Genomic DNA, 281,506 nt, shown 5'->3' on the forward strand with positions numbered 1-281,506 from the left:
AATTTGTTATCATTTCAGGTAGCTTTCCTGTCCACTGAAGATGATGATTATTCTCTCCCTGAAGATGCATGTTCGTCTCACAACATCTTCCCATTGGATGCAGTTCATTTGTGGTTCTTCCCTGTGCCATCAGCACCAGGAATCCACACACCCCGGGGACCTGAACCCCACGTCGGAGCACAGAAGCCAGGCGGGAACTCACGGACCATCACACAGCCCGTCTCCTGCAGCCCCTTTGTCTTCCAGATAAAGACAGTGAGCCCAGAGAGGTTAATTGACTCATCCAAGGTTACCTGAATAATTTAAGAGCCTTTGGGAACACGAATTAAGTCTGCATTTCAAACAGCTACCTCCCAAGTGTATTTAACTGGTCAGTTCAACTGCATCTCAGGGAAGCAGGGAAAGCTGACGGGCAGGTTTATTGCTGTTGTTCAGTCACTAAGCTGTGCTGACTCTTCTGCAACCCCGTGGACTAGAGCCAGCCAGGCTTCTCTGCTCATGGGATTTCCCAGCAATACTGGAGTGGGTGCCATGTCCATATCCAAGGGATTCTCCCAATTCAGGGATCAAACCCGTGTCTCCTGCACTGGAAGGTGGATTCTTTACCACGGAGCCCCCAGGGAAACTATGAGCGGATTCAGTTCAGTTCAGTCGCTCAGTCGTGTCTGACTCTTTGCGACTCCATGGGCTGCAGCACACCAGGCTTCCCTGTTCATCACCAACTTTCGGAGTTTACTCAAACCCATCCAACCCTCTCAATCTTTTTCATCCCCTCCTCCTCTGCCTTCAATCTTTCCCAGCATCAGGGTCTTCTCTAGGAGTCAGTTCTTTGCATCAGGTGGCCAAAGTATTGGAGCTCCAGTTTCAGCATCAGTTCTTCCAATGAACACCCAGGACTAATCTTCTTTAGGATGGACTGGTTGGATCTCCTTGCAGTCCAAGGGACTCTCAAGAGTCTTCTCCAACACCACAGTTCAAAAGCATCAATTCTTCGGCGCTCAGTTTTCTTGATAGTCCAACTCTCACATCCATACATGACTACTGGAAAAACCATAGCCTTGACTAGATGGACCTTTGTGGATAAAGTAATGTCTCTGCTTTTTAATATGCAGTCTATGTTGGTCATAGCTTTTCTTCCAAAGAGCAAGCATCTTTTAATTTCATCACTGCTATCACTGTCTGCAGTGATTTTGGAGCCCAAGAAAATAAAGTCTGTCACTGTTTCCATTGTTTCCCCATCTATTTGCCATGAAGTGATGGGACCAGATGCCATGATCTTAGTTTTTTGAATGCTGAGTTTTAAGGCAAGCTTTTTCCCTCTCCTCTTTCACTTTCATCAAGAGGCTCGTCAATTTCTCTTCAATTTCTGCCATAAGGGTGGTGTCAACTGTGTATCTGAGGTTATTTATATTTCTTATGGCAATCTTGATTCCAGCTTGTGCTTCATCCAGCCTGGCATTTAACATGATATACTCTGCATGTAAGTTAAATAAGCAGGGTGACAATATACAGCCTTGACTTACTCCTTTACCAATTTGGAACCAGTATGTTGTTCCATGTCTGGTTCTAACTGTTGCTCCTTAATCTGCATACAGGTTTCTCAGGAGGCAGGTCAGGTGGTCTGGTATTTCCATCTCTTGAAGAATTTCCCAGTTTGCTGTGATCCACACAGTCAAAGGTTGTAGCTCTGTCAGTGAAGCAGAAGTAGATGTTTTTCTGAAATTCTCTTGATATTTCTATGATCCAATAGACGTTGGCAATTTGATCTCTGGTTCCTCTGCCTTTTCTAAATCCGGCTTGAACATCTGGAAGTGCTCGGTTCACATACTGTTGAAGTGTAGCTTGGATAATTTTGTATGTTACTTTGCTAGCGTGTGAGTTGAGTGCAAGTGTGCAGTAGTTTGAGCATTTTTGGCATTGCCTTTCTTTGGGATTCAAATGAAATCCTTTTCCAGTCCTGTGGCCACTGCTGAGTTTTCCAGATTTGCTGGCAGATTGAGTGCAGAACTTTCACAGCATCATCTTTTAGGATTTGAAATAGCTCAGCTGGAATTCCATCACCTCTACTGGCTTTGTTGGAGTGATGCTTCCTAAGGCCCACTTGACTTTGCATTCTAGGGTGTCTGGCTCTAAGTGAGTGATCACACCATCGTGGTTATCTGGGTCATTATGATCTTTTTTGTGGAGTTCTTCTGTGAATTCTTGTCACTTCTTCTAACATCTTCTGCTTCTGTTAGGTCCATACTGTCTCTGTCCTTTATTGTGCCAATCTTTGCATGAAATGTTCCCTTGGTAGAGCAGGTTGGGAGCCCTGAAAAGATGCTCGCTGGTAAAAAAAAAAAATGTCCAGAGAATTGTCTCCACAGCATGGTTTTAGAAAGCGCCAGGTTTTCTCCTGAGAAATTATAAGGAGGGATTATTAACTGAGACATTCTTTAAGTTAAGAATGCTCACCCACGGGCACGTGCACACAGGCAGACGCCAAGTGCCAGGACCCCTGTCTGATGCTCCATCATGACGTTGACCCTCCAGCCACAGAAACTGACTTTGCAGATTACACAATGGTTTCCATTGAATATCCCACTCAACCCCTGAAAAATCACATAGGTAAAGAAGCAAGTGTTATGAGGACCATTTTTCGAGGAAGAACACTGAGCTCCGTGGAGTTTAAAGAACTGGGTCCACAACACAGAGGCAGGAGGGACCCTGGTGGCCACAGGCACGTTGTCCTGTTTCTTCTTCAGTATCCCTGCCAGTGAAGCCATCCCCCTGCGAGTGAGTCTCCAGAGTTATCCCTGGCCTGAGTGTCTGCCTTCCCGGGTACCCAACAGCCACCGTCCAGAAAAGACACATCTCCCACCATTTAGCCAGATGTTCTAGAACCCCCTGGAGAAGGAAATGGCAACCCACTCTGATATTCTTGCCTGGGAAATGCCATGAACAGAGGAGCCTGGTGGGCTACTGTCTACAGGGTCACAAAAGTGAGCAAAGAACAACAGCATGCTATTCTCCACCTCACTGCTATACCTTCTGCTTAAATGTATTCTTATAAATCGTATAGTTATTTCATTATTACGGACGGAATCTTCTGTCTGCCTCCATCTGCCATTGGAAGTTTCTGCTAAACAGAGTTTTCTGTTCACTTATCTTGTCTTCCAGCTGTCTTGCCACGTCCTGTACGATTTTAATGGTGTTTTCAGTGCAGTCTCTGGTTTTCTAGCAACGCAATTGTGTGGTTGGCAAAAGAGTATGGATCTTTTCTATGTAAGTTGTACATTAACTAGTATTGCAATCAGATCCTTAATGGGTATTTTGGGGAACAGGACCAAGTGACTTAAAGTTGCACGTAGAAGAAAGACTGTCTTAGAATAGCTATTTCTAACGTGAAGTATAAATACCCCCTTCAATCACAGCAGTCTGACATCTTCACAGAGAGACAAACGGATCAATGGAACACAATGAAATGTTCCGAATTAGTCCCTGTGAAGAAGGGGGGTCCTCCGTGTCGGCTTAGCTGGGTTCCAGTCCCCAGTTATCTTATGAAACATGAGTTTGGGCTCCTCTGTACAAATATTTTATGGATGTGGTTGACATCTACAGTTGGTTGACTCTGAGGAGGATGACCTTTGTCTGTGTGGGTGGCCCTCATCCAATCAGTTGAAGGATTTTAGAGCCTAAACTGAGATTTCCTGCAGAAGAACAAATTCTGCCTCAAGAGTTCAGCATTAAGTCCTGTCTGGGTCCCTCACCTACTGGCCACCCTATGGATTTCAGACCTCCCTATAAACACAAAGGGTTATTTCCTGTCCTACCTGTTGTTTTTTGGGAGAACACTGACCGACACAAGATTTAATAATGAAGAATGCTTTTAGAGGAACAAAATCTTAAGAATAAGTTTTCTGAACAGGTTCCAGGCCTTCTGGAACTGCTTCTTGAATCTGATTTGATTTACAGGCGTTACTGGCTCTGTCTCTGTGGTGCAATGTGGCAGCAGAGACACCAGAAGCATCAGGACTGGATGCTCCTGATCAAACATGGACAAGGGGCCAGGCTCGGGGTGACCTGTGACTCAGGACTTCAGGATGTTTTGTCGAACTAACGGTGTAACGAGATTGGTTAGTTGTTCCTAATTGTGTTCAGCAAAGCGGGGAGAGAGACCTCCTGGTTCACACACCATACACAACCGGAAGACCCCACATCTGCCCTAGAAGGGGACCCCCACTCCCGCTGCAGCAGAGCTGAGAGTCCTAAAACCAAACCCAGAGGCTCACACTGCCAGTGGCCACATTACAACAAAAGCTGAATTCTCCATGTCACAGGGGGGTCTGCTGTTGAAGTGAGAACCTTGATTGGGAAGGAGGTGATCACTTTGCAAGAAGCTACTAATTCTTGGGACCCCCTGGACAGCTTCTCGTGGCTTTCAGACCCAGGACTGGACTCAAGGCCCAGCAGACCCCAAAAAGTAAGGCTCAGAGAATAAACCAAAGGAGGGGGGCTTACTGCACACCAAACGTACTGCATCTTGCCAACTTCTACAGCCAGAAGCTGGGGGGTATGTGCGGAAATGGGAGCTAAGGGTGTGGAGAGTGGGGGAAGGAGCAGAAAACTGTGCCAGGCTGAATTCTCCGATATGGGCCCACAAGCAGAGAGTCTGGATGCAGGACCCAGCTCCCCGGTTCGCTTGGTTGGGGGGCTGCAAAGTGGACCATACGGTGGCCAGCACTCAGTGGGATGAAGTGCCGGGACCACCTTGGGGTGCAGCAGAGGAAGGGTTCCAAGGCTTGGTGAGATTGAGAGTCGATCCGCCTGGTGATGCTGCTCACTCAGCCGGGAGGGTCCAGAGGACACACAGCTCCCCCGCTCCAGGGAGTGAGTGCACGCTGGAGCCCCAGGCTTACGAAGCCCTCTGCTGTTGCCCTGCTCTGTGGGTGAGAACTGCAGAGGGGGTCATTGGATCCCAGGCTGGGGTTAGGGTTCGGGGCCCAAGCGACAGGAGATGTGCTGGAGAGATACAGCTGTGGGCCTGGCCCCTGGCCCCTCCAACTGGAACACAGAGCGTGGATGCTGTTTGGACCTGAAAAAGTCTAACGGGGAGGAATGGGCTTTGAGGGCTGGAGGCAGCAGAGGACACCACGATGCTGGCTGCCCCCGAGGTCTGGGGTCTGTGCCACCTGCCAGCATTAGTCTGAGGACCATGCACACCTCCACTCTCCCAAGAAACCCCATGGGTGGGGGCATATCGTCCATCTCCATAGACTGATGATGAAGATGAGCCACTGAGGGGTTAGGGACTGGCCCCTCGTCTTGTAGGTGGGAAGAGGAAATGCCAGGATTGAAGGCCAGGTGGTCTGAAGTTGACCATGACTCAGTCAGGCAAAGAGAAGTGGGGCCCCGAGGAAGCAGAGGGCCCGCCACCACCTGGGGACAGGGCCATGATTCCCCAGCTCGCAGCTGAGAGCCAGGCCTGAGCCCTGTGGGGAAGCCCTGCCCGGGGGAACGTGATGCAGAGCTGGGTGGCGAAGGGCTGTGGACGGCCGCCGGGGTAGGGGCCTGTCACCCGCTCCAGAGGCTGGACTCAAGGCCTCACAGGAAGATGCCCAAGGCATCTGAAGGCAAGTCATCAACACCCCATCAGAGATCCTGCAGCCCCGAGCCTCTGCCCTTGCTCTCTGACCCACAGTAGCTCTGGGCAGACCTGGCAAGACCTAGAAGAGCAGTTACAAGAAGGGGACAGAAAATCAAGAGAAGCCAAGGGCACCTGTCCCACCATAAACTTCCTGACAGCCCACCAGAGATGCCACCAGGGAGAAGGGCTACTTTGGATGAGGGCTTGAGCCAGACCTCATGGCTGCTGAAGGTCTGAATGTAACCAGAGCAGAGACCAGAGCTCAGAACAGAGACCATGTCTCATCCAGGAAGGAAGGATGGGGTTCAGAGGAAGACGGGGTTGAGCTGTTCAGAGCAGCAGCCGTGAGGATGAGTGGCGTCCCCCAGCCAGCTTCTCAGCTCCTGGAATAAACTGTGCTTGTCCATGAGTGGTTACCCTTTTAAACACACTAATGGACTTGATTTCATCTCTGCACTTTATTGAAGACTTTCGCATCTAGATGTAGAAATGAAATTAACATATAATTATATAATTTGTTTCTTCCTTTACTATTATTATCCAGTTTGGACATTAAGTTTTCCATCTTTTCGTGTGATCTGCAGTTGTTTAAACATCATAGGAAGTAAGGAGGAGTGAGAATGCAGTTTGGAAACCATGGACCAGAAAGTAATTTTTATTAAGCAACACTTAAAATGTCCCCGAACTCGAATAGTCTATTTAATATGACCAAAATTTCCAGAGAAAAAGACAGAATTCTGGACACAAAATTAATGTCTGAAGTTTCCTTTCAGAGAGATTGGGAGAGAGAGTTAGGCGGATACAAAGATAGGAAATTTTCCCTGCTCATTTTCTCTGTGTATTTATTTTATTAAAGTTATCTCAAGTGTAGGACAAAAATACAGAGGAAAATAATAAACATCCTCGGACCTTCAACCAAGTTTTGGCAAATCAGAATGTGACATTAAAAAAATCTCTTCTAACAATGTTTTGCTACGCAAAAGTAAAGGTATCAAATGGTCTGGTTTCCTGAATTTTCACAGATAGTATCCACCCTTGGAACCAAGACTCAGATCAAGAAGCAGGACACCGTCATGCCGCCGCTCTGCTAGGGGACCCTGGTTCTCTGGTCACTCACCACCCACCCACACTTAAAGAGTACCCGACCGTGCCTTTTACAGCATGGACTGCTCTCTCGTGGCTTACACTCTGGGTAAACGGGCTCCAACACGCGTGTCGTTTATGTCCAGCTTCTTGTCCTCCGAGGAGCATTGGTGTGATTCCTCCATGCTGTTAGGCGAGGGTGTGCTTCATCCACTCTAATGCTGTCAAGGGTCCATCGTGGGAATCGATCACGTCTGCACCCATTCTATTGATGAGCAGGTAGGTAGCCACCAACTGGTGGGCACCAGAAGCCCTGCTCTGAACATTCCCGTATGTGGTTCTTGGTGAACACAGGTCCGTGTGTCTACTGGGCCCACGCCTGGGAATGAAGTGGCTCCCCCAGAGAGTTCTTAGCTGGGGCTTCAGCAGGCACTGCCAAGTGGTTCCCCAAAGCGACTGGGGGCACATCTCCACAGCAGCAAGTAAGAGATAGCATCACCCCGTTTCCTCACCACTGCTCGGATTCTTCCCCATTCTGGTGCACAGACCGTGAGAACTCACCGAGGCTGCAGAGGCCTCTTGGACGCCCATTTCTGTGAATGAATTTGCCATTTTCTGTTGGGTCATCTCTTCTTCCCTATCCATTCAAAGTTCTTCCGAAGTGCAGATATGAGCCCTACGTTGGACACATGCATTGTGAATGTCTCCTCCCAGTCCACCGGCTGCCTTCTCACTCCCCTCATGGGTCCTTCTGATAAACAGAGGTTCTTATGTTCACTATAATCCACTTCTTCCACTTTCCCAGTTTAGGTCTTGGTTAAGAGATCTGCCTACACTAAGATCGTAAAGATATGCTCCTCTGCTTTCTTCTAAAAGCTTCCTTGTTCTCACATTTAGACCTGTAATCCATCTGAAATTGATTTTTATGTAAGGTAAAGAGTAGGAATCCATACAGATATCCAATTGATCTCACTCCGTTTATTGGCGAGTCTGTCCTTTCCTCTCTGTGCTGCAGTTTGGGCTGTGTTTCAAATCATTTTTTAAAATGAAACTCCAGCTTATTCACCAATTTTTCCATTAATGTCCTCTTTCTCCTCTAGGATATAACCCAGGATCCCACGTGATGCTTCGTGGTCATGTCTCCCTAGCCCTCTGTCTGCTACAGTTTCTCTGTCTTGGCTTGTTGCTTATGACCTGGAAAGTCTTGAAGAGTACCGGTTATGTACCCTGTAGAGTGTCCTTGAACCTGGGGTTTTCTGTGGTTTCTCTCGTAATTAGACAGGGCTATGGATTTCTGGAGATCATGGTGCAGAGAAGTGCCCCGCCATCACATCACACCGAGGGCACGTGATGTCACACGACTGGTTGTTGGTGCTGTTGACCTTCATCACTTGGCCATGGTGGAATCTGCCAAGTTTCTCACTGTACAATCACTGCTGTTCCTTTCCTGGCCTAGTCTTTGGGAACCAGTCCCTGAGCCTAACCCACCCTTGAGGATGAATCTTTACCTTCCAGAGGGAAGATCACCTGCATACGGTGCTTGAAATTCTTGTCCAGTGAAGACTTGTCTCTTCTCTCCTATTTGTTTATTCATTCATTCATTCACATCCGTAAAGACTCAGGCATGTTTATTTTCTACATCATCACATCCTAAAAATAAATTCAGCATGAGAGCCAGAGTCGGTGTGCAATTAAGACAGAGACGGAGTATAAGGGATCAGATTTAACCTCTCGCTTGAATTAACAATAAAACCAGATAATACATGAACAATTAAAAATCAAACACGGTGGTTCGACTTATATGCGTTACTATGTGTCAGACAGATAATGAATGAGAAGCCACTGTATAGCTCAGGGAACTCTACTCACTGCCCTGCGGTGACTAAATGGGAAGGAAACCTAAAAAGGAGGGGATACATGTATGTATGTACAGCTGATTCAATTTGCTGTACAGCAGACACTAATGCACATCGTAAAGCAACTGTGTGTGCTAAGTCACTTCAGTTTCACCTGACTCTTTGCAACTCTACGGACTGACTGTAGGTAGCCTGCCAGGCTCCCCGTCCTTGGGATTCTTCAGGCAAGAATACTAGAGTGGGTAGCCGTGCCCTCTTCCAGGGATCTTCCCCACCCAGAGATCGAACCTGCATCTCTCATGTCTCCTGCATTGGCAGCAAGTTCTTTACCACTAGCGCCACCTGCAAAGCCCAAAGCAACTATATAGCAATAGAAATTAAAAAAAAAAAAAAAAGTCAAGCATGGTTTCCAAGACACTGGCCATCAGGCAGTGAAGGCAGGCATCCCTGAGAGACAGGAAACCAGTGAGGTGTCCCCTAGAGTGCTCCAGCCTGGAGAGCTTTCTGCCAAGGGGAGCACAGAGAAGGAGGAGCCACAGGGAGTTGGGCGCATGCCCCCAGGTGAGCAGACAGAACCTAGAATCCAAGCTGACTGCAGCGGTGGAGTTGGGAGGACAGTGTTTCACAGAGCGACAGAGAAAGCAAGGGCAGAAGCCCGATCAGTGCGTGGGAGTGAGGAGACTGCCCAACTTCAGGGAAGAAGGATTCAAAGAGAGCAGCGAGGACATCCACACTCACGTAGGGCCAGGAACATTACCTGTTCCCAGCAGTCAGCTAGAATCCTCCTGATTTACGGGGCATTAGATGACTGCTCTGAAAGGTCATGCCCCAGTAATAGGGGAAATCTTCCCTAACTCAGTGATGCTCTGGTCCTGCCTAATAAATGTGAAATAATTCCTGAAAGAATAAAATTGCTTCCAAGTATCATAACTATACGTCAGAACCAAGCTCAAGACCATGTTAAGAATATAAAAATATTTGACACTCAGCAAGGTAAGATTAATAATGTCTGGCACCTAATCAAAAATGACCAGGCATACAAAGAAGCAGAAATTTCAGCCCCAGATGAAGAGGGAAACCAGTCAGTGGAAACCAGCTCATAAGTAACACTGATATTAGGATGAGTGCAAAAGGACTTGAAAGGAGTCGTTGTAACTGCATATCATGGTTCAAAGCACTAAAGACTGACCATGTTAGTCTAATCGGAAGATACTAAAAAGACCCAAGTTGAATGTGTTGAGATGAAATCTACAATGCAGGAGATAAAAAATGTACTAAACGGGATTAATGGTAGGTTAGAACTTGTAGAAGAAAATATTAGCAATTGTGAGAATGTGGCGATAGAAACCAAATTGAAATGTATAGAGGAAAAGACATGAAATATGGACAGAGCATCAGCGGGCGGTAAGGAAACTTTCAGCAGCCTGAGACAGATATTCCTGGGACCCCCACAGAGCGGAGATAGGGAAGCGCATTTGAAAACACAATGGCTGAACTTTTCACAAATTTCATGGAAACCAAAAACCCACAGATCCAAGAAGTCCAATGAACCCCAGTTAAAGAAATAAGAAGACAACTCTAAGGTGCATACTCGTGAAATGGTTCACAACCATCAATAAAGAGAAACTCTGAAGAGCAGCCAGGTAAAGTCATACACATACAGAAGAACAAAGATGAAGATGAGAGCAGGTTCATCACGAGAGCAAACAGCCAAGCTAGAAGTCAGGAGGACAGCATTTTTAAAATAATAAAAGGAAAAGTATAATCCTTGATTTTTACATCAAGTGAAGATAGCTTTTGCAAATAAAGACAAGAGGAAATTTTTTTCTGACGTTTGAAAGCTGAAAGAATTCACCACCATGAAATGAATTTATAGGAAATTCCTTCACTAATAAGCAAGTTTAGCAAGATTGCAAAATATAAGATGCATGTGATTACTATATACTAGCAATGACCTCTGGAGTTGAAATTTAAAAACAATGTTTACAAAAGCAGCAAAAATATAAGATACATAGAAATAACAATATATGTGAGATACTCTACTCTGAAAACTATAAAATTCTGATTAGAGAAATCAAAAAAAGGCCTAACGAAATGGGAAGATATACACTGGTAATAGATTGAAAGACCAACATACTAAAGATTTTAATCTCCCCAAAATGATCAATAGGTTTATATACGATTGCTATCAAAATGCCAGCAGAAATTTTTGTGGCCTGTTCTAACATTTATATAAGAAAGCAAAGGGACAAGAATAGCTAAAAACATTTTCAAAAGAGGAGAACATAACTAGAGAAATTACACTGCCTGATTTTAATACTTCAAGATCGACTCTAGAGCTATAGCAATGAGGATGGTATCCTACTGACATGGTTGGTTTAGTCACCAAGTCGTGTCCGACTCTTGTGACCCCACAGACTGTAGCCCGCCAGGCTCCTCTGTCCGTGAGATTCTCCAGGCAACTATACTGGAGTGGGTTGCCATTTCCTTCTCCTCCTGATATTAAGATATTCACATAGATCCATGGAACAGAATAGAGTCTAGGACCAAACCCTTACATGGATGAACCAAGGTGCAAGGAAGGTACACCTTTACTATATAGAAACACAGTATTTTTAGGATTAGAACTATCAGAAGCAAATAGAGAATACAAATAACAGAGAAGGAAATGTTTTTCAATATACATGACCAATATCTCGCGGTGCTACAATTTACAACGTGTGTACAAGCCCAGAGTAAAAGGTGAACAACCCAAAAGAAATTCAGGCCAAGAACCAAAACAGGCAATTTTCAGATAAAAGAAATACAAAGGTTTACTGAATGCATGAAAGGATGCTCAGCCTTATTCAAAATTAATGGCGTTTCCCTGGTGGCTCAGACAGTAAAGCATCTGCTTGCAATTCAGGAGACCCAGGTTCAATCCCTGGGTCGGGGAAGATCTCCTGGAGAAGCGAATGGCTAGCCACTCCAGTATTCTCGCCTGGAGAATTCCATGAACAGAGGAGACTGGCGGGCTGCAGTCCATGGGGTCGCAAAGAGTCGAACACAACTGAAGCGACTTTTCTTTTTTTCATTGAATACATGAAAGGATGTTCACAAGTATGCAAAAGTAATGTAATTCCAGCAAAAATAAGAAAAATCCACCACTTTTCAGCCATCTGATAAGTCATAAGAAGCGTCGTACACTGCAGGTGGAATAGGAAGAAATCGGTGCTGCCTTGGGGAGGGTGTCGGTCAGGGCAGACGGTCCATGTGCCCAAGGAACACCAGTCCTGAGAAAATCCGGACATAACCTGAAACATCACAGCAGAATGTTTCAAAGTTGAATTCGGGTTTAAGAATATATATATATATAAACTATAAATGCAAATTTATCATGTTTTACAAAATAAAGTTTATAAGGAAATTATGTCCTCATTTTCCAGAGGGGGTTTTCAAGCAGGATTCTTCTAAATAAATATTATAAGAGTACAGCGAGAAGCCTTTCCCTTTTTCCAGAGCAGGCACGTAGCTGAAAGTTGACGTGCCTTGAAAGGCTCTGTCACTTCCCCAGGGCCTCTCCACCTGCTCTCGCCGCGTCTCCAAGTGTGTGGATGGGTCCCTCCCCCACAATCCAGAAACCAGTTCTCATCTGTCAGTGGGATCCGCCTTCCTGATGTCTCTTCCCACGTGACTTGCTCTTTCCTGTCTTCCCACATCTGTCTCCTTCTCAAGTTCTCTGATATTTCATCCCTGCGTTTGGCTTTTCATGTTAGTTGCAGGGCTTCTCATTTCTAGGAGTTTTTGGTGGCTTGATTACCAAGCTCCTGTCTTTAGCAGTGTTTACTTCCCGGCCCACGTTCCCAGGTGGCTCAGTGGTAAAGAATCCACCCGCCATGCAGGTGACGCAAGATACACGGGTTCAATCCCTGAGTGCGGAAGATCCACTGGAGAAGGAAATGGCAACCCGCTCCAGTATTCTTGCCTGGAAAATCCCACGGACGGAGGATCCACGTGGGCTACAGTCCACGGGGTGGCAAAGAGCTGGACAAGACTGAGCACACACACATTTCAAATCAATTTTGTGTTTTAAATTCAATTTCCTCTTATACTGAACACACAGCACATATGTATTTACAATCCCTGCCTGCCAGTGCCCCAAATCTGAAGTCTGTAGGAAGGTGCTGCTGCGTGTGTGTGTGTGTGCACACACGTGTGTGCATATGTCTCTACCCAGTGGCATTCTGTGTCTTTGTGTGTTTCTGGGTCACTCACTGGGCAGATCCTGAGGTTGGCTTTCTGGACGTACAGTATGGAGAATATTGCATTTTTTTCAGCCGGGACCTTGCAGCCCCATGGACCTGGGGCCATGTCTAAACATAAAGAGTCAGCTGCAAGGCTGCGTGTTGCATTAGTCCCTCAGTCATGTCCGACTCTTTGCGACCCCGGGACCTGTAGCCCGCCAGGCTTCTCTGTTCGTGGGATTCTCCAGGCAAGAATACGGGAGTAGGTTGCCATTTCCTCCTCCAACCGTGCTGTAGGACTCTACAGAAAATGCACGTTCGCGCCATAAACCTTCTACAAGAAGTTTTAAACATGGATTTTCAGAGGGACTAATATGTTCCATCTTCCCAGAAACATAGTTGATATGACAAGCATCTGTTTCTTCATGTCCAACTCTCTGTGACCCCATGGAATACAGCACACCATTTCTGTCCTCCACTATCTCCCGGAGTTTGGTCAGATTCATGTCCACTGAGTCGGTGATGCCATCCAACCATCTCATCCTCTGTCGTCCCCTTCTCCTCCTGCCCTCAGTCTTTCCCAGCATCAGGGTCTTTTACAGTGAGTGGGCTCTTTGCATCAGGTGGCCAAAGTATTGGTGTTTCAGCTTCAGCATCAGTCCTTCCAAAGAATATTCAGGGTTGATTTGCTTTACGTTTTCTTGGCTATATCTCTCAGAATCACACTGCTGTAGGCCCTTCTCAGCTTTGGCCTCAGATCCGAGTGGAGGAGTCTGGAGCCACTTCCCCTCTGTTGCTGTGTCTCTCTCCTCCCTGCTCCCCTCCTGCCTTTTTCCTGCGCTCACCTCTCCCACCTGAGGACAGGCCTCCACTCCACCTGCAGTGCATCCAGTTCCTGGTCTTACGCAGGCTCATGTGCTGGGCTGGCAAGGATGCTGGAGAAAGGACTGGCGGGTACCAGGCTCAGATCCCAGCCTCACGGTTCTGTCTGTTATGTCCCCAGGCCTGCCGCTCCACTCCGACTAGGATGCTGGATCTTAGAGCAAGTCGCCTCCAGTCTTGTTTCATCGGGTCCCTCCCCACGCCTTGGCTACAGCCTGGCTCTCTCTCCAGTCTGATACTCTGGCCTCGTTACTCGGTGGGTGTCAAGCCTCGTCCACCTGTGTAGACCTGGCGACCAGCGGCCCTCGATCGCTCCCCTCAACAGCCGCACATCCCCCGCCCGCTGCTGAAATGAAGCCGCACAGGTGTGTCTCCTGGTTTCAGAGGTGATGTCTTTACATTTTCTCTGTTCACACCTTGTCTGCTACTTCTGTGAGTGCAGAGCAAAGGGAGCTGTTGAAACACAACACCTGGTCCTGTCCTGGCAGGAAATCCAGTGACTGCTTTTAAACCATAGGATTTTAATTTTTGTCTTTTATTCAGAACTTTTCAAGCAATGACGGATTGTGAAGACTATAAAGCAAAAATAATGAATGGTTATTTTTGTAGAATTAAGTTTTTGTTTGTCATTATTCAGTTGCTGAGTCATGTTTGACTCTCAACCCCATGGACTGTAGCTCGCCAAGCTCTTCTGTCCCTGGGATTCTCAGGCAAGAACACTGGAGTGGGTTGCCATTTCCTTCTCCAGAGGATGTTCCTGACCCAGGGACTGAACTCACATCTCCTGCATTGGCAGGAAGATTCTTTACCACTGAGCCACCAGGGAAGCCCTGAAAAGTAATATAGAATTAGTGCAAAATGAATGTATAATAATAAGAATTACACTTGTGTATGGATGGAACCTGAGAGAGAACTTAGCAAACTGAAGAAAAATTCATAGGTGTTATAGGATTCTGGGTAAATTTCTCTTTGATTTTTAGTGTGTCTAAAATGACAGTAATTCCAGAGTGTGGGATAGTTGGGTAGATTGAAGAGTGAAGTAAGAATTGTATTTAATGTCTAGGTGATTTTTTTTTTTCTAACTGCAAGACATAGGTCAAAGTCTACAGGCTAAATGGGATACCAATTAGAAAAATCTTTGTATTTACAATGAAAAAAGGGGTAAATAAAAACATTAGCCTTTGAAAGAGCAGAAGCTTTCTGAACCAAGCAGGAGGTGAGGTCACAGAATCCTGGTTAAGCCTCAGCACTGGGCACACCCTGCTCCCGTGTGTTGTGGCCACAAGCCAAGGAGCCCCGGCCGCCTCAGGAGGCTGGAGGAGGTGAAGGACCCTCCCTCGAGCCTCCAAGGGAGCACGGCCCTGCTGACACCTTGCTTTAGGACTTCTGGCTCCAGAGCCAGGGGAAAACACATTTCTAGGAGTAGGTGGGGCCCCTTGCACATACAGTAGCCCCGGGGAGGTTTTGTCCGACTCTGTGTCCCTGCTCAGCGGGCCTTCGTTGGTCAGATATAACCACCCAGCAGCCCTGCTAGTGACTGTGAGCTGCCTCCCCCATGGTGGGGCTTGATCTGGAAGCAGCCAGGGAAAACGACTCGAGAAGGAATGTGGCTGCTTTAACTCTAGGGAAACGTGGCAGCCTCTTCAAGATGGAGGAGTGGAGCAGGAGCCTGGCACTGTGCCCAGGCATGCCAGGGGCTCTCGGTCACCTTCGCAGGACGCCTAGCCTCAGACCCGCCCCTAGAAGGAATGGGATGCGGGCCCCAGTCCCCGAGGGCGAGGAGGGGCTTGCCTCTGGGGGGTCAGCCAGTCCCGGGAGGGCCGGGCCGCGGGCAAGCTTTGCTTCCAACCCCGGAGCCTGGCCACAGGCTGACCTTGCTCCAAGCCCGCCGACTCACAACACGTTTTTCTGAAGGAGGTCAGCAAAGCATCTTCTTTTAAGACTTTGATTAAGAAGCTGTTCTCTTCGGGCACCTTCCAAGGGCCCAGCAAGGAGGGCAAGAAGGTGTTTATTCTCACTCACGAAGGAAATGGGCTGTGAGCAGAAGTATTCCCTGCAATTTATTCACACCACAAAAAATTAATGAGCATTAGTAAATTCCTTTTAGTGTAAGGAGGGAAAAAGATGCAAACCATGATTTAATGAAGGATTCTGCTCTCAATGCTGCTCTCCACCATAACAAAGAGGACCGTCCTTATTATTCAGAAAGCAGTTGGACTCAGAAGGGGAAGGTTCTATAAACAGCCATTAGCATCTTAATTACACGATCATTCAAAAGACAGTTCCCCTGGAAAAGAAAAAAAAAAAAAAAAAAACTTCAGCCCATAAATCTCTTGGTCTCAAAGTCCAAGAAGTGAAACAGCCTCCTGAGAACATGTTCCAGGCTGGGTGGGAGCAGAGGGGGTCTTCACAGCATGGGAGGGGGTGGTGTCCAGGGTGGGTCCTCCCCGAGGGAGGTGGGCGCGGTGAGAGGCAGCCTGTATTCCCCAAGCTTGGGTCTCTGGGCCCAGCCTCTCAGGGCAGGAAGCTTTCATTGGAAGTGGGCAACCTCATTCAAACCCACTCCTTCCTAAAGGGAAATGTAGTTGCACAATTGAAAAAAAAAAAAAAGAGAAAGGCTGTCTCTCCTTCCAGGCTGAGTCTGGCTTTGAAGACAGGGCTGATCACCATCTCCTGTGGCCCCTCCATGCCCCCGATGTGGGCTTTGGTGACACAGTCCCGGGGGAAGTCCTCTCCACAGGCCTGGGTGTGTGTGTCTCACACGAGTGGAAGTGCCTGTGAACAATTTCTTTCCCAATAATTTCCGCAAAACCCCTAGAACTGACTGGTATAGGAACCAATCGCTGGTTTGTGGGGAGTTCTGCCAGCTTTGGGTTAAGGGCACAGACCAGCCCCTCCCAAATCCATGGGCAAAGACAAGCGGGTATTCCCCTTGGGAGAATGCACTGTCTGGCACTGTCAGAAGTAGGGGGCAGACCCTGAGGAGACCATAACTGAAAAAGACACTCACCCCAGTGTTCATCGCAGGGCTGTTTACAACAGCCAGGACATGGAAGCATCCTAGACGTCCCTCAACAGATGAATGGATAAGGAAGCTGTGATACATGTGCACAACGGAATACCACCCAGCCATAAAAAGGAATGCATTTGACTCAGTTTGAATAAGGTGAAAAACTTAGAGACCATTACACAGAGCGAAGTACGTCAGAAAGAGAAAGACAAATACCATGTTCATGACATTGTACAGAAGGTGGTGATCAAGACCATCCCCAGGAAAAAGAAAGGCAAAAAGGCAAAATGGCTGTCTGAGGAGGACTTACAAATAGCTGAGAAAAGCAGAGAAGCTAAAAGCAAAGCAGAAAGGAAAAGAACATCCATTTGAATGCAGAGTTCCAAAGAACAGCAAGGAGGGATAAGAAAGCCTTCCTAAGTGAACAGTGCAAAGAAATAGAGAAAAACAACAGAACAGGAAAGACTAGAGATCTCTTCAAGAAAATCAGAGATACCAAGGGAACACTTCAGGCAAAGATGGGCACAATAAAGGACAGAAATGGTATGGACCTGACAGAAACGGAAAACGTTGAGAGGAAATGGTTAGAATACACATAAGAACTGTACAAAAAAAATCTTCATGACCCAGATAACCACGATGGTGTGATCACTCATCTAGAGCCAGACATTCTGGAATGTGAAGTCAAGTGGGCTTTAGGAAGCATCACTACGAACAAAGCTAGTGGAGGTGATGGAATTCCAACTGCGCTATTTCAAGCTGTAAAAGATGATGCTGTGAAAGTGCTGCACTCAATATGCCAGCAAATTTGGAAAACTCAGCCGTGGCCACAGGACTGGGAAAGGTCAGTTTTCATTCCAATCCCAAAGAAAGGAAGTGTCAAAGAATATTCAAACTACAGCAGAATTTCCTTCATCTCACAGGCTAGCAAAGTAATGCTCAAAATTCTCCAAGCCAGGCTTCAACAGTACATGAACCAAGAACCTCCAGATGTTCAAGCTGGATTTAGAAAAGGCAGAGGAACCAGAGGTCACATTTCCAAAATCCGTTGGATCATAGAAAAAGCAAAAGAGTTCCAGAAAAACATCTACTTCTGCTTTACTGACTATGCCAAAGCCTTTGACTGTGTGAATCACAACAAACTGTGGAAAATTCTTTAAGAGATGGGAATACCAGACCACCCGACCTGCCTCCTGAGAAATCTGTATGCAGGTCAAAAAGCAATAATTAGAACCAGACATGGAACAATGGACTGGTTCCAAATCGGGAAAGGAGTACGTCAAGGCTGTATATTGTCACCCTGTTTATTTAACTTACATGCAGAGTACATCATGTGAAATGCCAGGCTGGATAAAGCACAAGCTGGAATCACGATTGCTGGGAGAAATATCAATAACCTCAGCTATGCAGATGACACCACCCTTATGGCAGAAACAGAAGAAGAACTGAAGAGCCTCTTGATGAAAGTGAAAGAGAAGAGTGAAAAAGCTGGCTTAAAACTCAAAATTCAATAAACTAAGACCACGGCATCCGGTCCCATCACTTCATGGCAGATCGATGGGAAACAATGGAAACAGTGAGGGACTTTATTTTCTGGGCTCCAAAATCACTGCAGATGGTGACTGCAGCCATGGAATTAAAAGACGCTTGCTCCTTGGAAGGAAATCTATGACCAACCTAAATAGCATGTTAAAAAGCAGACACATTACTTTGCCAACAAAGGTTTGTCTAGTCCCATGGATAGAGGAGACTGGCAGGCTATAGTCCATGGGGTTGCAAAGAGTCGAACACAACTGAGTGACTAAGCATAGCCTAGTCAAAGGTTTGGTTTTTCCAGTAGTCATGTATGGATGTGAGAGTTGGACCATAAAGAAGGCTGAGCACCGAAGAATTGATGACTCTGAACTGGGTGTTGGAGAAGACTCTTGAGTCCCTTGGACTGCAAGGAGTTCCAACCAGTCCATTCTAGAGATCAGTCCTTGGTGTTCTTTGGAAGGAATGATGTTAAAGCTGAAACTCCAGTACTTTGGCCACCTCATGCGAAGAGTTGACTCATTGGAAAAGACTCTGATGCTGGGAGGGATCGGGGGCAGGAGGAGAAGGGGACGACAGAGGATGAGATGGCTGGATGGCATCACCAACTCAATGGACATGAGTCTGAGTGAACTCTGGGAGTTGGTGATGGACAGGGAGGCCTGGCTTGCCACGATTCATGGGGTCGCAAAGAGTCGGACATGACTAAGCAACTGAACTAAACTGAACTGAACTCAACGAGCATTCCCAGATAGCACAGTGCTAAGGAATCTGCCCGTAATGCAGGAGACGCAGGTTTGAGCCCTGGGTCAAGAAGATCCCTGGAGATGGGCATGGCAACCCACTCCAGTATTCTAGCCTAGAGCATCCCAGGGACAGAGGAGCCTGGCGTGCTGTAGTCCATGGGGTTGCAAAGAGTCAGACACAACTGAAATGGCTAAAACGACAAAACATATTTGATTTACGACGTTGAGTTCACTTCAGGTATACAGCAAAGCGATTTAGTTGTACATGAAAACATCCAGGCTTCCCTAGTGACTCAGAGAGTAAAGAATCTACCTGCAATGTAGGAGACCTGGGTTCGATCCCTAGGTCGGGAAGATCCCCTGGAGAAGGGAAAGACCACCCACTGCAGTGTTCTAGCCTGGAGAATCCCATGGACAGAGGAGCCTGGTGGCCGCAGTCCGTGGGGTTGCAGAGCTGCAGACGCGGCTGAGCAGCAGCAGCATATGTTCCACATCCTCTCTGTCCATCCATCCACCAGGGGACACGGGTTGTTCCCATGTCTTGACTATGAATGATTCTGCCGTGAGAGTGAAGATGCAGGTATCTCTAAGATGCTGATTTCAGCTCCTCGCGTACACACTCTGACGTAGGCTTGCTGGATCATAGGGCAGTTCTGTTTCTAACTTTTGAGGAGCCTCTATATTAACCAACCTCACTGTGATCGTCGTTGTACGATATGTCCGTGTATAAAATCACCACGCTCTATCCCTTGCACTTGCACAGCTTCGTATGCCAGCTCTGCCTCACGAGCTGGAAAAAGCCCAGCAGGAAACATAACCGCATCTACACTAAAGCAGCAGTGATTTTCCTGGGGCCGCCCTGATGCAGGGGCCCCACCCAGGCTGTCTGCCGCTTGTCACAGACGTACAGACAGGTAGACAGACAAAAGTGTAACTTGAGAATACTGAATAAGCCATCAAAGACAAAACACCCGCTGTGATGAGGGTTCGTCAAAAGGACTCAGGGGCTGCTGAGAGGGTGCCCGTTGGCCGAGGCATGAAATAAATCACGGACCATTAAATCACACCTTGTGTAAATAAACAGCCCCCAGTCTGTGCTAATATAAACACACCACTGAGGACATAAAGAGAACAAGGGACACGTCTCTCAGGCAGAAACACACTAAACCATTCGTAGACACTTCACGGTCTGGGAGCCGGGACAGAACCTCCAGCCCGAAGTGCGCGCCTTTTCCAGGGACAGCCTCCGAAGAGGAGCACGTGAGGAGCGGCCTGACAGGCACAGCTGAGCCCGGGGACCGCGGCGACACCACCGCCGCCAGCCAGGTGGGCGGCTCGTAGCTGATGCGACGTGGCGAGGGCACTTCATCTCGGAGGACCTTCCCCCAGAACCCAGGACCCCAGCCTGACCCCGAGAAACACACCAGACAAACCCCATTAGACGGGGCTCCTACAGAACCACTGCCCAGCACACCTCAAAGCTCCCGAGGTCACGCACGCAGGAGGTTTGAGAAACAGTCACGACCCTGTGACCTAAGGAGAGGTAGTGATCAAATGTGATGCGGAACCTCGGTGGGGGTCCCAGGACCCCTGGGACCAACAAGGCCTTGGGTGAAAATGAAGCAGATTGGAAGAAAACGTGGATTTTCGTTTAAGGTATCCACATGGAAACGGACGCATGGGACCAACGTAAGCCGCTGGGTGTACGGGGGTCTGTGTTTATTTCTATTATTTACCTGTTTTCATTCATTTGGGGCTGTGCTGGGTCTTCATCGCTGCGTGGGCCATCTCTAGCTGCAGCGAGTCGGGGCTACGCCGTCATCGCGTGCACCGGCTTCTCGTTGCAGAGGCTTCTGTCGTTGCAGAGGCTTCTGTCGTTGCAGAGCTTGGGCTCTAGGGCACGCGGCTTCAGTAGTCGGGGCCGGGGCTCAGCGGTTGCGGCTCCCGGGCTCTAGAGCAGGGCTCAGAAGGTGGCACATGGGCTGAGCTGCCCTGCAGCAGGCGGGATCTCGGAGCCTAGGGATGGAACCCATGTCTCCTGAACTGGCAAGCAGATTCTTAGCCACTGGACCATTAGGGAAGCCCCGGAATTCTGTAATATTATCACCATTTTCTGTGAATCTGAAAGTGTTTTAAAATTTAAAAGTTGATTTTTAAAAGTCCTCAGTAAAAGCCATTTGTGGGAGAACACCCTTGCAGGGCTGTCCACTCTTGAGCATGGGGCCCACAGGCCAGGCAGCTTTCCAGCTCTGTCCTCACACCTCCACCCTGGATGGGGCCCAGGGTCCCCAGCAGACAAGTCCTCAGCTTTGTGGAGCTTCTGAACCCAAGCTGGCCCACCCCTTCAGTGCTGGGGCCATTTCTGGAAAGCGCAGGAAGGGCCTTAGGACAAACTGGATGGGCCAAAGTGGGCGGGAGCCCTTTGGGGAGGGGCTCATATTCTTGGAAATGTTCAAAATGGAACTCCAAGTAGACCAGAACAGTCGAGAAGTGCTGACCACCCACTCAAGGCAAGATGACCTACCAACGAGTCTGTGTGGGCCACACCAAGGAGCCCCCTGCAGGGTCTGCGAGGGTTACTTAGTGGGTCTGGGTGGAGGCCTCCCAGGCGTGAAGGCGATGCTGTAGGGTCTTGGGCACAGAGAGGAGGACTGGGAGCAGTGGGGAGACTCTAAGGGCCCCTGGTCCTCGGGCCCAGGACTAGACAGGCGTCCCCTGAGATGCCCAGCTCTGGGTTTTATGCAGCACAGCGTGACTGGCCCACGATCCCAGGGGTGGACAGTGGTGAGTGGGCAGGGCGGCAGGGCTGGCTCGTTTGGCCAGGACGGGCTGGATCCAGCTTCAACACTCACCGACCAACCTACTCTTCCTCACTCATTTATTTATGTATGCATTCATCCTCCTCCCCACCCCCCCACGCCGTAACATTTTCCATTAAATCTCCAGTATCCTGTTAATTTACCTCTGATCAGTTCAGTAGATGCCTCTGAAATAATGACATATTTATTACAAAATCAGTAACCATATCACAACTAATAAAATAATAGCTGAATATGACTGAATATTTAGCCATGATGGCGTGGCTGAGGACTGTCTTCTGACACCCTGGGGCACCTCCAGGGTGAAGCCTATTCCCAGCACCCCTCATCCTGCCTGCTGGGACTTCCTTCAGGCCTTGAGCAGCCAAGCATGCCTGTGGGCACCCCTGTCTGACCGTGGGCGGGACGCCTGACAAAGGCCACAGGACCTCCAGGACTAACTGGTCAACGACAAACGCACAGATGCTTTCAAATCCCACTGCTCCCTCCCACACACACTGAGTTCCACTCTTGCCAAATGTTTAACCTTTGCCTGGACATCCATCCCTCTGTCCCGGGGCCTTTGCATAGCGGCTGCTTCTGTCTTCGATGCCCTCTGCTCAGCAGAGCTTTCTCATCCATTCTGGAAACAGCTGGTGTCTCCTGCTTGGAAGCCTGCTCTGAGCCGCTGTAGCAACACCCCCACGCGCTTACCTGTGGGCTGCTGAAGCATCTGTCACACTCACTGTGACTGCTCCCCTGGGGCAGGGGCTGGGCTGGTGACGGTCCCTCTCTGGGGCTCAAAACAGCACTGAGCAGCGAGTAACTGGAAGGATGACTATTTCATCACATATTTTACAGGGTAGCACATTTTCATTATTCAAATTACAAAAAGGAAGACTTGTGCTTTCAGAAATGATGGGCCAACAGTGATGGAATAGACCCTTCCCGTGAATCCACTGGGGAATGGCCAAGCACATGAAGCAGGGGTCTGCACGATACTGGTCATCAGGAGACAAAGGACAGTGACCCCCGAAAGGTAGAAAACAAGGGAAGGGAGCCCTGGCGTCGCCCCAACTTGCTGCCTGGAAAGAGGCCCCAGGCTGGGTTGTGGGCAGCAGGACCTGGTGGAGCCTACGGGTCTCTGAATGGAGGAGACAGGTCCAGAGTACAGAGGGCGCAGGATGGCCGGAGGTCACCCACAGGATGCCGAGGAGGAGAGATCCACCCAGAGAGAACCCCAAGACTGACACAGCCTCTCCCCTCTAGTGCTCACCTGAGAACTAGCCAATGCAGGCAGCTAGAAACTGCCCCAAGCCAGGGAAGGAACCACAGAGGATTCAAGGTGGCCGTCTACGGTCTCCACTGTCCACACAGCGCCCGTTATTAGTGCTTGCTCCCATTGCTTTGTCTCAGAAGACAGAACCTCAAGGTTCAGGGAGCCATGGGCAGCGTGCTCAGAATCTGTGATTTGCCTTAACTGTGGGAAGTAATTTGGCTTCCCTGGTAGCTCAGCTGGTAAAGAATCTGTCTGCAATGCCAGAGACCTGGCTTTGACCCCGAGGTTGGGAAGATCCCCTGGAGGAGGGCATGGCGAGCCACTCCAGTATTCTTGCCCCATGGACAGAGGAGCCTGGTGTGCTGCAGTCCATGGAGCTGCAAAGAGTCAGACAAGACTGAACGACTAAGCACAGCAAAGCACAGCACGTGGGAAATAATTAATCCTAGACCACCTACTGCTCCTGTCCCACCTAAAATAATCTCCAAAAGCAAGACTCAAAAGGATCCAACTGCTTCCAAGTGAACTGCAACCTACAACAAAGCTCAAGAACACTCACAGAAATTCAAAAACATCCACTGTGGCTCAGACAGCAAAGAGTCTGCCTGCAATGCGGGAGACTAGGTTCAGCCCCTGGATCCGGAAGATCCCCTGGCGAAGGGAATGGCACCCACTCCAGTATTCTTGCCTGGGAAATCCCATGGACAGAGGAGCCTGGCAGGCTACAGTCTATGGGATTACAAAGAGTCAGACATGACTGAGTGACTGACACTTTCACTTCATTTTCCTTTCCACAAGGGAAATTCCCGATGTCTGCTGTCCAATTAAAAACCACCAGGACCGCTATATACAGGACATTTCAACATATAAGGGGGAGACATACCAATCAATTGAAACCACCTCAGAACTGACACAGATTTTAGAATTAGCACACAAAGCATTTTAAAAGATGTTAAAACAGTAATCCATATGGCCATGAAGCTAAGTGGAGACATGGAAGATATTTTTAAAAGACCCAAAATGAAATTCCAGACATAAAACTATAATGTCTCAAATGAAAACTACACTGTTGGGATTAATGATAGATTAGAAATTAAGGGGGAAAAGATTAATGAATTTGAAGGAATAGCAGTAGAAGCCAATCAAAAAGAAAAGAAAACAATTTTAAATTAGAGAATTATCAGGTGGTGGGCCAGCTTTATGCAGTGTGCAATGGTAATCCTCCAGAAATATAAATAGAACAAATATTTAAAGAAATAATGGCTAAGCGATTTCCAAATCGGAGGAAAACTTTGAACGCACAGAGCCAGGAAACTCAGAGAACTCCAAGCACAAGGAAATATTATATTAAACATATTATAATAGTCAGTTTGCTCACCACAGATAAAGAGAAAACCTGCGGACCAGCCAGAAGCAAATGATAGGCTACATAGAGAAGGCGCGTAAGAGCGACGGCAGACTTCCCATCACAAGCGGTGTGGGAGGAAGACGCTGACAGAAGCCTGCAAGAAAACACCGCCCGAGAAGCAGACGCCAGTGAACCCAGCGTGCTTTACCAACACATCCGCTCTGTGAGAAATGGCAAAAGTGGTACTTCAAGCAGGAAGAAGTAATACCAAAGGAAACAACTGCCCTATTCATGTCGGGACATCGGCCAGTGTGAGTGTTACTTACACCGTAAATGAAGGCTGTAATAATACGCGTTCAGCGTGGTGTAATGCAGCTATGCTGTGAGAAGCAGACACTAACGTGATAAAGTACAAACAACAGAACTAAAAAATATAGAATTGAATCATAAAAATATTCAATTTATCCATAGGAAGGCAGAAAAAGAGGTAATGGGGGAAAAGAACAGCTGAGAAAAACGCAAAATATTTAGATTTAAATTTAACTAATAAATATTCACATTAAATGTAAATTGTCTAAATGCCCCACTAAAAAGCAGATATTGCCAGATTGGATAGAAAAAATGAGACCCTACAGCATGCTGACACGCTACATTAATATAAAGATATGCTGCATTAATAGAGTGGAAATGTTAATCCGGAAGAGTAGATTTCATAGCAAACTATTATTAGGAATCAATGTGGCCTTTTTATAATGAGAGAAGGATCAATCTATTAAGAGGACACAACAATCTTAAGTGGTTATGTACTTAATTACAGAATTTCACAATATGATACTTGAGGCAAAAATTGATAGAAATTCAAGCTTAAATAGACAAATCCACAATTATCGGCAAAGATTGGAATGACTCTCAGTAAACAATGCTGAAGCTGAAGCTCCAATACTGTGGCCACCTGATGCGAAGAGTCAATTTCATTGGAAAAGACCCTGATGCTGGGAAAGATTGAGGCAGGAGAAGAAAGGGACGACAGAGGAAGACATGGCTGGATGGCATCACTGACTCAATGGACATGCATTTGAGCAAACTCAGGGCGATGGTGAAGGACAGAGAAGCCTGGCGTGCTGCAGTGCGTGGGTTGCAAACACTCGGACACGACTGAGCGACTGCACAACCACCGCCAGTAGATCCAGTAGATAGATGGTTAAAGACGTAGATGATGTGAGCAGCACCGAAAACTAACAGCCTGACAGGACTGTGTTCAGCATCCCACCCAGCAAGAGTGGTGTTCCACTCCTGTCAAGGACGCAGGAAAGCGTTTACAATCACAGACCCTATTCTAGGCATAAAACATATCTCAGATTATTTTAAAGGACTCAAGTCAGGCAGATATGCTCTTTGTCAACAGAACTAAACTAGAAATCAATAAAATAAAATCTCTAGAAAATCTTCTGAACGTTTAGACTAAATGACCTACTTCTAAATAACTCATGGTTCAAAAAAGAAATTAAAAGGGAAATGAGAGAGTGTTGTGGATTGAATGGAAATGAAAACACAACTGAAATAGTAATTGAGGGAAGTAATGCTGTGATTGTCTCAGGAAACACAGAAACAATATTTAGAAAATGTAATATCCATTTCGGATAAAACACTCCAAAAGCTGGGCATGGAAGGAAACTTTTTCAACCTGAAAGAGCACCTGTTCAAAATCTTCAGGGAACATAATGCGTGATGGAAAAGACTTAAAGGCTTACTTCTAAGCCCAGAAATAAGACGATGATGTCTGCCCCAGCTGCTTGTATTCAACACTGCGCTGGCATTTGTGCCCAATGTAATAAGGCAAGAAAAAGAAATGAAATCCACCCAGATTAGAAAGGAAGGGCTAAAACTGTCTTTGTTCACAGAAATTAGGATTCTGTAGGAATTTGATGGAATCAACAAAAAGATACTAGACCTAATATCTGAGTTTATCAAGTTTTCAGTATCAAAGATCAATGTAAAAAAAAAAAAAAGAATTTCTATAAAGTAGGAATAGTCAAAAATTGAAATAAAAATTACTTAAAAACTAACAAAGTATGATTTTGTACCAAAAGTATGACAAATATGGCACAAGGTTAAAAGACCTGTATACTAGAAACTACAAAATATTGCTGAGAGAAATGAAATAAAATCTGAATGGAAAGATACACAGTGTCTGTGGGTCAAAACTCAAAATTATTAAGCTGACGATCACATCCTAAGCTATTGCCAAAACTCACATGGAAATGCAAATCATCTAAAAAAGTTAAAAGAAAAAAGTAGAGAACTAACACTATCTCATTTCGAGACTCTGTAAAGCTACAGTAATCAAGTTTGTGCATAAACGTGGATAAATAGATCAGTGGTGCAGAGAAGGGAGTTTAGAAATAGACCCATGCAAACGTTGCCAGCCAAGTTTTCACAGTTACAGAGAAAACTCAGTGGAGAAAGGACAGTCTTTCAAACAAATGGTGCCAGAACAATTGAAATATTCATTTTCAGAAATAAATTTGTATGTGTAATTCACACCAAGTACAAAACTATCTCAAAATAAATTATAGATCTAAATGTAAACCCCAAACTATAAAACTTCTAGAAAAAAACATACCTGAAACATTTTTGGCTTGAAGTTAGGCAAAAACTTCTTAAGTAGGATACCAAAATATGTACTTTATAGAGCAAACTGATGAACAAGACTTCACCAAAATTAAAAACTTCTGGTTCTTCATTTTACACAGTTTGGAGAATGAAAAGGCAAATTGTAGATTGGGAGAAAATATTTGCAAAGTACATGTATGAGAAAAGACTTGTATCTTAATATATAGTGAAAGTTGCTCAGTTGTGTCTGACTCGTTGCGACCCCATTCTGTGGAATTCTCCAGGCCGGAATACTAGAGTGGGTAGCCTTTCCCTTCTCCATGGGATCTTCCCAACCCAGGGAGAGAACCCAGATCTTCTGCATAGAAGGCAGATTCTTTACCAGCTGAGCCACAAGGGAAGCCCAAGAATACTGGAGTGGGTGGCCTATCCCTTCTCCAAGGGATCTTCTCCACCCCAGGAATCAAACCGGGGTCTCCTGTATTGCAGGTGGACTCTTTACCAACTGAGCTTTAAGTAGTAATAAATAAAGAACTATCAAAAATCAAGAAAACCAACAACTCAATAAAAATGTTGGGTACCTCTCCACAGAAGTATTTATGTGTACGTGTGCGAACAAGCCTATGAAAAGATTCTTAACATTATTAGTCATTAGGGAAACGCAGAATAAAACCATATGAGATACTGATTTGCACCCAATAGGATAATACCAAAAAAGACTCCAAGATAGGAGAAAACAGAGCACCCAGAACTCTTGCTGCTGGTGCAGATGTTAAGTGGCACGGCCACGCTGGAAAAGAGTTCACCATTTCATGCAAAGTTAAGTGTGCAGCTGAGATACAATCCAGCCATTCTACTCCATAATATTTACCCACAAGAAATGAAAACATATGCTTATACAAAAACTACACATGAATGCTGGCAGCAGCTTGATTTGTGATAGCCCATGTAGGCAACCCAAATGCCCCTCACCAGGTGAATTCATGAAAACTGTTGTGTCCACGTAAGGGAACGTTACTTGGCAGTGAAAAGGAATTAACTGTTTACTGGGAGCTTTAGTAACATGGCTGAATCTCAAAATAATTTTACTGAGTGAAACAAGCCAGAAAAAAGGAGGATACCCTGTGTCAGTCCACTTTTAATACGAATCCAGGATATGAAAACTGATGCATCATGAGCCCAGCCTGTGCTGAAGGGAACAGGGAGATGCAGGATGCAGGGACTGCAGAGGGCCAGTGGGAACAGCCTGGGGAGATGGATGCGGATGCATTTATTCTCTTGAGTGTGACGGTTTTCCATAGGCATGTTCACAGGTGTTCAGTCGTGTCAGACTCTGTTACTCCACGGACTGCAGCCCACCAGGCTCCTCTGTCCATGAAATTTTCCAGCCAGAATTCTGGAGTGGGTTGCCATTTCCTCTTCCAGGGGATCTTCCTGATCCAGGGAGAATGCGTTTCTTGCACTGCAGGCAAATTCTTTACTACTGAGCCACCAGGGAAGCCTTTTCATAGGCATGCTGCTGCTGCTAAGTCACTTCAGTCGTGTCCGACTCTGTGCGACCCCATAGATGGCAGCCCACCAGGCTCCCCCGTCCCTGGGATTCTCCAGGCAAGAACTCTGGAGTGGGTTGCCATTTCCTTCTCCAATGCATGAAAGTGAAACGTGAAAGTGAAGTTGCTCAGTCGTGTTTGACTCTTAGAAACCCCATGGACTGCAGCCTACCAGGCTCCTCCGTCCATGGGATTTTCCAGGCAAGAACACTGGAGTGGGGTGCCATTTCCTTCTCCAATGTGTGAAAGTGAAAGTGAAGTCGCTCAGTCATGTCCAACTCTTTGCGACCCCATGGACTGCAGCCTACCAGGCTCCTCCGTCCATGGGATTTTCCAGGCAAGAGCACTGGAGTGGGGTGCCGTTGCCTTCTCCATTTCACAGGCATACAAATGCCAAAATTTATAAAAGTGTCTACTGCAAACGCGTGTCGTTTACTGTATGCCAGTCGCGTGTCCTGTGATGATTAATTTCATGACCACTTGGCTGGACTATGACGACCAATTCTTTGACCAAACACCAATCTAGTCATTTCCGTGAAGGTGGTTTTTTTAAGATATGATTAACATTTAAATCAGCAGACTTGGAGAAAATAAATGATGCTCCATCATGTGCCTGGGTCTCATCCAGCCAACTGAAGGTCTTAAGAGAAAGCAGTGTGAGGTCCCCCAGGAAGACGGGGTTCTGTTTCTGGATGGCCTCTGGGTCCCAGCAGTGATGCCAGTGTTTCCCTGAGTGCCCAGCCTGCCTGGTTCTGCACATCCCGGGCGTGCCAGCCTCCATACCTGCACGATGCAGTCCTTACGTTTCAATCTCTCGCTCTGTCTGCCTCTCCCTCGTAGTTCTGTTTCTCTGGAGAACGCCAACGAATCCACATCTGTAAAGCTGTTAAAAATATCAAAAGATACAAAAGATGAAAACCCATACTTCCATTGACAGCATACTTAAATCTACAGATTGAAAAATGAATGGCCCACAATTCATTCAACAGTTGAAAAAATAATTTATAATATACGTGTAAGATCGGTAGTACCCATTGTTGTCTTATTTATGCCCTTCTGTATATTCTACATTTCAAAAACTTGAAAGAAATTAATTCCAAAGTTAAAAGTGTTATTAATTAATAATAAGATAAGAACGCTAGGAGGAAACTTAGCAAACAATATAAACAGTTGATTCACAAAAGATGTTGAAATGACACATATATATGTCAACTCTTGTTAGAGCAAATAAAAGCAAAGTTAAAAAATAAGAATTTTTTTAATCAATTAAGTAATTGTCCAACGAACTTGAGTCAATAATAATAACCAGGCTGACACGAGTTGACTGAAATGGCTCCTGTCAGGTACTGTCCAGAGGAATGTAAATTAATACGACATTATTTGGAAATTCATGGGGTTATATACATCTCAAGTCCTTAAACTGATGTCCTCACTTTGACCTAACAATTCTGGCTCTACAGTATTTTTCTACAAATAACCATAACTATAGGAAATGATGTAAGTACAAGTGTGCTCGTTGCTGAAATGCTTACAACAGGAAAACACTAGAAGTGGTCTCAATGCCCCAGAGTAGAATTGCTAATTAAATAAATGGTGATATTTATGCATTCCTGTACTCCAGCTGCATGGAAAGAATGTTCTGGAAGAGTACATGGTGCCATGAAATAACACCCGCTACATTTAAGAAGGCTGTTCACTAAAGAGCTACAGACCCAGCGATTTCACTGCCAGCGATGCATCTAGAGTAACGAAGGCAAGGCTGCCCGGAAATGTTCATAAGATGCCAACACCATCATGTGTGATAGCCCAAGGGAAGAAAGAAGCCAGTGTTTATGAATCAGTGAATGAACAAACAGAAGGTGTCAAGCTGCACAGTGGACTAGTACTCAGACATGGGAAGGAGAGGCTGCCACATGGATGAACCTTGAAGACATTCTGCTAAAGGAGAGAAGCCAGCCACAAAAGGCCACACATTGCATAGTTCCGCTTATATAAAATGTCCAGATTAGGCAGATCTATAAAGAAATCTACACATCAGAAAGTAGATTAACGGTTATCTAGGGCTTGCTGGAATGGTATGAAGGGCTCCGGGGTAACAGGGGGTCTGGGACTTCTTTTGGGGTGATAAAAAGGTTTTAAATTGATTGTGACTGATTGCACAAATGCTTAAAATTATTGAATTACACACTGGTTAAATGGGTGAATCGTATGGTTTGTGAATTATCTTAATATAAAGCTGTGACAAAAATTAAAAAAAGGAAAGATCAATGGACTGGATGTGCAAAAAGAGACACACAAGTTACCAACAAAATACCAAGTGTGGCTGACTCTGGGTGGCGGAAGGAAGGAACATCTGATTTTCTTTTCGCTTATCCGTCTGTCTTACAAAACTTTGTATAAACGAACTTAACTGAGCAATGAGAAGCAGGGGAGCAACAGCACTTAAGGCGCCCTGTCTGAAGCCAGACGGCCTGGGTGCGGCCTCCGCCAGCCCTCACAGTACACAGCCCGGAGGGACGGCCCAGCTCCTTCCTGCCCATCTGTCCCACCTGTACATCCCGGGATGAGTGCTTCACGGGGTGGTCCCGCTGGCCCAGGTAACCACACGTGCCTGCCCAGAACAGAGCAGTGCCCAGTGCATGGCACGGAAGAAACACCACTTATCGCGACTGAGGCTGAACTGATACAATGGGTGATGGTTCATTAAACCAGCGTGGAGATGCCCTCGACCAACTCCCTGGACGGCGCTGCTCCAGGAGCTGAGAGTTCTGCCGAGTGGCCTCTGGTCCCGCGGGGTGGACGGTCTGCACTGGCGGAAGCGCCCACTCCTGCTTCTCTATCTTCTACCCTCGATGCTTCTTCTGGGCTGCAGCCTCCCACCATCTGAGAGCGCGCACAGGAAGCGGCTGACCTCGCTATCTGTCCCCAGCGCCGGGCCGGTGCCTGACCCAGGAGACATGGAGACACGGCCACCCTCTTCCTGGGTTTCTGGACAGAAACTTGCAGTCACCTGGGACATGTCCATCAGGGCGCCCCCGCCCTGCCTCCCGGTTCCCATGGCAGGTCCAGCCCATCCCCTAAGAGCTGCTGAATGCCCCTTGCCTCCATCCCCTGTCTCCTGGACAGCCTGCCTCTCACGTGGACTCGTGCACCCGCTGCAGCTGCTGTCTGCGCCCCGCCCCTCGCCCTGCCCCTCCCCCACACTCACTTTGGAAGCGATGTCTTTCCAAACGCACACGGGAGATCGCATGGCCCGTTCCAGCCCCTCAGAGGGAAACCTTCTGTGTTCCCAGAAGAGGAAGAGCCAGGTCCACCACAGTCCAGCCCTTTAGCTGCCTGCTACCCGGACCCACGTGTCTTCTCCGTGAAAGAGGGCCGCCTTTCCGTAACAGAGTCCCTCCCGGATGTCTCCTGGAGACATTCCCTGCAGCTCCCCTACATCCCACTCGGTTCAGGCGCTCTGGGACCTCCTGGCCAGCCTGGCAGCCCATCACTAGGGTGACAAATATGACACCCAAAATGCAGGAGTAAAAAGCGAATGGGAGGGACGTCCCTGGTGGTCGGGTGGTGGGGAATCCACCTGCTAACGCCGAGGACGCGGATCCAGTCCCTGGCCCAGGATGATTCCACCTGCCGCGGGGCAACTGAGCCCATGCACCTCAGCCAGAGGAGTGACCCCAGTGAGAAGCCCGCTCATCACAGCTAGCGCGTAGCTGCCGCTCGCTGCCACTAGAGAAAGTCCACACGCAGCAGCGAAGATCCAGCGTAGCCCCCAAAGCGCGAACGGGAAAATCACAGCTGGTATCCCTAAATTCAAGAGCAGAGCGGGGGACACGAGGCACACTCAGCCCGAGAGGAGAAGCCAGGGTTCCAGCCCAGACCTGGGAGGAGCGCCTCAGGGAGCCTCCTCAAGGGCTCTGTCCACTCCCGGTGCCTCCGCGGCCACCTAGGCTGTCCACTGGCAGGATACCCCCTGCCCCAGGGCCACATCTCCACAGCCCTGTGATTCTCAGCTTGATGTGGGGTAAAACCCAGGGATATCCTCAGGGGTGCAGACCTGCATCCCTTGCTTCCTCGGTTTGACGTGGAGGTGGTGTGATTCTCTAATAAACTTATCCGTGTTTCAAAATTTCACGTTCCATCAATTATGGCCAGTAATCAAAAGCAGCCAATCAAGAGCCACAAACTGTCGCTGGGTAGCACGCTCGGCTCCAGGACTGAGCTTTCTGTTTCCTAGCAACAGGATTCAGCGCCCTGCTCATCCCCGTCCTCAAGTTCCATCCTGGTCTCTCACCAGGCCTCCGGGAGCCTCCAGCTTCTGCCGCTGGACTGGGGCTGCACCCCGGCTGTGTTGCTGCGACTGCCTCAGGGCTGTCGGCCCAGGTCAGGAGGCCCCGGCCTTGTTTCTCTCCCCACCTCCTTTCCCCTTCCAGCCTCACTGGGTTCCAGCCTCTCCGTCACCCTGGATTCGAGTCATAAGCACCAAGAACTCCATTCCCCTGCCTCTTCCTGGTGAGAGTTTTCAGTGCACGGGCGTGAACTCATCCATGTGCTCTGACTTCCTAAAGTTTTCCCCCTGATAAAGCTTCTTTGCTCCATCAATCTTCACTCAGCCTCCAGAACCTTCTCTGACCCCACTTCCTTGTAGTATCCAGTTTCAGCAAGAACCCTTGTTTTGCCATTTAGTTGCTAAGTCCTGTCCGAGTCTTTGCAACCTCGTGGCTGGTAGTCCGCCAGGCTCCTCCGCCCTTGGAATGCTCCAAACAAGAAAAATGGAGTGGGTAGCCATTCCCTTCTGCATGGGATCTTCCCAACCCAGGGATCAAACCCACTTCTGCTGTGCTGCAGGCGGATTCTTTACCACCTTTCCCACCGAGCCACCAGGGAAGCCCTACCAAGTCTGTTTATTCAGAACCAGCCCCTCCGTATCTGATCAGGCTCCTTTCCCTCCCGCGATCACCAGGTTATTTTGACCACCTGGCCTGCCTGGGGCAAGAATCCTGCCCGGTCAGTTTAGCCAGAAGCCCCCCAAGCCCTGCTGTTTCCTATCAGTAATTTCCCATCTCCTGACTCCCCTCCCTGCTCTGGGCTATAATGCCCACTCGCCCTGCTGCCTGCTGCCCTCCTTAGCCCAGCCTGCTTCCTCAATAGCAAAATCCCGTCCCCGTGGTCCCCATGCACGCTGTGATGGTCCTGAATAAAGTCTGCCTTACCATCTTCGACAAGAGTCCTTGAATTTTTTTTTTCTTTAACATGTCAGACTCCTAACATTGCAGCCACAAAACTCTCGAGGCCTGAGTTTTAGAATGGAGGAAGCTGTTTATCTCCGTGTGCCCCTCCCTCTGCGTGGGGGCCCCTCCCCAACCATCCTGCATCCCCTACATCCTTTGGCAGGACAGCCCCGATCTATCCGCCCAGGTTCAACACAGACCACATCTCTCTTTGGAACCGTGTTTGTCAAGCAAAGAAAATTACAGTCAGCAAAATTATTGGGTGGGCAACCAGCATTTTAAGAAATGAATTAGGATAGAATTGAACATGTCAGAGAGTGCTGAGGGTGTAAGTATTGTTCTGTGAAACTTTCATTTCAAGTGTTTGTGTGTCTGTGTGAGTGTGTGTGTCTTAAGGACAGCGCTTTTGAAGACGGCTCTTCTGGAAGCTTTCCTGGGACGCCCTTACTGCAGCCCACAGCCCGCGTTGGGGCGGCCCTCCTCTGTGCCAGGTGCTCTCTCAGCGCTCCATCACTGCACACGGGAGTGTGATGGCTGCTTTCCCAAACCAGCACACATCTGCAGGGGCCAAGGGCACGCCTGCCCCACTTTCCTCCCCCACTCCTCCAGCACCTGGCATCTCACAGGTGCTCAGCAAACAGACTTTGAAGAAAGGAGCGTCCAGGATGTTCAGAGAGAACACGATGAAATGCGAGGTGCAAGGTTTTTATCCTGTACACCCTTTTAACAGGATGAAAGGCTGAAATCAAAGGAATGAATTGTGAAGGTGGGGATGCAGGCATCCGTGGCGGTCCCCTGCATTCCAGTTGAGGGACGCCCTCCCTGGGCTGGGGGCAGAGGAGACACGAGGCGCTGCCCTCCTGCCCCCCAGTTCTCAGGGGCCCGGGTTCTGCAGCACCTCCCTGCCAGCCAAGGGAGACGGGCAGCTGCAGCTGGGAAGACACTGAAATGGGAAGTCAGAGGATGTGATTAACCAGGACCAGAAAGCTCACGAAGAAACTCAGCCTGGACACAACCATATTACGGCACCAGCCTTGTCCAAGCCCCCGGCCCAGCACCCATGGAGCCGAGCCCTGAGACCAGACAGACCCCCTGGCCTGAGCCTCCTCCTCTCTGCCTGTTTGGTTCCCCCACAGGGCGTGTGTTGCATGCATGTGTGATATGCTATATGTACACGTGTGTGGCATGCATGTGTGTATACATGTGTGCATGCGTGCTATGCATGTGTGTATATGGTGTGTGTACAAGTGTGTGGTGTGCATGTGTGTGTATGTTGTGTGTACAAGTGTGTGGCGTGCATGTGTGTGTTTGCTATATGTACACGTGTGTGCGCGTGGTGTGAATGTGTGTGTACGCTGTGTGCACGTGTGCATGGTCCTGGGAGAGCTATATCCTCACGCCCTCACGGCAGGCTCTGTGGTTCCTCTGGGGCCTCCCCAGCCAGGACTCAGGTGGAAGGAGGGACCAGTGACCTTCCACCTCGGCTCCTCCCAGCTGTTCGGTCAGTGCCCGGGCCCTCCAGTGGCTCCTGAGAAAGGGTCGCCGGCTTCATCGGGACGTCATGGGTGCCCAGCTCCCCTTCCTCATGCAGAATCCAGAAGAGCCCCGGAATCAGGAAGGACGATTCCTGCAGCAGGTCCACAAAGGGGCGGGCAGTCAGCGCTGGGGTGGACAGTGAGTCTGGGCGCTGCAGGGCCAGAGCCTCCCAGGGCGGAAAGATGACCCTGAGGGCACCTGGACTTGCCAGCGTGTCCCGCTGAGGGGACAGGAGAGGGAGGGGTGGGGATGGCCACACTGAACTCAGAGGACTCAGTCTCCGGAGGAGCTGGAGACCCAGGACTGGGCTCTTGTGAACGGCGGCACCAAGACGACTCACCAAGGCCAGGGCGGTGGGCAGAAGCGGGGTGCTTCAGAGGGGCCAAGACAGGGCTCCTGGGGCGTGTGCCCGGCCTTCCGGGTGCCGGAACTCCACTGACTGCACGGGGCCAAGGCTGTGCTGTCCAGGGGTTCAAGGACGCCAACATTCAACTCCGAGCAGAGAAGACAAGGCCCATCTGGGGCAAGGGTCCAAAGACTCCTGTGCTTGGAACAAAGTCCGGCTCCCCCACCCCCGGCAAGGTCGGGGACCGAGCACCGCAGGCAGGGGAGGCTATGGGCCCCGAGGGCTGGCGGGCCACTCGGCCCGGTCCGCAAACTTTACGCTGGCCGCCCGTCTTCCCCGAGAGGGGCTCCGGACGCGGGCGCGGCGGGCCGTCTTTGTCGCCATCCAGAGGCGCGGATCGGGCGCTTCGTCCCCTCCGCCGCCTGCCTCCCCCGCCTGTACCAGGGCCCGCGTTGGGCCCCCGCGGCGCCGGGCACGCGCCTCGGGAGCGCCCCTCGCCTCGGTGGCCCGCGCGCCTGGCTCGGGCGCGCGGCGACGCCCAGAGCGGCAGGCCCGGCGTCCCCGGGCTCGGCGGGCGCGGGCGCGGGCGCGAGCTCGGCGCGGGGCGGGCCGGCGCGGGGCGCAGTGGGCCGGAGCCCGGGCGCGGCGGCGGCGGCGGCGGAGGATGGCGCGCGCGGGGCCCGCACGTGGAGGCCGGCGCGGGGGCGCGGGCAGGGCCGGCTGCTGAGACGCGCTGCTGCCCCCCGCGCGGGCGCCGCGGCTTCAATGGCGCCATCGCCCAGGACCGGCAGCCGGCAAGATGCGACCGCCCTGCCCAGCATGTCCTCAACTTTTTGGGCGTTCATGATCCTGGCCAGCCTGCTCATCGCCTACTGCAGTGAGTACCGCGCGGCCCGGGCCCCCGCCCGGCCCTCGGATCCCGGCCCCGGCCCCCGATCCCGGGCCGCGGCTCCGGCAGGGCGCCCCTCGGGCCGCCCGGAGTCCGTGCGGAGTTGCGAGCTCGGGGCGCGTGGTCCCCCGGGTCCCCACCGGCCCTCCGCTGGGCCAGGAGGACGGGGGTCCGGCACTTCCGAGGCCGGCGCCACCTCTGAGCCTCCCTCCCCCGACTCCGGGGCAGGGCCCGGGCGCCAGGCCCCGGGTGGCGCGGCGCGTCCCTACGCGGAGATGCCCGCGGCTGCCCAGCGTACCGCCGCCGCTCCCGGCCCAGGCCCACGATGCGAGCTGAGCCGGCGGCTTCTTGGCCGAGCCGCGCGCTCCGGAGGCGGCGGAGGGTCTGGGGCGGGCGGGTAGCGCTGCCGGGGGTGGCGGCGGAGCGCCCTGCCCGGGGCTTTCCGCGGGCGACACTCGCTCGGGGAACGTGGGGGGACGCGGCGGCCGATTCCGGAGCGGGGCGCCCGGGGCAGAAGCGGGGCTCGGGCTAGGACGCGCGGCTGGAGCTGCTGGCTTGCAGGGAAGCAGGCTCGCCGGCGCTCTCCTAAAAACAGAGAAGTGAGGGGTGGGGTGCCCGCTGCCGCCGGCATTTCGCGGGTAGCGTCCGGGGACCCGAACCGGGTGACCCCCATGGGTCTGGCGCGGGGCCTCGGGCTCGGGGCTGTGGTGGCACGGGTTGGTGGGCGCCCGGGGCACAGGCTGGGGGCTGGGGTGCCAGGAACAGGCTGAGGTCTGCCTGGGTGCGTCGGGGTGCTCTGTGTCAGGGGCACAGGCTGGGCACTGCGTGCATGGGAGGTGGTCGGACATTGAGCCTAAGGACTGGGGTGGGGTGAGTGGTCAGTGCTCCAGACACGGGTTCGCGGCTGGTTGGGGTGGCTGGGGAGTGGTCAGCGTCCGGGCATGGGTTCCCAGCCGGAATGGCGAGGGCTGGGGGTGGGGTAGGTTTCCCCCGCCGGCCGCCTGGCACAGGGTCCGGGTCCCTTCCCACCCCAGCAGGAGGAAGGGACGGGCGCTGAGGAACACCTGTCATGGACAATTGCCATGGGCGCGGGAGGCGATGGAAAAATATGGATTCTTTACAAAAAAAAAAGAGAGAGAGAGAGGCCGGCGGCGTACCACGCTCCCCGCCGCCACCTCGCAGCCCTCCCTCGGCCTCCTAGCTTCCAGCCCGAGCCTTCGCGCTCTCCAAAATGGGACCGCAGCGGGCCATGGAGACCCTGGGCGCGCGGGTGCCCAGTCCTGGGACGGCGCCCCCCAACCCGGAACCCTGGGGAATCCGTGCTCAGAGCGGGAATGGTGCGGTTGGTCTGAGCCGGGCTGTGCATTTCCCTACAGTTGCCTGGCGCGCTGTGGCAGCGGTGGGGAGGGGTCTCGGAGCCGGAAGATTCCCTGCGGGGTCGCAAGCCCAGCTGCCCTGGCTGGCACCGCATCCCTGGGGATGCGCCCCAGGAGCCTTTCCCAGTGTGTTCCGGGGCAGGCTGCCTGGAGGGGGAGGGGGTCTGGGGCTTGAGGGAGGAGGCCTGTGTCCTCTCCCCAGCTCCCTGCGGCCATCTCGGGACCCTGGGGCAGGTCCCCGGGGCAGGTAAACTCGGGGCTCGAGAGGAGGTGCCCTGTGGATGCACTTCCTGGTGGCGGCAAGGGAGGGGTCCCAACCACAACCGGCCGTGTTGGGAGGCGATTTGTGTCCCTGTCCGCGTCCGCCGGCCGCTGTCCCTTGCTGGCTCTGGGGACAACATCGCGGTGAGAACCCGGCAACCACAGGCTGGCTGGGGAGGCAGCCCTCCGGGTGGGGAAAAGAACAGCCGCTGATTGTTGTGAAGTGTGTGACACCTCCGCCCGTGGCTTCAACACTTCCCGCCCCAGGTACACCAGCCGGGGCCTTCCTTTCTCGCCTTCGGATCTCTGTGCAGCCGCTGCTCGCTCCACCCCCGCGCCAGCCCTGCTTCAACCTGAAAGGGAACCCTCTCTCCGCTGTCTTGACACTCACACCTCTGCCAGACGGCCGCCTGCTCCCGGCTGGGGTCAGAGTGAACTGTGCCCGCTGCTCGGACACTTGGTGGAACCCGAGGTCCCGTGGGACACTCAGGCTGCCTTTTGGAAGCCTCCCGGGCATTCTAGAAACAGCTCTTCCACCAGGATGAGGACATGTGGTAAAAACATCTTATTATCCAGAATGGCAGAAATCATTAATAGCAGAAGCTTGGGTTCACCACATTTTTATGGTTGTCTCCATGGAATGGGATAATTGACAATAAGATAACGTTTGTGGACACACCCCATTACACCAGAAAGGCACTTGGAGAAATGAAAACCTTTCGGTAGAATACAAAGTAGACATATGCACTTGGAGAAATTAACGCATGGCACTAAAATACGAAATAGACATGATAATAATTGACAGCTTGGAACAGCAGTCTTGGAGAGAAAAGAACCCCCCTTCTTTTTTAAAATGGATAAAGCAAATAAAAAGCAAATGAAACAGTCCCTGGGATTTCATTCTCTTTTCCAGTATATCTGGGATGAAGAAGAATAGTTAGCATCCGTGTTTGTAAATTGTTTTTGTTATCTGTCAGGATTTTTATTACCCGAAATGTTTTTGTGTTTTGGAGAAGATCTATCTGTATCATTAATTAGGGAGACTGATAACTCACCATTCAGGGTTCAGTTATCCTGCCTGTTCAATCTGTGCATTTTGCTGCAGCACAAAAGGTGTTCACTTCCTGGCACGGCTGAAAGAAAACTGGAATATTTCCTGGCCTGGTTTTCAGTCAGGGGTGCTCTGCTGTTCTTGGCCCCTGAAAGCCTGGCTTTTTTGCAGCCTGCCGAGCTTCATGTTTAAGGACATGGGCTCCACCCTCTGGCTGGAGAAAGACCTGCAGTCCACCAATTAGGTTAGTTGCTATAGTGACACAGCCTTGTCATTTTCTCCTGTTGGGGAAGAATTGCCAGGAGAAGCAGGAAGGGGAATGGGGCCCTCGATGGCTTTCTTTCAAGATGCGTACTCCGTGTCTGTGTACATTCCCATTACAGCAGGGCTGGGCGCTGGGCAAAGAGGCGTCCTGGGGAGGTGAAGAGCTCGGATGAGACCCTGAAACTCTCCTTCTCCCTGGTTGGGGGAGATCTCTGTCCTTGCGGCTTGGAAAGTGCTGGCCTAGGTCCTCTTCCCCTTAGCGTATCCAGAGCCAAGAGGTCTGTCTGGACTCGGTTCTTGGCTAGAGTGGGACAGCTCTGGCCAAACCAGAGAGGTTTGCTTGTATGCTGTGCTCGTCCTAAGACCTCAAAGATGCCGTCTCTCGTGCTAGCTTGCATTTGTTGTTCAGTCACTACGTCCTGTCCGACTCTGCGACCCCACAGACTATAACACGCCAGGCTCCTCTGTCCTCCACTGTCTCCCGGAGTTTGCTCAAATTCGTGTCCGTTGAGTCGGTAATGCCATCTAACCATCTCATCCTCTGCTACCCCCTTCTCCTTTTGCCTTCAATCTTTCCCATCATCAGAGTCTTTTCCAATGAGTCAGCTCGTCGCATCAGGCTGTAATAACAATGAGAATGGTGACCTAGAGGCTGCCTTAGGACCCTAAGCCTTGACTTGATATTCGTGCACAGTATTTAATCCGAAGGTGGAGACGGCTGGGCTTTCACGTAGACTGCGAGTCCCCTATTTGGACAGGCTTGTTGGACAGCGTGTAAACGTTGGGAGGAAAGTCTGTATTTTAAAGTACAAGGGAGCAGGGTGGGAGAGGCAGTGTGACTCTGTTTTTGACTTTTGATTTTTTCTGAATAAATCTCATCAGGATTGAATGGCAGCTTCAAGTTAAATCTCGCATCATGGTTCGCACGTAACTACGAGAAGAAACTACAAACAACTTCTGAATTATTGTTGATCCATTAGAATACTAACCAAGCGTAGGCTCTCTGGTGCTGCGTTTTCTTTACAAATACAATTTATTGCATATTTAGGAGAGATTAGGCCACTTTCCTGCTGTTTACATTTTATTTCTGGGGTTTTCCAAGAGGTAAAATTGAAAGTACTGGAAACTTAATGAAGTGGTGCCATTCAGAAGTTTATTTGTCTTTTTTTCCCCTCCTACTGCGTTTTTTATTTGATGAATTTCTGGCAGGAGAAGATGTGCCCCGTGTGTTTCTTTCAGCCACGGCGAGACAGGTTACCTGCGGGTGGGTGTGTGTTAGCGGAACTCCATGCCCAGGGGTGGGCGTGAGGTGGGGAGGGGTTGCCCCCCGAAGCCAGCCAGGCAGGTCGGTGCGCCCTCACCCTTCCCCTCGCTTGCCTAGTCCCCCAGACGTGGCCAGGAGGGGCTGCACCCTGCAGGGCTCCCCCGGGGGGCCTCTTACCCCTCGCAGCAAGCCCGGGGAACAACACAGCCAGGAAAGAGGCCACGCGCCGCAGCTCAGCCGGCCGAGCCTTGGGCACCAAGCGTCCGGGCCGACCCCTGCCCTGGAATTCCTTGCTCCGGACCTGCCCCTCGAGTGATATATGGAGATCAGTCTCTGTGGCATGAAGTATTTTCAGGTGACTTTTATGGGCGTAATTATGGGAAAATGTTATGATAATGTGGCACTAGAAAAGGGAAGAAAAGCAAAACATTAAAATCCCCATTTCTTTATATAGCCCCGCAGCTGCGCTGATTGAGAAGGGCTCGTTTTTGCATTGAAGCGGTGGTGCTCTGGAGTTAATGACCTCCACCGCACGCCACCTGTCACCCAGAGCCCTGGGCGCCGGCCCAGTGGCGGGGAGGGGAGCCGCTGACGGGGGGGCCGTGGGGCAGGGGGCCGTGGGCAGGTTCCCGTGCGCCCGGGGGCGGCTGCGGGGCCTACGGGCTGTGTGTGTTCGGAGGACTGTGGCCTGGGCTGGCTCCCAGGGCCGAGAGTGCCTGGGGCAGGGGGGCCCGTCTGTGCCTGCAGCCTGGCACGCCATCCGTAGGCCCCAGAGCTGAGCCAGCGCCGCACAGCCTGCCCAGGGTGCCCGCAGCACCTGGGAGACCTCCAGCGGCTGCCCGCCCCTCCCCAGGTGCCCCTCGGCACGGGTTGCACCCCGGAGGGGCGCTGACGGAAGCTCCCGGCAGGCCGCACACACCGTCTCCTCGGCCCCGCTTCCCGCAAACCTCCTGGCCGCTGGCGGTGGATCTGGGCAGCCAGCCCCATCCCTCCTTCCCCCCGCGGACGTGGTGGAGGGCGCCCGCAGGCTTTGGAGCGTTTCCTTATCTGTGCCAGCGGCTGGCAGGAGTCGGGCGTGGAATCGCTTTTGTCTCCACCGAGGCTGGCGGGACTCCTCCAGCTCCCCCGGGGCCTCGCTGCGTCCTCGGGCATGGGGGCCTGGGTCTGATGGGATGGCGGCTCCGTGGTGAGATGGCCCCGGGGACACCACACTCCTCTCGCGCTGTTCCCACCTCCCGGTCAGTCCCGGGCCCTGTTGTGCTGCCCACTACTGTGGGGTCAGCTTCCCCCCCGGAGGTCTGGCCTCGGAGGGACTCCACCCAGAGACCCAGCTGTCTTTCCAAGCGTGTTGAAGGAGGCAGGAGGCGGGGAGAGCCAGCCCCCGCATCTCTGACTCCGTGCGCCCGTGGGACAGGGAGTTGGGGAGTGTGTGGACACAGAGACAGGTGAGACAGTGGCCTCCTGGGCTCTCATCCTGGGAGCGCCAGACGGTCCACACAAGTCAAGGCAGCAGAGGAGGGGGCTCTCAGTGGGTCGGGCACCCCGTTCTTCTGGGTCCTTGCCCGGCCTCTCTCCGGCCACAGCCTGCCCCAGCCGCTCAGCCCCAGGCTCTGGCCCCGAACCCCCTTCCATCCCTGGAGCCTTCTCTTGCCCTGCCTGCCTCCACCAGGGCCTCTGTGTTGAGGATGGCCTCTGGCTCTAACCCTGTGCCCAGCCTCCTGGAAGTCCTTCTCCAAAACACCGCTCGCCATCCTCCAGGTCTGTCTGCAGTGCCATCAGCGGAGTTCCCCACGCACACATCAGCGTCATTCTCGGAGGGCCACTGCCTCCAGGCTGGCTGCCAGGAGCTCCCCGCCCCGGCTCCCCTTAGAATGGCGTTGGCACCCACCACTCCTCCCTGCGAACATCACTCAGGGCCTGACCATTGCCGCTGACGTTTCCTGCCCAGGAGGTCCCCTCCGCCCCTGGCGGAGTCCTTCTGGGGCCTGCACCCCTGGCTCCCTCTGGGGGAACGTGTGTGTATGTGTGCTGGTTCTCTCCTGCACACCTGGTCTCACTGGAATGTTCTGCTGCCCACGGGGCCCCTCCCACGGTAACTGCCCACTGTGCTGTCGCAAGTGCAAGGTGGGAACCTGGGGTTGGACTGGTCCCCGGAACACCCCCAGCCCCCAGGGTTGGAGACCTCCTCCTCCAGGAAGCCTCCCCTGAGTATGCCAGCTCCTCTGCCTCTCCATGCGCTCCATGTTCATCCGGCTGTCGAGGCTCCACCCCACCCCCAACCCCACGTCATGGTCACGGCCGGCCTCTCCAGGGCAGGGTGCTCAGCACAGTGCCTCTGGTTTACTGACAGCTGCAGAATGGTTTTCCAAGAGGACAGACAGAATGGAGTGCCTGCAGAGACAGTGTGGGGAGCCAGGGCCCCGAGCTTTTCAGGATGCCCCGTCACCCGGGTGGGTCCCATCTGCCTGTCTTGGCATCTCGGATCCAGCAAGAGAGGCTGGTTCACGTGGTGGGGCAGGTGCCCCCGGGGTCCTGGCTGACGGCCTGTGATGGGCGGCTTTCTCCTGAGCTCTCTTGGGAGAGTTCATCTGCTGTTGAGGAAAGTCAGCACCAGCATTATAAGCATCTCTGAGCTCACTTACTAAAATCCGCTGGTGACGCGGTGATGGAGGAGTCGTCCCAGCCTGGCTGACCTGCCCATGAGCAGGTCGGCTGGAACTGGGCCAGGTCCGGGGTCTCCTGCTGCAAGGTCCCTGGGTGACGCGGAGGGGAAGAACGCCGGTTCTCCAGGACTTGACTCACATCTGACTTTACTGAGCGTTGAGAAAGGGGGTTTCAGAGCACACCCACAGCCTGAAGCCTTGGGTCTGGGAGGGTTGGGTCTCTGGGCCGTTCTCCGGAGGCCTTTCCTGTGAGGATGCTGCAGAACTGAAGCGCCGGTGCCTCCGCGCTGCCCTGGCTACTGCTGGATGCAGGTGAGTGGCCCCTCCTGGCTCTGTTTCTAAATTATGTTTCTCTGCAGCAGCTCCATTACCTGGTAGCACTTCCCCGGATATACTAAATGCCATTAATGGGTTGATAGGGCTCGTGTTAATTAATTGATGCTAATTTATGGTTCTCGCGGCCGTGCTGGTGGCTGGAGCAGGCCGGCTGTGGAGCCACGCCGGGTCTGCCCCGAGTTTCCGTGCAGCCCAGCGTGTCTCTTCCCTTCTCCTGCGCACATGGGGGGCTCTGTGGCCCTGACAGGGTGCCATGCAGGGAGGCAGAGGCTGGCCTGGGCACCCAGTGCCTCTGAAACCCTCTCGCAGGCTTAGGCCTCCTGACACCAAGGTCCTAGGGACGTGGCAACCCACGTGCCTCTTTACAAAGACTCCAACCGAATCGACAGTGTTCCGTGGTCAACAGAAATGCATCTTCTGGCAGCGGTTGGTGTTCAGTCTGTCTTAGCTCAGTGTTCATCATAAGGTTCCGGGATGCAAAGGGGGCAGCTTCTAGAGGCAGGGGCAGCAGGATCCCACGCGGGGCAGCGCAGTGGTGGCTGGCCACCTCCAGCTCTAAAGCCTGCAGTGTGTGGGGGGGATGCACGCGGCTTCATCGGATGCGGTCGTCATGGAGATCTGCAAGACGCTGCCGTCGCCATCACCGTCTCAGGTGGTCAGAAGGTTTTTCTCTGTCGCACCCTGGGAAGTGGGCAGGACACCCAGAAACCTCTGTCCCCTCAGCCTGTCAGCCCCGTCCCCTGGCCATGAGCCTGCCCGCGGGGCCGGGACCCTCGGAGAACAGTCTGCACACCGTAGGCCCCTCCCTCGTGATCACGGCCCCGGTTTGGCCCCTCAGACCTGACATGCTATGTGCTCCTCCTGTTTTCTTGGAGCCAGCGAAGGGGCAGGCACTTCTGAGAAACAGAGGAGCCTGATTCAGCACGGCCACGCAGATGCGACAGGCCGGAGTGTCCTGGGTGGGACTCTCTGGGGCCTAGAAAGTTCCCTGGGGTGGGCCAGGCCCCCTGACGGTGGGCGCTCCGTGCAGCCTTGTCCTCTGCCAGCACTGGGCAGGACGCAGCTCTGGTTTTGGGTGACCTGGGCCTTCGCCAGTCAGATTCTCATCGGAGTGGCTGAAACTTCAGCACGTCCTCTCCTGGGATCAGGCAGACGCCATGTGGGAGGGTCAGGAGCTGGCCCGGCCCTGCAGGACCTCGTGGCCTTGGACCCAGGGTCCTCGGGGCCCTGTGTTTGCTGAGCATGACCACGTGTGAGCAGGCCCAGCCCTTGTTCCTGTGACCTGGGCTCGTCTGGAAGGTGGGGGCGTCTCCACTCAGAGCAGCAGACAGGACCTCCCCCAGAGGCAGGGGCTCTGGGCCCGCCGGCCTCTCGCCCCGTGGGCTCTGCGATTACCCTGGGCTGGGACCTGCTCTGGGCAGGAGCCGGGCTTCCTGGTGGTCGTATTGTCCTTGTCGCTGGGCCAGGGCCTGCAAAGAGCAGGTGCTGCAGATGAGTTATCCGGGCTGACTGCTGCTGTCAGCCGTTCACATGTGTGTGTGAAAAAGGCTCCGATGCAAATGTGGCTGACGGGGGTGGGGTGGACCTGGGGGGACCCACCCGCTTTGACCCTGACTTGGAAGACTGGCTCCAGCAGCTGTCCTTACCTGCGTGGGGAAAGAGCCTTTACCAACCTTTTAATCCAACGAAGTTCTGAGAGGAGACAGGTCGTCCAGGCCCCAGGGTCCTCGTGGCTGGCGCCTCGTGTTTCTACCCGCCTGTAACCCTGATGGAGGCCCCGTTTGCCCCTGGACTCTCCCCTCTGCGGCGCCTCTCACCCCTGCCCCATCCAGACCCCCACGTGGAAGCCTGCCTCCAGGGTCCACCCAGGGTCCCACAGGAAACCCACAGCCTTCCCCAAGCCTGGCAGACTCCACCTCCCAGGGGTTTGGTGACCGAGGCCGGACCTGCTGCCCAGAGGGATGCATGCTGTCACCCCAGGGCTGTCCACGCAGTGAGACTGCCCATTTATCACGGGCCGTCCTGGGAGAGGTGAGCACCGGCCCTCCTGTGCCACTCAGCTTCAGTCCTGGTGGACAGATGGACCACCAGGCACCCAGCAGACAGTGTCCATTTGCTCCTGGGTTGACCTGACAACCTTCCCAGCTCGATACTTTTCTTCATCTTAGAGGACAGCGGGACTCAGGGAAGTCAGGGGTGCACCCAGGGCCCCAGTCGGGGTAGGTGGCTACAGAGCAGGACCTTCTGGGGCCCCCAGCCTGCTCCCAAGGGGCCTGGGAGAGGAGGTTTGTGATGCAGGGGGCAGGGAGGGGAGATCAGCGGAGGAGAGCATGGTCACAGTGGGGGCTCCCAAATGGGGTCTTGGAGGCCACTGCAGGGCTCCCTCCAGCTGGCGGGCTGGGGCCGAGGGTGAGCACTGGGGAGACTTCGGGTGCTTGGTGCCTCGCAGACTCCCTGCCCCAAGCCTCCTGTGAGCTCGCCGAGCAGGGCAACTGTGGTGCCGCCCCGCACTGTGGGCATGCCTGCTTGCAGCTGCGACACACGTCTGCCTTTGGAGTCGAACCAGTCGCATCTCGAAGCCCCAGTGCTCGGGAACCCACACAAAAGCCCGCAGCCCTCCCAGGAAGGACATTTCTTGAGCCACTGCTGGGTGTCAGACAGGTGAAGTGATTTCTTGTGCTTTGTGATATTCAAAGTGGGAGATGGGCAGTGGTTTTCTTTTTATAGAAGGAGAAACTGGGGCTCTCGGAGGCCCACCATGACTCCCAGTCATCCCCCCGTGGGCAGAGGCTGGGAGGGGAGCCTGGCTCCCGGACTCCTCGGGCTTCCCAGGTGGCGCTCGTGGTAAAGAACTCTCCTGCCAATGCAGGAGACGTACGAGACGTGGGTTTGATCCCTGTGTCGGGAAGAGCTCCTGGAGAAGGAAACTGCAACCCACTCCAGTACTCTTGCCTGGAGAATCCCATGGACAGAGGAGCCTGGGGGGCTGCAGTCCATGGGGTCACAGAGTCGGACAGGACTGAGCAACTCAGCACACATGCGCGCAGGGCTCCTCAGCTCTGGGTCTTGCCAGTAACCTCTGAGACACCTGCTCCCCACGAGGTGTGGGGTCAGGTGGTCACCAGGGCCACCCCACACTGCCACCAGCCCGTGGTGCTGCCTGGGGACTGAGAGCTGGCCTTTACCCAGAGGCATCCCAGCAGCCTTGGCATCTGGCACCGCATCTGCAGAACTGTCAGCCTGAGCACACCTGGTGCCGACCGTCACCTCTCCCGGTGCGTCAGGGTCCCTGAGACCTTCCTCAGGCTCAGAAAAGCTGTGAAGGTCATGGGGACGGCTGTTAGAGTGAAAGGACCCAGATTAAATCAGCAGGAGGGACAGGTCCACAGAGACACGGTCCCCAGGAGAGACAGGCCCCAGGGTGGCACGCACGACACTCAGTTCCCCAGTGAGGACGTGTGACAGCCTGGGGTGTCACCAGGCAGGGGACTCACCTGGGCCCTGGGACCCAAGTGGTTACTGGGGACCACTTGATGGGCAGGCTCCAGTCCCCCTAGATCCTAACCAGGAAGAAAGAGAAAATATGACCTGAGAGGGTGTGGAGAAAAAGGAACTCTCTTACACTGTTGGTGGGAATGCAAGCTGATGCAACCACGGTGGAGAACACTATGGCGATTCCATGAAAAACTAGGAATAAAATCACTATGCTACCCAGCAGTCCCACTACTGGGCATGTACCCTGAGGGAACCAGACTGAAAAAGACACCTGTACCCCGGCGTTCATTGCAGCACTAATTTCAACAGCTAGGACGCGGAAGCAACCTAGATGTCCATCAGCAGATGAATGGGTAAGGAAGTCGTGGTGCATATTCTCAGTGGCGCATTACTCAGCCATAAAAAGGAACACGTTTGACTCAGTTCTGATGGGGTGGAAGAACCTAGAGCCTCTTATACAGAATGAAGTAAGTCAGAAAGAGAAGGACGGATACCAGATGTTAGTGCATATCTGTGGATTCTAGAAAGATGCTACCAGTGATGGTCTGTGCAGGGAATAAAAGGAGACACAGACGTAAGACAGCCTTTTGGACTCGGTGGGAGAAGGAGAGAGTACGATGAGTTGAGAAAATAGCATTGAAACATATATGTTACCATATGTAACAGATAGGCAGTGGGAGTTGATGAATGACGCAGAGAACATAAAGCCGGCCTTGTGACCACCTGGAGGATGGGGTGGGGAGGTGGGGGGGTTCAGGAGGGAGGGGAACACGTATGCCTGTGGCTGATTCATGTTGATGTATGGCAGAAACCATCACAATATTGTAATTATCCTCCAATTAAAATTAATTTAAAAATATGAACTGACCAATTGCCAGTAACAAAATTGAATCAGTAATTTTAAAAATCCCAAAAAACAAAAGTCCAGACAAGATGGCTCCACAGGTAAATTCTACCAAATGTTTGGAGAAGAGTTAATACCTATCCCTCTAAAGTTATTCCAAAAATTTGCACAGGAAGGAATATTTAACAAACTCATTCTATGAAGCTAGCATCACCCTGATATCAAAACCAGACAAAGATATCACACAAAACAAATTTACAAACCAATATAACTGATGAACATAGACATAAAAGCCCTCAACAACATACTAGCAAACCGACTTCGTGGTCCATTGAAAGGATTATACATCATGCCAAGTGGGGTTTCCTTAGTTTTCAATATCTGCAAATCAATGCAGATACACCACATGAGCAAACTGAAGAATAAAATCCGTATGGTCATCTCAATAGATGCAGATAAAACTTTGGGTAAAACTAAACATCTCTTTATAATAAAGAAAAAACTCCCCAGAAAGAGAGCATAAAGGGAGCCTACTTCAACATAATAAAGGCCATATATGACAGACCTATAGCTCACATCATACTCAACAGTGAAAAGCTGAAAGCATTTCCTCTAAGATCAGAAACAAGACAAGGGTGACCACTCTCAGCACTTTTATTCAATATAGTTTTAGAAGTTCTAGCCATGGCAAATCAGAGAAGAAAAAGAAATAAAAGGAATCCACATTGGAAAAGAGGTTAAACTGTCATGGTTTGCAGACAACATAATACTGTACATAGAATATTCTAAAGATGCCACCAGAAAACTATCGGAACTTATCAATGAATTTGTTAAAGTTGCAGGATACAAAATTAATAGAAATCTGTTGTAGTTCTATACACTAACAATAAAATGCTGGAAAAAATTAAGGAAGCAATCCTATTTGTCACTGTATCAAAAAGAGTAAAATATCTAGGACTACACCTACCTGAGGAGGCAAAAGACTTGTGCTCAGAAAACTAGAAGATACTGATGAAGGAAACTGAAGATAACACGAAGACACAAGAGGACAAACAGATGGACGATATACCATGTTCTGGGGTTGGAGGAACCAATATTGTTAAGAGCACTGTACTACTCAAAGCAATCTGCAGGTTCGGTGCAATCCCTATCAGAATACAATGGGAGTTTTCACAGAACTAGAGCAAACAATTTTAAGGTTTGTATGAAAATACAAAAGACCCTGAATAGCCAAAACAATCTTGAGAAAGAAGAACCGAGCTGAGAAACAAGAACATCACCGGTCCTGACTTCAGACTATACTGTAAAGCTACAGTTATCAAAGCAGCATGGCTTTAGCACAAAAACAGATGCACAGATCAATGGAACCAGATAGAAAGCACAGAAATAAACCCACACGCTGATAGTCAATTAACATATGATAAATAGGCAAGAAGATACAATGGAGAAAAGACAGTCTGTTCAGTAAGTGGCGCTGGGAAAACTGGACAGTTATGTAAAAAAGTGAAACTATCATTTATGAAAATAAACTAAAAATGCATTAAATCTAAATGTAAGATTGGATACTGTAAAACTCCTAGAGGAAAACATAGGTGGAGCCCTCCTTGACATAAATCACTAGCAATGTCTTTTTGGAGCTACTTCCAAAAGTAAGGGAAATAAAAGCAAAAATAAACAAATGGGGCCTCATTATACTTAAAAGCAAAGGAAATCATTGACAAACTGCAAAGACAGCATAGTGAGTGGGAGAAAATATTTGCAAATAGTATGATCTATAATAAGGGATTAATATCCAACATATAAACAGCTCCTACAACTCAACAACAACAAAAAATCACAATTAAAAAATGGGCAAAAGAACCTAATAAATGTTTTTCCAAAGAGGTAATGCAGGTGACCAACAGGGCACGTGAAAGGATGCTCAACATCACTAATCATCAGTTCAGTTCAGTTCAGTCGCTCAATTGTGTCCGACTCTTTGTGACCCTATGGACTGCAGCACGCCAGGCCTCCCTGTCCATCACCAACTCCCGGAGCTTACTCAAACTCATGTCCATTGAGTCGGTGATGCCATCCAACCACCTCATCCTCTGTCGTCCCCTTCTCCTCCGGCCTTCAATCCTTCCCAGCATCAGGGACTTTTCCAGCGAGTCAGTTCTTCACATCAGGTGGCCAAAGGATTGGAGCTTCAGCTTCAGCATCAGTCCTTCCAATGAATATTCAGGACTGATCTCCTTTAGAATGGACTGGTTGGATCTCCTTGCAGTCCAAGGGACTCTGAAGAGTCTTCTCCAACACCACAGTTCAAAAGCATCAGTTTTTCGGAGCTCAGCTTTCTTTATAGTCCAACTCTCACATCCATACATGACTACTGGGGAAATCATAGCTTTGACTAGACGGACCTTTGTTGACAAAGTAATGTCTTTGCTTTTTAATATGCTGTCTAGTTTAATCATAGCTTTTCTTCCAAGGAGTAAGCGTCTTTTAATTCCATGGCTGCAGTCACCATCTGCAGTGATATTTGAGCCCAGAAAAATAAAGCCTCTCACTTTTTCCATTGTTTCCCCATTTATTTGTCACGAAGTGATGGGACCAAATGCCATGATCATAGTTTTCTGAATGTTGACTTTTAAACCAACTTTTTCACTCTCCTCTTTCACTTTCATCAAGAGGCTCTTTAGTTCTTTACTTTCTGCCAGAAGGGTGGTGTCATCTGCATATCTGAGGTAACTGATATTTCTCCCAGCAATCTTGATTCCAGCTTGTGCTTCCTTCAGGCCAGCGTTTCTCATGATGTACTCTGCATTTAAGTTAAGTAAGCAGTGTGAGAATATAGCCTTGACGTACTCCTTTCCCGATTTGGAACCAGTCTGTTCTTCCATGTCCAATTCTAACTGTTACTTCTTGACCTGCATACAGATTTCTCAGGAGGCAGGTAAGGTGGTCTGGTATTCCCATCTCTTAAATAATTTTCCAGTTTGCTGTGATCTACATAGTCAAAGGCTTTGGCATAGTCAATAAAGCAGAAGTAGATGTTTTTCTGGAACTCTCTCTTGTTTTTCAATGATCCAACGAATGTTGGCAATTTGATCTCTGGTTCCTCTGCCTTTTCTAAATCCGGCTTGAACATCTGGAAGCTCATGGTTCACATACCATTGAAGCCTGTCTTGGAGAATTTTGAGCATTACTTTGCTAGCATGTGAGATGAGTGCAATTGTGAAGTAGTTTGAACATCCTTTGGCATTGCCCTTCTTTGGGATTGAAATGAAAACTGACCTTTTCCAGTCCTGTGACCACTGCTGAGTTTTCCAAATATGCTGGCATATTGAGTGCAGCACTTTCACAGCATCATCATTTAGGATTTGAAATAGCTCAACTGGAATTCTATCACTTCCACTAGCTTTGTTCGTAGTGATGCTTCCTAAGGCCCACTTGACTTTGCATTCCAGGATGTCTGGCTGTAGGTCAGTGATCACACCATCGTGATTATCTGGGTCATGAAGATCTTTTTGTATAATTCTTCTGTGTATTCTTGCCGCCTCTTCTTAATATCTTCTGCTCCTGTTAGGTCATACTATTTCTGTCCTTTATGGTGCCCATCTTTCCATGAAAACTTCCCTAATTTTCTTGAAGAAATGTCTAGTCTTTCCCATTTTATTGTTTTCCTCTATTTCTTTGCAGTGATCACTGAGGAAGGCTTTCTTATCTCGCCTTGCTATTCTTTGGAACTCGGCATTCAAATGGGTATATCTTTCCTTTTCTCACTTGCCTTTAGCTTCTCTTCTTTTCTCAGCTGTTTGTAAAGCCTCCTCAGAGAGCTATTTTGCCTTTTTGCATTTCTTTTTCTTGGGATGGTCTTGATCACCGCCTCCTGTACAATGTCATAAACCTCCATCCGTAGTTCATCAGGCACTCTGTCTATCAGATCCAGTCCCTTAAATCTATTTGTCAGTTCCACTGTATAATCGTAAGGGATTTGATTTAGGTCATTCCTGAATGCTTTTCCATTCAGGTGGAAAGGAAAAGTGGTTTTCCCTACTTTCTTCAATTTAAGTCTGAATTTGGCAATAAGGAGTTCATGATCTGAGCCACAGTCAGCTCCCAGACTTGTTTTTGCTGACTGTATAGAGCTTCTCCATCTTTGGCTGCAAAGAGTGTAATCATTCTGATTTCAGTGTGGACCATCTGGTGATGTCCATGTGTAGTCTTCTCTTGTGTTGTTGGAAGAGGGTGTTTACTATGCCCAGTGCGTTCTCTTGGCAAAACTCTATTAGCATTTGCCCTGCTTCATTCTGTACTCCAAGGCCAAATCTGCCTGTTGCTCCAGGTATCTCTTGACTTCCTACTTTTGCATTCTAGTCCCCTATGATGAAAAGGACATCTATTTTGGGTGTTAGTTCTAGAAAGTCTTATAGGTCTTCACTGAACTGTTTTATTCCAGTTTCTTCAGCGTTACTGGTCTGTGCATAGACTTGGATTACCACGATATTGAACGGTTTTCCTTAGAAACGAACAGAGATGGCTAATCATCAGGGAAATGCAGATCAAAGTCAGGGTGAGGTCCCCCCCCTCGCTCGTCAGAGTGGCTGTCGTCAGACAGAGCACAAATAACACGTGCTGGTGAGGACGCAGAGAAAGGGAGCCTTCTACACCGATGCTGGGGATGTAATTTGGTGCAGCCACTGTGGAGAAGAGTATGGAGTTTCCTCAGAAGACTCAAAGTGGAACTAGCATACAAGCCAAAAACCCAACTCCTAGGTACATATCCGGAAAAAAAAAATAAAAAAACCAACAACACTAATTTAAAAAGATACATTCACCCCAGTGTTCATAGCAGCATTATTTACAATTGTCAAGATACGGAAGCAGTTAACAGTTGAATGAATAAAGATATGGTATTTGGTATTTATTTATATGTGTGTGTGTATATATACATATATATATATATATAGGAGAAGTCAATGGCACCCCATTCTAGTACTCTTGCCTGGAAAATCCCATGGACGGAGGAGCCTGGTGGGCTGCAGTCCACGTGGGGTCGCTGAGGGTCGGACACGACTGAGTGACTTCACTTTCACTTTTCACTTTCATGCATTGGAGAAGGAAATGGCAACCCACTCCAGTGTTCTTGCCTGGAGAATCCCAGGGATGGGGGAGCCTGGTGGGCTGCCGTCTATGGGGTCGCACAGAGTTGGACAAGACTGAAGCGACTTAGCAGCATATATATACACACACACACACACACACACACCACACAACGGGATCGTATTCAGCCATAAAGAAGAGTGAAGTAACGCCATTTGCCGCAACTTGGATGGGTCTGGAGGGTACTGTGCTGAGTGAAACGTCAGACTGAGAAAGACAAACACTGTATGACATCACTTGTATCTGAAATCCCGTGAATGTAGCAAAAAAGAAGCAGCCTCACAGATACAGAGAAGAAGCCAGTGGTTGCCAGTGAGGAGAGGGAAGGAGTGGGGGGCAGGAGAGGGGGAGGGAAGAGGGAGTCCAAACCGCCGGGTGTGCGAGAGGCTGGAGGGTGTGTCGCACAACACGGACCAAAGAAATAAAACCTCGGTCCTCAGGGGCCATCCTCCCCTGACCTGAGTGGAGGGCGCTGGCCAGCACGGGCACAGCTGTCGTCTGTTGTGGGGTGACACCCAGCACTTCCTGGGGTGGCCAGGACCCTACATTCACTGGGAGCCAGAGGTTGCAGAGTCTTGGGAACTGGGAGCAGCTGGAGGGAGAAAGCTGGTCAGTGGGCAGCCTCGGGGCACAAGCTGTGCTTGGCGCTCCCCATGGCCCCATCACCCCAGGAGCGTTTGTTAACCATCTGGGGGGCTCGGGCTTCCAGGAGGTGGTGCCATCCAGGGTCCAGCCCTTCTGTGTGCCTTTAGTCCCAAGGGGCCTGTCATTCCTGGGGAGACAGTTGACAAAGCCCCGAGGGCCATCCTGCTGAAAGACAGCTTGATCCTGCCGCACCCAGGTCTGCAGAGAAACTGCTCATTAGTGTGAATTTCACAGCACGCGCTTCCTGAGGCCGAGTCACGCTCAGAGCTACCCCCCGGGATGGCAAGGACTCTGCCCTTCCAGCTCGCTTGCTAGGCCCCCGGGACCCCTGGAGCTCTGAGGGCCAACCATGAGGCGGGCTCGTGCAGACCCTGAGTGGGTGTCGTGTGGTCTCGGGACAGCCCCTGCCTGTGCGGGTGCCAGGAGCCAGTTTGCTGGGGGTGCAGGAGAGGAAGCTGCCTCTGAGTGCCTCCTTCCCCACTCCCCGTGGTGGCCGCCGCTGGGACTCCCCCAGCTGGGGGGTCCCCTAAGTCCTCAGACGCTGCGTGGCTCTGGGAAGGGAGAGGTGTGTCTGCTGGACGGATGTCCCCTGACTACAGCTGGTGGTGGAAGGGGCGGGTCCCCAGGGCCCAGCGTGGCTGGCAGGCTGCAAGGAGCTGACCCGGGGTGGTGGCTGCGGTGTAGGCGTGGACGTGGGGAAGGTGGCGGGGGCCCGCCTGCGCACGCGCCCGCATCCGTGTGGTCCCAGCTGCAAGGTGACCCACGCCTCCTTCCCTCTGCTCCGTCTCCCTTTCACAGCCGCTCCAGCGGGAAATAGCCCCTGCTCTGCTCCCGGAGACAGGCGGTCATTTTGGAGGAGGAGGCCTTAACAGAAACCTGCAGGGAAATAAAAAAGTCTGAGATGAGGACAGTGTCAGAACGTAGGTGGTTTGTAGAGTGTCTGTGTGTGTGTGTGTGTGTGTGTCTATTCGTGTGTCTGGTGTGCATGTCTGTGTGTCTGTGTTTATATCTGTGTGTGAGTTGATGTGTCAGTGTGTCTGAATCTCTGAGTGTGTGTGTGTATGTCTGTGTGTTTTGTGTGTGTCAGTGGGTGTCTATCTCTGTGTGTATAAGTGTGTGTGTCTGTGTATATGTGTCTGTGTGTGTGCCTGTGTGTGTTAGTGTGTGTATCTCTGTGTGTGTGTGTCTGTGTGTGTGTCTGTATGTGTTGTAGTGTGTGTCTCTATCTCCGTTTGTCTGTATCTGTGTGTGTGTCTATGTCTGTGTGTATATGTGTGTGTGTCCGTGTGTGCGTCAGTGTGTGTCTCTATCTCTGTGTGTGTCCGTGTGTCTGTGTGTCTGTGTGTGTGTGTCTCTGTGTGTGTCAGTGTGTCTGTGTGTGTCTGTCTGTCTGTCTGTGTTGGTGTGTCTGTGTGTGTGTGTGTGTGCACAAGCGTTGGTCCTAACATAAGTCCTCTCCACGTGCTCTTCTTCCCTCCGGTGGGTCCCTGTGGCCCAGCACCTCCTCATCTTCCTTTCCCCACCTGGGATCGGAGGCTTCCCCAGCCCAGAGGTCAGCCTGGGGACTCAGCAGAGGGAGGCTGAGACCCTGACTCGGAGCCGAGTCCATGCTGCGGCTGACCCGGGCCCTGGCCATGTCGGCCTCTGTGGTCTCCGGTGCTGCTTCTCCCTGGGGGGCCCACACGTGTCCCGGCGTGGGGCTCTTTAGTCTTGTCGGGGCTCGCTGTGTGGACAAGCTCGTCTGTCTGCCGACCTCTGGCCCGGGGCTGCTGGGGGCTGCTGGGAGGGGTTTGGTCCGGGTGGGCTTGGTGTGGACAAGGGCCCTCAGCTGCCTGCCATGGGTGGGGGAGGACAGAGGGAGACCCGGCCCCCCTTCCCTTTCGTGAGGCGCGGCCCCAGAGGGATTGTGCCCCTTCTTGGGTGCACGTTGTTGACCCGAGGGTACAGCTGACCTCAGGGTCTTTCCTGCACTCCGGGCAAGGAACCCTATGCGGACCACCGAGTCACGGGCATCTGTGTGCACAGGCTCCAGACGGAGTGAGCACATGCTCCTTTGGAATTCCAAATTGCAAAGTTTTCATTTCAATTAACGCAACAGTAAGCTTGGAAAGGTGGCAGTCGGCATTAGAAAATTAAACGATACCTTCTTGGCGTCTCACGTTGGTGAGAAGGCCAACTGATTATTTTTATATTACAATCCCCAGGCATTGTCAAATTGATTAATAAATTCGCTGAAAACCCGTTACCTCTTAATAAATTTAGTTTGGGTTGTTGGGGATAACTTTCCTGTGACCTCTGAGTGTGGGCTCTCCGGGCGTCAACGGTGGGAATGTGAGCCTGCCTGGCAGATCTATCACCCTGTAGGAGCACGCAGGAGTCGAGGGGACCATTCCGTCAGCCCTGTCTCCACGGACATGGCCCAGGTCTCAAGGGCTTTTTGGATCTTCTGGATGACTTCCAGGCTGGGCAGAGCTGCAGCCTGCAGGGCCAGGTGACTCCTCCCAGCTGAGACTTACCAGCCCAGGCAAAGGGAGCCCCTGAAATTGAGCCCAGAACTCAGCCCTGAGCTTTCTGGCAGGCAAGACAAAAGGGTAAAATCCACTGGGTTTAAGGCTCTGAGTGTCCATTAGGGACTCAGCTCAGAAGGTTGAAATGACACCAACAGGGCTGCCAAATACCGACCATCACACTGGCTGTTCCGGCATCCCGATGACTCACCCCTCAGCCTCCAGAGCTGGGCGAGGCGGGCACTGTCACTCCCAGTCTTAGGCTGAAACCAGAGAGGCCCAAAGCGGGGGCCTCTCACGGGGCAGGGTGGACGTGACCCTGAGAGAGGGGTCGGGCCGTTCCCACCCGGGAGCTTGGTGAATCTCCAGCATGGGGGCCGCACGGGGATTGGCCCCCCGACACTGCAGCTTCTGGTCCTGCCGGAGGGGACCCTTCACAGCCCATCTCCACCCCACGCTCTGGCACCTTGGCCTCAGACCAGATGCCCTCAGCTTCCCCCACACACACATCACCTATTCTCTGGGACTTTGGGCTCCTTCTTCCCAGGGGTCGAACTTGTCAAGGTCACCATTGCAGTTGCCAGTGGCGAGGTCTTCCGAGGTCTCACAGCACCAGGGCTTAGCTCATCCGGCCCCTCCCCGACCCCTCCCCACTCCCCATGGGCCGCTCCTGGCCTGTGTGCAGCCAGCCTCATTCTTCCGGGCTGGCCTCTCTGTCATCCATGTCGGGAGCACTGCCCACCCCTGCCAAGCCCCAGCCTCCAGCCTGGTGGGGGAAATGGGTCTGGGGCCACCCGAGGGCTCCAGCAGCCTGCAGACAGGCGTGTGTCCTCCAGGGGCTGAGAGCAGAGACCCCTCCCTGCCCAGGGCAGCGGGGTGGCTGACCTCCCACGTCCAGCCTCGTGCCCCAGGCCCACCTCCAGGCCAACCCCCCGCACCCCCCACCGCGTCCCCAGCGACCTCGGCCCCAACACACCACACCCATCGGCACGTGTACCCAGGGACATCGGCCCCGACCCCCGGCCATGTCCCCAGCGACCTCAGCCCCGACCCCCCGTGCCCCTCGCCACGTCCCCAGCGACCTCGGCCCCGACCCCCCAGGCGAGGTGGTCGAGGTGAGCCGCCATCAGCCCGCATGCCCCGCCGTCAGTGCTGCGTGTGCCGCCCGAGGACTGATGAGACCAGGTGGCACTGGGTCCCAGGTGGAGGTGCGCAGATGGCTCTGCATTTAAGTTGATCAGAACTGGGTGGCACGGCACATGCGGGTGGAGGTTAAGAGCGTTGTACGCACGTCTGAGCGGCCCTTCCAAACCCCTTCCTGGTGATCCGCTCACATCTCTCGCGCCGCCTTGTGCCCCTGTTCCGAGGCCTCAGGGCCGCCCGCTTTGCATGTCCTCTAAGCTGGCAGAGCACCCACCTCGGGCGTCACCGGCGTGGCAGGCCTTCAGGATGGAGGGACCTGCGCTGACCCCCAGGTCCCTTGCGGAGCTGGCAGGCCTTTCGCACCGGGCCCAGGTACCCCGAGGATGGCCGTCTCCGTGGCAACGTGCCGACGGCCTGTCTGGCCTCTCTGTGCGTGGGTGTCATCCTGTTCCGGGACCATGTCCCTGGCTGGGGGGCTTTGAGCTTGGGCAGTGCTGATGCTCAGTCAAAGAGGGAGTGGAGGCCCCCCTCCAGAGGCCAGTGCTTTATCTCGGGGGAGTGGTGGCTGCAGCCCAGCCAGGCCCCCGCGGGTCCCCCACCCTCCATGTCCGAGCAGTGTGCATGGCCCCAGGGATGGGGCGCTGGTGCACGGGCGTGTGCCCCCCCTGGTAGGGCGCCCGTGGGGGCCCCAGCAAGTGTGTGCTCCTCATCCAGGTCTGCTCCGCAGCAAGCGGGCCTCACTCCTGCTCTCGGGGAGAGTCTGGCTGCTCTGACGGGCTTTTAAAATGTTTCCTTGTTTTGCTTTTTATTGAGGTGAAACTCACATAACAGAACTAACCTCTTTACATGCACGCTTCGTTGGATCCAGCGTGTCCTGCCACCGCCGTCCCCATGACGTTCTCTTTTCATCTCCCCGGGAGGAAATCCCGGCCACACGAAGCACGCGCTCCTGTCTCCCCTCTGCCCACCCTGGGACCCCCCAGACTCATACCTTGGTGACGCAAAGCCCGAGAGACCCTCGGTTGCTCACAGTTGGAGGCTCACAAGCAGGGAAACCAAGACCTTGGCGTTGACCCCGCTGCCCAGACACGCAGACCGTAGGAGGAATACGGGGCGCGGTTGTGCTGGGGGCGTCTGACAGGCCGTATCACATTCCATCGGCCGCTGCCCAGAGGGGGACCCAGGCCCGCCTGCAGGCACCCCCGTGACCCACCCCACCCCCGGGGTGCACGCCCGGCCGTGCTTCCCCCGCCTCCCTGCCCAGATGTTGGCTGTGGGCCGGGCTCCCCACGCTGGCACAGCAGTGAACTCTGACCCAGCTCCGGGCTTGGGCCGGCGCCGTAACTGCCCCCGGGGAGCCCAGCATGCAGACGTCCGGGGCTTCTGCCCAGCGGCTTGGCTCCGGGCCGCCTGGGGGCCCCGAACCATGCCCTGGTGGAAAGCGGCTGGTCATGGGGGAGCGACGGACCCCAGGGCCCTGCCGCCCAGGCACCCAGATGCCCCGCCTGAGTGGCGGCAGGGAGGCCTGCCGTGTCACCCCCGGGGCCGGGGCCCTCTACCCTGGCCGGCCCGGGGCGGGGCTGGGGACCCAGGCGGCCCTCTCCTCAGCCCCGCCTCTCCCGGTCCGTCTTCTCCGGGCAGGCTCAGTGGGGGTGCAGTCCTGGCAAAGCTCACTCTGTCTTCCAGCCCAGTGGTGCCCACATGTGACCATGCAGGGGACAGTGCCCATGAAAAGCCCCTTTGTCTGGCCTGGCTAATTAAGAAGTAGCAGCAGGCCTCGGAGGGGGCCCAGCCCCAGGTCCTCTCTGGACGTGGGCCAGGGTCCCGGAGGGCTGGACAGGCGCAGCCAGGGCTTGAGCGGGATTCCTGGAGGACCTTCCAGGCCTGCCCGAGCGTCCTGCTGCCTCTGGGGGCCTCCCAGCCCCGGTCAGTGTGGAGCCACCTCCTCTCCTCCAAGCCCGGACGCTGACGCAGTCCTGGGAGGAGGCCCGGCATCTGAGGCCGCTGCTGTGTGTGCGCTGGAGGCCCAGGCCGGGCACCGTGCCCGAGGCCCCACGCTCTTCTCTGGGAAACAGGGCGGGCTCGCCCCGGAGGCTGCAGGGCAGAGGCCGCAGCGCCCGAGGCTGCTCCCAGGCCCTTGCCGTGACCCCCGAGGCGCGGACCCCCAGCAGGGCCGCCGTCTCCGCACTGACTCCACCTGACGTGGCGCCTGGTGTGCCAGCCCCCTGCCCCTGGGCATCCCTCCCCGCTCCCGTCTGCTCAGCGTGTGCACGCAGGGGCGGGGACCAGGGACTCCCGCGAGGCTGGCATGGCATCCGTAGCGGTTGCTGGGGGTCCCGCCTCCCGCCGTGGCCTTTGGGAGCGGCAGAGCTGTGCCCCACTCAGCGGGCCTGCCCAGGGAGGCCAGCCGTCCTCCCCCGGCTTCAGTGGTGGCTAAAGCTGAGGATGAGCGGACGGGTTCTGATCTGTTTGGAGATGAAAGAGCTCCGACCTCACGGAATCCAACGGACATGCGTGGGCTGTGGCATTTGGGCCCCATGACCCACAGGCTCCTGGAAGCTGGTCCAGCTCTCAGCTTGGAGATGCAGTGACGGGCCTGGGTGAGCTGCTCAGCCTCTGGGACCTCGGTGCACTGGTCTGTGTACTGCAAGCAGGAGTCCAGGAGCACATTTCCCCGAGGCTCTCCGCCTGGCCTCAGCAGGTTCACAGAGGGGAGTGCTGGGCTCACCACGCCCCATCTCACCTGAAAGGCAGCCCAGCCGTATCCCCACCAGCTCCATCACCGCCGTGACCTTACCAGACGTGGGGTCCCGGCGAGAAAGCCTGGCTGTGGACGGGATGACCCTGGGACCCCTCCTGCTCGACCAGCCTCCTGCTTGGCCCCACACGGTCCTGTCCAGGGATTTCTAGCTTCCAGGGTCTTCCGGAGGCCGGGTGGGCTGGCTAGGCAGCGATGGCCTGTGTGTAGATGAGGAAACTGAGGTCCCTGGGAGAAAATGGTTCCCCGGGCACTGTAACAGTCGGGGGCATCCTGCCCAGTGACCCCCCAGTGCTCTGCGGACCGTCGCTTGAAACGGACCAGGGCTCTCACCTCTTTCCACAGGGCAGTTTGCACCCCGGTCTGCAGGGCAAGCCAGGGGTCGCCTGCGATGGCCCAGACCTCGTGCAAGCAACAGGCTCTTAGGGGCTGACCCCGAGCTGAGAGCCTTGGGGTAGTTTAAATTTGAAAATTAACATGAAATCAAAGGAGACAGAGTAATTTTTCATTCTGCTTGAAAGGTTATTTGCTTCTCAGCCGATGCTTAGTGTGCTGATACATGATGTCAAAAGGTAAATGATTTTAAACCAGATTCAATTTAAATTTCATTACATATTTGTAGGAGACAGAGGCTCCAAGCATCCCTCGCCTTCTCATGGAGGATCTTTCACTTTTAATAACTCGGGCGCCTAATGCCCTAATCTATTGATTATGCGGTCGTGTGGCAGGGGTGAAACATTCATGCTCCCAGAAGCCCCTCGAGCGTCCGTGGAACCGTTCCGCGTCTCGAAGGGTGGCTGTGCTGGGGGCCAAGGAGGGGGGCAGACTGGAGACCCCTGTCCCAGGAGCCACTCAGCCCAAACACCCGTGTGACTGTCCGCAAGCAGCGGCCTTCTCAGCTCTGTCTCCTCGCCTGCACCGCGTGGCTGAACTCCTGGGGACAAGGGCCGGGGTCTGGTCTTGCCTTGACCACGCAGCAGCTGTGCCACCCTGGACGAGGGCTCAGCCTCTCTGGGCGTGGGCTCCCCTCCACTACAGGACGGCCTCTTGGAAGGCTGAGTCGTGTCCTGCCTTCAGTTCACACCCACCCGGGACCCCCGCGTGTGCCTGTCTTTGGAAATAGGGTCCTTGCGGGTGTCAGTTGTTAAGAGGAAGTCATACTGGAGAAGGGCGGCCCTGAACTTGTTGACTAGGGTCCTTGAAGAGGGAGGAGAGGACAGAGACCCCGGGGGAAGCCACGTGACGGCCAAGGCAGAGATGAGAGCGATGTGTGTACAAGCCCCCCCACCCCGGCGAGCGCCAGAGCCGGGGAGAGGCCCAGGACGGAGCAGCCCTGACCTCCTGTGGCGGGGGAGCTCCCGCTGTGCCATCCGGGGCCGGCACGGTGGCCGCCCCAGGGAGCAGAGGCCCAGGGCTGGCGAGAGGGTGCCCTGTTGTTGCTCAGTCTCTCAGTTGTGTCCAGTTCTTTGCGACCCCATGGACTGTAGCCCACCAGGCTCCTGTGTCCGTTGGATTTCCCAGGCAAGGATACTGAAGTGGGTTGCCACGCCTTTTTCCAGGAGATCTTCCGGACCCAGGGATCGAAGGCTTGTCTCCTGCTTTGATTCTTTACCACTGAGCCCCAGGGAAGCCCGAGGGTGCCCTGATTGTGTGCTAGTGTGGGAACCACTGGCAGAAGCCCCGGCTCCAGGCAGCACCGTGGAAATTGTTCTCTGCATCCATGCCTCCTTTTCTTGACTCATCATTTCCATCCCTCCTGGGGGCCGTGGCCAGTCACAGCTCTGCTCTGAGCCCCTGGTCCACCCCTGAACACCATGGAGCAGGAGAAGGGGCAGGGTCGTGCCAGCAATCACAGCTCGTGTTCTGGGGGTGCGGAGTGACCACCACTGCTGGGTGAGGCGACCCAGCTTGAGGACGTGTCCTGGGTGGGACCAGGTGGACAGCATCCCTGGGAGTCGCAGCTGGAGGGACCACCTCTGGGCGTGTGGCTTATCCCTGGAGGTGGAATGGTGGTTCAAGGCTGATCCTGTGAGTGGTCCTGAATCGAGGCGGGGGCTTCACTGCAGGGTGGATGGCGGGAGAGGCTGCGTGGCTGAGCACTCAGATGAGACAGCCTGGAGGCTGCGGTGTGGCCAGTCTCCCTGGCGTTCCTGGAACGCACCTGGCTGCCCGTGCTGGCCTCACCCCATGGGGCCCCACCCTGAGCTCTGGGGAAGGAGCAGCAGCAATGGTCACTTCGAATTGCCCAGGGCTGCTGAGTGCCGGGGGACGTCCAGCCACGGGGCTGCACGGAGCTCACGGGATGGCCAGGGACAGGTGGGCAGGACACAGCTCGAAGGAGCATACAGACACCCCAGGTCTGGAAGTTTCCATCAGGACCGGCCTACCTCGGCTCCACTGGATCTCAAGGGCTGGGCCGGGCCGGGCCAGGCCGGGCTGGGTGCAAGGAGTGTGAAGAGCGTGGATGTCCAGAGGTCACGGCCCCGTCTACATTCTGTGTCCGACTCCCACCCCAGCTCCTGGAAGAGGCCAGTGAGGGGGATGGGGGTTGTGGCCTGTACTCACGGAGAAGTCTGTTTGTGGGGGGAACGTGAGCGTGGATGGAATTTTCCCTGGAAGTTAATTGTCTGGTGAATTCTTCCCATCTGGGCTGTAGCAAAGCAGAATCCAGGGCAAGGAAACAGGGCTGTGAGTGAGTTTCCTCTGGCCCGCTTCACCAATTACTGCCTCTCGCTGGCGTGCAGTCCGCTGCTCTATTTACCCAGCAGGACGCTGCTCTTAAATGCACATCTGGGCACTTTCACAAAATAACGTGAGTGCATCTCGGGAACTCTTTTCCCCGATTTGGGTTTGTTTTATTTTCAGCATCAAACAGTGAGGGATGGAAGGTTCCAGATCTCGGTTGCAGGCCTCGGGGTTCAGCGTGCAGACGCCCCCGAGCTGTCCCCGCGAGTGCATCGCCCGCTCCCTGCCCCGTCCCAGGGACAGGAACAAACGTGGCGCCGTTTTTACCCGGTGCCACGAGGAAGGAGCAGGAGGAAGCCAGCCGGGTGTTAGTCGTCAAGCTGAGGATGAAAGCAAAGATACTCCGCAGCTGTGTTTCCAGGGTGTCTTTGATGAGTGATGTTTTTACAAATGTGGGGTTCTGGGGATCCGGAGCGGCCCTGTGGCAGCGCGGTTGCGGACACCTCCTGACCGTGAGGCCTGGGCAGTGGCTGCGAGGATGTACTGGTTTGTCATGAAGCATCACGCTCGTCCCTGGTGGCCTTGGCCTGTGTCTGTGAGCTCGGGATGGTGTCTGAGACCCTCCTCTCCTGCCACTGGGAGGCGGTCTGTGGCTGCGGCTGCTCATCGCGCCATCTCTGTTTCTCCTTGGAGCAGAGCGGGGCCGTGGGCTTGGCTGATGAGGGCACTGGAACCATCCAGAGGGAAAAGAAAGTTAAGTCACTCAGTCGTGCCCGATTCTTTGTGACTCTGTGGACTGTGGCCTGCCAGGCTCTTCTTGTCCATGGGATTTTCCAGGCAAGAACACTGGAGTGGGTTGCCGTTTCCTTCTCCAGGGGATCTTCCCGACCCAGGGATCAAACTCAGGTCCCCTGCATTGTGGGCAGACTCTTTGCCTTCTGAGCCACAAGGGAATCCCGGGCAATCTGGAGGGAAGCTCTGTCCCAGAAACGGAGCCCAGGCTTCGGGGCAGCGCCTAGCAGCTGCGGGGAACAAAAAGCAGGTAGGAGCAGGGGAAGCAGGGGCCACTCCAGGTGCTCCCAGGCCCCGGTCACTTCCTGCCGCCTCCCCTGGGAGTGATGGCATCTGACCAGCAGTGGTGTCAGCAGGCAGACCTTGTTCTCCGTGAAAGAGCAAAGTGAGCAGCCCAGAGCCAACATGGGGCTGACTGGGGCTCCGAAGGCAAGGCCTGTCCATCCCTCCTGCCCCTCTCAGGGTGGGGCAGGCTCCCTCCCACCACCCTGTCCAGCCCCAGACCCGGGGGCCTCTCCATCCCCACACCATCTGGGTTTCTGTTTCCCTCTCTAGCACGGGCTCTGGCTGATGAAACTTCACACTTCCTTCCATTTGCTGAGATGATGCTACAGCGTGAGTGGGAACCCTGGAGGAGAGGAGGGCCCAGCTCTGCCTGGCAGGCGGGCTCATATCTTCCTGGGAGCGTCACACCTTCAAGTCCCAGTGAAGGTGAGCCGGGTGTCCACTCACTGTGGGTGACCTGGCAGAGTCCAGAGGGCATCTGCCTGCCATCCCAAGTGAGTTCATGGCAGTGAGAGCAGAGCAAACAGGAACCCCAGGGCCAGCTCACATCCAGCCTGGGGGTGGAAAACCGGCCTGCCTCGGGAAACCAGGAGCAGTCCAAGGTGCTCAGAGGGCAGGGCGCAGGAAAGGCTGGGCACACATGTCACTTCGTTGCCAGCAGGGGACCTAGGGCCGGCAGGTCTTCCCAGAGGGTGACCGAGGCTGCACTGGACAGCCTGGGGGACAGCTTCAGCCACCGGGCCGCAGGCCACCCCAGAGCTGAGACTCCCAGCTCGAGGGTCGGTCCTCTGACACTCCTGCTCGGGAACTTCCCGGCCTGGGGCCCAGCTATCCTGGCGCAGCAGCGGCCGTGGCCGTGTGTCTTCGAAGCTGTCAGCACAGCGGGAGCGTGGCTGTGGCCAAGAGCACCGGGTGGGCTCGGGGCTCAGAGCCCGTGGTTCAGGGGGCAGGGTCTCTGCGCCTCCAGTGGGGGCACCGGCAGCTTCAGGCCCGTCTCCCGCCCTGTGCCCGGGCAGCCGTGTCTGGAAGGTGGTCACGTGACAGGTCCAGCCCATGTCAGACCCGACAGCCCGTCAGCGCTGCGGTGGGACTGATGGGAGGTGTGACCAGTGAGTTAAGCGGCTCCTGCTGAAGGCTGGACTGGCAGCGGGTCCGATCGACAGGGTGATAGGGTGCACGGGCCCAGGCCAGCCCGCACGGTGGATGCTGGTGGGGACTCACTCACCCTGGCGGGGCCGTGATGCCCACGTGTGGCCCGTAGCGCAGCCCTCAGCCACCCCGGGGAGACGCAGGGCGTGGTCTTTGCGCTGAATCTTGGCGTGGACAAGCAGCCGTCTCCCTAGCCCCCTCTGCCTCTCCTTGTCTGTGCCTGCCTCCCTGCCCCCGCCTCTGTCTCTGTCCCCGTCTCCCCCGTCTCTCTCTGTCTCCCCCGTCTCTCTCTCTGTCCCTGTCTCTCTCTCTCTGTCTCTGTGTCATCACCACCATCAGCCTCACCCACAGCACCCAGAGTCTTCCAACCCCAGGATCTTGGCGCATAGGCTTTAGGAGAACCCCCCAAATTCAGGCCCTCCTCCCCCCTCCCAGGAGTCCCTCGTCTCCAGGATCCGCTAAGCCCAGCACTTCTCAACCTGTGGCTCGTGACCCTGCCTCGATGTACAGTCAATCTGGTGGGTCAGGATCATCTTCAATGACGCAGGCGTATTTACTCAGACCGCCACCCGCTCTGTGGCCGGCAGCTCTGTGAGGTCTGGCTCACGTGTGATACTGCTTCTCCTCCCCAGAATCTCGCATCCGGAATCAGGCTCTGCACTCGCTTTCTCTAAAGATCAGAAACTCGCACAAGCTCTGCGGGCCCCACGGTGTCGAGCGCAGCGCCTCTGCCTGGCTGTGTAACTGAGAACTCCTGGGCAGACAGCTGACTGTCCTCAGGCGCTGGAGTCATGTCCTCAGGCGCTGGAGTCATGTCCCCAGAACTCAGGACGGGGCCATACTTGGCAAGAGGGCTGATGCAGGGTGACCGGTGTCCTCACGAGAACCTGCATGGTGGGGCTGTCGCCCCCATGGACCTGGGCTCGGGCGTGTGAAGGTGCAGGCTGGCGGGGACAGCCAGAGCCCCCGTGGGCCTACACCCGGAGGTGTGAAGGTGCAGGCTGGTGGGGACATGCAGATGGCCAGCGAGCCCCAGCGCCGGAGGAAGGCCTGGAAAATATGCTCCCTCATGACCTTGGAAGGAGCCGGCGGGCCAACACGCTGATCTCAGGCTTCCAGCCTGATCCACTTGTGGGATCCCCCCACAATCTTTGAAAGTCTATTTCAAACACACCCTGGGTGTAGGCCCATGGGGGCTCTGCGTGTCCCTGCCAGCCTGCACCTTCACAGAGCGTGCTTGTGGGGTCCCCCATCCTTGGGTTGAGGACGTGGGGTCCCTTGAGCCTTTCCTGCCCCCTGGGCCCACGCCATCACCTGGGGCCCCCCAAGGGGGCTCCGTCTGGCAGAGCACCCGGCGGCCCCGAGGGAGCCCTGGGGAGCGCAGGCCTGGCTGCTGGCCTCGGAGGTCTTCAGGGACCCCTGCATCCGCCTTCCAGGGGCTGCTGGGTGGGAGGGCTCCGTGCCACCGGCTTCCTGGTACAGGTGGGCAGCAGGACACACCTGTGAGGGCCTCGCCCAGGTGTTCCCGGGTGATAGAGACTCCGGCTGTGTGTGCAGCTGTGGGGGCGTCCCTGTTGCCTCCCAGGACCCTGGGGCAGCTCCCGCTGCAGGGCCTTGGGTGGAGCAACGCCTGACGCTGGAGCTCTCTGTGGGAGAGCGGGAGCAGGTGCGGCGGCCCAGCCTTCCGGGAGCTGGTGCCTGCAGCCCCATCTGAGGGTGGCGTGCCGAGCCCTGGGCACTGAGGACCGGGCCGGGCATTGGAGTGCCTCTCGCTCCCCTTAGCCCTGTGCGAGCCAGCTTTGCGCAGCGGCCCACAGGCGCTCCCGGGGGCATCGTGTATTGTTCCTCCTTCCTGGTCCCGGCAGGAAGAGACAATGTCCCGGGAATGCATCTGCATGGTGATCACGCTGTCATTATGTATCTGGGAGTTTTTATCGTGGGAAGAATGAGATAATCACGTTGGTAGATACTGAATAGACTTTCAAAGATTGCAAGATGGCACTTTCATTGGAAGAGGGGAATTCGTTTAAAAATACGCTGTCAAAATATGTTGTTCTAAATGCTGAGTTGATGGTTCTTTTGTTTTGCTTTGTTTCCTGAATGTGTCATTAGAAAAAATTAACAGTGACATCAGCTGCGAGACGGGCCACACGCCTCTGAAAGAGAGACGTTGTCCTTGTGACTTTGTGGAACAATTTCTTTGCTTTTACATATTGCCTCCCTCGTGAGGAAGGCCTCTCGTAACTTCGGTATTTATTCATTTTGTAGAAGTCGGATGTGTGCGTTTGGAGAACTCAGGCCTCAGAGGGCCCCTCCCAGGGTCTCCACTCCACACTGTGGGACCGGGTCCAGCCTTGGGGATCTTGGGCCCCAGGCTGGGCTGTGCGGGCCACCTGCCCTCTTAGCTGTCCTCCCAGAGGGCGGTGTTTCAGAGCCTCCGCCGAGTGCCTCCTCAGACACAGAGCAGAGGAGCGAATGCGTTTGTGTTATGTGGACACAGATGTCTGTCTGCATCAGTGGTGGCGACTGAATGGATGGATGGATGAGTGAATGCAGGGTGGCCAGGCAGCTGTGGCCTCCTGCCCCGGAACACCCATGAGCCTTCTTCCCCGGAAAGCTCCATGGAGGATGTGCTCTTGCGGTGTTGGGCTCCAGAGCAGAGACCAGGGCTCCCGGCCCCATCCCTTCAGAGCCACTCTCGCCCAGAAGCTTCTCCTGGGAAGACCCCGGGATCCCAGAGGCCATGCAGGACCCAGAACAGGGGTCAGTGCCCCAGGGCTCGGAGCAGCGGCAGGTGCCACTCCCAGCTGCCCCCGGGCCGCCCCTCCTGTCCTTTCTCTTGCCTGCAGGATGGGTCATCCTGGCCTTGGAACCCAAAACCTTCCAGAAGGCAGACAGGGGAGTGGCTCAGGGAAGAGGGGCAGCAGAGTGTGGGAGTCGGGAGGGTGCGGGCTGGGCTGGGGCCCCTCTGCCCTGCTCACATCCCCAGCGCGCCCTGATCCGGATGCTGCGGTGGGCAGCAGGCAGACCCCACCCTGGCATCACCCCGGCCACCTACCCCCCTGGGCCCAAGGCGGGTATTCAGTCATTCCTTATCTGGAATTTCAGTCATTCCTTATCTGGAGTGAGAGAGAGGTGTAGGTCATTGCACACAGTCAGGAAACTCAGATCCCCGCAGAAGCACGCTCGGGTCCCCCTGGGCTCCGTCCAGAAGGCCCTACCCCACCACGTCGGGTCTGGCGGTGGTCCTGGTGTCCACTCCGGTGGGGCTGACCACGTGCCAGAGCTCTGCAGGGAGGGTGGATGCCAGGACCGCTGCCAGAACCTACGTGTGCATGGTGGGCTCCGCCCTCCTGCCGTGCGTCTGACGGGGGTGAGGCACCCTGCCCTGGCTGCCTATGCTGTGGGGTCTTGGACAGAGGTGGGCCTCCCCGAGGGCCCCGGGCTGGCCGTGCGTGTGGTGGCCGGTGCTGGGGGGGTGGAAGCCACCCGGGGGTGCTGGTTCCTCCAGACTGAAAGCAGCTCGTGGGCAGCCCTCCTGGGCTCCTGGGAGAAGCCGTGCGCCTGGTCTCCCGGGGGACTGGGGCTTAGGGGGCTGTCAGGGGCCCCAGTGGGCAGAGCGTCTTTCTCCCTTGTGGGCACGTGGCTCTTATTCCCCTGGAGGCCCCAGGGTCTCCATGGTGGAGAAGCGGACGTCCCAGTGTGTGTGCACGTGTGTGCGTGCCTGTGTGCACGCGTGAGTGTGCATTTGCGAGCATGTGTGTGCATGAATGTGCGTGTTTGTGCGTGGAGTGTGTGCAGGTGTGGGGCGCGTGTGTGCAGTGCCTGTGTGGATGAGAGTGTGCATGGGTGCGGCCCGCGGCTCAGGGGCGCCGTCCCACCCCACGGCTCCAGAGAGCCCCGCCCCTCCACCCACCCCTTCCCGGCTGTGCCTTTCCGCCCAGGGGCTTCAGCTGTTGGCCTGGCTGCTGCCCCTGACGTAAGGAGCCTCCAGGAGGAGGCCATAGGGGAGAAGGTTTAAACACTGACTCTGGGGCTAAGTCACCAATTACGTATCAGGTCACCCACGGTTCAGGGAGGGTCGGGGACTGCCCTGTGCCCGCAGGAGCTTGGGTCACAGAGCGTGAAGTCCACACGCGCGTCCACAGGCTGGGGTCACAGGAGCCCCCTCTCGGGCTCAGCCTGGCCTGAGTGGGTCTCGGCCGCCGGCCCCACCCGGAGAGGGTCGCAGGGCCCCCTCCTGTCAGGAGGCAGAGTGGGGCAGGCGGGCAGAGGTGCGTGGTGTCCCACTGACACTTCTGTCTCCAGAATGACCCCAGGGGCACAGCTCCACACGGGCCGCTGGGGAGGAAACGTGGTCGCCCCGTGTGTCTCGAGCGGGCCCCCACCCCCGGGCCACGGACCATTAGCAACCAGGCTGCCAAGTGGCGGGCGGGCGAGCGAAGCTTCATCCACTGCTCCCCACGCTCTATTCCTGCCCGAGCTGTCCCCGACTGTCCCTGGAGAAGCCGTCTTCCATGAGACAGTCCCTGTGGCCGAAAACGCTGGGGGCTGCCAACCTAGAGGAAGCTCTCGGACCGTGGAGAAGCACCACCATGGTGGTATTTGTCCACCTGCCGGGGAGGTGGGGGCAGGCGGCGACGCTGCTCAGGCCCTGCCACCCACGCGTCCCCGCCCGGGGGGCACCTCCCTGGCTCTGTCTGCTGGAGGCAGGGCTCCCACCCCGGGCCTGTGTTCCCAGCAGGCGCCCCCCGAGGACACGCTGGCCAGGCTCCCGGCCCGGCGGAGCGGACGCAGGGGCAGGAATCGAGCCTCTGCCATGGGACACTCTGGTCCTGGCTGTGTGTGTGAATGTGCACAGGCGCGGCTCCCGGGAAGAAGAGACGTTTCTACGGGGTCGTGTGACGGTGACCATCCCACTGGACGTGCTGTGACTCAGAAGAGCATGTCTCCTACACACACAGGTAGTTTAAATTATCGGACCCATGCACGCGCGTGTGTGTAGATACACACTCACGAGCCCTGTGCACGCAGAAAGGGAGCAGAGAGCCTGCGCCTCCTTTGCATGAACATGAAAGTCGCTCGGTCGTGTCCGACTCTTTGCGCCCCCATGGACTACACGGTCCCTGAAATTCTCCAGGCCAGAATACTGGAGTGGGTAGCTTTTCCCTTCTCCAGGGGATCTACCCAACCCAGGGATGGAACCCAGGTCTCCCGCACTGCAGACGAATTCTTTACCAGCTGAGCCACACGGGAAGCCCAAGAGTCCTGGAGTGCGTAGCCTACGCCTTCTCCAACGGATCTTCCCAACCCAGGAATCGAACCGGGGTCTCCTGCGTTGCAGGTGGAATCTTTCGCAACTGGGCTATCAGGGAAGCCCCACCTTTGTGTGGGTGTGAACCGTCTGAACTGAGAGCTGCGTGGATGTGTGTACATCACACACGCATAGCAGACACACGTGTGCGAAGGCTGCTCGGACTGAACCATGTATGAGTGTGTGCTGACCCCTGTGCACAGCACAGCAGCGGCCACACGCACACACGTGCATAGCCCCTGTGGGGAGGGAGGCCCCCTGCTCTGTGATCCGCCCGCGAGGCTGACGACGGGCCAGCAGCGTTTTGCAGCGTCTGGTGGTTTTCTTCGGGGGAACTTGGGAGAGACAGCGTCTGTGTGTGGGTGAGGGACTGGGTCTGTGCATCGCCTGCAGCCCCTCCATGCCCACACGCGCACACACGCGCACACACACCCAGGGCCTGGACTCCCCTCCCCCACCCCACCCGGCTCAGGGCCAGCAGGCAGCCCAGGCTTTGCAGGGACGCACGGAGGAGGCGTGTCCTTCCTAGGGCTTCCACTCCCTTGAGCCAGGAAACGAGGGGTCTCCTTTACTGGCATGCAAGCCCAGGTCGGGATGGGGAACCCCCAGCAGCTGCCCTTGTGGTGCTGACGGTGTGTGAGCCAAGAGAGTCCCCCCGACAAGCAGACACGGGGCCCCCAGGTGCCGACCTGACGCGTCCTTAGGGGTCCGTGGCCCGGCGTGCTGCGCCCGGCACTTCACAGGGGGAACACGGACTCCAGCCTGGTTCTCAACATTGACATTTCAAACACCGCCCAAGGAGCTGTTAACTTGGGATTGCCTTGTCAACAGCGTCCTGTCCTCGGTGGCTGCCGCCTGCCTGGGTGAACGTGGCCGGGGGATCGGGGAGCAGACCCCGGGTTCCTCAGGCCGGGAACGGGGCTGGGGGGTCGGGACGGACGTGGCGGGGGGTCTCTGTGGATGCCCCGCAGTTTCCGGTGGCACACAGGTGTCACTGTCGCCCGCTGCTTGGCACTCCTGCCCACGGCCTGCTTTTGTATTTCCAGGGAGGTAGGCTTCCCAGGTAGTAAAGAATCTGTCTGCAGTGCAGGAGACCCGAGTTCCATCCCTGGGTCAGGAAGATTCCCTGGAAGAGGACATGGCAACCCACACCAGTATCCTTGCCTGGAGAATCCCATGGACAGAGGAGCCTGGCGGGCTTCAGTCCATGGGGGTCACAAAGAGTCAGACACGACTGAGGGCCTGAGCACACACCAGGAGTGGATTTTGCGTTATTGAAGGGCTATCACTGCGACAAAGGGAACAGATAGCGTGAGGCACCGCGGAGGTGTGTGGCCTGCACAAGCCTGACTCCAGGCTCTAGGGTGGCCTCCGGCGCCACGGAGATGAGCCGCTGGGGCCCACAGGGGAAGCCCTCGTGTTTATCTCCCTCTTTCTCTCTCTTTAGTGTGTGTTCTGTAATGTGTGCAGTAGGAGTCTGTGCTCAGGCATGAATAAATACACATTGAGGGGGGCGGCATTCACTCTGGGTAGCGAGTCAGACACGGTGCCTGGGGCGTGGGGCACCCTGGGTGCAGGCTCTGATCGGGCCGGGCTGGATTCCGCTGAGCGGAGTCCCCGGGGCCCTCCGTGACCTGCCGGGTAATTGCTGCGTTCAGGCCCTGCTTTCTTGCCGCATAATGACATTTCTGTGTCTCACGGCAGATGCTGGCTCTGTGGTAATGAAGGCAAGGCCCTGGAGAGACGGCCAGAAAGACCCCAGTGGGTCCCCAAATTGGTTTATTTGCCAGGTAATCAGAGGCACAGAAGGCGCCGTAATAGGACACGGGCTCTGGGGTAGCCTGTGCGCGGTTGGGCCCCACGGGATGGGCCTGGCGGGCGGCTGCCTCCGAATTGTGATTACCTTGCTCCCGAAAAGAAAAGCCGGGTGAGCTCCCTTTGGGTGTCTGGTCTGAAACAGAATCATCGTGTGGACTTTTCCTAAAGACGGAGCTGCGTCGAGAGGGGGTCGTCTGTCGCTGCAGCTTTTCTTTCCTGCCTTCCGCCTCTCTGTTCCGAGCCAGGACATCATTTAGGAAAAGTGTGAGCGCGTTAGGAAGCGATAAGGAACGGAGGTTAACGGCCGTTTGGGGCACAGCGCGTGGGTCTCTGCCATCTGCCGGGCCAGCGGGGCCTGGTCTCACCATCTCTGCCTCCGTGACGCGGGCAGGGCTGCCCGAGACCCCGGGTGGTGCCCGTGCTTCTGCAAAGCCCAGGCTCCTTCACCCGTAGCCTGGCCAACCAGGGCCCCGGCCCCTGGAGGAGAAACCAGGAGCAGATAAACAAGCACGCGACAGGTCCATCCCACCCTGGACGGTCCCTTCAGCGAATCACGACAGGGGCTTGATGGTGGTGCGGAGGCTGCAGGGGGCGGATGCTCGGGGAGGGCTGTGCCCCGGGAGGTGGCACTTTGCTGAAGGCTGGATGGCAGGAAGCAGGTCTTCCACAAGGACACTCAGCCCATCCAGGAGTGAGGTTGCTGGGAGAGGCGGCCTCCAAGGCCATGCGCCCTGCATCTTCAGGACAGAAAAATGCAAAGGCCTCAAGCCAAGCGCCAGGTCCCCGCACACACACCCACACAGCACAGGGCGGGGGCCCTCGGTCCCCGTGCAGGCACCCCGGGCGGGTGGGCAGGGAGCCCCTGTCCTGTGCAACCGGGGAGCAGGCAGTCGGTCCTGGGGGTGGACACGGCCTTGGTTTCCCTCCACGTGCAGTGGAGCCTCTGGAGGAAGGCTGTCAGATTCAGCCTCTGAAGGCTCCCAGGGCTAACGGTGATCAGGGCATGGGGGTGGGACGTGGAGCGGGGCCCGTGGGGAGGCAGAGGGGACAGTCAGGGCAGCTGGCGGTGCTTGGCGAGGGGGGAAGGGGGCCCTCAGGGGAGTCCGTGCCATCTCATCCCAGCCCCACTCAGGGCTGCCCAGGGGGTCGTCATAGCTGAGACGCTCCCGGTCAGAGGTGACGAGAGCTTGGCACACCCCGGCTCAAACAGCAGAGGCCCGTCGGCACCCGGCCCGGGGAGGGGTGTCCGGGTCCAGAGGCAGGTGGGCTGCTGGTGTCCCGCCCCCTCGGGCGGCTCCACTGGGGCCCCAGTGAGCCCCCTAGCAGGACCAGGCCAGGGCCTCCCCGCCCAGCACTGGACCCAGGGCCCCAGTGAGCCCCTAGCAGGACCAGGCCAGGGCCTCCCCGCCCAGCACTGGGCCCAGGCCTGGGAGACCGCAGGTGTTCTGGCTGGACCAGCGCTGGGGCCCCAGTGAGCCCCCTAGCAGGACCAGGCCAGGGCCTCCCCGCCCAGCACTGGGCCCAGGGCCCCAGTGAGCCCCCTAGCAGGACCAGGCCAGGGCCTTCCCGCCCAGCACTGGGCCCAGGCCTGGGAGACCGCAGGTGTTCTGGCTGGACCAGCGCTGGGGCCCCAGTGAGCCCCCTAGCAGGACCAGGCCAGGGCCTCCCCGCCCAGCACTGGGCCCAGGGCCCCAGTGAGCCCCTAGCAGGACCAGGCCAGGGCCTCCCCGCCCAGCACTGGGCCCAGGCCTGGGAGACTGCAGGTGTTCTGGCTGAACCAGTGCACGGCGCAAGCCTGTTCTGGAGCCGAGGACTACAGGCGGGATGTGGAGGGGGCGGATGCGCTGAAGCTGGTGGGGCTGCCCCCGGGGATGGACCAGGTGCCCCGGAACACGGCTGCTCACAGCGGAAACCTGGGGACCTCAGGAGGGGCTGGGGAGGCGGATGCTGCCTGACCTCCAGCAGAGCGCCCCGCCTGCGGCCCCCACTATGGCCTCAAACATGCCCCTTGCTCTTCCCATGAATCTAAGGCTCCGAGTGCCTGCTTCCAGTTCTTCCTTGAGTTACTGGGCTGTAAGGATCTTGTCATTTGCCAGTCATTCCTTCTCTACAAGACGGTGCTGTTCAGAATGTAGTCAGTAACTTGTGCGAACACATGGCCCCGGCCCCTCTCCGACATCTGGATGGAGATTGGTGGCTCCCGGTGTCCGGGTTGGTTCTGTGTTTGCCTGTCGGTCCGTTTTTCGCCGCCTGTGGTAGAAGCAGCCGTTTGAAGAAGCCGTTAGAAGCCGGCAGGCAGTGCCAGGCCTGACGGTGGTTTATGTGTGGGTGTGATGCTCTGGTGCTGAGAGCGTCTCCCACGGGGAGGTGGGACCCGGCGCTGAGGGGCGGGTCCTCGGACCCTCGTGCAGGGAGATGCGGGGGCCGCGGTCAGGCCCCTGTATGTGGGGCCCCCACCCAGGCGCTCCCCACCAGAGCCTCCTGGAGCGAGTGCACAGGGCTGGGGACCCCCTGCTCCCGCTCCTGCAAGGACCCGTGGATCCGTCACCCTGAGATCTGTGGGTGTGTGTGCGGGAACCCGGAATGGTGAGGAGCTCTTGGTGCATTTCTGGCCAGAAGATGGAGAATCGGGGGCCTCGGGGGCTACTGCTCTTAATGACGACACACCCCTGTTTGATCCGGGCCCGGCCTCCGGCCCAGGTGCAGAGCCTCGGGCAGACTGTCTGGCGCACGTGGTCACACGTAACCTGTCGGCTGGTGTGAGGATCGAGGTGCTGGGGGTCCCTGCAGGCGGCCTGTGCTGGGGCTCGGCTCCCCCGGCCTCGTCTTGGCCCCAGACTCATAGCCCTTCAAGGTGGGGCTCTGCTCCCAGCCTGGGGACTGGCGGGCAGTCAGGCCGGCAGTTGCCTTTGTGGTTGGGGGCCACTCCCTGCAACTCGAGTGACCCGGCGGGGCCCACGGACCCAGGAGGCGCGTGTCCACTAGCCCTTGAGCGCCTCCGGCTCAGCCCACTTGTTCATGCTGTGTGGGCGTCCTGCCTGGCTCCACTGTCTCCAGCCGTTTCCTGGGCCCTGGGCCCGTGTGGGCTTCCCGGGGCCCCTGTGATAAAGCACTGCTCACTGGTGGCTTCAGACAGCAGGCTCTGGCCTCGCACTCAGAGAAGAGGCTGGCGGCCCGAGAGGCGGGGCGTCTGCTCTCTGCCAGCTCATGGGGCGCCTTGGCCTGGATTGCGTCGCTCCGGTCTCTGCCTCCGAACTTGCAGGGAGAGCTCTGTCTCTTGTCTCTCCTCTCATGAGGACAGTCTCGTTGGCTCGGGCGCCTCCCCACTCTAGGAAGGCTTCATCTTCACCAGGCAGCCTGCAGCCGCCTGTTTGCAGATGAAGACATTTGGACGCCGGGGGCTTCCGAGGGTCAGGACTTGAAGATGTTTCTCAAGGGACGTAACTCAGCCCGTCAAGGCTGACGTCTCTGTGCCGCTTCCTCGCACAGCACCACCCTCTCTGGCTGTTGGGAGGTGATGGAGGCGCGTTTTGGCTGGAAGGTGACATCTGTTACTTTCAAACAAAGCTGACCCACCTGTTACCCTCAGCCCCACATGACAGGGAGGTGACCCACCACTGATGGGGCCCTGCTTCCCATTCCCCAGGGTGTGGGGGTCCTTGTGAGCCAACCGGGGGGACCACAGCTTTCCCAACAACCCCCTGCCAGGCCCTCAGCGGGACCCCAGCTTCAGGGTGTGGAGGTGAATGAGGGTGGTCCCGAGTGGGTCCGGATGGCCTCGGGAGGGAAGGACCTCGAAGGACACGGGTGATGCTCAGTCTTGCTCTAGGGAAGGTGGCCGTTCCCTTCCCCTAGTCCCTCCCCACCCCACCATCACATGAAGCCGTGTGCAAGGGCCGGATGCAGGGCGGAGCCCCAGGTGAGCCCTGGCCAGGGGTGGCCACCCAACCTCCAGGAGGCCCAGGCGCCTGCAGCCCACCCCCAGGAGGGGGACGGGACGAGCTGCAGCCCAGCCTCCTAGGTGCTGGGAGCCCTGTGTGGCCGGCTCGTCTCTGTCCTGATTTGAGGGGCACCTGGGAGTCGCCCCGTCTCCTCCATTGCACCTTCCTGCCTGGGGGGCGAGCAAAAGGCAGCGTCCTGGCCCATCACAGCGCCACCCCCCCCGACCCCACAAGCCTCGGGGGGACGGCTCTGCTTCCAGGACCAGGCCAGGTACCTGCACCTCTTTCCGGGGAAGCATCAGGGCTGCGGCTCCCTGTCTTTGGTTCCTCCTCTGGCTCTGCAGCTGCGAGGACTGAGTGGTGTGAGCTCTCATTACCCAACACCCATCAGTCAAGACACTCAGCCTCCCCAGGGCGGGAGGTCAGGCCCCAGTCACTCTGTGCAATAACATTTGTGGAACGTAAAGACGAAATGTTCATAAATGGATCATAAAATGTAATCCTGCCCGCGAAGCCGGCCTGAGTGGACAGGAGGTGACCTTTCCAGCTCCTCTGGAGGAAACGTCACCCAGGAGAGCGAGTGGAGGGGTTTTACACCCGAGGAGAGCCTGCCTGCCTGCCTGGCACTCCCTGACCCAAGGCCAGCCTGCCCGACCCTGCCCTGTGGCCAGGAGCAGTCTGGACGGAGGGCAGAACCTTCGCTGTGAATCAGGAGTGGTGCTGGGACGCAGCCTGCAGCCTCCCCACCCCTCTCCTCACCAGCGGGCCCCATCTTTCTGTTCCTGCGGTGACCCTGCCCTGTCCTGGCAGGGTCCTGACTGCGGGGTCTTGGGCCAGCTAGGTTTACTCAGACGTGGCCCTCAGGTGTCTGTTAGGTGGGCTCTGGCCAGGAGGGTGGCTCCCTTCCAGCTGCATCTGCAGACCCACGAGACACGCCCCTCAGGAGAGGTTGGAATTGCTCCCAGGACTCCAGCAGACCCCGAACTGCAGAGGATTTGCGCCAGGTATCACACTGGGGGCTGGTCCCTCAGCAGCCAGGCCAGGATCGTCTCAGCCCCTGGCGCTTAAAGGGGGCTGGACTGGCTCTGCCCAGGTGGCCCACACGAGGGGGAATCTGACAGTGATGGTCTGGCCTGCACTGAGCCGCCTGGCGGCCAGAGACGTTGGCACAGAGGGTTCTGAGACCACTCAGCCCCAAACTCCTGTGCACCAGACAGGCAGACCCGGCACACAGTGGTCTCAGCTGCCAGGCCAGGGTCCAGGGCAGAGGTCGGCGGCCCCGCAGGAAGAGCTTCCAGTGGGTTCCAGGCCAGGGTCCAGGGCAGGGGTTGGCGGCCCCACAGGAAGAGCTTCCAGTGGGTGCCAGGCCAGGGTCCAGGGCAGGGGTCGGCGGCCCCGCAGGAAGAGCTTCCAGTGGGTTCCAGGATTCCCTAGCGCCTCCAGGCCCCCAGCTTTGCCCAGAACTCCTGGTCTGGGCCTGACGGCCTTCTCCATGCTTCATCCTGGGGGACAGTGGGAGCCCCTACCCTGCAGACGGAGGTCCTGTCAGGGCTGTGGACCCCCTGCCTGTTGTCCTGGAGGACTTCCCAGGGACACCATAGACCTCCGTCGAGGTGGCATCTAGGAGGCAGTGTTCGTGGAAGCTCTGTGCTGGACGCTAGTGTGGGCCTTGTTGAACGAGCAGTGCGCTGGCGGGGGGGTGAGGGGGGAGGGCATGTTAGTCGTGTAAACACGCGCCAGCGCCTCCCGTGTCCCCGTGGCTACAGCCCCGCCGCCTTCTCTGAAGCCCCACTCGGAGGCTGCACCGCGGCCCTGAGCATCCCAGAGCCGCTCTGTGGGTTTTCTTTCCTCGTTCTGGGCTCGCCCATCCCAGGCCGTGGGGACTTGAGCCTGGTGTGCCAGTAGAGTCCGGGGTTCACCCACAAACCCTTGTCTTGCATGCGGACGGTCCCTGGAGACACTTGAGAGCCCACCGCCCGCCCTTGAGCTCTCAGAGGAAGGGGTGCCTGGGGTGGGGTCCTCTGTCTCCATGACGCTGCTCATCGGGGCGCCCTGCAAGCCGGGTCAGGAAGGGGAGCCTCACACTCTGGTTCTGGTTCCTCAAGGAGCCGGGGGGTCAGAGGGCCACCCAGGCCGTGTGCGTCCCCTGGGGCCCAGCGAACAACAAGCCTGTCCTCCAAGAAGAGGCGTCTCTGTGGTTCTGGAGAGACCCCCCGCCCTACAATGCTGATGTCAGGCTGGTTGGTTCCAGGAGCCGTGGCCCAGGAGGAGGGTGACTGAATCAACTGTTCCCGCCACAGCTCCAGGAAAGGCCTGGGACGGGGGGACCCCACACTCAAGAGCTCCCTGGATGGGTCCAAACTGCGGCGCCAGCATCTCCGAGGGGACAGCTCTGGGATCCCTCTGTCCAGAATGCCGAGGGGTCTCCAGCGGGGCGCCCCCCACGCCCCCCATGGCGGAGGAAGAGGACCCACCCTCATGTGCACGGAGCACATGAAGCTCCCGGACGGCTGCAAGCAGCCAGTTGGCCAAACTCAATCTTCGTCTTGCCTCCGAAGAGTTTGTTTTTCCAGACTCTGTCCAAGTCTGTTTTAATCCACCAAAAGAGGAGCTAAGTTTGATAAATAAAAGAAGATTAAAAATGGTAGAGAAAAATGTGTTTCTCCCCCCTCCCCACCCCAGCTCCTGGGAGAGAACTGCCAAGATTGAGGCGTAGAAACAAAAATAGAAATGATCGAAACGCCTGATGGTGCCTCTGTTTCGAATGGAAAGGCAGCAAGCCCTCCAGCCGAGCCCCTCGCAGCCTGGGAGCCACCTCGCCCCCTGCACTTCGTGCACTTCGGGCTGGGCCTTCCTCTGCCACGTGGGGCGTGGGGGGTGCCCCACTGGAGACCCCTCAGCATTCTGGGAGGAGGGATCCCCAAGCTGTCCCCTCGGAGATGCTGGCCCCATGGTTTGGACCCGTCCAGGGAGCTCTTGGGTGTGGGGACACCCCCCGTCCCAGGCCTTTCCTTCCATGACACACCTGTGACATTCCAGACCCTGAGATGTCAGCCCTGGGCGGGAGCTGTGTGATGAGAGGGGCAGAGGGGACCTCGAATGTGACAGCGGCCACTGGGCTGCACCTGGGCGGCCTGGAGACTCTGTCTAAGTGGTCGCAGTGGAGGTGGCAGCGACCGTCCTTTGGAAGCTCTGTGTCACCCGCCAGCTCCGTCTGCCACTTCACGGGTATCAGCTCCTTGAACCTTCAGGACCCACTCTAGACAATGGTCCTCAGTGGGGTCTGCGCCTTGCCCAGGAGCCAGTCAGAAATGCAGGCTCTGGGCCATCCAGACCCCCTGAACTGGAGACTCCCAGTAGGACCCGGTTCCCTCATCTTTCCCCAGGGGCTCTGACGCACATGCAGGGTTGAAAGTTGCTGCCCTGAAGTGGATAACGTGTCCCCCATTCCCCGTCTTCTGGGTGGGACAGTTAAGAAAGTCAATATGAACGAACTTGCCTGACATCTGACGTCTCGTCCACGACAGAAACGGGAGCAGGACAAAGCTCTGTGCTCATCCAGGGCTGAAGCAGGCACCCCCGGACCTGCCGTGTGTGTGCTCCCTGCTGGATCCTCCATCTTCCTCCAATGGGGGGGACCCTGAAGTCTCTGTCCCAGGGGACGGCGTGGCCCCTGGTGCTGCCACCCGCTGGGGCCGCTTCCAAGCTGAGAAGGCGCCAAGAGCAGCCTGGTGGGTTCCCCAAACGCGCCAGGTCAGCGCTCCTGGGGCGGAGATCCCTGGTGTGGGTACTCACTTCCTTGCTCACAAGTGAAAGTAACGAGGAAGACGCTGGGGATTTCAGCCGCGTCTCCAGAGACCATCTGAGATGCCATGCGTCTCCCCACTCTCCCTGGCCCCCCGCCCCTGCTCCCATCACGGACAGTAACTTGACGGTGACCCGCCCCTTCTTCGGGTCAGCTTGGCTTGGCGTCTCAGCCAGCCTGCTTTTGAAACTAAGGGTCTGCTTCGGCTGGCTGCTGCCCTGCAGCGCTGGGTGCCAGGCCAGCAGCTCAGTGGTTCAACACGGCAGGCAGGCGTCTGTGGGTCGGCTGGGTGGTCCCAGCTGTGAATCTGGGGTCAGCTGGTGCAGGGCTAGCCTGGACCCAGACCAGGACTTCAGGAGAGAGCTGTGGACCCCCTGGGGTCCTGCTGGGCTCAGCAGGCCGGGCCCCAGCCTCTGGGCTGCTCTGTGCGTGAAGTGCCAGGGGCCCACTCCAGGCCCCCAGGCACCACAGCCCCTGGCTAACGCAGGCTGCCCAGGGCGCAGCGCCAGAGAGGGCGGGGCCTTTCCCCCAGTGCTCACCACTGCTCCCAGCTCTTGCCCCTCCATCCACTCCCCTGGGGGGCCTGTCAGACGGCAGGTGCTTAATGCAGGCCTGAGGTCCAGCCGGGAGCTGGTCGTTTTCTCTGAATTCATTGTCTTTCTGGGAATGAGATGACACAGCGCCGTCACCGCCGTGCGGAGGCTTCTGGCCAAAGCGACCTCCTTTATAGAAATCAAATTGACCCCAAGAAGAGTTTTCAAATGTAAATTCATTGGCATGAAATGGCAGTGCCCATCCCATCTTAAATTGTCTCCAAAATGGAAACACGCAGAGTCTTCCCGGCCGGAGCAGGTCTTACTCTTTCTGCCAAATGCAGGGCTCACCGCCCACCCCCCACCCATAGCAGAGTGCGTCTGTCGTCTCCAGAGGTTCAGAGAGACTCTTGGCCAAGGGGTCTGGGATGTGAAGGTCCCGCCCGTGCAGCCGGCCCGATCCGAAGGCCACCCCTGCGTGTTTGCGGCCCGTGACGCATCCCTCTCGCCCCAGAGCCAGAGGTGCACTCGTGGCTCCAGACTGTGCTCGTCCTGAACTTTGGTGCCTCGGCGCTTCTGCCTGCCCTTCAGAAAGGGGCCCTCTTCCGAATTTAAATCGTGCTCATCGTATTCACATAGCGGCATTTGGAGACAGGGACCCCCACCGCCATGCCAAGCAGGCTGCAGGAACTCAGCGCCCTGGCGCTCCCAGGGGCTTGGGCTGGCTCTCATCCATCTAGTCTGTCCATTCTCCTGGAGGCGACACCCCCTGACCCGGCGTTCTGGGAGAGGGACGTGGCCAGAGCGGGGCCAAGACGCAGGCAGCTTGGGGACCACCGCGTGGCACTGGGATCCTTCTGTGGCCCTCACTGCCCGTGTGGCCTGGAACGGTGAACGAGCCGCAGGCCCCCACCCAGGTGTGAGGACTGGACATCACCAGGGACCGCAGGCCCGAGACCGCTGCTGGCCGCGTGCCCTCCGAGCTCAGGCAGTGCCGGCAGCTCACTGCGCACCAGGCGTGAGTCCAGGTGGCTTTCTCGAGTGACTCATTCACGGCTGCTGCCCCCACCACGAGGCGCTCTCAAGGCCCCTTTCTCCAGAGGAGGGATGGAGCCACAGCGTGTACATACCCCGAGCATGTGGCCCGCTGGTCTCAGAAGCCGACATGGGTGCCAGCACCATGAGGATGCCCGCGGGGCCCGCTGCTGCTGGGCAAGGCCTCCCCCAGACCTCCCCCCGCCAGGTCACCACACGCAGCGGCAGGAACCCTCCCGGAACTGCTGGAAGGAAGGTCCTAAATGGCCTTTGGAAGGACAGCGATCTCAGCCTAAGGAGACCTCCCCAAGTATCCGTTCCCCCTCCGGGTGGGCTACAGGGACAAGCCCCTCAGGAGACTCATGCCATCTCCCACTGGCCCGGGAGGCCTGGAATCGGGACTCCAGGCTTTCCAGCCCAGGTCGTCAGAGACGCTGTGGCCTGCGTGTGCGCGAGTGGACAGAAGCGGACGCCTCTGTGGGCTGTTCCAACCACAGGCAGTGACCGTGGGGCCAACGCAGCCCCAACTGTCGTTGCTGGGTTGACTGACGGCCAGCCTGCCTGTGTTGGCTGGGGGGACGCAGGGCCATGCCAGGGGAGGGCACAGCTGACTTTGGCTTCTCTTGTAGCACTGCTCACACACACGCCACAGGGCACGGGGCGAGGGAGAGGAGGGGCTGGATGGGAGGCCGCGGTGGGCGGTGGGTGTCCAGCGTGGCGTGCGTTTGTCCCCTGCGGTCACCAGTCTGGCTTCAGATGCCCCACAGGAGATGTTCTGGCATCTCCTGGGGCCTGAGGCGGACGGATTAGCAATGTCTGCTGCGGGTCAGATGGGGGAACCACCCTGGAGCCTTTGCTATTTCAGGGCAGTAGGCAGGCAGGTCTGGGACCCTGACAGTGCCCTGGCGCCAGGCTGAGGCAGCCAAGGTGGAGTTTGGCCACCGGCTTTGATCTCCGAGAGCTGGAGGCTGCCCAGCGGCCCTGACAGGTAAAGGGGTTGATCCTGCTTACCCGGCTGCCTCCCGAGTCCAAGGTGAAAGTCACTGGGAGGTTGGGTATCACCATGGAGCTTCCCCCGCTGTCCGCAGAGCTGAGGCCCGGAGGCGCTGGGCATCGGGTGGTTTCCCTCTGCTCGCTCTTCCTGGGCTGAGGGGACGACTGTATGCAGCGCCAGCCCGTCTGCCCTGCTGTGAGACGGGGTCTCATGCGGGGCTGCCTTGGAGATGGTGCAGGGCCCCTCCCGAGCCCTTTCCCACCTTCCAGCGAGCTGCGGGTGGGACGGCTGAGGTCCGGGCTCCCCGTCCTCCTCTCTGCCGGGAAGAGAAATGCGTCTGATGGAGGGACTCAGCATGGAGACTCCCGGTTCTGACTCCCAAGGAGGCCCGCCCAGTCGTCCCCCACAGTTCCAGGCTGGAGGCTTTGCTGGGCCTGGAGCCTGGACAAATGCATTTTGGTCCAAGGCCGTCAGCTTTAGGGGACACCTCCTCTGACCGTCCCCTTCTTGGGCCTGAAGCAGGTACTTCCAGACCAAAGTGTGTCGGGAGCCAGGGGACTCACTCGTTTGTGCGGAAAACAGCCGCTGGTGAAAGCGCTCCCTCAGGCCTCAGCTGGTGCTGGGGCCTTGGGCCAGCGTGAGGAGGGTCCACGCTCACCGCTGACCCACAGTCCCTGTGGCCACTGCCGCTGCTCCGAGTCCCTGTCCTGTGTCATTCTAAACCCTCCATGCTCTGGGGGACAGGGGTCTCGGTGACCAGGAGGTGCCCCCCTGGCCTGAGGGCCTCCCAGGGGAAGGACAGTCTGTGTCCTCTCCGACAGTCCGGGGCAGGGCTCCCCGCCCCCCTCCAAGGTGAGGCAGGGGACAGCAGCCTGGCTGGTGCTCTGAGCCCATCGAGAATTCCGCTCCAGAACTCCTTGATATTTGCCTTAAAGTTCAGCTCTAAATATAGCCTGCTGGGCTACGTCACAGTGTGTCGTCTGGGAGGTGTGTGTGTGGTCACGTGCGGCTGTAGTAGCAGGCGGGCAGGGCTTGCCTATCCGCACATCCACCCTGCAGCATCTCGTAAGGAGACAGACACCTGCCGGAGACCCCGGGGGCAGGACGTTGCTGAGGATGCCGCTCCAGCAGAGCCAGGCCGCCGGCTTGCCCACCCCCCAGGCCAGGGCGACCCCCGCCCCAGCCCGCCCTCCGCTTCTGCCCATGTGGAGGCTGTGGGGGGGCAGAGCTGCAGGATGGGGGCCTCGGGGCCAGCTGGGGACGCTGGAGGGGACGGCAGACAGTGTGATGAAGAGCATGAGCCCCGGTGGGAAGGTGGCACTGCCTGGGGGCCTCGGAGGAAACTGGGCCCTCTGAGTCTCTAGCTGGCCCTGCAAGGGGTCAGCGATGCCGCGGGGTCCCTGGGGCCGACGCACTCACAGGCCCTGTGCCAGGGGCCGCACGGCCGGTGCTGTCCCAGCTGTCTGTCCCATTCTTGGGGGCGTGGTCCCGAGAGCTCCAGCCTCCTCCCCGTCCATCAGAGGAGCCCCGGGGTCACAGCCAGGAACCCGCAGTGCCCAGGGCACTCCATCTGTGTCTCTGCCCATCTGAGAGCCTTCTCGGCCAGGTGGTGGGCAGACCCCTGGGGACTGCTCTCCCAGTCCCGACAGCCGGGGAGCTGGCACCCTGGGGATGTGCTGGCTCTTCTGGACTCTTCCCGCCGCCTCCAGGGCCCAGCAGAGCCCCGGGGGGTCCACCAGGTCGGGGACCCAGAGGCCAGTCCGTCTGCCCAGGCCAGCGCAGACTCCTGCAGGAGGGGAGGGTGTCCTGGCGGGGCTGGGCTGACCCTTGGGGAGGCCGGCTGCTCTGACCGCTGAGCACGGCCAGGCCGGCCTCTGTCCTCCAGCCATCGTTGTGCCCGGATGGTCCGCCTGGGGACACTGAGAGACTCTGCCCGCTCAGTAGGGGTGGGGTGTGAATTAGGTCCTTCTGGTGGTGGGCAGGGGTGGGGAGCTGGGGGCCTGGTCTTGGGAAGGGGGCCTGGCTGTGCCCTGCTTGGGAACCAGATGCCTTAACGTGTGAGGTCTCCACAGCCGTAAGGCCAGGCTCAGGGAGGGGGGCGGCTGGCTGAGTGAATCTCCTGGGTCAGCCTTGGGCGGGGCTGGGAGCCAGGAGACACCACCTGGGGGCTGTGAGCTAACACGTGGTCCCCCTCGTCTCCAGGGGGCTCTCCCTGCAGGCTGGGAGGCCCCAGGGCCCTCCTCCTGGGACAGAGCTGTCTGGAAAGCGGCCACGTATACAGGCCAACCCGGCTCAGAGTCCTGTGACCTCAGAGGCCTGAGCCCTCCGTGCCCAGCGTCCCCCACAAAGGCTGGACTTCCTGGGCCCTCAGCCACGTGTCTGGTGTCGGGGGGCCTCCGTATTCTGGGGGACCTCTGTTCTGGGTCTCGGTGCCCCCTCTTGTCCCAGGTCAGGGCAGGGCCTTGGCAGCCCCTTAGCTCCTGGGATGGGTTTGGATGCACATGGCGGCCCTGCCAAGGGCTCCCGGGCCCTGCCAGGCTGCTGGCCAGAGACTCTGCAGGATGGCACGGGGCCTGGCCTCTGCCCCGGGAAGGCCACCCGGGGCTCGTGCGTCACTGTGGGGGGGAGCGGTTGGTTACAGCCCCCACCCCAGAGGTAGCCCCTTAGGCCAGGCTCCCAGAGAGCTCGGGGTCCCGGGCTCTGGACAAAGCTGGGCTGGGGGGTGGGCACGGCGACCTGCTGGCCAGAGAGCTGGGGACCCAGGTGAGGGCCCTTCCCTCTGGGGATGAAGGGCCCAGGCTGCAGCCGTGAGTCAGCCGACCGCCAGATGGGAGCGGTTCTGGCCTGAGCCCCATCGCCCTGTCCACCTGCTCCCCTCTGCCAGAAGGAATAGGTGCACGCCGGTACCCGTTAAACTTATACTTACAAGGACAGTCCATGGCCTCGTGCAGTCGGCAGGAGGCAGCGTCATTCCGTTCTGGGACAGACGCACCCAGGGGATTGCTGTGTCCGCGGAGGTGGAGGGTGTGGTCGGCTCATTTCAGGGGCCACGGGGGCCCCACGGACGGGTCGGTGGTGCTCTGTCTGGAGGACAGAAATGTGCTGGAGAGGCTTTTGGCTTTTTTTTTTTTTTTTTTAATTTGTAAGTCGGATCACATGGTTTCCACTGAATTGTGTTGCTCTAATTGAGTTGGTCTGAAATTAACTGGACTCGGCTTGGCCTCCTACAGAGGCAACCGGGCATGGGTGAGGTCCGGGCCCAGACTCAGCCCCTGCCCAGGGAGGGATCCTTATGGACCAGGCTCCCCAGGGTCTCCCTGATTCTGCATCTCGATGCCCCGGGGGCTCTGGCCCGGCCCAGCCATCGTGGGAAGGGGACCCCTCCTGCCAGCAGCTGGTCCTCTGCTAGACCTCGCCTGTGATCAGGATCTCTGCACTCCCGAGACATGTGTTCACACCAGCCCCATCCCAGCTCCATGCCTCGCCCCGTCCTGGCCCCAGAGGAAGGGAAACCACCTCTCAGCCCAGCCCCCAGAGCCCACGGCGCTCACCTTCACCCCCTGCAGCGCTCTGAGTGACAGGCAGAGTGGGACATGCCCTCAGGAGGGTCTCCTGTAGATTAACTCGGCTTACTTGATCCATTGATTTTGTCAAGGGTCCGTTTATCACACTGACAACTGGAAAAACCTTAAGTAAATGTTGATCGTGCACACTGGGGTCTGCCCAGCTGCATGGCACCCACTCCTGTCCCTGGGCTCGGCCCGAGGGAAGAGGCTGAGAACTGGGGTCCTGGGAGGTCGGCTCACACCCCAGCCTGGAGGGGTTCACTGCCCAGTTCTGCTCTCCCGCCGGGGGCCACCCTTCACAGCTCCTTGGCTCATTTGTGCATTCTCCCAGCATCTCGAGAACCTCCCCGCAGTCCCTGTGTGGACGAGAAAGACAGAGGTGCCACCCTGGGCGGAGGCCACCCGGCACGGGGCTGTCAGGCGGAGACCGCAGTCAGGCAGACGGGGAGAGGAGACCCCGGGGGACGGGCCTGGACTGCAGTGCATCTTCCTCTGACAGGCGTCCCACTCAGAGGGCTTCTTGGGGTCCCGGAACCCGGCCAAGAAGTTGGCAGTCAGCTGGTGTCAGGGCCTGTAGGGGATGCACTGAGCCCGCCGGGGTCCGGGAGGGACGCACTGAGCCCGCCGGGGTCTGGGGGGACAGCCGTGTTGCCCAGGCCTCTGTCCTCGGATTGTGAGCGTCCGGGCAACAAGGATGTGCCCTGGCGGCAGGCGGTGAGCACACTCTATCTGGAGCCCCTGCCCCCTGAGCTGTCCGCGTCCTTGGGGGCTGCTCAGAGGTTCCGGGGGGCCTGCAGGGGCCTTTGAAAAACTGGGGAGACAAGTGACTTCTGGACGTTCTGAAAGGCCCCATGGCCAGGCGGGGTCTGGGGGGAAGTGTCTGCGAGCCTGGCTGCAGCTTTGAAAGTACAGAAGTTTGACGGGTTAGTTTAGTTCATCATTTTTTCCCATTAATGAAAATTAGGATAAGAAAGAAATTATCATAATCCAACATTGACAATGAAGCTTTCCCATTTACTTCTCGTTCTGGGAGGGTTTTTTTTTTTTTAATCAAAATGATTTATGATGAATACAGTGCATATTAAAACTTTTAACCTGGTACCTTCCTAAAGTAAAAAATGTTCCCAACATATTACATTTTTAATCACATGAGTTAATTACTCTTTAGGGAGGCTTTGCAAATTCTGGGAAGGTGAGTATTATGGATTTCAAAGAATGAGAGGGAAACTGTCATTTTAATGAGAATGCAAATGAGAACTGTTAAGGTTCAGTGAAGGTCATAGCAGCTTAATCATCAAATTATTATGGCCATTTATTGCCAGTAACAAATGAATATTAAAACCTATTGTTTTAACAGATCAGACCACCAAATGATTGTTATTTCAAACTTCCCAGGTGTTTGGGGTGTAATTTGAGAATTATCAAATGCTGGGGACCCCTTCATGCCTAGAACGCCCTCCCCCATCTGTTCGTGCTCACAACCGTGTGGGCACACTTGTCCCCAGGTGTCCGAGTTTCTGGGCTGGGCTCTGCAGAGATGCTGTGGGCAGATGTCCCATCCGGTCAGCGGAGACGGAGGCAGGGGATGCTCAAGTAGCCGCCAGCATCAGAGGAGGGGCCGGGAGCTCCCCATCGCCAGACCCAAGCCCTTGGGCAGCCTGCCACCGTCCACTCACTGCTGACTCCAAGGCACTGCCCAGGGCCTGGTGCCGGCGGGCGGGTGGGGCTCTGTGAGTGTCTGAGGGTGGCATGCAGGTTGCTGGCTCAGGTGACTGCAGGCTCAGGGCTCTTCGTGGCCCTGCAGCGTGGCTGGTTCTCCCCCTGCACAGGCAGGTCACCATCCTGCAAGGTCAGAGCAGCCCCCTCCTCTCCAGCAGCGCCGGGGGTCCAGACCCTGGCCTTCTGGGGCCTTGGGTGTTGCTCCGGGGGTGGGCATCAGCTCTAGCTCATCCCGGTGGGCTTGTCTGACATTCTTCCCTGCACACAGCGTGAGTTCCAGGCTGTCTGTGTCTTCAGCAGGATCTTCTTTACTGGAGGGGGGAGACAGAGACAAGCAGGAGACATTTCACCCCCGGCGTGCTCCAGGCCATGGGGCACCCCAGGTCCTCAGTTCCCAGTGGTCTGAGCTCTTCTGCAGCCAGATGATCCCTTACTAAAGAACACAGAGAACGTTGTCTGAGCCCCGCCCCGCCCCTGAGCCCAGGAAGCTGGGGAGGGAGCTGCGGGAGACCTGCCTGGGGCCGGTGGCCTGGGGTCACGTCCGTCTCTCCAGGAGCAGGAGCATGTCCTCCCAGACGGAGGCCCCTGGACATCCAGGGGACTGGTCTGAGGTCAGACGTCCAGGGGACTGGTCTGAGGTCAGGCGTCCAGGGGGGCTGGTCTGAGGTCAGGCGTCCGGGGGGCTGGTCTGAGGTCAGACGTCCAGGGGACTGGTCTGAGGTCAGGCGTCCAGGGGGGCTGGTCTGAGGTCAGGCGTCCAGGGGGGCTGGTCTGAGGTCCCCTGCTTGTGAGACCCACCCCAGTCCAGACATGAACTCTCCTTGCCCAAGAGACTGCCCATTGGGGGTCCAGGTGCTTGGACCTCAGGTCCTGGCTGAGACCTGACTTGAAGGCTCCTCAGGGCAGTCAGGTGTGTTGGGAGCTTTGACAGCATGACCTCGGGGACCACCCGTAGAAGGTCTGTCACTGAGCCTGGCAGGGGCACAGAAGGGGGTCTGGGGCAGAGGAGATGAGTCTGTCTTGGCCACTGGGGAGCTCCCGGGGGCCCGGGGGAAGAGGCAGGGCCTCTCGGGGGCATGCTCCCAGCCTCTGCCCTCAGCCCCAGGCCTGCGGCCGCATGGAGCTGGAGCAAGGGGGCCGGCACCTCCCGCAGAGCGACCCCCGGGGTCTGCAGGCTCCCCGGGGGGCGGCATGCTGTCTGTGCGTCTCGATCCCGCGCACCGCAGGGAGAGGTAATTAAATGTAATAGACGCCGGGGCTTCCGGAATTACATTATTTAGAAGCCATAGCTTGCACACACACACACACGTGCTAAGCTGTGGATAATTAATAGATTTATTTAAATCAGCCTCTGCCATCTGTATTCATCCAGGGAGGGATGCGTCCCAGGCAGGCCCGTGTTGAGATGCCTCTGGTTTGTGAAGGGAAAGCTGGGAACCCCCGAGGGGGGCGGGGGACTGGCAGGAGACCGGGGTCCACAGGGCTGAGCTCCCGGGGCGGATGGGGCCGTGAGCCTGCACCGCAGACGCTGCGCCTGTGGACAGCCAGGTGGGGTGCAGCCGGGGGTGGACCGGGGTGCGGTCCCTCAGCGGTGCTCGGGGGGACAGATCCGTGGTGGGATCAGCCACAGGGACGCGGGGGCTCCCGCCCTCTACGTCTCCTTGCCCGCTGGTCCCGGCTCTGTGTGCAGCCCACTGGGGGCCTCCCGTTAGCATCTGACAGGAGGCGTCTCGGTCGGGCAGCTGGTTGTCACCCTCCTCCCAGCTCTGGGTGCTGGCCACTGCTGGGAAGTAGCCACAGGTCCTAAAATGACTCTCTCAGTTTCCTGCAACCCGGACACCGGTTAGGTCCCAGGACGCAGAGGCACCTTGCGCGTGGGTTCCCTCTGAGTAGTCAGCCCAGGCCCGTGATGCACACGGGGCGGCAGGTCCAGGACCCCCACTGGACCTCACGGCCGGCACAGAACTGTATCCGGACGCCCAGGCTGACGGCATCTGAGTCTGAGGGTCCTGTCCAGATTTGAAGGTGGGGGTCTTTGGTGGGAAGGGAGTGGTCAGCTCTTTGTATTGATGGGGCTGGGGGAGAGGGCCGTGTGGGGCGGGGCTCTTTGGCCCCTTGGCACCACGCCCGTGGTTCACGGGCAGCCTCCACGCTCCTGTTGTGCCTGCCTGCTCCCCAGAACTGCTGAAAGGACGCAGGGCCAGCCGCACCCTGCCCCAGAGCATCCCCACCTCCCGCCCCAGCCTCCGCTCACCTCCGCCAGCTGTACAGCCCATGCCCTCTCACCCCACGGCCCTGCTCTGGACGGTGCCTTGGGCCCTGCTGTGCCCTCTATGAGATCACGCATTCTCTCGTTGGGGGCTGGATCAGCTGTGTCCCCTACCCAGCCCTGCAGGTGCTCTGTAGATACGGGGGAGGGGTGAGCAGTTCAGAGAATCGGGCGGCCCCAGGCCAGCCTGCAGGATGGGAGGCCACGGGGGTGGGGAGGAGCCCTCGTGTCTGGGGCTGGGGTTCCTCTGAGAGCCGGGTCCTCTGGCAGAAAGGCTGGTATGTGTTTGCTATAGTGTTGCCTTTCTGAGGGTCTCTACCTGGGGAGATGGGTGTGAGAGAGACCCCTGATGCCTCGGGAGGAACCTGGGATCCCAGGCTCAAGTTTGGCCTTAAAATCTCAGAAAACAACCAGCACGCCTCCCTAGAAGCGGTGTGGGGAGTTGCGCGTGCGCGGCGGGAGGCAGGCGGGGAGGGGCCCTCGTGGCTGGCCTCCTGGGCCACCCTCAGCCTCAGAGTCCTGCCGCAACCTCGCAGGGTGATGACCTTTCCCCCTCATGGTGCTCGGGGGGCTCCGAGCACGCCCAGTGTGCAGCGAGCACCCTCGCAGAGCGAGCAAGGCCATCAGGACCGGGAATCGGGCGGAGTCCCGGAGCCCCAGCGCGCCCGGAGGGAGCTGGCCGCCCCGCTGGTCCTGGGGGAGTGGGTGTGGGAGATACTGCGGACCCCCCGGCGCCCCTGATCGGCTCTGGGGGTCGTGCACCCCCTCCCAGCTCGGTCCTGCGGGGAGAGCAGAGGCTCGCACAGTGAGTGGGTCCCCGAGGCAGCAAGCACACGGGGAGCCAGCTGGGCGCCTGTGTCCACGGTCAGGGGACCAGAGGCAAGCGGTGGGGGCTCACGGCCGGGTGGTAACACGAGAACCGGCACGGTGGGGGCGGGGGGCAGGAGTCCTGGGCTGACTGCCTCCCCAGACTCAGACCGAGACGGGTCTTTACAGGGGATTCGTGAGGCCAGGGGGGTGGGGCCCCAATCCCACAGGACCAGTGTCCTTATTAGGAGAGAATCAGGACACACGCACTCCCAGGGGGCCGACCAGGTGGGGACCGGTGGAGGACACGGCGTCTCCAGCCCTGGAGAGGCCTCCGGAGGGACCAGCCTGGGGCACCTGGACCTCAGATCCCAGCCTCCTCCACTGGGGGACGGTGAGTGTGTGCGGTTCAAGCCGCCCCGCCTCGCCTATGGCTCCTGGAGGGAAGAGTACCCCCCATTCCGCCAGCAGAAGCGTCCACCTCTAACCCGCCCCGGGCAGAGGGCGCCCGCCCACCTGAAGGGTCAGCACAGGGTCTCGGGGGAGCTCGGCGGGGGACAGGAACTCCCGGATGGACGGACGGAGGCTGGCCGGTCCCGCTCCCTCCCGGCCCCGCACCATCCCGGCGGTCATTACCGCGTTCCCGCTCTCTGCAGCTGCATTGTAATGTGAGCTTATGTTCAATTTGCCGGGAGCTGGCAAATCGTCGCCGGCTCCTCGGTGACACACACTCATTTGCTCCTGGCCCTGGGTGTTTCTGAAAGTCGCGCGTTTTCCACCAGGCAAATTAAATTTCGACGTGAAGGCGGCCCTCTCCGGAGCTGACATCACGGGCGTTAATCACCCTCACACCTCTCGGGGTGCGGGAGCTGGAATCGTCTGCATTTCCAAGCAGCCCTTTACTTACAGAGATGCGGCCTCCAAGCCCATAATGAAGTTATTAGTCGGAGTTGGGGCCCATATGGGTCCTCTCCACATTCCCTCTGGGGCTGGCTTGAGGGCTTGAGGGCGGCTGGAGAGGAGTCTTTGTCCTGTGTGTTTATCCATCTGGCCAAGCAGCGCTCGCTTCCTGACCACGACTGGAGGTGGGTTCCGGGAGCGGAGGGCAGGCGAGGCCCCGGGGGGCACGAGGACTGGCTGGTAGGGACCGCGGGGTGAGCAGGTGCTGAGCCAGGCTGGTCACTCTTGAGGTCCAGAGAGACCCTGCCTGCCAGCCACGTGGGCCAGACAGACCAGAGAGGCTCGGTCCACCTGCGGGCGTCCACTCGGCCACCGGGCTCCGAGGGAGGCCTGTGGGTGGCTGCTCGAGGCCGAGGATACAGTTGGCACGTGTCGTGTATGCACCAGGTCGTGTCCCCGCCGCCACAGGCTGCAGTCCTGACCCCAGTGAGATGGACTGCGAGGTGACGAGGCCCTGCCGTGGGGACCCCGCCGGGGGCCGAGGGAGACAGACAGCCGTGTGCAGCCAGCAGGGGCCAGCAGGAGAGCCGTCTCCCGGAACCGGGCCAGCACGCCTGGACCTGGGGCCTCCAGACGGGTGAGAGGGGCAGGCCGGCCGTCTGAGCCCCGTCTGTGCCATCTGTCATGCAGCTGGCTGCCCAGGGCGGTGGGCGCTCTGCCACCCGACGTGGGCCCCCAGCAGCGGATCCGCTCCGAAGCCAGTGATGATGGATGCTCTCAGGAGGGTAGGCCCGATTCCCCAGGGAGCAGAGACCCCTCCCAACCTCCAGGCAAGCAGGTGACTGGTCTCTATGACTCCCAGGTTCTCAGGGCCTCGTGCTGTGGCCCCTGCAGACTGCTGATGGGTCTTCTGGGACCCAGGGCTGCACTGTCCCGGGAACCAGGGCCGGTCTGAGCTGAGCCTTCGGGAGGAGTAAGGGACACGGAATGGGGGCCAGGCGAGGCCATGGCATGAACAGGAAGGCGGGCGGGGGCGGGACCACCCGGGGATGACGGGGGCACCGGGGTGACCGGAGCGAGGCCCCAAGGAGGAGCTGTGACTCTAACTCCCAGCCCACCGCTTCCTGGGGCTGGGTCCCCGCGGCCTTCCAGGCCGGCGCCCCAGCGCCCTCCTCAGCACCTGATCCGTCAGGACCCTGACAAAGCACCTGAGCTCTCATCTTCGGCACCCCCCATCACAGAGGCCACGGCCGGGCGCCCGGGAGCCAGAGGGGCGGGCACGTGAGCAGAGCAGGGGCAGCCCCGGGGGAGCGCCACCCAGCATGGACTCAGGGCCCCCAGCACTTAGGAGAGGGTGTGGCCGAGACCCGAGGGGGCCGTGGCAGCTGTCCTGCACCTGCGTTCTCAGTGGTTCCTGGACACACAGGTTCCATCCCGTGCCCACCCCTGCGTCCTGGGGGACGGGCCGTAGGAGGGAAACATGGGCTCCTGTGGGCAAGGCCGTCGCAGGACCCAGAGCGGCATCAGACGTCGGTCCTGGGAGGGAGGCGTGGACAGGGAGGTGTGTGTCACACACGCAGAGGACGCCTGCCCGCCCTTCATCAGGGAGCTGTCCCGCCCACATGGCCTGCCCTGTCCCGGGGTCCATGTGCTCCTCGGCGGTTCTGCGGGACATTGATGCCGCTCCGGGCCTGTCCAGGTGAAGCACTGGGAGCATCCTCCGTCTCAGAGGTGGAAACACAGAGCCGGCGGTGGACGCAACACACGGAGAGCAGGGCCCTTCTTTCTGCAGGGCTGCGGGAGCTTCCTCGCCGGGGGTCCCTACGGCACACAGCCCCCTGCTGGGCCCCCGTGGTCCCAAGACAGGATGCTGGAACCTTCCGTCTGCCCCATGGAGAGTGAGGCCAACCCAGAAGTCAGCGGGTGCTGCCGGTGTCGGCCCCCAACAGGCAGGCAGCCCAGGGCGCGTTTCTCCCACACTGAGCTGAAAAGCACACCAGGCCCTGGAGGCCTCGTGGGCCAGGCCTTGCGGGCACGCGGGTCCTCACTCGTGGCCTTGCTCGGGTTCATGGCCGCGGCTTTCAGGCTCCACCTCGGGCCCCAGGGGTGCCTTGAGCTCTGTGACGAGGGCCTGGTGCCCACACTGGCCCTGCCCGCTCTGCAGAGGCGCCCGCCCCTCTGGGCTCCTGGGCACCCGGCTGTGGCCTCGGGGGGTGGGGGCGGACCGTGGATGAGAATCAGGAGCCTCGTCAGTCTGTGAACCTGAGAGTTTATAGAGCGTTGCCACCCACTCCCTCTCGCGCTCCTCTGAGAGTCAGCAGGCTGACCCAAGCTGGGATGATGGACTTTTGTTATTACCGAGGTGGAGATGGTCCCGCTGCAAAGTTCCACACACAGCAGGTGTAATAAAGCACTTTCGCCAACAAGGCGCCCCCACGTTTTTAAAATCAATAAGCCATTTCTGATGCTCTGACGCGGGCTCTGACCTTATTTAGCCGCTGATGTGCTGGCTGTTGGCGTCGCTGCTCAGGGTCAGGTCCCGGGCCTCGCGCTCGCTGCATGCAGTCCAGGTAATGTCTGACCCTTTGCCGGGGGACCTGGGAGGGGCCAGGGGCGGGCTTCAGCGGATGGCCTCGGGGGTCCCGCCTGGCACAGCCCCCATTTCTTTTCATCAGGAATTAGTAATAGTAACTACCTCTTGGAGAAGGAAATGGCAGCCCACTCCAGTACTCTTGCCTGGAAAATTCCATGGACGGAGAAGCCTGGTAGGCTATAGTCCATGGGGTCGCGAAGAGTCAGACACGACTGAGCGACTTCACTTCACCTGGGGCCGAGGCAGGAATTAGACCAGACTCGGAGCACAGAGGACACGCCAAGCGAAGGTCAGCACATTGCTCCCGCTGCAGCTGCTGTTAACACCCCCAAAGCCTCACCCTGGAGTCCCTTTCTGAAAATGAAGTGCGTGGGATTCAGGAACGTTCCCCAGCAGCACTGCGGACCCCACAGGGTGGCCTGTGACTCTGGGGGGTGGGCGGTGGCCGCGGCTCAGCGGGAATCCTAGCCTCCCCGCAGAGTGGGCGTCACACCCAAGGAGGTAGAGCCTGGACCCGGGAAGGGGACTCCCGGGGCCAGGTCACAGCCTCGAGGGCCACGGCACCCCATTTCTGGGCCCTTCCCCGCAGGCGTGGGTCTGGTCATCGGGGGTCAGCTCGGGGCCAACTGCTTCGCCACAGGAAGAGGGGGTCCCTCCCAAACTCTGCGGAACTCCCCAGGCCACCGGGGCCCTGCCCTCGGGCGGGTGCAGCCTTCTGCTCCTCTCCTGACCCGGCCTCTCTGCAGGGCGTGGTGCTGGGGGCCCTGGGTGGACCGCAGGCTGGCACCTGGGCCAGCTGTGCGTCCCGGGGGCAGGACCCTCTCCAGACTGGATGCTGGGCTGGATCTGGCCTCCCCTCCCCCAGCCAGGCCGTGGCCCCTGACCTTCAGCCGATCCTCTGACATTTAGCAAACAGTGTTGGCTGCCACCCCCTCCTTGGAGTCTCAGCCGGGCTTTTGTGCAGGCTCCGTGAGGATGCCGGCAGACAAGGGGCCGATCCTCACCCCGGGGGTCATTTGCACATTTCTCCAGAGGGAATGGTGGTGGGTATTTAGGTTGGAAGGACAAAGGGTCACTGTCCTGAGCCTCGAATGGTCTGTCTGGCCCCACCAGCAGCTCGGGGGATGAGCATTGAACTCTTTGGGGGATGGGGGAAGCCGGCCCGGACTCCTGAGTCCCTGGACACAGGACGCTGGGCAGTGATGCTCCCTGTGTTCCTGTGGTGGGGCCTGCTCACCCTGGAGGCAGCCTCAGCTGAGCAGCTTTTGACAGGCCCAGGGGTTGCTGCATGCTCAGAAGGGGCTTCTCCTGGGAGTAGGTGAGGCCTGGGTCTCGCCGCCTCTTGTCCCCACACCTGGAGCAATCCCCACCCGCCGCAGGAGTGGCCGCCCTCCGGGCAGCAGTGGTCCCGGGACATCTGGTCTTGCTTCCAGCTCGCCAAGCAGGGTCGCGGGAGTGTCGGCTCCTGGATGGACAGCTTTTGCGGGCCCCAGAGGTCAAGGGCAAGGAGCCCCTGGGGTGGGGCAGCAGCTGGGTGGTGTCCTGCTGAGTGTGAAGGCGGCTCTCCCACCCAGCAGTCACGGGCAGCCCCTGCCAGGACCACGTCGGGCTCCTTCCTGCGGGCTCCTGAGCCCGGCAGTTCTGGGAGGGCCATGCAGACGGCTCCCCGTCTGTGCTCCTTAGAAAGGGTGCCCTGCTGGGCGACGGGGTCTTGGCCTGGGCTCCCCAAAGCCGCCCGAGACAAGGATGGGCCTGCACATGGGCGTGACTGGAGAGAGTAGCTGGGGGTTGGGAGACAGGCGTCAGGAGAGAGGGCGGTAAATCAGGGGGAGGTCCCCAATCCCCCCCGGGGCGGCTGAGCTCTGCCTGGTGGGGCAGAGGAAGGCTGCCCCAGGGGCGGAAGGAGCAGAGACTGTGGTCCAGGGCCCGGGCACTTTGTGGGCAGGGGCGGCTATCCTGGAGAATGAAGGCCGGCGTCCAGGGGCTGGTCAGAGGCCGGGTCTGGGGTGGCAGGGCTGTGGATAAGAGCGAGGCGTCCGTGTGAGTGGTTAGGGACATGTTTGGCTCCTCAGGTTGTCCTGACTTGGAATCGGGAAAAGGAACAAGGGAAGCTGAGGGTCACTGATGGCCGTAGGGTGGGCCGGGAGTCGGATCTCCATTGTTGCCTGTGGTCTGGCCAGCGTCCGTATGATGCCACCTGCCTCCTAGTGGCCGGGCTGGGGTGCACGTCGCGGGGTGGAGCCTGGGGTGGTGGGATGGGGGTGGAGCAGGAACCAGCCCCTGCCAGGCTGGAACATCTCTGGGGGACGCTGGGCACAGTAAGGAGCAGGTGGGAGATTGGCTGGAGCCCCTAGATGGGCCCGTGGACTCGGACTTAGGGCGGACTCGGGAACATGCGAGGACCCGCTCTGGAGGCCAGGTGCAGGGGGTCCACCTTGGTGCTGGCTGTGGAGACGGGCTCCCAGATGTGCACCAAAGAGATGATCCCAGACCCGGCTCCTGTCACCACAGCGGCGGCCGGGAAGCCTCTGGTTCTGGCCTGAGCAGCAGAAGATGCTCAGTCCCAGCAGCAGCTACCGGAGCGCTTGGAAGGCCAGGCCAGCCCCACACTGCTGCTGGCTCTGCCTGCTTTGAGCCGAATCCAGCATTTTATCTCCCTCAGATGGAGGCCTTTCAGTCTACATAGAAGCCTCGTTATTCTGGGGTCTCAGCTTCTGGAAGTCCTCAGCCCTGTTAGACTTTGGTCTTGCCGCCCACCCAGCCCTGTGCTCAGCCTCCAGGAAGCCCCTCTTGGCCCCAGTCACAGCATGTGCCTCCCGGAACTGGACTGCCCAGGACCAACATCCATTTCCTCCAGGAGAAGTTTCAGGAGAAAGGGTCTGGGTCTCATTTCCATCTGCACGCTCCTTGCTTGGACCAGAGTCAGACACAGGTAGGGGATGGGTGGATGTACAGATGGATGGATAGAAGGCTGGAGGAGACATAGATGGATGGATTGGCAGACAGGTAGATGGATGGGTGGACAGACAGATGTGTGATAGATAGATGTATTATAATGAATGTTCAGATAGATGAATAGATGGATGGGTGGATGGATAGTTGGGTGGCTAGAAGGAAATATGGATAGGTAGATGGATGGATAGGTGGATGGATGGATGGAGGACAGGATGACAGATGACGGATGAGTGAATAGATGGGTGATGGATGGTGGGTTGATGGAAATACAGATGGGTGGATAGAAGGATGGATGGATGAATAGATGAGCGATGGGTGCCTAGATGGATGGAAGGATTGGTGGGTGGATGGACAGATGGAGGAACACATGTGTGGACAGATGTATAGGATGTGCAGTTGGGTAGAGAGAACAACAGATGGATTAGATAGATAGATGTGTGGGTGGATGGATGGTTGGATGATGGAACAAATGATGAGTGGATGGATGGGTGGATGATGGAATGATGGATGGATGGATAGATGATAGAACGAATGATGGATGGGTGGATGTGTGGATGATGGAACGAATGATGGGTGAATGGATGGGTGGATGATGGAATGAATGATGGATGGGTGGATGATGGAATGAATGATGGATGGAAGGGTGGGTGGACAGATGGAGGGATGATGGATGGAAGGATGAAGAGCTGGATGATGAGGGGTGGACTGATGGATGTACAGCTGGATGTGATGGATGGGTGAAGAGATGAAGCAGCTCTGAGGGTGTTACAGCCTCTTTGGGTGGTAAGGGCAGCCAGGTGGCCCAGCCCTGGCCCAGCCCCGGCTTGCCTGGCTCGAGGCAGGTCCTGAGCTCCTGAGCCTGTTTCCTCAGCAGTAAGTGGGGAACCTCTGCTTCAGGAGGTCACTGTGAGGACCACTTGTGATAAGGGGCCCAGGGCAGGGCTCCAGCTGTGGCCACAGTCCTGCTGCCTGCGCTGGGGGCTGTTCTGTCTGCTCTTTGCCCACCTCTGTGACTTGGAGACTCACGCTTGTTGGCACAGTAAATCCCGTTGCCTCCTTCCTACCTGCTGTGTGGTGTCCAGCCCTGTGGTTCTGCTGCAACCATCACCCCTCCCTGGAGGAAGGCACTCCTGTTGTCATCTGATTTCAGAGGTTTTGTTATTAATAAAGAGAGGCTCCCCTGAGTCCTGTGCACCTCGCTGGACACCCGCAATCTGCTCCAGGTGTTCTGAGGATGTGACTTTCAGATTTAGGGTTGAGACATCTTGAATTTGACTGTATTGCCTCAAGGACTCTTCAACAGGAGTTGACTGTTTTTAAACGAAACGAGAACCTCCCTGTTTGCCTCCTAGAGTGGCCGCTCACTTGGATGCTGTGAGCCGGCTGCATTCCGGCCTCCTCCAGCCCCTAAGGCCCTGGGAGGAACAGCACATGCGTAGCTGTTCCAGGGACCCGGAGCACCAGGCTTCCCCCGTGGGCAGCAGTTCCCTTCCGGCTCATCAGGAGACACGTTGAGCGAAGGGGAAGTATCAAGATCACCTAGGGTGTGAGAGTGAGGGCTACCACGTGCGGAGACCAGGCGGGGCTTCACAGGAGAGGATGGGGCCGCAGCGGTCAGGGCGGGGACCGGAGCCACACAGGCATTGCTGCGAGGCCGGAGAAGGGGAGCCGCTGGGCCCTGGAGGCTGTCATTGCAGGGGGCATGTCTACTCCTCAGTGAAGCCCTGGACTCCCACCCGCCTTCCCGCCCCTCCCCAGCCCTCACCCAGGTGTCGCCTCCTCTGAGTTCCTCCTTGTCGCCTGGCACCGGTAGGGAAGTCCACGGAGTGCAAAGCTCCAGGACTCAGCCCTGCTCCCTAAGGGGCCTGGCTACAGCTCAGGGGACTGGGGGAGGACGCAGGAGGAGGGCTCAGCCCGCGGTTCCTGCCTGAGCCTGGCCAATGGCAAGCTCAGACACCAGGGCCTCAGCAAGGCGGTCCCCGAGCAGGGAGATGAGGGCCTGGGGGCTTACCGTGAGCGGCCGTGGGTGCAGGGGCTTAGCGCCGGCCTGTGGATGACGGGAAGGGAGGTTTCACTGAGATCACACGCTTCTGGGGGTGCTGGGTGCCCACAGAAGAAACAAGAGCGAGAGAGGAAGCACTCCCGACCACACAGGTCTGAGTGTGGTGGAGACTGAGCCGGCCCCCGCCCCAGCGTCCCTGCCGCCCTCGCTCCGCTAACGGCCTTCACATCCGCAACGTCCCCCTCTCCAGCCTGCATTGGCTCTGCTTACTCCTGCTCTAGAGACACGGTCCGGACGCCCCTGCCCGCCCCCCAGCGCCGGGTATAAAGGACCGAGGAGGCGGCCCTGCTGGGGGATCTGCCCTCCACACAGGATCAGAGCTTGAGCTCACAGCTTGCATTCCGGGGTGACTCCAGACCAGCATGGCCTGGCCCATCTCGCTGGGGCTCCCATAGCAATGCCCATGCCCCCAGCTTCCCTGGGGGTCGATGTTGCCCCTTCCGTGTGTGCGGAAGGGAGCCAAGTCCGGGAGGTGCCATCTGCCCAATTAGCTCTAGTCTGAGTCCCCAGCACTCGTGAGGGACCGAGGGGCAGAGGGCCTGACAGCTGGCCAGTGGTTCCACAGCTGCTGACCTGAGCCCGGGGCCCCCTCTCAGGCCCCTAGCCCTTGTCTTAAGCTAAGGCCACCCCTGGCTGCTGGCCTGACCCCTCCCCCAGCACCATGGCCCTCCCCAGAGCAGGAGTGTGTCCCCAACAGGGTCACACGGTTGAATGCGATCTGAGAGGGGCAGCCGGGTGAGGGGTCCGTCCCTGCCTGACCCCAGAGTGCATAAGTAGGCGTGGAAACGGGCAGCCCCACCCCCAGTGCTCAGCCTTCCCGTCTGCAGGACGGGGAGCCTCACACCGCACTTAGCCCAGTCCTGGGGCGTGATCAGGGCACAGTACTCAGGACATCAGTGGACGTGCGTCTTTGCTTGGTGGACACACACACCTCTGCTCAGAGGATCATGGGGACCCGCGGCCCTAGGAGTGCCTGGTGACCACAGCGTCTGGCCTGGCCTGATGACTGAGGGTTGCCTGTGGGTGGCGGGGGGCTGCAGTCACCAAGGTGCGGACAAGGCTGAGGCAAGCAGGACCCCACTTTGGACACACACAGGCCTGGCTTCCAGATGGCTGTCTTCTTAGGACGGTCACTGTGGTCCTGTTCCAGCCTTGCTGTGGCTCAGCCATGAGTACAGAGTCCTAGGCTTCGGCAGCATGGAGACTGAGCTGGGATTCCCGACCACGGCCCCACCCTTGCTGAGCTGCCCCGTGGCTCCCCTCCCCGCTTCTCTGTGCCCTCAGCCGCTCAGGGGTCGTGTGCTCTGGGCGTCAGTTGGGTCCAGGCACCCCCTGTTCTGGGATGGCTGGGATGGATGTCTGGTGGTAAAGCTGGGGTCTCCCAAGGACACCAGGGCCCTGGGGTGGGGGCGGGGGGATGGTCAAGCTCAGGGTCCCCTTGTGAGCAGGACGGCCCCTCCTCTCTGGAGACAAGCCCGCCCTCAAGCCACAGGTGCGTCCAGGGAAGCCCTGCTCTTTGTCTCCACGCCCACTTGTTGCTAACTAATTATTCTTGCTGACGGGGGCTGGGTCCCTTACGGTGACCCCCAGACTTACCCACGCACACAGTGGCGGTCACCTTCAGCTGTCCCCCCAGCCCTGGCTTTGGTCCCAGGTGAGGATGAAGCCCTGATTCTGGGCCCAGTCTGCCCTTCATGCCTGTTCTCCCGCCTGGACCCAGAAGAGGCGGAGCTTCAGCCCGGAGTCCTACTCCTTCCCACAGCGTCGGCGGCCCGAGGCTGCACTGGATTCACCCCAGTCCTGCCCTCCAACGCTGCCCTTCGTGGCTTCCTCTGCCTGTTGCCTCCCGTTTCCTTGTCTGGCACGCTCACTGGCAACTCGGTCCCCTCTGCGAGCTCTGGACTCCGGTCTCCTGGCCCTGAGCCTGCCAGCTGGGCCCCACCTGCTGCGTCTTCCTGGTCCTCCCCCTCCTAGAAAGCCACGTGACTCCCTTCCACGCGGGTGACTTCTCTCCACCAGCCAAGGCCAGCCCTCCATCCCCTCCTGATCTCATGGTCTTTAGTTGTTAGAGTGTGTTCACACTTATTTAAAAACATAGCTGTGACCATCTCTATTTTGTTTGTATCTGTTATCTCCCGCTATAAATACCACTTCGTTCTCTTCAACAAGTGCAGACTATTACATTATATGCACAGAATGTGATTCATTTACAGTATTTTTATAATACTAGGTCTTCTCAAATCACAGAGCTTAAATGTCTCACATGTTAGAAAAAAAAATCAAATAACAAATGGAAAGCAAGATTCTGCCTCGGTTTTTCTCACACCCTGACCTTTTCCCCAGGGACAAAACTGTTCATCATCTGGGCCTTCCTGCTGTGATTTTTCTTTATTTATTTTTACCCAATGTGGCTGTAAGTGCTGACTTAAATGTTTACCCCTTGACTCACTGCTTCTGATCAGCCTTGTTAGGAAATAGTCAGACACACATTATGGTTTAGAGCAAGTTCCAGGGCAGGGCCTGAGCACCTCTCACTCTGAGCCAGGAGAAATCAGAAAGCCCACTTCAATACCACCGTACCTTCCCTTGTTTCATATAATTTTTTTTTTAAAAATCAAGGTTTAAGATCTGTATTTACCTTTCTACCATAAACATTTTTTTCTGAGTTTTGTCTACTTGTGGATTTTAAAACAAACCAAGAGATCAGTGTCATTTACAATACTACTTTATAAATATTGTTCAGCAAAGACAGCCCTGTGAAGAAAGAGATGTAACATTTTATAGTGAAGGTGTTACCAGTTAAAGGAGATTCTCCCCAGTGTGAGGGCCTAATGTGCTTTTAAGCACATACTTTACAGCTTATTTCACATCTAAAGAATCAAATATGCTAGATATTCTTCAGTCCCATATTCCCACACCCAACTCCTTGATTCCTTTTTCTGCTGGGATGTCACCCTGGGTCATTTTGCTGCTGTGGACACGTGGCCAACCAGAGTCTTGTGTGCCCTCAAACCTCAAATGCGGAACCACGTTGATAGTCTAGCTGGGTATAAAATTCTAGGTGCCAAAACTTATCTCTTTAGCGCCGAATGACCTGCTCCGGGGTTTTCTAGAAGCCGTGCTGCTAATGGAAACCCCAGCGTCCGTCTGTGTCTGACTTCCCAGAACATTCCTCTCTTCTCTTCATTCTGCCAGCTGCTCCGAGTCCCTTGCATTTCTTGGGTCCTGGTCTGAGTCAGACTTATTCTGAGTCTGGGGGCTGCCATCCAAGGATGTGTGTTCGGTTGTCTGAATTTCCTAGTCTCTGTTGCCTTTTACCTTCTCCTTTAAACTTTCTGTAGATAGGCGTTTGACACCTTGCATGTCTCAGCCTTTACCGACCCTCCCATCTATTTCTATCTACTCTCTGTTCTGCAAGGCATCCCTTAATTTCCACGCCTGGTTTCCACTCATGCCCGTTTTACTTCTCAGGGTATCCCCTGGAGCCCCAAGCTGGTTAGTCTTGTTGATTCTCAAGTTTTTCTTCTTGTTTTCTTTCCCTTTGTTTCACGGTAACTTATTCTCTTTCACTAGTGCACATTCTATCAAATTTCTTCTAGAATGATGCTATTTGAATTATTATTTTTATTACTTTACTTTTCTCTGAGTCATTAGTGATTTCCACCCCCCACCACCGCCCAGGGTCATGTCTTAAGAGTATTCATGTCCTGGGTTTTCCGTCTCTTTCTGCAAACACCTGGTCGTCCTCCTGGCCAGGTCCTCTCTCTACAGGAATAAGTGTGGAAGTGAGTACAGTCACTGCTCACCGATGTCACTCTCGTCCTATTGAACCAGCAGGCTTCTTGCTTGACCTGGAGAGCTGACTGTGGGTTCCCTGCGAACAGGCAGGGCACATGGACACTTAGGCACCCTTGGAAGGAGCAGTGGAGCTGGTGGGCAAGCAAAGTCCCAGACTGGCCTGATGATGGCCAGCTGCAGCCTGGGGATGTTTGTGCATCTCCCTCCCAGGGAATGGTCCTGCCTCTGACCCCTGTCCCTACCTGCTGTGGATGACCAGAGATGTCCATTCTGCCCTTTCTGGCTCTCTCTCACACTCTCCCTTTCTCAGATCAGGAGACCCCAGGCATTGTTTGTCCCATGGGCCTTTTTGGCAATCTGGTGATGCTTATGAAACCCTTCTCAGAACAACATAAAAACATACAAGATTACTAAGAAAACCAATTATATTGAAATGCAGTTTTATCAAATGTTGGGAAACCTATTTTGATATAGTAATATGTTTGCTTCCTTATTAAAACATTACATAAAAATGTCTGGCAGTGGGACAACCATAATTGGAAGTCAGGGTGATATTTCAAGCTATCTGCATGAGCTGTAATGTGATATGAAGATTCCTGCGATTTCTGGTAGTGACAAAAATCACAGTTACACCTAAACTCTTACGTTTACTGCCTACGTGGCCAACTGAAGGGAACGTCAAGTTTCAGTTGGAGACACATCAAACAAAAGGCACGTCTTCCACACCCAGCCCTCTGCGCTCCTCCCCAGGCAGAAGACTCCTCTCTCTTCGGACAGCCCTCTTACAGCTGTGGCCTGAGCTACCCTTGCCTGACAGCAGCTCGCTCCACAACTCCCACCTGCGAGCGCCTGGCCTCTGCTCCTTGGAGGCATGCTTCCTCCTCTGGGGTCACATGTGCTGGCTCTGGAGCCCTGGACATCCTTCCAACACCTCTGGCTACAGCCTCTTCCCTTCTTTCCAGCATGTGGCTCCAGGACTCCCCACCCTTCCTGGCCTGAAGACTGTCCTCAATTTGGGGGGGGGCGCAATTCCCATGTGGTGCTAGTGGTAGAGAACCCCCCTGCCAGTGCAAGAGACAATAGAGATGCGGGTTCAATCCCTGGGTTAGGAAGATCCCCTGGGGGAGGGCACGGCAACCCACTCCAGTATTCTTGCCTGGAGAATCCCACAGACAGAGGAGCCTAGCAGGCTACAGTTCATTCAGTCGCAAAGAACTGGACACAGCCGAAGTGACTGAGCATGCGTACACACACCAGTATGGCTTTATCATTTATTCTGATGCATCTCTTTGATCAGACCCCGGGTGTTCCCTCCTGCGGTGTGTGTGGTGTTTATTCGGACACCTTGAACTCACTCCCCAGTGGCACGGCTGATCCCCTCTGTGGACCTGTCACTCCTCTGAGGGCACAAGAAACGCGGCACGTGTGGCCCTGGGGAAGGCCTTGGGGCCGGAGGACAGTCTGGTCCCCACGGCACCTCCCCTCCTGTTGCACTTGTTGAAAATAAATTTACACCCTGGTTCTCTTTATAAACTCTCTTCTCTTAGTTCTCTTTATAGAAGGAGCTTCGAAATGGTTAGTTTGTAAAAGTTCTCCTGGGGAATGGAGAATACTTGCAATTTTCAAAATTTCCAGTAGTAGCCACCTGACTGGGCACAGAGGATGTCAGAGGCTGGCCTTGCTTTCTGCTTGAGGTCCCTTTGGGGTCCTGGGGGTGTGTGTGTAGTGAGCACCCAGCGATCCTCAAGCCTTCTGAGGGGGACAGCACAGCACCAGGTGAGGACTGACCGCCAATGACCTTGGTGGAGGTCAGGCTCTATTCTGTTAGGAAGGGCGGTTCCCCAGAGGCTGCTGCAGGGGGAGTTTCCTGCAAACTGCCTGGGGGTGAAGGCCAAGGAAGAGGCTGTTAAAGTAAATGGGACTCCGAGGGTCCATGCAAGGGGAGAGAGACCACACCCACCCACCCCGCCACCCACAAGGCAGGGTCTGAGTTGCTTGGCCTGTCTGAGGCTGCAGCCACTTCTCCAGGTAGCGGCCCAGACCTGGTGTTCCTGTCTCGTGGACCATCCACAGGGAGGGGTCCTGGCTAGCAACGCAGCCCGCGTGGGGCATTGCTTCAGGGGCGGCCTCCCCTCTGACCGGGGCTGGCACAGCACCTCAGGCCAGGTCGGCGGCAGCAACCTTGGTGCTGGTCTGGAGTGACTTGCTGTCTGTGTCCCCAAGTGTGGGTGGAGGGCCTTGACTCACCTGACCTCCAGGAGCACTCCCAGGAGTGGCCCCTTTCCCTTCCTGCACATCAATGTCCCTGCAGGCCGAAAGCAGCTTTCTGGGGCCTGCTGTCCAGGCCTAAGGCTCCCTAGGACCCTCTGGCAGTGGGACCCTTTCCTGTGCCCCACCCACCCCACACGGTGGGGCTTAGGATCAGGCAGAGGCTCCCTCCCTGATCCCCAGCCAAAGCTCTTTGCTGGGAATTTGGAATTTTATTTGCAATTCAATTCAGGCAAACAACTGCCTTGAGACCTAGACTGGCCTCCGGGACGCTGAACTGGGCACAGATACCCCGGCTCCGGGACTCAGAGTTGGTGAGGAAAACGGCCGGGTAGCGAATGCCAGCGCTTCCCAGAGGCAGGAGGAGGCCGGGCCAGGAACGGCCCGCTCCTGCATCTAGCTCAGCCCCGGGCGTTGAGTGAGCGCCTACGCGCCGACCGCTGGCCGGAAGGATGGCACCTACTGGGGCCGGAATGTGCAGCGAGTGTATTTCCAGGACCAGGTGCAGATTTTCAGAAGCCGCCGCGGCTCAGTCCTGGGCGGTGGCGACGCCTAGGCCGGGGTCCCCGCCCCCCCGTCCTCCCCGGGAGCCGCGGAGCGCTGGGGGGTTGGGCGCACCAGGGGCTCGATCCCCGCTCGGTCGGCCCCCGCCTCGGCCGCCTCTGCAGTGAGGCCCCTGCGCGCCTAGGTGGAGCCCGACCCGCGGTTTTCGGCCGGACCGGCCTCGCCTGACCCGCCGGCGCGCCAGGCGGGGGCGCTGCAGGGCGGCAGGGGTCCCCTGGGTCCCCTCCGCGGCCCAGTGCGCATCGGCGGCTCGGCGGGCCGGCAGGAGCGCAGACGGCGGCGGGCGCGGGCCGGAGTCCGAGCGCCGCGCGGCCCCTCCCGCCGCCTCCCCAGAAGGACCGAGCCGATCGGGCGGCGGGCGCGCGCCACGGGCCGGAGCGGCGGCGTCCCGCGGGCGAGGCGCGCACTGTCGCCGGCCCCACCTGTCGGCGCGGCCGCCACCGCCGCCGCCACCGGCCCAGCCGGGCAGGCGGCCCGCGGGAGCCCGGGCCGGGCCTCGACCGGCCGCCGCGGCGGAGGCGCGGGCTCCGGGAGCGCGGAGGCCGGCACCGTTCGAGGGCCACCGGGCCACGCAAGTTCTCTGCCTGCGGGCTGGGCCCGGCCGCGCGGGCCCCGGCGGCGGCGATGGTGCGGCGGCCCCGCGCCCGGCGCGCAGCCCCGGCCCCGCGCTCGGTTCTCCGCGGCGGCGGCGGCGGCGGCGGCAGCGCGGCCCCCCGAGCCCCGGGCCGGGGCGAGCGCGGCGGCGGCGGCGAGAGGAAGGCAGCGGCGGGAGGCGACAGGCGACCGGCGGTCGGGCCGTTGCGCAATCCACGGCCCGCCGTCCGAGCCCTGCCGGCGGCGCGGCTCCGGGGGCGGCGGCGGGGCTGATTCATGGGGCCGCGGCGGCCACCCCCCCGCGCCCGGGCCCCCGGCGCCCCGCAGCCCGCGCTGGTGGCCGAGCGGCCGGAGCGGCGGCCGCCGCGGCCCGAGCCTCGGTGCTAACCTCCCCGCCCCGCCCGCCCCCTCCCCGCGCCCCCGCCCGCTCCCCTCCCCCTGCCCAAAAAGACACAGCCCGGCTCCCGGAGCGGCACCTCCAGTCGCGGCGGAGCGCGGCGCTGGCGCGGATGGAGGGCGCGAGCGGGCGGCCGCGGCGGCTGCACCCGGCGGGGCGCTGATGCGGCGCCTGGACCTTTGCTGCTCGACTTGGGGGGCGTCGGCCGAGTGGGCACTCCGCGATGCAGCTCCTGAAGGCGCTCTGGGCACTCGCGGGGGCCGCGCTCTGCTGCTTCCTCGTCCTGGTGATCCACGCGCAGTTCCTGAAAGAAGGTAATTGTCCCCCCGCGCGCCAGGCTTCCAGCACGTTCGGCCGCCGCCGCCGCGCTCGGCCCGGCCAGCCCGGCACCACCGCGGGGCCCCGGCGCCCGGCGCGCACCCTGCCCGGCCCCGCGTGGATCCCGCAGCCGCGCTCAGCCCCGGGTCCGAGGTGGCGGGCGGCGCGGACGCGGCGGCCTCGGTGCCTCTGGCGCCGCCGGGCCCCGGCCCGCTCCGGGGCTGCCGTGCCGTCCCCTTCCCCGCACGGCTCGTGGGCAGCGGCGCCTGGCCTCTGTCCGCCGGCTCTCGGTAGATGGCACCCGCGCTCCACGCTGGCGGGCCAGGCGCGGGCCCGGGCGGAGGGAGCCCCGGACGAGGCCTGCGCGTCCGCACCCCGCTCTCCGCGCCGCCTTCCGGGCGAGCCCGGGGCCCGCCGGCTCTAGGAGCAGGGGCTCGCCCGCCAGAGCGCCTGGCCCCGCACCAAGTCCGGCCCCCCGTCCTCCTTGCCTGCTTGAGAGCAGAGCTCGCGCTGCAGTGGATCTCTTTCTTGGGACTTGGTTGAGTCGAGCAAGTTGATGGAAGCATTTGTGGGACGGGCGGCCCTGCACCTGCTGTCCAGGGCAGGAGCCCCGGGGCTCGCAGGGCGGGTGTGGACCCGAGTACCGGGGCATTCCTGGGAACTTGCTGGCTCGGAGGCCTGGGCTCTGGAGGGCAGCCCGGGTGCACTGGGCTCAGCCCGGCTGCCCTTGTGGAACAGCCGCCGGGCGGCGCCCGCTGCCATGGTGGCCGTGCACTCGCCCCCAGGCCCCTTGCCCCCAGGACTGCGCGGTGCCCCCCAACCCCGGCCAACAGGGCAGGCCAGCCCACCTCCAAGCCTCCGTGGCCTGAAGAGCAGGCAGATCCTCGTTAGCTCCGGGCCCTCACAAAGGTCGGTGTGCAGCGTTCAGCTGCTTTCCAGCCTAATTAACGAGCTGCCTCTGGCTCTCCGGAAGCAGGTAGGTGTGGGAGGCCAGGCTGCCCGTCACCTGCTCCTTTGGCCTGGTGTCCACTTCCTGCCCTTGGTTTTGGGTCCAGGCCCTGAAGGGAGAGGGGACCACCCCCCCACCCTGGGGGTGCTGCTGCAGGCCCAGGCGGCCCCGAGAGGGCCCGGTGAGGGCCGCCTTCCACCACCGGCTTGCTTCAGGAGTGGCTGGGGATGGGTGGTCCCTGGGGGCTAGCAAGCCACCCAGGGGCTGATGCCAGCTGCGCCCTCTGCCAGGGGACTCTGGGGCCCACCAAGTGGACGACGGTTCCTTTCCACCGGGCTGTGCTTTCAGGGGGATCTCTCGAAAGGGGACTCCTGTGAAGTTCACTGCTTCTAAGGTGGAAAGGGCCGGGCTGTGTGTGTGTTCCCCCGGGGAGGGGGTTGTTCTGTGTGAACACAGATTCTCCGTGATCCTAGAGCCGTCGTGGTGAGAGAGGGAGTTCTGAGCACCTCTGGCTGAGCCCCGGCCTTCCGCTCGCCCGGTGGGAGCCGACCGGTCCTGCTGTCTTCAGAGGCCCTGCCGTCCTCCTGAGGCCCCGCGTCTTAAGGTCAAAACGCATGTTTTGATCGACAGAGAGTTTCTGTCTTCTGGATTCAAAGAGTATGGGTGCAGGGCAGGGCAGGGCAGGGGTTCGGGGCCTCATCTTGCTTGGAGAGGGTGCTGTTTTCTGAGATTGGATTATTGGAGAGCCTGGCACAGAAACCTCCGCGTTTACCCTGCTCTGGGCAGCAACCTCAGCGAGGCGCTCAACGCTCTGGAAGCCGGTGTAGGAACAGGGAGGTGGGGCGTGGGGCCTGGAGCAGGTCCGCGCTCTGCAGGCACTCGGGGGAAGTTTGTGTGCACAGCCCTCTGCAGTCCTTAGAAGCGCCGTCTGTCCATCCTGAAGAATGTCACAGTCCTGCTTCCCAGGGTGGAGCACCCTGCACCCCGTATCTCTGAAAGGTCAGACTGAGAGCAAGCACCCTGCCCTCCCTGACTGTCCCCTGTGGGGTCAGGAGCCCCGGGCAGGTGCTGGGGGGCCGGGGGGCGGCCCGCCCTGGATGCACGGGACCCCCGGGCCCTCTGGCTGCAGGCCCCGGGCCACTTCCTTCCAGGCGCACTGGCCCCAGGAGGGGGGAGCGCGGCGGGCGGACAGACAATCGTGACTTGTTGTCTGCGGACGTGTGGGAGAGAGCTGTTTAAATGGCCATTTCCCTGAATCTGGCTTTCTCAGCGGTGAAGAATGGGGGGCCTGGGGAGCCGCTTTTCCACACTCCGCCTTTTGTGTGCAGATGCGGGTCACCCCGTGGCTAATCTGTCCCCCTCTGGCCAGTCTGTCTCCCAGTGTTGGCGAAGATGAATAGGGCTGTGCACGAGAGAGAGGCGTATTGTGGTTCCTGATTGCAGTCTTGGCCGGGCCGGTCTTTGTGAGAGCCTCCTGCCCGCCGTGGCCAGCCGGGCCGGGCGCTCAGAGGGCGGGGGAAAGAGGGCTGCGGCCTGGGGCGGGGGCCGTGGGGAACTGGACAACCCTGCCTCCTCCTGCTCACCCCTCGGGACGCCCTGCCCCTCCTCTGGGGAGCTCGGGCTGGCCTTGGCCTCGACACAGCACTCACGTGCCCTGAGTTTGTGAACTAGTCCGGGGCGGGGTGGGGGGGCGGTCTGGGGAGCTGATTTCAAATGCAGCCTCTTACTCGGGGGACAGAAGGCCCGCGTGGTGCTGTGCCCCAAGAAGGCAGAGGGGAGACTTCCTTTGATCTCCCTAACGATGCTAGGTCTCAGAACACGGCCTTAAGGAAACGGCAGGAATTAGGGGAAAAAAAGGATTTTCCGTCTCTCTCTACGAAAGACTTGAAGGTATTTTTCTCCTAGCTTTTCAATCACCGTGCAGATTCAGGCCCTCGGGTCGCCGCTGATGTAACCGGAGCAGTACAGTCTGCTCTTTCCTGCAGCTGTGGGTCTGAGGTCTGCCTGTCTCCCTCTCCTTGGGGGCCGCAGAGCTGGGAGGTGGGTGGGCGTGTGATTCACAGCCTCTGTGGGAGAGCGTGTTTCGGGAGATGAGTGTGTACATCCGGACACGCTTGCCGTGGACCCGGCCTTGATTCCGGAGGTCCTTTCTGAATCGGACAGCTGCTCTGAGGGCCGACTGTTGAGTAAACAGGATTCCACTTTGGTTTATTTAGTTAGCGCCTCATTCTGGAAGAGAAACGGAATTCTGGGCGCCCAGGGCCAGGGGGAGCACGCGTACCCCCGAGCAGCCCCTCCGTGGTGTCCTGTGAATGGCCGTGACTCTGTGCTCCTGGCGGTCATCGCTGTCGTCGTCACGAGCTCAGGAGTGAGCCCAGAGTTAACTCTGTCTCTTACGTCTGTGAGTGTATTTTAAAAAGTGGACAGAGGCCTGACAGCACAGTTCCTGGAACCCAGGGGTCCATCAGAAATGTATCTGTGGGAGCAGAAAATCACCCCGGTTACAACCCACACAGGGTCTCCCAGGCACTGACGCATGCAGGCAGCCCCCTGTGGGTCGGGAAGGATTGTGGATCCCGTGTCGAGCTTCCGAGCACGGGAGAGTTCCGGGGCCTAGGCTGTGCCCAGATGGTTCTCAGAGGCTGTGATAACGAGGAGGGTCAGGACAGAGGCCCGGGGCTGGTGTTCGAGTCGGCAGAAGACTGAGACGCCCTGTGTTCCAGATGCTTCCGACCACCCGCCCGGACCTCCCGGGAGGCCGGGGGCGCCCAGCCCACCCTGCCTGCCTGTTTCTCCCGGAGGCTCCGGGTGCGCACCAAGGGGCCCGGCCACGCTGCCTTTTCTCCCCTCAGCAGAGCCCCTTTGTGAGGCCAGGGAAGTGGGGCTGGCTGGGGGGCACTTGGGGGCCGCATTGAAATAGCCCGGCTCCTCATTGCTATGTATCATCATTTCCGCGTGGCAAAGAGTCTAAAGCCCGCACTCACCGTAACGGGAGCCTTGTTGAGGAGCATCTGACAGCTGGACAAAGTGAGAGCGGAGAAGGGCTGGTCAGGGGGTGATTGCTGGGGTGCCAGGGCCTGGCCGGCTGCTGTACACCCCCGGGCCGGGCACAGGCGTGCAGGCTGGGGAGGGCTGCCCTTGGCCAGACTCTCCGCCCTCATCTCTGGAAGCTCTTCAGGCCCTGTCTTGGCCTCCACCCTGAGCAGGCATCAGGGGCCCTGCAGCAGACCGTGTGAGCTCCAGCTCCAGAGTCTGCTTTACAAACCTGTACGCACCAGGCTCTTACACCAGGGTCTCTGCGCATCCTGGGGACACAGCCCCGTGTAGGGGTGCCAGCGGCGAGGGGGCAGTGTGGGGTGGCCAGGTCCCCTCCCTGTGGAGGGCCGCTGAGGCCTGCAAGAGGCGGGGGTGCTGGGTCCCCGGCAGCGGAGCACCGCCGACTCATCGTGTGTGTGTGTGTGTGTGTGGTGGTTTGTTGTTCAGTCGTGAAGTCACGTCCGACTCTCTGTGACCCCATGGACTGCAGCAGTCTGCTGTCCTCCACTGTCTCCCGGAGCTTGCTCAAACTCACGTCCATCGAGTCGGTGATGCCATCCAGCCATCTCATCCTCTGTCGTCCCCTCCTCCTTCCCCCAATCTTTCCCAGCATCGGGTCTTTTCCAGTGAGTCGGCTCTGAGCATCAGGTGGCCAGAGTATTGAAGCTTCAGTACCAGTGCTTCCGTTGAATATTCGGGGTTGATCTCCTTTAGGGTGGACTGGTTGGATGACGTGGATGCGTTCACTAAACTCTCCACAGGTGTTATGTCCGTAGGCACATGGAGTGAGTGAGATACACTGAGAACCTGCTCTTGGATCAGGAAGCCGTCCTTAATCTCTGCACTTGCCGGTCAGTAGATGGTTACAGGAGACGCAGAGTGCAGTATGAGCTGCGTGACAGAAAGCATCGAGGTTGTCACTGTGCGTCTGCGTGTAACGTGTGCTGCTGTTCACACGTGTTCAGTGAATGGACTCTGAGCCCCCTGGAGGGGCACGCAGTGAGGCCTGGAGTCCTCGTCCTGCTGTGCTGGTGACCGGCTGGCCTGCCATGACCGCTCCCTTTCATCTTTCCCTCTGAGTCTGTTCCTCTGTGCTCACCAAGGCGCTCACACAGGTGACATGGTCACAAACGTGGGGACACATGCGCGCATGGACACACAGGCAGGCACACGTGGGCGCAGCGCCCAGCCTGGAGGCAGGAAGCAGGGCAGAGGCCCGGGGGTCCCGTCTCTGCCCGCAGCACCCTGGGGCTGCCTTGCCCGAGGCGGCCACGTCCAGCGAGGCCCAGCGATGTCCACGGACAGGTCACAGAGGTCACAGAGCCAAGGGGACGTGGGCCAGCGTGTGCGCTCACTGTCTCTTCTTCTCTGCTTGGACCCGGAGCTCAGCGGCTCCTGGAGTCTCATACCTACCCCCCCTCACACATCCCGTACCTCGCTGACCCAGCGCCTGGCTCGTGGGCTTACACATGCTTGTGCAAATGGCCTTTGTAACTGGGAAGCTGGCTGGACATGTGATATCAGGCAAGTCACTGGACCACTGGGACCCTCAGTCTCCTTGGCAGAACGGACAGGTCGCAGACCTGAAACTTAGGTTGGTCCAGCCCGTATTTCCTGAGCTGAAGACAGTGCTGATCTTGGACGGAGCCCCTCCAGGGACTCAAGCTGCCCACTCCATGCCCACTCCCTGCCCCCCTGAGATTCCTTCCCCAGGTCATCTCATCTGGGAGGCCTCAGCTGCGGCTGCCAGCACGTTCCAGGATGCTGGGTCTTGCTTCAGGGAGTTCCCAGGGAGGGACAGGGCCCTCCATCTCTCCCTCACAAGGGCTCTGACCACCGACCCAACCTGTGCCCTCCAGAACCATCTCTGAGGCAAGGGGCTTCCCAAGGGAGATGGGAGCCCAGGACAGCTGAAAGGGCAGGGGACAGGCCCGGCCCCGCAGGCCACCCCGGGACCCGTCAGACCGAGGGTCTCGGCCGTGTTCCTGGCAGATGCGGGCCTGGGCCCTGAGAGCCTGGTGGGCTGGGGTGGCCCCAAGCCTCCAGGGATTTGGAGGCTGCTGACCAGGCTTGAGTGAAGCCCTGCCCCGACCCCCACCCCGGCGGGGAGGGCCCATCCCCACGTGGCCCCGGAGAGTCCAGCGCAGGAAGGCTGGGACCCGCCTGCTTCCTAGCCGTTCCGTAGTCCCTAGGGCGGGAAGCCTTTGCCGCCTGCCTGGGGCTGAGATGCTGTCCACGAGCTGGCCCAGGCTGCAGGCCCGGAGGGTCACCCACTGAGCTGGCTGCACGGGGCTGGCGGTGGACGGAGGCTGTTCTCGGCCCACCCAGCCCCCTGGCAGTGACCTGAGCAGCGGGAAGGGCCAGCCCCTTCCTTCCAGGCACCCGTGTGTGTTTGTGGAGCTGCAGGGGGTGGGGGGGGAGGAGAAGCAGGGTCACCTTTTAGCAGGGGAAGGGCAGACGCTCTCAGGTGGGGAACCGGGTGGGCGTCCCCCCAATGGCCTGGCTGTGCAGGCCCTCCGCCCCCTGCCATCCACACGGCCTCTGCCGCCAATCGTCGCCAGTGCCCCGGTGGCCCAGGGCAGGAGCTGGGCCATGTGCTCTGCCGCCCTCGTCTGGGTGACTTGATGGTGTCTGTGGTGATTTATGGATGGTCCCCTGTGGATCACGTGGCCCTTTGTCCAAACACAACTTTGCAGGAATGGGAGGGAGGCCTGCCCTGTGCCCCAGCTCCTCTGGCCGCCCGGGAGCTCGGGGGGTACCACCCAGACGACCCCCACTTTCAGTAGGAAGATCCCACACGTGATTGGAGAAAGTGGGTCACAGACTCAGACCGTGCTCGGGGGACCCACGTGAGGCGCCGTGGCTGACCCCCAGCCCCGTAGACGGAGTCGCGAGTCTGACAAGACTGAGCCAAGGGCTGTGGGTGTGTCCAGTGGTCTTCGCAGCCCACCCGTGGGGCGGGTGACCCCGGGTCCAGCCGTTCCCACCCACGGGCCCGTGTTTGTCTGCTGCTCTCCCAGGGTGCACGGGAGTCCTTTTTATTCTTTGCGTCTAATCCTCCTTAGGAGATGGAGCCTGCCCCGTCCGATGAAAACCCTGCAGGTATGATGTCTCCTCTGGCATCCAGGCCAGGATGCTCCTGGTGGTTGAGGTCGGGGCCAGGAGACCCTGGACCGTCTCAGGCCTTCCTAGGGCGGGATGGGACGGCCAGGGTGGTGCCTCTCCAGCCACGTGGTGGCCACCTCCAGGGCAGTGTAGCCCAGGGACAGTCGGGGCACCTCGGGCAGGACTTGGGGGAGCCTGGCCAGCCCTGAGAGGGCTACCTTCAGTACACTGAGCTCCCTGGTGTCCTGGGCAATAATGACTTGGTCCTTATTGGGCCTGGGGTGGTCACCCTGGAGGCCTCAGTCCACCAGCTGTGGCCCTGGCGGGTCCCATGGGCACCGGCTCCCTGGCTTGGGGGAGCAATCCGAGGTCTCAGACTGGGGGCACGGCATGGTGGTGCCTGCCTTCCCCACCCTGCAGGACTTGGGGTGAGACCTCAGCGATGGACCTGTGACCCCGGGGTGCCAGTGGCTGGTCTGTGCCCTGGTCTCCTGGTATGACAGTGAGTCTGGCAAGGGGCTGAGGCTGGACCTCGTGGGCGGCCCCCTCTGCCGCTTCCCCCTTGGAGGCTGGTTCTGGAAGGTCCCTGAGGACCCTGCGGGAAGTCCCAAACCACACCACACATGCCCACCCTCAGCCCTTTGTTCTCCCAAGAGTCTGGAGGAGGGTGTGCAGCCTTTCAAACACACAGTCTTTTCAAAGTCAGCCTCTGCCTGGAGAAGGCGGGTTGTATCAGCCAGTTCCTTCTCTTCTCCTCCAACCGCAGGAGCAGCTGAGCAGGCTCCGCACGCTTTACTGAGACAGGAGCCCCGGTCTCGCTGATGCTTAGCTATGCTTTGCAGGACCCCCACCCCCCGCCATCATCCTGAGCCCCACTTCCCCAGGAGCCCTGCACGGCCACAGCCCCCGGGGCCGATTGCCTGGGCGACGGCCTTGCTAGACATAGTGGCCCGGGGTGGGCCGCACATTGAGCGCCTGCAGTATGCCGGCACGAGCTGTGTACTGGTGCCCGTGGGAGCCTGTGCGTGACGAGCCGGGCTCCTGAAGAAGCGCACGGCTGAGAGCTGAGCCGTGGCCCCCCAGGGACGGTGCACCCAGAACCTGTGGGGGGGCCTGGTTGGGGAGGAGGGTGATTTGCAGGTGAGGTTAAGGTAAGACTCTCTGGGCGCCATTGTCTGGATGGGGTCCACCCTGCACCCAGAGAGAAGCGTCCTTAGAAAAGAAGAGATGCAAGAGAGGCCCATGTGAAGATGGAGGCAGAGACGGACGATGTGGCCACCAGCCAAGGGATGCCCATGGCCTCCAGAGGCTGGAAGAGGCAGAGGACCCTCCCCCAGAGGCTCCAGAGAGTGCGCGGCCCTGCCCACGCCGTGACCTTGAACCTGAGGCTCCCAGGACCCAGTGGGATGAGTTTCCAGGGTTTGCTCTCATTGTTGCCACGGCTGCAGGAAGCCAGCAGGCCACACGCGGGTGATTGAGGGGCGCATGCTGGGAGGAGCCCGGCCAGGTGTGCCGTGCGTGCAGGGGTCTCACCACCTCTGTCCCAGGGACGCCCGGACGGGCAGACGCCCCATCAGTGTTCAGGCAAAGACGTGGTCTCCTGTCTGGCGTCTGGGCCCACAGGGCAATGGCCACTGAGTCCCAGCTTGAGGCAGAAGCCGCATCTCCTGGAGGTGAGGGTTGGGAGCGGCCCGGAAGTCCTCAGCACGCCTCCATCTGTAAATCAGTGTTTCCCAAAGCCAGGGCACGTAGGCTGTGCATACGAGATGACTTTATGCGGGCTTGGGTGGGCATTTTTCATTTTAACGGTCGTGTGTTTATTTTTATGGTTACCTTCTATTTACGGCCACGGGGCTGGCTTCCTGCTCACAGAAGATGGAGAGTTCCTTCCCGGCCAGACAGGGACGCTCGTGGGGGGGTCGCGGTGGAGGCAGTGAGCCACGGGGGCGCATGTTTATGGAGCATCTACTGCGCGCCGGGCCCAGCGAACAGGCTAAGCCAGGCAGCAGGAGGCTGGTGGGCACGGGGCTGAGGCTCTGGGCAGCAGGGGCCCCAGAGGGTCGTGCAGTTGGATGAGGGTCATCACAGGCCACGCTCCAGTAGCCATGGTCACTTCCTTGGTGTCCAGGCCAACTGAGAACGAAGGGGCCTCCCTGTAATGCGGGACATGCACTCCACGGAGGATGCTGGAGAGAGAGGTAGGCGGTCAGCTTCCAGGGGCTGTAGGACAGAGGCCCACGACGGGGGCTTGAAGAATGGACATTTACTGTCCCCTTCTTTTGGAGGTCGGGAGTCTAGGCCGAGACGTTGCGGGGGTGGGGGGGTTCCTTCCAGGCCGCTTCGTGCTTCTGGTGGCTCCCGGCAGCCCTGGCTCTCCCGGGCTCGGGACCCATCTCTCCAGTCTCTGTGTCACGTGGCCTCCTCCTGCTCCTCTCTTATCAGGATGCGCGCCCTTGCATTTCGGCCCCACCCGCATCCAGATGACCTCATCCTGAGAGCTTCACTGTATCTGCAAGGACATTTACCCCAGAGCAGACCACCTTCCGGGGTTCTGGGTAGACCTACCTTTGGGGTAAGGTAAACCTTCCAGGGTTCTGGGTAGACCTTCCAGGGTTCTGGATAGACCTTCCGGGGTTCTGGGTAGACTTTCTAGGGTTCTTGGTAGACCTACCTTTGGGGTAGGTTATACCTTCTGGGCGGAGAAGGAGATGGCATCCCACTCCAGTACTCTTGCCTGGAGAATCCCAAGGACGGGGGAGCCCGTTGGGCTGCCAGCTGTGGGGTCACACAGAGTCGGACACAACTGAAGTGACTTAGCAGCAGCAGCAGCAGACCTTCTGGGGTTCTGGGTAGACCTTCTGGAGTTCTAGGTAGAACTTCCGGGGTTTTGGGTAAACCTTCCAGGGTTCTGGGTAGACCTACCTTTGGGGTAGTATAGACCTTCTGGGGTTCTGGGTAGACCGTCCGTGGTTCTGGGTAGACCTTCCAGAGTTCTGGGTAGACCTTCTGGGATTCTGGGTAGACCTTCTGGGATTCTGGGTAGACCTTCTGGGGTTCTGGGTAGACCTTCCGGGGTTCTGGGTAGACCTTCCGGGGTTCTGGGTAGACCTTCTGGGATTCTGGGTAGACCTTCCGGGATTCTGGGTAGACCTTCCGGGGTTCTGGGTAGACCTTCCGGAGTTCTGGGTAGACCTTCCAGGGTTCTGGGTAGACCTTCCGGGGTTCTGGGTAGACCTTCCAGGGTTCTGGGTAGACCTTCCGGGGTTCTAGGTAGACCTTCCAGGGTTCTGGGTAGACCTTCCGGGATTCTGGGTAGACCTTCCAGGGTTCTGGGTACCTACCAGACCTACCTTTGGGGTCCACCGTTCCACTCACCGCATGGGGGCTGGAGGATGATGCACCTGTGACTGGGCACTGACGCCGTCACCCAGGACCAGAGGTCTTGCAGACCTTAATGTAGCAAGCACCAGCCCCCTCCAGCCTGGGCCTTCCCTGTGTTTGGGGTTCTTCTGGGGGCTTGGGACTTCCTCCTGCTGAACCCCATCACTCCTTGATGGAAGGGGCAACGCCGAGAGACCCTGCATCCTGCCCTCGGAGGCCCTGGTGTCCCGCCCTGACTGGGGCTGGCCGTCTGCAGGCTGAGCTGACCGCATGGGGCCAGGACTCTGTTTCTATTCGTGAACCGCACGTGTCTGTGTGAAAGTTAGTTGTTTTTTCTTTTCTTTCATTTTTTAAAGAAAATTGTGAAAGCCACTTTGGCATCGGTGCCCGGCCTCCCCCAGCGCACGTTTGATTCCACTTGGAACAGTCGGTTGCCAGCTTAGCAGTTTCCCGGCACGTTATTCAAAATGTGTCTGTGATGTTCGTTCTCTTCACTCCCCAGTCCTAACGAGCTGACTCACCATTGAACCTCGCGTATTTCTTTTTTTTTTTTTTTCCATTAAGTGTGTGTCTTGGCATTGAGAACAAACTTCTGGGTGTAGTTTTCTTCCCACTGAGGCTGGGAAACTGTGCATGAGAAGGGGCGGGGGTGTACTCTGCCTGAGGAATCTTCTGGAAGGGAAAGTGGTTCCTCTTGGGTGGGAAGCACCATTAAAGGCAGAGACTAGGGGGCAGGAGAGGGATGCCCAGGCCCCATCACAGGCTGTCCCCCGGGGTCCTACTCCCCCAGCCCCTCATCAGAGAGCCTCTGACGCAGCCATCCACCTGGAGGGCGGCCCGAGATGCCCCAAGCTCTGACCATGCGGAGGGGAGGGCACAGAGGTGTGGGAGGTCCTGAGGGCGCCCGTACTGTGGACGGAGGTCTCCTGCCGGCTTGGGGTGGGCACAGGGACCCAGGAGGTGGCCACAGGGACGCTCAGGTGAGACCAGTAGTCCGGAGCGCCCTTCAGCTGCTGGAGTAGTGACGGGGTGTGGAGGTGGCCACAGGGACGCTCAGGTGAGACCAGTAGTCCGGAGCGCCCTTCAGCTGCTGGAGGAGTGACGGGGGGTGGCGCTGCCTGTGGCCCAGGAATAGCCAGTGTCCGCCCGCCTGCACACCGGGTGGGCTCCTTGGGGGGTGGGAGTGCTCCCACGGGGGCCCTGGGGTGAGCTCTCTGGGTCCTGAGCCAACCTCCTTCCAGGGACCAGAGACCATCCATCTCTGACTTCCGCACCCCCTAGTCCCGAGTGGGAGCCCGTGGCTCCTCGGCCCAGTCAGGGCCCTCCTCCTCCCCGTCTGTGCCTGTGAGCACTGGCGCTCTCTGTGCCTGGACCCGGGGTGGGGGCGGGGTCAGGACAGCAGGTGCCCCCGAGCATCCCGTGGCTCCAGGATGGTGTGTGTATGGAGGGGCTGCCCTTACTCCAGCCCTGCCCCGCCCGGGGTCCCTGCCGCCTGCACCCCCTCCCCCGCCTTGGGCTGAAGCTTCTCGACACAGCCCCTGGCTAGTGGGCAGGGAGTCGCCGGGGGTTTCCTCCCATCGTCCTGCCCCAGCCCTCGCGTGGCTGCATTCTAGGGGCTGAGAGGCTGGACCTGGCCCCTGGGCTCTGGGATGCAGGAGCCACAGGGTCAGCAGAATTCCCTGGAGAACTTAGCCCGACATGCAGCAGAGGGAGCGTTCTCCATGCTCTTTCCCCCAGCCTGAGGCCGCCTGTGTTTCCCGGGGCCAATCGTGGGGGGTTGCTGTCTTGGGGCTCGCAGGGCAGAGCCCTTGGGGCGATTGCGTGTGAAATCTGGTCCGTGTGTGGAGAGCCAGCCCTCGGCGTCCTGGACACGGGGGCGTCCTGGGAGCTTGCTGGGCGAGGGAGGGGAGACAGGACAACCGTGTTGCCTGCAGCCACGGTTGTGTGTGTCCACACGGACCCAGGTAGGACCCGGAGTGGACCAGGCGGCCAGCCCGCAGAGTCGCCCGCATGCACGGTGTCTCCTATGGAATTCTCTTGGGGAACTCCGTGTGGACAGGCCAGCCTGGGCGCACACCTGTGTCCCCGGCAGGCTCGCAGCTTGTTTGTAAAAGGAGCCTCAGGACGGGTTACCCCGGACGCTGGAGGTGGAGGTGCTGGAGGGCGCCTGCCGAGACCGAGTGCCCCATTGTACAGGTGGGAAAACCGAGGGCTGGGCCAGGGAGGGGCTCACCGAGGGTGCGTGGCACTCGGCGAATGACGTTGGCAGGTGTCGGGAGTGGATTTCTCGTGGGGAGACACGTGCGGCTGAAGGCTTACGGGGGGCTGTCCCCCGCGTGACCGGCGGGGGCTCCAGACTGGCTCAGCAGCCTGGGGGCCTGTGCAGGTGGGCTGAGGGATGGGGCGAGACTGCGGCCTGGGTCGGCAGGGCTGAGTCTGGCTAGTTACCAAGCTGAGACGCTCCATCGGACCCCCTGGTCAGCGTCCCCAGGGACCGAGGGGGCCCCATGTGTGTTTGCTCCCAGCCCCCCGCCCCCATGCCGCCCCCAGGGCAGGTGCCCGGGGAGCTGGGAGCCCAACCACAGGACCCTGTGGGGTCCTCGCCACCAGCCAGCCTGGGCACCATCCAGCTGTGGCTGTGGCCTCACTTCCTGGGCCCACCTGCCCAGTCTGTAAGGGGGATGCTTCCGGCTGCCCCCCAGCTGTGGTGTGAGGTTGGGAGGGGGAAGGGGCAGCACTCGCCACCATGCCCGCGTCGCATACGCCCTCGATCCACGCTGCTCTTCTTTTTAGCTATTTTTGTTATTTTTCTTGTCTACCCAAGTCCTATTTCAAAGAGCCATGGTTTCCTAGGAGGCTGCTGATGGTGATAAATGCCAGAAAACACGAGCATCTTGCCATCCGCTGTGTGGGGGGCCTGCAGACCCTCCCCAGGCCCTGGAAGCGGTCCTCCTCCCCCATGGAGGGATGCCTGTGTCCCTGGGGCCCTGGAGACTCACTGGGAAGACCCCCAGGGGCCCCTGCGGCCTCGGGGGTGGCTGGGACCCAGCCAGGCTTGGCCCTGCGGGTTGCCCAGGAGATGGCAGACCTCTGTGTGTCTCACCCCTCGAGAGGGCCCATGAGATGAGCCAGGGGCACGGGCGGGGGGGCCTTGCAGGCCTTACATGTACAGGGAACCTCTTGGTTTTCTCCGTGACAAGTGTGTGTCTGTCTGAATACAGGCTGGCACCTGGGGACCCAGGGCTCCTCCCAGTAGTCGGGGGGCTACTGTGGGGGGTCCCCCATTCCCGTCAGCAGCTCCTTCGGACATCCTGCCGCGAGAACCTTGTGGTCCCTGCCGCCTACCTGGGCCCTGCATGCAGGCAGTGCTGTGGGTGACGGATGGACCCCTGGGCGTGGGGCTCCAGCTACTGAGACCGCAGAAACACGCTCCAGCGGGTCATCCAGCCTCGGGGTGGGGCTGGAGGTGGGCTGAGTGCCCCCCGGACATGCCTGTGTGCCCCCCCAACCCCAGAGGAGCCCTTTGGATCCCAGCGGTGAGCGCTCCCTCAGCCACAGGCGGCTCGGCCGGAGCCCTGTCCAGAGTGGCCGTCTCCGTCGGCCCTGAGCGCACAAGCCCCAGGTCATCGAGTCTGGAATTCAGGGTTTCCCGAGCCCCGTGCCGGGCACTTGGGATGCCAGGCCGCACTCTACCCCAGGGCCCTGAGCGTGTTTCCACCCGTGCACCTACCTTGCCAGCCTTCACTGCCCCAACCACAGGGGGTCTTCCTTCTGCCTTTCTGGGGCAGCAGGGGTCTTGGAAGGAGACCAGCTCCAGCTCCGGGGGACTCCCTGCCCCCCAGTCATTTTCCCCTCCGCGGGTACCTCTGTCCCCGTGGCCCCCGGGGTGGCAGTGGTCACAGTCGTGCCATCAGCCCCAGCTGGTGTGTCCCAGAAGCGAAGGCGGCTGATGGCGTGAGGGTGGTCCGACTGCACGGAAAAGCTGGGGAGGTGAATGCATTTTGTCCTGAGGATCAGCACGTCACCACCAGCAGGAATGAGGTCCTCCAGGGGTGGAGCTCGGAGCCACTCTCTGGGTCACGTCCAAGTCCGTGGGGGCCACAGAGACCATGGCGGGGTTCTCTGGGTGGGGGTGTGGGGTCTCAGCATCAGTGAGCACCAGCGAATCTTGTGCCCCTGGGAGCCCGGCGGGACCCACCTGCCTCCTCGCGCTGGTTAATTAGTGTCTACAAGGCCCCCAACATTGCCGGATGCTAATCCTTTAAGAACAGAGACAGTCTCAATGGCAGCTGAGTTCGGAGCGGCATCCGTTAAAATCCCTCCTGCACGGAATCGTGTGGCCTTATTAAGTGGCGAGATTATGTGGAAAAAAATCGTTACGTGTGATAATGCAACTTACCGTGTGATTCCTACAGGACATTCATTATCTCCCATTCGGCTCTATTTAAGCTCCATTGCGGGGGAATTAGTGGTATTACTGTTTAAATCTTAACTTTTGTGTTAAGAAAGCACGTTGCAAAGCTTTTGAAATGTATCTTGGAAGCAGTGCCTGGTTTCCCTGGTTTAACAAGGGAGCGAGCACAAGAGATTTCAAAGCTTACTAATCTGTAGATATTTTGGTCGCGTGCCAGCAGATTTTTTTTTCCATCTAATAAAAAAAAAAAAGGTGTTTTCCTGAAAGTTACTGAAATAAAGTTGTTCCAGGGAGGGCCAGGGGACGTGGGGTGACATGGCCTCTGAGAACCTTCCTGTCTGGTCGCCGAGGGTGGGGCCCGGCGCTGGGCTGGGGTGGGGAACTGGCCTCGCTGGCTCCGTCCAAAGGCACATTCTGGACGGGCATCCACAGATGAACGGATAAACGAGGGCTCGGCGTACGAGGGACATTACACAGCCTTCAGGAAGACGGAATCCCAACGCCTGGTAAACACAGATAAACCTTGAGAGCACCATGTGGCTCCACGGCCCAAGCCGGACCCAGAAGGACTAATCGTGTCCGACTGCACCGACGTGAGGTCCCTGAGCAGTCACATCCCTGGAGACAGAAAGTAGACAGTAGGGGCCCCGGGCTGGGGGCAGGGAGGGGGAGGGATGTTTAACGAGGACAGAGTCTCAGTTGGAGAAGATGAGAAAGTTCTGGAGATGATGGTGGAGACGGTCGGACAACAGTGTGAAGGTTCCTAATGCTGGTGAGCTGTGTGCTTAAAATGGTTAAAATGGTAAATTTCCTGTGAGTGCATTTTACCACAGTAAAAAAAAAATTAAGGCACGTTCTCACTTGGGTCAAAGGGCAAGAACCATGTAGTTATAGTCTCACTTAAAAAAATTGTGATGTCCCCTTTTTACAAGGGCAGTTTTAGGGTTGGAGGAGGTTTGAGCAGATAGAAAGGGACCCCCGCACGCCTTCCCGCCCCAGGGTGCCTGCGCCTCACCTCACCTGGAGGGAGGTGTCCGTCACGAGTGATGAGCTGAGATCCCCGAGTTATTCTTAACCCCCGTCCGCAGTTGTCCTTGGGGCTCTGTCGTCTTGCTGGCGTCCACTCCGTGGCCTGGCAGGTGGACAACGACCCTGCCCACTGCTGCGTGTCTCCAGCGTGGTTTTCCCTGCTCCGTCATCCGTCATCTTCTCGCTCTGCCTGCTGGGCACTGACCACCAGCCATCAGGCTGCAGCTCTTGGGCCCACGCCTGCCTGTCTGAGCCCTGGCCCTGGCCCTGGCCACAAGCACTCCCGGGGGTCCCCTGGGCGGGGATGGGAGGGGACTCGGGACCACCCATCCTCGGTGACCAGGCTGTGTCTCTATTGCTTTGCTTTGCAGTGTGGCATTTATGACACAAGATACAGCTGAGATGCCAGCATTTTATTTTACAATCTCTTTTTTTCCTTTAACACCAGAAAGCGGTGCTCACATAACTCTGTTCCCTGTGAAGCGCCAGTAATAGACCCGCCTCTCAGGAGAGGACGCCCCTCCCTCTGCTTCTCCACCCAGCCCTCCACCTCCCTCTGCCTGCCCCCCCCACATCCCCTCTTTGTGCCCACACTCCTTGGGCCGGTGGAGGCTTCGCCCCCTTCTCTGTGATTCGCGTGGGAAGAAATCCCCCAGGCGGCTCGTTCGGCCCCTGGACTTTTAGTGTCTCTGCTTGCAAACCCCTCTCCCCACCATCCGTGTGTGTGTGTGTGTGTGTGTGTGTGTGTGTGATCTCCAGGAGCAGAGCCAGCCAGAGGTGTGCAGAGAGAGGGGTCACACGACGGCGAAGTCATGGTAAACCCAGATCTGACGGGAGGGAGCCCGTAGGCCGGGGTGGGGCCACGCTGCGTTCTGATTGGGCGAGCCCACCCAGCCGCTCATGCGTCCTCCGTGTCACTGGTTCACTGATGGGAGTGTCGATCTCGTCCCCAAACACTCACAGAACCACTGAGATTCATGTTTGGTCACGTGTCTGGGCGCGGTGGCCCAGCCAGGTGGACCCTGAAGTCGGCCACTGTGGGGAGGTGTGTTCAGGGTGGCGGTGGGGAGGGCCTGGAGGGGGAGGCACCAATTATGGAAATGGTTCAGGGGCTGATGGTGGGCGTGCCTGAAGGACCGTCTCCTCCTGGTGATGGTCCTGGTGATGGAGGGTTCGGTCAGCACCTGGGACAGGGGTCATCTGGGGGCCTGGTGATGGGCTCATCCCCAGACAGGTGTCCTCAGGGCAGGCCAGCAGGGGTCCAAGGTCAGCAGGGGTGGGGTTAGAGGGGTCAGAGGTCAGCAGGGATAGAGGTTAGCAGGGATCAGGGGCGGGGAAGCTCGGCTCTGCTGATGACACAGCCTGTGGACTGGGAGCTTGAGGGCTGGGTGCCCGTCGAAAGTCCAGGGCAGTGGAGTACCCTGCGGGCAGCTCTCAGCCCCACACCTGCCAGGACAGCGTGCTCAGTGAGCAGCCCCCAAGGCGTCCGCAGTCCAGGAGAGGGAGCCTCCGTGGCCTCCTGGTGCGAAAGCGCTGTGCCGTCTCCCCCCCGGCAGGTCTGCCTCAGCTGGGCGCCCTGCCCACTGGGGCTGCCGTTCTTTTGGGGGCCGTCCTGTCATCGAGGCTCGCAGCCCTGGCGCCCACCCTCGCGGCCAGTGGCAGCCTGCCCCAAATCCGCAGGTGTTGCCTGAGGCGCCCTGCTCACCTCGCTGGGTTCAGAAGCCCTGCCTGGGGGCGGGGGCACCCACAGCTCAGCGCGCAGGTGGGGCGCTCTGCGCCGTCATCCAGGCCTCGCCCTTCCGCGGCTGCGGTTGAGGCTCTCCCCCGTCACATGCTTCTCCTCACTTGGGGCGGCCTTGCAGTGCCCTGTCTCTGCCAGACTCCAGTGAAAATGAAACAGCAGTGAGCGGGCGGGCGGGCAGGGGGCCTGGAGGGGGTGGAGATGGCCCAGAGCTTGTGGGGAGGGGTGTGTGTGCAGGGACACAGGGTCCCCAGGGGTGGCAACCCAGGGAGGGCCCCGGCAGGTGGGCCCTGGGCACCGGCCACGTGCTTCAGAGCAGAGGCTGCTTGAAGGCCTTTGCAGATGAAGAGGCTGTCGGTGGCCTCTGCGGCCACATCTGTCCTGTCCAGCGGGGCACGTTCACCCTTGGGTTCCCCCCTTTATGGCAGCCCACTCCAGTGTTCTTGCCTGGAGAATCCCAGGGACCCGGGAACCTGGTGGGCCGCAGTCTATGGGGTCGCACAGAGTCGGACACGACTGAGCGACTTAGCATAGCATGGCATGTGTACACATACACGGGTGTGTGCGTTCACGTATCTTTACTGTGGGGTGTGCGTTGTGTGTGTGTGTGTGTGAGCAGGCTGTGTTGTATTGGCATAGGCAACACTTTTAACTTCACACAAAGTTTGGAAGAGAGACTGCAAGACTGTGCCCTCATGGGCACCTGCCCTGGGCACAGGGCGCACCTGGGCAGAGGCCCTGCGCTGACCCAAAGCAGCTCGCAGACCTGCCAGCCTCTCTGTGTTCCTGGGTGAGAGGCTTCGTTTCCTAGAATATAGCTTTATCGTCCGCGGTTTTCACTCTTGGCTCCGGGTCCTCTCTTGCCTGTCGTCCTGTGGCCGGGCTGCCACCTGAGCAGCAGCAAGGGGAGCCCCGAGGGGCTGGGGGCGCAGAGGACCCTGGCTCTAGGTCCTGTGTCTGAGGACATACTAGGTGTGGGGCTTCCAGGCAGATGGCTGCAGCCTGTCAGGTTAGTCCCTCTTCCAACAAGCGATTTTCACTGTAACGCCTCAGCTCCCCCGATGGTCAGCAACACGAAGCCCGCGGGGAAGCGGGCCCTCGGCCTTAGTGATGGACAGCCTCCAAATGTCACTTCGGGAGAATGCATTTGGGGGCAGGGTGTCCTGAGGCTGGGCCCCTCTGCTCCTCGGCTACCGGGGTCACTGAAGCCCAGAGGTCACCCAGCTTCGGGGTCCTTGGCTGAGTAGGAGGTGTGCAGCCAGGCAGGGTCGTGACGCACTGTGGACATGCCTGGGGCATCCCTGGGGCACACAGGAAGGTCCAGGTTCCTTCCATCTGACCTCCACGGACAGTGCCGGGATGTGGGCTCACTGGGGCACCTGGTCCCATGGGTTGAAGTTGGTCCCTATTGGGCAACAGCAGCCCTTCCACGCCCACGTGGTGCCCACTGGGTGCTCCTCAGTGGCGAGCTGCTCAAGGTTGTCATGGAGACCACATCCAGGGCTGAAGGAGGGTTTGGCTGTGGACTCTTCGGGCCTGGGATGGGTGACCTCTTGGCAGACGCTTCCTTCTTCTCCCCTCCTGTTCCCCTCTGTGCCGACAGTATGCCAGCACTGTGAGCTGGGGCCTCTCCAGTGGACTCATCTTGAGCCCTGGCCCTAGGGTGGCACTGGAGTGAGGGGTGGAGAGAAGGCCGGGGCGGGGAGGGGGAAACCAGTGGACCTGTGGGAAACAGGCAGGGCTTCATGAGTGGTGGAGGCCATCTGGGAAGAGAGGGGCAAGGAGCAGAGCCTGAGGTGGGAGAGGCTCAGTCGCACCTGGCCAACCGAGCAAGCACATGTCTGTGATACTGATGGTGGTGATGATGGTGATGGTGGTGATGCTGATGGTGGTGATGGGGGTGATGGTGCTGATGGTGGTGGTGCTGATGATGGTGATGCTGATGGTGGTGATGATGGTGATGGTGGTGATGGGGGTGATGGTGGTGATGCTGATGGTGGTGATGATGGTGATGGGGGTGATGCTGATGGTGGTGATGGGGGTGATGGTGCTGATGGTGGTGGTGCTGATGATGGTGATGCTGATGGTGGTGATGGTGGTGATGCTGATGGTGGTGATGGTGATGGTAGTGCTGATGGTGGTGATGGGGGTGATGATGGTGATGGGGCTGATGGTGGTGGTAGTGATGGGGGTGATGGTGGTGATGATGGTGGTGGTGATGGTGATGATGGTGGTGATGGTGATGATGCTGATGGGGGTGGGAACCAATCTGTCTAGGTGCCTTTCATCCACCACCTTCTCTAACCCTAGGAGCCCTGGTCGATGGAAGGCAGGTATTACGTCCGTTTTACAGGTGAGGTATTTGAGGGTTTAGAGGTTAAGTACCTTTCCCAAGGTTCAACATGAATAACTTGGCAAGCCTCAAATGTCAACTTGAGACTGACTGATTCCAAAATTAGACCCTTTCTCACTCCAAGGCACACAATGGGAATAATTATAATCTGTTTAGTTGGCCTGAGTGGCAGGAGAGGCTGCTGGCGTCTGGAGCCCTGAAGGGTCAGAATCTGGATGTGACTGTCCTGGGCCCCGCCCACCGCTGGGGTGAGCATTGCTGAGCCCAGCTGAGGTGCCCACAAGGTCAGGCCTGGGGAGCTGCTAGGCCCACAGACTCGGGTTCTGGGTCCTGAGCAGTGGACTCGGCAGCCTCCCTCCCAAGTGGGAAGCTGGGTCTGTGTACAGGAGATGGAGCGGGGCGGTGGTTACGGGAGGCTCAGCCCTGTGGCCTGCAAGCCAGCACAGGTCAGACCTCAGGAGGCCTCAGCTCTCTGGTCCTGCAGGGGGACAGCTGGGGAGGCCCCTGATCGCCCTCTGCAGACTCAGCCTCGGAGCCCCGGGCTCAGCCTCTGGGATGTGTGTGTCCCGTGTCCAGGGTAGCTGCCCCAGAAATCCCGCCTCAGGGAGCTGGTTCTGGGACACGTGACAGCTCCCCTGGGACCCGGCGGGGTCGTGTGGGAGTGGGACCTGTCTGGGGGCAGAAGAGCAGGGTCCCCCGGCATCTCTAACACAGAGACCCCCCCACCGCACCACGGGGGCAGGAACACAGGGGACACTCTCAAAGCTGAGGAAAGTGGGTTTATGCTTTAAGTGCGACACTCCCAGGGTTACCCCGGAGACCCGTGTTTATAAACACGGATGCGTGTGTGAAACACACAGAGCAGGAACATGGGATGAGCGTGTGCTGAAGAGCCCACTGTGGTGGCTTCCTCGGGTGGCATGATTATCCGCGAAACTTCTCTCTTCTCTGACTTTCTTCTTTTTAAATAAACATCGTGTTTACTTGTAATCGCAAAAATGCAGCATTAAAAAGTGCCTTAGCTGCTGCCTCTGCTCTCGGGGTTGGCCATCGTGTTCCCAAGCGGCACGTCACCCCTCACCCTGCATCTTACCTGTGCGCCCAAGCAGACGCAGACGCGTGGGGTGGCACGATTCTTTCCGGGGCCGTCAAAGCCGCAGATGCAGAAAGTGGGGGTTGGGGGAGGGGAGGGGAGGGGTGGTGGGGCGGTGTCCAGTGTGGGCAGTTTCCTTTCCAGAAGATGAGAAAGTTCTGGAGAGGATGGTGGTGATGGTCGCGCAGCAGCGTGACTGTGCTTACTGCCGCTGAGCGGTGCGCTTAAGAATAGTTCCGAAAGTGAGTTTTGTCACGCGCGTTTCACCGGGATCAGAGCTCACTGAGTAAGGAGAGACAGCCCCCTCCCCGAGAGTCACAGCCCCGGGCCTGCAGGGCCGTGTGTGCGCTGCTCCGTCCCAGCCTTCCTCCTGGCAGTGGGGTGCGGGCCCCTCTCAGCCCTGCAGGGCATGGGTGGCTGTGGGGTGAGGTGGCTGCTCCCTGCCCTTCACCCCGGAGGCCCTCCGTGGGGTCTGTGTCACCCTTTAGGGCAGGTGCCCCCCGACCCCTCTGTCCCCTCCCCTCGCGGGCACCACCGTGAGGCCTACTGGCCTGAGTCTGGGATACCCCTGGGGCTGGGGGTGGGGGCGGAGAGCCCCAGCTGGCTCCAGCCCCGGGGAGGGCGCTGAGTCTCGGGGCCCAGGGACATCGGCTGTTGTGTTCTTTGCCCAGACCAGATGCTGGGCAGGAAAATCGTGAGCTTCGCAGCCCATCCTGATCCTGACCCACCCACGTGGTGCAGAGGATACGGCGGATGCATTTAGAGCAGGGTTCTCGGGGAGGGGGTCAGCCGTGTGTGTGTGTGTGTGTGTGTGTGTGTATGTGTGTTGAGGGGCGATGGCTCTTCCTTGAGCTGACAAAGCTCGGGGCAGGGCTCTGTTCCCAAAGCCCTCTGGCTCTTCGCTGCTCCTTTGACTCCAGACGGGGCCCCTTCCAGCAGAGGGAAGGCTCCCCCCAACCCCGGCGCCCCAGGCAGGATGGCAAAGCTTCCGTGGTCCAGGCTAGGGGCCCTAACCCACAGCTGCGTGGGCATCACAGCCTCTGAGCCTGGACCTGATTTCCGAGGCTCCTTGGTGCAGTGCACTGGTCTTCAGGGGGAGAGTGGACTCGGATCCCTGCGGATGCCGGAGAACATTGGTCAGCCCCTGCTCCCTGGGGTTGGGCCCCTCTGGAAGCAGCACTTACGGAGCGAGGAGCAGCAGAGGGTGCAGGGCTGCAGGCGGCTCCTGAGCAGAGGCCATGGCCTGGGAGTGGATGCTCAGCCCCTCCCACACATCCCCGCATGCCCAGAGGCTCCAGGAAGGGTGGCCCAGGTGGGGGCGTTTCCAGGCTGGACGGGGAGGTCCCACTGGGTCCAGGAAACATGGATCTGCGTCCTCTCTCGGCTCTCGGTGAGCACAAGAGCTGGCCCCCCACCTCACCCCACTCCACCCCATACCCCCCACCCTTGAGCGGCTGCCGTGCCCACAGGGGCAGGACTGGGTGCCCACACTCTGGCAGCCCCGCCGCCATGGCCCAGCAGCCCAGGTGCCCCCGGAGGCCACCCAGAGCAGCCCGCCGCTGCAGTGGTCACTTCTCTGTCCCATCAGAGCACAGTCTCTCCCACAAAAGCCCAAGGCCTCTTCTCAGGCTCTGGGTGTGAGCTGTTGTAGGTCCAGTGGCGGGTGCCTCCTCCCCCGAGACCCTCTCTGGCAGGAGGCAGGGGTTGGCGCGTCCACTTTCACAGGTCGTTGACGTAGGAACTCAGGCACTAGCAGCTGATCTGGGTCTGGGGCTGGAGTGGGGGGTTCCTGGTGGAGGTGACGTCCAGGCTGACTCAGGAGGAGGGGCAGAGATCCCGGTAGGCCAGCGCAGTGAGGCGCTGAGGCAGAGGGTCTGGTTGACATCAGGACGGCGTCACTTCCAAACAGGTGGGCCCTGGAGATCTGCTGGGGGCGGGTAGCCCCACTGAACCTGAAGGACCCCCACCCCACGGTCCTGCAGAAAAGGCCACGGAGGCGTCCTCAGGGGTCCAGGAGGGAGGGGCACTTGTCGGTGACACGTGTGAGCCCCTCACGGAGACTTCAGGTGCAGTCACTGGAAAAATAAGCCCACCACCAGGAGTGCAGAAGCGCCTTCATAAAGCCTGCTCCACTGAGGGGTGTTGGTTTGACGGGCGGTGGGGGCAACAGCATCGCGGAAGGGGAGCTGAGGCCGCAGGCCCCCACCCGCCCCCCAAGAAATGTGGGCGAGGCCACGAGGGCAGACCCTGCCTACAAGGCTCCTGAGATGAGAATTGTTGTTTACACCTTGAAATGTTTGAAGAACTTAACAAGAACATCTAATGAAGGAGGCTCAGATGGTAAAGAATCCGCCCGCAGTGCAAGAGACCCAGGTTGAATCCCTGGATCAGGAAGATCCCCTGGAGAAGCAAAAGGCAACCCACTCCAGTGTTCTTGCCTGGAGAATCCCTTGGGTAGAAGAGCCTGGCGAGCTACTGTCCACGGGCTCACAAAGAGTCGGACACGACTGAGCAGCTAACACTTTGATGAGATTCAAGTTGCAGCGGCCGTAAATAAAGCTCTGGGGACAGGTGGGGCGGGCACCCCAGGCCCGTCTGTGATTTTTCTGGGGCCACCTCGGCCCTTCAGTCTGCACTGAGCAGCACCCGGGCGTCTGCGGCTGCAGAGTCAGGACATGTGCCATCTCCTCGTTACAGAAAAGCCCTTCGGACCCCAGAGCCAAGGCTTCGATGACTCGAGTGTGGGAAGGGCCATTTGCTGCCAGAAGGACGGTCCCAGTGCATTCACCTGCCTTGGAGGCTGGGTTCGGGGCGTCCCGGGCAGGCAGAGTGGCATCATTCTGTAAAGCAGGCACATGCGTCCTCCGTCTGACATCCAAGGTCATGGCCGACTGTAGCTGTGGGGGCTGGTGGGGGGACCGGAACCAGGACCGCTCAGGCCTGCCCTGACCCGTGCCCTCCCCGGGCCATCAGCCAACTGCTCCAGCCCAGGTCCTCCCCGCAGTTCCTTATAACAGGGAGGCAGGAAGGTCACGGAGCAGGACGTGTGACTGGGACGATGGAGGCAGGGGTCCGGGCTCCGCGGGGAGGGGCCCAGGAGCCTCGGGAAGCTGGGGGCTGTCCTCTGTGCTGCTGGAGGCCCCCCTGGCGGCGGCGCCGTCTGTTTCAGGAGCCACAGGAGGTTCATACACAGCTGATCTGGGTCCCCGCACACCCCCACCCTCAGCTCCAGCCCCGGCCATTGCCCCTTAGGCCGAGTGACCGTGAGAGCTGCTGGGGGCAGCGCTTGGAACACGATGGCCCCTGCAGATCATCACCTGCTCAGAGGAGAGACTAGCACTCAGGGCCCCCCAAGGCGGGAGGCATCATCGGCCTGGGCCCCATTCCCTGCTGGGCGTGTGTGCTGCGTGTCTGGCTGGCTGGTGAGCCGTGAGCACCGAGACTTGATCGACCCCACACCTGGGGACACGTGGGCCCAGTGGGAGGGCCAGGTCCCAGCCCCGCCTCTGGGGGGAGCACTTAGTGAGTGAGCACCTCCTCCTGGGGGTGCTGTTTGTGCCCATTTCTCAGGTAGGGAAACTGAGGCAGCACCAGGTTTCAAACCCAAGGAGTCTGGTCTCACGCTTAACGTCCAGGCTGTGTGAAAGCGTCCGTGGCAGAGGGAGCCCCGGCGTTTCTGACGAGGGGCTCAGAGGGGAGCAGGCTTGTCTGCCGGCCTCGGGGCTGCCCCGTCCGTGTGGGCACAGCGGCCTTCCCCGGTGCCCACTGCCCAGGCCTGCAGTGAGTGCTGCGGTGGGCACCGTGCCCACCTGGGGCGCTCCATGTCGGTGTTCCTGAACTCACGTCTTCATATTTACTCTTGCCGCGCCAATTGAATTAGAAAAGGCCATCGTGCACTTTAGAAGCAAGAGTCCTCGTAAATACTTTATTGGAACAAGCTCAGGATTTACTTGCTCATAAAGATACCCTGGACGGCTCTGCTCCGTGATGAGTAATTGATCGGCTGGCTTAATGTTCATCGTTGGCAATCTGGCCACTCGGGTTCATGGCAGTGTGCAGGGCTGGGCTGCGTGGTCTCTGCGGCCATTGGGGGATCCTTGTTGGTGAGGTGGGTGCTCCAGCCCCTTTGCTTGCGAGGCTCCTTCACATCCATCCTGCCCCCTGTCCTGCCCCTGCCCACGAGGGTGGTGGGCTTGGAGTTGTCCAGTTGAGCTGCTCTGCTGATCTTTGCAGAACAAAGCAGAGATGGATGAAGGATGAGCAAGTGACCTGGGACTTCCCGAGGCAGCGACCTGCCTCCAGCCTCAGCGTCCTCACTCCTGGCCAGAGGAGTCCACGGCCCCTCCTCGAGCCAGCCCTGGTCAGAGCCAGGACTCTCGGGTCCACAGCCCCTCCTCGACCCAGCCTTGGTCAGAGCCAGGACTCTCGGGTCCACGGCCCCTCCTCGACCCAGCCCTGGCATGTGCCCTGGGAAACCTAGGTCCCGTGTTGGAGGTGCCGTTGCTGGTTAGGTGCACCCAGGGATGCAGGACACAGCTGGAGCCCCGAGTCCCAGGCCTGGTCACCTAGGCAGGCGCTCACACAGGGATGGGCAGCCCCAGCGTCCACTTGAGGGGCAGCATCAGGACGGAGACACAGCCTTAGCGCCGGCCTGGCCGCACACTGTCCAGCAGAGCCCTCTTCCTTGAAGTCAGATCCCACTTCCCATGTCTCTGAGTCATCCGTGTCCAAGCCCCAGGCCCTGAGCGCTGCAGCCTGGGTGTTTGTGGGGCTCAGCGCTGCAGGCTTTTATTGAAACCCCCGTGTCAAATCCAACAGGAAAGGAAGAAAGAAAAGAAAGCAAAGTGAGCCTGGGCTCGGGGCGGCCAGGCTGGAGGACGGGCAGAGACAGGCCCCCTCCCCGTCTCTGACCCCAGCGCCACTGCCCCAGGACGCTTCGTCCTCTTGCTGTCTGCCTGCGCCAGCGCCAGAGGCTGGATCCTGTCCGGTGACTGATGGCTCAGACCCCGTAAGAGCAGACGCCTCAGCTGAGCCCGAAGCCCAGGCTGCAGACGGATCTGTCTGATGGGTCCGGACCAGCCTTCCAGACCCTGCCGCAGACTCCCACCCTTGCCTTTCTGAAGTGCCGCCCTGCTGCAGGGCCCCTTGCCTCCCGCTGCTGCCCGGGAGCGCCACCCTCACCGCCGTGCATGGCCAGTGCGCGTAGCTTGGTGGCGCCTCTGACGTCTCTCCACAGTGGACCCGCTGTGGCCGCCTCCTCGGCTCCTGACTTGGCTCTGCTCTTCTTGCAGAGGACAGCTGAATCCAGCCCCCAAGTGCGAGTCGCAAAGGCTGTGGCTGCCTGTGTTGGTCGGCTAGCATTGTCAGCCCTTCGTGTGGGTGTCTTTACAGGGGAGCCAGGGACTCCAGACAGCAGCCCGTGGGGTTTGGATCTTGGTCCTGCCAGGTTATTTATCCAGCGCCTGTTCTTGGGAGCCCCACACCGTTCCAGCCTTGAGGCCCTGGTCAGAGAGAATGGACCCTCGAGAACCTCATGGTCAGCTGTTTCCCCTTCTTCCCTCCCTCTGTCCATCCATCCACTCATCAACCCATCTGTCTGTCCATCAGCCATGCACTTATCCATCCATCTGTCCATCCAGACACTCATCCATCCATCCATCCACCGATGCATCTGTCCATCCATCTATCATCCATCCACTCAACCATCCATCTACCCTTTCATCAATCTGTCCATCCATCTGTCCATCAATTCATCATCCATCCACCCATCCATCCGTCCACCCACCCACCCGTCCATCCACCCACCTGTCCATCCACGCACCCACTCATCCATCCGTCCACCCATCCACCCATCTGTCCATCAATCCATCATCCATCCACTCATCAATCCATCCACTCATCCACCCATCCATCCACCCATCCACCTACCCACCCCTCCATCCACCCGTCCATCCATCCATCCACCCATCCATCCATCTATTCATCTACTCATCCATCCACCCACCCTTCCGTCCACCTATTCATCTACTCACCCATCCATCCACCCACCCTTCCGTCCACCCACCCATCTGTCCACCCATCCATTCGTCCACCCATCCACCCATCTGTCCATCAATCCATCATCCATCCACTCATCAGTCCATCTGCTCATCCACCCATGCATCCATCCCTCCGTCCATGCCCATGGACAGTGCCTGCTCTGTGCCGACAGCAGTGAGTGGCCCTGGCCTGGCAGGCGGGCACAGCAGCACCCTGTGGCAAGGCCTGTGTGGCGGGTGGGGACCTGGGAGCACGCACAGGTCGAAGGCCACTGGATGCCAGGGCACAGGCGGGGAAGATGGGCTTCCTGAGGCCTGTCCCTGGGCTGCCGGGCTGGAGGCCGTGCTGTGACAGCTGCTGAGCACCCCAGGCCACAGCAAAAATCCGGGTCCTCAGATTCTCCTGTCTTTGTGGGGCCTGCCGGGCAGGTGCTGCAGAGACTCCGACCTCTGACCTGAAACATGGATGTGGCAGGAGCCACCCTGGAGACCCTGATTCTGGAGGCGGCTGGGGGTGGCTGAGCATCCGGATCCATCAGAACCCTGTAGACTCTTCTCCAATAGCTGAGGCTTTGAAGGGGCCTCACCCCACAGCAGGGGCACGTCTATAGGCTGCTGAGGCCAGCCTCTGGGAGCGGCTGGGCCCCTGTTTCCCTATTTCCTCTTCTTGGAAAAGGAGTTTGGCTCTGCCTGGCCTACCGGCTGAGCCGGTCCGCTTGGAGGCCAGGACCTAGGGGAGAGGCTCTGGATCAGGATGGGAGGGGCAGACCGCCCTACGGGGACCTCGTGGCCCAAGTAGCCACTCCTCCCATTGCCTGCCGGAAGCACCCCTGGTCACGGCGGAGACAGTCACTGCAAACAGCAACGCTGCATCCCAGGAGCAAGGGCGGGGGTGGCAGGGTCTTGGACATGTGGGGCAGGGGGACCTCTCGCAGGGCCCCTTTCTCACCGGCGACGGTCTGGGTGGCCCCGCTGGATGCCCAGCCCCATCCAGGGAATCGCCCAGCGTGACCCCATGACTCCACTGGGCTCCAGGTGCCTTGGAGCCCCAGGGTGTCCTGTCTGTGGTGCAGGGCGTGGGGCCAGGAGAGGCCAAACCCTGCCCGAGGAGAGGGCCCCAGGGCACTTGGGTGGGGACGGGGCTGGAGCCCAGAGGCCCGGGCAAGGTCTTCCCCGTGCTGCTGACACAGCAGATGCCCGCTTCTCTGGGGCCCCGCTGGCAAGACGGTGCTGGGCTCCTGGCTGCAGGGAAGGCCGCGGTTCATGGCGACTCCAGGCTTGGCTCTGACCGGTGCAGGGCACCGTGGGGGGTGTGTGGGCAAGACCTTGGGGGTGGGGCCCCAAGGCAGGAGTCTGCCCTGTTCTCTGACGTCTCTGGCTCCGGCTGCTCCGATGCAGAGTGATGCTCCGTGCCTTTTATCGACCTTTGTGAAGTCGTAAACCGCGGCGTAATTACCCCATGTTTACGATGCTGTGCCAACAGCGTTCCGGTCCAGCTCGGGCCGGGCCCCCGGGGCCGCAGGGACCCGCCAGCCGCGCTCGCCTCATTAGCAGACACGTTCGCGGGGATAATTGACCGGGAGCCAGCTGGACCGGCCGGGCGCTTTGTAACGGGCATTTTGGGGTGGTGGGCGGTCGCCTTCGCTGTCCTTGAAGGCAGGCGGTGCTCGGCGGGTGGGGGGGGGCCAGCAGAAAGTGCAGTCCGCCGGGGAGTAGGCTCTCGATCCCCGCTTCTCCGCCTGAAACCAGGCAGCCAGGCCGAGGACCAGCCCAGGGAGCTGTGGACCGGACCCTGGACTGTCCCGCCCTGCTGGGGGGAAGGCTACACCCAGAGAAGTGAGGTAGATCCCGCAAGCTGGGGGAGGGCGGGGCAGACAGGAGGCCTGCAGAGTCTCCAGCCGGGGCCATGCTTGGAATACAGAGGGGTCTTGTGCCCGCCTTAGGGGACATCTGGGAGGGTCAGGCCCTGGCCACCCCACTCTGCTGCCTCACCGGCTCCTCGGAGCCTCAGCCACTTCTGAAGGTCCGCTGAGCCCCGTTGCTGTGGCCGAGACCTGCCAGGGAGACTTCTGGGGTGCTGGCCCCTCTGCCAGGCCACCTGGGCTCCTGGCAGGGACCTCGCCCAGCTGACCAGCTCCGTCTCAACACCCGGCCTTGTGGGCGAGGCTGGCCACACCCTCTCCCCGCATTTCCAAGAAGGAGCTGGCCCGGAACTGTCTCCGAGCTGGGGAGGGAGCTCTCCAGGACCCAGACATGGGGCTCCTCTGCCTCTGACACCCCCAGCAAAACCCGGACTGGGGACCATGTGGGCTACACTGACTGGCCCACTCGCCGCGGGCTCTGTCTCTGGAGGCCCTTCCCCTCCGCCGGCCAGCCTTGCCCACCGGGCCCAGCCTCAGTGGTCCCCGCTCATCAGTCCCAGGGCCTGCTTGCCGGGGCTGCAGCTGGAACACACCACACTCTTTTGCGCTCCTGCAGGTCGCAAGTGGACATGGGTCGCACTGAGCCAAAGTCAAGGTTCAGGCAGGGCTGGGTCCCCCCAGAGGCTCCAGGAGGGCGTCTGTCCCTTGTGTTTCCCTAATTTTGTGGCTCACGGCCTCTTCCTTCCTCCAGCCCCCGAGCCCAGCATCACCTGACCTCCCCTCTCTGCGGTCAGGCTCCCTCTGCCCCCTTAGAGGGACACTGTGATGCCACGGGTCCCAGTGTTATGGCCACACTCAGGACCTTCACTCACATCTCCACCAGTTAAGGCGATGCTCGCCTGTGTGAGGCTCCAGGGTTTACGGCGTGGGCCTCTCTGGGGCCGTGTTTCTCCCGGCTACATGGGGTTGTTTGTAACCCTGGGTCTTGCTGTCTGTGGCCCTGGAACCCGTCAGGCGGCTGTGACCTTAGCGAGGAGGCCCACGGCTGCGGACAGCCTGTGCCCACCCTCATCACCCTGCCCTGGAGCCCGTCAGGCGGCTGTGACCTTAGCGAGGAGGCCCACGGCTGCGGACGGCCTGTGCCCACCCTCATCACCCTGCCCTGGAGCCCGTCAGGCGGCTGTGACCTTAGCGAGGAGGCCCATGGCTGCGGACGGCCTGTGCCCACCCTCATCACCCTGCCCTGGAACCCGTCAGGCGGCTGTGACCTTAGCGAGGAGGCCCACGGCTGCGGACGGCCTGTGCCCACCCTCATCACCCTGCCCTGGAGCCCGTCAGGCGGCTGTGACCTTAGCGAGGAGGCCCACGGCTGCGGACGGCCTGTGCCCACCCTCATCACCCTGCCCTGGAACCCATCAGGCGGCTGTGACCTTAGCGAGGAGGCCCACGGCTGCCGATGGCCTGTGCCCACCCTCATTGCTTTTCCCCAAGAAGTCTGCTCCGACCGACAAGGCTGTGACCCTGGGTGGGCCCTGCGGGCTCACCAGGGAGTGTGGGGTGGAGAGGTAGCGTCTGCCCTCCTCAGCGTGCAGGCCAGGAGAGAGGACAGCACCCGCCGGACGTGCCCTGAGCCCCTGGGGTGAGGCCAGGCCGCTGGAGTCCGGGCTCAAATGGCCCCTCCCGTGGAGAGGTCACGGGCGCCTAGGGGGGCGTGTCCAGCTCTGACCTGCAGGCCTCGCCCACCCCCCTGTGGAGTCTGTCCTGATACGGGGAGCGGGCTGTGTGGCCACCAGTGTTCTCCATGACCGCCTTCGTCCCCCCCCCAGCTAGAGGGGGAAGGCTGGAAGGTGGGGTGACCGGGTGCATGCCCACAAGTGTCCTTTCCATGGGGACCTGTGGTTGTGAGTGGGCCAGGCCCCGTGTGGACCTTGGGGGTAGGGGCCTAGCTGAGGGGAGCAGGGCTCTGACGGCAGGGAGGGCAGGCCAGGGGCCTGGGAAGGCCGGCGGTGCAGGCAGGGAGGGGCCAGTGCTGGGCCTGTGAGTCCTGGGGGGCCTGGTCCCCACCCAGCATTCTCCAGGGCGGAGCAGAGACCCACACGCCCACAGCCGACCTTAAAGCCATCTGCCCTCTGCAGGCCCAGCCTGGGCTGCCTCTGATGACCCTCCCCTGCCCGACTGAGGGCCCAGAACCGGGAACCCACAGCTGCTCCTTGGGGAGGCGTCCGTCGCTCCACGTGGCGGCTGCAGGAGCATCTCGGGGGCCTCCATCGGCTCCTGTGTTTCTGTCCCGCGGCCCTGCGATCTCACATCCCAAGGACACGCGCCCTCCTCCGGGCGCTGCCCTCTGCTCTGGAGGTGGCCGGCCGGCCGCGACGGAGACTGCAGGGGCGGTCCCCGACGGCCCGCGGTGGTTTCTGAGAGCTCGGGTCACGCAGCGCCCCTGCGGCTCCTCTGCGAGCCTGGGTGAGCCTGCACGCGGGGGGCGGGGGCTCGGCCGGCGGGGCGGGGGGAGGGGGGACACTGACTGACCACGGGGGCCGCCGTGGCACCGTTGGGGGGATTTCAAGTACAGTCTCTGGAAACCCGCTTCACTGCTGGGGTCGCAGCCCGCCTTCTTCCCTTCGTATTACAGGTCCCTCCTGCACCTGCTCTCCTGCCGATGAAAAGGCCGGGCCCTCGGGGCACCCGGGCGAGCATCACAGGAGGGCCTGCTGGGCGGGCATCTGTAAGCCAAGGCCACTCCCAGAGCTGGCAGCCGTGAGGGGACCCTCTCCTCCCTCCCCCTGCTCCCCCGGAGCCCTTCCCGTGTCTGGAGGGTGCAGGACAGGCCGGGAGGCACGCAGGGGGCTCCTCACACAGAAGGTTCCAGAAGGCGCGCCGGCCACAGGAAGGGCCACCACCTGCCCTTCTCGTCCCAGCCCATCCGGGTTCTGCGCAGGAGGGGAGGATGTAGCCATGGACTGGAGGGGCGGCGACCGGGGAACCAGCTGGGACACGTTAGCGGGCCCCTGGGGCTTGCATACGATCGGAGGCTTTGCTGAGAAAGCCATGATGATCCTTCCCTGGTGTGCTGACGGGAGCAGTCAAGGGCTGACCCACAGGGCAGGGTGAGCTCGTTCAAAGGCTCGTCTTTAAGCTGGGAGAAGGCGGGTGTTGTGCTCCGAGCCCTGAGGCTTGTCTCCCCCTCAGCGTGGCCTGTCCCCCGATTACCCCTGCCCTTCCTGACGGGTCCCCAGTGGAGCAGCATCAGGCAGGGTCACCGGGGCAGGACAGGGCAGGGGCACTGACCGCCCAGCGTAGCCAGGACCGTCGGACTCTGCCTCTGAGGCCAGCAATGGGACGGAGGGTCAGAGGTGAAAGGTCAAGTTGGCGCTGAGTGGCAGTGTATCGCACCCACCCAACTGGCACTTAGTCTGCTGTGTTTCTGGGCCGTTGCGGGTGGCTGGAAGCCTCTCCTCTGCAGGCTGGGATCTGATCGCTGACCCCTGGCATGGCCCCCTCTCCTCTGGGACCCCACACCAGCGGGGTCAGGGTCTGGAGTTCCCAGGCCCGTTCCTGTAACTGGAGAGGTTAAGCCGGCCCCACAGCCAGCGCCCAGGCACGCCCGGACCCTCTCCGAGAGCAGAGCTGCCTCATCACCCAGGTCTTCCTCCTGTCGGGGACCTGTCCAGGCCCTGGTCTTCCTCGCCATGTGCGTGCCGAGTGCTGACCCAGCTGGTGGTCAGCTCCGGCCCCGCTGGCCGCCTCGTCCGCCCTGGTTTCATCCTCATGCAGGCACGGGCTGACGTCCGTGATCTCTCAAGGCTCCGAGTGCCCGTCAAGGCGGCCTGAACCTTTGTCCTGTAATCTATCCTGCCAGACACTCTCCCAGATGGATGTCGGGGCAGCCTGGATAGAGGGGCTGGCGTGGGCTCTGGGGGCGGGCGGGCGGGCGGGCAGGTGCTGCAGGGAGGACCCGGGCCAGCCGAGTCACCGTGGAGCCCTCGTCCCTCAGGCCGGCCTTGGCTGCCCTCTCCACGTGGACCGCCCCCGCCCCCGAAACCTCCACCAGGATGCACAGCGCTCCCGGCCCTGAGAAGTGGCCCCTGACCTGCAGTTTCGCATCACACGCCTTTGGACCTCTCTACCCGTCCAGTGGCTGGGCTTGGGGTCTAGGTGGTGGCTGCCTTGGTTTGGGGACCATCCTGGGGACATTGAGGGGCTGGTGTCCAGCCATCCTGCCTGCTCTGGCTCAGGGACTAAACGAAACCTGGCCAAGTTGACTCACTCGGCCAGAACATAGCAGAGGCTATGCCCCTGAATGCGCAGAAGACAGCGACTGTCCACAGCCTGCAGGATCCCGGGGACCAGGAGGCCCCGAGGGTGGGGGCGTGGTCCACAGAAATGTTCCCCAGCGTCCCTTCCCCGAGCCCCAGGCACCCAGTCAGGGTCCCGTGGACGTGAGAGTGACGTCTGTGAGCTCTCGGTGCAGACAGGGAAGAGAACGGCACACAGCGTCCAGCGGCATCATCGAGGGCTGGGCGCAGCTCTTGCCCGTCCAGCCCAGCACCGCGAGGGAGCAGCGTGACTAGCAGGGGCAGTGCTGGGCTCCTAGCCCCGGGGCCCCGTGGGCGTTCCCAGCCCCCGGTCCTGGGGGCACGTTCAGCTGCCTGGATCACTTGGCCACAGGGCCGTAAGCACTGCAGGGTGGGCCCCTCCCGGGCAGGGCTCCCTCCTCAGGCTCAGCCTCCATGCCTGGTGGCTGTGGTTCATCCTCTGTCTCTGTCCCTGCAGTGGGGACCAGGCCCCCGCACAGACCCTCGCCCTGCGGCTCACGGAGCGTCTGCACCCAAGGCTGGGCAAGGCTGCCTCCCATGTTGGTGGCCACGATGGGGCTGAGAAGTGACCTGGCCTCTCCTGGGGTGCCTCCCGCTCCCCCATCCCAAGCAGACTGTCCCAGGGGACCCCCAGTTGCAGGCAGAGGCGACAGTGTCCAGGGTAGGGTGGCCAGCTCTTTTCCTGGAATGAGGTCCCCACGAGTGTGGGACAAAGCCAGGCCGCAGAACTGAGGGTTTGCACAACCCCCCACACGCACTCTGACTGTGGCCGCCGTCCAGGGGCCCAGGGAGGCGCTGCAGGAAGGCAGCCCGTCCCTGGGGGATAAGCACCCTTTCCTTGCATTTCCTTCTGGCATCTGGTCTTTGTTAAAGACTGCTGCTGCCTGGCTCTCGGCAAAGCCTCTTGTTTCTTTCCGTCTCCACAGAAGCAGCCTGTCACCCCTTGCACCCCTGGGCACACGCGTGTGTACACACAGGCACTCTCATCCCTGAGCCCCAGAGGGCCTCGGGTCCTCGCTGGGCTGGGGGTGGGGGGTGCAGGAACAGCGGCCGGGGGTCTCGGAGCCGCTTCTTGCAAGCGCCTCAGGTCTCTCGGAGCCTCTGTGCCGGGCCCGTGTGCTGGTCCTGGCCCACCGAGTCCCTGCCCCCTCGCCCTTCACGTGGGCCGCTTGCTTCCAGGAGTCCTGGCCTCTCAGTGCGTGCTGCCCGCCCGTGTCATCGGGGGCAGTGGAGCCAGAGGCGAGGCGGCAGGCTTTGAGCATTTTTCCGTGAGGTTCTCCAGGGGTCGGTAAGGGACGAGATCTGAGACCCAGCGCAGCAGGGAAGATGTTCTTAGTGCAGGGTGAGGCCCACATGAAAGCCCTGGGGTGAAGGCCAGCGGATGGAATCCGAGTCTGCAGACAGCCAACCCCAAATATGAAATCCAGTGGTGAAAAATAAAGGCTGGAGACCCCGGGGGAGCTTGCAGGGCAGCAGAGAGAGCTGGTACAGACGGCCGGAGGGTGTGTGCCCGGGGTGCACTGGGAATAAATCAATAAACCAGCCCTGTGTTCTCCCGAAGACGCACAGAGGAGTGTGTGCTCACGGATCCCAGGCCAGCCCGTTCCCCTCGGGCGTTTCTACACTCAGAGGCGAGTTCCCTTGGTTTTGTATGTTGATGGCATCTCTGAAAACACATTCAGGTGGCCCTGATCCCTGCGAAGGTGGCCGTATTTAGGAATAAGGTCTTTGCATCTGTGGTCAAGCTAAGATAAGGTTGTTAGTGATAGTGCAGTTGCTCAGTCGTGTCCGATTCTTTGCGACCCCATGGATTGTAGCCTACTAGGCTCCTTCATCCATGGGATTTCCCAGGCAAGAGTACTGGAGTGGGTTGCCATTTCCTTCTCCAGGAGATCTTCCCGACCCAGAGATTGAACACAGGTCTCCCTCATCACAGGCAGACGCTTTACCGTCAGAGCCACCAGGGAAGTCCTGACCTTGTTAAGTGAACCCTCATCAAGTGCCCAGTGACCTCGTGAGTTGAGCAGGACGCGGGGAGGCCTCACGACATTGGGGGCAGACGTGGGGCCTGCGCGGCTGCGAGGCGAGGACGGCCCCCGGGCCCCAGGGCCGTGCTGCCGATGCCGCGGTTTCAGACGTGCAGCCCCAGGATGCCGGTGAAATCTCCGGGGGGTTGGCCCCCAGCCTCCGACGGCTCTTTAAGGCCCCGGACACGGACCGCTGCCCGTGGCCCTGCTCTCAGCCTCATCTCTGCGTGGGTGCCTGTGCGGAGGAGTTGGGGTGGGGCCACTGACGGCCTTGGCCTCCCCTCCCCCAGCCCCGTGGGCTGTGGTCCAAGGTCATGGCACCAAGTTGGGGGGGTGATGGTCAGGTTGATGGCCACCTGGGGCAGGGCACACGGACGTGGAAACCCTCTCCACACCCCGCCGGTGGTCTTGTCCAGCATCCCCCTGGCAGTGAGGGTCCAAGCCCGAGAAGCGTGAGGTGCCCAGGGCAGGGGTTTCCCACGCTGGGCTGCCGAGGCCAGACCCTGGTCAGGTCACGGCTTGGGTGGCAAGTGTGTGGCTGGTCGGGTGGTTGCTCTGTTAGTTAGCGACCAGGGCTCAGGACCCCAGGAGATGCGGGGCTCTGCCGGCCGCTGACGTCAGCCAGAGGTGCTCGGGGCCCCAGTGGGCCGCAGTGAGGACTGGGGACAGTGGAGCAGCCCCGCGGAGCTTAAATAACAGCTGGACAGAGCCCGTGCTGCGGCCGACCGCGCAGGGCGATGCGGGGCCAGCCTGCGAACCTGCGTCCTGCAGGCTGTGCCCCGCCTGTCACCAGACGCAGCCTCCTCGTCCTCCCGGGATGCATCCCTGCTGCGGCCGTGCGTCTACCGACTGACGTACACGTCTGTCTGTCTGGTTTCACCCCAGTCCTGGTGTTGTCTATAATTTTGTAGGTAATTGGCTCGAGCACGTTAAACCTGCCGCCGCAGCCTCAGCCTCGGGGCTGTGCGGTGTCGGCCTGGGAAGGGGCTCTGCTCAGGAAGCGGGGGTCCCAACAGTCAGGGGGGAGGTGCCCAGGGCCCCGCGTCCCTCCTCCTGTGCCTGTGTGGCCCCATGAGCTGCCCACCACGAGCCCCAGGTGGCTGGCTTGGGGTCACTGCACGCAGCCCCCTTCAAGCCCAGGGCCAGGCGATGCAGACACCCCTGGGCCTCCTGGGTGAGGTCTCACCCAGGTGCAGCTTCACCCGGTCAGGGCGGCCCTGGCAGCTGGTGGCTGCTCCGGGCACTCTGTCCTGCCAGCTCGTGTGGTGCTGCCCGGGATCCGGCCCCAGGCTGGCTGGGGACCTGGAGGTGACCTCAGGGACAAAAAGGCAGGATGGGTCAGTGCAGTGGGCTGCCTGGAGAGGGGACCAGATGTGACGCAGTGCATCCGCAGGGCCCCCGGGGCTGGAGGCCGCCAGCTGGTCCCCGCAGGGTGGACTCTGCCACCCCCCGCCCCTGCAGGTGGGGCCCCTCTCCAGGGTGTCACCTCCCCACGGTTCCCTTGTGAGCTGCGGCGTGCTCCCCGACCCGTCTCCCTGCCGAGCTCGTGGGGCGGACTGGGATCTGTAGGAGGCCGTGTCCCCGAGCTGGGAGGGCCCCTCGGGGCTGTGTCCCGCCCGCTTTCTCCCACGGTGATCCCAGGGCCACGCAGGAGGCGGCATACAGTAGGTGCTTATTATTTGCTGAGGGAATGAGTGAGGCAGAGAGTGAGTGGACGCCCTGGTGGAGGCCATGGCCACATTGCGGGGCAGGATCTGGCCCACGGTGGGGAGGGGCCACCAGGAGCTCTGTGGTGCCTGGCGTGCGGCCTCCGTGGGGCCAGCGGCTGGGCCGCCCCGTCCAGTGTGACTGCCCAGAGCGTCGTGGTTTACGGGGGGCGGGCCCTGCGGCTGGACACTGGCCACGCCGGCTCCTCAGAGCGATGCCTGCTCTCCCTGGCGGGTGTGTGTGTGCCCGCACGTTCGCGTCTGTGGGGCTCAGGGTCTGTGTGCCTCTCGGCCCTGGCGTGTTCACACCTCAGTCCTGTATCCATGTAAGCTGTCCTCCGTGTGCAGGCGCCAGGCGTGTGGAGTGTGTGTGTTTGCACCTTGTGTGTAACTGTGTGTGTGTGTGCAGTTCACAGGCACACACGTGAATAGGTGTGTGCCCAGCAGGGGCGGAGAGGACGCCCTGGGTGGCCTGGCCTGGAGGTTAGCATGTGTGGCCCACTCTCCCTGACGGAGTGGCGGCCGGCGCAGCCCCCAGAGATCCTGGACAGGGTCTGGGCTGGTCCCCCGCTCCAGGTCAGCCTGGACCCCATCGCCGAGCTTTGCGCAGCCTCACTCCTAACTCGGGACTGGGGGTCAGTCCCTTCCCTCCTTCCTTTCTGGCAAAGACTGAGACTGGCCACAGATAATGTCCTGTCGCGAGGGCAGGGCTTCCAGCGCCCCGCCGCGTGAACGGTTAGGACACCAGGGCCCCCTGTGCGCATGTCGGCATTCACAGGGCCGGGCTCACAGCGTCGCTGGCAGCAGTTCAGACGTCCCTCAGGGAGCGGCCTCCATCCCCACGCTGAGCTGGTTACTCTCCATGGGGCGGGCTCCGTGGGGTGGGCACCGCATGGGCCCCTCGTGGGCTGGTCCCCGGGGCTCGTCCGCTCAGCCTGCCTGTGCCTCTTTTGCAGGTCAGCTGGCGGCCGGCACCTGTGAGATTGTGACGCTGGACCGCGACAGCAGCCAGCCGCGGAGGACGATCGCCCGGCAGACCGCCCGCTGTGCCTGCAGAAAGGGGCAGATCGCGGGCACCACCCGAGCCCGGCCCGCCTGCGTGGACGGTAAGAGCCCAGGGCCCCCTGGCGCCGGCCCCCGGCCATCCAGGACGTTCCTCCCGGGCCCCCTGCTCGCTGGACGGAACCTCCAGCAGGCGCCTTGGGCTGCCTGCAGGAGTGGGGCCTGGGGCATCGTGGTCCCCACGTGGCCTGAGGGCGTTCCTTGGCCGGTCAGGTTGCTATGGGCCGAGTGGTCCGAGGTGTTGCCATAGGATGAGGGGCCCGAATGCCCGTGAGGCTGTTGCCCTCAGGCCTGGCAGGTGGCAGGTTCCCCAGGCTCCCGGAACAGCCGATGCGCTCCGGAGGTAGGCTGGCAGTTCCCCAGAGGTTGAGCCATCTGGGGGACGAGACGTGTCCTGTTAGCATCCTTGCCTTGGGGACCATCCTCGGTCTTCACAGAGAGAGGAGCCCCTCACCTTCCATCAGGCACTGCCGTGGGCGCAGCTCCTGGTGCAGGGGATGCCGAGGGCACCGTGTGGGGTGCAGGGCACTGACCCGGGGGCCCAGCAGGAGGCCTGGGCATCCGAGGCCGACGTGGTGGGGATACCAGCCGGGGGCGGGGCGGCGGGCGAGCTGGGAGGGCACAGGCCACAGTGGGCGTGGGAGCCAGGTGCCCTGCCCACCCCGTGGCTCTGGCAGGGCAGACCCCCTCTTCTGGGTGGGCTGGGGGCTCCTAGGGCCTGCTGCGTTGGTCCAGGTTCCTTGGGGTGGGTGGCCCCACGCGGGATGTGGGGTCCTTGGTTCTGCAGGGGACTGGGGGAGACGTGGTCACAGCAGTCCATGAGGCTGGCTCCGAGGTATCAGCCGGTCCATCCCGCAGGGCGGCAGGGTCACGCGGGTCACCCGGAGCTGGACTGGGACCTGGGCTCTTCCAACTGAGCCCTTGCTCCCCTAGGGCCTCTGCGTGGACTCTGGGGTCCCAGGCCTCTGGTTCAGTCTGCTGCCCCAGCCCGGAGTGGTGCCCCGCCAGCCCCCTGCTCTGACCTGGGGTGCAGGGAGGCCCCTGGTTGAGTCTCCTGCCTCTGCCCGGAGCCCTCCTCTGCTCTGACCTGGGGTGTGGGGAGGCCCACCGTGCCTGCAGGGGATGGTGGTAAAGGGGTGACGGAGAGGTGGCAGGCGTGCAGACACGGGCGAGCTCTGGGCACCGAGGCCAGAGATTCATCAGCAGTGAGGGCAGGCCTGCCGCGGGAGTGGGGACGCGTCATCCCAGTGGTGGAGGGGGCTCTCTGAGGAGCTGGCGGGTCCCAGGGCGGCCCCCACAGCGAGAAAGGCCCTCAAGGAAGGGATCAGCAGGGCCGTGAGCCCCACGCCAGGGACGGGCCTACTCAGGAACCCGCCACGTCAGCAGCAGCCTCTCCAAGCACTGTCGGGGACCTGGCCGGGTGGTGACTCTGCTCGGGGCCTGGAGTCTGGAGCTGTGGCCCCACCGGGCCTCCAGCAGGACAGGGAAACCCTGGGTGAGGGCTCACTGGTCCAGGCCCCGGTGCCCTGGGCACCTTTGGCTGCAGGGGCCTCACCCGCAGAGCCTGGGGTGTCCAGAAGCTCCCTGAGGGCACACAGGGCTCTGGGACCACCCCCCAGCCCCAGGACCCACCCTGCTTCCCTCAGGCCCATGGCCATGGCCATTGGTCCAGAAGGGCTCCCTGGCATGTTGGGGGCGCCTGGAGGGTCAGGACGTGCCATCAGGGGCTGGCGCGAGTGGAGGGTGCTGCCGGGGCTGCCAGCACCCTTTAGGGTCCGGAGCTGGTTTTGTCTCTGAGAAGCCTGGTCTTTGTTGAGCTTCTACCCGTCAGCGTCCCGTGGATGGGCTGTGACTGAGCAGCCGGCTGTTCGCGCGTGGTGCTCTCATCCTTGCCTTGGGGACCCTTCTCAGAAACAATCACCAGGGCTCCTCCAGGAGGGCACGCCCGGCTTCCGCAAGGCTGCCGCGCTGTCAGCCCCTCGGGCCCCGGGTGGGTCATCGTGACCCCAGCGAGGTGGGCTGAGTCCCTGCATCACATGTGTCTGCAGCTCCTGTAACTCCAGCCGGTCAGGGCGCGTTCGAGTGCCTTCTGGCTGGCGTTGATGGATTCTTCCTGGCTGGGAGGGAGGGACGGGGTGGCGCAGGCCTGGCAGGAGCTCACAGCCCCGCGTCCCTCCCCTCTGCTCGTTAGCTCTGCGCGCCTAGCGGGGAGTCGGGTCAGAACTGATCACTAATTGAATCTGGGTCTGCTCATCCGAAACCGCGTCCTCACCCCTCTCCGGCGAGCTCCCCACACCTCAGGAGCCAGGTCCCAGAGACCCAAATTAAACCCAGCCGTTTGCAGGGGAGGCCACGCAAACCAGTTAGTTGGCATTTTTTTGCACAGTGGGCATTTCCATGCTGCCGTCTAATTTAATTTTTGCTTTTCTGTTTGCTTGCTCGTGTGCATGATAAGTTTCCTCACCTGTGGATTGTGTCGGTGAAGAGGAAACTCACTCTGCGTGTGTGTGTTGGGGGTGGGTGGGATTGGAGTTTGGTGTGAGCAGGGCTTAAACTGGGAGGGAGGGCTTGTGCTGACTCCACCCACCATGTTCAGCAAACACGGGGCCTTAAAGTACCAGAGCCCAGCTGCCTCCGCTCACTTATTTATTAGCATCATTCATTCATTCACACACTCATTGAATCAGAGAAGGTGCTTGCTCCTGGAGGGAGGCGAGCTGGAATGGAGATTGACTCTTAGGGTGTCCAGGACCTAGTACCTGCGCTGCTGGGGGACTGGGGTCCAGGCTGTGGGACCCCAGAGTACAGCCTTCTCTTCCTGCCTGTGACCTTGGCAAAGCTGCATCTCCAAGGGGCCATTTGAGAGGGTACTGAAGGATGGATAGGAGCTCACCAGGAGAGCATCTCTGTGAAAGGAGGCGGCGGGGGGTGCTGGTGGTTAGACAGCAGCTCCCGGCCGTGTCTCAGAACCTGAAGTGTTTCCCAAGAAACTGAAACCACCGCCCCCTCCCCTGCCACCTTGCATGCAGGTGACCCAGGGCACCTGGCCAGGCTTGCTCCCACTCACGGGACCGTCGGGGAAAGAGGTTCTCATGCAAACAAACCCACCGTCCCTGCCCGGATACAGAGTGGCGACCCCCACTCTGGTGGGCTCTGCGTCCTGCTGCTCCCGGGGGCTCTGAGGCTCTGGAGACCCCGCCCCCCAGCAGGTTCCCCGGTGGTCCTGATGCCCCGAAGCACCCTGGGAGCACCGAGGCCGGGTCCCCAAGCCGCACCCCGCCCAGCACACAGCAGGCCGTCCATCCACGAGCGGCCTGCCTCCCTGAACTGGCCTCTTTGCTCATAAAGAGAGGTCCTCCCCTACCGGCTGAATTCTCCTGAAACTCTTCTGAAAGGAATCAAAGCAGAGGAAGCAGCGTGGTGCCTGGGCCGGGCGTGCAGTGGGGAGAGCGGAGGTGCTTTCAGAAGCAGGACTGCCTCAGCCATCGGGGAGGTGAGGCTAAGAGTCTCAGCCAGGCCCAGGGGGACCCCGGAGCCTTGTGGGCGGCAGTGGGCAGGTCTGTTGTAAGGTCCACCGCAGCCCTGGGCAGGAGGTCGCAGCCGGGGCTGGCGCAGCGTGGGGAGGGTCCCGTTGGCCAATGCTGCTGCCCACCACCCCTGCCGGGAGCCCGCCTGTCCACCAGGCACCACGCCCTGAGCAGGGGACGGACGCCTCCACGTCTCGTGCCTCAACGTTAGGGCCAGGCCACATCGTGCGCCTTTCCTTTCCAGGGGGCCCGGGAGGCGGGGCCCAGGGCGTGGGCTGGAGAGCCGGGGCCCCAGGACTTGTGCCTGCTCACCTGCTGTGCCTGCCTCTGCCCCCGTGGGTCAGGGTAGAGCATCACACCTCCTTAGAGTGGGAAGGTGGGTGGGCTCCAAGGCCCGCACTTGGTGGCTGTACCAGCCTCGGCAACCACCTGTGCCCATTGGCACCCTTTCCAGCAGTTTAAAAGCAGGAGGGTCCCAGACGTGGCCTTGAGGGGCTCTGCACAGGAAGCATGGAGCAGGGAGGTGGGCTTGGGAGGGGCCTGGGCACAGACGGCTGCTGTGGTTCGGGATCAAGTGAAGACCCATTAGAGGCTCCAAGATGGAGCCCCAGGAGGCTCCTCACGGGCACATGCAAGGAGCTGAGGGTCCAGAAATGAAACCTCCCGGCACTCCAGCTGATTTTCAACACGGGCACCAAGACCACTCAACGGGGAAAGAGAAGTCTTTTCAACGGGCGGCACTGGGACATCTGGATCTCCACGTGCAGAAGAGTGAAATCAGATGCCCGCCCCACGCCACGCATGCAGACGGCCTCAAGGTGGATCAAAGTGCTTGGTGTTCAAGGGCGAAGACAGCAGAACTTGTAGCGGGACACTGAGCAGACTCTTTGTGACCTTGGGTCTCGCAAAAGGTCCTTAGGTGCGACACCAGAGCACAAGCAGCAAGCGGAAGAGCCATTAGATGAGACCTCGTCCAAAGGAGAAGCTCTGGGGCTTCAGAGGACACCATTGAGGAAGTGAAAAGACAGCCCACAGAACGGAGCAAACATTTGCAAATTGTGGATCTGATAAGGGACTTTTATCCAGAACACATAAAGAACTCCTACCACTCAAAACTAAGAAGACAGTTAACACGATTTTTTAAAAATTGTCAAAGGATCCGAGTAGACACTTCTTCAAAGAAGATGGACGTGAATAGCTAATAAGCCCCTGAAAAGACGCCAGCCACCGTGAGTCAGCAGGAACCTGCACATCAAGTGCACAGTAAGACAGCCCGCACACCCCACAGCGTGGCTGCAGTCGGGCCTCAGATGATCGCAAGTGTTGCCAAGGATGTGGGCAATCAGAGCCTCATACACCAGTGCCGGGAGGTGACGGGAAGCAGCTGCTTTGGAAGAATGGTCTTGATTAAACAAGAGCAGTCCTGTGAGCTGACAGCCCGACTCTCAGGGGAATCCCAGCTCTTTCTCCAGGAGGAATGAAACCACATACCCACTGTGTCGGCTGCAGAAGGCGCACACCGTGACGGGTGTGAGTTGAGTTTTATTTGGGCCAAAATGAGGGCCGCAGCCTAGGAGACGGCCCCTCAGTCAGCTTCTAGAGACCATTCGCTCCAAGAGGTGGAGGGGAAGGTCAGTATTTGTGCCATTTTGGTGAAAGTGGAGTACATTTGATCAAGCACATATCTTTTACAGGAGGTTTCTGCTGGTCATGAAGAGTGGGCATCACCTAGAAGGATTATAGTGCTTTTCTAGATACAAGGAGATGCAAGAATTAGGCTCATAAAACCTCCTGAAAATACCTAACTATCTGAAGACCTGTTCTGCCAGTTTTTTCCCAGGACACAGAGCACCCCGTTACTGATCTCCACCCTGAGCTCCTTCTGGGAGTTGTTGAAGGTCAGCAGCTGCAGCAGCTCACGATTTAATCCTTGTAGAGGCAGATGACAAGCGTCAGTTTGTGGCTGGCGACTCAAAAATTTGTCCACACTCACTCGCAGCAGCCTTCGCCATAGCGGACAAAAGGCGGAAGCAGCCCGTTACTAGAAAAACGGGTCAGCTGAACGGTGTGCCCACAAATGGACATTACTGAGCCAGAGAAGAGAACGAGATGTGACACCGGCTCGGCGTGGACCAACCTGGAAAGCGTGCTGCTCTGTGAGGAGGCCAGACCCCAAGGGCACGTGGTGTGTGACTCCACGTACGCGGAGTTTCCAGAACAGGCAGATTCGGAGACACAAGGGGCTGGTCCGTGGGTGCGGGGGGCTGGGGAGTGACGGGTGAGGGGACGGGGTTTCTTCTGGGGGGTTGGGGGGGTGAGAGTGAAAGTGTTAGTCGCTCAGTCGTGTCCGACTCTTTGCTACCCTGTGGAGTCCATGACGTCCTGTCCCCTGGAATTCTCCAGGCAAGAATACTGGGGTACATTGCCGTTCTCTTCTGCAGGGGATCTTCAACCCAGGGATCGAACCTGGATTGCAGACAGATTCTTTCCTGTCTGAACCACTAAGGTTAAAACTGACAGGGACACACGGCTCTGCGCACACTGAAGCCACTGGCGGTGTGCGCTTCTGAGGTGTGTGAACCCCCCGCCACACGCGAACAGAGTAGATGAGGAGGGTGAGCTGGGAGGGGGTGCCTGGCAGACTTGCAGCACAGTGCGGGACTGGCACCACCGACCCCCGACAGGTGAGGGTCGCGGTGAGGACGAGGGCTGTGCTGCAGCCCGGCTGGCTTGGAGCTCAGGTCGGAGAAGCTCTGGCAGGGGAGGCGAGTGTACACCACGGGTCCTTAGACTGAAGGCAGGGCCCAGCATCTGTCTTGCAGGATGTGGTAAAAAGCACGTAGCTGGGAAACAGACTTGCAGAGAGCGTTCAAGTCCCGGCGTGCTCTGTTAGGTCCAGCGGACCCTGGGGGGCCCTCCCTGCCACACTGGCCCACTGTGTCAAGAGCACCGTGGTCAGCGGCCCCGATCGCAGCCCGTGACGGGGCTGAGATACTCAGAGCAAAAGGGAAGCAAATGTGAGGTCACTTAGATGCTGGTGAAGAAGACCGGGGGCTGAGAAGGACAGAGAAGCTGGGAGGGGCTGGGAATCCCCAGGACAGGGCTGGGACTGGGGCTAGGGCCGCCTCAGGGAGGACCCAGAGGCCCAGCGGGAGGCCCGTACCCAGGAGCCCGGAGCCTTGGCGTTTCAGCGCCCAGCCCGCTGGATCACCTCGCTTCTCCCCGGCGTCAGTGCAGGAGCGCTCGGGTGGGGCCCAGAGGCAGAGGTGTGAGATGAGAGGAGGGGGCATCACAGGGCAGCACAAACCTTACGGAGGCTGAACCGGGCAGATGTGGCAGGGAAAATCCAGGAAGGCTTCCTGGAGGAGCTGGGCCCTGTGATCCAGGGAGGCGGCCACGCTCCATGGCCCTGGCTGTGCTAGACTCCGGAGGTCCTGTAACAGGAGGCGTCCATGAGTGGCCACCCCACATCCATGTCCATCCCTGTGCAGACCCCCGACCCGCTCTCTCTGAAGGGGACATGCAGAGCGGACAGCAGGCCCCAGTTTAGGGGGAAAAGCAGTCAGGTCTTATAATACTGAGATAAGTGAGTTCTGGTGTGCGTTTAAAACCCTGCATGTGTGTTCTGTGCCGCTGTGCGGCCTCCAGCTGGCTGGCTCAGCTCTCTGAGCTGTGGGCAGATGGACAGCAGAGGTGAGCGAAGGCCCAGCCCTGCGCTTCCTCACCTGGCTCACCTGCCCTCGGGCGCCTGCAAGCCCCACCCCGCACTGCACCCGGCAGGCTGGCAGCGACCCGCGAGGCCCGTGTGCTACACGTTCAGAAGTGCTGTGAGCTGACTGCCCTGCCAGCCATGATCACAAATAAGTTACTTAAATTTCGCTCAGTTCAGTCAATCAGTCGTGTCCGACTCTTTGCAACCCCATGAACTGCAGCACACCAGGCCTCCCTTTCCATCACCATCTCCAGAGTTCACTCAGACTCACGTCCATCGAGTCAGTGATGCCATCCAGCCATCTCATCCTCTGTCATCCCCTTCTCCTCCTGCCCCCAATCCCTCCCAGCATCAGAGTCTTTTCTAATGAGTCAACTCTTCGCATGAGGTGGCCAAAGTACTGGAGTTTCAGCTTCAACATCAGTCCTTCCAAAGAAATGCCAGGACTGATCTCCATCAGAATGGACTGGCTGGATCTCCTTGCAGTCCAAGGGACTCTCAAGAGTCTTCTCCAACACCACAGTTCAAAAGCATCAATTCTTCGGTGCTCAGCTTTCTTCACAGTCCAACTCTCACATCCATACATGACCACTGGAAAAACCATAGCCTTGACTAAATGGACCTTTGTTGGCAAAGTAATGTCTCTGCTTTTCAATTTGCTATCTAGGTTGGTCATAACTTTTCTTCCAAGGAGTCAGCGTCTTTTAATTTCATGGCTGCAGTCACCATCTGCAGTGATTTTGGAGCCCCAAAAAATGAAGCCTGACACTGTTTCCACTGTTTCCCCATCTATTTCCCATGAAGTGATGGGACCAGATGCCATGATCTTCGTTTTCTGAATGTTGAGCTTTAAGCCAACTTTTTCACTCTTCACTTTCACTTTCACTTTCATCAAGAGACTCTTTGGTTCCTCTTCACTTTCTGCCATAAGGGTAGTGTCATCTGCATATCTAAGGTTATTGATATTTCTCCCGGCAATCTTGATTCCAGCTTGTGTTTCTTCCAGTCCAGCATTTCTCATGATGTACTCTGCATATAAGTTAAATAAGCAGGGTGACAATATACAGCCTTGACATACTCCTTTTCCTATTTGGAACCAGTCTGTTGTTCCATGTCCAGTTCTAACTGTTGCTTCCTGACCTGCATATAGGTTTCTCAAGAGGCAGGTCAGGTGGTCTGGTATTCCCATCTCTTTCAGAATTTTCCACAGTATATTGGGATCCACACAGTCAAAGGCTTTGGCATAGTCAATAAAGCAGAAATAGATGTTTCTGGAACTTTCTTGCTTTTTCCATGACCCAGCGGATGTTGGCAATTTGATCTCTGGTTCCTCTGCCTTTTCTAAAACCAGCTTGAACATCTGGAAGTTCACGGTTCACGTATTGCTGAAGCGTGGCTTGGAGAATTTTGAGCATTACTTTACTAGCGTGTGAGATGAGTGCAATTGTGTGGTAGTTTGAGCATTCTTTGGCATTGCCTTTCTTTGGGATTGGAATGAAAACTGACCTTTTCCAGTCCTCTGGCCACTGCTGAGTTTTCCAAATTTGCTGGCATATTGAGTGCAGCACTTTCACAGCATCATCTTTCAGGACTTGAAATAGCTCCACTGGAATTCCATCACCTCCACTAGCTTTGTTCATAGTGATGCTTTCTAAGGACCACTTGACTTCACATTCCAGGATGTCTGGCTCTAGGTGAGTGATCACACCATTGTGGTTATCTGGGTCATGAAGATCTTTTTTGTACAGTTCTTCTGTGTATTCCTGCCACCTCTTCTTAATATCTTCTGCTTCTGTTAGGTCCATACCATTTCTGTCCTTTATCGAGCCCATTTTTGCATGAAATGTTCCTTTGGTATCTCTGATTTTCTTGAAGAGATCTCTAGTCTTTCCCATTCTGTTGTTTTCCTATATTTCTTTGCATTGATCACGGAAGAAGGCTTTCTTATCTCTTCTTGCTATTCTTTGGAACTCTGCATTCATATGTTTATATCTTTCCTTTTCTCCTTTGCTTTTCGCTTCTCTTCTTTTCATAGCTATATGTAAGGCCTCCCCAGACAACCATTTTGCTTTTTTGCATTTCTTTTCCATGAGGATGATCTTGATCCCTGTCTCCTGCACAATGTCACGAACCTCCGTCCATAGTTCATCAGGCACTCTATCTATCAGATCTAGGCCCTTAAATATATTTCTCACTAACACTGTATAATCATAAGGGATTTGATTTAGGTCATACCTGAATGGTCTAGTGGTTTTCCCTACTTTCTTCAATTTAAGTCTGAATTTGGCAATAAGGAGCTCATGATCTGAGCCACAGTCAGCTCCCAGTCTTGTTTTTGCTGACTGTATAGAGCTTCTCCATCTTTGGCTGCGAAGAATATAATCAATCTGATTTCGGTGTTGACCATCTGGTGATGTCCATGTGTAGAGTCTTCTCTTGTGTTGTTGGAAGAGGGTGTTTGCTATGATCAGTGCATTTTCTTGGCAAAACTCTATTAGTCTTTGCCCTGTTTCATTCCATATTCCAAGGCCAAATTTGCCTGTTACTCCAGGTGTTTCTTGACTTCCTACTTTTGCATTCCAGTCCCCTATAATGAAAAGGACATCTTTTTTGGGTGTTAGTTCTAAAAGGTCTTGTAGGTCTTCATAGAACCGTTCAACTTCAGCTTCTTCAGAGTTACTGGTTGGGGCATAGACTTGGATTACTGTGACATTGAATGGTTTGCCTTGGAAATGAACAGAGATCATTCTGTCATTTCTGAGATTGCATCCAAGTACTGCATTTCAGACTCTTTTGTTGACCATGTTGGCTACTCCATTTCTTCTGAGGGATTCCTGCCCACAGTAGTAGATACAATGGTCATCTGAGTTAAATTCCCTCATTCCAGTCCATTTTAGTTCACTGATTCCTAGAATGTCGACGTTCAGTCTTGCCATCTCTTGTTTGACCACTTCCAATCTGCCTTGATTCATGGACCTGACATTCCAGGTTCCTATGCAATATTGCTCTTTACAGCATCGGACCTTGCTTCTATCACCAGTCACATCCACAGCTGGGTATTGTTTTTGCTTTGGCTCCATCCCTTCATTCTTCTGGAGTTATTTCTCCACTCATCTCCAGTAGCATCTTGGGGACCTACTGACCTGGGGAGTTTCTCTTTCAGTATCCTATCATTTTTCCCTTTCATACTGTTCATGGGGTTCTCAAGGCAAGAATACTGAAGTGGTTTGCCATTCCCTTCTCCAGTGGACCACATTCTGTCAGATCTCTCCACCATGACCCTCCCATCTTGGGTGGCTGCCCAGGGCATGGCTTAGTTTCATTGAGTTAAACAAGACTGTGGTCCTAGTGTGATTAGATTGACTAGTTTTCTGTGATTATGGTTTCATTGTTTCTGCCCTCAGATGCCCTCTTGCCTCACCTACCATCTTACTTGGGTTTCTTTTACCTTGGACGAGGGGTATCTCCTCACCGCGCCCCTCCTTACCTTGAACATGGAATAGCTCCTCTAGGCTCTCCTGCGCCCGTGCAGCCACGGCTCCTTGGACGTGGAGTTGCTCCTCCCGGCCGCCACCCCTGGCCTCGGGCAGGGGGTAGCTCCTTCAGGCCGCTGCCCTGGCCTTGGGTGTGGGGTAGCTCCTCCCAGCTGCCGCCCCTGACCTCAGACGCGGGGTAGCTCCTCTCGGCTGCCGCCCCTGACCTCGGATGTGGGGTAGCTCCTCTCGGCCGCTGCCCCTGACCTCGGATGTGGGGTAGCTCCTCTCGGCGGTTCCTGCGCCATCACAGCCTGGCACTCTCGGCTGCTGCCCCTGACCTCGGATGTGGGGTAGCTCCTCTTGGCTGTACTCTGTGCACCGTCGCAGCCGCCCACTACTTAAATTTACCTGTACATAAATGATACTAAAAAGAGAGATACCAAAGAAAGATATTCACCTTAAGACTGTAAAAAAAGAACAATCTAAACCCAAATCAAGTAGAAGGAAGAAAATAATAAAAATTAGAATGGAAACAAATGAAACAGAATAGAAAAAACCAGTGGACATCAGCTAAACCAAAGTTAATTATTTGAAAGATAAACAAAACTATCAAAATTTTATTTTTAACTAGTCTGATCAGAGAGAGAAAAAGGCTTAAATTCCAAAATGAGAAACAACTTAACAGCTGGCTGCCGACACATTAGGAAGCTCAGATGAAATGGAAACCTTCCTGGAAAGACAAAAGCTGACTCAAGAGGAAATGGAAAGTCTGTGTAGACCCATGAGAAGTCAAGATAATGAGATAATCATCTAACAGTATCTCAGCAAGAAAAGCCCAGGATCAGATGGTTCCCCTGCTGAATTCTACCTAATTTAGACAAGAATTAATGTCAATTCCTCTCAAACTCTTCCAACAAAAATATAAGAGGAAACATTTCTTGAGTTGCTCCATGAAGCTGGGTTTACCCTGAGAGCAGAAGTGTGAGGGAAAGACGTGACACGGATACTGCAGCGGGCTTCTCAGGCGACTTGGTGGTTAAGAATCTGCTTGTCAATACAGGAGACTTGGATTCAGTCCCTGGGTCGGGAAGATCGCCTGGAGAAGGAAATGAAAACCCGCTCCAATATTCCTGCCTAGGAAATTCCACAGACAGAGGACCCTGTCTGGCTACAGTCCATGGAGTCACAGAGAGTTGGACACAACTGAGTGACTAAATAACAGACCTGATAAATATAAATGCAGAAATCCTCCACAAAAGACTCACAAACTGCTTCCAGAAGCATAGGAAAAGGACTATACGTCATGACCAAGTGGATTTATCTCAAGGGTGCAAGCATGGCTCAACATAAGAAAACCAGTAGCTGTGGTATTTGTGGGGTTTTTTTGGTGTACCTTTATTTCATATTCAAAAAATGAAAATTGCTGATCTTTGGTATTGATAGAATAAAGATCAAAAGTCCCACGTCGTCCCAATAGTCACAGGAAAAGCACTTCAGAAAATCCAACATCCGTTCAGTGTAAAAACACTGAGCAGACTGGAAACAAAAGTGAACGTCTCACCTGACAAAGGGCGTCTGTGAAAAGCCATCAGGTGGCTTCACATTCAGTGGGAAGAGTGGGTGCGTTCGCCCTCGAATCGGGAGCAGGACTAGGATGTCCGCTCTGCCCACTGTATCCAGCTTTGTCCTGCAGACCTCATGGGTGGTTGGACAAGAAACGTCAGTAAAAGTCACTCTGATTGGAAAGGAAGAAGCGAAGCTGTCTATTCACAGGCCACGTGATCTTTCACAAAGAAAATCTGAAGGAATCCACACACACATACACACTTAAAAGTAATAAAAGAGTTTGGCGTGGTCGCAGAGCACAGGGTCAGGATACAAAACAATGGAATCTGTCTGCAATGGTAGTGAGCACTCTGAAAATGATCTCAGGGAAACAGTTCCATTTACGGGAGCTTCAGAAAGAGTGAAATACTCAAAAATAAATTCAACGGAAGTGCCAGACTCTTGCGCTGAAAGCTATAAAACAGAAAGCTAATAACACCACCTCCCTCCCCTTAGACATTTTCATCAGTGTTTGAGGATAATCAGCACGTAGAGAAGAAAGATCTTTGCAACATCTTGGAGGAAATTCTGTCCGGGAGCAGGCGACGCCGTGCCCCGGGGAGCGGTGGGAGCCCACGTGCTCTGATTGCTGCACACTTGCCACATTATTCAGGGAACGGCACCGGGGTGGGGTCTGCACCAGGCAACAGACGGATCTGCAGGCGCCTCCATCCCACCCCGCTCCTGCAGCTCAGCATCATCACAGACCCTCGTCCTTGTGGAGGGAGACGTGGCCAGGAGAGCCTGGTACCCCGGGCTCGCCCAGGTCCCCAGGGAGCCCCTCGGCCTTGCCCAGGATGCTGGGGGCAGGCCCACCGCCCCAAGATGGCTGAGTGTCCCCCGGGGAAGGAGGGTGACGTGGGTCCTCAGCTCTGGAGCCCCCGACTCTGGGTGGACTTTAGATCTGGATGTTTTCAGCACCCCCAAAGCAAAGCTATGGTTGACGTGCGGGTGACAGAGCTTTGTAAGCAGTTCCTCAGGCCAGCATGCCCGGGCCTGACAAGGGCATCAGGTCCTTGCTGAAAGCCTTAAATGAATCACTGGTTTTATTTCCACAAACACCTGTGGAGAGAAGCAATGTCCTGCGCCCACCTTTAAAGACTGAAGACTGGGCCATCTGGGGGGTGGAGTTGGCCCTGCATGGTCAGCCGCATCGCGGGGGCACCGGGGTTTCAGAGCACCGGGGAAGTCGCAGCTCCCTCTGGGAAACACCTCAACAGGGCTGAGCTGTCCAGACCTGGGTGCAGAATAAGAATGGCCCAGGTTGGTGGCCTCATCGAGGACCTGGGGAGATGGAACAAAGGGTCCTGACCTACCCTGAGACGCCTGGAGGAGGCACGAGACCCCAGGGGAGGGAACCAGGGACTCGGGCTGCAGTGAGCAGGGAAGGCTTCCTGGAAGAGGTGACGCCAGCGCTCATCATGGGGCCGCAGGTGTCAGGAGCAGGCAGGCATCGGTGACGCCAGCGCTCATCACGGGGCTGCAGGTGTCAGGAGCAGGCGGGCATCGGTGACGCCAGCGCTCATCACGGGGCTGCAGGTGTCAGCAGCAGGCGGGCAGCAGTGGGCATCACATCCAGGGTGCTCGCCGGCCACTAGGCCGTGATTACTGTCGTGAACAAAGTCTCAGGGGTCCGTGCCCTGCAGAGCCTGTGGTTGAGGGTCCCCCTTCCTTCCTGGTGTGGTGGCTGCAGAGGAGCGAGGCGGTGGCCTCTGCCTTCTGTCCACACCTTGCCCATGTGCCCATGTGCCCAGCAGAGGGTCACACCAGTGCTCAGCCTGGTGACCAGGGCTGTCCTCAGCCTCAGTCCATCGCCCAGCCCTGGGTCCTGGCATGGGGTACCCCAGCCATTGTGAGGCCCTGCCTGGGGTCGACCTTAAGGAGGCACAGAGTGGACGCAGCCCAGCCTACCATCCTGATCGCGTCCAGGCTGAGTCCAAGGTTGGGTCGTGGGAGCTGGCCACCAAGGGTCCCACCCCTCCCAGGGAGGCCAGCCCTTTCTCTGGGAGCCCAGCTTCCATAGAGCAGTGGACCCAGGCGCCGTTCGAGTTACAGAGCAGGGCCTGGCCAAGAAGTGCGGGTATGGGGGGCCCCTCTGGGAGGGAGGTGGGCCTGCCCCCCAGCGCCACAGGGATCTCAGTGCAGAGAGGCGTCCGTGCTGACCGAGGAGGACCTGGGCTTGGCCTGAGCACTGTCCTCCTTCCCCCAGCAGGTGTGGCCCAGCTGCGGGCGGGGGAGCGGGTGGGCTACAGGGGTTGGGGGCAGGCTCGGGGGCTCCCCTGGCTGGCGGGAAGGAGCGCGAGGTCAGCAGGGAGGCGGCTCAGGACGGGGATCCGGCCACAGGCCCGGTGGTCTGACTCCAGGTGGTGACTGCCACTCAGAGCCCCGGCACGGAGGGCGGGGGGTCAGCGTCCCCTTCCTGCCCTCTGCAGCTGGGGGCGCAGGAAGGAGGCCCCTGGTAAGGGAGCCACAGAGACGAGTAAAGTTCCCCCTTTCACTGTTCAGTCGCCAGGCAGGACCAGGCAGAGTCGGCCTGTCTGACCGGTGAGACGGGGCCGGGCGCCTGGGGGTCAGAGGGGCCTCGGGAGGGATGTGGGCCCTCAGGGCCAGGCACCGGTGGGCGGTTCTCTGGATCACCAGAGGGGTCCTCTCCTGCGCTTCGGCTGTACTTAGTTTGGCTTTACGGTCACCTTGTCGAGTCCTCAGCTGACACTCGAGCAGCCGTGCTGACTCAGATTTCATCCAGAACCAGGGAGGACATGACGCTCACGTGCTGGGTCCACAGCCTGGGGGGCAGGCGCCGCCCCCCCCGCGGGGGCTTAAGCACCCAACTCGTCACAGGTCCTGAGCCCAGCTTCCCGTTTGACCGTGACCCTCACCTCCAGCCTGAACACTGGCGTCTCTCCCGTGTGGACCTGTGACAACAGCTGGCCTGGCAGTCAGAGTTCCCCAGGGGGCACCAAACCAGAGACGCAGGCCTGTGTGTGCAGAGATGCTTCTCCTTTAACCGTGAGTGCGCCTGGGGAGCCTGAAGAGTGGAGGGGGTGTCCCAGGGCCAGGGGAAAGTGAACTGGGCCCTTCTCCTGCAAGGCCTCCTCTCCAGCACCGGGCGACCTGGGGAATCTGTGTCTGTACAGTTACAGACCCATAAATATGCCCGGGGAACACGTTCAGAAAAGATTCTATGAACTTGCGTAGGATTTGGAAGTCCCAAACCAGTGTTTATTCTTTTAAATAAAAACACTTTGAGACGAACACACACACAGGCTTGCACACAACTGGCCGGCTGGGACTGGGCGCTTCTCCCCCAACCGCGGTCTTTCCCTCCACCTCCCATCCCTAGCGTCCCGTCCTCTGGAGCCTCCCATGAAAAGAACCAGAGAGAAAGTAGACCTTTGTGTGCGGCTTCGTTCACTCACCGTGTCTGTGAGATCAACCGTGTTGTGTGGAGCGATATTTTACTTTACAGCTGTGTAGAATTCCATTGCATCACAGTCCCATAATTTGTCTGTTTCACAGAAGACGGGTGTTTGGGTTATTTTGAACTTTTCATCATTGTTAGTACAGCAGCTGTGAACACGTGTGTGTGTCTTGGTAAACACGGTGGGCATACACACCCAGTGTACGTACGCAGGCGTGGCAGGGGTGCCCGTCAGTTATGGGAGGGACAGCCGAAGTGTTTCTCCAAGTGCGTATACCATCGGGCCCGCTTCCAGCCACGTAGTCAAGCCGCCTTTGCCCGGTGCCCTCCCCAGCACTTGCTACTGTGGGTCTTTTCAGTTTAGCCATCCTCCGGGGTATAAGCAGTATCTCGCTTTGGAGCTGACGTGCATCCCTCTGCTGAGTGGTGATGGTGAGCGTGATTCCTCAGGCTTGCTGAGCAGCTGAAGAGCATCTCTTATTTGTTGGGTGATTCTCAGCAGCTCTTTCTTTAGTCTGCATCCGACTCCTGCCTTGGGGGCTTGTCCTGCTAACATCTTCTCCCAGCCTGGCGTGGTCAGCCGGCTTCCCGTGTGTCCACCCACCATGAGGATGGGGGTCTGTGATGTCCCTGAGCCGCAGGAGGCAGGCAGGATGGAGGCGGCCTGCAGATCTGGTGATTGGCACAGACCCCACCCAGGACTGTTCCCTGCATAATGCCACAGGTGTCCAGCAATCAGAGCACGAGGGCTCCCAGGCAATTTCTGGATGAACAGAAACTCCTGTTTTAAGCAGGTCTGTGTTACTGGGCTCTCCTCTTAAGCCACGTGCTTTGCAGGTCGGGGGCTGGTGCCTTATGTCTTCCCACGAGCTCTGGCGTCCACATCACACCTGTGGGTCTGTGAACACTTCTCACTGACGTTTCATGTGGTCTCAGATGGAGCTCTGATTGCAGTTCCAGGGTCACTACTAAAAAGCTCTGGTCTTTGGAGCTCATGACAATACCATGTGAAGTTCTAAAACATGCTTCTGAAGCAGAGTGGAAGAGCTGGGTTGCTCCTCTGATTGTATCGCACCTCATTAGCTAATCGTCTCTTGCTGTCTGATCAGCTGAGAGCGGGGGCTCAGGTCACACGTGTGTCACTGTGTATCCTCCCCCCCTCCCCCCACCCAGAGCGCTAACAAACCCGTGGCACCTCTGTGTCCTTCTCCACCTTGATGAGCATCTCAGGGTGAAATCCACAGGAGGAATCCACCCCTCATTCCCCAGACAGTCCTGGCCTGTGGGTCCTCCCACGGGGGTGCAGGGCCAGGCTCTATGGGGTGAGGGTGCTGGTCATTTAGGGGGACCCTGGCCTGGCAGTCTTGTACTCTTGGCCTGAAGGCAGGACAGACAGACAGGCAGAGAGAGGGGTCTGGCTTGTTCCTCCATCCTGGGCTGTCGGCCTGGGCTGCACTGCACCCACAGACGGGGGAGGATCTCTTCCATCCGTGTGGTCGGGCAGCCGGCAGAGGACTGGGGCTGGGCTGTCCGGGCTGTGAGCTCTGGGGAGACAGGTCTCTCCTCCCACCCAGGATCGGGCCACGTGTCTTATTCCACATCGTCTGGGCTGGAGCCTGTGTTTTTCCTTCGTCTGGTTGTTTTTAATTAATATGCTTAATTTTTAGAGAAGTTTTCAGTTTACAAAAAAATAGAGCAACAAGTACAGAGTGTTCCCAGCTCCCCCCAAACCCCGCTTACTGGCATTGAGAATGGTATTGCTAGTGACTTTGCTCCGGCTGAGGAGCTGGTAGGAGAGACTGTCATCAACCCGAGTCCACGTTTGTGTCAGGGGCTTGGCCAAATACTTCGTGTCAGGGACCCATGGGGACGGCATCAGCCACAATGTCGCTCTGCCCTGGAGCCTGCTGTCGGAGCAAGCTGGGGCCCCTCCACACTCTGGGGTCTATTCCCCAAGACAGGGGTCCCTGTGGCGGGTGGAAGGGAACTGGTACCCAGGGTACGCCTGTGCCTACTGAGATGGGCGTCGTCCCCCTGGAGGTCTTCAGGAAGGCAGGTAAGAGGCCACTTCTTTCCTTTCACACCAGGAAGCCGGGGCGACAGTGATGGGGGAGGCAAAGAGCTGACCTAGTCTGTGTTCCCGAAGGCAGCCCACCCTCCCCGCTCCCGGGGCCCACGGAGGAGCCCGCCTCGCAGGCGCTGCTGATTCTGAGGTAGTTGTCACCAGGCCAGGGCTGGAGCTGGACACCACGACAGGGGAACCTGGTGCGTCCAGAGACCCTCCTGAGTGTCTGCCAGCCCCCCGGGTGGGCGGTGGGGCCTGGGCCTCCTGCCCCTCACGCAGAGCACCCACTGTGGCCCATGCCCAGGTGCTGCCTGGCTGGTTTGGGGAAAAGTCTCCAGGCTGCAGACTGCTGCAGCTGCTCCCGGAGAGGCTTCTGTCCACACTGGCAGCCTGTCTATCTGGGAATGCCCAGCGGGGCCCCAAGCGCGGGGGGCTAGAGGGCACCAGGGCAGGGCCATTATTCCTGCCCAGAAGGGCAGGGGCATCCGGAAGGCAGGTGCGTGGGGCAGAAGCTGGATGCCCCTGGGGGAGCTCGGGGGAGGGCGCCCCAGGCCAGCGTCCTGTGTGTGCAGTGGGTTCGAGTGCTCCAGAGCCCTAGAGGGCTGACTCGGGAGCAAGAACCGCCCCTTCCTGGCCCAGTTACCGCTGCCGGCCGGAGACGCGCCCACACTGCAGGAGGAGGGCGTGTGGCCCCCGAGAGTCAGGAGGCAGGAGAAGAGATTGGAGAACTTCTAATAGAATTGCATTTCCTGAAATAGCGGTGCCGGGCTGGTGATGCGCCTGTCGCCGTATTGGTTCTGACACGGGGGCCGCGCGTGAGCAGCATCGTCCAGCTGACCCCCGCCCGGCCCGGCCGCTCTCCCCTGTTGACGCTGACTTACCTCGTGGGCTCTGCTGGGAGGGCGACGCTCGTCGGCTCGCCAGCACTGCATTATAACTTAATTCAATTTCCCTCCTGTTCTGACTCCGCTGACAAAAGTAATCGGCTTCTGGCTGCCAGGGCCGCAGAGTCTCCCCTGAGGGCTGGGTCTGCAGGTGCCCTGAGGTCCTGGCCTGGGGGTGCTGCACCCCCGTCCGCAGAGTCTCCCCTGAGGGCTGGGTCTGCAGGTGCCCTGAGGTCCTGGCCTGGGGGTGCTGCACCCCCGTCCGCAGAGTCTCCCCTGAGGGCTGGGTCTGCAGGTGCCCTGAGGTCCTGGCCTGGGGGTGCTGCACCCCCGTCCGCAGAGTCTCCCCTGAGGGCTGGGTCTGCAGGTGCCCTGAGGTCCTGGCCTGGGGGTGCTGCACCCCCGTCCGCAGAGTCTCCCCTGAGGGCTGGGTCTGCAGGTGCCCTGAGGTCCTGGCCTGGGGGTGCTGCACCCCCGTCCGCAGAGTCTCCCCTGAGGGCTGGGTCTGCAGGTGCCCTGAGGTCCTGGCCTGGGGGTGCTGCACCCCCGTCCTCCTTGACCTTGTCTTTGGGGTCGGCCAGTCCCACGGCAGCCTGACTCCCAGCCGCAGGAGACAGAGGAGGTCCCGACTTTAACCTTAATGGATGAACAGAGATGCAGTTCTAATCGGGCATAGGTTCATCTCCAAAACCCTTGAGAAAGGAGAGTGGGACCCGCTGCTCAGCACCCGGGACCTTACCTGGCCGGAACCCAGAGACCCATCCAGACCACGGGCACTTGGGGTCCCTGACTGCAGCCCAGTCACTGTTCCTCCAGGAGGACTAGTCATTCCAGGAAGGGCGGTGTGCCTCTTTCTCCCTCCTGGTGACCTTCACCCGGCGCCACCCTGAGCAGAGGAGGCAGCATGCCCTCAGGCTGACCTGGGTCACAGCCACCGCCCACGAGCCTCGGGTCACGTCTGGAGGGAGCGTCTGTGACCTGCCCCAGGCCAGCGGGGTCCCCAAGGCTCCACCTGGGAGGTTCTTTGGAAACGAACCCACGAGGTGTCCTTATGGAGGCCCTCCCAGGGGTAAGCTGGCTCTGCGGCCTCTCTTTCTGAACAGGCGTGGTTTAAATGGTGCAGAACTGCGCACCATCTGGAAGTACCTGCTGGGTGGCAATGAATTACTTGCCTCAGCCACCCCCTCCCTGGTCCTGTCCCCTCCCCCCTCAGCCCCCTCCCCCGATCCTGCCCCCCCCCTTCAGCCCCCTTCCCTGGTCCTGTCCCCTCCCCCCCTCAGCCCCCTCCCCCAGTCCTGTTCGCCCTCAGCCCCCTCCCCCCATCCTGTCCCCTCCCCCCAACACCCTCCCCCGGTCCTGTCCCCCTTCAGCCCCCTCCCCCCATCCTGTCCCTTCCCCAGCCCCCTCCCTGGTCCTGTCCCCCCCTCAGCCCCTTCCCAGGTCCTGTCCCTTCCCCAGCCCCCTCCCAGGTCCTGTCCCTTCCCCAGCCCCCTCCCTGGTCCTGTCCCCCTCTCAGCCCCCTCCCAGGTCCTGTCCCTTCCCCAGCCCCCTCCCTGGTCCTGTCCCCCCCTCAGCCCCCTCCCAGGTCCTGTCCCTTCCCCAGCCCCCTCCCTGGTCCTGTTCCCCCTCAGCCCCCTCCCCCCATCCTGTCCCCTCCCCCCCAACCCCCTCCCCCGGTCCTGTCCCCCTCTCAGCCCCCTCCCAGCCCTGTTTCTCCTGGACTTTGCACAAGAGGGTCCCTGCCCATTGGTGACCAAATAGCAGGACCTCACGGAGCTCAGGTTTTCAGCCAGATCTTGCAGACCCCCCCCACCCAGGCAAGCTGCCTCCTGCCCTAGCTGGCCTCTCCATTCAGTTTGTTGGGAATGGAAAATCCTGACCTCTGGCCCCTGCTCCATCTGGCAGACTGCCCTGGTCAGCGGTCCAAGCCTGTGGGAATCACAGGAAGATGAAGGATGGCCTTTAGGGGCTGGACACCCCACCTCTGGCCTTGGACGGTTCATTCATTCCTCTTGGAAGGGGCGGCTCCGGGCTCTGAATGTGCCCTCGGGCCAGCGCATGCCACCCCCAATCCCATAATTGGTTGCTAATCGCTGTGTACTTCTAGGGGTGGTCTTCCTTGATTGTGGCTTTTTTGATAAATAAATGCAGTATTGGTTACAGTCCGTTACGAAGGACAGTGTTGCCTTGCATGGGGCGTCATGATTCGGCACGCGGAGACGTCTGAAGCTATCTTTAAGGGAGGGTCTTGCTGGAGGAGGGTTCCATGGAGGAGGTTCCGTGGAGGAGGGTTCCGTGGAGGAGGGTTCCGTGGAGGAGGTTCCGTGGAGGAGGGTTCCGTGGAGGAGGGTTCCGTGGAGGAGGTTCCATGGAGGAGGGTTCTGTGGACAGGCCACTTAGAAGCTGCTGGGAGACCCGTCTAGCGTGCCCATGACAAATGCACCTGAGTGAGCTCTGTTCACCTTATGTGGCCAAACCCGTGGCCGCTGTCAGCTCGGATCCAGAAGAGTGCTGGCTGAAGGCAGCCACCTGTTCCAGTCTAGCCCTGCAGAGGAAACTTGAGGGGCGAGAAGGGAGGGCAGTCTGCTGGGGACGGCCAGGGCAGAGCGGCGCCGTGGTCAAAGCTCCCGGCAGGACAGAGCTGCTTCGGAGCCACTGGGTGACGACCATGCAGACTTGCCAGCTCATCAGGAGTAGAGACTGAGGGGTCAGGGCATTTTGTCACGGTCCTGACGGCAAGGAGGCACCTCCCGTGTTGAGTGAGGGAGGTTTTTCGTGATGCAGACGGTGATTAACAGCAGCTTCTCCGCAGCGGGCTTTACGGGCCTCTGGTGACTGTCCTGGGTCATAAATACAACAGGAAATCACCATTTCCAGAGGCTGGGACAGCCGGTCCTGACTTATCTGTGCCGATGAAAACCCTAAACCCCAGGGAGTCAGACTGTCATCACACATTACCTGTGAATTAGGGGCCCGGGGAACATCGCCTGCAGGTGTCCAGTAGGAAACGCTGGAGAGCTTCCGTGTTCCAGGGACGCGGTGAGCCTGGGACGACCAGAGCCCGCTATTCAGTCACACTGCTTACACCCCGAGGTTGATATGCCTGTGATGCAGAAGCTGGGGGAGCCACAGCCTTGGTGACGGTGACCACGACCAAGCCCTCCCCAGCTGAGCTCCCCGAGGAATGAGCTGAGTGGGAGGAGACTCAGCAGGGAGGTGGGCCCTGACCTCGAGCTCCTCCCCGCCACCACCGCTGCAAGACCACCGTCTTGTCCCAAACTGGAGACCAGAGCACCCAGGGCCCCTCTGGCAAGGTCGCCTTTCTCTTCTCCCGGACCTGAGGTGCTCTGCTGAGAAGCACAGAAATCTGCAGCTGGACGAGGCGGGGGTTGCCGGGCTTGGGACCACAGCGGGCGGGAGCTCCACGCCTGCAGGGGGCTCAGAATGTCCAGTCCACCCGAACCGGGGGCACGAGGACTCCGGGGTCTCTGCTGACTCTGCTGTCGGGGCAAAGTGGCGTCCAGGAGAACCTGCTGTCCATGGGATGACCCTGCAGCACACCCCACACGAGCAGGCGTGTTTGTCAGGGAATCACTCAGGCCTCCTAGCCCCGTGAGACCCACAAGTACCCTGGACATAAGTCATAGGACTTATGACGGGGGCCCCTCCCCGAGAATCGCTGTGTCCTAGAGCCAGCCGCACCTGCGGCTCACCCTTGGCTCCTGCAGCCCTGGCCAGGCTCGGAGGAAGAAAGAAAGAAGCTGCCTGTTTCCAAGACTCAGACGATCCCCAGTGACCAGGGCGTGAGCCCAGAGTGTGAACGTGGTCCCTTGGGCTCAGTTGTGATTCTTGCACTGAGTATCCGTGTGTCTTTGAAGAAACTCCTAGGCCTCCTGAGTCTGCTCTGTCCTCTGTCACGTGGGCTCCCTTCAAGGACCAGAAGTATCATGAGTGAGGGGTGGTGATTGTCACGCTGTGTTCATCGGTCTGGGCTCACCTGGAAACTTTGGCCCGTGAACTTCCCTCCCCAGACCTTGACTGCAAACACTCCTGTTCTTCGCTTGCGTTTCAGCACTCGGTTCTCAAGCCGTGACTGATGGACCCTGGGAGGGTCGGTCTGTGGCCCTGTGTTGCCCGCACTGGCCTGCGATCCAACCATCCCCTTGAGCAGTCATCTTTAAAACTAGCACCGAGTTTTAATTATTTGTGGCAGATAATTTGGGCAGAAGAAGATGGAGATGTTTCTTTCATACCCCCCCCAAAAAAAACTCCACAGTTAGCTCTTTTGAAAATGCCTGTTTTCCTCATGTGTACCAGGGAACAAAAACCCACGTGTGGAAGACACGGCTGAAATTCAGGTTCGTGTTTCCTGCGAATGTGGTTTGTGCTGGGCGCTATCTTGGCTGGGTATAGTCGCAGCTCAGGTTCGCTTCCCTGCGGGGCCCCCAAGGCTTCGCTCGCGTCCACAGGGCCTCTCGCACCTTCCGTGGCTGCGCCTCCTTCGTCAGTGCCTGCTCACGCCCGGGGCATCTTCCTCCCCTCCCCGCAGAGCCTTCTGAAACTTTCCATGGAATTTCTGCATTCAGAGGCATCCTTGGGTTACAGCCAGTCGTGCTGACGCTCGGTGGGCCCTTGGAGACTCCAGATTTGCTGGGGAAACGTTTGTACAATCTCTGATCAGCCTCAGCCCCGTCTCTGCCTGGCTCTTTCCTGTTGGTTGCTCTTGGTGTTGAGAAGCTCAGCTCCCAGGTGCAGGGGTGTTTGTGATGGCCGTAGAGACCAGGGCCCTTGCAGAACTTGGTGCCACGTGCCCTCTGTCCTTCCTGCCTTCTGCTCTTACAATGCTGTGGAAAATTGCTGAGGGCACTGCTGTTGTGACCTTGCTTCCGCGTCACCAAAACCCACTCTCCTCTCACATGAGCCACGTCCATCCATGTGACTTTCAGGGGTCCTTCGAGATGGGCTGACCATGGTCTCTGCCCTGTATGGTCTCCCGGGCGGGATTCCCACCGGCTCCTCTCTGCCCTGCCCCCAGCCTGTGGCCACCCCTGGACATCTGCCTCTTTCTGAACCGGGAGCGCCAGGTCACTGCACAGGGGGGCAGCCCAGGGTCCCCTGTATCTGCAGCAGCCTGTTCCCTAAGTTGGAGACTGGGACAGCTCTCAGGTACCAGGCATTAGGTGGAGGATGGATGATGCCCTGTCCCTGCCCCACCAGGACAGCTTTACACATCCTGGAAGTGGGCCATCTCCTCCTCGCCAAAGCCCCTGAGCCTCCGAAGGTCTGCACTCGTGTGTGAGGCAGTGGGGGGAAAGGACTCAGAAAGATGGGGTGATGGAGGGCCAGCGCCGTCTCAGGCTCTGGTGGCCACTGTTTGCAATTCTCCGTGGATGTGCCCACCTCCCCAGACCCATCTGGCCAGCCCACGGGTGATTTAGGGGCTGGATGTGGGGCTGGATGTTGTGGTATCTGCTTCGTGGGTAGCGGGCGGGGGGTGGGAGGACTGGCCCCTCCCCGGCGGGCTGGCCTCCCGTCGCGATGCGCCGGGACATCGTGGGGACCCAGCGCCCAGCCTCTCACTACAGACTTGTGGCCGTGGCTCCCTCTGCTCCCACCGCCTGGGACGCCGACCCAGCTGCTGTGGGTGCCGGGCTAAGTGCAGCTGTGCCTCTCGGCGCGTTTGCATCTGCGTCTGCTGCCCCTCCCGCCCACCTCCCTCCCCGAGCCCAAGGTGCAGGCGGGCGGTTTTCAGGCCCACGTGCTCCCCGACTGCAGGGCTCCTTCCCGCCTTTATGGGAGTGACCTTCCTGTGCATCCTTCAGGCTCTCACAAAGGCTGCTGTGGCCTCACTGAAGGACTGGAGGGTGTGGCTTGCACACTGTGCTGTCAGCATGAGCACCAGGGCTGATCCAGGTCAAGGCCGTTAGGCGCCGCGTCCCAGGCCTCAATCACCACCTGCCTGAGACATGGCCCAGCAGAGCTGGCGGGGGGCGGGGGGGTGGGGATCCAGGGTCACAAGTGGAGCAGGGGCCTCAGTGCTCTGACCCTGGGGCCCTGGACTGTCTCAGACCTGCCCAGCTTCTGTGGAAGCCCAGGTGGGCGCCTGACCAACCGCCTGACACTGGAAACCACCCCATCACGGGGCTTTCGTGGGGTACAGGCTTCTGACAAGACTGGGGCACAGCCTCGGGGGGCAGAGCCAGGACCTGAGGTACCCGTGTCGACACCAGAGCCGGACCCTGCATCTTGGCTCCCTGGGCGTCTCTGCCCGCGGCCCACCCTGACTCCTAGATCAGGGACAGGGTGGGGGTCCCTGGCCAGCCGGCTCCCCCATAGAGACCCTGTCTAGAGAAGGGCTGTGGGAGGGAGGCCTCCACACCCCCTCCTCGTGCCTGCTGGCAGTGGCCTTGAGCCCATGGGGAGCTGGGATCAGCTGAGATGTCCTCTCAGGGCCCGCCCGGCTTGGCGGAGTTTCACAAGGTCCCCTCCACACTCAGCCTCCAGGGGCATCAGGGCCACAGCTGTGAGACGTCCTGTGCATCTGTGCTCAGACACTCAGTCGTGTCCGACTATTGGGACCCCGTGGACTGTAGCCCACCAGGCTCCACTGTCCATGGGATTTTCCAGGCAAGAGTACTGGAGTGGGTTGCCGTTTCCTACTCCAAGGGATCTCTCAACCCAGAGTTCAAACCCTGGTCTCCTGCATTGCAGGCAGATTCTTTACCACTGAGCCTCCAGGGACACTTTCTGGCTTAAGAAAAGTTTGCTGGTGATCAAGCCTGTAATACAAGTTTGTTTTATTCCATCAACCCTGAGTATTCATTGGAAGGACGACTCTGAAGCTGAAGTTTCAATACTTTGGCCACCTGATACAAAGAGCTGACTCATTGGAAAAGACCCTGATGCTGTGGAAGACTGAAGGCAGGAGAAGGGGGTGACAGAGGATGAGATGGCCGGATGGCATCACCGACTCAATGGATATGAGTTTGAGCAAATTCCAGAAGACACTGAAGGACGTGGAAGCCTGGGTGCTGCAGTTCATGTGGTCACAAAGAGCCGGGCACGACTGAGCGGCCAGACAACAACCACAGGATCATGGTGGTGCTGCCCCGCTGGCCCAGGGTCCCCCACACCTTGGGGCCCCCGTCTTACAGGAGCCACGTGTGGCCTGGGAGGGCAGGCAGGTTCTGGGCCGAGCTTGGAAAGAGCCTCTCGGCTTCCTAAGGTCCTCTGGCCGGGCCACTGCCTCCGTGCAGGAGCCTGGGAAGTGCGTTCTTGCTATATATGCAGGGAAAGGAGGAAATGGGTTTGGGGACCTTCATCCCACGCAAGTTGACCTTGCAGCCATGCATCTCAGAGTGATGCCCTCAGATTGGGTGGGGGCGTGGATGAACTCTGAGCCTTGGGAAGCCCAAGAAGAATGTGGGGGCGATGGAGCCCCCTTGGGGGAGAACATGGCCCCTTTGCTCTGGTGCTGCTGGGGCCATGGGGCTGGGCCATCCTCTCGGGCCCTGAGATGCAATCCTGGGGGCCCTGGTCCAAGGCCCAGTGCCTGCTCGCCCTGCACCCACCAGCACCAGCTGCCCGGCACCAGCTCGGGGTGTGCAGGTGCCCTGTCTGTGGTGTCCTTGATGGGCCGACCGGTGCCTGGTACCCTGGGGGCAGGAAAGGCGTTGTCCACCTGCTGAGGAGAGGAGGTTGCCTTGCCTGGAGTCTTATCTGAACCCGGAAACTTCCGGTGCCTCCTGCTGACTCTCCTGGCAACGGGGACCCCAGGCATAGAAGGCTGACCTTGTGCCCACCCTGTGGCCACAGCCAGCAACTGGTCCTGCCTCTGAACACCAAGGGCGGCTGCTGGTCGGGGCAGCGATGGAGGAGCCCAGCAGAAGCCAGGCACGTTCCTGGAAGCTTGGAAATGAGATGCAGTTCAGCCCTGGAGCCTCCACTCCCGGAGCTGCAGCGGCCAGGCCCAGCCACGCTCGGTGATGGAAGGATGTGGAATGTTCTGGAAACAGCAGTGCTCCCAGAGCAGCTCCTCCTCCCCCACCGTCTACAGGTTCTTTCCAGAACCTTCTCTGAACCAGGAGCTGTGCAGGGCCTGCGGCAGGGGCCAGAGCAGGCCAGCCCCACTCTCATGGAGCCCCTCGTGGGGCGCAGACTCCCCAAATCCACACTCGGATTTGTGTGTCACTGGCCTCTTGCAGGGTCAGGGTTCCCAAGGAAGGCCCTGGGGCCTGTGGTCAGTGGAGGGGGCAGGAGAGGCCTCCCTTGGGGGAAGGTCAGGCCTGAGAGGTGCAGCGGGGAGCACCCACGCACGGTGGGGGTGGGGGACAGGCTGCAGGCGGGCAGCCATGGCATGTGGCCCGGGGGTCTTGGTCCCACAGTCAGAGGGGGTCTCCAGCATGGCCCACGGGATGAAAGCCTGACTCACGGAAAAGATGCTGGAGACGAGTGTCACGACACAGAAATAACAAAGAAAAGAAGAAATAGGACAAAAGTCAGGTGTAGGCTCATGCAGTCGGACGTCCCAGGTTGGAGGGCTGGAAGGGGCAGAGGGTGCCCCCCGAGTGGGAAAGGTCGGCTCTGAACCGCTGGGTCCGGCCCCAGCTCTCTGCTGCCCCCGCGGGGCCTGGGGCTGACTGCCTGGGACCTCGGTGCCCCCTTGTCAGCAGGGAGGGTGGCTCTGTCCCCAGGAGCCACGGGGGCTGCAGGAAGGCAGGACAGAGCCCGCTGGCCTGGGCCGGCCTCACGCCAGCCTCGCCTCTGCAGCAGAATCTGACGGTGTTTGCCCCAGAAGGAGCGGCGGTCCGGCCCCAGGCGGGGAATGGGAGTCCGTTTCCGAGGCTTCGGTCCCACCTGCTCCGTTCCCTGGACCCTGACCCCGGCAGAGGCAGACTACAAATAACGCCCAGTTGGCAGCTCCGTGGCCGGGCCGGGAGCCATTCATACTGCTGCCCAGGTGGCCGTCACTGGTTGCTGGACTCTTGGATTCTTGGCTCAGATCAAGGAAGAAAGGCAGGGACAGGACTTCGCTTCCAGCCCCCCGCTGCCAACGCCGCCTTCTGCGGCCCTGGGCGCGTCACCCCTTTCAGCCGTGGGCTCCCCGAGGCAGCCAGAACGGCCCTGTGCTGAGTGAGGCGGGGCGGCCCTGGACAGTGCAGGAGAGCCCGGAACAGGGGCCCCGGGCTGGAGGGGGACACAGCGGCCGCGGGCCGGAGGCTTTCCCAAACTGCCGCGAGACCACGGGCCTCACCCTGCCGCAGCCCCAGGAGCGCGATGCGTGGGGACCCCCAGACCCCCAGCCCGCGCCAGCCCCACCTCCCAGGGCAGGGCACCGGGCTCATTTCAGTGAGTCCCCCAGGGCTTCTAGGAGGCTCCAGCCCCGTGAACCCAGAGCCTTTGATTCCAGCATCTCCTGTGGGCATTTCACTCCCTGGGCCTTTTCTTCGCCCCCCTCACCGCAGGTGGCTGGCAGGGCCTCACCGCTACCATGGCGCAGCCTCCCGGCTTGGGGGATTTCAGCAAGATTAGGAATGCCAGGCAGGGCCCTGTGCGTGGACCGAAACTGAGCTCAAAGTTATGGGGAGACCTGGGGACGCAGATCAAAGTGGTAACCAAGGAAACCGCTTCCAGACATCCAGGCTGAGCCTGCCCCGTTTCGGAGCTTCTCCGACCGTGAGGGGCTCAAACCATACAGTGGATAAACAGACGTCAGGAGAGGCTTCCTTCCCGTTCCTTAAATCGAAGTTTGTAAATCTTAACACAGGTGAGGTGCTTCTGGTAGAGACGCCTTTCCCAGATTCTGAGATAAAATGCTTGTGTGGAGCTATTGGATTTAGTTGGAAGCAGTCTATCCTTTTTGCCAACTCGATCGATCCTGGTGTGGTGTGTGAACACAGCGTCTCCCCAATGATCCAACACCCACACCCTCCAGTTCAGGGGCTCCGTGCTGAGTTCACGTGACCCTGGATTCCAGCAGCCTGCACGTGGCTCAGTCCATTTCCTGGGGCCAGGGGGCCTTGTGCTGGTCACTCTTAAGTGTGGGATGTGGAACTTGAATGTGGGACATGGCCTGCCCTGGCTGCCTTGCTCTGTGCCCCAGGAAGGGTGTCTGTAGTGGGTTGGATTCAACACAGAGATGCACTGAAGTTCTAATCCATAGGCCTGTGACTGTGGCCTTGGGTGGCCATGTAATCAGAGGTGACCGGTTAAGACAGGGTCATCAAGGGGGTCTCTGCTCCAGTGCCTGGGTCCTCATGGGAAGAGGAGAGGCCACGTGAAGACAGAGGCCCCAGGGGCGGGCCGCATGCGGATGGAGGCAGGGACTGCAGGGCTGCAAGCCGCCTCCGGGCCTCCGTCTCCCCAGCCCTGCTTTCCCCAGGCCTCACAGCCTCCCTTCCTGCGGGGACAGGGAGAGGGGCTCTGAGCCCATCAGGAAGGAGAGGCCTGAGCTGCTGGAGGACGGGGAGCGCCGTCTGGAGGAAATACTTGAAGAGCCGCTGGAACCTCCAGTTCATGGGTAGAAACTTGCTGGTTCCCTGTTTACAATTGTTCAGTCGCTCGGTCGTGTCCGACTCTTGCGACCCGATGGACGGCAGAACGCCAGGGCTCCCTGTCCTTCACCATCTCCTGGAGTTTTCTCAGACTCACGTCCATGGAGTTGATGATGCCATCCAACCATCTCATCCTCTGTCTTTCCCAGTATCAGGGTCTCTTCCAATGAGTCAGTCTTCACATCAGGGGGCAGAGAGCCCGGGCAGAGTCTTCGGTGCCCATGGACCGTCCCCGGCTCCTTATGTCACTGCCAAGTGGACCTCAGGAGAGGAGGGGAGGCAGGAAGTCTGGGACGCTGTGTGCTGGCCACATGTCTGCTGCGCAGGAGCCAGAGGCAGGCGGGGTGGGGTTGATTCAGCTAGTGATGTCACTTCCTCCCCCGCTTCCCTCTGAAGCTTGCTCTGGGGGGCAGGAGGACAGGGGGTCCCTGAGCACCGGGTTATTTGGCCTTTCTCAGTAGGCATGACCAGGCCTCTCACCACTGGGCAAAGGAAAGCAAGTTCAAGAGTTTCCTGGTGCTGCACACACTAAAGATTAGATGGACGGATGGGAGAGTGGATGGGTCAATAAATGAATGGATGGGTGGATGGGAGGGTGGGTGGGTTGATAAGTGGATGGATAGATGGATAGGTAGATGGGTGGAGGGTGGATGGATGAAAGGAGAGCTGAATGGGCAGAGTGGTTTTCTAGATATTTCATGGGCCTTATCGTCCATGAAAGGTGACAGGTCTGAGTCCTAGTGGGGGCCTGGATTCCCTGAAAGCAGCTGGCATTCTCAGCCTTGGCGTCTGCCGCCACGTCCAGCATCTCTCCTGCAGAGGCCGGACCTCTCCCCTGGACCGCAGCCTCATGACTTTCTGGAGACGGGCCCCCAGCACAGCCCCCAGCCCTGTGGGTGCCCGGCTGCCCCGGGTGGCCGCCCTAAATGAGGGCGTGTCCAGCTCTGCGCACACGGGTGTGTGATGTCCCCACGCAGCCAGGGACTGACCCCTCCGCCTGCTGCCCTCCAGGAGCCCCGCGGCCTCCCGGAGCCGGGGTGGATGCTCTCCCGGTCACGAGTTAAACTGGAAACCTGGCTGCCTCTCCTGTCTGCTCTCCCAAGGCGCTTCTGTCGGTTCATGGGAATTTGCCCAAGAAAGATTTTTTTCTTCCCCCTCCACATACGTTTCTTGATCCTAATGAGATAATGAAGCAGGTAGCTCGCGACAACTGTGGTTTTTCTCTCTCAATCTAATTTGATTACCCAAATCTGGAGAGTTTGCCACGGGCGGGGGCCGGTGTCCAGTCTTCCAGGGGACTTCTCTGACCTTGCACTCCAGTGAGGACAGCTCCCAGGCAGCTAATGAGTCATGCTAATCAGAGACTCGTCTTGAAAATTAATCCATTCTACTGTAACTATTTAAAGAAAAAATAATTATCAAGAATGTGCTCGCTAAATTACACTGTCTAGAAGTTGTCGAAAGAAAATTTTTGTCTAATTTTAAAACATAATCTGGGTTTTGCAGATTTTTCTTTGCCGGGTGATTGAAAGATTCCGCCTGAGTGACTGGGAGGAGGACTCGCCTCTTCTCGAATCCCCAGGTCTCGGGTGTGGCGTGTGCCAGCCTGGTGCGGCCCACAACCTCGGCCTCTGTCGCAGACCCCACCATAGGGCGGAGCGTGGCCTTGGGGCCTCTGGACCCCAGGCGTATCCGGGGACAGTGGGTCTCCCTGCCTGTCTGTTCTGAGTGCAGGCCCGAGTGCTCGAGCTGGGTGTGCCTTGCAGGTGGGCTGAGCATAGCCTGAGCCAGCGACCGTGGCCCCCTTGGCCTGGGCAGGTAGAGGCTGACAGGCCACCGGAGCTCAGGGGTCCCAGCAGCTGAGCTGTGCCCACTCCCACCCCTCTTGTATCTCTGATGGCTAGTCTCGGTACCGGCGGAGGACAGGGCCCTCCAGTCTGGCCCAGCAGTACTCGGGACACCTGAGAAGGCTCCAGGAAGCTGCCGCCAGCCTTTGCCGCAAAGGAAGAGGAATCACAGACAGTTCATGCTCTGGGCTGGCTCACTGACATCTGTCTGTCCCACGTGACCGAGGGGACCAGAGCAGGTCAGGGAGCCTGGAGCCAGACCAGGGGGCAGCCTTTCAAGGAGGAGGTAGGCTGCTCCTGAGAAGTCCCTGAGTCCTGGCCCCCCTGGACAGGACGGGCACAGAGACCACCCTGGACCGCAGAGAGGCCCCAGCTGGCTCGCAGAAGTCGGGCAGGGTCAGAGAGAAGGTTCCGGAAGGCTGGGACAGGGAGGGCTGTTTGTCCCGGAGACCTTTTCCTGTGGACTCAGGACGGCCGCCTCCATCCCCTGGAGCCCTCAGGGACCCCTCTGTGCCCCGCAGCACAGGGGCCTTTAAACCACCACGCAGACCCGTGCTGTCCAGTAAAGACGTGCGGTCAGTGGCCACGTGTGGCCGCGTCAGCTCTTTCCACGTCCCCGCCAGGGTGCTCTCCGTTCATCCCGTCTCCTCATGACGTTTCCAACAGAACTCAAAACACTTCCCCTGCAGGGTCCACAGACAGTCCACCCCGTGTCCCTCCATCCTCGGGCCAAGGTCCAGCGGCCACCAGGTGGGCCCCAGAGCTGGGGGCTGGAGCAGGAGTCTGCGGGGCTGGCCCGGCGGGGGGAAGGGTTCTCTGCCCAGAGCTCCGTCCCTCGGGTCCCCCCAGGGGGCCCCGGGCCAGGACTGCAGGGTCTCGGGTCCCTTTGGGTTCTGTGCCCCTTCTCCCACCCCCTTGCACGGCCCGGGCCCCCAGACCCAGCCCTCCCCCGCCTGCATCAGGATGCCCGCCGCGCACCCAGCGGGGATGTCTGGGCCCACAGAACACGCTGGAGCCAGGTGGTGGCGACGCCTTCACGGTCCCCCCTTCCCGGCTGTCAGCCGTAATCAACGTGGCAAAGGCCCAGAGCCTATTTTGGGACCGTTGGCGGCAATCTCACATACCCGTTCCTCACAAGAGGAGTCAGCGCAGCCTGACGCTGGGGGCGGCGGAGGGGGTGAAGTCAGCCCTCTAAACTGCGGTGGCTGTGAGCTCAGCCCGCCCGCGATTGCAGACCCGGCAGCCGCCTGCTGCGTGCTCTGATTGTCAGAGACCTAGCGGAGCCCTGGAGCACTCAGAAGCTCCTGAATACGAGTGTGGACGTGCGTCTGCGTGGACGCCGGAAACCCTCGTGGGAGCGGCAGGCGGCCTCAGACCCTGGTGGTCAGCCTGGGAAGCGGCTCCTGTCCTCGGGCCGCTGACCCAGGCCCAGCCGGCCCCAGGCTGGAGCAGCCCCGCGCCGGCACCTGGGTCTGTGGAGAGCCACCTGGAGGCCCCGGGGTGGGAGGCCCTGGGGTGGGATGCCCCCGGGGTGAGATGCCCGCGGGTGGGATGCCCCCGGGGTGGGAGGCCCGCGGGTGGGATGCCCCCGGGGTGGGAGGCCCGCAGGTGGGAGGCCCCCGGGGTGGGATGCCCCCCGGGGTGGGAGGCCCGCAGGTGGGATGCCCCCGGGGTGAGATGCCCGCGGGTGGGATGCCCCCGGGGTGGGAGGCCCCCAGGGTGGGAGGCCCGCGGGGTGGGATGCCCGCGGGTGAGATGCCGCTGGTTTCCTGTGTGTCCAGTGCGGTGGGACCCCGTCCGTCCCCTGCCCTCCGGATGCTTCTGGGGACAGAGAGCGGGGGACAAGCCACCACCCCAGCCCTGCAGCCCCGGGTGCTGCGGGGAGGGTGCTCACACACAGGCCTCCCGGATCGCCCGTGACCCCCGCCCCGCCTGCAGAGCCCCGGAGCCCAGGCCCGGGCTGACCCAGCGAGGAGCAGGAGCCCCCATTTCTGCCCACAGCTCTGCGGTCAGGTGGGCGCTGAGAGGGTACACCTCTGTGGGGAGACTGACTCAGGCCCAAGGCCATCGTAAAGCTGCCCCCGACCCCCTGCTGCGATGGCCACAGACCCTCCTGCCAGACGCGACTCGGTGCCGGCTCCCCCAGGGACAGGGGACCGAGGACACGGAGAGGCCTGCAGCCTGACCAGCCATACTCGGGACGTCCTAGAGGGTCGTCTGCGGCACGGTCAGGGTCTCATCCACCCTCCGGGCAGCCTGGCCGCACGCATCCAGCACCATGGAGACGCTCAGACCCTCGATCCCGTCGTCCCCTTCTCAGGAGTGCGTCCTGAGAAAAGAATTCCAAACGAGGTGGACATTGTCCACGAGAGAGCTGAGCTGCTCTCTCGGGAATGACATGGTGGATGGCGGGGGCCTGAGCTGGTCTTGGCCAGTGCCTCCACAGAGCAGGACCGTGGGCTGGCAGAGCCGGGGGCAGGAGAAGGCTGGGGCAGGCAGCTGCGTGGGGGCCCTTAATCGTGCCTGGGGGCGGGGGTGCCCGGTGGGGGCTGGGGGTCCTCGCTGTGGCTGGGCTGCCCCTGAGGGCACGGGGCGCTGGCACAGACGGCCAGGGCCCTGTGCCCCCACCCTCCTGCCAGCCGCAGAGCCGCTGCCCGCCCACAGCACTCAGCTGGCCACTGTCTTTGCTGTCCTAGCCCGTGATAATCCTAAGAGCATGGACTGTGGTGGGGCGGGGGGGGGGTACCTTGGCCAGCTCATTCCAATTGGCTCTTACGTCAGCTCCATCCTTGCAGCAGCCCCCAGACCCCCACCCCGTGGGCCCCTTCATCCCATGGACAGTGAGGAAACAGAGGCCCTGAACCCTCTGGGCGGGTCACGTTCCTCCTGCCGGCTGGCTAGGGGAGCCGGGTCCTGGCCTCGGCCACGTGGAGTCAGAGTCGGGGCTGCAGTCAGGCTGAGCAGACTCCAGTCCCCGCCTCGCCCCTCCAGCAGTTCTGTGACCCTGGCACAGTTCTGGACCTCTCCTTCTACGCCCCCGTGAGTGATGAGAGGATCAGTCACATCGCCTCCTCATGAGTGACAGCCAGCCGTCCATCTACCCACAAGGAAGCCTGTGTGTCCCTGGGAGGAGCAGCAAGCCGGCCCACTGTCAGCGGAGCCCGCGAGCCCCGTAGCTCCGTCCAGAGCCCCCAGGAGCCCCCTGCCAGGTGGGCTCACCGGGTGTGCCTGGGCTTTGGCGTTTCAAACAGGAGTTTGTGGAACACAGAAGCTGCTTCCTAGTGTGTGACGGCACAGTGGATCTCTCCCAGAAGCGTGCAGGTCCCAGCAGGTGTTACGGTTGCTGGAGTTTTCCTGAGCCCAGGGCCACCCGTCTCCGGGGGGATGCAGGGAGACCAGAGCCCGCCCGGAAGCCCAGCTGGGTAGGCTCGTCTCCCCAGGCTGGGCAGGGCCTCTCTGGGCGGGCCCCCAGCCCCCTCCTCGAAGTCCTCCTACCCAGGAGGGCTGGCCTTAGAGTGGCCTGGCAGGGAACACCCTTGAACAGCGCTCCCCAACCCCAGGCGCCTTCTGACCTCCAGCCCCGCTGGGCTTTCCTGCCCCAGCTGGTGACCACTCCCAGGAGGGGCCCTCACGTGCTGCCCTGAGGAGCAGAAAGATGGGGCCTTCTGGGGACCCTCCAGACATTCCTGCAGCAGAAGCATCTCGATTCCATCCTCAGGGCCTGTGCCAGCCCCTCGTGTGGTGGACTCTTCTGGAAACCTATGCACATCTCAGTTGTGCCCGACCCCCGTGGGGGTGTGTGTGTGTGTGTGTGTGTGTGTGTGTGTGTGTAGTTAGTGTCTCTCTGCTCGTGTTAAATGCCAGCCGCCGCTTCCCCCATGTGTGCGTGTGGCCTGAGCCCTCCGTCACCAGCGAGGCCGGGGGGACTCTGGGGCCAGGGACGTCGCTGCCAGATGCAGCCTCCCCACCTTGGACGGGCACAGTCCCTTTATGACTGCATCTGAGAGATGGCCGGAGATTTCTGGAATCCCACTGGTTTTGTTCTGGGTGATTCATTTTTCCGAGCTGTTGAGTAAAGTAAGCAGATTCATGTGTTAATGGAAATGAAGAAACAGTTTATTCCAAAGGGAACCATGCAATTTACGAGCAGCAAAGGGCGCGGGCGTTGAGCGCAGCAGCGCGGTCTCTGTGATCCCGGGCCAATTAGTGCCACGCATCCCCGTCCATCTGTCCAGACTCCGGAGGGCAGCACGCTCGTCGCCACAGTTGCTGTCCAAGCACGCGTGCCAGCCACCAGCCCCGGGTGTCTTCAAGGTCATCCTGCGTGTCCATGTCCTCGGTTTTGCGGAAGTGGGCAGGGGGACCGGCAGAGGCGTCTGGAAGGGGTGCGTTTCTGACCCTCCCCGTCCTTGGAGCTTGTGTGTGCTGGGAGCAGAAAGGGGTCCCAGAATCGCACAAGTCCTGGTGGGGAGGGGCAGGGGCCCCACATCCATGCACCTCATCCCTGCGAGAGAGCTTCAGGTGTCACACAGGGGCACGTCTGTGCACACCACATACGCACACACGCATATACACAAACACACCCACGAGGTCAACAGTTGCACACAGCCTCTGTAGGAGGCTCTCATGGCTGGTGAGCTGCTTGGTCTGAGGTCCAATCAGACCCTCCACACATCCTCAGGACCCTGGTCTGGAGGATTAGAGCAATCAAAGTTGTGCTTGGCCCAGTCGAGGAGCGCGCTGGGGAAAGTGCAGTGTCCTTTTTGAGCAGAGTGAGTCCAGGCTTAGGCCCTGCAGATTCTGCCTCAGTCCCGGCCCCTCCTGCCTTTTTCCTGCCTCCTGCAGGCTGCCTTTTTTGCTGAGATGGAAAATTCCAGAGTGGTGGCCCTGGAGGGTGGACAGTGAGGGCAAGCACTCAGGAACTGTCTGCAGATAAGACAAAGGCTCAGTCTCCCGGGCCTTCCCAGGAGAGACGCTGCTGGTCTCTGCTGGTTGAGCCAACTCTGGGTCTTCTGCAGGTTCCTGAGAAGCGGCACGTGTGAAGCCCCACGAGCTTTTTAGGGTGTAATGCGCTCAGGCAGTGCCCCATCTCTCACTGGCTGGCCGTGGATCCGAGTGAATTTGGCCCCAAATTTCTCTGACCCCAGGTGGCTGATATTCAGAGTGGGGCTCCAGGGGTGGGAGGGTGTGTCTGTCTCTTAAGGAGGAAGGAGCTGGCGCCCCCAGCAGGCCCCGAGGCAGGTGCGCTGTGTCCCTGTGGCACCTGTTCTGAGGGTCCCCGCTTGGGTTCTGCATGGGCCTGTGCTGCCCTGTCCCTTGAATCTGCGGCAATCTGTCTTCTCTAGGAGATGTCCCCAAGCCCCTCTGCGGCCCCCGTCACCCTGTGGCTCCTGGGGTCTGTCTTTCATGCCAGGCACGGTTTGCCCCCACAGTTTTGGCAATTGGCCCTTCAGCTGATTGCCCGGGACCTGCCTGAGCCAGTCCCTGATGTGTTCACGACCTGCACCCAGCGGACCCCTGCTCCTCAGCCCCTGGGACACCCGGGCCCTGCCCTGCTCCCCACCAGGCTCCAGGCCCCTCCCTGCCCCAGACGCTGGTCCTCTGTGCCCCACAAGGCGTGTCTTGTCCTTCACGAGCACCTGGGCTGCAGGGGTGGCTTCCTTCTGGGGAGACGGTGGCCGGGATTGAGGCTCTGGGCCTGGAATTACCCTGGTGTTCTCACAGAGGGGCGCTCGGAGAGGAGGAACCAGCCTCTGCCTGCCCCCGCATGGCTGCAAGAGGGAAGAGTGGCTCTGCAGCCTGCATTCTCACACCACCCTGTGACCATGAGTACGTGTGCAGAAGTGCTTGTGTGTGCAAATGTGTGTGTGTGCAAGCGTGTGCAGACGTGCGTGCATGTGCAGACTACTGCGAAAACGTGAGACATGTATGTACAAGCATGTGCAGACTGCATGTGCAAGTGTTGCCTGTGAAGGCATGTGTGTGTGTGTAGATGTGTACTCACGTGCAAATGTGTGTGGTGTGTGCAAACGTGTGCAAGTGCGTGCACAAGTGCATGTGGATGTGCAACTGTGTGCATGCAGATGTGTGCTGTGCAAGCGTGTGTAGACGTGTATTGCAAGTGTGTGCAGACTGCATGTGCTGGGTTGCACGTGTGTTCACAGATGTGTGTGCTCACGTGCAAGCATTTATGTGTTGTATGCAAACGTGTGCGAATGTGTGTGTGTGTGCATGCAGATGTGTGTGAGTGCAAGTATACATGGAGTAGTGTGTGTTGTGTGCAAACGTGTGCATATGCAAATGTGTGCATATGTGCAAATGTGTGTGTGTGAGGCAGAAGGAGAGGAGTGTGACCAGGCTGGGTCCCTGGGTGCAGCGCCCGTCATAGGCTCCGGTTGGCAGAGCTGGTCCATCTTGGGCCCCAAGGCCCAGTGTGGATGGACCCGCCCTCCCCTGTGCCTCGGACAGGCACTGGATATGCGGCCACAGGAGACCCACGCCCTGGGCCTGCAGAGGCCGAGGGCCCCCGGTCGTGACACCGGAACAGGCTGGACTGCGGTCCCCAGCTGTCGTCCACGTCACTCTGCTCACTGGACCCCCTCCACCCCAGGGAACACCCTCCCCAGCTGAGAGCTGCCATGACGTCAGGACCAGAGATGAGGTGGTGACATGTGGGCATGAAAGGCCCCTTTGTCCCTGGAACACGGTGGCCCAGCCCTGTGCCGCCGACTGCCCCCACAGGAAGTGGGCTGGGGCTGGCTGAGCCGAGCTCCCAAGGCCAACAGAAGGCCTTGTGTGGTTGCTACTGGCCATCCAGCACCCTCAGCAGGGCCGGTGCCCACACACCAGGCCACCTCTCTGGGTGGGAGCAGGGCAGTGGTCAGGGAGTCGGTGTGTCTGTCCGTCCTGCAGACACATCCGCGTGCCTGCTCCCTGCCAGGCAGCCCTCACAGCGGTCCCACGTGTGTGGTGATGAGTGTGTGCTCAAGCATCCGTGAGTGCGAGTGCATGCTGGGTTGCTTCAGTCGTGTCCGACTCTGCAGTGCTATGGACTGTAGCCCGCCAGGCTCCTCTGTCCATGGGACTCTCCAGACAAAAAGACTGGAGTAGGTTGCTTGCCCTCCCCAGGGGACCTTCCCCACACAGGGATTGAACCTGCGTCTCTTGCGTCTCCTGCCTTGGCAGGCGGGTTCTTTACCACCAGCGCCGCCTGGGAAGCCCCACATTCATGTACACGTGTGTGCATGTCAGTGTATGTAGCTGTGCACACATGAGCCGTTTCCCACATATAGGCGTGTGCGTGTGCTTTGGGTGTTTCCACGTGTGAGTGTGCTCCATCTAGGGCCTCTGCATCCTTATGCATGTTTCCACATGTGTGTGTGTGTGTGAACATGTGTGTGCAGGCTCTGTGCCTGCAGCATGGGCAGGACCTCTGTCCCTCCCCCTACCTTATCCCTCACCCCTCAAGCTTTCCTCCCTCTCCCTGACCTTCAAATGTCCTGTCACATTTTGGGGCTCCCCCATGACCGTTGGGGCTGTGTACCCCCATCTCCCGGAGGGGATGGAGGCTTGGAGTAAGCAGCCCTCACGTGAAGCTTCAGGGAAGATGAATGCGGCTCATGGCCTTGACCAAGGGCCTGGAGCCGTGCCCACTGCAGCCTGGGGGCGGGCTCCAGGGGACTAGCGGGCATCCCAACCCTTGGCTGTGGGGAGGTTGGCTCCATCTCCCCCAGCATCTGTCCACCATCTCTGGCACCATGGTCAGCGGCCGAGAGTGGCTTCTGTCCTCACTCAACTGTGAAGGACGTGTGTTTGGGGTGTGGACTGGCCCAGCCCTGGGCTGGGTACTCCACCTACAGCTTCTCCTCTGTCCCCACAGTCACTGAGCTTCCCGGGGAGGACAGAGCCTATGGTGGGTTGAGGGGGGCACCCCGGGCTCAAGGTCCTGGCTGGCACAGCAGGGCAGATTGAATCCGTCCATCCCCACTCCGTCATCTGGTCCTGCAACCAGCCAGGGCAGCGTCGACATCAGAAGGAGGACTCTGACGTTGCCCCCTGGTCTGGGGTGACCACTTGCTGGATGGCTGTGGCCTCTCCTAGCAGGGCCTCCCCCAGCCTCCTTGCCTCCTGGTCTGCATGTCCCTCTTGCAGCGAAGAGCAGGCCTGTTGCCTGAGAAGGCCAAGTTCCTGCTCTGGTCCCTGGGCCGCCAGGGGCTGGGTCCCCGCCCCCCCGATGGAGGTCTCTGAGCCGGGCACAGTGGCCTGACAGCATCTCCCTGGGCGTAGCCCCGGGACACAGAGGGGAGCACAGATTCAGACTTTTCTAACCACACGTGAGCCTCTTCTCACCCCGCGTGTCCTGGTTGATCCCAGAGAAACCCTCCCTTCTTTCTTTAATTCGTCTTGATCTTCTCTATGCTGTGCACACAGGATTTCCAGGGATTGGCAGGGTGTGTGTTTCAGTCTCGCTGCTCCATGGGTTTAAGGTTTGTGCTTGTTGCAACGACAAGGTTTTTGTGAATCTTTTACTGCCACCAAAGTGGTGCACTGGGGACTTCCACCGGAATGAAGTGCAGACAAGGAGAGGAGGCCCGAGGGGGGCGTGCTGGGGGCGCAGCCGTCTCTGCCTAGTGCAGACGAGGAGAGGAGGCCCAAGCGGGGCGTGCTGGGGGCACAGCCGTCTCTGCCTGCCAGCCCTGGGGGCTCCGAGGGACACGAGGCAGTGGGCGGCCTTTGTCGTTCATCTTGGAGCCGTGTCTGGGGCATCCCCCTCACCCTTCGGGGGAGCAGAGCCCGTCTCTTCCTCCGCAGGAGCTGCCACTCAGCCGGACTGGTTTTCCGCTCTGACTTCAGCTGCATGAGCGGCTTTTCTGAGCCGTGGGGTCTCCCAGGCTGTCTGCTCAGGCTCAGGCTGCAGCGACAACTGGAGGCCGTGGGGCTTGAGCAGCAGAAACTCCATTTCTTGCAGGTCCGGAGACGGGAGGCTGTGGTGCAGGTGCTGCTGACGGGCTCCTGGCGGCACCCCCTCCTCACTGTGTCCACGCAGGGGAGGCTGGTCTTGCTGAGGTCACTTCTCTTAAGGGCACTGATTCCGTGGGGGGAGGCCCCACCCTTGTGACCTTGTTTAACCTCAGTTAAACAGGATCTCTAAAGATCCCGTCTCCAAGCCCAGCCACCCTGGGGTCATCCTGTGACTTTGGTGGGTCACGGTTCTGTCCATAGCTCGGCCTAGAACGGAGCTGGTCTCAGGCTGACCGACCGGTGACCATGGATAGTGAGATGCCTGGGGTGGGGCCGTGGGGCAGCACACACTACAGGGCCCTCTGCTGTGCCCGCAGCGGGCATCACTAATCGGTCCCAGGACACTCTCCCCTGTGTTCAGGCAGCTCCTGCTTATCTGTCAGAATTGACACCAAGGGGTCACCTGGGATGCCGTCCTTGTCTGTCTTCCAGACCACCTCCCAGGGCACCCATTGTTAAGACTCACCGAGTCCTGCTCCCCTGCAGGGGCCCCGAGGCCCAGGCCCCCACAGGGCGAGGCTCCCGGGTCCCCTGTCGCTTTGCAGGGACAGTCGCTGCCTGCGTGGCTGTCGCTTTGCAGGGACAGCCGCTGCCTGCGTGGCTGGTGCTGTGCTTGCTGTCCTCTGTGAAAAGAGAAGCGCCAGGAGGCTGCAAAGGTTGCTGAGAATTTCGAGGCGTAGGAAGAACAGCGTGGGCCCCGTGGGCTGCGCCCCACCCGGGTCTGCAGCCACCACAGCGATCGCCTCTGGAAGGACATGGGTCACTTGGTCCTAATTCAGAAACGACCCGCGGTTCCCAGGTTCCTTTAACGACATGTCCGTTAATATGATCCGTGTTCTTTCCATCACATAGCCCCTCCTTCCAGGGTTTCCATCAGTGAGGGGTCCCCAGCCCCCCGACTACAGCCACAGAGCAGTGGTGGGTTTTGTCCTCTGGGGGCTCACCACCCCGGGACATATTCTGAGGGTTCCCCGCCCCGGGACGGCCTCTGGGGGCTCACCGCCCCGGGACATATTCTGAGGGTTCCCCGCCCTGGGACGGCCTCTGGGGGCTCACCGCCCCGGAACATATTCTGGGGATTCACCACCGCAGGATGGCCTCTGGGGGGTCCCCTTTATGGATGAGGCTCTGGGAGTGCTGTGGTCACTGTTAGATCTGCCAGACTTCCCCGCCCGCCCCCCGCCCACCTCCTTCCAGCCTGACCCAGCACCTGGATTCTGACCTGCGGATGGGTGGCTCCCAAGACATGTGAGGGGGTTCTGACCGGGCAGGCTTTCCTGCTCTCACATGGGTTCCAGACACAGGAGAGAACGATGTTGTCCCTTCCAGGAAGGCGCCTTGGCTGCTCCTTGACACTGTCCCCAGGGCCCTCCGTCCCTGCTGACTGAGTAATCAATGACAGAGCTGCCCACAGACAGCAAGCAGGTGGCTGGGAGCCCAGGGCAGGGGCAGCGCCCGGCGGGGCTCCCCGACTGGCCCCAGGGGCTGCCCACCCAGCCTTCCTGTCCCTGAGGCCAGGGCTGGGTGCTGGGCAGCATGGGATCCGCCCCACCCCCGGCCGGCGCTGACCTCTGTCCTCTGTCCTCTGTCCACAGCGCGGATCATCAGGACAAAGCAGTGGTGTGACATGCTCCCGTGTCTGGAGGGGGAGGGCTGCGACTTGCTGATCAACCGGTCAGGCTGGACGTGCACACAGCCCGGCGGGCGGATAAAGACCACCACGGTATGTACGCAGCCCCCCGGCTGTCCTGGGGTCCAGGGGCCTGAGCAGGCGGGGCTGGGGGTTGACCCCACACCGGCGACGGCGAGAAGCTGGGCCCCGGCTTCCTGATGCAAGAGGCTGCTGGCTCTGTGGCCGGATGGGTCTGTCCCCTGGCTGCTCAGAGCATCACGGGGTCACTGAGTGCCCATCGGCCCAAGGGGCCACACAGAGCACCTCCAGGCCGCTCAGCCCACACAAGCTCGTTGTGTGGGGGGGCTCTCATTTCTGGGCGATGTCCTCCCAGCCCCAGGCTGCAGGAAAGGTTCAAACCCACAGAGGGGCTTCAGACCCCACCTCTGGGCAGAGGGCCTTTAAGAGGAAAGAATGGGGGTGGGGCGTGGTCTGATGCAGGCGCCCCAGGCAGGCATCTAGAGCAGAGGCTCTGAGAACGCCGGGGGGCCCCGGGTCCCTCCTGGATCCACCAAGAGGAGCGCTGGGTCCCCTGCTCACCTCCGTGGGCTGCGAGGCGAGAACAGCAGAGCAGTCCCAGGGGTGTTTTCTCTGAGATTCCTTTTCCAAAGGAGCATTCCCCCGGCACAGGGGGGCAGTGAGGCCAGGGGAGCTGGGGACGCCCGGCCGTGACCTCTGGGGGCCGCTCTGGGGCTCCGCAGGCCTGGCACGCTCACTGCTGGCTCCACAGGCCAATTATCACGCCTCATCCAGGCCCATCCTCCTGAGGTTTCCGTAGGAAGCTGAGGGCTGGCATGGGCTCCAGGCTACGACGCCCACCTCGATGGCGGGGAGCATTAGGTCAGGGAGCGGGAACTCGTGGAAGCACCTGGGAGCTCTCTGCTGGCACCCCCAGGCAGAGAAGCGGGGGCCACGGCCCCTGGGAGTTAGGCCAGAGGAAAACCCGCTCCTCCCGCTCCCGCAGCCTCCATGTGCGGGCGCAGGTGGGCTCTCTCAGCAGCACCGTCAGGAGGCCAGTGTGGCCCAGCTGCTCTGCAGGGAGCTGTGGGTCCGTGCCCCGTGGTCGGCCAGAGGTCAGCTCTGAGCTTGAGTGGGGCACCTTCCAAGGTCGGCGCTGTAAAGCTGACGCAGGCCCCCCGCTGCCCCATGGATGCCTCGGCAGCCTCTTGTGATTGTGGGGGTTCGGGCCTGGGGGCCCTGCCAGCAGCCTCCCCCTCGCAGGCCTGGGTGGCAGGGGTCTTGAGCAGGGCGGCCCCTCAAGGGTGTCAGAGCTGGGCTGCAGCGAGCATCCCCAGGCCTCCAGTTGGAGCTGCAGCCGTGCGCTTGTCTGATATCAGCCGCCCTTGTTTCTCTGTGTTTAGCATGGAGGCAGGGCCTGTCTCCACACCCGTGAGGTGTGCCAGGCTCCCCAGCCTCTTTCCTGAACCTGCCTCGCCGCTCCGGCAGCGGAATGGGCTCTGAGCTGGGGCTGCCGCCTCCCCCAGAGTCCAGGAGGCGGGTAACCTTTCCAAGGGCCCCATCTGTGTGCTGTGCCCTTTTTTGGGATGGATCCTTGGCGACAAGCAGACTGGCACCCCCGGGGTCACCATCCCCAGATCCATGAGGCCTGGGGGTCCCTGTGTGGGCTCCCTGGGGCCTGGGCCAGCCCTGGTGCAGGTGATGCTGTGTTGGGGATTTTGAATGAACCCCCAGAGGAGGGGAGGCTCAGGCAGGGCTCCAGAGGCCCTGGGTGCCTCGGCGGACTGCCGCTGGGTCAGGCCTGCCCTCCAGGCTGCATGGTGCAGGCAGCACCTGTCTGTGTCATCATGGTGAATTGGGGTGCCCCTCTCATCAAGCCCCCAGCCCCTCCAGGCGCCCTGCCATGCGGGGGTTCTGAGGCTGGCCCCTCCTCGCGGGCACAGCCCGAGTCCTTGATTTACTCCAAGGCCTCTGCTGAGAAGGTGCAGACGCGCATTCCTTTCCATCCCCCAGACCTCCAGGCTCAGAACCATCATCTCGGTTTTACAGCCGTGAAAACTGCAACTGGGAGAGACAGAGATGCCGACGGCCAGGGGTCGGCGGGCCGTGGAGCTGAGGCTTGAATCTGCCGGGTCTGCGGAATTCAGATGCAGCCCTGGCTTGGCAGGAGCCCCGCGTGCCTCCTGGGGCTCCTGTAGCCCCCCTCCCTGGGGGGTGTCTGGTGCTAGAGCCCGTGAAGCCCGCGGTCCAGGCGGACGGACCCGGCACGCATGGGGCAGGTCGGGGGAGGCATGCACGCACCGGGACCCTCGACTTCCTGGGGCGGCCCCCCACTCAGAGGCACGGCCGAGGGGCAGGTGTGTGCGGTGACACTGACCTCCCGCCCACGTGCTGGCCCTGAGCGTCACAGCCCCGCCCAGGAAGTGGGCCCCAGGTCCTCGCCCTGGCAGGTGGCACCGAGCGACTGGGCAATGGCCCTAGGGGACCAACAGGCTCCGTCGTCTTCCCAATGTCTGCAGAGGTGACCCCGGCCTGCAGAGACCTGTTTTCCAAGCTTGCTTAAATGCTTACCTGAGCTCTTGACCCAAAGTGAAAAGTGAAAGTCACTCAGTCACATCCGACTCTTTGCAACCCCATGGACTATACAGTCCGTGGAATTCTCCAGGACAGAATACTAGAGTGGGTAGCCTTTCCCTTCCTCCATGGGATGTTCCCAACGCAGGGATCGAGCCCAGATCTCCCGCATTGTGGGTAGATTCTTTACCAGCAGAGCCACAGTGGAAGCCCAAGAATACTAGAGTGGGTAGCCTATCCCTTCTCGAGCAGATCTTCCCATCCCAGGAATTGAACCCAGGTCTCCCACATTACAGGCGGATTCTTTACCAACTGAGCTATAAGGGAAGCTGCAAGCTCTTGACCCAAACATCTTATAATTGGAGCACATAATCTTCGTCTAGGATTGAATTGCAGGCCTCTTACAGCTGGCAAATTAGCACCGTGGAGTTTCACATTTTACCATAAATTGGTTTTCCGTGGCGGGGGCTGGGGGGCGGGAATCTAGGAGACCTCGGGATTGCTTGGCCACAAGATGGCTAATTCCACCCCAGTGGCCAGGTCCTCAGCCCAGCACCCTGCAGCCAGGCTTTGTCCACAGGTGGCCACCCCCCCCCGCCCCCACCTGGTCACGCCCCAGCTCCTTCTCCACATGGCCGTGGCTGCTCCCTTCTCAGTGTCCCCAGCAAACCATGAGCGAGCCAAGGGCAGGCATGAGCCTTGGGGGTCTCACCATCCCCATCCCCCATTTAGGTCTTACGTAGATGCTTGTGATCAATTGATAAATTGATTAGCAGAACCCAGGCCCTGGGTGCATGCCGATGCCTGCATTTCCTGGATCACCGCTTTGCAAAGTGCAGGTCATCACCCCATTAGTGGGTTGTGAAATTAATTTAGTGGCTCACGATCAGCATTAAAAGAAGGAGGAAGAAATAGAATAAAAATGTTCGGGTGCATCCCCGTCTTGAGGGTGAGAGCTACTTGGTGACATGCACACGGGCCCCTGGGTGAGGCTATGCGGGTACTAGGGCCAGTTGCCATGACGACTTGGGGACCCGGCATCCTGGGGGTATGCGGGGTAGGGGGAACCTGGCTTCTGGGGCCCCCATGATCCCTGTTTCAGGGGCTCCCTTAGCAATCTGTCTCTGCTCTGTGACGTTGGTCGACACGGGGCAAGGTGAACATCGCAGGCCCTCGCCAAGGTCACAAGCAGCATCCTCTCCTTGGCAACCAAACAGCCGCTGACAGCAGCTGACTGGGCAGGCGGAAGGGGCGGGCAGAGACTGGGGCCGGTGGGTGTGAGCACCGCCCCCACTCCTGGCTTCTGTGCAGACGTGAGTGGCTGAGGCAGCGCCTGGGTGTTGGTGGCACCCAGGGCGATGTGACCCACGCTCCGTCCACCACGTTCGGTGTCTCTGTATTGAAGATGCGCCTTGGTAGCTGCTGTAACGAGCGCCTCCTAGACCAGGACAGGCCAGCTGGTTGAACTCATCTCTCAAATCAGCAATTAAGCTCAGTGTTTTAATCCTGTGCTGCATGGACGCCATGCTCTAGAGGGTGAGGGGAATTCTTGGCGGGGGCGGGGGGCTCTGTACAGTCTGCTCAGGACCTTGGATTTCGTGGAAACTCGTGACGCCAAGAGCACTTTCCCAGGAGCCACCCTGGACGTCCGAATTCTGCCTGAGCCCAGGTGTCCCCGACCCCAGAGTGCATGGTGGTGAGGTACGGACAGGTGCCCAGGGGGCTCCCCTGGACACCAGGAGAGGTGCCCAGTGGCCTATGGGTCATCACCCCGCATCCCCCATCTTGTCGTGAACCGGCCGTCACTGGGCCGGGCAGCCAGGCTCTCTGGCCAGAGCAGCCCGCACGCAGGGGCTCAGGCTCTCAAAGGGCATTCAGGGGGCACTTTGCAGCTGCCCGCGCCAGGCTCCCCCCACCGTGATAGAGAGCAGAAGGCATGCTTCCCACTTGCGCACCCTGGAGACGCCTGGGTGGACAGGGACGCGGGGCGGGGACACAGTCCACCGGGTGGGGGTGCGGGTCCCCAGCTCGGGGCGGGGGCAAGGCTCCCCAGCTCAGCGCAGCCGCAGAGCCAAGTGGGGCAGGCCCATGACCTCGGGGGCCCCGGGGGACTTAACTCCCAAGGAACCACTGGCCGGGCCTGCTCTCAGACCCCCGCCTCAGGGGCCAGGACGCAGGGCCCCCCGCCTATGGAGTGGAGGCACTGGCCCAGGGGCTGTGTGCCCCGCGGGAGCCTGAACCCCCAGAGGCTCACGCCCGTAGGACTTATAGCCACATGCCTCTGGGCCCCGGGAGGCCAGCGCCAAGTGTGGAGGAACTTCCTGAGATGTGAGACCTGCCCACTGCCAGGGGTGTGGGCAGGGCGTGGGGCCTCTCTCCAGCAAACCCGGGGCCCCAGCTTCCCAGGCTACTGTGACCAGTGACCACGCTGGGTGACCCACAGCCACAGAGAGCTTCCCTCACAGCATGGAGGCCACAGGTGCAAGGTCAAGGGTCCTGCCAACCTTGAGGTGTGCCTGTGGCCCTGGGGGCTCCTGGGCTGAGGCCACATCCCCTACGAAGGCGCCGGCTCCTCTCTGGGCATCTGAGCTCCCCTCTTTCCTCCCGTAGAGACACCAGCATCACATGTGGGGCCCACCTTCTGTGACGGGTGATTTCATCCCGAAGTCCTTACCTCGCTCCATCGTAAGGACCCAGTTCCAAAGAAGGTCGTATTCTGATGTTCCGGATGGACAAGAACTTTGTGGGGGTGCCCTATGCCACCCACCAGCCTGCCAAGCCCAGTGCAGAAGCTTGGGTGCTCTGAGCTGGGGCCCAAGGCCCCCTGTGATGCCCCCACCCACCTGTCAGGGTTCAAACAGCAGGATCCTCAATGGTGGGAGGAGAGAGAGGTCAGACACGCAGAAGCTGGGGGTGGGGGTGAGGGGCTCAGAGGAGACCAGAGCCCAGGCCGCAGAGAGGAGACGGCTCAGATGCAAGGCACCCGGTGAGCCCGCCAGGCTCGCGGCCGAGGGCGCTCGTCCCCGCCACGCCTGCGGCGGCTGCTGTCTGTATGAGGCTGGAGCTTCCTGGAAGCACGACGTATTTCAAGAGCTGTGAGATGCGGGGGTCACATACCTGCACACACCACGTGAAGTGTGTATCTGTCTTTGCAGACAGCACCTACCTGTGTGAGTGTGTGTCTGTGTAACAGAATTTGTTAAAACTCTGGCAAATGTGTGGGACATAAAATTGAAGAGGTCTCATAAAGCCAGGAGGAGAACTTAAAAAAAAAAAAAGTAGGAAGTACGAAAGAAAAAAAAAAAAAACATTAGAAGATCGATTCAGGGGGTCTAGAGACTATAAGATCCAAAAATAGAGACAAATGAAGAAGGAATTATCAAAGAAGTGTTTTCTAAAGAAATTCCCAGGACTCAAAGCCTGGGTTTCCTGTGTGCAGGGACTCACCGCCGGCGGGAAATGAGTGAAGAAAGCCCCGTCCCAAGGCGCGTCAGCGTGAAATCTCAGGCCCGTGGAGATGAAAACAGCATCCTGAAAACTCAGAGGGAAAAAATAGGTCACTTACAAAGATGCAGACATCAGAGTGGATCTGGCTTCTCAGCTGAAGCGCTCGGAGCTGGAAAACAGCAGCCCAGACCTTCCAGAGCGGGGACCCAGTGGATTTCCACGCCAGCCCAGAGTCCACGGGCGGGGGCAGGGCCGCCAGCCTGGAGTCCGTAACTGGGACGGTCCTCCCAGCTTCAGGAGCCGAGGGCCCTCTCCCCGCTCCAGGAGCCCCGTCCTCCGGAGGCTGTAGATGAAGTGGTCCACGCGGATAAGGGGGAAGGACGCGGGGTACCCGGGACACCATGCGCCCCCAGCACAGCCCACGGCGGCCAGACAGGCCCCAAGAGGGCCCCTCCACGGAGGACAGTGTGGGCCATGAAGAAGCTTCCAGAAAGTTGTGGGCTGACCCCGCAGGCACGGGAGTCAGGCAGTGGAGCCCCTGGAAGATTCCCCAGGAAAACCTGAAGGGAAACCATCCCAGGATGCAGCACAGAGGCTTCTGTGGCACCAGGAGGAGGCCGAGAGGCACACGCCGGGTGCAAGGAGTGGAAGGAGAGGCGAGCGTTGTGGGGACAGGCGACCCCGTCCCGACCCCTCCTGGCCGCACCCAGATCAGAAGGACCGAGACTCACTGAGGACAAAGGGGGCAGCGTCCCCGTGGGGGCAGCGTGGAGGCCCCCGAGCAGGGAAGGTGGGGCCGGTCCTGGAGGGGAGCCCAGAGGCCCTGGCAGGTGACATCGGCTCTGGGTGGCTGACCCCGCGTTGGGTGAGGGATGTGGTTCAGGGTCTGGGGGCCCTGCACTGCACCCTTCACCCCATCCCCAGCCTCCCTGGGGGGCCGTGCCTTCTCATTGTCCTCAGAGTGCAGCCCAGCAGGGCTCTGGGTTTCTGACTCATCCACAGGGTTCCCCTGACCCTCCCAGGCTCCCCCCAGGCCCCTGGACACCCAGGAGCTCCCGCCGCCTTTCTGATGCGCTGCAGTGTCTGCAGGCGTCGCCCCCGCTTTGCTGTCTCCTGTGTGAGTCCTTCCCTCCTTCCCTGGGAAGCGGGCTCCTTCCCCGGTCAAGATGGCAGAGCCTTGCCCCCCTGGGCCAGGACTCTGGGGGGCGTTGTGTGCGCTGCGTCACTCCCCCGACCGGCATCCTTCAGGCCACGCTCCCATCACAGCTGAAGGCCTTCTCCCCCACCGTCTGGCCATCCGTCCACCGTCAGCCCAGGTCAGCCCGCCCCGGGGCCCCTGGAGCAGTGGACTCCGTCCCCTTCACGGAGGAGCACACGCTCGGCCTGTCTCACGACCCGGGGCTTCCGGCCCCAGCCGCCCCGCTGGGTGTGGGTTTCCACGGACGGGACTGTCCCAGCACGGCCAGGGCTCCTGCAGACATTTGGCGACGTCACGTTCCTCTCTGCTGCCAAGCGGGCCAGCCAGCAGTTAGAAACATTTGTCGCTGAGCCTTCCCTTTGTTGCCGTTCAGTCGCTCAGTCGTGTCTGACTCTGCCACCCCATGGACTGCAGCACGCCAGGCTTCCCTGTCTTTCACCAAGTCCCGAAGCTTGCTCAAACTCATGTCCACAGAGTCAGTGATGCCATCCAACCATCTCATCCTCTGTCACCACCTTCTCACTGCTCTTCTGAGAATGAATGAAACGAAACTGATTCTGAGCCGGGAGCAAGGTGCCATATGGCCTTGCTGAGCAGAGACCGCAGTGAGCTGCCTTGGGGCCGTCTTTCCTATTTCCTTGGGGAAGAGGTGGGCCATCCTGAATTCCTATCGGTCCGCCAGGCGTGTGTCCTGAGACCCCGAGAGGCCCCACCTGCCCTGTGCGCCAAGGGCTCTTCCTGGACCTCCCAGCCCTGGGGGCTTCTCGTCTGCCGCCGCCTGCCCAGTGCAGCCTCAGCAGGCAGGTTACTCGGTGGGAGGGCTCACCGGCCCCAGGGCGCCGTCTGGCAGGCAGGATTCCTCCTGAGGACTCTGCCACACCTGGGCCGGCTGTCTGTGTCTTCTGCTTCCGAGAAACACACGCTGGGCATCCTCTGACCTGGTCCTGGGTCCAGATGCCTCGCTGCGTCCTGGGAGGTGCTGGAGCAGAGAGACGGGGGTGGAGGGGGAGGTTGGGGTCCGTGCAGACCCAGCTGCCCAGCAGGGAGGTCGGGCTGCAGCCCTCCTCGCTGTGTACAAGACACCCTCCCAAGGGCGAGAGGCCTTCGTGCAGGAGGTCTGGGGTTAACCCGTCAAAAGGCAAGCAGATGGTGCGTCCGCCGCAGAAGGAACTTGGTACCTGCCCCTCACAGATTCTTCCTTCTGCCCAACAATGAAAAATGCCCCTTCGTGACTCCAGTCCCTGTCTGCAATCCATTTTGTGTTCATTCGAATCACTGCTATTCATCACAGCGATAATAGCGGGGCATTTTAATAGATTCCGTGTATAAACACCAACGTAGGTGGCGGCCCGGCACCACCGCGCCGTGAGCACTGACACCCTTCACGTCCGCTGCGGAGACGCGCCCCGAGCCGGAAAGCAGGTCTGACCGAGCCACAGCGTTTCCTGGGCGCTCCTGGCCCGCTCTGAGACGGGGGGCGTTTCCTGCGGGGGCTCTTTACCGTAATTGTGCCGCGAGCCTCAGTGTTCTTCAGAACAGTTCTTCGATTTTAAATACTTCAGTGGTGAGGATTGAAACGGGAGGAAGCGTGTCCAGTGGAAAGAGCCAGTGGGCGCTGGACGGGCCACTGCGTGGGGCTGGGTGCTCCTGACCCCACGGAGCTAACAGGCTAACAGGCTCTGCGAGAGAGCAGTGGGCCAGGGTCGGGGTCAGCTGAGCTCTGCCCGCTCAGCCGGCCCCGGGGGGCCCTCCCCTCGCACCGCATGGGCCGCTGGGTCACGTGATCAGTCTGCAGTATCCCCAGTGCCTCCTGCCCTCCCCCCTCCCCTGCCCTCCGGCCCTGTCAGCTCTGTGTTGGACGCTGGGGCACAGCACTCAGCCCCTGGATCTCAGGGCATCAGCAGGCGCCCCTCAGGAATCCCTGGAGGGGCTGCTTCAGGGGCTGTGGGGATGCCCGGTGCTTGGAAGGTGAGGTCAAGTGGCTGCTGACCAAACGGATGAGAATACTGTCTGTAGAACCTGGGGCGGGGGTAGGGGGCAGCGGGCACTGGCCAGGTACCCGAGTCCCACTGCTCAGACGGATGTGGGGGCGGGGATCTGAGAATTCCAAAGAGTCGCAGATCTCTAGGAGCCTTAGGGAAGCCTGAGGGCGTGTGTGCCCACAGAGGAACCTGCAGAGAGCCCTCCTGATGATCGGGACAGCGGTTCTAGACTGAGCAGGCATCACTCCCAGCACACTGCCCATTTCAGCCAGCCTGCACGCTGGCCACAGCTGCCCAGGGCCTTCCACCTCCCCCTGGCCCTCTGCCCTGGTCAGGAGTGCCCCTGAGGTCCTGCAAGCACACGAGTTCCCATCTTGTCCACGTGAGCTTTTGATAAGGATGGATGAAGTTCAGAGTCATCCCCAGTTCCCAGAAGAGCTGCTTGAGTTAATACTGTTTGTTGATTCCATGTTTCATGAACTAATTGGGCAGAAATCCTGGCGAAGTCATCGAAAACACGGCTTTTTCCTGCTGGTTTACGATGTCCTTGTAATCTTACACATGGCGTTTCATCGCCTGGTGATTTATTTTTTCATAAAAGACAAAGGTAAGCCTGATCCTTCTTTACTGTTCTGTGAAAAGTCAGATCATACATTCAAGACAGAAGTTAAGTCAGCGTGAGCACAGCAGAAGTCATCAGGGTGGTGACCTTCTTCCTAACCCGGCGCGGCTCTGGTTCCGATGCAGAATGCCAGGCTCCTGGCATCCGCTCTGCCTGCCCCGGCCTGACCCTCGTGCCCGGCATCTAGTCGCCCCAAACCTCTCCCTGTGGTCGTGTCTTCCTGCTCTGCCCTCTCGCTGCGGCCAGGTGTGACCCCCGCCCCCCTCCCGGCCCCACCACCCACGTGGCAGCTCTGATGGCTTCTGGGTGCTGCAGTGGGCGTGAAATACAACATTTGGCACAGACGTTTGTTAAAGATCACTCTTGAAAAATGAAAAAGAAGGATTTGTGTCTCAATCTAGATCACTTTAAACATCAGCTCTGCATTGAACAGACCCACTGGGTGACGTGGCTGCTGGGCCGGTACCACGGCTGCCATTGCCATCCCCGCCGTCCTGTCCCGGGTCTTCTCGCCCCCCGTCATCCCCTGAGCCAGAGCGTGAGCTCAGGCTCACCTGGACCCGTGTGGGATCACACCTCCCGAGCCCCCCTGTTCTGTCCAGTCCTGTTCCGGGGCCATGCCCAGACAGGCCCGTCCCCCCACCCTCCGCCTGCAGGCATGACAGGTGTGATGCACAGGCAGCCTTGCAGGAGCCACTTTCCCCTCCGTGAGCCTCAGCTTCCTCAGCTGTGGGAGGGGAGCATGCCCCCGTTCCACCTCACAGGTCCTGGGGTGTGGGGAAAGGGAGATAACGGAGGAGAAGGCCACCCCCAGGTATGGAGCCTGGGGTCCCTTCCTCATGCTTGGACCTCACCTTGGACCTAGAGACCCTGCCGTGGTCACAAAACAAGCGGGCAGAGGTGGAGCCTGCCCACCAGGGGCGGGAATGGGGATGGGGGAAGCTGCACTCTGTGAGTACACGGCTCCAGCAGCAGGAATAGAGGATGCCAGCGTGCAGGTGAGCCCCTGGAAGGGGCAGTTAGCCAGAAGAGCCTGTTGCCTGGGGCAAGAGAAGCCTGCCCAACACACCAAGGCTGTGATGTTCCCTTCATCCTTCCTTCTCAAAAGTCTGCCGTTTAGACAGAAAACCTGACCTCCCAGATGGGAACAGGCCCCCCTGGGAGCTGCCTTTGGTGTCCAATGAAGATTCGGGGTCTCTGCACATCGCCCCAACCTTCCAGGCCAGCCTGGGGCAGGCAGGGCCTCCCACAGCCCCAAGAATTAAGAGAATCAAACTTGCTCATCCCAAGCCTGCTGACACATTCCCAGGTGGGATCAGCCGCTGCCTGTTTAAAAAGGAACCTTAAAAGCATCACATCTAAAATATAAACAGAAGGCTGTAAAAGAACGCCAGCTCTCTGTGGAAGGGAATGCTTTCTGGAGACTTAAAGGCAGATTAGCTCTGGAAATAGGCTCTGCAGTAAATGTGAGGCTTCTGGGAACCATCTGCTTGTTGGCATCAAACAGATACAAGAGGCTGTGACCTCTGTGACCCTGGAGCAAAGAGCCTGGAGGAAATGGCAGCCTGGGATGAAATGCAGGCAAGCACCCAAAAGTTTGCAGGACTAAGTAGCGGCTGAACACAAAGGGACCCAAGACATCAGAGCGGACTGAGATGTGCACAGAAGCTGCAGATGGCAGAGGCGTCGCTGCAGAGGATCAGCGCAGGAGCGTGGACCGATCTTAAACCAAGCGACGCTTCATAGGAGATGCAGGAAATTAAGCCAAAGAGAATGTGGAAGTGGATGCCACTGGGGGAAGCCACATGGTGAGAAGAAGGCCAGCTGAAGGTGAGAAGAGAGGGTTCTCAAGAAGCTTTGCGGAGCCAGGGGAGCCCCCAGTTAAGGCAGAGCAAAAGCCTCCGGAACTCGGCCGTCCACGGCAGTATCTGGACTTGGCAGAATGAAGGGAAACTCTCTAATCTCCCAGGTTGGATTGGAGAAAAAAGCAAAAGCAGTAGGAAAAGTCCATGGACCTCCCTCCACAGGCACAGAGAAGCTGCCTGCGAACTGTGAGACCCAGCACCAGAGAGAAGAGCAGCACCATCTCCAGGGTTTTGGCGAAAAACAGTTTTGTCTCTGTTGTCGTTCAGTCGCTGAGTCATGTCCGACTCTCTGCGACCCCGTGGACTGCAGCTCGCCAGGCCTCCCTGTCCTTCACTGTCTCCCGGAGTTTGCTCAAACTCACGTCCATGGGGTCGGTGATGCCCTCCCGCCATCTCATCCTCTGTGGCCCCCTTTACTTGTGAGTTCAGTTCTATCTCTGATTGTGGTTTTGGACAAAATGAAAAGGACAGTTTTAAATTTGCAAGAATTTAGAAAGTGTGCCACTCACATACCTTTCCTGAAAGAGTCAATAAAAGAGGCCCTGGAGCCATCAAAGAAATATGAGTGAGTGGCTGATGACTGTAAAGGTCATAGGCCATAGGTAAGGTCACTGGTGACTGGATGCCAATTAACTACACAGTGCTTAGATGTAAATCATTCCTATGATGGGGGTTACACAGCTGAACACAAACTTGACAACACTATTACTCAATGCGCTCCATGTATGGTGGAGAACATTTTTGTGTAATAATAAACTGATTTGTGACTTCTGATTAATTTAACAGAGCTGCAGGGGGGCGGCTGCAGAGGAAAAGTCTCTGCGTGTCTCTTTGTGGGAAGAAGGAACAGCCATCACTAAGGAAATGGCTTAGTCACTGAAAGTGCACTGGATTAACGTAAAGGCCACCACTAGTAGAAACAAGAACATGGTTTCTTCTAAACCGGCGTGGAAGGAAAGCAAGTAAGCCTGTGTGTGAGGAAAAGAACCTCGAACGGAGCAGAGAGAGAGGCTGTGGAACCTGCTGCTCAGGACAGAACCGCAGCATCAGCGGCGACAATAAGTGTGAACGGGTTAGTCTCCGCTGCCAAAAGGCACAGACTAAGCAGGGTGTTTTTAAGAGTCACACGTGTTGCGTTCTCGGGGCACTCCTACAAACAGAAGTTTAAAAGCAAATAACAAAGATACGAGGCAAATGACGTGGAAGAGAAATCAGTAGGTGAAAGTGTGCTATCACTCAGTCGGGTCTGACTCTTGTGACTTCATGGACTGTAGCCTGCCAGGCTCCTCTGTCCATGGAATTCTCCAAGCAGGAATACTGGAGTGGGTAGCCATTCTCTTCTCCAGGAATCTTCCCCATCCAGGCACTGAAACTTGGTCTCCTGCATTGCCGGCAGGGTCTTTACTGCCTGAGCCATCTGGTAAGTCCAGGTAAAATGATGAAAGTGGAACAATGTGGTGCCATATATTGATATATATGTGCACACAATTATTGACACAAAATGATTCACTACAGTTCAAACTAGTAGAAGTGTCACAGAAACCTTTATGTACTGATTAACATAAGTTTATAGAAAGCAAAATCATGAGAAATGCTGGGCTGGATGAAGCACAAGCTGGAATCAAGATTGCTGGGAGAAATGTCAATAACCTCAGATATGCAGATGACACCACCCTTATGGCAGAAAGTGAAGAACTAAAGAACCTCTTGATGAAAGTGAAAGAGGAGAGTGAAAAAGTTGGCTTAAAACTCAGCATTCAGAAAACTAAGACCATGGCATCTGGTCCCATCACTTCATGACAAACAGATGGAGAAACAGTGGACACAGTGGCTGACTTTATTTTTGGGGGCCTCCAAAATCACTGCAGATGGTGACTGCAGCCATGAAATTAAAAGATACTAGCTCCTTGGAAGAAGTTATGACCAACCTAGAGAGCATATTAAAAAGCAGAGACATTACTTTGCCAACAAAGGTCCGTCTAGTCAAGGCTATGGTTTTTGCAGTAGTTATGTATGGATGTGAGAGTTGGACTATAAAGAAAGCTGAGTGCTGAAGAATTGATGCTTTTGAACTCTGGTGTTGGAGAAGACTCTTGAGAGTCCCTTGGACTGCAAGGAAATCCAACCAGTCCATCCTAAAGGAGATCAGTCCTGGGTGTTCTTTGGAAGGACTGATGTTGAAGCTGAAACTCCAATACTTTGGCCACCTGAGGCAAAGAGCTGACTCATTTGAAAAGACCCTGATGCTGGGAATGATTGAAGGCTGGAGTAGAAGGGGACGACAGAGGATGAGATGGTTGGATGGCATCACTGACTCGATGGACATGGGTTTGAGCAAGCTCCAGAGTTTGTGATGGACAGGGAGGCCTTGCGTGCTATGGTTCATGGGGGTCACAGAGAGTCGGACACGACTGAGCAACTGAACTGAACTGAAAAGGAGGAATGTGCCAGCCTTCTTTTCCAATCATGATACCATATATTTGAAACCATACCTCTCAAAATAATCATAATCCGAGCAACCAGGGCCTTCCTATAATTTGTTGGTCAAGGATGAAATAAAACACGAAGCCCCGCCCATGAGTTTTGTGCATGTGAGATCAATCTTCCCGCTTGATTCCCTGGCAGAGCAGCCTGATCTGCTTAACTCAGAGTGCATGGCCTTGCTCTCTGCGTTTCCATTTCTGCATCTATAAAAATGGGCAAAATGCTATTCCCTGACTCCTAGGGCTGCTCTGAAAGTGTGAAAGTGTTGGTCGCTCAGTTGTGTCCAATTCTTTGGGGACTCCTGATGCGACTATAGCCCACCAGGCTCCTCTGTCCATGGGATTCTCCAGGCAAGAACACTGGAGTGGGTGGCCATGCCCTCCTGCAAGGAATCTTCCTGACCCAGGGATTGCACCGGGTCTCCTGCACTGCAGGCAGATTCTTTACCATCTGAGCCACCAGGGGAGCCCCACCAGGGCTGCTGTAAGGGTTGAGACAGGTAGAACATGAGCAGCATTTTGTGGGGCTGGCACTTACTGGACGATACAGTGTACACATCTGAGCTATTGTTAAATCTCATTTCGGATGTGATGAGAACAGCACAGTGCACCTGTGGGCACAGGGAAAGATGGACTCGTCAATACACTATGGCTTAAATAACTTTATTTTTAACTCAGAACAAAAATGAAGAACCCAAGCTATAGAAAAAGCCACCTTCAAAACAAGAGGAGAAAAGCTGTGAAGATGAAAAAGAAATATTAATGATTTTTTTTTAAAGACAGGGAATTGATCATTGCATCTCTGGAAAAACTATACAAATGCATTTTACTTCTGTCATGTGTAGGTTTTTTAAAAGTTAGAGCATAAACCTGAAAGGGAGAAAGAAAAATCAGCCTGTAATGTGGCCTCAAATTATTCAGGAGCGTGTGCAGAGCTGGGCCCCTGATCACGACACATGGAAATCTGATTAAATATATCATATTCTGGGGGCAGGGGGAATTATAACCAAAGAAGTAGGCAATGTTAATGTTTTCCAGTAAAAGTTCCAGATGTTTTAACTGGCACGTTCTTGGAAGCGTTCTGCACACAGGTGTCTCTTCCCCAAATTGGAAAATGCAGTGAATGACCCTGTTCATTTTAGGGGCTGGTGAAACCCTGATGCCAGGAAGGTCCCCACAGTTAAAGTTCGCAGAGGGTCCTTTTGTTCGGTAGAGAGGTTTGAGTCTGTGATGAGGGCTGTGTGCCCTGCCAAGCACTGAGCTCCTTCAGCCAATGCCCGGGGCCCTCTGGGAGTCAGCACTGTTTTCAGGGTGCACATGCTTCTCAGGGGATCCCTCCCCTGGTGTGAGTGGTGATTGGGTGATCTTATGCTGGCACTCACATACAATGACAGCCTGCTGATTTCTGCAGGCCTTCAAAAGAACCCAGGACAGTCCCCCACACAGTAGATTGATATGAGATGCAAATACACTTTAATATTTCAGAATCAGGTAGGACAAGATCTGTCAGGAGATCAAATATAACACATGTTCTAATTCAGAAGATGCAGAAAAATACAGCAGTCAAACCCTGTATTTATTCCTCAGAAAAAATATCACAGGAGCGATGTTTGCAGCCCTCCAGGCTAACCTGGAGGAGAAGGTGGGTCCTCCCAGAACCCGGTGTCCCCCTGGAGCCAGGGCTGACGTTGCACTACACGCAGGCCCCACCCTGGCCCTCCTGGGCCGAGGGCCAGTGGCTGTCGTGAGGCTGGCCTACAGCCCCCCAGGACTGATTACTTTTTGGAAGTTCTGGCAAAGGCACTCACAAAACTATTTGATATGAGAAAATGCAATCACTATTACCTACAGAAAGTAAACAGGTACTTCCTAAATTCTGGAGGATCACCTGAATGCCTTGAAAATGAATTAAAGAATTTGTTAAATTAGACCAATGAGGAACATAGAAGTTTCTCTACTTGTGTTCAACTGTAAACTGTCATAGACAGGAGCAAGCCCTGGTCTAGATCAGAGGTCAGCTGACTACCACCTGCTGGTCAAATCTGGCCCCCTACCTGTTTTTGTAAATAAAGTTTTATTGGTACACAGCCTGGTTTATCCACCTATATATCATGTAGGGATGTGTTCTCACTGCAATGGCAAAGCTGAGTCTTTGCAGAGAGACCTTACAACCTGCAAAGTTGAAAATGTACACGAACTGGCCCCTGGTAGCATGAGTTTGCCAGTCCCAGACTAGACTGATAAAGGCTCAACAGTCCTGAGGCCTGGGGCACAGAGTCAGCAGTCGCTTAAACATGGGTCATTTAGGAGCTGAAAACAGGAGGTGAGGTGTGTAGGCAGCTTTAAGGAAAAACATGCCCACTGGCTCGTGGAGGAGAGACTGGAAAAAAGCCTTTGTGTTCTTACCTCCAGGCAGCTATGTGTAGAAAGCATAACGGTTTCATTACAGTTAATAAAGAAATGAAAGTGAAAGAGAGGAGAGCTGCATTAATGGCAGGAGCAAACATAAAATAGCTGGGAATAACTCCAGTAAGAAAAAGCACCTATAAAGATCATGACAAAGCCTCCCCATGGGAAACTTACAAAGACTTGCAGAGATGGATAGAAAGGCGTCACACACTTTGATAAGGTAGGGATTGTCTAAATATTATGACGTTGTCCTTTCAAACTTGATGTTTGGATTTAATACAATTTCAGTCAAATCTCCGATGAGACTTTTCTGGAACGTTACAGAGTGATTTCAGGCCTCCTGTCGGGTGGGACTCAGCCACAGTGTGGAATGGGACTCTGGGACATGCCCCAGTGTCCACCTCCCGCTGGGGAGCGACATGGGGGTAAAGAAGCTTTGTGAGGGGATCAGCGCTGGGCATTGTGGCTGCAACCTGGTTCTGCCACCCACCCACCTCGTGAGTCCATAACGGACCCTGCTTCATGAAGTTCCCAGGATCCAGTTACCGCCCACGAAGACGTTCACTCTTCCGATGCTCTTTCTGATCCGAGGACCAGACCACGTGGCCGACACGAATCCAGATGTTGGTACCACGGACAGGGGAGCGAGGGGGAAGGGGCGGCCCATGACACGGATGCTGAGAACACCCGCTTTGTATTTGGGGGAGATTCGAGTGGGGTCCTTACCTCACCCCTCATCCCAAATTAAATTTCCTATGGGTTACAGACTAAGACACCGGACACCATGAAGCGGCTGGAGACGAGTCCGGGGGGCATTTGAGTTCAGGAGGAAGAAGGACACTGAAGGCCCAGCAGCCTGAACACGATCAGTGACCAGCAGTGACGGCAGACACCCCCCGGCGCTGTTCTGAGCACATGCCCAGGGCCCCCGTCCAGGCCAGTGGTCGCCATGGGCTGTCCTCACCCCGTTTTACAGCCGAGGCCTCTACAGGGCACCCGTCCAGGCCAGTGGTCGCCATGGGCTGTCGTCACCCTGTTTTACAGCCGAGGCCTCTACAGGTCTCCCGGTGACCAGGAGGCCGGCACTGGGCCATCCTCAGGGGCAGCCCCCATACCCCGAGCTTCTGAAAGTCAAGCTCCCCTCCACGAGGACCGAGGCCCATGGAAGGGGACTGGTTCCCAGCCCAGGAGCGGGTAGCAGGCAGACGGGGAGGATCGCAGCTCGGGGCAGAAACTTCCTAAAGCGTGAAATGTGGATGGGACGTGTGATGAGAAGTTCTCCATCGGGGGTCACAGCGCAGACAGCGCAGCTCCCGGGGCTCCCGGGCTGGGTCCCATCTCCTTTAGCTTCACTCTGAAGCCTCACAAAGGACGCTGGGAGGCGTGTGAATTTGCCAGTCTTTCCGGAAAGTGCTGGGCGGTGCGTCATCGAGAGAGAGATGCACGTGCCAGCGCCTTTGGACAGCGGGCTGGCAGTTGCTCAGAAAGTTAGATACATCCACCCCGTGACGCAGAACCCCTTTCCTGGGGGCTCTCCGGGATGGGACGGGCGTGGGAGTCACTGCTGACGGGTGTACTCTGGGGAATGTTGGCAAGTGTCCCCAGTTGACCATGGTGATGGCTTCCTGGCTCTGAACGGACCAAACCGCAGACTTGACCCCGTCGAAGGGCACCTCGGCTGTGAGCTGTCCCTCGGTGAAGCTCCTTTTAACAGGTGGACGTGGATGGGTATTTGAGCCAGAAAGTGTTTGGCCGGATCCTCGGCCTGCTCCCCAGGCTCCTCTGACTGACAGCCGCCTGGTGGGGCCACCGCACCCTCTGCTGACACGTGTCCCCCTGAGGACGCCGCCTGCGTCCAGAAGTGACTCCGCACCCACTGAAAGCGGACGCGGCAGGCAGAGCGGGGTCAGGGTTCCCCCATGAGCTCCCCGGGCACGCGGGGCCCCGCACGCTGTGGACAGCCAGGCGTCAGGGAAACTGCCTGATGCCCCTCGGAGGACCCCCCGCCATGCCCTGTCATCTCCAGAATTGCTGGGACTTCGGGACGGTGGGGCGGCTGCGAGCAATGGTTGGCCAAATCAGCTGGGCTTTCATTGCTGGTATTGGTGGAGCCGGCGGGGAGCAGGGGCAGAAGGGACTTCAGAGTCTGCCGGTGCCCAGGGACAGAGCAGACAGACCAGAGGCCAGTGTTGTCAGACCCCCTTTGGAAAAGCCGAGCTGGCCCTTCCAGGGGCAGCTGAGTGGGTGGGGAGGTCAAGGACTGCCCAGTGCGGCGCTGGAGGGGGCTGGGGCGGGGACCCGCCCGCCGTCTCAGCCTGGGGGCCCCGTCCAGGGCGTGCACCCCTGCAAGAGCTGGGCAGTAGCTGAGCAGGATGTTGCCGGGGTCCTGGCCTCCCCGGGGCGGAGTGGAGGTCTCTCTCTGCCGCCTCCCTCTGCCTGAGGCCAGGCACTCACCGCCTGCTGGGGAGACGGGCCTGCAGGACCGACGCGGGGAGAGAGGTCTGCGGTGGCCCCAGGAGCCCCTGGTGTGTTACAAGCGCTGGCTCTCGAGTCTTCTCCGTCTCGTTGTTCCAGTGGGACGCCCACGCCAGCACTCAGCCCCTCGTGGCGTTTCACACACAAACACACACACACACTCACACACTCACGTTGCTTGTCCCCCGAGGGCCGGTTCCACTGTGACCGGTGCAGCATCCTCGCCCTGGTGAGCAGGTGCTGAATCAGCTCCTCTCCTCAACACGCAGGGTCTGCTTTGCCAGGGGAAGGCCACTGAGACCCAGACGAGCTGACTGTCCAGTTCATTCACATTCCCGCCTCGGGCTGGGTGCCGGCTGCCCTCCCATCCTTTGCTGGTTCTTGACCAGCCCGGCCAGAGGTGGGGCCTGCCTCCCCCGGCCTTGGAAGGCCAGTGGCTCGGGGTGATTGAGGCCACGCAGCAGCTTTGTTAGCCAGAGACCCCAGGAGGGGAGACCCATGGCCGGTGCTGAGCCCAGGAGGGCAGGCGTGGTCACCTGAGTCCTCGCCAGGGGCCAAAGTGTGAGGGTAGCCAGAGAGGGGGCCCTGAGATCAGACTCAGCTTCTCCCCATCTGCTGGGGCCCCAGACCCGGGCCTGGGGGTGCCCTGGGGACGTGATGTGCACAGCGGCCGTCAGTGTCCCCTGCCACGGGGCGGGTGGCCACCCCACACCACTTCGTAGGCACGAGGGCAGTGTGCTGAGGCTGCAGGGCAGGGACAGAGCTGCCCGCCCAGGCGTCCCCTGCCCCCGCCCAGCTGCCTCCCCTCCCTGGCCTCTCTCGTCAGGGGCATCGTGGAGGCCTGGCCCTTCAGAACCGGCTCGACGAGGTCCCACAAGACCACCACAGCCTGCAGCCTCCAGGACGGATTCCCAGGCACGGGCTGTGCCTACTGCGTGTCATCACTGGTGTCCCCGCTGGTCAGGGGCATTTCGTGTGACCGTTAGGGGCTGTGGGCTCCAGGGGACGAAGCCCTTCATTCCCTGCCCCCTGGGAACCCTAAATATCAGGAGGCAGCATGGCTGTCACCTTCTTGGTGTCCAGCAGCCCCTGAGGGAGGCAGAGGGGGTTGCAGGTGGGGTGGGGACAGACAGCTGTGGAGGCAGCTGTGGTGACCAGTAGCTGTGATCAGGGCAGCCAGACTGGTCCCCAAGGGGCAGGCGAGGAGGGGGCCCCGCCGTCTCATGCCAGGCGTCCCCGGGCCGCGGGCTGCCCTGGCCTCTGTCTGCAGCCCCACCATTTGCTGTGTCCCGTCTCCGCCCTGTCTGCCCCAGGTACCAGCCGCAGCTGTGAGTTTTCACCAGGACTTGGGTCTCCAGGTGGCTGCCTCCCTCACGCCTGGGCAGAGGGGGCCACATCTGAGCATCTGTGCCCCTCTGGGAATGAGTATGTCCCTCCCTCCTCGCGCGTCTGGGACCTTCTGGGTTCAGGGCTCAGTTAACAGCACTCCTCACGTGTGAGGTCAAGAAACAGTCCCAGAGCCTCAGTCACACGGCTGGCTGGGTGTGGAGGGGACGATGCTCAGCCTTTCCAGAAGCTTCTCCGCAGGCTTTACTTTCTCCGCAGTAACAGGCTTCGTGGTCAAGCCCTCTTGCGCAGGCCACCATCATCTCGTGGCCCCATGGTTTCCGTGTCTCTGCTGTTAAAGACCTCTTGCTCAGGGCGTTCAAATCAGAACCTCAAGCTTCCTGAACAGAAGATTCATCCAGACCTAGAAGGCAGTGGGAACTTTCAGAGGAACCAGTAACACAGCTCCGTGGACTCCTGGAGCTGGAGAGTGTCCCTGTGTTTTGTGAACAAAGCTTTATAGGCTCCAAACACCGAGAAAAACCAACTCATCACCTGAGAACACGTGCTTCCCCGGCTGGTGGGAGAGACTCACCTGGACGGGAATGCGAGCGGGTCCACAACGCCAGCTCAGAACAACCCCCAGGTGCATAGACGCGGAGGGGACGCCAGGCCGGATGCCCCCCTCCAGAGACAGACAGCTGCCCGAGCTCCTGGAGGAATGGAGCCCACAGTCCCGCCAAGCCTGGGGTCCCGGTCGCTGACTCCGCTTGTCCCTGAGCAGGTGGAGGCAGGGGCCCTGGGGCTGAGACCCCCAGCTCAGGTCTGCCTCCCTTCTCGTTTGTCACCGCCAGAGCTCAGGCATGTGGTCCCCAGGTGTGGGCGCAGCCCGCCAGGAGATCCCGGGGGTCCCTGGGGGTCTGGCCTACTGTCTCGAGGGGCCTGTCCCCAGGGAAGGATGCTGGAAACCAGAGAACCCACTTCCCAGCAGAGCAGCCTCCCGCAGGGGCCAGCCGGCGCCATGAGGACCAGCGCAGGGCCCTGAGCAGGGACCCCGAGACGGGCCTCGGCCATGAAGTCCCTCGCCTGGAAACGCATCTCTGCGGCCAGACGAGCCCTGTCGGCCCCGCCGCAGCCGGTCCCCGGGCCCCTGACCGCCTTCCCGGGCTGCAGACCCGACTCCCCAGCCTCTCTCCCGGTCACTGGGCCTCGGGACCAGCTGGCAGTCCCCACCCATGGGTGCTTCTGGGTGGGCCGGGCCTTTTGTCCCAGACGGACACCACCTCTGAGGACGTCAGGCCGCCTGTCCATCCCTGATAGTCAGGCCAAGGCCAGGACCGCTGAGCCCAACGTCTGACCACAAAGGCCGCAGACCTGTGAGCCCCCGCCTGGCCGGTCTGGCTGCAGCCCCCCTCTCTGGTGGTTCTGGGTCTGCCTCCCTCCCCCACTCAGCCTGGGCCCTGCCGCAGACGGAAGGGGACTCTCTGGGCTCGGGTGGAAGCTGGACGGGCCCCCGTGTACCCGTCCTGGCTTCTGTCTCCAGGCTGGGCCCTTGTCGGGGGGACTGGCCGGAGCAGACAGGGGCCTGGTGTCCTTCCTGCCCCACCCACCTGCCCGCCCAAGGTCAGGAAAAGCCAGAGGCCGGGGGTGTGGGGGAAAGCAGGGGCCTCCTGAGGATGGGGGAACCTCTGGGACAAGCCCTAGGACGGTGTGTAGACTGAGTCGCTTTAAGCCATGAGGGCGTCCCGAATGGACTCCCAGCCCCGCTTCCCTCCCAGAAAAGAAAACCTGGGTGTCCGCGACACGGCACAGATGTGAACCGCGGGTGGACCAAGCTGGGCGGCAGGCCCACGGGGCACGTGCCGGGGCCTCTCGCGGGCCTGCCCGTGATGAAACACGCGTCCTTGTTCAGATCGGGAAGAAACGCAGAGCCCAGCCAGACGAACTGGCACAGACAGGCGCGTGGCCGGGACCCCGCTGGTGAGCGTGTTCCACTCCTCTGGCCGGCACGAGGAGTGAAGACGAATCCTCGACCAAACCCTGCCTCTTTTCGGTGGAATTATGGGGCGTGGGAGCCTCTGCTGTCTGAGCTCACAGACATGAGAAGTAGCCCCCCAGGCGGGGCTCAGGGGGGACGCTGAGACAGCCCAGGCCCTGCCCGTCTGTCCTGGGGTTGGCGCGTGAGCATGGACGTGGCCAGGGGTCGCCGACCCCTCGGACAGGCTGCCGGCCTGCGTCGAACGACGCGAGCTCTCATGCCAAGCCCCAGCCTCATCGTAGCTGTAACACAGAGCATGTGAGCTGTTACAGAGTGCAGAGGAAATGCAGTAATGTTATCAAAATATTTACCTTCGGGTATGGAAACGTGGGTGGGCTTTTATTTTCTTTTTATGCTCCAGTGTTTTCCCATTTATCCACAAATAAGAATTTATACAACTTTCTATGTAGAAAAAGTGGGCTCAGTGCTTCCTTTCCTGGTTAGCCCCTCGAGCTAGCCTGTGAGTGACCAGGCTGGATGGTCTCGGTCGTGGACGTGACTGGACAGGTCAGGGAGGGGCAGCTGCCCTGGGCTGTGGGCAGCGGAGCAGAGGGTGGGCCTGGACGCTGCCTGCGGGGTCCTGGGCAGCTGAGGGTCACCACGGCACACACAGGGGCCTCTGTCCAACTCAGGAGAGCTGGGGAAGGGGTGCTCGCTGTGGATTAGGGTCAGGGTCCCGGGGCTGCTAGGCAGCTGGTCAGATGGGGAGAAACATGCAACCAGGACCCTGCACTGGTCTGGACAGTGACCCCCCCAGGACCCTGCAATGGTCTGGACAGTGAGCCCAGCACCCTGCGCCAGTCTGGACAGTGAGCCCAGGACCCTGCACCGGTCTGGAGAGTGACCCCCCAGCACCCTGCGCCAGTCTGGACAGTGAGCCCAGGATGTGTCCCACCCTGGCCCTGCTCCCCACCCCCTCCTGGGCTGGGCCTCAGTCGGCAGAGACACAGGGGCTCCGAGCGTCTCCCCTGCTGCCCGCTCTCATGCTCATCCCCCTCTCCAGTGGCACATGGAGCTCCCCTTGGGGCTCCTGTCACTCTGGACACGCACCCACAGCCCTGGGGTCCCACACCAGCCCTGCTTCTGCAGCCCCTGGGAGGCCCCGTCCTGCCGAGTGGGTGGGCCCGGCGCGGACGTGGACACTGGGCAGGAGGCTGCAGGGGTACCCCGGGGAAGTCTCCTCCCCTATCCTGTGTCCACTGTCTCACCCGTGATGCTCCCGCTGCAGAGCAGAGGCTGGGGACCCCGTCCCCTCATGGCGCTGACCTGGCGTGTTCTGTCGTGTCCCCGAGATGCCCCAGTGCTGCCTGGGGGGCTGTGCACCCATCAACCAGCATGCACACCCCAGCTCTGCATCCTGCCAGGGGCTCTGTGGGGGTGAGGCACCCTTGTTTCCAGCGCTCTCCTCTGTGCAATTATGCAGCACCTGCTGTGTACACGGTTAAAGAAACAGGCCGATGCCGCCCAGACCCAAGGACCTGGCCAGCACAGGGCGGAGGACAGGCAGTTCACACCAGCAGCTGAGAGTTCCAGCACGTTCCTTTGTCACAGCCAAGGGTGGGAGGCAGGGCCCCACCCGGAGGAAGAGGGTGTTCCCAGGGACTTCTTGTGACAAGCATAGCTTTCTCCTCCAGTTTGGCTCTGAAAACTAGTTTTTGTCCTCAAGAAGGTCTGCTGGTGTCTTTCCAGCATATTGTCCGGGTGAGGCCAACCTCGCGGGGTCCCTGGGCTCCTGCTGTTCCCCACGGGGACTCTTGGTGTGTGTGGAGGCTGACGGCTCTCCTCTCTCTGCTTCTCAGGTCTCCTGACAAACACAGCCCCAGAGGGGCCCCAGGAGCGGCCCCGGCTCCCTGGAGAGTCCACAGCTCGGCCGCGGTCCTCGGCCCGTCGTGGACGCCACCTACCCGCTGCCATCCGCCCACGCTCCATTTCTCTAGCCCGTCAAGGACAGCCTGCTTCCTCGGCCGCCCGCGCTGAGTCTGTCTGGCCTCCCCCAGGACTCGGGCCGGGGACACACCGCGGGGCCGTGTCGCCGGGCACCCCTGGAGCCTGGCCTGGCCGCCCTCCCGGCGTGGACTCGGAGAAGGAGGAGGACGAGGCTGCAGCCCTGCCAGCCCGAGAGTGGAGGACAGCGCCGGGTCCTTGGAGGACTGAGTCTCGGACGCAGACGTGGCCTCTCCTCGAGCCCCAGACTGTCCGAATCGCTTTTATTTTCTTATCCTTTCAGTATATTCAATAGACCAAAGAGCAAAATCTATTTTCAAGTGGACTCGCCCTCACCATCCGAGTCCCTGGGTTTGTGTACCGGGGGGTACACGGGGGCAGAGACGTGCCTGGGCGGCCCCCGCCCCACGAACACTGCGGGCCTTGCCCCCGCCCCGCGCGGCCAGAGGACGTGACCGGAGGACATGTGGCCCGTGATGTCCCCACGCGGACCCCACGGGCACGCCTGCCGGGGACCACAACCTGCCGTGCACACCTGCTCCTCTGTACTTAGGTGGACCTTCTCCTACTAAAATCACTTTCTGTTTTAACCAGTTCGACGCGCCTCTCGCCGCCCCATTCAGATAGCGGGACAATCCAGGATCCGCAAGAGCATGTTGGGTCTCCCATGACTGCTGTCTCATCTGACCGCCCTTTAGCTCCAGAAAGCAAATTAAAGAAAGCGAAAGTAACACTTGTTTGAAAGAGATCATTAAATGTATTTTGCAAAGCCGAAAGTTATATATTTAACAGTTTTTATATGTTGTATATTTGTAGAAAATCCTATTTAACAATTCATGTGGCAGCCCCAGCCGTCCCTGAGAGGCAGGCCGGGACAGGGGCCTCCCAAAGGGTCTGGGGTGGGTGTTGGGGACCTGCACCCCCAGACACAGGGGCGCTCAGTGTGCGGAGGGGGCAGGACTCGGGGGCAGCGGGCTGAGGGCCAGGTCCGGGCGGCACAGGCACGCTGGTCGGCGACAGAAGGGCCAGTGGCCTTTCCCACGGTCTGGGTTGGATCGTCCTGCCTCCTGGGCCTCTGTCCTGGGAGTGTCCAGTCCCTGGATCACGCCTGTTCCGACCAGTTTTGTTTCCTGTTTTCTTACCCCTCTGACGTTCGCAGACCTGGAGGGCAGTTGGCAGCTGACCTCGTCTTCCCAGTCAGATGCCCCCGTGATCCCAGTCTTCATGCCAGACGGCGGAGACAGTGGGGGACGGGCCGAGCCCGCGTCTCCCGCGTCCCTCCTGCGAGGTGGGGTCGCCAGGCCCATGGATAAGGAACAGTTACGTTTACCTTCCCCCGGCCGCCCTGTGCCAGACCCCTTTATCCTCCTGAGTTTCAGCTGAAGTATACTACCTAAGAGTCCAATTAACAGGAGCGTTATGCTAGGTCTATGCTACTAAAAAAAAAAAAAAGTTATAAAAAATCTATATAGAACTTGTTCCAGCCACCCATAGACTAAAGATAGGAGAGAAACTCCATTTATTTAAGACCCATTCCAACGTCCATGAGTATTTAGTTACCTTCGGTCACCACAGATTCACGGGCACGTGTTGTCCTGGGCTGAAAGAGATGGCTGGGCTTGCGTTTCTCATCACAGAGGAGGCAGCCGCGGGGTGCTGCCCCGCCCCAGGCTCCTCGGCCCGGGGTCACTCCAGGAGTGGGGAGGGAGGCCTTGGGGGGTCCCCGGCCCAGCGCACCTCTGCCCTGCCTGCCAGCGTCCCCACCACCTCCCCCCGGCCTGTTTCTTTCAACAGTGGGTGTAGACACCTTCTGAGGGCAGAGACTGGGAGTTTGATATGTTGCAGCATTTTCCCCTTGTTTTACAGTATTCAATTTTGTGTTGATTCAGCTAAATTATGAAAATAAAGAGAAACTCCTTTGATAAGCATGGCTTTTGTTCGCTGGCCGCGGTGTCCTGGGAGGGGCTTTCGCCGGTGTGGCTGGCAGAGACAGAGCTCAGGGCACAGGTGGTGACAGGGCCTCCTTCCCAGGAGGTGGGCCCCGTGACCAAGTGCAGGCGAGAGCCCTCCAGGCATTTCTGGACCACACGGAGGCTCCCTGATGCCCAGCCCTGGGCGGGCGAGCAGCACCTGACTGGTAGCTAATGCTTCATCCCCGGCCAAGCCCATGGGAAGGCTGACGGCCACCTGCCTTCACCCACACTGGGGTCTGTGAGCCAGGCTCTGCTCATGCCCCCAGGCCCAGCTGCAGAACCCTGCTCGGGGCTCCAGAAGGAGACCCTTGTCTAAGGCCCCCCTTTCTAGGGGAATCTGCTTGGACCTCCAAGCAGCAGATATTGGCGTGTTCCAAATCAGGCAGGCTGTGACCACCAGCTTGCAACTGCTCTTGATAAAATTTCAACTCTGGGACCTGTAGCCTGGCGGGTGGGCTGTGGGCATCTCGAGGTCTGTGCTAGATTTGAGGAGGCTTCACTGGCCTTTGGAGCCACTCCAGGGAGTGAAGGAGACCCCGCCCTCCTGCACAGAGCCGGGCTCATCCCAGGAGGGAGGAAGAAGGACAGAACACAGGCCTAGCTGCCACCACAGGGCACCCAGGTGTGCCCTACACTGTGGGCGGCCTGGGCGGCCATGACAGATAGGACCTTCCGGGGACTACACCACAGGAAGCACTGGGGGACTTGGCCATCAGAGGCCAAGAGGGCGGGGCAGTGTGGCCGGGAGAGCGACCAGCCCTCAGCTCCTCCCTCTGTGCACACGGAGATGCCCTGGAAGGGCGCAGGGGGCGTGCCTGCCAGAGGAAAGTAACCTCCCCTACCCAGAGCCAGGGGCACGGCCGCTGTTCCAGAGCCTTCTGGGCATAGCAGGGGAAAACAGAATCGTGAGGCCAGAGGAAAGAGAAAGAGCTTCGTAACCGCCAGGATTCATAAAAGCAGACCCTGATCTCCAAGCGGAGCCCGGTGTACCTGTCTGGATGGTCCGGGTGTGCTGCAGCGACAGCCGAACTCTGAGGCTGGCCTTCCCATCAGCAGGGGTCTCCCCTCCCGCCACAAGCCAGGGTGCCCGGCGAGAGCGTCTCCATGATGTGTGGACACTTAGGCGTCCAGAACGCACTGCAAAGCCCTCCGCGTGGAAGCAACGTCTCCTTGGCCCCGCCTCGCCTCCCCTGACCCGGCCACGCCCCTCCTCCCGGCCACGCCCTCTGCCCTGGACATGCCCTCTGCCCCGCGCGCCTCCCCTGGCCTGGCCACGCCCCCTGTGCCCTGTCCACTCCAGGCTGGGCCAAGTCTGGCTCTTCTAACTTGAGCTCCTGGCCTCAGTTTCCTGACCCACCAAATTCGATAGGCCTCCCTGCTGCCCACCCGCAGGGTGTGGGAAGGACGTGAGGGCCACCTCCTCGTGTGGGGGACGGTCACACACTCCCCCCACGGGGCCCGGTCCCAGCCGGGTTGTGACCTGAGGCTGGGCAGGCGTGGACACCGTCCCCAGGAGGGGAAGGACTGCTCTCCAGCCCCTGCAGGACAGCCTTGCTGGAGGGCCATGCTCCCCAGGGACACGACCCTCGGCTGCGGAGGCCGCCCCGCTGAGTGTCAGGAGGGGCAGGAGTCTGGGCGTGGGCCCTGTCCCGGCTGCCCGCACAGCTCTGATGCGCCTGCGCTCTGGGCCTCGGCTTTCCCGTTGGTGGAGTAAAGGGAGTTGGGCGAGCTCACCGGGTTCCTGGAGAGCAAGGAGGAGGAGCACGTGAATGACCCAGCGCCGGCAGCCGGAGAGAACAGGAGGGTGGGTGCTGATTTAGGGGTGACTCTGAGTCAGGGCCGCCAACACTGCCCCATCTCTCGGAGCCAGCTCCGCCTCCTGGAAGGAGTGAAGCAGGCTGCGGGTGATGGGGGTCCTGGGGGCGCCTGCCTGCGGGGGCAGGTGAGGTTCCGGGTCAGGGGCAGGGCAGGGCTTCTTAAGCGGATCCCTCTGTGACTGTCTCTACAGCGATCAGGCACACCCTCCATGGTGGGTTCCTGAACCAGCCAACCAGGACCACTATACATGCTGTGTAGGGAGTGTGTGCACGTGTGTGTGCACGTGTGTGTGTGTGTACACGTGCCTGTTTTCATGGTCACCCTTGTGTGCTGAGCACTTCCTAGGTCAGGAGTCCAAGTCACACACCATCAGCCAGGGAGGCTGTTGCCCACCCGAGTGTGCTTCTGTTGAAACCCCCTGTGGAGGTGAGGCTCAGGAGGTTCCCAGAGGTCCTCAGAGTGCTGGGCTCAGCAAGAAGAGTGGGAGCCACCTCTCGTCCTGCTGGTCTGAGTAGGCCCTGTGTCCCCAGCAGAACCTGTGACAGCACCTGAGTGCCACCGAGAGGACCCACTTCAGGGCTCAGGAGGCTCCCTGAGTGGCTGGGTCAGCCCAGCCCAGGGAGAGGCAACACCAGGGTGTGGAAGGGGCTCCTGCCGGAGATGGGGGTGGTGGGCGCTCGGGGAGGGGCTAGAGAAGGCAGACAGGAGTGGGAGGAAGTGGACTCAGGGGCCCCGGGGAGCGGGAGACAAGGAGAGGGGCTGAAATGGGTGTCCGGGCCTCTCCGTGCAGCTCCAGGACCTCAGGACGGCAGCCTGCCCTCCCAGGGCACATGCCCGTGTTTGCCCACCAGCACTCTTCACCCGCACCGGGACTTGCCGGCTGCTCCCCACTAAGATGCCCCCATCCCACGGAGGTTGCTCACACCCTGTGTCCTGCCCCAGGGGTCCTGTCATGCAGACAGGGGACCCAGCAGCTACCAGGAACCGCATGCGGACCTTCACAGGCGCTGCCCCGCGTCCCCAGCTCCACTGGTCAGGTCAGAGCTCACAGCCCTGGCCTGATTCAGACGCCCCTCTGTCCTTCTGTCTCTCAGCCACCCTCCAGACCGCCAAGGCAGGGCCTGATCACCCAACGCACAGGCCGTTACCCCTCCAGTCTTCCTGGCCTGGGCATCGGGCGTCCCTCCTGAAGGTGGGGGTGGGCTCTCTGCTCTCACTGCCCTGGAGGACCCGCGTGCACCCTTCTGGCTGGCCAGCTGGTCTCCTGGTCGTGTATCTTCTCCATTTAGTCACTGGCTTCCTTAGGGGACACACTGAATCTTAAATTATCTTTTATTTCTTCTCTTGCGCCCAGGGTCATGGAATTGCTTTAAAATAATAACCACATTTATTTTTTGCTTTTATAGATGTCACCTCATTTATTCCTTCTGCCAGCACCGCAGGGAGGAAACCCACCTCCTTCCTGGTGGGGGTGCAGGGGCCCCTGCTACTGGGGCGGCACCCAGTGGACCCGCCTGTGGTGTCGCTGACCCTTCATCCCTAGGGGCCCCTCACCAGGAGAGGGCTTTATTCCAGGGCAAGAGGAGCCCAGAAGTTGGCCATCCAGGCCCGCCGCACCGTCCGGTCCCGTGGTAAAGACGGGAATGAGCCGGGAGGCGAGAAAGGAACCCAAACTTGGAGGTGTCCACGCCTCTCAGCACCTCAGCTCCGCAGAGGGCGAGCGCTAAGGAAAAGTCACTCTCCCCTCGTGGCTCAGATGGTAAAGTATCTACCTGCAACGCAGGAGACCGAGGTTCGATCCCTGGGTTGGGAAGATCCCCCGGAGAAGGGAATGGCAACCCACTCCAGGATTCTTGTCTGGGAAATCCTGTGGACAGAGGAGCCTGGTGGGCTACAGCCCATGGGGTCACAAAGAGTCAGACACGAGTGAGCAGTGAACACTTTCACTCTGAGGCGTGTGGAAATGGTCAGGAAGGTTCCACTGAGGACCTCTGCAACAGTCGGGAGGTCAAGTTCCACTCCCAGCAGAGCAGACAGATGGCTGGGGATTTACAGCCAAGGAGCAGAGTGGACGGAGGCCGGGACTGGACACGGTGGGGCTGGGGTTCCTATCAGCGAAGGTGGGTGCCCTGAGACTGACCCGGCAGGACTCTGGTTAAGATGGGCCTGCTGAGGTCATACATGGGATACCGATGCCAGGCTGGCCGAGCGCCAGACCCGGTCAAGGGGAGCGTTTTGGTCATGAGCCTCTCTGAGCGTGGAGATGGTACCTCCCACACAAGCCGCCACAGCATGGCCCTCTCATTTGAGCCTGGCCTCACTTGCAGGAAGAGAGACGAGGAAGGAAAAGCTCCTGTTGCCAAGGAGACACCGAGACGCCTGCTGAGCCCGTGGTCACCACTGGGCCCCCAACACTCCTGGGAGAAGGGCGGAGGAGGGTTGCCCCGAGGCACTTTCCAGGTGATGCTCAGTCTGACACTGGCTGGGCCCTGGCAAGGCCAGCTCTCAGGCAGAGGTTGGCTGCAAACCCCAGAGCTAAGCCCGCCCCTGAGTGACAGGTGACCCAGTGGGAACGTCAGGCCCAGCCCCAAATGCCAAGGATGGCCCGGCTGCCCTCCCACCCCAGGCCCCATCAGTGAGGGCTCCCGGGGCCTTTCTGAGGGACGAGGCCTCACCGAGCCGGACAGACAGACGGCCTGGGCTCCCTTCTGAGCGACACCGACCATCCCACCCCACGTCGGGGCTGTGGCCCCGTGAGCCAGCCCTATCTCGTCCCAGAAACGCCATGTCGTGCGTGGGTCAGCTAACGCGCTGGGACCCACAGACCACCATGGGACCATCTGACTGGCTCAGGGGGTGGGGCCACACCAGGCGGGACACTCGGGACACAGACACAGAAGCGGGCCCTGCCCCCTGTGCAGCCTGGCAGGTGGAGGGAGGAGGCCGGAGGACCTCGGGCTGGGCACTCAGGAGAGTGAACACAGCCCCGAGTCCCAGAACCCACACGGTCCGGGAGCGGCCCGGATCCGCTGTGCGCCCGGGGAGGCCGCTGTCCCTACAGGAGCATCCGTGGTGCTCAGGGGCCCAGGGCCTCACCCCACCCCGAGCAGGTGCCTGGACCCACCAGATGCCCCCACGCCTCGGCCCCGTGAACCCCGAAGACAAGAGCAGTCCCAGGTGACCCGGGGGCAGAGGGCAGATCTGGCGATGAGCACAGGTGCTGGCAGAAGGAGTGTCTCCACGCAGGCCACGAGCTCTGTGGAGCCGCCACCTCCTCCCGCTTTCGCAGGGCTGTGGTCAGCTCCCGGGGCCGAGCGCCCATCAGTAACTGCGGATATGACAGAGCCGCTAATGAAATCGATTTGGTCAAGTTATCAATTTAATGCCTAAAACGGAACCGATCTCATCCCCAAGGCTGGAGGCTGGCTGTCATAAGTCACCCAGAGAGAATGAGCTTCTGACTTGCAAATAATTAAACTTACTTTTCTGCTTGGGGTTCATAAACTTCCCCTTAATTATGACTGCAAGAGCCCCTCAATCATCTGGAGGTGAGCTGCGGCCTGAGGAGGCCCATCCCTTTGGGGAAATAGTCTGTGTCGTGGGCGTGGGGTGCATCCTGGCAGGGGTCAGCCAGGTGGACACTCAGGCTCCTCCATGTGGGGCTCCCCCAGACGCTCTCAGCCCTGCTTCATCCCCTTACGTGCAGACACTCTTCACAAGAAGACAAGAAGCATTAGCTGCAGGAATGACAGCAAGCACCCTGCCTGCCCCCCCAGAGACCACGTGGCCGCTGGGATCCATGCTCTTGGCTTTGTTCTCGTCCAAGGAATTTCTGAACACTCTCCTTCATCCAGAAAAGATCGCTTTTGCTCTGATCAGGTGACTTGGCTTCTGTGTTCCATAGTCAAGGTGAAGTCAAGGTCAAGGCTTGGAGGGGGCGTTTAGGCCCCTGGGTGGTCGCCCTCTCTCCAGCCCCCGGGATGCAGCCCTCAGCCCCAGTGACCCCAGGAGCACAGGCTCAGGGGAGGCGGGCGTGCACGCCGCATCCAGGAGGGGCCGCAGTCTCCTGCAGGGCAGAGCTGAGTGGGGTCGGGGTGCCGGGGGAGCGAGGGGCTGAGCGGAGCTCCCTAGGGGCGGCTGGACAGCTCCTCCCCATGCCGGTCAGTGCTGTCCCGGAGGCCCTTCCGGTGAGGCTCCAAGGACATACTTGCCGGGGGAGGGCAATCAAATGCGAATATTCCACAGCAGTGGGTGAGGGTTGTGCTCAGATGCTAAATTGGGCTGTCTGTTCATGGGATCCTGCTTTGCCAGATGGTCAGAGAAGCTTCTGGTTTCCCAGTTAGCTTTCCAGACACTGTTTGATCCCAGGATGAGTCTGTGTGTGTGTGTGTGTCTGTGTCTGTGTGTGAATGTCTATGTGTGTGTGTGCACGTGTGTGTGAATGTGTCTGTGTGTGTGTGTCTCTGTGTGTGTGTCTGTGTGTGTGTGAATGTCTGTGTGTGTGAATGTCTGTGTGTGAACGTCTGTGTGTGTGAATGTGTCTCTGTGTGTGTGTCTGTGTGTGTGTGTGAATGTCTGTGTGTGCACACACACGTGTGTTCATGGGAGTGTCCACGGTGTGTGTCAGAGCCCACATGTGTGTGTCCTGCTGCAGCTGAGCCCCGCAGGAGGCCTGCTCGGGGGCGCAGCTCCTCAGCGACAGGAGGCTGCTCCCGCCTGGCGCAGTGTGAGGCAGGGCCAAGCCAGCGTCCTCCTGCAGGGACGGCCTCTACTCGGCCACGCGGCCCATCAGAGAGGCCCCCAGACACGCGCCCCACAGCCCAGCAGGCACGGGGAGGGGCGCCCGGGGCCCAGAAACGTCTGACAGCAGTGTCCACCCCGGAGCACGGACGCAGCGTCAGGTGTGGGCTCCAGATGAACTGTGGTTTTCCAAAAAACGGATAATAATGTGTTGAAGGGGAAGATGCTGTAGGGAACAGGAGTACGGGAACCAAGGGCTGTGGCCACGGCTCCCAGCCCCCAGCTCACCCAGGCGTCACCTCCCCGGCTCCTGGCTCCCGGGGGTGAGAACCCCTCCCGCACTCACTCACCTGCGTGTTCACCGCAGCCCACCCAGCGCGGGACGAGCCTGGGGGTGAGGGGTGGTGGGGAACAGAGCAGACGCAGTGCTGGGGCCAGGCTCTGCTGCAGGGTGAGGGGAGGGGAGGGAAGACGACCCCCACAAGCAAACGGGTAAATGTCGTCTCCACTGGGCCACGGGGATGTGGGGAGCGCACTGCTGGACGTGGGGGCCAGGGCCCATCACAGCCTAAGTTGTCCTGACCTGGTTGGGATGAAGGCTTGAACCAGAATAGCCTTCTGTTAGGACGGGGGGACCTGGAGGTTTGAGCTCAGCTCTGCCCTCCTTTCCGAAACTCAGGTGCTTCAAGAGTCGGGTCTAGACCTGCCCTCTGCTCCATGAGGCTCACGCAGGCACCATGCCCAGCATCATCTCTACCCACTGCACATGCCTGCAGACCCGGCCCTGGGTGATGCCCTGCCCTACGGCGGCATCCTAGGTGTGACCTGACGTGGGCTCTCCTGGCACCAGCCCTGGTCGGCGCCCTGCCCCTGCAGGGCACAGGCAGGACACGTGCTGGACAGTCCACGGCCACACCCACAGGGTCACCACCACGCTGCAGACGCCCAGCAGAAAAAAGACGCCTATTCAAAGCATCGTCTCCTGGGGCCTGTTCAAACATTTCCTCTTCCATAAAGGGAATGCCAACCTGCCTGCACGAGGAATTTGAAGAGGAGATCACCCTCCCAGGCCTCGAGAGAAGGGCCCCAGCAGATCACTGGCCAGAGAATCTTGGAGGTTCAGGAAGGAACAAGGATCAGGGAGGTGGGATGCTGGTTACTGGAGAATGGTAAGGTTGGCAACTCTTTCCAAGAAACAACTACAAAACCTGAACCCAGTTCTCCAACACAACACTCCGAAGGCACTGAATAGAGGCAGGAAGAAACAGGGAAGAGTTACTTTTGGAAGATTGCTGCTGATCAGGTGAAAACTGCAACTTCACGGCTCTCTTCCTGGGGCTACTCCCAACCCCAGCCGCGGCGGTGAAAACGCACAGCCTCGGAGGGTACGGCGGCAGGTGACAGAGCGGAGCAGCAGGCGGCAGGAAGGGTGAAGAAAGAGCAGGTTTGTGAGCAGGGGACACAGATGGGGCCAGATCCAAGACTGAGGGTCCAGTCCTGAGTGATCCTAGCTGATCACTAAGCAACAGGGGGCCGTGTAGCAGAAACTGGAGACAAAGGCTTGTGATGACGGATGGGAAGGCCGTGCCTTTGATAAAGGACAGTCTCCAGCCTGCACGGTCCAGGCCGCCGTGAGAGGAGATGCTCCAACTTGAGGCATCAGAAGGAGGAACACAGGGTGACCAAGGAAGACAGAAGCCGAAGACCCAGAAAGTGGGCGAGCCCCCAAACCTTGGTGGACTCCGCCCAAATCCTCAGCTGAGCACTAGACCACACAGGTGTGAGACACACACGAGGAGTCAGGATTTAAAGTGAGCCGAGCTGAAACCAAAGAACACAAAACAAACCCAGAAAATAGGAGCTTGAAGCAGAAATGTCAGCTGCTCCTCACTTCAGGGAAGACAGATTTCACAGTCTGAGTGCAGGCAAAAGAATTGCCAAGTGTAACACAAAGCAAGAACCCTCAAAAAATAACAGACGTTTCAGAGTGCCCACAACATACTACTTTGAGCTTTCCACCAAAATTTATCAGATGTGCAAAGAAGCAGGAATGTGTGATCTGTACTCAGGAAAAAAGTTTACACATTGACATCAACTCAGAACCAGCCTGCTGCTGATTTATCAGAGACTTCCAAGAGCTCTCATGAAGGTGTTCAAATACTTAAAGGACAGTGTGGTAGCAGGGCGCTTTCCCTGTGGCTCAGCTGGTAAAGAACCCGCCTGCCAGTGCAGAAGAGGCAAGAGACGAGGGTTCGACCCCTGGTGGGGAAGATCCCCTGGAGGAGTAAATGACAACCCACTCCGGTATTCTTGCCTGGAAAAATCTCATGGACAAAGGAGCCTGGGGTCTCTGAGAGTTGGACATGACTGAGTGTGCACACCATGCCACGCCACGTGGTATCAGTGAGGAGAGAGGCAGAGAAGGTCCACAAAGAAACCTCCAATGACATATAAGAATGGCGGTTCTGGGGCTGAAAAGTACAATATTAGGAAATACATTGAAAAATTGACCAGATGGGCTCAATAGCAGCCGGCAGCCAACAGAGGAGCAGGCTGGTAAGCCTGGAGATGGGCCAGTAAAAGTGAGTCGATCTGAAAAATGGACAGAAACTGTGGACGGAAAGTGGGAAGGCCTCAGAGACCTTTGGGGAAGGAGATGAAACTGTCCAGCAGAGGCGGAATTAGGGCCCTGGCACGAGAGGAGGAAACATGGTGTAGAAGCAGCATTTGTAGGAGTGCTGGCCGAGGCCTGCGCATCTGGAGAAGACGTGAATACACAGACTCTTCGGGCCAACAGCCCCAAGTGGAACAAAAACAAGAACCACGACGAAGAGCGTGTTAGTGAAACCTCCGCAAGACAAGCACTGAGAGGCGTCCTCGAAAACCGCAAGAGAAAGCAGCCCGCTCCACAGAGGTGGCGGTGCTCGGACGCTCGGCTGACACCCCGCCAGAGACCAGGCAGGCCACGGACAGAGGAGTGGGTGAGAAGAGGCCCCGCACGTGTGTGCATACGAGGGAGTGTTACTCGGCCGTGAAAAAGAATGGAATGACTCCATTCGCAGCAACAGGGATGAACTCAGACATCATCATAATAAGTGAAGTAAGTCAGAGAAAGACAGGTATCATAAGGTGCCACTTATACGTGGGGTCTAAAACATGACAGAAGTGAAGTAATTTGCAAAACCAAACAGACCCACAGACATAGAAAGCAAACCTATGGTCACCAGAGGGGAAAGGGGTGAGGGGAGAGGAGAATCAGGAGGCTGGGATTATCATACACACATGACTAAGCGCAAAATCGGTAACCAGCAAGGACCTGTGGAGCAGCACAGGGAGCTATGCTCAATATTTTGTAAGAACCTATAAGGGAAGAGAATCTGAAATAGAATAGATTTATAAATGTGTGTGTATTTATGTATAACAGAATAACTTTGGTGTACACCTCGAACTAACAACACTGAAAATCAACTATAATTCTATTTTTTTTAAAAAAGCAAACAGAAAACCAATGTGGAGGTCAGACACTGCAGAGTCACATCGGAAGTATCTAGGAGAAAAAAAAATGTACCAAACAAACAATCTACTTCCAGAAAAACTATCCTTCAAATAGAATGTGAAATAAAGACATTTCCAGTAAAATAAAGTGAGAAAATTCCCTGCCAGTAGCCTTGCAGTGCAAGAAGTGGTCAAGTATCATAAATACAAACAACAGCAGCGTGTCCACAATTTCGTAATTTCTTCAAAATACATTTGGTTGGGTTTCAAATGTACAGAGGTTTTACTTGTCTTGCATAAAGGCATATAAGCCCAAAAGATGATGGTTGCAGATAGAAAATATTCTGTTACAAAGTTCCTTTTTTTTCAGAAGTCACTTAATATTAATCTTAAATGAGGTGTGATAACGTAGTATAATCCACTGTGCAGCTGCTAAAAGCAGAGTGTTACCTAGAAAGCTGAAAGTGGAAGGGAAACGGTGTGCTACTGACATGCGGTCAGCCCCGGAAGGCGGGAAGGGGAGGCTGTAGAAAGAAAGCTGAGCTGAGACCATGGGAGAGACAGTGAGCCGGCCCCAAACCCAGCACAGCAGCAGCCGCGTGTAAACAGAATGCACCCCAATGACAAGTCAAGGGAGGACAGACGGGATAAAACAGTAAGAACAAAACACGTGCTTTATGCAGGCAAACCCTAACATGAACCACACACAGTGAAAGAACGGACAGCTTGTACCATCCAGACAGCAGGCGGGAGAAACCGGGAGGGGATTCATGACTAATAACAGACGAGTGGAGTCTCTGACAGGGAACAATACTATGAAAAGCACCACTCAATAATGACAAAGCGTCAGTATATCCGAAAAATAAAAGAATTCTAGATGTTTATGTGCCTGAAAATGAATACACAGTACATGGAACAAAATGGTCAGAACTGAAAGGACATTCAGAGACGGTAACCATTAGAAGGAGATCCAACCAGTCCATTCTGAAGGAGATCAGCCCTGGGATTTCTTTGGAAGGAATGATGCTAAAGCTGAAACTCCAGTACTTTGGCCACCTCATGCGAAGAGTTGACTCATTGGAAAAGACTCTGATGCTGGGAGGGATTGGGGGCAGGAGGAGAAGAGGACGACAGAGGATGAGATGGCTGGATGGCATCACCAACTCTATGGACATGAGTCTGAGTGAACTCCGAGAGTTGGTGATGGACAGAGAGGCCTGGCGTGCTGCGATTCATGGGGTCTCAAAGAGTGGGACACGACTGAGCGACTGAACTGAACTGAACTGAACCATTAGAAATGGAGATATCATTATTCTGCCATCAGTAACTGATGAAAGAAACACAAAATCAGTAAGGCCATGGATGACTCAGATAAGAGCAGCGAGGACCTAATTACACTTCTAGAACATTCCACCAACAGAATGGCCCCTACACGTGCCAGGACCCATGGTAGGGCTGTGTGCCTATATTTTCTCAAATTACTAAACTCTGTTCAAAAGTAGTTGTACATGTCTGATCAGTCTTTGTTAACTTTAGACATTCTAATGAACTAACTTTACTCACACTCTCTTCAAGACACATGGAAGATGATCCAAGACAGACCAAATGTTGGAGAAAAAGCAAATCTCAAAAAAATTCCAGAAATGAAAATCATGTAATACATGCTGTCTGACCACAACTGAATCTGACCACAAGTTAGAAATCAATCAGAAAACAGTATCTGGAAAATTCCCCAATACTTGGAAATACCTTCTACACAATCCAGAAGATAAGAAACACTGTGAACTTAACATGTTTAATTAAAATAATGCAAATATTTTGACTTGAATGAAAATAAAAACACACTACACTGAAAATCTCTTCAATGCAGCCAGTGCAGCGCTTTAAAAGATCATATTAGGAAGGGGGAAAGGTATGAAGTGACTGACACCAGCTTCCTCCTTAAGAAACCAGAGAAAGTCCATGAGGGGCTCCCCCGGTGGCCCTTGTGGGAAAGCACCCGCCTGCCAATGCAGGAGACCTAAGAGATGCAGGTTGAATCCCTGGGTCGGGAAGATGCCCTGGAGGAGGGCATGGCAACCCACTGTGCAGTATTCTTGCCCGGGAAATGCCATGGACAGAGGAGCCTGGCGGGCACACTCTCTGGGGTTGCAAACGGTGAGACACAAGTGAAGCAACTTAGCAAGCACGCACGTAAGTAGGCTTCGTGCACACGGGAGGAAGGCATGCACGTAAGCAGACTCCGTGCACACGGGAGGAAGACGGTGCAGTGAAGGCGGAGGTCAGCGAACCAGAAAGCGAGCCAGTAACGGAGAAAAGCAATGAAACCAAATGCTGGGGTTTTAAAAAGCAGCTTTACGGAGCTGTGAAAGTGAAAGTCACTCAGTCGTGTCCGACTCTTTGCAATGCCATGGACTATACACTCCTTGAAATTTCCCAGGCCAGAGTACTGGAGTGGGTAGCCTTTCCCTTCTCCAGGGCATCTTCCCAACCCAGGGATGAAACCTAGGTCTCCTGCATTCCAGGCGGATTCTTTACCAACTGAGCTACCAGGGAAGCCCACACAGAGTTATGATGGGTGTGCAATTAACTGAAGGTATTTCAAGCGTACAACTGTGGAAAACGTCAGCGTTTTGACATGAACGCACACCATTGAAACCATCGCCCCGTCTCAGTCTGCTCTGGCTGCGGTGGCAACAAACCATGGGCAGAGTGGCACGTCTCATTGTGGGTTTCCTTCTTTTCTAATGCACACATGTAAAGCTGTGAATCTCCCTCCCAGAGTTGGTTCTGCCGCATCGCACACGTGTGGGTCTGTTGTGTTTTCATTATCGTCCTGTTCAGAGTATTTCTCTAATTTGCTTGGTTATTTATTTTCGACCCATGGATTGTTCAGAAATGGGTTATTTAACTTCTAAATATTTGGGGATTTTCTAGATATTTTAGGGTTACTGAGGTCTAAATTAGTTGCACTGTAGCCAAAGAAAGTATTCTGCATGATTTCAGCCCTTTGAAATTGAGCCTGTTAGATGGCCTATTGCATGATGTATGGTGGTGACTGTACCGTGTTGATTTGAAACAAATGTGTATTTTGTAAGGGTCGCATTTGTGCCCTGTAAATATCAACTGTTATCAGTACCGCATATCCAAATATAAACTTTTAAAATGCTCTTTGTCTAGTTCTACCAAAAATATTAGAATGTTAATGAGACGTGCATTGAAGTCAGTGAAGGTGGCATTGTATAGGTATTGAGACTTTACATAAATGAGACGTGTATTTAAATATTTATTTAGATCTTCTGATTGTCTTTCATTGTCGTTGTGTTATTTTCTCCTCAACAGGTTTTCATGCACCAGTGTTCGTTCCTTTAGGTTTTACAGAAAGCAGCTTTGAGAAGCTTGTTTTGAATAATACGTCTGTTGATGCCACAAAACTGTCTGGCAATACTGTCACATTTTTCCTTTTAAATCTTTTCCTATTTATCTTGTTTTACTCCACCAAATTGAAATACTCTTAACTTGTCCCAGATTTTAAGGAGAGTGTGTCTACAAGTTTTATACTAAAGCATGATGTCTGTGGTCCGTTTTTAGAGATAACCTATATCAACTTTAGGAAGTACTCTCCTATTCATAGCTTTTTCAGAGCTTTTATCAAAAATGAGGTTAAAATTTTTATATGTACTTTCTTGCCTCTATTCTCATAACTGTATGTTTTTAAGTGGTGAATTATACATGTGGTATTAATGCATCTTCTTATTCCTAAGAAAACTCAGTTTGACCATGAGTAATTTTTAATGGATTACCGCATTTGGGTTGTTAACACTTTGATTGATTTTTAAATCGATGCTCATAAATTATATTGACCTACGCTTCTCTTATACTGTCCTTCACTGACTTGGGATCAAGAAGATACCTCATAAAAAGAGTTCTTTCATTTTTTATTGTCTGGATGATTCTTTATGAAATTGGAATGATTTCTGTTCATTGACTATTTGGTAGAATTCACCCATAAAGCTATCTGTGCCAGTTTTTAAACTGAAAATATGAGCTAGATGGCCTTTAAAAGACCAGTGCAGTTTCTTTAACTCTTAAAGGTCTTTTTAGGCTTGCTGTTTCTTTGGGGATCATTTTTGGGAAGTTATACTTTATCAGACACTTTTCAAGTTGACTTAAGTTTGCACATTTATCAGGACAGATGTGCTTATAGAGTTCTCTCATCTTTAATGTCTCTACTGTGAGATGTATCATATCACTCATTCAACGACGCAGGTGAGCAGCAGTAACACAGGAAACACACATCCTTCCAGCATTTCCGTGAAGAGTCGGAGCCTCCCCAGCCTGACGAAGCCGCCACGACCTCACCCCAGTCTTTTCTTCTCCCGCACTCTCCCCAGAGCCATCATCTCCCTGACTTTGTGGAAATCACATTCTTACATTTTTAAGAATTTGTAAGCTAAGAACATATCCGTACCTTCTGTCACTGGGTTTACAGTGAGAGTAACAGTCAGGGAGCTAAGTTTAAAGGTCAGAGCACCGTGGCCACCGCACAGGAAAGACACCCGGGGAAAACAAGCTCAGCAGAGTGTGTGGGGACGCCTGGCACCTGGAGAGTTAGTGCGGCCCTCTGCAGAGTGCCCTGAGCAGGTCGTGAATGAGGCGGGGACCCCTGCACTCACAGAGGCCGGGCCCCTGCGGGGGCTGTAGTGCGGACCGGGAGCTGGTGACTGGGAGGAGCACGGCCACAGTCAGAGCCGCAGCTGTGCTGACTGCTCAGTCCTCCTCCAGCTCCCGGGATGCGCCCCGAGAAGCCCCATCTGTGCAGTGGGGTGCACGCCCTCAGATGGCCCAGAATCCCAGGAGATGAGCCATGCACACAGCCAAGGAATGGCAGAGGAGGGCCCCAGTCAGCAGTTCAGCTGCACAGAGCTTGGGTCAGACGCTGACACGGCCGGGGTGAGGCCCCCGGGTGAACCTCCACGTGCCCGTCGACAGGGATGCCCTCCAATCCGGGCATGGTGAGCTCTGAGTCTGGTGGACGGCTGTCCACACAGAGGCCTTCACCTGCCTCCTGAGGGTGGCGGCCACGCTCTGCACAGCATGTCCGGTGCCCTGAGCCCTCGGTGGGCTCCTGCTCTCAGCCGGGTGGTCACGACCTCCCGAGCCTCCCAGGAAAGCACTCCAGGGAAGCAATGGTTTCAGAGTCTGCCTGTCCAAAGTGGCTTTTATCTTTTTCTACATATTTATTTTATTGTTGACCATGAAAACACACTGAAGGGTTTGGCTGGGTAAAGAATTCTGGTTGGAAACTGTTTCCCTTCTGACTCAGAAGAGGCATATCTCTGTCTTTTGCATGCCGGTCGTGCTGTTGAGAAACCCAAAGCCTTGTTGGTTCCACCCTTTGAGCCAACTTTCCTACAAGTAAGATCACAGCACGGTCTCTACTCTATTGCCCAGCTCCACGTGAGGAGCCCTGGCGCGGGCTTCTTTTCATTCCTGTGCTAGATATCCACAGGGCCTTGTTAATCCCTCAACCCACGCCCTTTATTCCTGAGTAATGTCCTTGTTTTGTTGTTGTTGTTGATTTAATCTTTTCTGTTTAATGTACTTTGACTCTTCTCACCTCTAACGCCCATTATTGGGATGTTGGACCTTCTGAACTGATCTTCTAATTTGATTTCTTTGTTTTTCATTACTTCCCCTTTATCTCTGCGTACTTTTTGTGGGTTCGCCTCACCGTGAGATTGTTTCGATTTTCTCTTGCAGACTTTCTCTGGGGTTTTTCATTTTGACAGCCATGTTTTTCATTTCCAATCACTATTTTGTTACTGTTCTCTGAATTTCCTCGTGTGTTACAGATAGCATGTTGTTCTTGCTTTATTATTGCAATATTTTTCTTATTTCTCTGGGGTATACGATGACTTTGGGGAAAGTTTCTGCTCTCTGGAAAGTCCTCGTTTCCTCCAAGTGGCGCTGCTCTGTAGCTCTGGCCGCTGTCTCCCACGTTGGAAACTTTTCCCCCATGTGACACTCCTGGGCTGATGGCTCATGGTGCAAAGTGTTTGGAAGCTTTACAGGGTCAACGCATGGAATCTGGATTTGCTCCAAGGACACGTGGATGGCCCGTTCTGTGGGAACTCATCACCTTGGAGACTCGAGGTGCATTTCGATGTTTTCTCTTTGGTTGGCTGACTCCCCAGAAGACTATCTTCTCATCTCTCGCCTGAAAGGCGAGGGTTCCCTGCCAGGTTATGTCTCAGTCTTTTGCATACGGTCCCCACATCTCAGTTTTGCCGAGTGTGGAAACTAATCCCCAGACTCCAGCAGAGGTAGACGGGGGGCCGTGGGTGGGGAGGAAAGCCAGGCGCCGACTCGCTCTCCAAACGGAGGCCGTGCTGGCGCCACAGGTCCCAGCCGTCTCCCCTCCCTTCCTCCTCCCTCCCTTGTGAGTTCTCTGGGATGCGTCCTTTCGGTTCCCCACACTCCCGTGCCTGCTTGGAACACAGACCTCTCGGTCTCACTCAATTAGCTACTCTTCACTGGTTTATTTCTTGGATTCAAAATCTGTATTCCTCGCACCCCCATCTTTTTAGAACTTCAGAAAAGATTTTCAAGTTAAAAAGTCATTTTATTAATGTTTTGGGGAAGTCGTAAAAATACATGGAATGTGCACTCTACCGTCTTAATCTCTAGATGACATTGTCTTTGAGGGGATAATATGGTCATGCTAGAAGTACAGTTATCGTCTTTTACATCCCTAGTATTCATTTATTTGTCCTCAAAATGCAACGGACTTTTAGTTTTTGGAAGTTTTTTCTGGATAAATTTCTTGCAAGTTGTCAATGTTGATAAATTTTTCTTTAAAAGTCTAACTTTTAACATTCAAGATATTGAATACCTTTATTTTGGTTTCAATTTTATCAGTTTCTACTTTTTTATTACCCTCATCCTATATTTTTGGTATTTACATTGTTGGTTTTGTTTTTGTTATTTTTCCTAACTTCTTAAGTTATTTTTGGTCCTTCTTCCTTCCAAAAGTAAGAGTTTACGGTTGCAAACTTTTCTCCAGTTTTGCGTCAGCTGTGTCTAACATTTTTTTGTGTGTGTGTCTAACATGTTTGATCTAGACTCTTTTATTATTTAGAAATGTCTGTTGTATACTTTACACTGTTATTTATCCTTTAAACCACAAGTATTTAACTTTTTTTTTATACACAACATCTTTAATTAAAAATTTCATTGAGCTAGAGATTTGCATGCAGGTAGAAGAAATAATATGGAGGGAATCTCATGCAATTTTGCCCTATTTTCACCAATCCAAGCATCATGTAAAATTTTAGTGTGGCGTTTCACTGGAGTGGCACAATTCACTGATCTTGCTCAGATTTCCCCGCTTTTACTTGGATGTGTGTGTGTGGATGTGTGGATGTGTGTGGTGTGTGTGTACATGTGTGTACGTGTGTGTGCGTGTGTGTGGCATGTGTATGTGTGTGTGCATTTGTATGTGTGTGGATGTCTGCGTGTGTGTGTGTGTATGTGTGGTGTGTGTATGTGTGTGGTGTGTGTGTGTGTGGTGTGTGTGTGATGTGTGTGTGTATGTGTGTGTGTGTGTATGTGTGGTGTGTGTGTGTGGATATGTGTGTGTGTGTGTGGTGTGTGTGGATGTGTGCATGCATGTGTATGTGTGGTGTGTGTGGATGTGTGTGGTTGTGTGCGTGTGTGTGTGGCATGTGTATGTGTGTGTGTATGCATGTGTGTGTGTGGATGTGTGCGTGTGTGTGTGTGGATGTGTGTGTGTATATGTGTGTATGTGCGCATGCGTGTATGTGGTGTGTGTGTGTGCGTGTGGTGTGGCAGGTACATGTGTGCCGTGCGTGGATTCCATCCTGCACAGTGTTATCTTCATGAATCCAGCAGCAGTCAGGACACTCAGCAGTTCTCACACTCAGCACCCTTCTAACCACACCCTCCCCCCTCACCTCCTCATACCTCCCCACGCCCCACCTTCTGGCAAACACTAATCAGTCTTCCAGGCTTAAAATTTCATCATTTAAAATGTCGTATAAGGAGAACCCTGTCCCCTGTAGCCTCGGGCATTTCCTCTTTGCTCCTCGTAATTCCCTGTGGCTCCGTGCTGGGGTACAGGTAGCTGGTTAATTTCATCGCCAACTAGTATTCATGGTGGGGGAGGCAGTCTGCTTAACTGCTTAAACGTACGGATATTTTAAGTTGTTTTCGTCAGTGATGTGCAACGTTACCACGCTCACAAAGTGTGCTCTGTCTCGTGGTAAAATCGGTTTGGTTTTGAAATGCGCTGATTTGTAGTCCAGTCCGGGTCAATTTTCACAAGCATCTGCGTCTACTTAAAAGAAAGTCAACCCTGCAAGTCTGAGGTGCATTCTCCTACAGTCTGTATTTTCATGCGGTCTCTTTGCTCGTTATTGGTAATTGTGTCGCTTTGACCTCTCATAATCTCATATTTCTGCTTCTTGATTTATCGTGAAAGCTCTGTTACCGTCTTGCAGAATGGTGGTGGACGTGCCCACTTGTGCTGCAGTTCTGTTAACTGGGGCACGCTGAAATCTGGAGTTTGGTTTTGTGCACGCGTATTTGGACTTTTGCACGTGCCCCTGATGAATCAGGCTTTTCGTTGTCAAGTGACCCTCCTCGTCTGCGGTAACTCCCATTCCACGTTTAACAGTAGCTGCCCCCAGGCACTGTCGTTTCATCTGCCTGCAAGGCTCTGGCCCTTCTTGTGCTTCCACAACGTCTCCCTGTGTCGTGGGCACGTCTGCTGTGTTTGCATATGACTGCTTTTCTCAAATTTGCTATAATTAATTATATTGGAATACTTTCACGTGTGTGGGTTTCCATTGTGGCTCAGCTACTAAAGAATCCGCCTGCAATGCAGGAGACCTGGGTTCAATCCCTGGCTTGGGAAGATCCCCTGGAGAAGGGAAAGGCTCCCCACTCCAGCTCAAGTAGTGCTGTGCTATTTTTTCTGCCTTCTCTGAATTTCTTTACTTTTTTCCCCTCTCCCTTCTCTCTTTCTCCTGAAAGCAGGCTGTGTGTGGTCATTTCATGTAGGAAGAGCCAGCTCTGTAGAATAAGGGGCCAGGAGAAGGAGTTGCTGAAACGTGGAAGAGGCCAGCGGCGCGTGAAGCAGTCCATGTGGACAGGAGCCGCGACCTGCGGTCAGGGGACACGGCAGCTCCAGGGGCACTGAGGGGACCTCTGGGAAGAAGGCTGCGTGCCTAGTCCCCTTGGTCTCTCGTGTTATCTCCTTGTTGACCAAATCCAACTGCAAGCCAGTGGGCTTGGGAGCCGGAGGGTCAAGATAAGGTGGCAACACTTCCGGCTTCACAATTACTCTTATTAATTCTAGTTGTCCAGTTCATACTTACAAGGCTTCCCAGAGGGTGCAGGGGTCAATAATCCTCCTGCCAGATCAGGAAACACAGGGGACACAGGCTCAATGCCTGGGATGGGAACATCTACTGGGAGAGGAAAAGTCAGCCTGCTCCAATATTCCTGCCTGGAAAGTTCCATGGACAGAGGAGCCTGATGGGCTACAGTCCATGGGGTCACAAAGAGTCGGATACAACGGAGCACACACACACAACTTCATTCACTTAAATGTGATAAGGATACTTGGATTGTTTGATTAATGAGCTTTAAACCATTGACCTGTGCTGAGAAGGATGGTAAGGTCGCTGCTGATCCAACGCTCAGCCTGCTTTCCCCACCACCTGCTCTTCAGTTCATATAATTATTTTTGCAGTGTTATAGCCTATAATATTTAATCCTCACTCGATAGCCATCATTTCTACCCTTGCTTTAGACTGCATATTACATTTATAAGGTTTCATAATAAGCTCCACACCAGTTCACTCGTTACAGCTTTTGAACAAAATGGCTCAGAGCGGACAGCTTTCGCCCTCTAGAGAATTCTTCAAGAAGGCAATGGGAGATCTCTATACAACAAAAGGTCTCTCTTTATTTTGCACTCAAATAATAGTTGAGCTGGGCATAAAATTATCAAATGGCATTTTGTTTTCATAAATCCATAAACTTCAATCTGTGCTCTTCCGATATTGAAAGTTCCTATGGAAAAGTCCTGACATGGACCAACGTCTCCCCTAATATTTGATTAAGTTTTAGAGGAAGAGGTGGCTTTCATATGTCGTTTCTATATCTTTCAAGTCCAGGAATTTCACCTCCTCTTCTTTAAGGCAAATAATTATATACAGGTAGCAATCTATTTTTCTTTTATGGCCACACATTCTCCCTTGTATTTGAAAACTTAACCAAATTATTTCATTTTGCTCATAGTTTCCACACTCACTTCCGCCTACCCCAGCTATGGCGGTCCATCCTCACGAACAGATAAAAGCCATGTGCGTGTGTATGCATGTGCACAGGTATGTGTGTTTGTGTGCATACGTGTACATGTGTGTGTGCATGGATGTGTTTGTGTGTGTGTACCTGTGCGTGTTTGCACAGGTGTGTGCACGCATGTTTTCATAAGTACTTGTGTGTGCATGCATCTGTAGGCATGCATGTGTGTGCTGCGTGTGTGCATATGCATACATGTATGTATGCCTGTGTGTGCTGTGTGTGTGCACACGTGTTTGTATGTGAGTGTGTTCGTGTGTGTGCTGCGTGTGTGCATATGCATACATGTGTGTATGCCTGTATGTGTGTGTGTGCTGCATGTGTGCACACATGTGTTTGTATGTGAGTGTGTGCGTGTGTGTGTGCGTGCGCACGGGCACCCTTGCAGCATATTGTCTGATGCTGGTCTACACCGAGCTTCCATCCCGGACATCAGGGTTTTCAGAGCCACTCCTCAGGGCGGGATGCCTTTCTTCCAGCGTGTGATGGACTAACTGCCTCCTGCAAAGACGGCGGTGCTTTTCCTTGTTGCTCGCAGTTATATGACCCCTCGCAGTGTCAGGCGTTTTAAGGAAGCCCTGTAGTGCCCAGGCAGCTCTCTGCCCGTGTCCCAGGGCAGGTGCCCGTCAGAGTGCCGGCTGCTTCAGAGTGGGCTTGCGCTGTGTGGACCCCCTGGTCTGCAGGGGCAGGAGGGCCTGGCCTGCCTTGCTACAGCTCCTGGCAATTAGATCACACACACGCCCTGAAACCCAGAGGCCAGCGTGTTCCCACCGTCCCCTCCTCCCTGTCTCCCGCTGCCTTGTGAGGGGAGCTAGCCCATCGGTGTGCTGACTCCCAGCCAAGCTGCTCTGTGTCTCAGGTCACAGGCCCTGAGCAGAACCTCCTGGAACTCGACCCCGAGGAGAGAGGGTCCAGGGCTGCTCTGTCCACCATGTCCTGGTGCTGAGGAGGCAGCCCAACAGCAGGGACCAGACCCCCCTCCCCCGCCTGCTGAAGCCAAGGCTGCTGTCCAGCGGCCAAGGCTGTGGGGAGCACTGTGGAGGAGGGGTGGGAGAGGCCTCCCGGGGGAGCTGGGGAGTCCCTGGAAAGGGCCCCAGGGCCTCGGGAAGGAGGCTGGGGTCATGGCAAGGAGCACAGACAGGAAGCCCCCGCGGGGGGCCCTGTGCCCGGGGACAGTGGGGCAGAGTGCAGGGACTGGGGGTCCTGGGATGGGGTCAGAGCTGAGGCCAGGTTCCCACAGAGCTGCATCCCAGGGGCCAGGGAGTGGGGTGGGGGTCCGGGCTGGGCCACACCACAGGATGCACACGTCGGGGGGTCTCCCTGAGGACTCTCCTAGAGCCCGGCCCTGCTCCCACTGACCAGTGCCCTGCCCCCAGCCCACACCAGTGATGAAAGGCTCAGGAGGCTGAGGCTCAGGGAGCTGCTCCCCGGCAGGGACAGTGTGGACAAGGGGATCACCCATCGTCTCCGCAGCGAGGTGCCCACTCTCCGTGCGATGGTGACTGACGTAGCATCATAAACTGGGCCGTGGGCCTTTATTGTCCTATAAGTGGACTTTGCAAAACTTCTCAGAGGGAACTTCCTTGAGATGTAACTGAACCTCAGCCAAACATCCGTCTCAGCTCTGCTCCCGGTCCGTCAGGTGTCCCTCTTCTCACCGCCGGTGGCTCTGCCGTCAGTGGGGTGGGGTGCACGCCCCAACCTGGGCTGGCGCAGGGCACCCCGGCACTCCTCTCTACTCAGAAGACTCGGAAGTGGCTGGCCTCACCAGGGGAGAGGGCACACTGGCCGCCGTGCATGGAATGGCCGATGGGACGGGCCTCTTGTTTAATTTGCGTAACTGCCGCCCAGGCAGCTGCTTGTTCTCAGAGGAGACACAGGAGGACTGATGCTTCCTGAGGTCCACGCGGCCGGTTGGGCACCATGGTGTCACCCAGTCTGGGGACTCGGGGGAGTTTCCAGCAGAGGCTGGAGCCCACAGCTTCCCCACCCCGCACTCTGGCAAAACTCCCCCTGGGCCTCCTTGCTGAGGAGTCACGGGTCACCAGAGAAGCAGAGCCAGTGGGATATGCCTGAGCTCAGTCATGGCCGACTCTTTGCGACCCCAAGGACTGCAGCCCGCCAGGCTCCTCTGTCCATGGGATTCTCCAGGCAAGAACACTGGAGCGGGTGGCCATTTCCTCCTCCAGGGGGTCTTCCCCCCCCAGGGATCAAACTCGGGTCTCCTGCATTGGCAAGGGGATCCTTTAGCTACTGAGGCACCGGGGAAGCCTCTAAACAGAAGAGATTTATTGTAGGAATCTGTGTCCGTGGTGATGGAGACTGAGAAGCCCCACAAGCTGCCTGCAGGCTGGGGCCCCAGGACAGCCAGTGAGCAGCTCCCAGCAGAGTCTGAGGCCTGAGATAAGGAAGGGCAGCCGGTCCTTTGAGTCCCAGTGTGAATCTCAAAGCACGAGAGCCCAGACAACAATGTCCCCGACATCTCTGGGCAGGAACAGATGGACGTCGGGTTTGCAGAGGGAAAGGCTTGCTCCTCCTCTACCTTCTGTGCCACGCTGGGGTCGAGGGATTGGAGGGCTCCCCACCCACCCAGCACACACACCCTTGGGGGGCCCTGACTTACTCTGTCCACAGAACCCTCTAAGACATACCCAGACCCACGTCCAACCAGCTGTCGGGACCTCCACGGCCAGTCAAGCTGACACATAAAGCTAACCCTCACCGTGACAAAGTGCCCAGGGACACACGTGAGGAGGAGGAGAGGCAGAAGGTGGAAAGGATGGATCAGTTTTGGAGCCAGCTTGGAGGCAAGAATCAGGCTGAGCTTGAAAGGGGGTGACGACGAGGCTGCTTCAGTTCCGTAGAGCCTGGGCGGTTCCAACAGCAGACGTTTACTTCCTCACATGCTGGAGGGTGGAAGTCCGAGGTCAAGGTGCTCACGGGGCTGGCTGCTGCCGACGCCTCTCCCCTCGGTAGACGCGGATTCCTCCCCATGTCCTCGTGTGGCCGTCCCCCTGAGTGTCTTCTTACAAGGACCTGGTCATGTGGGACCGGGGCCCACCGCTGTGACCTCCTGGGACCATCATCACCTCTTTAAAGACCCATCTCCACATACACTCACATGCTGAGGTCCTCGCGGTGGGGGGTTCAGCACTTGAATTTGGGGGGGCACAGACGGTCAGTGTGAAGAGCTGAACTGCGTGTGCAGCTGCTGCCTCGGGGTGTCTGGGGGGCCCAGGAATCAAGTCCACTCGCTAGACCCTGAGCTAAATTCTGGCTCCAAATCTTCAGACACAGGCCTGTGACCCTGATCCGTGGCTTCACATTTTAACTCACTGGGCAGGGCTCTCCCTGGAGACCCTGAAGCCCCGTAAGAGCAGAGTCACCCCTCAGAGGGGCTGGGACAGAGTGGGAGGAAGACCCCCTGGGCTCAGGGAGAAGGCTTCTGGGGACCACAGCGCTGGGGCTGGGCCTTTCGAGGAACATCAGCTCCATGCGACGGGCTGCCTGTCCATCTGCTTTTTGTGCAGCTTTATTATTTTCCAAAACAGGAATGCTTCTGTCTCTCTAGACTAGCAGTCCTAGCAAACCCATCAGGACGTGACTCCTTTAATCCCCTCTGCCCACGAGGCAGCACGGTGAGAACCCCGGGCCCAGAGAAGAGGCGCTGTTCGCCCAGCGTCACGTGGCCCGTGGGGTGAGCCGCTGTCCCTCTGACTGCAGAGTTCAAGCTTTCTGCACAAGACTGTTCAGCCTCCTCTCTCTTAACATGATTACAAAATAATGTAACTATCCAAACAATGTTTGGGAACCTCTAAGCAGTCTCTAAAACGCAGAGGAGGAAATAAAGACCGACCTCGTCCAGCCCCACTGGGAGCCTGGCTGGCGTTTCCAAGGGCAGTAGGGGCCGCGTCTAGCATGTGAGCCTGGAGACCCCCGGCCGCCGTGCCCACGCGGGGACCTTCGCCAAGGGGGCAGCACTGGGTCTCATTGCTCCTTACAGCCTCGAGGGATGAGCCAAAGGCTTAACAGCAAAGTGAAACATCACTCACGGTGAAAAGGAATTAGCCACAAATCTGGGAAAAGCAGGGATTAATCTCAAAACCGTCATGCTGAGCGGAAGACGCAGGGCACTGAATGAATACGTGCATGCACTTCTGTTTTTACAAAGTCCCCCCGAAAGGCAAAACCACGCTCGGTTTCAGGGCTGTAGATAAGGGAGGTGAAACCATAAAGGAAAACAAGGACGTTAAGTCCACGGCATTAAGGAGTTTGCTTGACCCGAGGGCAGGAAGGAGGCTGGCCTGGGGATGGGAGGGTGGGCGTGTGATGGGGGGCCTGCACTAGGAGGTCACAGCCCCGCCCTGGGCCTGCGGGGACGGAGGCGGAGGGGGGAGCGAGGAGTCTGACCCACCCTCCGAGTCGGCTCTGTGGCCCTGGAGGAGCTCCTGATCCCCGGCAGCGCGTCCTTGTCCATCAGCCCTGTTCAGGGTTGTCGTGGCAACCAGAGGAGACACCGGACTCGGAGATGGGCGGCTGCGGTCTGCTGTCGACTGAACCGTGTCCCCCGGAAAGCACACTGCAGTCCTGACGCCCGCCCACCCTGGGAACTCGGCCTTGTTTGGTCTTCAAGGCTGGGGTCAAGTTAAGAGCTGGCCGTGCTGAGAAGGGTGGATGCTACCCACAGTGACCAGGGTCCCCGTGGGAGATGCAGAGAAGCCGATACAGGGCGAGGCCGTGTGCAGCCAGGGGCAGGGATGGTGACGCGCCGCGGGCCGAGGGGCACCTGCAGCCTCCCGGAGCTGGAGGAGGCAGGAAGGACCCTCCCCGAGCCTCCAGAGGAAGCTGCCCTGCCCCCACCTTGAGGCCCCCGCCCTCCAGAGCCTGAACGAACACGTCCCCGCAGTCGCAAGCCGCCCGGGTTGTGACAGCCGCTCAGCAGCCCTTGCAGACTGACTCCGCCTCGCCTTTCGCTCCTGTGGACGTGGCTCTGTCTCGCTGTCACTGTGAGCTCAGCCCCAGCTTGCCGTCTACCCCAGCAAGGATCGAAACATGAGCTGCTGCAGCTGCTGACCTGCAACAGCCCCAGAAAGGAGCTCAGACTGGAGATCAGGAATGAGGCCCTCAGAACAGGTCTTCGGGTTAGACGTTTTCAGGAGGTTTTATGAGCCTGACCCTGGCATCTCCTCATACCTAGAAAAGCACTAAAATCCTTCATGGAGCCATCTGTTCCTCATGACCAGCAGAAAAGTGAAGTCGCTCAGTCACGTCTGACCACCAGGCTCCTCTGTCCATGGGATTTCCCAGGCAGGAATACTGGAATGGGTTGCCATTTCCTTCTCCAGGGGATCTTCCTGACCCAGGGATCAAACCGGAGTCTCCGGCTTTGCAGGCAGACGCTTTACCATCTGAGCCCCCAGGGAAGCCCTGGTGACTAGCAGAAACACTTGGCAAAAAAAAAAAAACAAACATGTGCTGAATTGCACGTACTCCCTTTTCACCAACATCACACCTATACTGACCTCCCCCTGCCTCTTTGAAGCAGTTTCTCAGAGCTGAGGTGCTGTCTCCAGGGCTATAGTCATCACTCTGAAAATGAACGTCGCTCAGCTGTGTCCGACTCTTTGCGATCCCATGGCCTATACAGTCCATGGGATTCTCCAGGCCAGAATACTGGAATGGGTAGCCTTTCCCTTCTCCAGAGGATCTTCCCAACCCAGGGATCAAATCCAGGTCTCCCACATAGCAGGCAGATTCCAGATGAGCCACAAAGGAAGCCCAAGAATACTGGAGTGAGTAGCCTATCCCTTCTCCAGAGGATCTTCCTGCCCCAGGGATCGAACTGGGGTCTCCTGCATTGCAGGCGGTCTTTACCAACTGAGCTACCAGGGAAGCTAGTTTTAGATAGCATGCATGCCTGCTCTTTAAAACGGGGGCCTGGGAATCCCTTCAGAGACAGCAGCCCCTCCTCAGTCTTGCTGACCTGGCCCCTTCCCGTTGTGACGATTGATGCTGCCCTGTGTATATCCGTGTACGACCCTCAAACTCATTTAGAAATTCCATCACCGAAACCCCAGGCAGGACTTTGTTAGGTGACCGTGCAAACGCCCTGTGCACTTTCACACTTGCTGCCCCTGGCCGGATCCGTCTTGGGAAACTGGGACCCCTTCAGAAGCCACCAACCCGGAACAGACCCCTTTCCCACAGGCTGCCCACGCCAGGGGTGACCTTCTCTCTAATCTCTGCCAATTTGCCAAACAAAAACGGTATCAATGGCTTCGTCGCTGGCATTTGCATGCCTTTGATGACTATTGAGTTTGAACATCTTTTCATATGTTTATTGGCCATTTATGTAAATAAGTCCTTAACATTTATGGAGCCTTTAAAAAATGCCAGCCGGCCTCCTCCATCAGGGGCTCAAAGACCTGAGCCCTGGGCAGGGGGAGGGCGGGGGAGGCACCACCGCAGGCAGGACCCGTCCTCCAGCTTCAGAGGGGTCCAGTGCTCCAGCTTCAGAGGGGTCCACTCCTCCAGCTTCAGAGTGCGTCCAGAAGCCTGTCAAGGACCCCCCTACCGGCTCTGCCCGCTCTGTGCACCCCCAGCCTCCACCCCAAGCCTCCCCTGCCACCCCCCAACCCCCTGAGCTCTGCGGTCCGAGGGTGGATGACAGCAGCTTGGCAAGGCCTCAGCTCAGAGAGATTTGCATGTTAACAGGGAACTCTGCTTCAGGCTAATGATTTGAAAACCTAGTCTGAGCTCTGGGGGCTCAGCTCTGGAGCCTTTAAAAGCTAAATCAACTGTAAACGACGCACGTAGTGGCCAATGCTTCCCAACTGCCTGGCCTCCTCCACTGGGAGTGGGTCAGTGAGGGAGTGATTCCCAAGCAAAAAGTCACAGATGTGCCCTGCCCCTGGGGCCCTGCCTGGCCCCCCAGGTCAAGGGGACCCTCCTCCCAGTCCTAGAGGTGAGCCATGTGGAGACTGGGCCCAGGCTGGCTTCTGACCATCAGGACCCCTGCCCCGCCTCTGGCCTCTCCAAACCCCCCTCGGAACGGCCCCCGCCCTCCTCAGCCATCCCAAGGTCAAATCTGCCCCAGTAGCCTTCCTCGCCTTAGTTGGCCACCCTTCCTTCTCCATCGCACCAGCTAAATCATTCTGCATTTTACGTTTTATTTTCTGATTAGCCGTATAGAGCTCATTAAATGGCAGATAGAACGTTTCATAAAATACGTAGGGGGACCTTGGATGATTAATGCCAAAATTAAAAAAATAATCATCAGGCGATGAGAGGCATTGTCTGTCCATAAAACTCATGTAGCATCTGAAGACAGCAGGTTTACGGCTGCAGGGGTAGAGGGCAGGGCCCTGCTCTGGCGCTGACCTGGCCCATCCCTTGCTCGCTCAGCCATCCTGCAGGGCCCGATCCTGGAGAAGCCTGCCCGGCGGCCGCTGGGGTGCTGCGAAGTCAGGGCTTGGGGTCCCCCATCATGAGACGCATGGCCTGGGGTGTCGAGGCCTCCATTGAGCCCTGGGGCCCCCCTCCACGGGCGCTTACCCTCCAGGGTTGGTTCCTGCGGTCGGCCAGTCACGCCGTCCAACACTTAGTCCTGGGCAGGCAGCTGAGCGGAAAGGCCATCAGATTGACTACCCCTGCCCCCGGGACGGAGGACCCCTGCCTTGTCAGTGCCCAGCCAGCGTCCCTTCCCGCCGGAGGCTCTCAGGCCGGGCCCTGCCTTCGTCCCCCCGACTACCTGCCCAGCCGTGCCCTGGGGAAGCTGGGTGCTCAGGAGGCCTCCACTGCCAGGGAGCAGAGCTGGGTGGCTGGACTCGTGAGGAGCCTGCCCGCTGGTGCCTAGGGGGCTCTGCTGGGCCTGGGGCTTTTGTCCGACCTCAGGGCTGGCAGGGAGCGGTGACCCTTGTGGCAGTGCCCAGCTGTCCAGCTTGGTTCATTGTGGTGGGAGCGGCTCTGCTGATTATTCATGAGTGCAGGAGACACGTCCTCAGGGGAGAAGGGCCACATGGGGATTTTCCGTGACGGCACATCGGGCCTGGCCTCCCCTGCAAGCTGAAGGTGATCTGAGTATAGAAAGCTCTCCAGGCAGGTGCAGGAGAGTGGACAGTCCCCACGAGCCCTCCAGGAGGGGGACCCCTCTCTGGCACCCACCTCCTATGCCCAGTAACAACCTACGTGGCCAGTGTACAGTTGAGTTCAGTTCAGTCGCTCAGTCATGTCCGACTCGTTGCCACCCCACGGACTGCAGCACACCAGGCCTCCCTGTCCATCACCAACTCCCAGAATTTACCCAAACTCACGTCCATTGAGTCGGTGATGCCATCCAACCATCTCATCCTCTGTTATCCCCTTCTCCTCCTGCCCTCAATCTTTTCCAGCATCAGGGTCTTTTCAAATGAGTCAGCTCTTTGCACCAGGTGGCCAAAATGTTGGAGTTTCAGCTTCAACATCAGTCTCTCCAATGAACACTCAGGACTGATCTCCTCTAGGATGGACTGGCTGGACCACCTTGCAGTCCAAGGGACTCCCAAGAGTGTAAACTTAGTGGAGCTTAATAGCATCCCAGCTCCAGCAGGAGCCTGACTCCCAGGATGGAAGGAGCAGGGCTGGAGAATGGAGCGGGGAGGGGAGGCTGCCAGCAGGCCTGGGGGCCGGTGAGCCCGGGGCTCGGGAAGCCACAGGCGGTCTCCCCTGGGCACAGCGAGGCCCAGGGGCAAGATGCTCTAGCCTTCACCCCTGTCTTGGGGTAGGGACCCCTGACGATGCTCCCTCCTGTGAGGACCGTCCAGGCCTGAGGCCAGCCCCTGGAGCTGGGAGCTGGGGTGGCCAGGGGCCTCCTGGATCTGACATAGGTTGAGGGGCATTGATGGGGCTACTGAGGTGGATGGACCCCTAGCATCCCATCCTCAGAGGGCAGAGCCCATCTCCGGGGTGGGGGTGCCAGTCCCCTCCCTGGCCGGTACCAGGGAGGTGCTTCCTGCAGGGGCCACTGCTTCCAAGCATCCTTCTTAGGACGGCAGGGGAGCATCCTACCAGCACCCGTGATCACTGCCTGTCCCAGACTCACGGGCACCTGAGCCAAGGGGTCAGGCAAGGCAGCAGCTGTCCAAAGGCCCCGAGGTCGGGACCGGTCACCCGGGAACAGAGGGAGCAGGGGTCAGGTGTCCCTGGGTAGGAAGTGCTGGGAGGTGGCCAAAGGACCCTCCCCCATGATGTCAGGGAGCAGGTAGGGGCTCCCAATATCAACCTGGAAGGGGGCTGTGATGGGTATCAGAGGAGACCTGGAGAGGGAGCGGGGAGCTTTGAAGAGAAGTGGCAATGTCCTGGTGGATGGGGTGGAGGGTCTTGAGGGGGCCCTGGTGTGTCCAGAGCCGGGCCAGGCTTCCTGTGGGAGGCCAGGGCTGCAGTCAAGGCCCTGGAGCCCGGGGTGGGGGCGTGGGGTCATGGCCAGGCGAGGGGCAGGGAGCAGCCTCTCCCAGGGCCTCGTAGACAGGATGGAACTTACACCGTCTCTATGAATGGGACCTACGTGGTGGCAGCCTCATTCCAGACAGAGACGGTGGGGAGGGTCTGTCCGGAGCTGGGCACCATCCGTAGGGTCTCTGAAGGTGGGCTGCTCTGATGACTTTCCCTGACTCCTTGTGGGTGGGCATCCCGGCCCCCACTTCCAGCAGGGATGCCCCGGGAGGCCTCCAGCTGCCCCGGGAGGCCTCCAGCTCCCGCGGGGGCTGTCAGTCCCTAGCCCCACCCTTGCTGGGCAGCAGCCTCACCCCGGGGTCTTGTTTCCGGCCCCTCCCTGAGTTCTCTCTGAGCGGGACGCCTGTGGGCAGGAGGACGGAGGTTGTGACCCCCACGGCTCTCAGAGCCCCTGGGAGCTCATCCCAGCTGCCTCTGGCCTGGGAGGTCAGGCAGGTTTTCCAGTGGGGTTGGGGGAGGCACCTGGAGTGTGAGGAGAGGTTGGCCCACGGCAGTGAGGGGATGGGGGTTCCAGGTGCACAGGATCACCTGAGCTAAGTCACTGAAGCCTGGAGACCACGGGATGGGCCCCCAGGGGAGAGAGTGGGGGCCAAGGACGGGCCCTGGAGAAGCTGGACCTGGTGGTCAGGAGCTCAGAACTGACCGGGAGAGGCTGGGACCACAGCTAAGTCTGTAACCGATGCGGTGGGAGGGGCTCACGTTCCTGAGAAGAGGTCTGGTTCCCGACAAGGGCGGAAGGAGCGGAAAGAGGCAGGGAGGCTGGAGGGGCCTGGTGGGGGGCGAGGGGGCGGGGCTGCCCGCGCGGAATGGGAGGGGCTCGACGGACCGCCGTCCTAGCGGAACTCTGCTTGGATTTGTTGTACATTTCATTTTTCAGGCCAGTTTTAGATTTGCAGAGTTCCCACACCCCCACGCGAGGGTCTCCATACATCCTTAGTGTGCTTACATGTCTGTTACAGCAAATAAAGCGGTATCCGTACTTTAGTATCAGCTGAAGCACAAGCATTCCTCTGAATTCCTTAGTTTGTACCTGAATTCCTTGGTTTTTATCTAACGCCCTTCTCCAGGACCCCAGGCGACCCAAAGTCCTCCTGTCTCCCTGGGCTCCTCCCACGGCTGGGACAGTCCCTCCAGCTTCCCTTGCGTCTGTGACCTTGGCTGTCTGGGCGTCGGGGCAGGTGTTCCCCGGAAGGTCCCTCTGCTGTCATCTTGGAAGGAGCTGACCCGGGGTACGTGCTGCCACCGGGACTGGTCGCCGTGGTGCCGGCCTCTCGCCTGGCGGAGGCGTCCTGCGCCCCCAGGCCCCCTGCCCTCCTTGGGTGGAAGCCGCCGGGCGCAGCCCACACTCCCGGGGTGGGGGTCGCACCCCGGCTCCTCGAGGGCCAGGGGTTTGCAGACGCTGTGACGGTTCCGGATCGGCCTCTTCTGCCTTGTTTACTCAATCATTTGCATCAGTCTGAACTCAGGGGGTTATTTCAGGCGTTTGGGTGTCTCCTAGACCACACATCTTGATGCGAAAATGGTTCCAGCTTGGACGGGGGCTCTTTCATATGCCCCGTGTCCCTTGACCTGCCCTTGACCTTCAGACACCATGTGGTCCCTCCCTATCGCCCTCCTTCCTCTCTTCCTCCCTTCCTTTCTCTCCCTCTTTAGGGACTGACCCCCTTTACTCTTCTTCGCCCTCACTCCCGGGGGACAGCCTTCCGGCCTGTCATGACGGCCAGCCAGATGCTCCCTGGGGCCCCTCTTCCCATGCTCCCCGGGCACCATTGGTGGTTCCCGCCCTGGGAGTGGAGCTGCTGACACCTGCCTTCCCAGCCGTCTCCGCTACTGGATTCTGGGTTCTCAGCCTCCCACCCGGGCGCACGTAGCTGGGGAATCAGTCGGTGCCTTGAGGGGACTTTGCTGTAGAGTTTCGGGCTCAATTCCCTCGGCTCTCGCATCTGGAATGTTTTGAGCCTTCATCTCTGGTGGAGAGAAGGCGCCCCCTTCCCTGTCTCCGACGCCCAGGAGCTGGAGCCTGACTTCAGAGGCGAGAGGAGGAGGACCGCAGTCTCCCGTCCGTGTCCTGGGCCGGTCAGCGTCCACAGGGCAGGGCTGGGAGGGGCGCTCAGTCTGGTCCCTGAGCCCACGAGGGGCAGCCCACACCGCCCTGTATTCCTGGGCAAGACCCCTGAAGTCTGAGCCCGTGAGGAGCATCTGACTGTCGCCTTAGAGGAGCTCCAGGAAGTCGGCGAGTGGTTCTTCTCGCCAGGAAACATGCTGACATTCAGGGGCTGCTGAGGACAAGAAACTAGGGGGTGACGGAGCCGCCTGGAGGCGCCACCCCCGTGCTTCGTGCAGACCCAGCCTCCATCCCCGTGCCCGCCTCGCCTGCGCCTGCGAGCCCGTCGCAGCTGGGCCCCCGTCTGCCGTCTACACTTCAGTCTGTGTGTCTGTTCTTCCCGCAGGCAGAGTCGTGTGTCCAGGGGGAAGGAATGCCCGTGGTCCCTGAAGAGTGCTGCCCAGCCTGAGGGGAGGTCCCTGGGGCCCCTATTTGGGCTTCTGGGTCCCCCACTTGCTGCTCCCAGGGACCCGTCCCCTTACGCTTTGAAGATGAAATTGAAGGCCATCCATCCACTGCTCCCTGGGGGCTGCTGTGCCATTTCCTTAAGCTCCTGGTGAGCTGACCCTCAGTGGGATTTCAGGATGGATACCCTGGCCAGCGCCTTCCTCCGCAGTGGGCGCGCAGGGCAGGGCCCCAGGACCACCCAACCGGCTGATCTCAGCCCAGGCCGTGGGGCCAGTACTGCCAAGCGTGGTGTCCCGGTGAAGCCCAGACCCTCGATGAGGGCAGCTTGGTTGTTGCTCAGGGATGACCAGCGACAAAGGATGCTTTCCCAGGGCCGGTGGGAGGGGCTTCGTGCAGGCCACGCCCACCACCTGCCCAGGGGACTGGGCGGGGCCACATGACTGGCAGCTGAATCCCTGCCACTCTGCACAGCAGTGGAGCTGGGTGGGGTGGGTGCGAGTGCAGAGGCTCTGAGATCCTGGCAGCCGGGGCGGGGCCAGGGGGGACCGGTCACACCCGCACCTCCATCAGCCCAGGGTCCACATCCCCCTGTTCCACCCAGAGCTGCCCAGATGACAGTCCTGTCAGGAAAGACCCCTGACCCACCAGATTCCTGGCCCCGACGTCTGAATCTGGCCACAGGGAAAGGGCCAGGGCCGTGGGAGCTGAGCTGAATGTCTTGTGGACCTCGTGGTAGCTGGGTTCTGCAGGACGCTCCTGTCTGCTGCCTTGACTGCTGTGTTAATTCCACAGTGGGTGTGGTCTCCACCCTTCTCAGGAAGAAGCCGTATCTGTGACTCAGGGCTTTGAGCCCTGCCCTGGGGGTCCCACCCGAGAACTTTCCAAGGGGTCTTCACCACTGCAGCTCGCATCCCCGTCCACCTGTCCGCGACCCCCAGCGCTTGCTGCGCATTGTCACTGGACTGTAAACGTGTGCTCGCCCCTCCCTGCGGGCAGGACTGCTCACTCGCACTGCGTGCGGGAACACGGAGGCTCACTTTGCGTGTCTGTCACCTGAGGGGTGGGCCAGGGAGGGGGGCAGGGCTCGCAGGGACCCACTCGCCGGCAGCTTGGGCTGGACACTGGCGACTGCACGCTGGTGTCTGGACTGCTTTGCTCTGAGGAAGTGCTGCCCGAGGGCCACGTGAAATCACGTGGAGAAATACTGGCACTTAGAAGTAACATGCTTCGTCCCCTCGCCCCAGAGGGCTGTCATGCAGGAACCGTGTGCCGCGGGTGAGGCCACCAGGGGGCCGGTCCTCCCTGCCCCACACCCATCCCGGTCAGGTGAGCCCCTTCCCAGCTCAGGGCGAGGTGCTGTCCACGGTGCTGAGAACCCAGTGAACACGGAGGCCATTGTGTTCACGAGGAGGGCGGGATGGGCAGTGAGTGGGGGACCCGGGGACTGACTGCCTGGCTTCATGGACGAGGAACCAGCACTGGCAGGGTGACAGAGGGTCAGGGAGCCTCCCCCACAGCAACACGGGTGCTGAAATTCCAGGGGCTGAAATCCAGGAGCCACGGGAGGACGCGTCCCCCTGGCAGCGGGTCTGGGTGGGCACCAGCGTGCCGATAGCCCCAGGGTGCCATGGGTGGGGTGGGGCGTGAGGCGCTCTGGGGCAAGCGGATCAGCTCCCAGTGAGGCTGGAAGGTAGAATGTGGACCAGCTTAGCTGGGGGTTGCATTTACCAGATGACACTGCAGAGTTTGAAAGGGGTTGTTTTTGCAAGAGGCCGACTTCAGGGCCCAGAGAAGCTGCCGGGAGTGAGCAGGGGGTCAGGGCAGCCCCCAAGAGACAGCAAGTAGGGGCTTGAGGAGGGAAGTGGAGGCGGGGATGAAGGGAGGAGAGGGGCCCTGACTGGTTTTGGAGGAAGCATGCCCAGGGCTTCCGGGAGGACTGGATGGGGTCAGGGGGCTGGGGGACCGAGAACAACCCCAGGCAGGCCGAGCTGGGAGGGTGCCTCTGGGGGCCGGGGGAACCGGGAGTCTGTGCGCCCTGGTCTGCAGGTCTCTGGACCTGAACCTGGAGATGCAGTTCAGGGGACAGAGCATCATTAGGGATGAGGCCGGTGCTGATGGCCTGGCCCTGCAGATCCCAGGGGACCCCAAGCAGGACACAGGCGGCAAGTGTGACCACGGAGCTCGCACCGCCCGTGGGGCAGGAAACACCTCTTCCCAGCGTCCCTAATCCCATTAGGGAGCGCGCCGGGCTCTTTTCTCTCCCGCCGGTCCCTGGTAATCGGTCCCTGGTAATCGGTTCTCCACAGCTGCCAGCCGCGCGCAGATGGCTGTGTTACGTCTGGTGCAGCTCTGCTTGGGATTCAGGGGAGAGAGCTGGGCGGATTCGGGCCCTGGGTTCAGGCTGCCAGCAGAGAAAACAGCAGCCTCAGTCCACCTCCGGAGGTCAGGGAACCGTGGGAAGGGACTGCGGGCAGGTGGACTGGGCATGGATCAGCGCCTGCCGCCAAGCAAGGGCGGAGCCCAGGAGGTCTTTGGGGGCCAGAGGCGGGGCTCCCCCTCAGCTCTGGGCATCACCTGTGGGTGCCCCGGACAGGGTTCCAGGCTTCAGAGGTGCAGGGACACAGACAGGCCGGCCCCGCAAGGAGCAGGCTCTGGGGACGGAGAGGGCAGGCTGGTGCCCCGGGCGCCTGGTGGGGAGAGCGGGTGGGACAGAGGTGCCAACCCCCAGCCCCAGCGGGAGCAGGCTGCCCCTGCCAGAACACAGGCGCAGCCGGAGAACTGTGGGTCTGCGTACCCCGCTCCCTGGAAACTGCTAGATGGAGAGGCTGTGCGAGCTCAGCTGTGGGCAGCGCGCGTGCTGCTGGGCTGCTGTTCTTCAGCCGCTCAGTCGTGTCCAACTCTTTGCACCCCACGGACTGCAGCAAGCCAGGCTCCCCTGTCCTTCACTATCTCCTGGAGCTTGCTCAAACTCATGTCCACTGAGTCGGTGATGCCATCCAGCCATCTCATCCTCTGTCCCCTTCTCCTGCTTTCAATCCTATCCCAGCATCAGAGTCTTTTCCAATGTGTCAGCTCTTCCCATCAGGTGGCCAAAATATTGAAGCTTTGGCTTCAGCATCAGTCCTTCCAATGAATATTCAGGGTTGATTTTCTTTAGGATGAACTGGCTTGGTCCCCTTTCTGTCCAAGGGACTCTCAGCCAGGTCTGGGCCCCTCTGGGTGATCAGTGCCTCCACATAGGACTCTGCACACACCTGTGTCTTTGAGTCCTGAATCCCTTCTTTTTATTAAGAGCTCTGCCTGTGTGCGCCTTCCTGCCTGCCCCCGCCCGGGGATGGCCAGGCTGTCCTCAGGAGGGGACGCGGGGGAGGGCTCCTGCGTGGGGCGTGGGGGCTGGTGATACAGGGCGGGGTCTTCTTTGTCTGCCCACCCCTGTTGTCCTGCCAGGAGGTCTCCTTCGGTTGCAACCACACCACTCAGCCCTGCCAGGTCATGCCTTCTTTCTCCCTCCAAGTCTACCAGCCCAGGGCCAGGTGAGGGCTCCCTGCAGAACTGCCTGGCAGGTACCTGGGGCCCCTGCAGGAGCACCCTGGGGACAGAAGCCCACCCAAACGTGTCCCCGGGCCTCCACCTACAGCTCCTGGCCTCGAACCGCTCACTGCTCAGCAAGGGACACAGCCTTTCATGTGGACACAAGAGTCCAGCGTCTCAGCACCCCAGGAGCGGGCACTCGGGGTAAGCCAGAGGGGGTGGCAGGCACGCCACTGTGCCCTTTGGAAGGTTCTGGAGGAACCAGGAGGTGGACGGTGTCTCCAGCACGCTGGGCTGTGGGGCAGCCCCATGGGACTAAGGGACCTCACTTGCTCTGTTCCCTTCCGAGAGTAGGACCAGACCCCATCCATGGCTGGTAATCTGGCAACCATCCCCATCTGCCCCAGACAGGTCAGCGCAACGGGGAGATGGCTGCTCCCTCCCAGGTGTCCGGAGGGTGTGACCACCCAGCAGACCCCCTTGTTTCTGGACAAATGACCCAGCAGACCCTCCCTGGGCTCCTCCAGAAACCCCGTGGTCTGCTGCAAGCTGAGGGGCCCAGACAGATCGCATTCCCCACAATAACGCTGTGACCGAGCCCCCTTCCACAGGCCTGCAAAGGGCCCTGGACCCCGGGGCCTGGCTGGGGCTCGTCCAGCAGGAACAGACCGTTCGCCAAGAGGGTGGACAACACCAGCCCTCGCGTGACAAATGGGCTCATTAAGGAGATGGATGGCCGTGGTCCTCCGCCGTGTGCTGCGTCCGCCCAGGCAGGGGCCAAGTGCATTCAGACCAGCTGCAGACCGGCCTCCAGGAGGCTGGGGCGGGGGCTCTCGAGAGGAGGAACAGGCTGGGTCTCGGGGGAGGGGGGTGCCCAGAGACTCAGGGATGCAATGAGGGTGCTCAGGGCGGCGGGTTGGCAGGGGACGCTGGAGGCCTAGGGACAAAGAAAAGCCCTGCAAGTGCCCCACGAGCCAGCATCTCTGGTTAAAATCCAGCTCGGCCAGAACCCTCAGCTCCCGTCTGCTCCCCATTTCCTCCGGCCCCAGCACAGCCCTCACCGCCTCCCTCTGCTGGCTCCCTGGCAGGTTGTCCCTAAATTCCTCCCCGAGACCAATCTGGGAGCCCCTGGTGGACGCCGGGTCATCCCATCTGGACCCCTGTGCCCTGGGGCCTCCACACCCAGAGAACAGATGCAGGCAGGAAGGAGACGGGATGCCCCCTCCAGTCCCACGGCCTCCCCTGCACCCCTCCTCCTGGAAGCTGCCCTCACCCGGTTCTCAGCTCATGTGGCTGGTTCACTCACAGGGCACTGAACCCACCTCGGGTCAGAAAAACAATTTCTCAGGAGGTAGAGGCGCGGGGTGGGTGTCGGTGGGATGCCCAGACCATGCCTGAGAGTCTGAGGGTCCCAGCGCCCCGCGAGGGCCTTCTGCCCCCTGAGCCTGAGTCTTAGAGCTCGGCAGCCTGCAGCCCCCGAGCGCAGGGCCAGGTTTGGGACGCCGCCTGGCTGGGGCGGGTGGGGGTGACCGGCAGGGCCTGGGTGAGATGGGCCTGAGTGGAAGCCATTCAGAGGCCGGGGAGGGCCCGCCTCGGGGGCGGTCCACTGCAGAGCGTTCCAGGCATCTTGTCCTTCTCCAAGGAGCCTTTGCTGGGACCCCAGCTCCCTCCTCCCACTCCTGGAGGGCCCAGACCCCAAGAGCTGCCCCAAACCCCCAAGCCAACAGCCTCATCCTCCTCCACAAAAGGCCGGATCAGGCCTGCTGGGCCTCCCTCCAGAACCCTCACAAAACCTCCTAATCAAATGTTCTCAACCGAGGATAAGCGGGGCTTTAACTCCTCAGGTGTGTGTATTGAGTACGGTTTTCAGGGCCGCCTCTTGGAGACCATTAAAAGATTATCTTCTCCTTGAGAGCTCCATTAGCCTCCCTCCAGGCTCTCGACCAAAGCCTGAAGACGGGGAGAGGTGCCTTGTTGAATCAGAGCAGGAAAACGAGCCCTCGGATGGGCCCGCGAGCTCCCTGACTGGCGTCAGGAGCAGGATTCCGCCAACCCTGGAAGCGGCAGACAAACCAGCCACCCGTTCCAGGGCGTTCCTCGTGCGTTTGCACCTGCTTTGCTCCGATTTCTGTCTTTTGTGTCTCAGTGACCTTGAGAAAGCTGGGTGAGACTGACCTTCACCATACCCCAAGGTGGCCTGCTGACCAGCCCACCTGTGTTCCATCCAGGTGAGTGCAGAGACCCCTTCCAGGTCAGGGAGGCCCTGGACCAGGGCGGCCGAACAGGCCGAGGTGTGAGGTGTCGGCAGACGGGCCGCGTTTCTCTTAGCGAAGTCGGGAAGCAGGCCTGGACTCGAAAGACTGGGTTCACTGCCGAGCCCCTCTGTGGCCAGGGTGTTCTGAGTGGGGGGAGGGACCCTCCAGGTGCTGGGCTCACATGGAAGGGGCGGGGCCCACTGCCAGGAGGGTTCAGGAAAGGTCCCCTGGCCTTGCTTCAGCAGGGGCCCGGACCACATGTGAGCCGCCGGGGAGCACAGGGGTGGCTTCGGTAACACAGGCCCCCCTGGAATCTGAAGCCGCGGCGGGTGGCAGGAAGGCGCAGGGGACCTTGTTCCGTTCCCTCCCCTCCGGGGCCGGGGACCCGGGCCGGGCGGCTGCGGGTGTCCCCGGATGGTGAGGAGTCGCCCGGCTCCAGGCTCACAGAGGTGTGGACCTGGCCAGGCTCAGGCCCAGCCGGCGCTCCCTGCACTTTCTCTCCTGCTCCGCGCTGGGATCGAGAGGGGCGGGAAGCCGCTGAGCCTCCTGTGTCGGCTGGAGCACGGGTGGATGCGGGTTCTCCTCTGCCACGGGCCTCTCCCCTGGGATTTGGGGCTCCGAGGGGCCGGAGGTCCCAGACACCCAGGGGCAAAGCCCAGGGCCGGAACCCGCAGCCCCGTGACCTTAGGACCCAAACGCGGCGGTGGTGACCTTCCACCGGCCGGGCGTGGCCGGGTCGGCTCTTCACCTGGCCCAGCCCGGGGCCACTTCCTCGGGCCGTCTCCGTCTCTCTTCTCTGTCATTGCTATCATCTCGCCTCTGCCTTTTGAGAAAGCTTCTCGAGTCCAACTTTCGTTGATTCCACTCTCTTTACGGCTCCAACGCCAACTTGTACACGTGTGTCTCCTGTGCACGCGTGTGAGGGGGACGGCACACACCCACGCGTGTAAGCATCAGGGTCGGGCTGACGTGTGTGCCCGCCCCCAGGTGAAGGCTGGGCACCCTGCCCCCCGCAACGACCTGTCCAGGTTCCAGCCCCCTCACCCAGAGGTCTGCTGGCGTCAGCCATGCCCACTTCGTGCCCGCACAGCTGTGCCACCTGCAGATACGGTCCTGCGAGGGAATGCGGGCCTTGCTCTGGTTTGGGCTTCGTGGCGCGGAGCCACACTGTTGGTCTCTAAGGGTTGGCCTCTTTCCCTCCGTGTCGTGTTTGGAGGGCGCAGCAGCTGTAACTCACTCCAGGGGGCGCAGTTTCCTCTGTCCCGTTTCAAGCGTGCTCTGCAGTCCGAGGGTTAGCACTCCATCCGACTTCTATTCATCAGGACAAGCGAGCCGCGATGGCATCCTCAAGGAGCCTTCTCCCTTTGGGTCTTTGTTCCTGCAAAGTCCTCACGTTCACCTAAACCTCCATCTCCCCTGGTTGATCAGTCTGTCCTTCTTGTTTTTGCCAAGCTCTGCCTGGCCTATTCTGGGGTGATGTAAAAGCACAGGAGTGTAAAAGTGGTAACATTTTCCGGGGATTCCTGCTTCCACCCGCTGTCCTGACTTTGACCCTGGGAGCCAGGAGTCTGAAACTGCCCGGACTCGTGCAACCCTGGGGGGTTCCGGGTGGGGCGGGCGAACGCTGTGAGAGCAAGGACTCAAACAGTGGCCGAGCAGAGCCTGGAGGACCGTCCGCCAGCCCCACGGGGACCGACAACATGACTGCGGGCAGGAGGAGACCCGCCCGACGTCGGGACAGCCGGGCGCCCTCCACACCGGCGTCCATTGCCGCTTCTCGTCCTAAGGCAATGCCACCCGCTCACTCGGAGAGTCTCGGTTCTCGTGTGTGGTCAGGCTTAGGTCTTCTTTCCACTATGCTGACCATGTGGATTTTCCCCCACGACACCTGGCTCAGCTCCACATCACAAACCCGCCACCCTTTCCGCGGCTTTCTCGGCACGGCTGCATCGTTAACGTGATTTGCAGTCGGGGTCTCCTCTCTGTGGGCTTCCCAGGTGGCTCAGCGGTGAAGAACCCTCCTGCCAGTGCAGAAGACGTGGGTTCGATCCCTGGGTCTGGAAGATGCCCTGGAGAGTATAGTATAGTATAGTGAAGTTGCTCAGTCGTTCTGACTCTTTGCGACCCCATGGTCTGCAGCCCACCAGCTTCCTCCCTCCATGGGATTCTCCAGGCAAGAGTTCTGGAGTGGGTTGCCATTTCCTTCTCCAGGGGATCTTCCCCACCCAGGGATCGAACCTGGGTCTCCCACATTGCAGGCAGACACTTTAACCTCTGAGCCACCAGGGAAGACCCCAAGGGACTGGCAACACACCCCAGTATTCTTGCCTGGAGGATCCCATGGACAGAGGAGCCTGGGGGCTACACTCTACAGGGTCGCGAAGAGTCGGACACAACTGAGCGACTGAACAACAGCTTCTCCCGATTTGTTCCCAAATGACTGGGGACTTTGCCCCTTTGAAATAACTTTGTTACCATGTGGACCACTGCTGGGAGGGACTTGCCATGTGCTGCTGGCTCTGCAGTGACACGCTCAGCCCTGGCTCTTGAGCTGCTGCTTCTGTGAGGTCCTGTGTGGGTTTCCTGGGAAGGGGCAGGGGAGACGGGTTGCCCCTTGGGTGATCTTGATAACTGAAGGCCAGTGAGCACCTACGACCCCCCTGGATTTTCTTTCTCTGAGTACCTCACGTCTGCCTTTTGGTTTCCTTCCGGCACAAAGTTCGCGGTCCGGGATCCTGGCGACAAGCCCGCCTGATCTCAGCTGTTTGCTGACCACGTGTCCACCCAGCAGTCTACACCACACCCCCACTTTCATCTGGAAGCTGCCCTGATTGGGTGCTAAAGACATTGTCACCCTACTCACAAACAGCTTTCCCTTTTCCCACAAAGCCCCAGCAGATGTTTAAATCCTTAAAGACCAGGATCTACTAGAACATGCTCAGGGTGGGCCGTTCTGTCAGACTGGCCCTTTGCACAGACTCCTTTATTTCAGGACAGATTCCCCTCGGGGGAGGGTGAACACTGCTCCGTCACCGCCCCACCTGATTTGAGGGTTCCGTCCACACGCATCTTGGGCCTTCTTTGCGTCTATTCTGTGACTACAACTTTCTGTAGAGCCCTTGCTGTTTAGTTCATTTTCCCGTTTTCTCTCCTTCTCTCTCGCTGGCCTGACCGCAGCATCCGTGCTATCTGCTCACCCGTATGTACAAACCGGCTGGATTCTCATTTCTGAAATGATGCTGCTTTTTCTTTAAAAAGTTGTTTTTAAGCCTTTCCGGCCTTTCTCCCGGCTTCCTGCTTAGCAAGCTCATTCCTGAGCTTTTCTATTTTTCACTGCTGTGTGCCTTCACAGATCCATCCTTGTCTTCATTTTGGTCGGCTCGTCTGTTGCATTAGGCTCCAGCCTGCACGCGTCCAGAGGCCAGTTTCCAGTGGGGGATCCTTGCCGGTCCCTCTCTCAGCTCACCTTTACCCTTTACCCTTTACCCTCATGAAGGTGTCTGTGGATTTTTCACAATCCTTCTCTCTCGCTCATTTGAGATGAGCTCAAGGCCCTGTGTTCTAGAAGGTGTCCCAGTATGGGGGCGGGGTGCAAAGTGGTGACCCCAGCCCCACACTCCTGTGCTCTTCCCTGGTTTCATGGGGAAGAGCATCTTACTGAGGAAGCGGCTGAGAACAGCGCTGAAGGGTGGGTTCTCGGCGCCCAGCCCAGCCCTCCCTGGCGCTGCAGTCCTCTCCGCATGACCCTGGGCAGCTCCGCACATGCTCCGAGGCGCGGCTTCCCTGGTGTTGAGTTGCGCTGATAGGGGTGCCCTCCCTGAAAGGAGTGCGGGGACAGAGGGGCTTGATTCCCAGAGCCAGAGTCTGTCTCAGGTGCTAGGTGGCCAGGGGTTAGCACTGATATCCCTCCTGGGGGCCTGCTTCCTGACCTTTAACCCTGACCTTTAACCCTGGAGCCTCAGGGGACACAGTGCTCCCAAGTCTCAGTGGGTCCTCACCGCTTGCATCCCTGGATTTTTACGTGAGTCCCTGGGAAGCGTCTCTCTCTGCCCACAGACCCGCTTGTGAGCAGGTGTCTCGGTGCTGGTGGAGATCCCGCTCAGATCGGCTGGTGAGGGGGGGCCCCCTCAAGCCGGGTGGGGGGTGTGGGCCGCTGTGACTCTGCGTGGAGACAGCCCGGCTCTCGTCGGCTCGGGGACTCCTGAAGTCCGCATGCGCTCTGCTCCGGGCTCTGCCTGCCCACACCTACGAGCCTAAGGGGAGCTGCCGGCTTTGCTAGGCCGCCTCCTGGCCATTCCTGCCAGGAGGGAGACCCATGCGTGGAGTTTGGAAGCAAGTAGACCCGGGCTCGAATCCTGGCTGGGTCACACGGCTGAGAGCCCGATGCCGCTGCTCCTGTCGCCTGTGAAATGGGCTGGTGCCATCTTTCAGGACCTTCAGGGGTGGGATGGGGGCAGGGAAGCGCTGTGCTCCGTGGACAGCCCTCCTTCTGGGCGGGGACCTCTCCTGGGAGGGACCTGGGGCCCAGGAGGTAGAGCCCCCGCACTAGGCTCCCCTTGCCCCGCAAGTCTTGCCGGGGGCGGACCCTGGGAGGCAGTGGGTTCTGGGTGTGCGAGCTACTCAGGGAACTGCAGGACGGAAGTGTCTCTGCGTGCAAGGAACGTCCAGCTGGGAGCCAGGACTCCAGACTCTTTCTTTCCCCTGTCTGTCCCGCGGGCCTGGGGGTCCCCTCCCAGTGTAGACAGCACCACCTGGAGAGGCGAGGCAGGCCTGTGGGGGCAGCTCCAAGCTCTGTGTCCGGGCTCCACTGGGAGGACACCCCCCAAACCTCCCTCACACCAATAATCTCATGTTGATGGGCAAAATTAGTCTCCGAATTCTAATGAGACTGCTCCTGGAGACAGACAGCTCATCTGAAGATTAAATGAGAAAAATTGCCGCTTTTGCTGGTTCCTTTAGAAACTCATTTGCATTCTGTCAGCTTCCATTACGAAGGGGCCCTGCGGACTCTGGAGGAGATACAGGAGGGGGTGAGGCCCTCTGCGCCCTGGGGGTCGGGGGCGCCCTGAGGGGTCCCCGCCACCTCTGGGCTGGCTCTCCTTACCCCTCTCAGAACCCCACCGCCCTCTCCCCTGCCCCACAAAGCTCTGGGCAGAAAGGCTGCAGCCTCCCTGCCCCTCCTTTCTCCCCTGGAGGCCAGGCCCCCCAGGGAAGAGCTCCCTGCCCGCTGGGGCCTTGTGGGGGATGGGGAGACAGGCAGAGCCCCCAGGCTGGCCCATCACTCTCAGGCTCTTCTGAGGTCAGAAGACAAACGTCCGCACACCCTGGCCCCGCAAAGGGCAGCTTGCGTTTCTCCCCACACTGCAGGCCGGCCGTGTCACTCCCCTGCTGGTCAGACCCTGTGGGGCTCACTCACTCCTGGGACGCCTTCTCCCGGCAGCTGGAAAAGTCCAGAGGTCCTGCCATGTGCACTGGCCGGGGGCCGGGGGTGACCGGAGGAGCCCATGGAGACAGTGTGAGATGACCCGCACAACCAGATCTCCCACGGGGCACCGCCGCCAGGGCCCCTGGCTTAGGATCCGCGCTGTCCTTTCCCAGGGACCCCACCCCTCATGGTGAGTCTCCAAGAGGAGGTTCAACACCGGCAAATCATGAAGCCAGTCAGCCAAGCTAACCGCTGACACTGGCACTAATTGTAATTAAAAATTAGCATAGAAATGTGCTTTCAGGAGATTAAAATTACTGGTAGGCCCCGACCCATATGCCTCACCCTGACGATGGGGGACAAGCTCAGCTTGCGTTGGATAAAGCATGTCTAACGGGCTTCTGAGAGAGGAAACATGCCAATGCATTCATCTGCTTTTCCCCCTGACTTACAAACACGTCTCCTGCATAGACAAGCGGCCATCGGGACGGTCCTCCCGTCTCCCCGGGACCGTCTGCTCCCTCAGTCTCCCCAGCCGGCTCCCGCAGCAATTTCCATACAGGTCCGTGACCCCGAGTCACAGCCTTGTACCGTAAGCACTTTCTACCCTCTTTAAATTGCCTTACACATTGGAAATATTATCTCCGAGCAGCAAACTATCAGTTAATGATGAGCTGAGCAGGCGGAAGGCATGTCAGCCAGAGGGGACAGAGGCAGAGAGCAGTTGCCGCAAGGCGCGGTGCTGCGTCCCCGACGGCGTGTGTGCTGTGCGGCTTTGGAGCTGCCGTCGCCGGAGCAACGAGAAGGCAGACGTGTCTGTGGGGCTGGGGCACCTGCCTCACCTGGTCCTCTTGGCCTCCTGGGCCAGGTGTACAGGCGGCTGGGGCATCCAGAGCCTCGAAGGATTCCCCGCGGAGTCAAGGCAGTGCCTGACTCAGCTTTCCTGGTGTGATTTGAAGACCAAGGGTGCCTGGTGCGGCCCAAGGCATGCAGGGACTCAGTCCACCCACTCGACCTGTGTGGGCAGCCCCCACCCACAAAGGCTCCAGGGAGTGGCCCAGGGCAGGGCAGACGCAGCCTTGTGCTCCTGCAGCTTGTGGGGTAGAGAAGGAAGCACGGGCGACCAGCAAGGCACAGACAAGCAAGGACTAGGAGGCCAGGTGCTGGAAAGAAATAGAAATCAAAGAAGGGGTGAGGAGACAGAGCGGCTGGCTTAGAAGCTGCAGTCCTGGGGGGCCTCTCTGAGGAGGTGACTTTTGAGGAAAGTCCCAAAGGAAAAGCAGGAGCAGGTCTTGTGTCAAGGTGGGCGGAGGGGCCCAAGGTCAAGGGCACAGGGTGCAGGGTGCTGAGGCTGTGGGGAGTGTCCCACGGGCGACGAGAAGGCCCGTGTGGCCGGACAGCTGGGGGGCAGTGGGGACAGGTGCAGCCAGGGCCTGAGCCCACACCGGGGACATCCCAGGGCCTCCTAGTCCTGCTTGTCTGTGCCTTGCCGGTCGCCCGTGCTTCCTTCTCTACTCCACAAGCTTCAGGAGCGTGAGGCGGCGTCTGCCCTGCCCTGGGCCACTCCCGGGAGCATTTGTGGGTGGGGGCTGCCCACACGGGTCAGACTGTGGTCTGACTGGCCTCTGCACCGAGAACAGATGGAGGTGGGTACTGCAGAAATCCGGTGGGAGATGTGGCAGCTTGAGGTGGGGCTGGATTCAGACCTGCCTGGAGGTCATTCAGTGGGCAGGAGCCAAGACCGGAGACAGGCTGCTGGAGAAAGAAGAAACCGAGCCACGCCAGGAATTGGGTCCAGCAGCTGGGGTGCAGGGCTGATGGAGCTGAGGGCGGGCGAGGGGCTGCTCGGGGTGGGGGCCAAGGGAGACGGGCACAGGCCCCAGTCTCCAGGCGGGCTGAGCTGTGGAATGGCTAAGGCCCAGGGTGAGGGCCAGGGTAAGAACCAGGTTGTGGGACAGGGCAAGGACTGGGGTGTGGACTGCGGGAGACTGGGTGTAGACAGTGGAGACTAGGTGTAGATCGGGAGAGAGTAGAGTGTAGACAGGGGAGACTAGGTGTGGACAGGGAGACTACAGTGTAGATAAGGGGAGAATAGAGTGTAGATCAGGGAGACTAGAGTGTAGACAGGAGAGACTAGGTGTGGACAGGTGAGACTAGAGTCTAGATCACGGAGACGAGAGTGTAGATCAGGGAGACTAGAGTGTAGACCAGGGAGACTAGAGTGTAGATCAGGGAGACTAGAGTGTAGATCAGGGAGACTAGAGTGTAGACAGGGAGACTAGAGTGTAGACCAGGGAGACTAGAGTGTAGACACGGGAGACTAGAGTGTAGACAGGGAGACTAGAGTGTAGATCAGGGAGACTAGAGTGTAGACAGGGAGACTAGAGTGTAAACCAGGGAGACTAGAGTGTAGATCAGGGAGACTAGAGTGTACACAGGGAGACTACAGTGTAGACGGGGGAGACTAGAGTGTAGACGGGGGAGACTAGAGTGTAGACAGGGAGACTAGAGTGTAGATCAGGGAGACTAGAGTGTAGACAGGGAGACTAGAGTGTAGATCAGGGAGACTAGAGTGTAGACAGGGAAACTAGAGTGTAGATCAGGGAGACTAGAGTGTAGACAGGGAGATTAGAGTGTAGATCAGGGAGACTAGAGTGTAGACAGGGAGACTAGAGTGTAGATCAGGGAGACTAGAGTGTAGACAGGGAGACTAGAGTGTAGACCAGGGAGACTAGAGTGTAGACAGGGGAGACTAGAGTGTAGATCAGGGAGACTAGAGTGTAGACAGGGAGACTAGAGTGTAGATCAGGGAGACTAGAGTGTAGACAGGGAGACTAGAGGGTAGATCAGGGAGACTAGAGTGTAGACAGGGAGACTAGAGTGTAGACCAGGGAGACTACAGTGTAGACAGGTAGACTAGAGTGTAGATCAGGGAGACTAGAGTGTAGACAGGGAGACTAGAGTGTAGATCAGGGAAACTAGAGTGTAGACAGGGAGACTAGAGGGTAGATCAGGGAGACTAGAGTGTAGACAGGGAGACTAGAGTGTAGAGCAGGGAGACTAGAGTGTAGACAGGGAGACTAGAGTGTAGACCAGGGAGACTAGAGTGTAGACGGGGGAGACTAGAGTGTAGACAGGGAGACTAGAGTGTAGACAGGGAGACTAGAGTGTAGACCAGGGAGACTAGAGTGTAGATCAGGGAGACTAGAGTGTAGACAGGGAGACTAGAGTGTAGACAGGGAGACTAGAGTGTAGACCAGGGACACTAGAGTGTAGACAGGGAGACTAGAGTGTTGACAGGGGGATTAGAGTGCAGATCAGGGAGACTAGAGTGTAGACCAGGGAGACTAGAGTGTAGACAGAGGAGACTAGAGTGTAGACAGGGAGACTAGAGTGTAGATCAGGGAGACTAGAGTGTACACAGGGAGACTAGAGTGTAGACAGGGGGACTAGAGTGTAGATCAGGGAGACTAGAGTGTAGACAGGGAGACTAGAGTGTAGACGGGGGAGACAAGAGTGTAGACGGGGGAGACTAGAGTGTAGACCGGAGAGACTAGAGTGTAGACGGGGGAGACTAGAGTGTAGACAGGGAGACTAGAGAGTAGATCAGGGACACTAGAGTGTAGACAGAGGAGACTAGAGTGTAGACAGGGAGACTAGAGTGTAGATCAGGGAGACTAGAGTGTAGACCAGGGAGACTAGAGTGTAGACAGGGAGACTAGAGTGTAGATCAGGGAGACTAGAGTGTAGACCAGGGAGACTAGAGTGTAGACAGAGGAGACTAGAGTGTCGACAGGGAGACTAGAGTGTAGATCAGGGAGACTAGAGTGTAGACAGAGGAGACTAGAGTGTAGACAGGGAGACTAGAGTGTAGATCAGGGAGACTAGAGTGTAGAGAGAGGAGACTAGAGAGTAGATCAGGGAGACTAGGGTGTAGACAGAGGAGACTAGAGTGTAGATCATGGAGACTAGAGTGTAGACAGAGGAGACTAGAGTGTAGATCAGGGAAACTAGGGTGTAGACAGAGGAGACTAGAGTGTAGATCATGGAGACTAGAGTGTAGACAGAGGAGACTAGAGTGTTGACAGGGAGACTACAGTGTAGACACGGGGGACTAGAGTGTAGATCAGGGAGACTAGAGTGTAGATGGGGGAGACTAGAGTGTAGACAGGAGAGACTAGAGTCTAGATCAGGGAGACTAGAGTGTAGACAGGGAGACTAGAGTGCAGATCAGGGAGACTATATTGTAGATCAGGGAGACTAGAGTGTAGACAGGGACACTAGAGTGTAGATCAGGGAGACTAGAGTGTAGATAAGGGAGATAGAGTGTAGATCTGGGAGACTAGAGTGTAGATCAGGGAGACTAGAGTGTAGACAGGGGAGACTAGAGTGTAGATCAGGGAGACTAGAGTGTAGACAGGGAGACTAGAGTGTAGACACAGGAGACTAGAGTGTAGATCAGGGAGACTAGAGTGTAGATCAGGGAGACTAGAGTGTAGTCAGGGGAGACTAGAGTGTAGATCCGGAGACTAGAGTCTAGACAGAGGAGACAAGAGTGTAGACAGGGAGACTAGAGTATAGACAAGGAGACTAGAGTGTAAACAGAGGAGACTAGAGTGTAGACAGGGAGACTAGAGTGTAGACAGGCGGACTAGAGTGTAGACAGGGGAGACTAGAGTGTAGAAGAGGGAGACTAGAGTGTAGACAGAGGAGACTAGAGTGTAGACAGGGGAGACAATAGTGTAGATCAGGGAGACTAGAGTGTAGATCAGGGAGACTAGAGTGTAGACAGAGGAGACTAGAGTGTAGATCAGGAGGACTAGAGTGTAGACAGGGAGACTAGAGTGTAGACAGGCAGACTAGAGTATAGACAGGGGAGACTAGAGTGTAGACAGAGGAGACTAGAGTGTAGACAGAGGAGACTAGAGTGTAGATCAGGGAGACTAGGGTGTAGACAGAGGAGACTAGAGTGTAGATCATGGAGACTAGAGTGTAGACAGAGGAGACTAGAGTGTAGATCAGGGAAACTAGGGTGTAGACAGAGGAGACTAGAGTGTAGATCATGGAGACTAGAGTGTAGACAGAGGAGACTAGAGTGTTGACAGGGAGACTACAGTGTAGACACGGGGGACTAGAGTGTAGATCAGGGAGACTAGAGTGTAGATGGGGGAGACTAGAGTGTAGACAGGAGAGACTAGAGTCTAGATCAGGGAGACTAGAGTGTAGACAGGGAGACTAGAGTGTAGACACGGAGACTAGAGTGTAGACAGAGGAGACTAGAGTGTAGACAGGGAGACTAGAGTGTAGACAGAGGAGACTAGAGTGTAGACAGGGAGACTAGAGTGTAGACAGGGGAGACTAGAGTGTAGATCAGGGAGACTAGAGTGTAGACAGGGAGATTAGAGTGTAGATCAGGGAGACTAAAGTGTAGACAGAGGAGACTAGAGTGTAGACAGGGAGACTAGAGTGTAGACACGGGAGACTAGAGTGTAGATCAGGGAGACTAGAGTGTAGACAGAGGAGACTAGCGTGTAGACAGAGGAGACTAGAGTGTAGACAGGGAGACTAGAGTGTAGACAGGGAAACTAGAGTGTAGACGGGGGAGACTAGAGTGTAGACAGGGAGACTAGAGAGTAGGTCAGGGAGACTAGAGTGTAGACAGGGGAGACTAGAGTGTAGACACGGGAGACTAGAGAGTAGATCAGGGAGACTAGAGCGTAGACGAGGGAGACTAGAGTGTAGACGGGGGAGACTAGAGTGTAGACAGGGAGACTAGAGTGTAGACAGGGGAGACTAGAGTGTAGACAGGGAGACTAGAGTGTAAACGGGGAGACTAGAGTGTAGATCATGGAGACTAGAGTGTAGACAGGGAGACTAGGTGTAGACAGGAAGACTAGAGTGTAGACGATGAGACTAAGTGTCGACAGGGAGACTAGAGTGTGGATCAGGGAGACTAGAGTGTAGACACGGGAGACTACAGTGTAGACACGGGGGACTAGAGTGTAGACAGGGAGACTAGAGTGTAGATCAGGGAGACTAGAGTGTAGACGGGGGAGACTAGAGTGTAGACAGGGGGACTAGAGTGTAGATCAGGGAGACTAGAGTGTAGACCGGGAGACTAGAGTCTAGATCAGGGAGACTAGAGTGTAGACAGGGAGACTAGAGTGTAGATCAGGGAGACTAGAGTGTAGATCAGGGAGGCTAGAGTGTAGACCGGGAGACTAGAGTATAGACACGGGAGACTACAGTGTAGACACGGGAGACTAGAGTGTAGATCAGGGAGACTAGAGTGTAGACAGGGGAGACTAGAGTGTAGACGGGGGACACTAGAGTGTAGGTCAGGGAGACTAGAGTGTAGACCGGGAGACTAGAGTGCAGACACAGGAGACTAGAGTGTAGACAGGGAGACTAGAGTGTAGACAGGGAGACTAGAGTGTAGACAGAGCATACTAGAGTGTAGATCAGGGAGACTAGAGTGTAGACAGGGAGACTAGAGTGTAGACAGAGTAGACTAGAGTGTAGACAGGGAGACTAGAGTGTAGACAGAGCATACTAGAGTGTAGATCAGGGAGACTAGAGTGTAGACAGGGAGACTAGAGTGTAGACAGAGTAGATTAGAGTGTAGACAGGGAGACTAGAGTGTAGACAGGGAGACTAGAGTGTAGACAGAGGAGACTAGAGTGTAGACAGGGAGACTAGAGTGTAGACACGGGAGACTAGAGTGTAGAACAGGGAGACTAGAGTGTAGACAGAGGAGACTAGAGTGTAGACAGAGGAGACTAGAGTGTAGACAGGGAGACTAGAGTGTAGACACGGGAGACTAGAGTGTAGACAGGGAGACTAGGGTGTAGACAGAGTAGACTAGAGTGTAGACAGAGGAGACTAGAGTGTAGACAGGGAGACTAGAGTGTAGACACGGGAGACTAGAGTGTAGAACAGGGAGACTAGAGTGTAGACAGAGGAGACTAGAGTGTAGACAGAGGAGACTAGAGTGTAGACAGGGAGACTAGAGTGTAGACAGGGAGACTAGAGTGTAGACCAGGGACACTAGAGTGTAGACAGGGAGACTAGAGTGTTGACAGGGGGATTAGAGTGCAGATCAGGGAGACTAGAGTGTAGACCAGGGAGACTAGAGTGTAGACAGAGGAGACTAGAGTGTAGACAGGGAGACTAGAGTGTAGATCAGGGAGACTAGAGTGTAGACAGGGAGACTAGAGTGTAGACAGGGGGACTAGAGTGTAGATCAGGGAGACTAGAGTGTAGACAGGGAGACTAGAGTGTAGACGGGGGAGACTAGAGTGTAGACGGGGGAGACTAGAGTGTAGACCGGGGAGACTAGAGTGTAGACGGGGGAGACTAGAGTGTAGACAGGGAGACTAGAGAGTAGATCAGGGACACTAGAGTGTAGACACGGGAGACTAGAGTGTAGACAGGGAGACTAGAGTGTAGATCAGGGAGACTAGAGTGTAGACTAGGGAGACTAGAGTGTAGACAGGGAGACTAGAGTGTAGATCAGGGAGACTAGAGTGTAGACCAGGGAGACTAGAGTGTAGACAGAGGAGACTAGAGTGTAGACAGGGAGACTAGAGTGTAGATCAGGGAGACTAGAGTGTAGACAGAGGAGACTAGAGTGTAGACAGGGAGACTAGAGTGTAGATCAGGGAGACTAGAGTGTAGACAGGGAGACTAGAGTGTAGACAGGGGGACTAGAGTGTAGATCAGGGAGACTAGAGTGTATACAGGGAGACTAGAGTCTAGACAGGGGAGACTAGAGTGTAGACAGGGAGACTAGAGAGTAGACGGGGTAGACTAGAGTGTAGATCAGGGAGACTAGGGTGTAGAAAAGGAGACGAGAGTGTAGACAGGGGAGACTAGAGTGTAGACACGGGAGACTAGAGTGTAGACAGGGAGATTAGAGTGTAGACAGGGACACTAGAGTGTAGACACTGGAGACTAGAGTGTAGACAAGGAGACTAGAGTGTAGAGAGGGACACTAGAGTGTAGACCAGGGAGACTAAAGTGTAGACAGGGAGACTAGAGTGTAGACGAGGGAGACTAGAGTGTAGACACGGGAGACTAGAATGTAGACAGGGGAGACTAGAGTGTAGACGGGGGAGACTAGAGTGTAGATCAGGGAGACTAGAGTGTAGACAGAGGAGACTAGAGTGTACACAGGGGAGACTAGAGTGTAGACAGGGAGACTAGAGTGTAGACAAGGAGACTAGAGTGTAGACAGGGGAGACTAGAGTGTAGATCAGGGAGACTAGAGTGTAGACAGAGGAGACTAGAGTGTAGACAGGGGAGACAATAGTGTAGATCAGGGAGACTAGAGTGTAGATCAGGGAGACTAGAGTGTAGACAGGGAGACTAGAGTGTAGATCAGGAGGACTAGAGTGTAGACAGGGAGACTAGAGTGTAGACCAGGGAGACTAGAGTGTAGACAGAGGAGACTAGAGTGTAGACAGGGCATACTAGAGTGTAGACAGGGAGACTAGAGTGTAGACCAGGGAGACTAGAGTGTAGACACGGGAGACTAGAGTGTAGATCAGGGAGACTGGAGTGTAGACACGGGAGACTAGAGTGTAGATCAGGGAGACTAGTGTGTAGATCAGGGAGGCTAGAGTGTAGACAGGGAGACTAGAGTATAGACACGGGAGACTACAGTGTAGACACGGGAGACTAGAGTGTAGATCAGGTAGACTAGAGTGTAGATCACGGAGACTAGAGTGTAGACAGGGAAACTAGAGTGTAGACGGGGGAGACTAGAGTGTAGACAGGGAGACTAGAGAGTAGATCAGGGAGACTAGAGTGTAGACAGGGAGACTAGAGTGTAGTCAGGGAGACTAGAGTGTAGACAGGGAGACTAGAGTGTAGATCAGGGAGACTAGGTGTAGATCAGGGAGACTAGAGTGTAGACGGGGGAGACTAGAGTGTAGACACGGGAGACTAGAGTCTAGATCAGGGAGACTAGAGTGTAGACAGGGAGACTAGAGTGTAGTCAGGGAGACTATAGTGTAGACAGGGCATACTAGAGTGTAGATCAGGGAGACTAGGTGTAGATCAGGGAGACTAGAGTGTAGACAGGGAGACTAGAGTGTAGACAGGGAGACTAGAGTGTAGACAGAGGAGACTAGAGTGTAGATCAGGGAGACTAGAGTGTAGACAGGGAGACTAGAGTGTAGTCAGGGAGACTAGAGTGTAGACAGGGAGACTAGAGTGTAGACAGAGGAGACTAGAGTGTAGACACGGGAGACTAGAGTGTAGACGGGGGAGACTAGAGTGTAGACAGAGGAGACTAGAGTGTAGACAGGGAGACTAGAGTGTAGACGGGGAGACCAGAGTGTAGATCATGGAGACTAGAGTGCAGACAGGGAGACTAGGTGTAGACAGGGAGACTAGAGTGTAGCCGATGAGAATAGAGTGTCGACAGGGAGACTAGAGTGTAGATCAGGGAGACTAGAGTGTAGACACGGGAGACTACAGTGTAGACACGGGGGACTAGAGTGTAGACAGGGAGACTAGAGTGTAGACAGGGGATACTAGAGTGTAGACAGGGAGACTAGAGTGTAGACAGAGGAGACTAGAGTGTTGATCAGGGAGACTAGAGTGTAGACAGGGAGACTAGAGTGTAGATGAGGGAGACTAGAGTGTAGACAGGGAGACTAGAGTGTAGATGAGGGAGACTAGAGTGTAGACAGAGGAGACTAGAGTGTTGATCAGGGAGACTAGAGTGTAGACAGAGTGGACTAGAGTGTAGACAGGGAGACTAGAGTGTAGACAGAGGAGACTAAAGTGTAGATCAGTGAGACTAGAGTGTAGACAGAGGAGACTAGAGTGTAGACAGGGAGACTAGAGTGTAGATCAGGGAGACTAGAGTGTAGACAGGGGAGATTAGAGTGTAGACAGGGAGACTAGAGTGTAGATCTGGAAGACTAGAGTGTAGACAGGGAAACTAGAGTGTAGATGAGGGAGACTAGACTGTAGACAGGGAGACTAGAGTGTAGACAGAGGAGACTAGAGTGTTGATCAGGGAGACTAGAGTGTCGACAGGGAGACTAGAGTTAGACAGAGGAGACTAGAGTGTAGACAGGGAGACTAGAGTGTAGACAGAGGAGACTAGAGTGTAGATCAGGGAGACTAGGGTGTCGACAGGGAGACTAGAGTTAGACAGAGGAGACTAGAGTGTAGACAGGGAGACTAGAGTGTAGACAGAGGAGACTAGAGTGTTGATCAGGGAGACTAGAGTGTAGACAGAGTGGACTAGAGTGTAGACAGGGAGACTAGAGTGTAGACAGAGGAGACTAGAGTGTTGATCAGGGAGACTAGAGTGTCGACAGGGAGACTAGAGTTAGACAGAGGAGACTAGAGTGTAGACAGGGAGACTAGAGTGTAGACAGAGGAGACTAGAGTGTAGATCAGGGAGACTAGGGTGTAGACAGAGGAGACTAGAGTGTAGATCATGGAGTCTAGAGTGTAGACAGAGGAGACTAGAGTGTAGATCAGGGAAACTAGGGTGTAGACAGAGGAGACTAGAGTGTAGATCATGGAGACTAGAGTGTAGACAGAGGAGACTAGAGTGTTGACAGGGAGACTACAGTGTAGACACGGGGGACTAGAGTGTAGATCAGGGAGACTAGAGTGTAGATGGGGGAGACTAGAGTGTAGACAGGAGAGACTAGAGTCTAGATCAGGGAGACTAGAGTGTAGACAGGGAGACTAGAGTGTAGACAGGGAGACTAGAGTGTAGACAGGGCATACTAGAGTGTAGATCAGGGAGACTAGAGTGTAGACAGGGAGACTAGAGTGTAGACAGGGCATACTAGAGTGTAGATCAGGGAGACTAGAGTGTAGACAGGGAGACTAGAGTGTAGACAGAGGAGACTAGAGTGTAGACAGGGAGACTAGAGTGTAGACAGAGGAGACTAGAGTGTAGACAGGGAGACTAGAGTGTAGACAGGGGAGACTAGAGTGTAGATCAGGGAGACTAGAGTGTAGACAGGGAGATTAGAGTGTAGATCAGGGAGACTAAAGTGTAGACAGAGGAGACTAGAGTGTAGATAGGGAGACTAGAGTGTAGACACGGGAGACTAGAGTGTAGATCAGGGAGACTAGAGTGTAGACAGAGGAGACTAGCGTGTAGACAGAGGAGACTAGAGTGTAGACAGGGAGACTAGAGTGTAGACAGGGAAACTAGAGTGTAGACGGGGGAGACTAGAGTGTAGACAGGGAGACTAGAGAGTAGATCAGGGAGACTAGAGTGTAGACAGGGGAGACTAGAGTGTAGACACGGAAGACTAGAGCGTAGATCAGGGAGACTAGAGTGTAGACGAGGGAGACTAGAGTGTAGACGGGGGAGACTAGAGTGTAGACAGGGAGACTAGAGTGTAGACAGGGGAGACTAGAGTGTAGACAGGGAGACTAGAGTGTAAACGGAGAGACTAGAGTGTAGATCATGGAGACTAGAGTGTAGACAGGGAGACTAGGTGTAGACAGGGAGACTAGAGTGTAGACGATGAGACTAAGTGTCGACAGGGAGACTAGAGTGTGGATCAGGGAGACTAGAGTGTAGACACGGGAGACTACAGTGTAGACACGGGGGACTAGAGTGTAGACAGGGAGACTAGAGTGTAGATCAGGGAGACTAGAGTGTAGACGGGGGAGACTAGAGTGTAGACAGGGGGACTAGAGTGTAGATCACGGAGACTAGAGTGTAGACCGGGAGACTAGAGTCTAGATCAGGGAGACTAGAGTGTAGACAGGGAGACTAGAGTGTAGATCAGGGAGACTAGAGTGTAGATCAGGGAGGCTAGAGTGTAGACCGGGAGACTAGAGTATAGACACGGGAGACTACAGTGTAGACACGGGAGACTAGAGTGTAGATCAGGGAGACTAGAGTGTAGACAGGGGAGACTAGAGTGTAGACGGGGGACACTAGAGTGTAGGTCAGGGAGACTAGAGTGTAGACACGGGAGACTACAGTGTAGACACGGGGGACTAGAGTGTAGACAGGGAGACTAGAGTGTAGACAGAGCATACTAGAGTGTAGATCAGGGAGACTAGAGTGTAGACAGGGAGACTAGAGTGTAGACAGAGTAGACTAGAGTGTAGACAGGGAGACTAGAGTGTAGACAGGGAGACTAGAGTGTAGACAGAGGAGACTAGAGTGTAGACAGGGAGACTAGAGTGTAGACACGGGAGACTAGAGTGTAGAACAGGGAGACTAGAGTGTAGACAGAGGAGACTAGAGTGTAGACAGAGGAGACTAGAGTGTAGACAGGGAGACCAGAGTGTAGACACGGGAGACTAGAGTGTAGAACAGGGAGACTAGAGTGTAGACAGAGGAGACTAGAGTGTAGACAGAGGAGACTAGAGTGTAGACAGGGAGACTAGAGTGTAGACCAGGGAGACTAGAGTGTAGATCAGGGAGACTGGAGTGTAGACACTGGAGACTAGAGTGTAGATCAGGGAGGCTAGAGTGTAGACAGGGAGACTAGAGTATAGACACGGGAGACTACAGTGTAGACACGGGAGACTCGAGTGTAGATCAGGGAGCCTAGAGTGTAGATCACGGAGACTAGAGTGTTGACAGGGAAACTAGAGTGTAGACGGGGGAGACTAGAGTGTAGACAGGGAGACTAGAGAGTAGATCAGGGAGACTAGAGTGTAGACAGGGGAGACTAGAGTGTAGACACGGGAGACTAGAAGTAGATCAGGGAGACTAGAGTGTAGACGGGGGAGACTAGAGTGTAGACGGGGGAGACTAGAGAGTAGACAGGGAGACTAGAGTCTAGATCAGGGAGACTAGAGTGTAGACAGGGAGACTAGAGTGTAGTCAGGGAGACTAGAGTGTAGACAGGGAGACTAGAGTGTAGATCAGGGAGACTAGGTGTAGATCAGGGAGACTAGAGTGTAGACGGGGGAGACTAGAGTGTAGACACGGGAGACTAGAGTCTAGATCAGGGAGACTAGAGTGTAGACAGGGAGACTAGAGTGTAGTCAGGGAGACTAGAGTGTAGACAGGGCATACTAGAGTGTAGATCAGGGAGACTAGGTGTAGATCAGGGAGACTAGAGTGTCGACAGGGAGACTAGAGTGTAGACAGGGAGACTAGAGTGTAGACAGAGGAGACTAGAGTGTAGATCAGGGAGACTAGAGTTAGACAGGGAGACTAGAGTGTAGTCAGGGAGACTAGAGTGTAGACAGGGAGACTAGAGTGTAGACAGAGCATACTAGAGTGTAGATCAGGGAGACTAGAGTGTAGACAGGGAGACTAGGTGTAGACAGGGAGACTAGAGTGTAGACAGGGGAGACTAGAGTGTAGACAGGGAGACTAGAGTGTAAACGGGGAGACTAGAGTGTAGATCATGGAGACTAGAGTGTAGACAGGGAGACTAGGTGTAGACAGGGAGACTAGAGTGTAGACGATGAGACTAGGTGTCGACAGGGAGACTAGGGTGTGGATCAGGGAGACTAGAGTGTAGACACGGGAGACTACAGTGTAGACACGGGGGACTAGAGTGTAGACAGGGAGACTAGAGTGTAGATCAGGGAGACTAGAGTGTAGACGGGGGAGACTAGAGTGTAGACAGGGGGACTAGAGTGTAGATCAGGGAGACTAGAGTGTAGACCGGGAGACTAGAGTCTAGATCAGGGAGACTAGAGTGTAGACAGGGAGACTAGAGTGTAGATCAGGGAGACTAGAGTGTAGATCAGGGAGGCTAGAGTGTAGACCGGGAGATTAGAGTATAGACACGGGAGACTACAGTGTAGACACGGGAGACTAGAGTGTAGACCAGGGAGACTAGAGTGTAGACAGGGGAGACTAGAGTGTAGACGGGGGACACTAGAGTGTAGGTCAGGGAGACTAGAGTGTAGACACGGGAGACTACAGTGTAGACACGGGGGACTAGAGTGTAGACAGGGAGACTAGAGTGTAGACAGAGCATACTAGAGTGTAGATCAGGGAGACTAGAGTGTAGACAGGGAGACTAGGGTGTAGACAGAGTAGACTAGAGTGTAGTCAGGGAGACTAGAGTGTAGACAGGGAGACTAGAGTGTAGACAGGGAGACTAGGGTGTAGACAGAGGAGACTAGAGTGTAGACAGGGAGACTAGAGTGTAGACACGGGAGACTAGAGTGTAGAACAGGGAGACTAGAGTGTAGACAGAGGAGACTAGAGTGTAGACAGGGAGACTAGGGTGTAGACAGAGTAGACTAGAGTGTAGTCAGGGAGACTAGAGTGTAGACAGAGGAGACTAGAGTGTAGACAGGGAGACTAGAGTGTAGACACGGGAGACTAGAGTGTAGAACAGGGAGACTAGAGTGTAGACAGAGGAGACTAGAGTGTAGACAGAGGAGACTAGAGTGTAGACAGGGAGACTAGAGTGTAGACACGGGAGACTAGAGTGTAGATCAGGGAGACTGGAGTGTAGACACTGGAGACTAGAGTGTAGATCAGGGAGGCTAGAGTGTAGACAGGGAGACTAGAGTATAGACACGGGAGACTACAGTGTAGACACGGGAGAATCGAGTGTAGATCAGGGAGACTAGAGTGTAGATCACGGAGACTAGAGTGTTGACAGGGAAACTAGAGTGTAGACGGGGGAGACTAGAGTGTAGACAGGGAGACTAGAGAGTCGATCAGGGAGACTAGAGTGTAGACAGGGGAGACTAGAGTGTAGACACGGGAGACTAGAAGTAGATCAGGGAGACTAGATTGTAGACGGGGGAGACTAGAGTGTAGACGGGGGAGACTAGAGTGTAGACAGGGAGACTAGAGTCTAGATCAGGGAGACTAGAGTGTAGACAGGGAGACTAGGTGTAGACAGGGAGACTAGAGTGTAGACGATGAGACTAGCGTGTCGATAGGGAGACTAGAGTGTAGATCAGGGAGACTAGAGTGTAGACGGGGGAGACTAGAGTGTAGACGGGGGAGACTAGAGTGTAGATCAGGGAGACTAGGTGTAGATCAGGGAGACTAGAGTGTAGACGGGGGAGACTAGAGTGTAGACACGGGAGACTAGAGTCTAGATCAGGGAGACTAGAGTGTAGACAGGGAGACTAGAGTGTAGTCAGGGAGACTAGAGTGTAGACAGGGCATACTAGAGTGTAGATCAGGGAGACTAGGTGTAGATCAGGGAGACTAGAGTGTAGACAGGGAGACTAGAGTGTAGACAGAGGAGACTAGAGTGTAGATCAGGGAGACTAGAGTGTAGTCAGGGAGACTAGAGTGTAGTCAGGGAGACTAGAGTGTAGACGGGGAGACCAGAGTGTAGATCATGGAGACTAGAGTGTAGACAGGGAGACTAGGTGTAGACAGGGAGACTAGAGTGTAGACGATGAGACTAGAGTGTCGATAGGGAGACTAGAGTGTAGATCAGGGAGACTAGAGTGTAGACACGGGAGACTACAGTGTAGACACGGGGGACTAGAGTGTAGACAGGGAGACTAGAGTGTAGACAGGGGATACTAGAGTGTAGACAGGGAGACTAGAGTGTAGACAGAGGAGACTAGAATGTTGATCAGGGAGACTAGAGTGTAGACAGGGAGACTAGAGTGTAGATGAGGGAGACTAGAGTGTAGACAGGGAGACTAGAGTGTAGATGAGGGAGACTAGAGTGTAGACAGAGGAGACTAGAGTGTTGATCAGGGAGACTAGAGTGTAGACAGAGTGGACTAGAGTGTAGACAGGGAGACTAGAGTGTAGACAGAGGAGACTAGAGTGTAGATCAGGGAGACTAGAGTGTAGACAGGGGAGACTAGAGTGTAGACAGGGAGACTAGAGTGTAGATCAGGGAGACTAGAGTGTAGACAGAGTGGACTAGAGTGTAGACAGGGAGACTAGAGTGTAGACAGAGGAGACTAGAGTGTAGATCAGGGAGACTAGAGTGTAGACAGAGGAGACTAGAGTGTAGACAGGGAGACTAGAGTGTAGATCACGGGACTAGAGTGTAGACACGGGAGACTACAGTGTAGACACGGGGGACTGGAGTGTAGACAGGGAGACTAGAGTGTAGATCAGGGAGACTAGAGTGTAGACGGGGGAGACTAGAGTGTAGACAGGGGAGACTAGAGTGTAGACAGGGAGACTAGAGTGTAGACAGGGAGACTAGAGTGTAGACAGAGGAGACTAGAGTGTAGATCAGGGAGACTAGAGTGTAGACAGGGAGACTAGAGTGTAGTCAGGAAGACTAGAGTGTAGACAGGGAGACTAGAGTGTAGACAGAGGAGACTAGAGTGTAGACACGGGAGACTAGAGTGTAGACGGGGGAGACTAGAGTGTAGACAGAGGAGACTAGAGTGGAGACAGGGAGACTAGAGTGTAGACGGGGAGACCAGAGTGTAGATCATGGAGACTAGAGTGTAGACGGGGGAGACTAGATTGTAGACAGGGAGACTAGAGTGTAGATCAGGGAGACTAGAGTGTAGACAGAGGAGACTAGAGTGTAGACACGGGAGACTAGAGTGTAGACGGGGGAGACTAGAGTGTAGACAGAGGAGACTAGAGTGTAGATCATGGAGACTAGAGTGTAGACAGGGAGACTAGAGTGTAGACAGGGAGACTAGAGTGTAGACAGAGGAGACTAGAGTGTAGATCAGGGAGACTAGAGTGTAGACAGGGAGACTAGAGTGTAGACAGAGGAGACTAGAGTGTAGACACGGGAGACTAGAGTGTAGACGGGGGAGACTAGAGTGTAGACAGAGGAGACTAGAGTGTAGACAGGGAGACTAGAGTGTAGACGGGGAGACCAGAGTGTAGATCATGGAGACTAGAGTGTAGACAGGGAGACTAGGTGTAGACAGGGAGACTAGAGTGTAGACGATGAGACTAGAGTGTCGACAGGGAGACTAGAGTGTAGATCTGGAAGACTAGAGTGTAGACAGGGAGACTAGAGTGTAGACAGAGGAGACTAGAGTGTAGACAGGGAGACTAGAGTGTAGACAAAGGAGACTAGAGTGTAGATCAGGGAGACTAGAGTGTAGACAGAGGAGACTAGAGTGTAGACAGGGAGACTAGAGTGTAGATCAGGGAGACTAGAGTGTAGACAGAGGAGACTAGAGTGTAGACAGGGAGACTAGAGTGTAGACAGAGGAGACTAGAGTGTAGATCAGGGGGACTAGAGTGTAGACACGGGGGACTACAGTGTAGACACGGGGGACTGGAGTGTAGACAGGGAGACTAGAGTGTAGATCAGGGAGACTAGAGTGTAGACAGGGGAGACTAGAGTCTAGATCAGGGAGACTAGAGTGTAGACAGGGAGAGTAGAGTGTAGTCAGGGAGACTAGAGTGTAGACAGGGCATACTAGAGTGTAGATCAGGGAGACTAGGTGTAGATCAGGGAGACTAGAGTGTAGACAGGGAGACTAGAGTGTAGACAGGGAGACTAGAGTGTAGACAGAGGTGACTAGAGTGTAGATCAGGGAGACTAGAGTGTAGACAGGGAGACTAGAGTGTAGACAGAGGAGACTAGAGTGTAGACACGGGAGACTAGAGTGTAGATCAGGGAGACTAGAGTGTAGACAGAGGAGACTAGAGTGTAGACACGGGAGACTAGAGTGTAGACGGGGGAGACTAGAGTGTAGACAGAGGAGACTAGAGTGTAGACAGGGAGACTAGAGTGTAGATCAGGGAGACTAAAGTGTAGACAGGGGTACTAGGGTGTAGACAGGGAGACTAGAGTGTAGATAGGGAGACTAGAGTGTAGATCAGGGAGACTAGAGTGTACATCAGGGAGACTAGAGTGTACATCAGGGAGACTAGAGTGTAGACCAGGGAGACTAGAGTTAGACAGGGGAGGACTAGGTGTAGACCAGGGGAGGACTAGAGTCTCTCCCTGGACTGCAGCAGGGCATCGGATAGGAGGGACATCGGGCCGTGCTTTCTTGCTGCCCACACAGTGGTTCCTTCCTCGTCCCCTGGAGAGAACTTTGAGCCGGCCTGGCTGTGCACCCTCTGCTCTGAAGCTTCAGCACCTGCGAGGCTGCCCCAAGGCTCGTGCGGAGGGCACTCCTCCCTGGGCCCTCTCCTCTGTGGCCTGGTCCCTCGGGTGGTCCTCCTCGGGTCCACGTCCAGCTCCACCCCGTCCAGCGTCCTGGCTGCACAGTCGGGCAGCTGTCCTGAAGCCGCTTCCTCTCCGGTCCCACCCTCTGCTGCCCTCTCCCCATACGGGGCACTTTCTCCAGGACCAGCTCCCCGTCCTGGGGCGCACCTGGCTCTGGGTGTCCTGTCTCGTGTCCTGCAGGCTGTCAGCCCTGCCCACCAGGTGCCCAGCCCTGCACAGCCAGCGTTCAGGAAGATGCTGGGGGCACAGAGTCTAGGTCGCCTCGGGGCTGAGCCCTGACCTCACGGCCGGACACGCCACCCGGAGGAGGTGTGCAGACACTGGGATCCCCCAGGAGCCAGCGGGCGAGTCGGGGAAACCCGGGGTTATTTTTACAGAGCCGCAGGAGGGTGCCTGGTTTCGACACGGTCTGCAGCAGTGGCTTTCCCCAGCGAGCACCAGGCCAGCTCCTGGTCCACATTCTCCAAGACTGATGGAGAAAACAGGCGTGTTCACTGGATTTGATTCCCTGCATCAAAGAACCGGGTGGGCCTGGGTCACCTGAGGAGGGTTAGCAGGACTTTATCAACCCGGCCCCCGATGACTTTCCGCCAGACGGGCTCACTGGCCCGGACTGTACTTGGCTGGAGGCCAAGATCCGAGGGAAGAACAAATTCCCCCAGCCCCCCGGGTTCAGCCCCCGGGGTCTCACGGGTTTCTTCTCGGCCATTTGAAGAACATCCACTGTTGTTTTTGGTGTCGGAGTGAATTATTTAATGGGATGAAATCCTGCCCCCTGAGTGCCTTTAAGAACACAGTGGGATTGGAGGGTACATTTGTTTTCCTTAATGTCTGTCTCTGCTTTTCCTGGAGGAGTCCGAGGAAAGCTGGCTCTCTGCTCCAGGGCCGCCCCTTGTCCACTCCTCCCCAGCCGGGCCCCCTGGTCTGTCACATGGCCCCTGCTGCAGCCCCAGCCTCGCCTGTCCTCAGATGCCCCAGTCCTCATCCCAGCCCAACACCCACGCCTCCTGGGCCCTCCCTGCCCTGGACTTCCCTGCAGAGCTCAGGGCAGGGAGGAGGACCCAGCAGGGGACCCGTCTGTCCCCCACCTGCGTCTCCCTGCCCCTGCCTCAGCCACGGCTGCACCCCAACAAGCCTGGCACCTTGTCCAGGTCAGACGCCTGCAACCCCTCAGGCTCGGGCTGCTCTGTCAAAGGGGCACCTGGTTAGAGTTCGGGGTGAAGGGTCAGGTCCCACAGTCCTAGCGCGCTTCTCTGGAGCAAGTCCCGGGGCGCTCAGGGGTACAGGCATCCTGGCATTGCCCCCTAGCACCCAGAGGTCAAAGGATGTGAACCCAGCTGGTGACACAGAACCCCAGGCCAGTGCCTGCCCGAAGGTGATGGTAACGGCTCAGATGAATGTCACTGGGAGAAGTTACCCCACCTGGAGCCTAGCGTGTGGCCGACACCCGCTTCCACGTGTCCGGTATGGGTCCTTCTGAGCCTCCGGAGGTGCTGGCGCTGCTGCTGGAGGACGGAGAGGGGCCAGAGAGCCTCCTGCAGAGACCCCCATAGCCAGCCAGGCCTGGGGACCGGCCGTGGGAGGCTGCCCTTCCTGCCCTGCCTCCCCGGGAGTCCCAGCCCCCAGGGCTCAGCTGAGCTCAGGCAGCCCTGACCTGCTCCCCCTCAAGGGTCCTCAGGGCGCGTGAGCCCTGCCCAGGGTGTGGCGATCGGGAGGCTGCCTCGTCACCCCAGGACGGAAGCTGGACGCATGCGTGCACATAGTCTCTGTCGGCTGGCTGAGACAATGGGGCTGGAGGCACGCTAGCCTTGAGACCTCCCCGAGCGAACCTGCTGCCTGCCTCGCTGAGCTAAGCGGCTCCTCCTCCAGGTGATTCCGGGCCGGCTTCATGTGCAGCAGGCCAGTGTGTGTGTGCCGTGTGCTCAGTCGTGTTGACTCTCTGTGGCCCCGTGGACTGCGCCCCTCCAGGCTTCCCTGCCCACCACCATCTCTCAGAACTTGCACAAACTCATGTGCACTGACTGAGTCGGTGATGCCATCCAACCATCTCATCCTCTATCGCCCCCTTCCCCTCCCACTTTCAATCTTTCCCCGCATCAGGGTCTTTTCAAATGAGTCAGTTCTTCACATCAGGTGGCCAAAATATTGGAGTTTCAAATTCAGCATCAGTCCTTCCAATGACTAGTCAGGACTGATCTCCTTTAGGAAGGACTGGTTGGATCTCCTTGCAATCCAAGGGACTCTCAAGAGTCTTCTCCAATATCACAGTTCAAAAGCATCAATTCTTCTGCGCTCAGCTTTCTTAATGGTCCAACTCTCACATCCATATATGACTACTGGAAAAACCATAGCTTTGACTAGACAGACCTCTGTTGGCAAGGTAATGTCTCTGCTTTTTAATATGCTGTCTAGGTTGGTCATAGCTTTTCTTCGAAGGAGCAAGAGATTTTTAATTTCAAGACTACAATCACCATCTGCAGTGATTTTGGAGCCCAGAAAAAAAGTTTCTACTGTTTCCATTGTTTCTCCATCTATTTGCCGTGAAGTGATGGGACCAGATGCCGGCTTTTTCACTCCTTTCACTTTCATCAAGAGGCTCTTTAGTTCCTCTTCACTTTCTGCCATAAGGGGGTGTCATCTGCATATCTGAGGTTATTGATATTTCTCCCGGCAATCTTGATTCCAGCTTGTGCTTCTTCCAGTCCAGCGTTTCTCATGATGTACCCTGCACATAAGTTAAATAAGCAGGGTGACAATATACAGCCTTGACGTACTCCTTTTCCTATTTGGAACCAGTCTATTGTCCCGTGTCCAGTTCTAACTGTTGCTTCCTGACCTGCATACAGGTTTCTCAAGAGGCAGGTCAGGTGGTCTGGTATTCCCATCTCTTGAAGAATTTTCCACAGTTTGTTGTGATCCACACAGTCTAAGACTTTGACATAGTCAGTAAAGCAGAAGTTGATGCTTTTCTGGAACTCTCTTGCTTTTTCAATGATCCAGCAGATGTTGGCAATTTGATCTCTGGTTCCTCTGCCTTTGCTAAAACCAGCTTGAACATTTGGAAGTTCACGGTTCACGTATTGCTGAAGCCTGGCTTGGAGGATTTTGAGCATGACTTTACTAGCGTGTGAGATGAGTCCTGCCTCCTGAGAAACCTGTAAGCAGGTCAGGAAGCAACAGTCAGAACTGGACATGGAACACAGACTGGTTCCAAGTAGGAAAAGGAGTACGTCAAGGCTGTATATTGTCACCCTGCTTATTTAACTTATATGCAGAGTACATCATGAGAAATGCTGGGATGGAAGAAACACAAGCTGGAATCAAGATTGCCGGGAGAAATATCAATAACCTCAGATATGCAGATGACACCACCCTTATAGCAGAAAGTGAAGAGGAGCTAAAGAGCCTCTTGATGAAGGTGAAAGTGGAGAGTGAAAAAGTTGGCTTAAAGCTCAACATTCAGAAAACTAAGAGCATGGCATCTGGTCCCATCACTTCACGGGAAGTAGATGGGGAAACAGTGGAAACAGTGACAGACTTTATTTTGGGGGCTCCAAAATCACTGCAGATGGTGACTGCAGCCATGAAATCAAAAGACACTAACTCCTTGGAAGGAAAGTTATGACCAACCTAGACAGCATATTAAAATGCAGAAATATTACTTTGCCAACAAAGGTCCGTCTAGTCAAGGCTATGGTTTTCCCAGTGGTCGTGTATGGATGTGAGAGTTGGACTGTGAAAAAAGCTGAACACCAAAGAATTGATGCTTTTGAACTGTGGTGTTCGAGAAGACTCTTGAGAGTCCCTTGGACTGCAAGGAGATCCAACCAGTCCATCCTAAAGGAGATCAGTCGTGGGTGTTCATTGGAAGGACTGATGCTGAGCTGAAACTCCCATACTTTGGCTATCTCATGCAAAGAGTTGACTCATTGGAAAAGACTATGATGCTGGGAGGGATTGGGGGCAGGAGGAAAAGGGGACGACAGAGGATGAGATGGCTGGATGGCATCACTGACTCGATGGACATGGGTTTGGGTGAACTCCGGGAGTTGGTGATGGACAGGGAGGTGTGCTGCGATTCATGGGGTCGCAAAGAGTCAGACACGACTAGCGACTGAAATGAACTGAACTGAACTGAAGATGAGTGCAATTATGCAGTAGTATGAGCATTCTTTGGCATTGCCTTTGTTTGGGATTGGAATGAAAACTGACCTTTTCCAGTCCTGTGGCCACTGCTGAGTTTTCCAAATTTGCTGGCATATTGAGTGCAGCACTTTCACAGCATCATCTTTTAGGATTTGAAATATCTCAGGGGGAACTCAGTCACCTCCACTAGCTTTGTTCGTAGTGATGCTTCCTAAGGTCCACTTGACTTCACATTCCAGGATGTCTGGCTCTAGGTCAGTGATTACACCATCGTGATCATCTGGGTCATGAAGATCTTTTTTGTACAGTTCTTCTGTATTCTTGCCACCTCTTCTTAATACCTTCTGCTTCTGTCAGGTCCATACCGTTTCTGTCCTTTATTGAGCCCATCTTTGCATGAAACAATCCTTTGGTAGCTCTAATTTTCTTGAAGAGATCTCTAGTCTTTCCCATTCTATTGTTTTCCTCTATTTCTTTGCATTGATCTCTGAGGAAGGTTTTCTTATCTCTTCTTGCTGTTCTTTGGAACTCTGCATTCAGATGGGTATATCTTTCCTTTTCTCCTTTGCCTTTCACTTCTTTTCTCAGCTGTTTGTAAGGCCTCCTCAGACAGCCATGTAGCCTTTTTGCCTTTCTTTTGGGGGATGGCCTTGATCCCTGCCTCGTGTACAATGTCACAAACATCCCTGGCTGTGGAGGCAGTGAAAGGAGTGGGGCAGGGGGTAGCCTGAGGGCTCAGGAGAGGTGCCGGGCTCCGTCCTCAGCTGGATCTGCACTCGCCCAACCTGCAAAGTTTGCAAACCTGACGTGGTGAGAAAAGAGGCCAGGCGCTTCTCCCAGCTGGGCAGATTCCCAGGTAAAGCTGTGCTGACCAGCTCGCGTCCCACAGAACACTGAGGGTGGCGGCCCCGTGAATGGAACGGGGCAGGAGACGTGGACCCCGCTCGCGGGGCGACTCGGGGTGACATGCTGACCCAGAGCCCATTTGGGTGTGTTTGAATTTTATTTATTGGTTGGTTTTTGGCTGTGCTGGGTCTCCATTGCCGCTTGGGCTTTCTCTCGTAGCGGCGAGTGGTGCCTGCTCTCTCGTTGCGGGGCCTGGGCTCCTCTCCTTCTGGAACACGGGCTCCAGGGCGAGGGCTCAGTAGCTCTGGCACATGGGCTTAGTTGCTCCATGGCATGTGGGATCTTCCGGGGCCAGAGATCGAAACCCGTGTTTCTTGCATTGGCTGGCGAATTCTTTATCACTGAGCCACCATGGAAGCCCTCCTCACCATTTGGTTTTGAATGTTTAACCAATAAAAGGGGAGATCAGAAACCTCAGCATAGACCATAAAACCATTAAAAAGACCAAGAATTTACTCTTGGTTACTTGTTTTCCAGACAAAAGGCAGGCCGTGGACTTGAGGGCCAAGGTCGATACAAGGTCCTATTCCATTTCACTCCTCGACACCTGTCGTGTTCTGGATTTGGGGTGTCAGTCATCCTCACGGTGGGAGACAGTACGTATCTCCTGTGTGCCCCAGCCTCAGAGTCCCAGAGCCCCAGGCTGGCAGCTTTTCCAGGGAAGGGAGCACAGACCCCTTGTCGACATCACACAATGGGTGCGCATCCTGGTGGGGGACGTGTGGGTACCACATACAGCGTGCTCGCTGGCACAGAGCTCAACGTCCAGCTTCAACCAAATGATGTTCATTGAATGAAAAAGTTCCCTTCATTCTCATCTTATTTATATAGGCATGTTCGCAGTGCTTTAGATTAAATTTTAAAAATTAAAAATAGGGGGGCAAAAGTGAATGCCGCTTCATTCCAGCAATTAGTCATCAAGAGGGTGTAATTTAAACGTGGGGATGAGATGCATTTAAGAAAACTTTTGTGTTTGCTAATTGTTTGTCAAAATGTATACTGCCTTCATGTGCTTTTAACCTACTGTTGTGAAAATATTGTAATAATAACTCAACCTAGAAGAAAATTTAGCATTTAGAGCCCA

At 57.8% G+C, this 281,506-nt stretch overlaps 1 protein-coding gene and 1 long non-coding RNA gene across 3 annotated transcripts; one reads left to right on the forward strand and one right to left on the reverse strand.

Moving 5' to 3' along the window:
* Positions 1–36,352: 36,352 nt before the first annotated feature.
* Positions 36,353–213,603, forward strand: TAFA5 (TAFA chemokine like family member 5). Of its 2 annotated transcripts, none has more exons than XM_061418892.1 (4): positions 36,353–36,537; positions 145,469–145,618; positions 187,281–187,408; positions 211,534–213,603. In XM_061418892.1, the coding sequence occupies exons 1-4, from the start codon at positions 36,426–36,428 to the stop codon at positions 211,540–211,542; spliced, it is 399 nt and encodes a 132-aa protein (XP_061274876.1). In that variant the 5' UTR covers positions 36,353–36,425; the 3' UTR covers positions 211,543–213,603. The 2 variants fall into 2 exon arrangements, with proteins under 2 accessions (XP_061274876.1, XP_061274877.1); XM_061418893.1 differs by lacking the exon at positions 36,353–36,537 and adding an exon at positions 107,242–107,458.
* LOC133248554 (uncharacterized) lies at positions 212,413–214,854 on the reverse strand. The gene is made up of 3 exons (XR_009736757.1): positions 214,642–214,854; positions 213,239–213,273; positions 212,413–212,959 (listed from the first exon to the last, which is right to left on the reverse strand). It is a non-coding gene; the product is annotated as an uncharacterized LOC133248554 (long non-coding RNA).
* Positions 214,855–281,506: the final 66,652 nt, after the last annotated feature.

Source organism: Bos javanicus, chromosome 5, assembly GCF_032452875.1.
Source record: "Bos javanicus breed banteng chromosome 5, ARS-OSU_banteng_1.0, whole genome shotgun sequence".
Classification (NCBI taxonomy): domain Eukaryota; kingdom Metazoa; phylum Chordata; class Mammalia; order Artiodactyla; family Bovidae; genus Bos; species Bos javanicus.

Bases quoted from the DNA above. Each gene is read 5' to 3' on its own strand.
- TAFA5 (XM_061418892.1), top strand. From the start codon at position 36,426: ATGGCGCCATCGCCCAGGACCGGCAGCCGGCAAGATGCGACCGCCCTG. The intron at 36,538-145,468 runs GTGAGTACCGCG...CCTCTTTTGCAG, and splicing joins CCTGCTCATCGCCTACTGCA to GTCAGCTGGCGGCCGGCACC. The intron at 145,619-187,280 runs GTAAGAGCCCAG...CTCTGTCCACAG, and splicing joins CCGGCCCGCCTGCGTGGACG to CGCGGATCATCAGGACAAAG.